We start from the raw sequence: 226868 nt of genomic DNA on the forward strand, positions 1-226868 counted from the left end.
TCATGACTGGTGGGCCTATAAATAAGAATAAGCGATTTAGTTGTTTGTATCAAGAGTCTTAACATCCTTGAATACAGTATGCCCACTTTCAGGTATCATGCTAAAGGGAAAATCCTGAAAAACAAACAAAAAAAGGCTTTATGCATAAAGAAGTTCACTGAGCATCATTTATATTAATGAAAATTTGGAAACAACTTACATGTCAAGCTATTCTGGGGGTTACTGGATAAATTATGAAATATTATATAGACATGAAAATGGTATTTACAAAGAAATTTTAACCCAGATATTTTTATTTTACTTTTTATTCCAATATAGTTAAAATAGCATGTTATATTAGTTTCAGGTGTACAATACAGTGATTCAATAATTTTATTCATTACTCAGTGCTCATCACAATTAAGTGTACTCTAATCCCCTTCACCTGTTTCACCCATCCCCCACCCACCTCCTCTGGTAACCTATACTGTTCACTATATTTAAAAGTCTGTTTTGGGGGCGCCTGGGTGGCGCAGTCGGTTAAGCGTCCGACTTCAGCCAGATCACGATCTCGTAGTTGTGAGTTCGAGCCCCGCGTCAGGCTCTGGGCTGATGGCTCGGAGCCTGGAGCCTGTTTCCGATTCTGTGTCTCCCTCTCTCTCTGCCCCTCCCCCGTTCATGCTCTGTCTCTCTCTGTCCCAAAAATAAATTAAAAAAGTTGAAAAAAAAAAGTCTGTTTTGTTTATCTCTTTTTTCTTTATTCGTTTGTTTTGTCTCAAATAACACATAAGAGAGATATGTCTTTCTCTGATTTATTTCACTTAGCATTATACTCTCTAGATCCATCTATGTTGTTGCAAATGGCAAAGTTTCATTCTCTTTTACGGCTGAATAATATTTCATTGCATATACATACCACTTCTTCTTTATCTATTCATCTCTCAATGGACACTTGGGCCACTTCTATAATCTGGCTATTGTAAACAATGCTATAATAAACAAAGGTGTGCACATATCTTTCCAAATTAGTGGTTTTGTATTCTTTTGGTAAATACCCAGTAGTGGGATCACTAGGTCATATGGTAATTCTGTTTTTAATTTTTTAAGGAACCTCCATACTGTTTTCCACGGTGGCTGCACCAGTTTGTATTCCCATCAATACTGCAAGAGGGTTCCTATTTCTCCACATCTCTGTCAACACTTTTTGTTTCTTGTGTTTCTGATTTTAGCCATTCTGACTGGTGTGAAGTGATATCTCATTATGGTTTTGATTTATATTTTCCTGATGAATAGTGATGTTGAGCATCTTTTTAGGTGTCTGTTGGCCATGTGTTTGTCTTCTGTGGAGAAATGTCTGTTCATGTCTTCTGCCCATTTTTTTAACTGGATTACTTGGTTTTTGGGTGTTGAGTTGTATAACTCTTTATATATTTTGGATCCTAACCCTTTATCAGATATGTCATTTGCAAATATCTTCTCCCATTCAGTAGGCTATCTTAGTTTTGTTGATTGTTTCCTTTGCTGTGCAGAAGCTTTTTATTTTGAATAGTCCCAACAGTTTATTTTTGCTTTTGTTTCCCTAGCCACAGGAGACATATCTAGAAAAATGATGCTATGGCCAATGTCAGAGAAATTACTGCCTGGGCTCTCTTCTAGCAGTTTTATAGTTTCAGGTCTCACATTTAGGTCCTTCACCCATCTTGAGTTTATTTTTGTGTGTGGCATAAGAAAGCAGTCCAATTTTCCCAACACCATTTGTTGAAGACACTGTCATTTTCCCACTGCATATTCTTGCCTCCTTTGTTGAAGATTAATTGACCATATAATCGTGGATTTATCTCTGGGCTCTCTATTCTGTTCCATTGATCTATGTGTCTGTTTTGGTGCCAGAACCACAGTGTTTTGATTACTCTTACTTTGTAGTAGATCTTGAAATCTAGGGTTGTGATACCTCTAGTTTTGTTCTTCTTTTTCAAGACTGCTTTGTCTATTCAGGTTCTTTTGTGGTTCCATACAAACTTCAAGGTTATTTGTTCTAGTTCTGTGAAAAATTCTGTTGGTTTTGATAGGAATTGCATTAAATCTGTAGATTGCTTTGGGTAGTATGGACATTTTAACAATATTTGTTCTCCCAATTCATAAGCATGGAATACCTTTTCATCTGTTTGTGTCATTGTCAATTCCTTTCATCAGTGTTTTACAGTTTTCAGAGTAGAGGTCTCTCACTTCCTTGGTTAAGTTCATTCCTAGGTATTTTATTATTTTTGGTGCAATTGCAAATGGGATTGTTTTAATTTCTCTTTCTGCCACTTCATTATTAGAGCATAGAAAGGCAACAGATTTCTGTATATTGACTTTGTATCCTGCGAACTTACTGAATTCACTTATCAGTTCTAGTAGTTTAAAAAGGAATTTTTTAGGGGTGCCTGGGTGGCTCAGTCGGTTAAGCATCTGACTCTTGATTTCAGCTCAGGTCATAATCTCACAGTTGTATGATTGAGCCCCATGTTGGGCTCTGTGGGCCTGCTTAAGATTCTCTACCTCTGCCCCTGCCCCACTCACACATGCATGCTCGCTCTCTCGCTCTCTCTCAAAAAAAAAAAAAAAAGATTAAAAAAAATTTTTTTTCAACGTTTATTTATTTTTGGGACAGAGAGAGACAGAGCATGAACGGGGGAGGGACAGAGAGAGAGGGAGACACAGAATCGGAAACAGGCTCCAGGCTCTGAGCCATCAGCCCAGAGCCTGACGCAGGGCTCGAACTCACGGACCGCGAGATCGTGACCTGAAGTCGGACGCTTAACCGACTGCGCCACCCAGGCGCCCCAAAAAAAGATTTTTAAAAATAATGTGATAAAATGTGCTAAATAAAGCAAGCAAGATATACAATTGTCTATATACTATGGCCACATATTTTTAAAAAACGAAAAGGGAAAAAAGCATTTTTAAAAATACCTGCTAACAGTAGTTGTTATGAGGGGAGGGTCTGTTAGTTGTTTTAACACCTCTTGTATATTTGCCCCACTTTCCTCAAGGAGAGTGTATTAGTTCATACTTTTATAATATATAATATGACTCAGAAACAAATCACTGCTGTGTCCAGCACAGTGGGGGAATCTGATGGTATGTGCTCCTCACAGATTCCAGGTTTCTGTCTTTAATAAAAGAATTCTATATGAACTTTTAAGCCAATGGTGGCAGTTCTTTCAGTTGCATCCACACCACCAGCCACACAGAGGCCGGGTGTATAGACAAAGGCTGACTGACCACAAATGCTATTGGGAGGCACTTCAATGCCATATGATATCCAGTGATTAGTTGGGCCTGAAGAGGAAAAAGAATCTTTTAGAAAAATAATACAATTCTACTAAAATTTTTTAACAATAAATTTTTGTCTGCTTTTTTAATTTTATTTTTTAAAATAGTCATAAGTGTTTTATTTATTTATTTTTTAATATATGAAATTTATTGTCACATTGGTTTCCATACAACACCCAGTGCTCATCCCCACAGGTGCCCTCCTCAATGACTATGTCTGTATTTCTACTTGCTTGTCTTTTCTTGTTGATTTGTCAAAGTTCTTGTTATATAAAGGAATATAGCCCTCTATTATGTCATTTGCATAAATTCCTAAGGCTGTCTTTTGACTTTTTATTTTAAGTTTAATGTAGTTATATTTACCAGTATTTTCTAATTCTGGGTTTGTGTCATGCTTAGAAAGTCCTTCTCCATATATTTATGCTTTATTCAAGTATTTTTATGATTTCATTATTTTACATTTGTATTTTTGAAGCATCCAACATTTATTTTAATGTAAAGTATGAGATGGAGTCCCAGTTTCTTCTTGTCACAAATGGCTAATCAGATGGCCTGATACCACTCATTAAATAATCCATCTTTTCTGTACTAATTTGAAATGCCACATTTATGATGCACTAATCAAATATAGTTGGTGTATTTCTGGGATCTATTTACCTTAGCCCCTGAACCAGAATGTGGCAATTTACTTTTGAGTAAATACATTCTTAACAGAAAAACAAAATACTACTGCTGTGGAGTTCAACATCCCTAGACAAAATGGAAAATTCCTCTTTACTAATTCATCTTTCAAGATGAATCTTTGGCAGTAGGGTTAAAATAACTAAAAAATTCAAATTTGGCATCATGCCCAAGTCACTGTGAGCTTTACCCACAATTCCTTACCCCCACTTTACGTGTCAAGGAGGGATTAATAATGTTCATCTCTCGATGTCTGGCCAGTGTGTTCAGAGTGACAAAATAACCACAAATTGAAAGTCTTGTATATAATAAAGGTTTCTGGCATCAATCTAAGCAGTGGAACTTCTCCTCTGAAAGAGGCCCTGAGTATGAATGGATGTTTAGGTTCATATGTAGATGTAACTATGAATCTCTTTTTTCAGCTAGTGTATCTAACCCTGTGTAGGTTTACATTGAACATGTAAAGCAGACATGGTATTTTAGTTTAAGGGAACATATCTGAATGGATACAGTTCACAGAAAATCAACAATGGGAATTCCAGTCTGCTTTCTTGCCTGTGTGTGTGCTTGTGCGTGTGCGTGTATGTGCATGCATGTGTGCATGTGTAAGACTCCCCTTACCACAGCATGAAGGAAAAGAATGACCCTGTAACCCACCATCTCAGGACCTCTGATGGAATGCCACATTGTGCCTTTTGATTCCATTGTGTGGGTTTTATACATTAACTCAGTCCTCCATTTACCCCAGGGATACAGCAGTGCTGATGCACAGGGGCACATGTACCCCCAATGTTTATAGCAGCACTTTCAACAATAGCCAAATTATGGAAAGAGCCTAAGTGTCCATCAAATGATGAATGGATAAAGAAGATGTGGTTTATATACACAATGGAATACTACTAGGCAATGAGAAAGAATGAAATCATGCCTTTTGCAGCAACATGGATGGAACTGGAGGGTATTATGCTGAGTGAAATAAGTCAGTCAGAGAAAGACGGATTATCATATGTTTTCACTCATATGTGGATCTTGAGAAACTTAACAGAATACCATGGGGGGAGGGAAGGGGAAAAAATAGTCACAAACAGAGAGGGAGGGAGGCAAACCACAAGAGAATCTTAAATAGAGAACAAACTGAGGGGGGTGGGCAGGGGAGAGGGGGAAATGGGTGATGGGCATTGCAGAGGGCACTTGTTGGGATGAGCACTGGATGTCGTATGTAAGCCAATTTGACAATAAATTATATTTCAAAAAAAAATACCTCACTCCTCCTATGTAACACCTGTCTGTAGGGTCAACTTGCCTATTAGAGTAGGCACAAAGCCTAGGGTCCTCAATACTTCTAGGGGGCCACAAAACTGTTTTAATTTCTTTTTGAATCAGAAGCAAAAAAAAAAAGCAAAATGTTTTTTCATATAATAATTAGCATTATATTATTAGCATATTCATCCTTAATTATAATCTTATTATAATATTTGTCTTTGAAGGATGGGGACCACAAGAGCCATAACAAAGCCTCGCCAGTCCCTCAAAATTAGAAAGGGACAATTAAACATTTTAGGTCTTACATCTCTATTCTCTTCCTGGAAATTCACAATTAAAGGCTCACAGGAGCTCTGCAATGAAAACAACTCAACCCAACCCAACAACAACAGGAACAAATTAAACAACTTCGTTTTTACTCTAGGGTTCTCAAGGCTTATTTGATCCTGGAACTTTTTTTTCTTCTCCATAATAATTACTATCTTCTCCGAGCAATCCATGGAAGAATTTAGGAAATAATTAGCTTTCTGTCGCATTAAGATTCAACACTGATCCAGAGAGTCTAGAGCTGAAATTTCTCAACCATCTTTTTTTTTTTCTTAAGCAGACTGCTGCCCAGAAGCCTAAAGGATTATTCCTTGCTTTATGCAAATAGAACGAGAATGATAACTTGATGCTGTTTCAGCAGCCTCCCACCAACACGGCCCCGCCTTTCCGTTCGGCAGGAGAATCTTCTTGTTGCCCAAGCTTCAGATTTGTGCTACACCGCTCACTGAGACCCATTTCCATTCTGCTTTCTTGATAGGTTTGCAGCAGCGTGAGGATGAAAATAATTCCCAAATGGCAAGGAAGGGTGAAAAGCTGCTGTCCTGAATCCCAGAACATGTTACTCCTTAACCTGTCAGACCTTACTAAGAGGGACTTAAAATCTCTCGGTTCTCAAAAGGTTGCTCCAGGAACAGATTTCTTGGTTCCATCTGCGTTCCGGCTGTTCCCACAACCCCACAGCCTACCGAGTTTGGCAGTGCTTGGCTGCACGAATGCCTAAAATTACAATGTGCTTTCAAAATTCAATCCACAGCAAAACTGACCTCACCTACAAGCATCTCCAAGTTACATTTAATAAAACGATAGGAGTTTGAGGTAGAAGGCAGAAGAAGGGTAAGGGGGTCTGGGGTATAAAATAAAAGAAGAAAGTGTCTTTTAAGTTTATGCTAACTAATGTCTCTTTTTAATATATTTTTTAATTTTTTAAAAAATTATTTAAATGCTTATTTTTTTTTAATTTTTTTTTTTTTTAACGTTTATTTTTGAGACAGAGAGACAGAGCATGAATGCGGGAGGGCCAGAGAGAGGGAGACACAGAATCTGAAACAGGCTCCAGGCTCTGAGCTGTCAGCACAGAGCCCGACGTGGGGCTCAAACTCACGGATCGTGAGATCATGACCTGAGCTGAAGTCGGCCGCTTAACCGACTGAGCCACCCAGGTGCCCCAATGCTTATTTATTTTTGAGAGACAGAGCACAGGGAGGGGCAGAGAGAGAGGGAGACACAGAATCCGAAGCAGGCTCCAGGCTCTGAGCTGTCAGCACAGAGCCTGACGCGGGGCTCAAACTAATGAACCATGAGATCATGACCTGAGTGGAAGTTGGACACTTAACCGACTGAGCCACCCAGGTGCCCTGATGTCCCCTTTTTAAAATCAGTTTTCTTTTTGATAGAAAAAGTCAAAGACCCTATGTCCTTTCTTTTCAGTTTTACAGGGTTTATCCATTAGGGAGATGGTCTCTATTATTTTTTCTGGAAGCAAATGCATTTGTCTGCCCTTAGTGCTTTAAATAAAGTACATATGTTTCTCAACCGGGAGATGCTTGAAACCTTTTGGTTAAATGGAAGCCATCAAATCTAGGTGGCCATAAGATTTTTTACAATTAGGAAACAAAATTTCTTTTAAGGAAAGAAGACTGTTCGTTTAACTACAGACCTGAATCCTAGAAGATAGAGAACTTAGTTTCCTGAATACACAGTATTTAGCAAAACAAACAATGATGGCAACAAAAGTGAAAATACAGTTTGGCCATGTCTTGCTTTGTACATCTTTTATCATGCCCAGAATTCGCTAAAATTATTTGTCCATAGGTCTGCCTGTCTTTCTTAATGTAGAAAAGTCCTCAAGGATAGAGAGCTTGTGATATGTGGCTTTGTCTTTCAAATGCCTACCACAGTGGCTAATATATATTAGAAGCTTAATGAAGCTTATTGGATGAAGATGTAAATATTAACTGGCTGGGGCACCTGGGTGGCTTCGTGGGATCGAGCCCCATGTTGGGCTCTGCACTGAGAGCTCAGAGCCTGCTTGGGATTCTCTCTCTCTGCCCTTCCCCTGTCCATGCTCTCCCCCCACCTCAAAAATAAACATTTATGAACAAACAAATAAATAAATAGCGAGTGGCTTTTCAATAGTATCACCAACTGGAAATTGTCAATATGTCTGTGACTATTAGTTATATTGTTACTGTTCATCCTAAAAACTGATACTGTGCAACCATATAGTGAAAGCTCCCAAGACGTAGGGCTTAAACTAAATAGAATTTCACAGGATCCCATCTCTGAAGGGTGTGTATTTGTGTGTGTGTGTGTGTGTGACAGGCAGAGAGATTATCTCCTTTGGCTGGCAAAGTCTGATAAAATTGCTTACACTGATTTTATTTCCTATTAAAGCCCTACCTGGGCTCATTATTTTTGAGTCAATAGAGATATCTGTAACTTTTTTTTTCAGAAGCTATTGAATGCTTACAAAAATAGTAACAAAGGAAAAAGAAACTATTTTAAAGGCAAATCACTTTGATAATCTTGAACAACCCAACTGGAGTAATTGGAAGGACAGTTAATAAATGCCTCATCAGCTAACAAATATGATAGGTACCCTACTATATACTTGCTTGGTGGAGGGGACGCAAAGGTAATAACAGAACTGACGTTTACATCTAATCACTAATCTTGAAAGGCTCGTGAACTAGTTGGGGAGGTAATACAACATACCTGAACAAAACACCAATAATAGGAACAGAGCAGTGATTTTAAATCATGTTTCCACAGGTCAGTGCTATTCTAGAAACAGAAGTGAGGTATCTCCTGCCAAAAATGAATAATGGTAGCCTATTTCTTGGTTTATGAATTGGTAAGAGAAAAAAATGGTTATTAGAATTATATCAATTTTGTATTTTTATCCTATCCATCTTACTTAAACTTTGGTGTTACTACCACGTAGCTATTAATAAGATGGCAAAGAGATATAAATCTGTAGCAAACACATACGAACAGAAAAAGAATTCTGAAATTGCCGAGGACTTAATCTCATAGTTTCTTATTTTTAAGGAAATATACTCCTGGTTGTAATATTGTATTTTTTATAGAACAGTCATATTTTCTTCTAGTAAAAGTGTTCCCAGTTTGTGGGATGAATTAAATATATCAATATTTTATGGTGCTCATATCTGATGACCATAATATTCAGGTTTTTTCCTACTGAAATAAGTTGGGAAACAGACGTCAAACAGAACGAGCAAACCATTTTATCAATTTTTGTCTATTTATATCCTGACATTGCAGAGAGGCTATAGGCTGTTAATGCTAAAAACACATTTTCAGATAATAAGGTACACCAGTGAGAGCAACACAGCCTGAAAATGTTTTCCCGAAGTATGTGGTATCTCAAATAAACTTGGAAGGATACATCAAATCTGGAAAAAGATGCTTTTGAAATGCAAAGAGAGGCAATAGTTATTTTTATGGCATCTGGTGGTAACGTTAATTTTACAGCCACATTCTAAATAATATTATTCACATTGTTGTCATTGTAAATTATAGAAATTTTTTAGACTACTAAAGCATCAAAAGAGGAAAATAACCATACTAGTCTAGTGGACTAGTACTAACATTCTGATGTACTTGATTTTCTGTGCCACTTTTTAACAGTTGTAATTAACTGACAACATAATTTTGTATCCAGAGTTTTTCAGTTAAGATGAAAACTTAAACTTTTTCTCACATTATTAAAAAAAAAATCTGTCTGGAGTGCGTGGGTGAGTCAGTCAGTTAAGAGACCAACTTTGGCTCAGGTCATGATCTCATGGTTCGTGGGTTTGAGCCACACATCAGACTCTGTGCTGTCAGCTCAGAGCCTGGAGCCTGCTTCAGATTCTGTGTCTCTCTCTCTCTCTCTGCTCCTCTCCTGCTTGCACTCATTTCTCTCTCTCTCTCTCAAAAATAAATAAAACATTAAAAAAATTTTAATATGGGGCGCCTGGGTGGCGCAGTCGGTTAAGCGTCCGACTTCAGCCAGGTCACAATCTCGCGGTCCGTGAGTTGGAGCCCCGCGTCAGGCTCTGGGCTGATGGCTCGGAGCCTGGAGCCTGTTTCCGATTCTGTGTCTCCCTCTCTCTCTGCCCCTCCCCCGTTCATGCTCTGTCTCTCTCTGTCCCCCAAAAAATAAATAAACGTTGAAAAAAAAATTTTAATAAAAAAATAAAATAAATCTGTGGATGTGGTATCTTTAACAGATGCATAATTTAACACTGTAAAGATATGTCAATTTATGTACTATTCCCTTATTCTGTATATTTAGGTTAAAGTGTTTCATCTTTCACTATTATAAGCCTGAAATGAACAGAGTAGTTGATGTCTTTGTTTGCCTCTGTCCATTTCCTGCTCTTTGTGGTACGTAGGTCTTGCTCTGTCCTCCATCAGCCATGTGGTTTGAGGAGGACTGACCCAACTTCAGGAGTGGGAGCCCGGCCATTATTGGCCATGGAGGTTGGTTCAGGGAGAAGCATATAATCATTTAAAAAAGATAGTATGTTAGAGCGCCTGGGTGGCACCATTGGTTGGGTGTCTGTCTGACTGTTGGTCAGATAAATAAATAAATAAACTTAACAAAAAAAAAATTTTTAAATACATTCCCATGACACTCTTCACTCAGAAAGATCATACGGAAACTTCCGAGGCAGAATTACTATTTGTGGCACCAGAGTGTCTCCCAATGTACCACATAAACATAGCCATAGCACAAAATTCTCATTCAAATCATTCAAGGTCACAGTGAATGTGATTCAAGAAAAATAAAGAGGGGGCCTGACCTGTTTGGCAAACAGAAAGGAAAGGAAGGGGACCTATCTGAAGCCATGACAGAATTTACGTCCAGAGAAAAGGCTGGTGAGATAAGAATCAGCATACAAAAAGCAAATGTACTAAAGTTTAGGACATCTACGTTTCATAATTGTAACTTAGCTCATAACTTAGTTCATTCGTTTAAAATTCTGTGACAAAAGCACTATTCTGTGGATTAGAAAGGTTTCTGAATTACCAAATGTGAGCAGAACTAAAATCATCAACGACAACCCTCTTTACCCGAAGGGTGTTGAATGTCTGTTCTACACATACCCTTCCGGTCCTCAGACTGAGGAGCTCAGGGACTGAGAGAGAAAGAAGGGAATCAGTAAGGAACTTGAAATCAAGGAAGAGTATCTACTGCTACCAGAAGAGACATGTCTAGTTTTGGCTGTCCAGAGTCATATCAAAGGCTGAAAGACGTGGTCACACTGTTGTGAAGTCTGAATGGATTTGGTGAATCCTGGAATCTTCAGGTCACTGCTGACAAAAAGAAACCTAAGTGAGTAAAAGTTCTTGGATCCCTGCCCTCTTTTCAAGTGACAAATAGTGCTTGTTATGTACAGGGCAGGCTGATGGAGCTTGGGAGCTCGGAGATCACACTAAAGGAAATTATCTATGAGCCAGTGGGAGACAAATTTGTCTAATACAAGGCTCTAAGCTAGTATACACAGAGACTTCTGATCCACATGCAGTGCTGGGCAAGCTTTAATTAATTTTTTTTTTAATTTTTTTTTCAACGTTTATTTATTTTTGGGGCAGAGAGAGACAGAGCATGAACGGGGGAGGGGCAGAGAGAGAGGGAGACACAGAATCAGAAACAGGCTCCAGGCTCTGAGCCATCAGCCCAGAGCCTGACACGGGGCTCGAACTCCCGGACCGCGAGATCGTGACCTGGCTGAAGTCGGACGCTTAACCGACTGCGCCACCCAGGCGCCCCTTGGCAAGCTTTAATTTAAAACCCAGTCTGGGGCGCCTGGGTGGTTCAGTCCATTAAGCATCCCTCTTGGTTTCAACGCAGGTCATGATCTCACAGTTCATGGGTTCGAGCCCCGCATACGGCTCTGTCTGATGGCACAGAGCCTGCTTGAGAGTCTTTCTCCCTCTCTCTCTGCCCATCCCTTGCTCTCTCTCTCAAAAAAAATAATAATAATAATAAATAAATAAACATTAAAAAATTTAAAACTCCCCAGTCCCTTGGCTATAGTATAGTTACCAGCTACAATGGCTGGCAGGTTGCCAATGTTTTATATACTGCCTTCTGAAACACTGAATAGCAGTTCTGACCCTCGTTAAAAGTAGGTGGATACAAATATCTTAAGTGCCTTCTAAAAATATGTGTAATATATTAGGAGAACACAGGAAAACTTGAGATAGAAGAACAAGACCAAAGGAAGAGCTAAGACATAGATATGACTGCCCTGTGGATCCGCTCATTTCCCGCAATGACCCGCAAACTTGGCTTTGAGCTGTCTGCCAGCCAAGACACAAAGAGTAACATGAGCACTTGAGATGAGGATTTGCACTGTCCATAAGGAATAGGCATATTTGTGTTTTTCATGGGAGGATGGGGCAGGAGGAAGGAGTTTTCCAGATATTAATATTTGGTAACTAATTAGTTATGAAGGTCTCTAAGCTGCCATTATAACCATTATTACTTTCATTCATATAGCACTTAAAGCTCTGCAGGGTAATTTACACACTTTCTTTAGTTTGCACAAAAATCTGTGATGCAAGATTTGAGAGGATGGTGTTATTAAAGCAATAATGTATCTCTCACTCATGCATCAAGGAGCTTTGCCTCACTGGGAACACAATGAAAAGGAGAAAATAAGTAGAAAGATCTCTGAGATAACAAACCAAATAGCACCAAGGGTATGCATAGAAAAGAGCTCCTCACTCAGAACCTATATCCCCTTACTTAACCTGAAATTCTAATAAGCTATTAGCTAACTTCCTTCCTAAAACCACAGCAGATTAAAAGTTAACAAAACAGGGGCTGTTACAGAGAGGCACTCTGAAAGGACCCCCAAAAGCAGTGTGGTGTAGAAACTGAAAACCCTAAAAACACTCACCGAGTAGCATGGGCAAGAATGTGTCAAGGGGTCAGAGTTTCTCTCGCCTGGACCCTGACCCTCCATGAATCAGTTGTTCACATAGGAAATGACATGAGATCATGATCACCCGCCCCCAACCCTTACAGCCTTTCAGAGACCTTCCATGGTTGATGAGATAAAATCCTTATTTAAAATGGCCCACAAGGTCCGGCAAGTTCTGGCTTCTGCCGCCTGCCTCTCTGGCCGGTCTCACATTCCCTCTCACTTCTACCCTACCTGCGTAGACTGCTGTTGCACAATATCATCTCTCTACCTTGGAAGTATTTCACCGCCGCCTCTCCTGGGCAATCCCAAAGGTCATTTCCTTGGGAAGCTTTACCGAATCCTGGAGTCTAGATTAGGTTTCCCTGTGAACCCTCAGCCCCTTGGCATTTGAGAGTTGATCCCAGTTGCATTTGTTAGTCTGATTGTTTGATACCTGTTTGCTCCAGGGGCTGTGAGTTCTGGGAGGACGACGGCCAGGTCTGGAACACATGCAGAATAAATATTTACTGAAAAAGAAAAAAGGTATGTAATGTCACAGGACAAGCATGACACATCTCCCTGGTAAGTATTTCAATTTTACTACAAGATTTTTTCAGGAAGGGAGAATCTATTATTTTCTTTATTAAAGAAAAAATCTGAAAAATCCTTTATGGAGTAAAATGCAAAACTCATATGAATTTTAAAGCTAAAACAAGATCCCAGGAATGCTTCAGCCTCTGCCTTCCCCCACCCCCCCACGCTTCTGAAGGCATTGTGCTTAATATTGGAAACACGGTGTGGTAAAAGATCCATTTCCCCAGGCATCTGGATAGCCAAGGCTCACGTGCAAATATAACTTATTATTACTGAGAAATCTGTCCCGAAGAGGGGGAGTGACTTGGCACGTGTTACACGGCCAATTACAGGTGAGGCTGACGCCAGGACCCAGGTCTCCGGGGGCCTGTCCTGCCCACTGCTTTTCATTAACACACAGCACCTGCCACCTGCTCCCTACTGCAAAGGTCCCCTCCCTCCCGGCCACATCTGGGGCTGAAGCCCTAAGCCAGCCACAAATACATTTCAAGTTCTGACCAACCAGAATTGAGAAGCGGGGGGGCAGGGGGGTGGAAACCCAGGCGGTCCGTTCCCGGCATCATAAGCTGGAGGCTTTTCGCCTGGCCCTCAGGACTGGGCAGTTTCCCTCGAGGGCTGCAAACGCGGCCAAGCTTCGCTCGGGCCCAAACCCGAAGGGCTCTCCCCCTAGCGGCGCAAACGCAGGACTGCAGCGCGTGCCGGAGCCACCGTCAGGCTGCTCTTCTGAGAAGTGCAGGCGGTATTCACGGGGCTGGGAAGCGGGAAAGCTCGGGAGTAATTAACGAAAGACAACACCCCGCAGGAGCCGACGCGGCTGCCCGGCTTCGCGGTCCTGCGCGCAGAGGTTGGCCTCAGCTGCCGCTTGAGGACACCGAGACCCCCTCGGGCTTCCGCCGGGGAGGGCGGAGGTCCCCGGCCGGCACCTCCGGGATGCGGCCGCATTTCCCGCTCCGTGCGCCCGGCCCGCGCACGCCGCGGCTCGCCGGCTGGGCCAGGGCGCTAGCGGCGGCGGCGGCAGGCACGCGCGCCGCGCACGCCCACCCACGCCGGGGCTGGCGCGCTGGGGCGGGCGGCCGCTGGGGGACGCCGCCTCGCCGCCTCGCCGCCTCGGGCTCGCGCGGCGCGCGTGCGCGCGGGTGGGCGTGGGTGGCAGGGGCGCTACTAGCGCCGGCGTGCGCGCGCGCGCTCCCCCGGGCGCCCTCCCGCGCAGGCCGGCCCGGCTCGGCCCCGGCGCGCGTCACGAGGGGCGGGCGGGCGGGCGGGCAGAAGGGGGTGGGGCCGCGGACCGGAGGGGCCCGAGCGGCGGCTGCCGAGCCCTAGCCGGAGCTGGGCGAGGGCGGCTGCGGTCCCGGCGGCGGCGGCGGGAGAAGATGGTGGCGCTGGAGGTAGGAGCGGCTGGAGCAGAGCTTTATTCCCGGGCTTGGCACCGGCGCTGTCATTAGCGCCGCCTGCTCCCGCGGGCCCGCGAACCCAGCTGTCAGGCAAGGTACCGCCGCCAGGGAGGGGTGGGTGAGTGGGGGGGGGGGTGCCCGGCGCCGATGCTGCCCCCGACGGAGCCCCGGTCCTCGCCGAAGGGTGCCCCCGGGCGCGAGAGGGGCTGCATGGAACAATAGTGCGGATGAGCGGGGACAGCCGGCGACATCCAGGGGGCAATGCCTTTAGCCATGGAGCCAACGGGGCGGGGGAAGGGGGCGCCGAAGGCAGGGACGCCTGGTGTCCGGTGCGCGCTGAGATGCGGGGTTTTGGGGGCAGCGGGCGTGCCTGATGACAGTCAAGGCAGGAGAGAGAGAGAGAGAGAGAGAGAGAGAGAGAGAGTGTGTGTGTGTGTGTGTGTAAAAGGTACAGCCAAGGGGATGGGGGTGGCGGACCGAAGGTGTTGGAGAATGACATTTCCAGGAATCCCCGCTAGGATCCCTCATCCCTCGGCCGCGACTCTCCCGGAGAGTGTGGTGATGGCAACGATGAAGGCAGGATGCACTTGGTCTGTGAGTGTGGAGAGAGGCGCTGGGGTAGGTGCGGATTTGTAAAATCCCATGTGTGTGAGTGTGTGTGTGTACTCGTGTGATTGCATCCGCGCTCCCCTAACTGCGCTCCAAACCCAGAGATCTGCCGGTGCCCTGACTCGCTGTCACCCGCTGACTGTGGGACAGTGTTTGTTATCTTGACCCTGCAATTCTGAGTACAGTCTGTGTTCTGCTCGTGTGTGTGGATGGGCGGCGTGCAGGGATTCTCACTTCCCCTTTCTCTGGCTTCTGGACATGAGGATGTGGAAGTGTGCATGTGGGCTTAGGGCGCATGGCAGGCAGGGAAATAGGATAATGGTACCCCTTCTGGGCTTGCTAGCCTTCTGGGGTTTGGAAGGGAGCTTCTATCCGGTGATACTTCTCTCCTTGGCCCCTGTTCTGTAAGGGTCTCAGATGCCCTGACTCTGCAGTTTCTATTGTTTATCTCTTGTCTGACCTGAAGGAGAAGGGTCTTTAATGGCCACATTCATCTCTCCGTCCCCACAACTTTGAATGTCAACTAGACCTTCTCCTTTCACATTTCAGCACTGGAAACCTTAAGGCTGGAGAACCGGTGATCTTTATGTTGGTTCTTGTAGAATGAACTCTGGAGGTGTGAATAGAAAGATGGGGTCAGGGGAGTGTTTGGAAAGAAGAAAAAGATCATACTGAGAAATGTTTGGTACCCCCCTTGGTCAGCGTCACATAGGCAGGGCGTTTTCCTAAGGAAAAGGGACACTTTATTTCTACAGCTGGTGTCATCCACTCTTCCAGCTTTCACAATGGCTCGGTGGTGCCATATGTCATTCACGAACTGAAATCTCCTGAGATCCATGATAATGGGGTCCTGGGTTGGTGAGGTCTGCTTTCCTAGCCAAGGTAGCCTGCTAATAGAGAATTTGAAAAATGTCACGCTGGCAATAAGTCACCCAGTGGGAGCCAGGATGCAGAATTGCATCCAGAGAGTATAGCTGTTTAATTGTCTCTGTGTGATAAAGATAGGCTTATGTGGGCTTGGGTAGAGATAGGGAGATAGCATATTCATATGTGTGTCCACTGCAGTTTGACTCCCAGTGCCTGTATTTCTCCTGCGGTATTTGTGGGAATTAATGCACCTCTACACTCAATATCTTGAGACTTCTTTATAAAATGTTGTGTGACTAGATTAGCCTGCTGAGAACATATTTAAATCACAACACCTTAAATTCTACTGCATTGCTGTCAGAATCCAAACTGTCTGCCCCAGTCCTCTTTGAAAAGCCTCTAGCAGGCATGGCTATCCAAGTAAATATATAACACGTTGGCATCAGAGGGTTCTTTCTCTTTTTTCCTTTTTAAAAAAATTTTGGGGGCGCCTGGGTGGTGCAGTCGGTTAAGCGTCCGACTCAGCCAGGTCACGATCTCGCGGTCCGTGAGTTCGAGCCCCGCGTCGGGCTCTGGGCTGATGGCTCAGAGCCTGGAGCCTGTTTCCGATTCTGTGTCTCCCTCTCTCTCTGCCCCTCCCCCGTTCATGCTCTGTCTCTCTCTGTCGCAAAAATAAATAAACGTTGAAAAAAAAAATTAAAAAAAAAATTTTGTTTTGGCAAAGGTTGCATGATATTGTTGTTACATCAAAAATAATAAAACTCGTGCTGTGCTCATACGGTTTTTCTTCCTGTTTATCTTCTCTGAATTAACGATGATATATAGACCAGGTGCTCTTGAAGCTGTGGACATTACATTTCCCCATGTCCTTCAGTCAAGCCTTCTAAAATTTTAATGTGAGGTTGTTGGATCTCCTCCAAGATTTAAGGATAGATTTATAAAAATGAATTTTGAATCTTAGTTCTTTACTCCATGTCAGTTCTGCCAATGTCTTTCTGAGAAAAGTACTTATATTTAAAAAGCATTCGAAGAGGTTGTGTGTGTGTGTGTGTGTGTGTGTGTGTAAGTTGTCTTTATATTTTCAAGTAAAATCCAGAGATGTAAAGGTCTTACAAGAAAGTTTAAGAATGTTAGAAATTGACAAGGTAAATACACTGTTCAGAAGAAGAAGAATTATACAACAACACAATTGATGACTCAGGCAGGAATTAGTGATTTCCTTTCTAATATAAATGTGATAATTAAAAAAAAAAATACAGTGGCTGGCTTTTCCAAAGACTGGACTGGTAAGGTTAATGATATAGCTTGAATCCTATAATTCAGTCTGGTAAACAGCCTTACCTTTTGCTGTAGCCCCCAGCAAGCTGTTTGTTCTGCACGGATGCATTTTCTTCACTTAAAGTACCATTAATGCTTTTCTTTTCCATTATTGGGTCTCTTAAAGAAGTTCGTTTTTCAGAAAACTTGGAAGTAAAAGGCATTTGAAAATTGGCCTGTGGGGCCAAAAGAAATAAACTATGGTACCGTGGGGAGATGGGGCTTGTGTCCTACCAGGAAAAAGTAACTGTTACTAAAATGGAGAGAATTTCAAGGACTAGAGGCCAAAGTTAACCCTTTGGGTTACAGTCATTAACTTACAAATATTTCTTAACTGCCTACTTGATCTCAGGCTGTTTGTACCTTTGAATAGAGTTTGGGGGATGTCCAGAGCGGTACAGATGTGAAGAATAGGGAGACTTAGATCCTGCCCAGAAGAAATTCATGGCCTGGAAGGAGAGACAGGGCATACACATAATTGACTACTATAAAAATGGGGCAAAAGTGAGGTACCTGGGTGGCCCAGTTGGTTAAGTGTCTGCCTTTTGGTTTCATCTCAGGTCATGATCTCACAGTTTTGTGAGTTTGAACCCCATTTCGGGCTTTGCACTGGCAGCACAGAGCCTGCTTGGGATTCTCTTTCTCTCCCTCTCTCTCTGCCCCTCTGCCACTTGCACTGTCTCTGTCTCTCTCAAAATCAATAAACACTAACTTAAAAAAATGGGCAAAATGGCTACATTACCCAGAAAGCCGCATTTCTCCCATGCTGTGGGTGTTCGCAAGGTATAACAATGACTTCCAGTGGAAGAATTAGTGAACATTACATGGAAGAGATCACGTTTGAGCTGCGATTTATACAGGCAGTGTCTGGGCTGGCAGGGAAGGAAGGGCATGTGTGAGGAGGAGTGAGTAGCAGAGACTTGGTGACAGAAAAGTGTGTGTTTGCCCAAAGAATCGTGTGTTTTGGCCGAAGTGCAGGGAATGCCAAGGGATGTAATGAGAGAGAAGGTGAGAAAGAGAGGCTTTCAAGGTTGTGGAGCAACCCGTGTGTGGATTTCAGTCAGTAAGTACCAGGGAGCCATGGGAGGCTTCTGAGAGAGAGGGTCAACAGGGTCAGAACTGTGCTTTAGGGCAACAACCTTGTAGCAATGTGTTGGACATAATGCAATGAGAAAAGACTGGTTGGAGGGAGACCAGATAGAGTCCTTTGCCAAATTAAGGGTAAGAGGAAATGAGGCAGTGGGAAGAAGAAGAAGAGAAGGGCTCCAGGTGGGGTGTGGGAATAATCTAAATACTGACAAGGGAAGTCAAAAGTCATCATTGAGCTCAGCCGAGACAGTGATGGGGCTGTTGTCAGAGAGGAGGTTCAGAGGAGGGTGAGGAAGAGGAGAAAAAAGAGCTTTCATTTTGGCCATGACAGATTTGTCCAAATGAAGGGACTAGAATACAGCTGTAGGTGTCTCAGAGAGAAGTCAAAGCTACAAAGAGAGATTTGTGAGTCCTGTACTTAGGAGTGATTTTGATGTCTCAGCAATGGCCTGGGAAGAAAATGGAGCAAAACAAAGGGTAAGGGTAGGATCCTTGGGGGATGTCTGTATGTTGAGGGGTGGGGGGAAGAGAAAGAAGAGAATGGGAGCAATATTAAACAAGGGACAGCTGGAGCAATATGGTGGAAGTCACATGGTGCCACAGAAGCTGGAAAGGTGAGGGAGCCATCACCATTCCTACATCATTCATACAGCGCACCCCATAGGGCCAAGGGCACAACAAAGGAAAAGCCAATGGATTTGACTCTTCACTTTCCTCAATTATCTCTGAGGCAGGTGGAAGTGGGGGTTAGAGTCAGGGGTGTGGTGCATGTGGAAAGCAGTGAAGACAGACTTACTTTCAAATAACTTGGGTGGTGAGAGGGAAGGGGAGTTTGATGCATCAGAGAAATGACATACTATAGAGAAAGTAATGTGTTTCTCGTAAGAAGGCATGGGCCTACCTTCTCATCAGAGAAAAAAGAATCCATAGGAAAGAAGAGACATTGAAAATCCAAGAGAGACTCCAAACTAATGGAATGGAATCTTCAGGAAGGTGGGGGGATCCTGAAGGAGGGCAGAGGAAGGACTCTTGAGACAGAAGCATGGGAGCTTTCAGGTGGAAAGAGAATAATTTGGCCACAGTCTCCTAAATAAAGTCAAAGGTGGGCAGGTTGAGACCATGGGCAAAATGACAACTTGGAATATGCCTTGTGGAAATGTAGCAGTGAGTCAGTTAGGGGCGAGTAAAAGATTTCCCCCCAACTATGCGGACCACTGCACTGGGGGAGTGTGAATTTATAGTGGAGCCAATTAGCCCTATGTAAGCAGAGTTGGACAACTACTTATGTGATTTTTGTAATTGTGGGCATTTAATGTTGTTAAACACAGTGTTAAATCCCGTTTCCCTTAAACTCAATGAAGAGCGAAAAATGGTTACCTTTAAAGTTAGCTAATTAAAAAAAATACTCCACCCGAAGTATTTCCTGTGACTATTCTCCCTGAGGGATTGCTGACTTAAATCAGTAAAACATATAGTAAAAGAATGGGGGGAAAAACGCAAGTGTTTTCTAAAAGATGGGCTTTCTCTATCTGTAACAGCAGGATATGGCTTTACCGGGGAGCGTGAAGTCGATTTTTCAAAAGAAAAATCAAATATAGCACCTCACTCAACACCATACTCATCATAAGCAGTCAATAAATATTTGTCACACGAATACATGAATAAATTTATTTTTTTAGTAAGCTAGGGATAGTATCTAAGATCTAAAATACTGGGATTTCTTTCTGATTTACACCGCAGACATTGAATGAGTTACATTCCATGGCCCATACAAGTTTATGATAGAATTAAAGAAGTGTTATTTATTCATACCTGCTATATATGTTGAAGCTTTGTAAAAAATTTTGTTTCACAAAATAATTGTGTATCCTTTAGGCTTTTGAGTTTTGGGGCTGTCGTGATTCTGGATGAGTTTATAGCACTTCATCTGTGGTTGAGTGATGATTGGGGTGTTCTAATGATGAAAGAATCTATTCATTTCTTCAACAAACATTCCTTGAACCCCTTCTCTAGACCAGACAACTATTCTAGATTCAAGAGGTACAGTGAGGGGGAAAAGTTGCTGCTATCGCTGACCTTTTAGTGGGGGGAGATTAAAAAATAAATAAGCTAATATATATAATATGTCAGGGGATGGTAAGTGCCATAAAGAATAAAGTAGGGAAGACACTAGAGCGTGACGATGTAGAGGGTGCTGTTATTTTATAGAGAGTGTTAAGGGAAGGCCCTGAGCAGAGAGTTTAATGAGTAGAGGAATGAACCATACAGCTATTAGGGGGAAGGACCTTGTAAGCAGAGAGCATGTCAGGAGCTAAAGGCCTAAGCCAGACATGCCTGGCATGATCAAGGAATAGCAGGGAGGCCTCATGGGTTTCCTTGCTTCACCAGGCTGTGTCATATCGTACCTCATAGGTGGAGCAGTCGCTTGGGGATCCTTAAGGGACTTGTAAGGCAGTGCGTTGCTTTGCCTTTCAGTCAGTCTCCCATAAGGCTGTACCAGCAGGTGCCATGTGTGGGCTGGCCTGTGTGTGAGTCAGTGCTGGGTTTATCAAAAGACAGGTTGGGGCACCTGGGTGGCTCAGTCGGTTGAGCGTCCGACTTCAGCTCAGGTCATGATCTCACAGCTCGTGAGTTCGAGCCCTGCATTGGGCTCTGTGCTGATGGCTCGGAGCCTGAAGCTTGCTTCGGATTCTGTGTCTCCCTCTCTCTCTGCCCCTAACCCACTCGCATTCTGTCTCTGTCTCTCTCAACAATAAATAAACATTTAAAAATTAAAAAAAAAAAAGACGGGTGTCCTTGAGCTAACATTGAAGCTGGAAAACTTGAAAACTGGCTCCGTCTGGGTAGTGATGAAGCTCTAGTCAGCTCCAGGTTGTCCCTCTCCTGGAACTGCCACATGGCTCTTCCACAGTCTGAGTCCCTCTTCAGTTATAGGCTTGCTTTTCTTCCTTCCTCTTTCATGTCCCATTCTCAAGTCCTTGAGGCTGGAACCATGTTTTGTCCATCTGGGCATACCCTACAGCCCCCAGAAATACTCTCTGCATCAGTGAGGGATCATCAAGTACTTAGGGAAAGGAATAGATGAGACATTTCCAAAGATGTAAGTAATCCAGGTGGAAAGAATGAGGGTAAAGCTCATCCACCTTGACTTGTGCAGACAGCTGGTTTAGAGGACACAAAATCGCCACATGACACTGAAGTAGCTTATGCATGCGGGGCCTGAGACAGTGGCTTGGGTGCAAGTAGTTTTAGTGGGGAGGTGATCCCAAGAAGCATGAGTGAGAGAGTGGAGAAAATGAGACCGGGAAGAAAAGAAAGCCAGTAAGAGGTGGGCTGATGAGCAGATTACCATTGTGGGCAATGGAGGCTCGGTTCCGCTGGGATAGCATAGAATGCACTTTATCGTTGTCCAGCAAGTGGTGGGGAAACCAGGATGTTCATCCATCATGTGATACCAGACATGCTGAATCCCCAGCACTTTAGGGGTGCCAGTAATGGCCTGAGCAAGCCCGGGAGGCACCAGAGAAAGCCCTGGGGTGGATAAGCAGAAGGCAGAGCGGGCTGGAGGTGGGGATTTGTCAGTGTGCATGGGAAGTGTCCCGCAGAGCTGAGAAGGGGGCTGAGGAGACGTGAAGCAGGGCTTCATTCGGCATGGAACAGACAGAGCGTAAAGAATCTTGTAACAGATAAGAATCAGTCTGATAGCAGTTATTGGTGTTTTAATTTAGGAATTTTAATGCATTGCAATAGCTACCTGCAATCTGGTTCACTCACGTGCGGACCGCGAGGAGCCTCGGTTATGTGGGATGCAGGTCACCATATATGCCCACGTATAAGGTACCCTCGATGATAAGGTGGTCCCCAGTTATCCCATGAGATGGTTTTTAAAAAGGCTTTACATCAACTTGAAAAAAGCACATTTTAGGGATACAGATAAAGGGCGAAATGTATACTTGTATTCAGTTTTTAACTTACTTGCTTATAGTTAAAATCGTATTGTGTAAAAATCAGCAATTTCAAAAATATGACACCCTTCTATTCTCACACTGTATGATATTGTTTATTCCACTGTTTCACCGGCTCCTTTGACTTCAGAGGCTTTTTCGTCATTAGGCCACGTTTGGTGTGTTACTTTCTAACTTGTTTGAAATATAGTAGTTCTTTTTTTTTATTTTAATGTTTATTTATCTTAGAGAGAGACAGAGTGTGAGCAAGGTAGGGGCAGAGAGAGAGGGAGATATAGAATCTGAAGCAGGTTCCAGGCTCCGAGCTACAAGCACAGAGCCCCACGGGGCTCAGACTCACAAACCACGAGATCATGACCTGAGCCAAAGTCAGATACTTAACCGACGAAGCCACCCCAGAGCCCCAAACTACAGTACTTCCTAAATGCTTATATGATGCTGCCACTACAAACTATATCCCAAGCCCTGTGTGCCCATTTACATAAGAACAGTTGTTCCTATAGGTGTATATTCACAATCTCACAACCCAGCACGTCTGAATTATTTGGATAAGGACATCCAATATAGGAAGCTGTGAAGAAATATTTACTTAAATTGGTATTAAAAGTGTGGCCTCCTTCGTGCATGTATGCATGTATTCATTCATTCATTTATCCATCCTTTTTCAATCATGTGACCTCCATACACATTCCTGTGTAATATCAATGGTGATCATTTCAGACTCTCTTCCCCAGATTTTTTTCAAGTAATCTGCCTACCCCTCCTTTTCATGAAATCTTCAGGCTTACTGGGAAAAATGTTTTTGACATGGTTTCTCCCTTTAAAATCATCTGTCGTCACAACCAGCATTAATGAATTGCTTGATTTCAGCTCTTGTTATCTTGGAGATAATGGGCTCTTTGCTTTCGGGTGTTCAGAAGAAAGTAATTGAGAGAATGCCTCATAACGTGGAGCTTTCTATGGAGTCAAACTAAATCTTTTTCCAAAATCTAATTTTTGGGTGGTAGTAATACCATCCCTGTCCACTAAGTTTCCTCTCCAGCCCCTTTCTCTTCTGCTCCCTGGTAAATCAACTCGTGTAAAACATACAGTCCCCATTTATTTCATAAAGGAGTTGGTTAGTTATCATTCTAAATAACGTAATCATTCATGTTTCTGATTTCTAATACATCCTGTATCTTGAGATCAATTCTGTATTCATTGTCAGATACACCTTATTTTAAAGACCAGGTATACTTGACAAGTTATGCATACTTTTTCCTCCTGTCAATTGTAGTATGTTTTAAATGCAGAGGAAGAGTTTGACATTGAAAACATTCCCACTCATCAGGAATAATTAGCCCTTAACATGACTGTTCAGTGAATTAGGATTCTTATAGCGGACTTCCCTGAAGTGATCACACTCTTCTTCAGTGGCTTTAAAATTTTTTGGACCATGATCCCTACTGAGAATACAATTTACACCACAGCCTGGCAATACAGATGACTAAATGTAAACACACGTGTACACACACACACATGCACACACTTATCACTGAAACACAGAGGTTTCACTCAACAGTGCTTGTCCTTTATTATGTATGGTACACTCTGATATTTTCTGTTTTGTTCTGTTCTAGTCCATATGGTTGGCAACCCATTAAAATGATTTCAGCACTAATGGGTTCTGACATGTAGTTCAAAAAACACTGTTCTGTTGTATTACATCCATCAAAAAGAGTGCTTCTTTTTCTTATGGTGTGAAATGATTCTGTGTCAGAAGTTTAGGGTTTATTTCTTTCAAATCATCAGCATACCTAGACATCGGGCGGTGTGCACGTACAATGTCACAGTAGTCCTAAGAGGAAACTTTATTTTTCAGTCAATGTCTTATTTCTGAAAGAAGAAATTATTAGTGTGGAAAATGGAAAGCAGAATCAAATCTTAGTGGCTTTCCTGGGCTGTGCACACCACGCCTAGGCGCTGGGCCCTGACCTCACCGTTGGACTGATTACTCACTGGCCTGCCTAATCTCTCCTTACAATTCTTTCCTCCCCTTCTGCCTTCCTGCCTCTTTCCCAAGCTGCGGCCACCAAGCCCCGGGAGTTCAATTACTTAATTCTGAATTGCAACCTAATATATTTCTTCCCTGATGTGAAAATAGTTTTTACACCCAATTCTCTTCCAAATAACTTGAAAGTACACGAATTATTTTCCCCCTGAGCTAATGCCCAGGGGAATTTTGTCCTAAAGGAGCTAGAAATTGTTCCACAGATGGAATGTTTCCATAGTGTTAGGGAGCATGAACGTCTAACCTGATCTTTTATGTTCAGGTATGAATTCATCCTTTATGGCTCTCTAGTTATCTAATATAAGTACATATTAATTACTGCTTTATTTATTTGTTTTTTAATGCTTATTTTTGGGAGAGAGAGAGCAGGAGAGGGGCAGAGAGAGAGGGAGACACAGAGTCTGGCAGGCTCCAGACTCTGAGCTGTCGCGGGGCTCGAACTCATGAGCCGTGAGATCATGACCTGAGCTGAAGTCGGATGTTTAACCAACTGAGCCACCCAGGCACCCCTGTCAATCCCTGTTGTAAAGTGCCCAGCACCCAAGGGCACCTGGGTGGCTCAGTCGGTTAAGAATCCGACTTCAGCTCAAGACATGATCTCACGTTTTGTGAGTTCGAGCCCCACATTGGGCTCTGTGCTGACGGCTCGGAGCCTGGAGCCTGCTTCCGATTCTGTCTACATCTCTCTCTGCCCCTTCCCCGCTCATGCTCTGTGTCTCTCTCAAATATAAACAAAGCGTTAAAAAAAATAAGTAAATGCTCAGCACCTTCCCCAAGCAGTGAATGAAACAACAAGGTAACATCACAACTGCAAAGTGCCAGGCGTTGTGCTGAGTAGTATACACGGTTAACTCATTTGCTTCTCCTAATAGTCTCATTTACTCTTCAACTTCATCAGGACAGGATTTATGCAGCAGACAGGATTCTGAGGCTCCGAGATGTTCTCTCAGTGACTACAAGACCGGATGAGGGCACTCACCCCAGGTCCAGGGACACGTACCGTCTCAGGCTGCTTTTGCACTACAACAGTGTGTAAACCAATGAGCAGGGCTGCATTCCAATAAAACTTTATTTATGGAGACTGAAATTTGAATTTCGTATCTCTTTAACATGTCACAAAATTTTGATTCCTTTCTTGATTTTTTTTTCCCCCCAACCATCCAAAAATGTAAAATCATTCCCAACACCCAGGCAGGACATAAACAGGCAGTGGGCTTATCCCCTGGAACTTAGTTTGCTGACTCGTGGGCCCAGACAGTTCCTGGTGCCAGTCTCCTTTGCCCTGGGCCCTGAGGTTGCCCCTTACCCCACTCATCCAGCTGGCCTCCCTTCTTTATGATGCCCTTGTCCCACATGTGTGTGTATATGTGTGTGTGTGTGTGTGTGTGTGTGTGTGTGTGTGTGTGTGTGTGTTGTCTTTCCAATCTCAGCAGCATGGGGTGGAAAGGTTCAGACACTATCATATGATGCTGCCATCAATCAGTTGCCAATATTGAACAAGTCTCTAGATTGGGCCGAGCGAACCTCAGTTTCCCCAGCTGTAGAAGGGAGGATGATGAAACTGCCTTTTCTACCTCTTCCTATACAGAGCTGCTGGGAGGGTCAAATAAGAGATAAAGGGCTATAGAAAAGTAAGGTAGACATGTCACTTCCTTCTTAATGACCTTGGGCAGAAGTGACATCTCCCTCCTCTAACCAAGGGGTTGGCAAACATTTTCAGTGTAGGGCCAGACAGTAAATAGGTCCCGTGGGCCATACAGGTCTCTGTCACAGTTTTAGTGCAAAAGCAGCCATAGACAATATGTAAACCAATGAGCAGGGCTGCATTCCAATAAAACTTTATTCATGTTTGCCGAAATCTGAATTTTGTATCACTTTCACATGTCACAAAATTTTGATTCCTTTCTTCATTTTTTTTCAACCTTCTAAAAATGTAAAAGCTTCTCCCGTCTCCCAGGCAGGACAGAAACAGGCAGTGGGCCAGACTTGTCCCATGGAACTTAGCTCCCTGACTCCTGACATAAATGCTTACAACACGTTGTTCTGCTTGTTAGCAAGCAACCACAGTTCCCTCTGGACCACAGAAATGCGTGCCCACTTTCTTCCTTCTCTCTCCTGTCCTTCCAAAATGTACATCCGCCCACCTACATTTTTTTTCACCTCCTTTAGCACTGGGAAGGATAATAGCATATGGACAGCATGCACATACGTACACATATAGAGTATATGCGGAGTACATGTTTGTTGAATCAGTGGGGATGAGAAAATCTGTTGCTTTTCTGTGTATCTTATTTTTCCCATCTTTTTAAAGAAATCCCACCTATTCTCTAGCAAACTTTGGGGAATGACTGAGTCAACTTCTGTAATTAAATTTAAGGGCTTTAAACTTCATGCCTAGGAGTTTTCTCTACCCCCCCCCCCCCCGCCCCCGCCCCTGTTATTAACCATAAAAGGAAAAGAATGTCAGGGAAGAAAGAAGGGGAAAACAAACAGTCAATACAAAATCAGCCTTTCAGCATCAAAAGGGCTTATTGGAGAATAACCAGAATGGCCAAACATTTAGCTTTAGTCCCTGGGGCTTTCTATCACTACCCTGAGCTCTGGAGGCTGAAGGCTTCTGTGCCTCAGCTGTCAGAAGCCCTGCCTTTTGCTGCATGTTCTCAAAAATTTAACTCAGGGGTTGGGGGGGGGGGGACAGAACTCTGTGCCTTTGTCTATGAACAAAGAGAACCTGGTAGAATGTACTTTATTTTTTCATCTGTGTTGCCCTATTGTGTATCAAGGAATCCTGCACATCTCTGAACAGCAAAGCCTTTAACACAGCTCCCAATTTTTTTTTTCTTTTTTAAATGTTTATTTTTTGAGAGAGAGAGAAAGTACAAATGGGGGAGGGGCAGAGAGAGAGGGAGACACAGAATCCCAAGCAGACTCCAGGCTCTGAGCTGTCAGCACAGAGCCTGCCATGGGGCTCGAACCCACGAACCATGAGATCATGACCTGAGCTGAAGTCAGACGCTTCACCAACTGAGCCAGCCAAGTGCCTCCTGTTTTATTTCTCGATAAGTATAGGCCTGAGAGTGGAATGATTAGGAAATGTGTACATTAAAATTTTTCCTCTCAGGGGCGCCTGGGTGGCGCAGTCGGTTAAGTGTCCGACTTTAGCCAGGTCACGATCTCGCGGTCCGTGAGTTCGAGCCCCGCGTCAGGCTCTGGGCTGATGGCTCAGAGCCTGGAGCCTGCTTCCGATTCTGTGTCTCCCTCTCTCTCTGCCCCTCCCCCGTTCATGCTCTGTCTCTCTCTGTCCCAAAAATAAATAAACGTTGAAAAAAAAAAATTTTTTTTTTTAAATTTTTTTCCTCTCAAATGAGGTGGACAGAAACTGGATGGTGGAATTATAACAGCATGTTATACGAACAACATGTTTGCTAGTTTTCCAGATATTCTTTGATGAATATGTTGCTCCGTGCTCTATCATGAGGAAACTCTATGTGTGTGTGTTTAAGGGGTAAGAAGAAAGGAACAAGCTAGAAAATTGGAACCAGAATTATTAATAGAATGCGCCCTTTAGTAAAATTTGTTAAGGAAAGGAGCAGTTAGGTCAGCTTTCAAATAAGCACTGTTTTAGTGTGCCCAAATATATTAATTTTCTGTAACCTGGGGAAAAGATCCACGGCTGGTGTGAAATAAATCATAATGTATGCTTTCAGCCTGGCACAGACCATTACAGCTCTGGTAGATGCTGTCTGGCCTCTAAGACAGAAGGTGAAGCTGGTGTTAGAAGTTACGTGAAGTATTTGAAGCTTGTCTGGGGAAGCAGATAGGCTGAGGGGCTCAGGGTTTCATTCCCTATTATGTCCGAGCTGCTCCGGGTGAGATACAACATACTACTTACTGGTAGTGCGAAGACCTTTTTCAAAATGACCCTTAGTGGGTGGAGGCAGAGGGGTGCAGCAAGGTGGTGGGGAGGTAATTACCCATCTGTCTCCAGTTTCTTGAGTAGAAGGAGGCTCCCCTTGATGAAGTCAAGAGACTGTTTATGAAGGCAGAGGATGATAGTTTGGTTCGTTATGTTATCTGCACAGCGAACCGTACCTTTTCTTCTTTCTAAGTGTGATTCCTCCCTGTCTGACCCACCTGCCCTCCTTTCTTTCTTCCACTTGGGCCATTACAGCGGGCTTGTGAACAAGTGGATGCCCCCCCCCCAGGCGGGACGTGTCTAGCAAATGTCTGGTTATCATTGATTGTCCATCCATGTGCAGGCTGTGACACTGAAGCTGGTCAGAGGTCTGTACCAATTGGTAGGGTTTGTGGAGGTCTTAGGTTGGGCTCCCTTGAGCAGACGCTGAGAAGAAGGAATCTCCGAATGCCAGCGGGTGGCTTCTGGTCACGTGTGTGTGGCATGTAGCAGAGGTCTGGGATCTGACTGTCTGTTACAGTGAATCTCCTGTCTCCAGAGTCTTCTCTACCTCCATCTTTTGCTAGGATACTACAATCCAGTCAATTCCAGAGAAATATGTTGAAACCTCTTGTTCGTGGATCTTCTTGCTTTCGTTCTCTTTGTGGATTTATACCTCATCTATGCCTTTGTACTTATATAAGTGGGGTCCCGAGAGGAAAAGAATAAAAATATATGTGGTCACACTGCCACCTTTAAGCAGAAGCCACTCAAAACAAAAGCTAAAGTAGAATCTTTGAATGAAGTAAGGGCACACCCACACTTCAACATTTACAGAACTGCAACTTCTTGGAAATAGGCTGATCGTTAGGAATTAGCCAGTCTAAGTATTATCTAGCAAAGTGCTATATTAGCTAAAAGCCATACTTATAATCTGTTACAGCCATTAGCTCGATAATGTGAGCCAGTCGTTACTGTTGATATCTTTGGGCTCAGCTTGGGGATGTCTGTCTTCTGCAATGTTTTTTGGAAAGTAACCTAGACACAGGTCAGTAAACTGTTGATGTCAGCCTCAACCGTGCTTCCTGTGTTATCACATCAGAGTTAATCTCGGCAATTCAGTAGTTAACAGAAACCTAAGTAAATAACTTTGGCAGTCTCCAAAAACACCAGCTTGTTCAGGGCATCTTGAATTAAAGCAACTGCTCTCTGAGTTTAACAGGTTTACTGACAGGCAGGGCTCAGTACCGTGAAGAGAGAGCAACCGTCTCTCCAGTTTTTCTTGCATGACTCCTTCCTCTCCACCTAGCAGACCCGTCATTTCTTCTTTAGTGGAAGAAAATCTCAGGCAGGTCCCTTAGATCTCCCAATTACTCTTAAGTGGTGAAAAGTTAAATCCAGTCTATTAATCACACGATACAGTCCTGTGTAATAATTAAAATTCCAAACTCCTACCTGATTTTTGGTTTTTAAAAGTTGCACTATTACTTGAACAGAAGTGAAGAACAGCAATCTCAAGTGTAGTATGTTTGATTTTCACATATTTGAAAAGCCATCAAGACACAGAACATTTCCTGCCCTTCCTGCCTTCCGCCCCACCCCCAGGCTGCCTCTCACCCCTCCCCAGTCAATATCAACCAGCACCCCAAGGTAACCAAGGTAACCACTACTCTGCCCTCTAGCACCATAAAGCAACTTTACCCCTTTTTAACTTCACATGAAGAAATCACCGAGTATGTAACCTTTTGTGTCTGACTTCTATGCTCAATAGTAGAGAGTTAACCATGTTGCTGTATGTATGGGTGTTTCATTCCTTTTCGTTGCTCATAAGTAACACATTGTGTGAATATACAGAGTTGACACATCCATTCTTGCCTTGGAGATCAGCTGGGTGGTTTCTCTGGGAACATGCTTGTACACTTATTCTGCTGCACGAATGCACTCATTTCTGTAGGCGTGGCATTGCTGAGTCAGAGTAGGTGCATTTTTGGGTTTTAGAGATGTTGTCAGTTTTCCGCAGCGGTCTTAATAATGTCGTCTCCTGACCACAGTTCATGGAAGTTATCGTTGTCCCTCATCCTTGTCGGCACTGGCATCCTCCCGTCGGTTTGGCGCTCTAGCTATTCCGGGAAGTGTGCAGTCATGTTACATGCATAGTTTTAAACCTCACGTCCTCCAGCTCGAGCAGGCTGTTTCTGCGGAGCCCACGTTATGACCACAGGAAACACACGCCCTGTTCTACTTGCAGAAGTGCCTTTTGCTCTAAACACAATCCCTTCTGTCTTCGCCCTGCTAGCTCTGACTAGCTTTAGATTGCTCACAGCCGGAGTCAGACCCTGACACCGGAGGGCCTGTGCCAAGCTCCTGGGGTTTCTCTCGAAGGCTTCACCTGGTGTATTAGTCACCTAGGGCTGCCTTAACTAAATAACACACACTGAGTGGCTTAACCGACAGAGATTGATTGTCTCACAGCTCTAGAGGCTGGAAGTCTAAGACCAAGGTGTCACACAGCAGGTTTGGTTTTTCTTCTGAGACCCTTCTCGCAGAGTTGCAGACATCTACTTCTGCCTGTGTCCTCACATGGTCTTATCTTGGGGGGGCACATTTTGATGTCTCTTCCTGTTCTTACAAGAACATCAGCCATGCTGGATTAGAGCCCCACTCCATTTAACCTTAATTACTTATAAAGACCCTGTCTCCAAATATAGTTACATTGAGGATTAAGGGTTTCAGCCTTTGAGTTTGGGGGGGGGGCGGTGGGGAGGAGTGGGCTACATTTCAGTCTATTATTCTTGGTTTAGTGTATATGTAGGGAGAGCACTCTGCCAGTTCTCTAGCATGAAATACTGAAGGCACAGCCAATTTTGTTAAATCAAAGTACAATCAGGGGCACCTGGGTGGCTCAGTTGGTTAAGCAGCCAACTTCAGCTCAGGTCATGATCTCGCATTGGTGAGTTAGGGCCCCGCATCGGGCTCTGTGCCACAGCGCGGAGCCTGAAGCCTGCTTCAGATTCTGTGTCTTCCTCTCTGCCTGCCCCTCCTCCACTCACTCACTCTCTCTCACACACACAAAAATAAATAAACATTAAAATTTTTAAAAAAAATACATTTGGTCATGATTTAAAGTAATAGCTGGGAAGATATTTTTTTAATAATATAAGGAAAACGCATTAAAAAGCATAAAACACCCACATTTTTATCACTTGATGAATTTTAGATATGTATAAAGTACCACCCAAATCAGGATGTAGAAGATAGCCAGCACCCCTTAGATTTCATATTACTCTTTCCCAGTCCCTATTTGTTACTACCTCCCCAGGGGGAACCACTCTTAGGGCTTCTATCATCATTTATCAGGTTTGATGATTCTTGAACTTGATTAAAAAAGCACATATGTATTTTTAAATTCAGATTCTTTGAAGTGGCATAGTATGTGTGAGATATATCCATGTTATATGCATAGGTAGTATGTTCTTCTTGTTGATGTACAACAATTTGTGTATCCATTCTATTGATAGACATCAAGGTTATTTACAGCTTTTGGCTATTACGAACTAAGCTGCTATGAATATTCCTATATATGTCTTTCTGTCTTCATTTATATTTCTTACATATATACTTAAGAGTGGAATTCTTTGGCCATAGGGATAGGTGCATATCCAGCTGGAAATATTTTAATTGACTGTTTTTATAATAAAGTACCTTTCTTTTTTATAATTTTAACATCAACTCTTCACAACTCAAGGATAGATGTAGGTATACATTGTGCTTTTATGTGGCAATTTGTTTCATTTGACTTTTTCTGATTAATTTCATTGTCTACTTCAGTTCACTGAATGTGATTTTATTACTTTATATATCAAAGGTAAACGAGGTATATGCTTGTGAATTCACTAGATACAGAACAGGTTACTCATGCATATTTGAGGAATATTTTTGTCACACTCTGTTAAGAAGCCAACAAGCTTCTACTAACAGGCATTTTGTTTGTTTTATCTGAACCAACAAGGTTATGCATTCAGAATATTTTTCATTAGAAATAGTTTTATGTACAGCAAAACAAGCCAGTGCATATTTCAGTTTTTAACATCTTAGTTGTAAGCATTAGCTGAGACCCATTCAGACCAAAATATAGCAATTTTAGCTAGAATACTGTAAAGCAGCTTTAAAAAACACCTAACAATAATAAAATGGCAAATATTTATGTATTGCTCACTATAAGTAACATCAGATACTGTTGAAAGCATTTAACAGACATTAACTCATTTAATCCTTGTAACAACACTCGAAAGCACGCTATTATTATCCTCAATTTACAGAAGAAGCTACTGAGGCACAGAGAGGTCAAGAGACTTACCCAAGATCACACAGCCAGTAGGTAGCCAGGGTCCAGAATCTATGCACATATAACCACTATCTCATACTGCCTTTGAACGCTCATCTTTCTGTTTATTCCTGGGAGTAGAGACTGTGGGAAAGAGCATTCCCGCTTTCTCCATTTCTGGACTTTTTCTCAGTTTAGACTGAAGCTGTCGCAGTAAAAATCTTGATTATCACTTTGATTTCCATTAATCATATGCAAAAGGATGCAACCTGCTGTCACTATCGTTAAAAAAAATCACAGTAAAAGAATACCTCCCTCCCCCCACCTTTTAAGCCCTGAGGTTATATTGGGGCATCTGTTGGGGGACACGGGAAGTTCCCACGGATACCCTGAGGCCCTGAAGACCAACACTTGTGTGGCATGAGGATGATCCTGAGAGACACAGGCCTCAACCACTGTGATCAGAAGGCTCGGTCCCCATTTGCTGTGCACACACACTGTGCCGAGCCCGGGCAGGACCCAAGCAGGGCCCGTGCAGCGCCTCTCCCCAGGGCGCTTCAGAATCCAGCACAGGAGACAGGCATTCACACAAACCACACGCATGTCGTTGCTGTTGTTACTTGTGTGTGACAGGGACACTGGTCCTGTTGGGGTCACTCAAGAAGGACTTCTCTGTGTGAGGAAGTAGCTGAGGGGATGAGAGGAAGGACCTCCAGGGCCCTGGGACAGGAGGAGGTGTGCAGAGGGGACAGTGGATGTCAGGTGGCTGGACGCACCCCCAGGGCCGGGTCAGGCCGGAGCTCCAGGCTTCTCTTTATTCTGAGGACAGTAAGAAGCCATTTTAATGTTTCAGATAAAGAAAAGACACGATCAGATGTGTGCTTTCTCTATGACAGTAGACTGGAAAGAGGCCAAGAGGGAGAGCACATGTGTAAACATTTTGCACAATGGAAGGTGATTCCCATTGGAGCACATTCCCAAACTCCAAGGGGAAGGTGGTGATTTGGAATCTGCTGGCAGAAGAGCTCGGATTGGAGAGGTGTTTAGCAGGTGAAGTCATCAGGGCTTGGGGACGTGCTGGGTGTGAAGGGTGAGGACATAGCAGGCATCACGGCAGATGCCGTTCCCAGGAGGGATGGGGTTTTCGGGCACTGAAATAAATAAGGGCTGTAATATGGAAAATGACTCAGTTGGGAGTGTGGGCAGGGAGTGAAGAAGGCACTGACCTTAAGGTGTCTGGGAGGCCTAACTGGAGGGGTGTAAGGTGGGTGCTTCGATATACAAGCCCAGAACTTTAAGGAGAGCTCTGGACTAAAGAATATGCTAATCAAGCGTCATGGCTTTAGAAATTAGATTCATTAATCCATAGGGATGCCTTGAACTTTGGTAGATCAAGTGCTTTACAAAGGCAGCGTGGATGAGGAATAGAGCAGAGAGTCAGGAGTTAGACTTGTCGAATTGTCCTTTCTCTAAGCTTCAGACCTCCAAAGTACATCTGGAGTGCTAAAACTGTAGACCTCTATGATAGCATGGGTGGTCCATGCTCTTAAGTGGAGAGCCCATATATGGCTTTAGAAACAATTTTTAGCTACCGCGAAATGGACAGATAGGTTGAAAAGAGAAATGGCTGAACAGATAGCAGGTACTTCCCCATTGGTAAGTATTTGATCAATTTGTCTTTAAAATAGGTGCGCATTTTGTATAAAATGTTTATAAACTTGTTTCCATATAAACTTGGCCAATAGTAAGGTTTATAGTAACAATTGCTGAATAATTGGAAACGTTACTTTTATGTCCTGACCTCTGGGTGCCTAAGGGCAGCTTCTTCTAGTGTTCTTTGTAACTTCCTTGTGAAGGTAAACGCATTCACGAATGCTGACCCAGTCCCTGGGATAACTTTGTTCCTAATTTTGTTCCCATCTCCCTTCCCATGGTGAGAAATCGCGAGGCCAAGTAGTGGCTGGACTGGGAGTAACCAGTGGAAAGGGCTTGGCCCCATCCTCTTTACTTCCTGGCAGGCGACTGCTAGCCCTTCATCTGTCCAGACCCCCGTAAACAAGGGCATCGAGGTACCTTCCAGCTCCGGCCAAGTGCACAGAGGGGCGCTGCAAGATTCAGGCCCACAGCAGGGCCAGCAGTGTGGCCCCAGCCTAGGCAGCGACACCTGAGGCTCACCAGCCACACAGTGCTGGCCTTCAAGCCCATTCTTTATCACCCTCATGCACCTACTCCCAGAGAGGCAGGCACCAAAACCCTGCTCTGCAGCCTGTCCGTTCTATTCAAAGGACTCCTGGTGAACTGCATTGGTCATTCAGTGCATCTGGCTTGATTTCCTAGAAAACAGTGCTGTTGGAAACATTTTATCTGAAGATTTGTAGACACTCACTATTATTATCCTGTTTTTGTGTATTTTTGTGTGCTCAAGTCTCTATGTTTTTTTCACAGCACACGTTCTGGTACATGAAGGAAGCCAACTTTTAAGGCTTGTTTGAGGTTTGCTTTTCTGTTTAATGATATGTATAAACGGTTTCTTTCATGACCTTGAGTTACAACTTAAGAATAAATTTGAGGGGTGCCTGGGTGGCGCAGTCGGTTAAGCGTCCGACTTCAGCCAGGTCACGATCTCGCGGTCCGTGAGTTCGAGCCCCGCGTCGGGCTCTGGGCTGATGGCTCAGAGCCTGGAGCCTGCTTCGGATTCTGTGTCTCCCTCTCTCTCTGCCCCTCCCCCGTTCATGCTCTGTCTCTCTCTGTCCCCAAAATAAATAAACGTTGAAAAAAAAAATTAAAAATTAAAAAAAAAAAAAAAAAAGAATAAATTTGAGGAAACTGTTGTCAGGAAACCCAAGAAAGAAGTGATTGGCTTTGGTTATTGTCTACCCTGAAACCCGTCAGATGGAGATTATGTGTAATATTTGGGATTCGGCTGTCTATTTTATAGTAGTTTTTAAGCACACTCGCCCTATCCAGGTACTTTGCAGAATGCTGATAAACTCTTGGGAAGGCGGGTGTGTTTTTATGGCTTGATTTTAAGAGTAACAGTTTATGAATCTTAGATATTTTATCTGAGGGAGGCAAGGAACAATAAAATAGCCGAGGAACAACTGCAGATTTGAGATTCCATGATTTGCTTTCTTTTCATTTACTTTGTGTGAAGGAAAAGGTTAAGATCAACAGATAAACTTTCTAGGCTTGAACAGTGCCTGCTTTCTGAACAAAAAGAGCTATAATCCCATTAAAATGTCTTGCTGCTTATGAAACCTCAGGGCCCAGCTTCAGATATTTTATTTGATGACACAGGTTTTTTACTGCTGTTACTACGGCACAGAATCCTGTCGAGGGGTTCTGAATATTAAGTAATGATGCATTTCTTGAGGAAGCAGCGGGGTGAGAGGCTGCAGGCCCACCGGCAGCTCATGGGGGGTGGGGCTGGGGGCTGGATGTCTTCTCCCCAGTCACGGGCAATGGAGTCAGGCTGCCTACCACCCTCTGTTTCCCTGTGTCTGGGGACTTGGGCATGGAGGGCGCCAACAGGAGAAACAGCGTTGATCGCAGGTCCCTGGATGCCTGGGTGTGTCTGGAGCTACTAACTCACATCCCTCAATTCCCCTCCCAACTCTGGAACCGTTTGAGAAACAAATGGAGCTCTGTTACTGATACAGCCAGTTGGAAACTGTGCCTTGGGTGTGCAGCTGCCAGGGACCGGCTCGCACGCTCAGCCCTGGCTCGGCAGGGACAGTGCAAGCCTGAGAAGCCCACCTGGGAGCAGAGAGCAGGTTGCGGTACAGCCCACAGTGGGCAGGCAGAGGTGAGGCAGGGGAAGGGCTGAAGCTGGGCCAGCTCTGGACTTCCGCCCGCATTTGGGTCACTCGGGACACACCCCCCTCCCATGAGGAGGGGTGAATGTTGGGGCGGGGCCGGAAGGGCCAGGAGGTTACTCCCCAAGAATCCCTCCCTCATGGGACGTGAGACCAAGGGAAGGAAGCTGTTCCTGAAACAGGAACAGCGATGGAAGGTAATGATTGGCATACCTGCACAAAAAACCAGACAAGTTTCTAGATGTTCTAAAATAACTTTTTATCACACAAGAATTATAGTAGAAAACTTATAAACCATATAAGCAAAATGAAGGAAATCAGTGTCGTTCATTGTCCTACTAACCCAAAATAATGACTGTTAACAGTGTGGTGTAATCTTTTCCCGTGTGTGTAACAGAAAAATACAGCCTACGTGCTATTTTATATCCTTCCTCATTTCGCTTAGCAATATCCTAAGTTTTAATAAATCTAGAAAGCTTATAAATTGGGAGCTAATCAAAATAAAACTTTTCCTATTTTCAGCTTGCTTATCTGTTAGAGGACTTGCTTTCAACTGGTTTTAAGGTTAGCTACTGGAATACACACATGGATGGTTTAAAGCAAAGTAGAACAGTGACAGTGTACCAGCCAGGGTTCTTAGATGCTGGCTGACCAAGCAGAAAACTTACTGGATACAACTCTCAGAATTGCGGGGAGAACCAGGAGCTGGGATAAAGGCTGAGCTTCCTGGAACAGCATGCAAGGCCAAGCCTCAGAACCGGTCTGACGAGAAAATGCCATGTCTCCTGAGCTCTCCATGAGGTACAATGAGGTGCAGCTTTTGTGTCAGGACCCACCATCCGGTCCCTGATGCTACCCCCGTGTCAGGTACTCAGCCATGTAGCCACCACCTCTTCTGCCACCACTGCAGAGAGAGGGGGCTCCCCGTCCTCTCCTTTCACCCCACAAGCTCCTGAGTCCACCTCTGTGTGCACATTTGCCTGGTGGGCAGAGCCCTGGTCCCATGCCTTTTTCTCCAACTTACCCCGGGAAACTGGGCAAGCCGGTGTCTCCATTTTTCTCCCCTGTTGGGGTAGGCAGTCTTGCCTTGCCAAATGGGACTCATGAAATGGTGAACTCACCAAACACAGAACAAAGTTCAGGCAGCGGGGAGCCAAATGAAGGATAAGTGTTTTGCATGTGCCTTGTCATGAGTCCTTCCTTTAACTGATGTTTCCAGATAAATGGACCAACCTCTTACCCCAACATGGTAGAAAAATTGACAGTGGTCCCGTTGGTTCATGTGGCCGGCACAAATCAAGGCTTTCTTACCTGCCTATCTCACAGGTCAGTAAGGATCAAATAAGATGAAAAATGCTTTGCAAACAAGGAGAAACATAGAAGCTATACTTTTTCAACCCCTCGACCAAGTTCTTTATCTCTCCTTTGCAGTCCAACCTCCATGTGAAGCTGTTATCTTGAGGATGACCGTCTTGCTCTAGTTCCCTCCCCATATATACTTCTGGTCACTCACCAGTTTGTATCGATTCCTCCCTCACTCCCCACCTCTTGTTTGCTGGGGCCCCATTTCCAGAGCCCTGTTCAGACCTTTGTTATTTTCCATCCCAAATAATTGCAGTCACTGGCATTTGAATCATTGTAACTAGGCATCTTCTTAAAACACAGCTCTCATTACCTACCCCAGCTCAAAACCCATCTACTCACAGAATAGAATTACCTCTCCACTACTCACAGAATAAAGTTAGCTTCCAAAGCCTTCACTGTTAGGACCCTGGCTTCCCAGCCAGCATTATTTTACAGTTTTCAACAGACAGCCCACCCCCCCACCACCCCCAATTTCCTCTACTTAGACGGATTACTTGCGGTTTCCCAAACACACCCACCCCCCGGCTCTATTCTCATTGTGTCCTATTCCTGGGGCACCTCCTGCCATCTCCATCTGTCAAAACATCCTCTACGCTTTTAAATTTCAGAACCTCTGTTGTGTCTGTAGTAATTTCTCCTTTTTCATTCTGTTTTGTTTGAATCCCCCCCCCCACCCCCATCAGTCTTGGCAGATTGCCTATCTTATGAAACCTTTCCAAAGAACCATCTTTTGGCTTTGTTAAGTTTTTTAATTTTGGTTTGTAGTTTTCTAATTTATTGATTTCCACATTATTTCCTTCTTTTTGTTAATTTGGGCTTGCTTTTCTCCCCCTAAACTTTAAAAACGGTTTTATTTTTACGTATTCTCTACAACCAGTGTGGGTCTTGAACTTACAACCCCAAGATCAAGAGCCATGTGTCCTACTGACTGAACCAGCCAGGTGCCCCTTTTCTAACTTTTTCATTTGCAGGCTTAGCTCATTTATTTTTAAATTTTGTTACTTAATAAATGTATTTAAAGCCAAAATTTTCCTCCAAATACTGATTTAACCACACCTACATATTTTCACATGTAATTTTCACATTCTAATTCAGTTCTAGATATTTCTCCTCTCTGTTTTTCAAGGCCTTTTTTATATGCTACCTCCTTCCTAATACCTGTCTCATCACATGGCTAGAATCTGTTGTATTCTATCCTCCTTGACTTTGAAAGTTTTTTTCTCTTAGTACCCTCTTATAATCTGCCTGTGTTACCTGTGTGGATTTTTTAAGAAGTTTTTTTTCTGCTGTATAAAATTTTTTTTATTTTAATGCCAGTATAGTTAACATACAGTGTAATATTAGTTTCATATATACAATATAGCACTTCACCAGTTCCAAACAACACCCAGTGCTCATTACAACAAGTGCACTCCTTAATCCCATTGCTCATTTCACCTCCCCTCTGGTAACCAGCAGTTTGTTCTCTATAGTTAAGAGTTTGTTTCTTGGTTTGTCTTTCTTCCTCTCTTTTTGTTTTCCCCTTTGCTCATTTGTTTTGTTTCTAAAATTCCACATATGAGTGAAATCATATGGTATTTGTCTTTCTCTGACTTATTTCACTTAGCATGCATAATACTCTGTAGCTCCATCCATGTCATTGTAAATGGCAAGATTTCATTCTTTTTTATGGCTGAGTAATATTCCATTGTATTCTATACACCTCATCTTCTTTATCCATTCATCTATTTATGTACAACTGGGCTGCTTCCATAATTTGGCTATTCTAAATAGCTATATGGATGTCCTAATTCCTGCACTGAAGAGTCTATCCCTTAGCAAGGTCTAAGGATTATGTATTGTTTATCTCTTCTGGCTCCAGTCTCCAATACATGCAACAATACCGTATGTTCACTATTATTAAATTGTCTGCAACAAAGGTTTTTATTTTTCATTCCCATTTACTAAATGATCAATTTTTTTTTTAATTTTTTTTTCAACGTTTTATTTTATTTTTGGGACAGAAAGAGACAGAGCATGAACGGGGGAGGGGCAGAGAGAGAGGGAGACACAGAATCAGAAACAGGCTCCAGGCTCCGAGCCATCAGCCCAGAGCCTGACGCGGGGCTCGAACTCACGGACCGCGAGATCATGACCTGACTGAAGTCGGACGTCTAACCGACTGCGCCACCCAGGCGCCCCTAAATGATCAATCATTAAATCTCAATCTGCAAGTACTTGTTAAGCATCTTTTGTTTACAAGTCCCTGTGCAAAACGTCCTGTAGGTGGGTTTAAAGCAGCTTAAACTCAAGGTGCCATGCTGGCAAGAGACATGGCCAAGTTGCAAAGAGAACAATAGCATTGCTGGGCCTCTGGAAATAGAACTTTCTAGTAAGAGCATTTGGATCTTATGGATTTCCCTAAAGCCAGGCTAAAAATGAGAGAATGTAATTAAATAGTCAAGAGGAATTGAGTTGATTCTTTTACTGAGAACTAACAATTTGAGGAGATGGGGGGAAGAAAACCCTAGTGTCAAACTTGAAAGTCTTCAAAATACCATAGACATGGTAGGGAATACCCACCATGGGATATTATCATTGGGGGTAAATGGATTGTGATAATAGTCACTGAATTAAAATAGGTGTGTAAAAATCAATACTTTATTGAACAAATATTTAGGGAACATTTACTCTGTGATACTGAGGGTCTTGGTGATTTAGTAGGGGACATAACAGTTCTTACTCTCATGAAGCTTCTAGTTTCTACATTCTAGTGGAGAAAAAAAATAAATTAACAAGTAGATGTATATCATCATGTCAGGTTTTTTACAGTGTTCCAAGGATGAATAAGGTTTTTACAGTGCTTCAAGGATAAATAAAGCAATGATAAAGAATGTGACAGAGGTGTTGTTGTTTGGATAGGACAGTCAGGGAAGTCCTGACCATTTGAGCAAAGGCCTGATGAAGTGCTGGTGCCAGCCTTGTGAATGTCTATGGGAAGAGCCTTCTAGGGAAAAGGAACAGCAAATGCAAAGGCACCAAGGCATTAGCATGGCTAGATTCCTTGGGAATTGCAAGAAGCTAAGGGCCAATAGTATGAGCTCATTATCAGTCCAGGTTGGGCCTCATAGGCCAGAAGGCTGATCGTGTCTCCCCAGTTCCATATCTACCTCCCTGAGCATTGTCTCATAAGCCAGCCCCTTCTTGCTCACTGGACATTGAGCCTTGTAATATGAGCTCAGAATCCATAGTGAAATAGACTTCAAGATGAGTTAATCTTGAAATTCTGAGAATTTGGGTGTAAGACTTTATAAAGTGATAGGAAGCCAGAAAGGTCTGGACCAGCTTGTTTGGCTCTTATTTTCCAGAACAAAAAAAGATAAGAAACATGAGGCAGATATGACAGGAAAGAGACGGATATGAGAGACCGTTGGATCTTGAGGAAGAGAGGAGATATGTCAATTCTTGTTTCAGACCTTCCAGAGGCCAGCTATACTCCCTGCTTTCAAAATTCATAAAATGTCCATGTCCTTGTTAGTAAATCTATGTATACCGAAGCCAGCTTGAGCAAGCTCCTATTTCTTCCAACTCTACGGTCCCTGACTTGGACATGATTTTATGCCTCGTGAGGGGTATGGATGAAGGGCTGTTCTGTTGATACTGAAGAAGGCAAATTCATTGGGATGGGGCAGGTCACCGGCCTAAAAAATTCAATGGCTGTTGGCACATAGGGAAGTATTTCCAGTTTTCATAATGCTTACCTTTTTCTTAATAATGTTACCTTTTTCTTAATAATTGAGGTATAATGTACATACAATAAATTCAAGGGAGCCTGGGTGGCTCAGTCAGTTGAAGTGTCTGACTTTGGCTTAGGTCATGATCTCCCTGTTTGTGAGTTCGAGCCCCGCATCAGGCTCTGTGCTGACAGTGCAGAGCCTGCCTTGAATCCTCTGTCCCTCTCTCTCTCTCTCTCTCTCTGCCCCTCTCCCCCACCCCTCTCTCAAATAATTTAAATATTGTCTTTGTAATGTGTGCAGTTTTATGAGTTTTGACAACTGTATGCAGTTTTGTATCCTTCAGCATAAACCAAGATACAGATATGTCACCCCCAAAAGTTCCCTTCTACCACTTTGCAGTCAATCCCCTCCCCTCAGCCTCAGCCCTTGACAACCACAGATCTGTCTTCTGTCCTAGTTTTGCTGTTTTGAAGAATGTCATACAAATGGAATCATACGGTATATAACATTTTATGTCTTCTTTGCCTACTATAATACATTTGAGATTAATCCATATTGTTGCATGGATCAGTATTTCTTTTTTATTGTTTTATTTTTATCCCATTATATAGACATACACAATTTGTTTACCAGCTCATTTTGGCCTTATTCCATTTTTTACTATTATGAATAAAACTACTAAGAATATTCACATTATTTTGTGTCTTTGTGTAGACATTTTTTTTAATTTTTAAGGAAGTAAATCCTTAGGAGTGGGATATATATGTAATGGTAGGAAACTGCCTATATTCAAGTTGTCCAGATAAATAGAACCAACAGGATATGTATATATAGAGAAAAAGAGATTTATTTTAAGGACTTGGCTCATGTGATTGTGGAGTCTTGGTAAGTCTAGAATCCAACAAGCTGGAGACCCAGGGAAGAGTTGCCACTCAAGTTGAAAGATAGTCTACTGGCAGAATGCCTTTTTGTTCAGGGAAGGTCCATTTTTGCTCTATTCAGACCTTCACATGGTTGGATGAGGTTAACCTACATTATGAAGGATAATCTGCTTTACCCCAAGTCCCCTGATTTAAATGTTAATCTCACCAGGAAAACACCTTCACAGAAACATCCAGAATAGTGTTTGCCCAGATATCTGAATACCATGGCCTAGCCAGTTCGACACATAAAATTAACCATCATACTGCCAAACTGTTTTCCAAAGGGACTGGATCATTTTGATTTTTCTGCCAGCAATGTATAAGAGTTCCAGTTACTCTGCATCCTTGTCGACACATGGAATTTCCAGTCTTTTTAATTTTAGTCATCTTAATGGGGTTGTAGAGCTAACTCATTGCATTTCCTTAATGACTGACTAATGAGGTTGAGTACCTTTTCATGTGCTTATTGGCCAGTCATATGTCATCTTTAATCAAGTGTTCAAATCTTTTGCTTCTATTTTTAGTGCATTATTTGTCTTATACCTAAAAGATACAGACAATTCTTACAACACAGTAATAAGTCCTTTAGCACATACATGCTTTGCAGGTATTATCTCCTAACCTATGACTTGTCTTACTGTGTTAATGGTGTGTGTCAAGGGATAGAAGTTTTTTGGTGTGAAGAAGCCCAAATTATCAAATTTTTCTCTTACGCTTTCTGTTTTTCGGTGTGTCCTGTTTAAGAAATCTTCTCTTAGCCCAAGATCACAAAGATTTTTCTCCTGTGTTTTCTTCTAGAAGTCTTAGAGCCCTAGCTCTTACCTTTAGGTCTCTGACTCATTTCAAGTTAATTTTTGTGTACAGTAAGAGGTAAGGATCGAGGTTCTTTTTCTTTTATATATGAATGTTCAGTTGTTCCAGTACCATTTTTTAAAAAAACTATTTTTCCCCATTAAATTATCTTAGGACGTTTGTAAAAAATCATCTTCCTATATATAGTGGGTCTGTGTCTGGATTCTGTTTTGTCTCACTGATCTATATGTCTATCCATATGTCAGTACCACATTGTCTTGATTACTGTAGCTTTATACTAAGTGAGGAATCAGCAAGTGTTGACTCATTGAAAACTTTTGCAAATTACATAGATCCCAACAGTTCTAAACTCCCCCCAAGGGGTGGTAGTACCTCAGATGAGGATTGCTGTCCTAAGTTTTCCAAATTTGCTTGATTTCCAAGTGTGAGAGCTCATGCTGTTCTATGATTTCCCCATCAAAAATACCATATTCTAGGGGTGCATGGGTGGCTCAGTCGATCAAGCTTCTGTTTTCAGCTCAGGTCATGATCTCCTGGTTCATGGGTTTGAGGCCTGCATTGGGCTCTGTGCTGGCAGCTCAGAGCCTGGAGCCTGCTTTGGATTCTGTCTCCCTCTCTCTCTACCCCTCCCCCACTCGTGCTTTGTGTCTCTCAAAAATAAACATTAAAAAAATTTTTTTAAAAACTATACTCTAAAACTGTTACAGTTTTCTAGTAATTTTTAAAGCAATGATTATATTTATAGGTGCATACAGGGGGTGTGTAAGTGTGTGTGTGTGTGTGTGTGTGTGTGTAAGGGTTCTTGAAGCTGTTCTTATATGTACCATACAAAATGGACTGGCATAAAATCTGAATATAGCTTGCCATCATTAACATTTTCTGCTATCTCTCTCTTTCCTTTATAATTTATTTGCAGGAAAAAAAGGGGTCAGTTTTCCTATAGGATGTCCCAGAGTCTATATTTTGTTTGGTGTCCCCTGTGATGTCATTTAACATGCTGTCTCTTCTCTCTTTTATATAAATTGGTAGCCAGATCTAGAGGTTTTATCAGATGCAGTTTCAGTTGTTTTTTGCAAAACTGTTTCATGAATGGTTTTTCTAAATCCATTCATTTATTGGGCATTTCAAAATGATAACTTTCTAATTTTACCATCCTCCTCTTTATCAGGTGGATGTCTTCTATAAAGAGAAATGTCCCTGTATCACCTATCTGGTTACTTTTAATTAATTACAGTTCACACGGGCAAGGCAGGATAATTGCTTGATTCTTTTTCTTTGTTTTTACCACTTTTTGAAATAAGGAGTTGGTTTGCTGACATTCTCCTAGAGGTTAACCAGTGAGGAGAAGGTGTTATTGTGACCCTTGACTTTAGTGCCATGAATTTAAACACCTTTGATGTGTTTTCGCCCATTACAGTTTGGCCAGTAGGAGCCTATTAAAGCTGGCTCCTGAATCCTTTTGACAGAATCCTTGTAGTCCTTGACAACTCTCCTGTTTCTGGTGATACGATGTTTCAGTTTCATGTTTCATATTTCCTGCCCCAGATCTGGAATCAACCATTTCTCCTAAGAATCTTGTTTCTTTTAGGGAGAAATGGGAAAGACCCCGATCCCCTGGGACTACTCATTGCTACTGGGGTGGCTGTTATTTCTAGGCCAATTTAACAGCCAGAATTGGGAGATACATTTTTTTTTTAAATAAAATACATCATGACTTAATGCTGATACTTCCCATTCAAATTCAATACCATAGGATTACAACTCCCCTTTAAAAGAGAATAATCTGATACTTCAATTTAAAAAAAGTCCTTAAAGGGCACCTGGGTGGCTCAGTCAGTTGAGCATCTAACTTCGGGTCAGCTCATGATCTTGAGGCTCTGGATCACAAGTTTGAGCCCCACATCAGGCTCTGTTGTGACAGCTTGAAGCCTGGAGCCTGTTCTGGATTCTGTGTCTCTCTCTCTCTCCACCTCACCTCTGCTCACATTTTGTCTCAAAAATAAGTATTACAATTTTTTTAAAAAAATTCTTTAAGGATAGATGAAAATAATACTATAAAAAATGTCTTTTAATTGCAAACTGTCCCTGTAGAGGATTTTTTTCCCATTTATAACTAATAAAATAATTTAGTGCAAATGTTGAGAGCATAAGATTGGATTATTTTAGAAATTAAAATCTCAATAAATTCTCCTAGGGTTCTAGGGTCCCTGAGGTAAGGCATGTAGCCACCTGTTGGAGAAGGCCTGTCTCAGGCTACATCTCTACCTTTATTCTCTTGTGACTTCCTTAAAGGTTAAGCCTTTTTTTTTTTTTAAACCTTTAATCCATTAACTTCTGAATGGTCACCAAGGCATCTGAATAAAAGCTTTTTTGTATCTGCTTAGTCTGACTCCAGACTGTCTTTTCTTAGTAAACATTTGATGTGACGTTTAGTCACTTTAGAGTCTTTTGCTGACCAGAAACCTGAGATTCTTTAAACCACCTAAATACACGCATACTGGGCATGCCTGCATACATACGCTGACTGCTTCACCTCATGCACATAAATGAAGAGAGGGCCTGGGGCAAGGGCTTTATTCACATGAGGATTTTGTCCATAAAGCTCGATTCCCTCAGCGCACTTGAAATATGATTCTCTGTACAAAAAAATCTGATTGGTACATAGCTCTTCAGCGCATCTCCTGAGTAAATACCATTACAACTCATCAGGCGTGTGGTGTTCTGGAAGAAACAGCACCATTTTCAGAGGTTGCTAATGTTGCTTACATGTGGGTTTTGCAGGAAGGCGTTCATGCTTAAGTCATGACTCGTGAGTTATATGCCACCCTTGAACGATGTGGTAGGCCTGATCTTCCGGAATTTCCTTCCTTTCTCTGTCTCGTGTGTCCTGGCTCCCTTTCCTCTGTGTTGAATGACTCTTTTCTGGCTCCATTTTTAGGCCCATTTTCCATCCTCCTAAGAAAATGTAACTTTCAGCATTACTATTGATAATCATGATTTTGATAATCAAAATTATCATGATAATCAAAATATCGTGACTGTATTGAAAATCTTGATGTTGGGGCGCCTGGGTGGCTCGGTCGGTTAAGCGTCCGACTTCGGCTCAGGTCACGATCTCGCGGTCCATGAGTTCGAGCCCCGCGTCGGGCTCTGGGCTGATGGCTCAGAGCCTGGAGCCTGTTTCAGATTCTGTGTCTCCCTCTCTCTCTGCCCCTCCCCTGTTCATGCTCTGTCTCTCTCTGTCTCAAAAAAAAAAAAAAAGTAAAAAAATAAAATAAAATACTTAAAAAAAAAAAGAAAATCTTGCTGTTTTATGTCAACCTTGCTCTTCCGTGTTTGGGGTCCACATCAAACGGACAGAAAGTCTTCTACAAGACAAGCACAGCTTCTCTGCACCAGGACTTGTCTGCCTTAGAACTGCCTTTAACCTGGGTCCGGAAACAGGCTTTGCCATTTCACTTACTTGGGCCGGTGGTTCATGACCGAAGCAGCCCACAAACATTTCTTAATTTTCTCATATAGACTATGACCTACAGATGCAATTAATGATTAATTCATATTGTGAAGCTGAAAGCTGCTGTCGGTGTCACCTTCTAAAATTAAGCTTCTGGTTACAATTAAGAGCTGCCGCCCTGGGGCATCCAGTATGACTGCTGGCTTGATTGTTCACAGGGAGAGCTCCAGGATGTATCTTTCAACTCCTGTTCCACCAGGCCAGCTTGGAAAAGGTGAGGTGGTGCTGTAGAGCGTTGCGTTTGAACTTGTTCTCAAGGGCACGGTGGATTGAATGTGGATGGACAGGACACTTTGATCGTTTGAGAGCTGGAGCAGTAGAAAGTCCTCTTATCCTGCAAGTTGCCAGGGAATAACATTTACCTGCATAGAAGGTCGGTGAGGACAGCGAGTGCTGAGAGTGATAGGAATCCCTCACTTTGTCGTCCGCCTAAGTTACCAGCTCGGATGACAAGAGCCGGAAGCAGAGTGATCTGGGGGAGAGTCTCGACCTTCTGGCTCAGCTGCTCTTTTTTCGCCTGTATACAGTGTTCAAGGTGCCACCCTTCCGGCACGTTCTGTGTGGATGTCACGAAGCGTGCTGTCAGTCTAGATCCCAGCAGGAAACAATCAGGTAATTTAGGAGATCTCAATGAAGGGACTATTTAAAACCACGTGTTCAAGGTTAAGGAAAACAGCAAGAGATGATGAAACATCCTAGGGCTTGTAACAGAGAGGAATCTTCACCCACGCTAGACTTGAAAGAGGAATTATCAAACCCTGGGGAGAGTGGCTGTTGCTTAGGAGAGGGAAGCCTGGCCAGAGCTGTGGCCTCTGGAAGAGGTTGCCCGTGGTGACCCAGCAGACAGGGAGTTAGAGGAATCGACACCTTGAGCTCACTTTCCTTCCTCTCTTCTGTCCCCTCCGGTGCCTCCCATGGGCTGAATCCAGCCAGAAGCGGGAGGATAATAAGGAAGCCCATTGAGGCAGGAGGCCAGCCTTCTGGAACATGACAGAGGGAGAGTAGATCCAGGGAGGCAGATGGAAAACACCCAGCGACATCTATTTCCTATATACACACGGAAAAGTGGGTTGTTTTATACGGGAAAATGACAGGTGTGGACAAGTGATTCAGATATCTGATTTCAGATCACCCTGTGGGTTTGAAGAGAGCATGCCAGTGACAGTGGGACTGAAAATCGTAGTGACTGTTCTCATCTTAATATTCAGTAGGAGCTTACTCTGTGCCAGGTGCTGTTCAGAAGACTTTATATTAACTCATTTTGTCTTCAAAACAATCCCACGAGGTATCTGCTGTAATCAGTCCCATCTGACACTTGAGCGTGCAGAAGCACAGGGAGCCCGAGGTGTCTGTTCCCAGTCCCACATCTAGGAAGTGGGGCGGCAGGACCGCGGTCCAGGCTCCAGAGCTGGGTTCGTGCCCCATACTGCCTCTGACTCCGTAACGTCCAGACACGTCAAGTACATTTGTGGTGGGGGGTTGCAGTGTTGAGACATGACTAGTATTTGCTTCCAGTTGACAAATGGAAAGGGATTTTGTATGTTAGAAGTCTCGTCCCACACCTGGGGATTTCAGGCTTAAAAGGCAAAGTTCATTTGTTTGTGGGGCATTAGCAGTGACTCTACCTAGAACAATTTGGTGGTTTTTCTCTCTTTAATGTTATTTTTCTTTCCTCTGTTATTCAGGAAGAAGGTTTTCTTTTTGAGCCTCAGAAGGACAGTAACCCCAGAATAGCATCCACCGAGTGCCAGACCCTAGTTGGAGGACTTGAGAAGGATAAATTAATCGATCTTCATTAACAGCCCTGCCAGGCAGCTATTAACATCCCTATTTCACAGGCAAGAAGACTGAGTCCAGGAGACACAGTTTCTTGCCCAAAGTCAGTTAGTAAATGCAAACCTAGGTCTCACTTTCTCTGGTTCCACCTTTTCCACCAGAGTGTTTCTTGGACACTGTGACTTGCCCTGGGCCAAGGCAGTCAAGGCTGATGAATGTGCTTTTACTTAACCAAGGCCCTTAAGTATTCCCCCCCCCCCCCCGAACACTTATATTTTTCTGTGGGTCATTCCCAAGAAGAGAGGCTGAGGAGAGGCCAGAGACCCTGGAGAAAGTGAGGATGGTTATGGTGTCACGGAGAGAGAGGAGTGTTTCTGGAAAGAGGGCGTGGTTGGTTACCTCGGTTACCTATGCCAAAGAGCAGCTAGTCAGATAAATTAAGGACCAGTGGCCTTTGGACTTGGATGCACAGAAATCATTTGGTGGCTTTTGCAAGAGCAGTGTTAGGGGAAGGATCCAGTTAGAGTGAACTGAAGAGTAAGACGTGGGGTGGGGGGGGGCGCGGGGACAGGATGTGGAGGCCGCGTGTCTGGACTCTTCCTTGGAGAAATTTGGCTGGGAGGGATAAAGACACTGAGTGGCAGCTAGGAGGATGGGGTGGTTCTTTAAAGATAGGAGATGATAGAATGTGTTTGTGACTGGTGAACAGGATCCACAGACAGTGTAGCAGAGATGGGGAACAATGAAGATGAAAGTTGACCTTTTTGACTTAACTCTGTATGATTTGGCTCCTGCACACATCCCCGGCCCCATCTCCTTGTTCCATACGCCCAGTCACTCTTGTTTTTCTGTTCCTCTGTGCTAAACTGCATCCCGCCTTAGGACCTGTGCATTTTCAGTTTCCTCTGCTCACAGGTCTTTGTGTGGCAGGCTCCTCCTTGACATGGAAGGTCTCAGCTAAAATGCCATCTTCTCAGAAAATACTTTCCTGGCCACTCCATCTGAAGGAGTCCCCTGCAGCCCCCTCCAGTCACTCCCCTCTGCCCCTGTTTTCTTCCTTCAGAGCACACTTTTTTCCTTCAAGCCTGCGCAAAAGTCGCCTTCTTATTGGTGTCTCCCTGACTGCCCCATTCAGAATTGTGGCCACTCACTGCCCCTTTACACACACACTTCTAATCACCTCTATTCTCTCTCTCTTTTTTTTTTTAAAATAAAACAGCACCTATCACCTTCTAACCCCAGTATATCAATTACCTACTTATTACAACTTGTGTTATTATTTCTTTCTGCTGCTAGAATGCGATGTCTGTGAGGGTGGGAATCTATGTCTGTTTTGTTCACTTGTGAGGACTCTCTCGTGCCACAACACAGACTAGCAAGCACAGGACCTCAGTAATATGTGCACTTTCCACTATTAGAAGTCACCTTCACAGTCGTTGGCTTGCTGGCTAGTTATTTGTCTCCCCTACTCCCCTGAAAGCAGAGGTCTTGTCAGTCTTATTTGCTGCTGTAAACCCTGCACCGGGACTGTGCCAATACCTAGCAAGTGCTCAACAAATATTTGCTGAGTGATTGCTGGTTACATTCCCTAACTTGACTGAACTCCCTGACTTGAGACTTTTGATTTGCCTTGAGTGTAGCTGATCCAAGACTCTCAACCTAGACTGCCAGCTTCAAGACCTTTGCCGGGCTTTGTCCCTCTGGAAATTTCTGGAAGTATGACATCTGCAATAACACAAGATATGGCTTCAGACTCCATTTTATTTTTTTTTATTTTTTTTTCAACGTTTATTTATTTTTGGGACAGAGAGAGACAGAGCATGAATGGGGAAGGGGCAGAGAGAGAGGGAGACACAGGATCGGAAACAGGCTCCAGGCTCTGAGCCATCAGCCCAGAGCCCGACGCGGGGCTCGAACTCGCGAACCACGAGATCGTGACCTGGCTGAAGTCGGACGCTTAACCGACTGCGCCACCCAGGCGCCCCCAGACTCCATTTTATGTAACTGTTATCATCATTATATGGGTGATATTATGTCTTTTTTCACTTAATACCTCTAGATCCTTCATAGTACTCAAAAAGTAAGACTAATTATGAACTATTAACACTAGAAGGAACCTTAGAGGTTATCCAAATGTATAGCATGTATCATGATTAGTATCAGGAATGGGTTAATATCAGAATCAGCTGCCTAATCATGATACATAGTAAAGTTTCAACTAAGAGCTAAATATTTCAAATGTTAGATAACCTTGCCATTCACCAGATATTTCACACTGACATTAAATAAGAGAAAGCGAGGACCCTTGATGAAATCCTGGACATATATTTAAGAGTCACAATTGGTTTCAATTCAGTCTTCAGCTGTAATTTCTGTATTTATGCTTCACGTATGATAGGGGCTATGTATTCTGAAGTTACCTTTTGCATAGTTTGATATCAGCAGCCATAGGTGGTTAATTTTAAAGTTCTTGAAAAAACTGTTAAAAAGCTATGAAGAGATTATTGAAAGCCTAAGAAACAGAATTAAGAGTTAACATAGGGAGAGATTAACACATGAAGTTTTGTAGCTCTATAGAAACCCCTTCAAAGTGGAAGTTCCCATTAGGCATTCTTTCTTTTTAATTCACATATATTCTGGAAATATGGTATGGACTCACAGGTATAGAGATGTGATGGAAACTTATTTGCAAAAACGTGAGCTATAGGCAGATGAAGACAGATTGATTGTCTCACTGTTCTGCATTTCCAGGAATTTTAAGGAAAGCTACTTAGAAGTTCCCTTTATAGTATAATAAGATTTTAGAACATGTCACTATGCCCATTATTTTTCATTGCCAGCTTAAGAAGTTTCTCTGGCTAATAAGCTTTCCATTGTGGGATCCAGAACATCTACGAACCTAAGAGGCCTCCTTTGGAGGGGTTGACATGTGCTCAATGGACTGGCTCTGTCCAGCACTATCTGAACGTTTCTTCCCATGATTACCTGCAGAGGCAGGAGGCCAGCAAAGCACTCTCTAGCCAGACTTAGAGTAACCTTGGTTCCTTTTCAGGGTGCGCAGAGAAGGAATTGTGACCCTCATTTCTTCTCCCAGTGAACTAGTTTTCTATTTCTGCATAACAGATTACACAAATTTAGTGGCTTAAAACTGCACATTTCTCATCTCACGGTTTCTGTGGGTCAGGAGTCTGGGTACAGCTTTGCTCGATCCTCTGTTCATGGTCTCACAAGACTACAGTCAAGGTGTTCACTGGGCTGTGTTCTCACCTGGAGGCTTGACCAGGGAAGAATCTGCTTTCGTGCTCATTCCGTTAGGGGTGAAATGTATTTCCTTCGGCTGTGTGGCTGAGGGCCCAACTTTTGCTAATTGCTGCCTGCAGTCCTCCCACGGCTCTTTGCCACGTGGACTTCTCAGCATCGATATTTACTGCACCAAGCCAGCGAGGAGAATCTTTCACTGTAAGAGTCTTGGGAGTGACATCCTATCAACTTTGCTATGTTTTCTTGGTTAGGAGCAAGTCACTGGCCAGGCCTACACTCAAAGCAGGGGTGGATTATGCAAAGGCCTGAACAGCAGAAGGCAGATTCATTGGGGTGCCCTTGAGGGCTGTCTGCTGTGCTCGGGTATCTCACCCCCTCACTGGTCATAGCCATCACGTCATAGCTTTTGCTAAAGTGAGTAGTGACATAAAATGGAAGAATTGGGGCCTTTTTTTTCCTAGTCGTGAGACTAATTTGTATTCCTTTCTCAAGCTTCTTTCTGTATCGTGGGATCGCTCTGGGTTTGAGGGTGGTAAAGAATCCCTGAGGGTAATATAAGGAAAACAGAGGATTTGCTCTTGAGGAAGGAGAGATTTGGCTCTAGAGTTTTGGGGTAACCGTCATGTGCATTCCATGTGGCATTAACACAGTTTCCACTTGGCTTGTCATTATGTCACCCAGGAAATTCATTTGGATTATAACAGCAAAATGACACCCAGATGGCACACGTACTGTCAGAGGAATTCTACAGTCAGGGTGGGAGCCGGTCCAGATGAACTCAGCAAGCACGTCCCACCCACAAATACTCTGCGTTTGCTGTAAAATTAGAAGGTCTGCCCTCCCATGCAGGCCAGTTAAGGAAGGGTAGATCCCCCAGGGAGCTAGTTAACGGAAGACCTGTTTTTCAGAATCTGACTGAGAGCGAAGGAAAAGTAAAAACCCTAGGGTGAATCTAACTGCATTGAACTATAATGAGCCTAAAGATGGTGTTATTTGATAACAACAACAAAAAAGGGACCCTTCACAGTTTAAAAAAAATAGTAATTTTGAGATATTAAAAAAAATTCTCTCTCACATTGAGAGTGCCCATAGTTTTGGTAATTATGATGTGGTATATTTCTGTTTACGTTCTTACTAATGACTGGCTTTTGAAGTGCTTTAAGGAATGCCCACAAAGTGCATTAGCTTTATTCTGAATAAAGAACAGATCAGCTGTGTGAGGCATTGTATGGAGGGTTTTGAATAGTGACTAGAAGGCACTTTTAAGGGCTGACAGCCAGAATTACTGAGGTAGAAATCTGAAAAAGCAAAAGCATTATTTAAAATAGTAATTCTGAATTTGTCCAAGTTTTTTTTTCCCCCATAAGTGCTGTTTTTCTCCCACTGGCCTCAGGATTATAAACGTTGGGGACTTAATGGCTGGCATTAGTAGGCAAATAAATATGAGAAGAGATGCCATTGGTTTTTATGGATATTGGTATGCCTTAGGATATGAGCAGAAAATCATAATATTTCTTTCTTTTCTTGGACTTCGAAAGCTTGTATTCTCATTCCATTCTCTCAAGGAGGTCTGGCCTAGTCTTGAAGAGCAAATTCATATAAATGGCCCAAAGTGCTAGGAGTTTCTCAGGAGTCAGTTGACAGATAAAGAGGCCAACATGTTTCATTTTTCCCCTTCCCTGTTTTTGAGGAGATGCTGATTTGTGTAGTTTAACTTATAGCCTTTTCTCACTGTCTCATGTGCTATTACAAAATTTGTGACCCCTCTTCCTTAATGGGAAGGGGGATAACATATTAAAATGGACAAAAATTGATTTGAATTTTATCTACTGGATCACCACTGTTGGCTTTCATATCATTCGTCAAAAGTACTAACAGCTCCTAACATACATTTGTCAAAAAAACAGTTTATCCCTCTGCAGCGGAAAGACCTCGGTGGCCAAAATCCGAGCCCACACAGCTGCCCTTCGCTTCTGGGTAGATGCTCACGGCTGAAGCTCAATTTGTCATCAACATAACCGCATACATCACCGGTATGCTTGCTGCCCTTCACTGACCTTATAAGCATGTGAACTATATTTAGACTCCACCAATTGGTTCTAGAAAAATAGTAACCTCATTTAAAGGCTCGAACAAAAATTTGACATAACCTGTACTTAACAAATTGCTTTTTCCTAGATCTAGAATTACACTTAAATGGTAGTTAACGTTTGAGTCTCCCCCAGTATCCCAGTTAATCCCCTTACCAGATAACTCAGATGAAACCTTTCCAGATGATCAGGGTAGCATTGGATATACTGCCCCAATCATGTGCTTAAGAACTAATCTGCTGAATTTGTTTCCAGAGAGTAATTTAGGCTGTGATGAAACTCAAACCCAGTGACATATGTTGTCCTCTCATATACTCAAGTTCAAGGTTGTGCGTTGGGTCAAACTCTCTTGTGGTTGTTGGGATGTGTTTCAGATTTTAGGACAACTTCTCTAATTAATAATAATAATATGGTTAACATTAAATTTTACAAAGAATAAATGAAAAGGTTGAGTTAGTTTTTTAATTAAATTAGCTCCAGCTGAGGAAAGCGATACATACTCCCTGGGTCTATGAGTGACGCTTCTGTAAAGGCCCATTAATGCTTGAGCCCTAAGATCAGGCAGCCTCCCTGTTTTCATACACACTAACTCAGTATGTATCTGTGGGCCTACTGTGTGCCATTCTAGGCACAGGGGATACCATGGTGGTCATTACGGACAACATGCCTGTTCTTACATTGCATTTAAAGAAGACAGTAAGCCAGACTATAAATGTTCAAGAGTAGTATCAGCTGAAGTATCAGAGAATTAAATAGGACCTTGTGATCAAAAGTGATCAGACAACTAACTACTTCAGATGTGGGTGGTTGGGGAAGGTCTCACTGAGGAATTGAAACTTTAAATGGAGACCCCAATGTCAAAAAGGAGCAGTCCTGGGCAAGCATTGCAGGCAAAAGGGACAGCTGGTGTAAGCCTGATGTGGTCAAGGCCAAGGAAAAGGCCTCTGTGGCTGATGCATACCGGGGAAGGGGAAAGCGGCCCAATGTCGGGGCCAGATTGTACAGAGCTTTGTAAGGCAGGGAAAGGAATTTGAATTTAGATTAAGCACAGATAGGACCCAAAGGTTCCTGAAACATAAACTCCATGAAGACAATATTCAGGCAAGAGGCCTGGTGGGAGACCATCGCTGTGGTTTGGTTGTTAGCAGTTGTGTATCTGTAACAAAGGCTGCTTGTGACCTATTTTTCTTTTGAAAAGATGGGAAGAAAAACCTGGAGATATATGTCCCAGTTTGACAGTGGAGAAAGAATTTGAAGCATGTTTAAATTTATTTTGATGTCCACATCTGGGTCTCTCTGCACTTAGGAAAACTTATGCTTCATTTCCAAACCCTTGCTCAAGAACAAAGTTTTGGTCACACCCTTTTAAGGGTTTTTTTGTGTGTGTGAAGATCAATGTAATTCCTTGGAAATTTGATTTCAGTGGGTTGTTCTCTGGGATTCAGAACATATTTAGCCTTCCTCTGAGGCTGGTCTAGTTAAGGTCAGAGTGTGCATGGTAAGATCTTTTGCGGGGTACCTCACCTGGGCTTTGGGGGTAGGGGTGGGGCATGCTCATTCAGTGTTCATGAGGACAGAACAAGGATCCCCTGACTCTCAAACAAAATGCTGGTTTGTACATACTTTCCTTAATAATTAATAAGAGAAGGGAATTCAAGAAGTTATTGGAGCTATAAAAATTGTTTCCAAATTGAATGTGTTTTTCATTTAGGATCTTGGCTCAGTCTGAGCAAATTGTTCGGTACAGTAAGAATGAACATTATTTGCTCCGTAAGTGTGTGGGATGATTTCATCTTAAGCCTAGCCCCATCCCTCCTTAGGCTGATCTTATGCAGTGTGGCTACTCATTTAAAATTCACTGTACTGGAAATTCGTGCTGCTCTTTATTAAATTTAGAGACCATTTGATTTTCACTGAAAACTGGCTCGGACTACACAGTATCCTAATTTGGGCCTCCAGGAACATTTTTTTTTTTCATATCTGGAATCCCTCAGAAGCACTTTGCCAGCATTTCTAAATATGGGTTATAAATGAGTGAGAAAGAAAAAAATGGATTATGATTTATGTTTTACATTTTATGTTGCTTTACATTTCTAAAAAATACATTCACACCCACCTTATGTAATTCTCAAGACATCCACGTGAGAGAAGTATTAACAACAAATGAGGAATCAGAGGCGCTAAGGTGAATTGCTCAAGGTCACAAAGCTAGACACAACACAGCCATCCACCAGTTTTGCTCCCCATGACATGCGAGGAGTCAGCCGTGTTTCCCAGTGTCAGAGGCACCATGTGCACCGGGATGGCCAGGAAGCCTTGAGAATGCAGGTTCCAGGGCCCCACCCCACCTGAAACAGCCCGCGAGGTATCTAGGGATCTGCATTTTCAAAGCACCCCTCCTCCCCTGCTGATTTTTAGATGCAGTAACATGGGGAACAGCAGATCTCAGGGTCAGCCCCTGGCAAATGGTGCCGCCTGGGAAGATTTGCTGTGCCCCATTCACCTCCTGCTCTCAATCTTGTTCTTCCTTTCCAGATGTCAAGCTCGCTCACTGCTTTCTTTTATCAAACACCTTCTGAAAAGAGAATGTGCTAACCACTCCTCCATAGGGTTTCTGTCTTTTAACAGATCAAGTCTTAAGTGAAAAAGAGAAGGGAAGGGAAGGAAACAGTAGGGAGGAGGTAGGGAGGGCGGAGGGAGGGAGGGAGGGAGAGAGAGAGAGAGAGAGAGAAAAGGAGGAGAGAGAGAAAGAGGAAGAAGGAAAGAAAGAAAAGAAAAAGAAAAAAGATGATCTCTTGGAGAAGTAGAGGAAGCATGTAGGAATCAAGACCCTCTCTGGACCAGTAGAATCCCCCTCATGTCAGCTCTTCTTTCTGTCACAGTCTCTGCTCAGTTCTGGGTACAGCTCTCACATGCAGGATGCACGTTCCAAAGTGACTATGGATTGATCATGTAGGTTTTTTTTTTAATTTTTGTTTTTTTATTTTTTGAGACAGAGAGAGACAGAGCATGAGCAGGGGAGGGGCAGAGAGAGGGGGAGACACAGAATCTGAAGCGGGCTCCAGGCTCTGAGCTGTCAGCACAGAGCCTGACACGGGGCTTGAACTCACGGAGCATGAGATCATGACCTGAGCTGAAGTCGGACGCTCAACCGACTGAGCCACCCAGGTGCCCCGATCATGTAGGTTTTTGAGTGGAGTGTCTATGAGCCTCTCTCTACTGAACTTGCTGTTTTCTGGACTTTTCAAGCACTATGCTATTTGAACCAAAGATCGTGTCAGACACTGGCCCCTTAGTGACAAAGCTTGGCCTTCTTTTTCTAGTGAGACCCCTTGGAGAGTCTTTGGAGAGGACCCTGGGCTCTGCCAAGAGTGTGGACACTTGAGTCATGAGGTCATCGTCGCAGATTCTGTTGCTGCCTGTGCTAATCACAAAGACAACACGTGCCGTTTCTAGGCTGTGATTGCCAAAACCGCAGCTGACCATGAGCTGCTTTCCAAACGTCAGAGGGGTTTGTTGTGAGCAATTTAGAAATCACATTTCTCATCCTTGCTGGAACTTCCAGGGAGAAATCTTGTGCTTGGCAGGAGTTTAGTTCCTGAGCTCTGGATAAGTTGTTCTGGGACATACAAAAGAATGCATCACAAGAAGATTCAAAAAGGCTGCTTGGTACAAAAAGGTATAAAAACAGGCTTTGGTTTCATTTGCACTGGCCTTAAACGCTATTGTCACTGAATGACTTCACAGGCCAGAAACATCTCTCACTGGCACTTCTCTCTGCCAATGGAAGAACCCACGGACCCTTGCCAGAACCTACCTTTTCTTATAATGACCTAGACGCTGACATGCTCATATCAAATCACCTTTCAAGATTAAGCCCTCAGTGTATGACTCATTTCTGTTTCACTTTCTAGAGGTGGTTTTGCTGGAGTAGACATCTGTGATGTGTGAGCCTTGCTCTGCCTCTTATTCACTCTGAGATGGCGGGGAGGTGGGCTAATTCTGCTGGGTCTTCATTTCATTATCTTTGACAGGAAGGGAATGGATTGAATCAGTGGATCCCAAATGTGGATGATGACATCTCCAGATTCCTGGGACCCATCCCAGACCTACTGAAACACAAACTCAGAATCTGAGCCCTGGGAGTCTCCATTTTAAAAGCTTCCCACATGATTTGGGTGCTCCTCAGTTGGGTGGCCGCTGCATCGGTGGTCTTTTAACACCTTGCTTGCTCTGATGGACTAGGAGGCATCGTCTATCCCATTTATCAGGCTGCCATTTGGGAAAACAGAGCATGGTTTGTTGCTAATCATAGCCAACATTGGGTTCCAATTAATTGCTTCATTTCTGCCAAGCACCATGGTTTATTCACTAGTAGAAAGTAAATTAAAGACTATAAAACATTTGCCTACAAAGCCTGCCGAGCCTGACTCACTCACATTTTCCTGTTATATTCGTGAAGAATAGTTGTGGCGATGGCCGATCCTCATTTAGTGCCATGTCCCAAGTACTCTCCTCAGTGCTTGAGGTATACCAACTCACCTGATCCTTACCACCCCTCTACACTGTGGGGCTGCTATCATAACTGTTTTACAGTTGTGGAAACTGAGCCACAGAAAGGATAAATAACTTCCCACAGTCCTACAGCTAATAGGTTAGTAGGGCCAGGACTTGAACCTGAGCAGCCTGAACTCAAGAGCAATGCACTTGGCCACCATGCTATGCAGTCTCCCTGTCACTGGCTTGTCCCGCTTTTATTCTGCATTTCTGGTTCTGTGATGGTTAGTTGGACGAGTGGTCGGCCACTGCTCATGATAGCGTAGCAACAGGGGGCCACGGGTTTGGCAGGGAAAGACGGAGCTGGCGAACTTTGAGTTGATATCATGGATGCTGGGAAAAGTTGGGCCTCACTCTCAGAAGAAGAGGCAGGGCTAGAAAAGCAGAGTGGAGAAAATACCAGAATGGACATGGACAACACAGGTGAGAAGCAGAATCTAGAACGTCAGCAAAACCAAACAGAACAGCAACCATGGAAGTTGCCTTCCTTCTGGTCCAGATGGATGAGGATTCAGCCAAGGGCAAAGGAGCAGAGAAGTATTTTCTCAAAGACAGATACAGTGTTAAGCGGTGCAATGCCAAACAAGTGGGAAATTAGAGAGAGATGCTAGAAATCACGCAACTAGGACCTCACCAGAGATCTTTCAGAAAGGAATTTCAGCGGTGTTGAAGTCCCAGACAATGAGGTGATGTCGCATGAAACAGTGTTAATGTGCTATATTTAATTTAATTTAATTCATTCACGTAAGCCTCCAGGAAGTAATACCTGTGGAGTTAGAACTTGAAGAAAACCCCACTTGCATCAAGGCCAGCTTACCGCATTCAGTATCTTTAGTTGAGCTCCTCTTGCCAGTGATGATAACCAGCCTTTGGTGAATGCTTCCTCTGTGCCGGGCACTGATTGTTACCGATCGTCCTATTCATCCCCATTTTACAGATCAGGAGATTGACACGCTGAGACGTTACATAACTCGCCCTACGTTTCCGTCAGGACAAGACAGGGCCCAGATTCAATCCTGGCTCGCGCGTTAATCCCCGGTCCTGCCTCATTCTGCCTCGTGTGCCCTGCTGCTGGTTCAGCCTCTTCCCTTCTGGAACCTCACTGTTGTTCACCTGTGCCACTCCTTGATGTGGCCAGACGAGCCTGAGCCTGTGCACCATTACCTCCTAGCCGGCATTTCCACAAGGAGATGGAGTGGGTGGAGAGGACCAGGACAGGGCCCCGCAGCCACTTTCTGACCCCTAGGACTTGTCCTGGCCAGCCAGAGAAGGAAGACGTGGTATATTATGTCACTTACAAATAGCCTCAGGAGACAGCCTCTCGGCCACCCATTTTCAAAGCTCAGTGTGTACCTTACAGCCTCACGTTGTTGTTTTTTTCCTTCCTGAGGACTGGTAATACCAATTTGTGGGGGAAAGGGAGCTAGAATTTCTCCCAGGTTTTGCCCTGACTTACAGAATAATTTTTCTTTAAAACCCACTAGACCGTCGCCAGGAAAAGTTGCAAGCCACCAGTACTAACTGCCAGGTCTAATTTAGGGAGAGACACAGAGCAACGCTGGTAACCAGCGCCTAGTTTTCCAGAAGACAGACAGGGCTTTGAGACCAAGATGTCAAGGAAAGACTGTTTTCCGTTCAGTATTCAGTTGCTTGTTTTTGAGTGTTGGGAATCTTTTTAGTTTTCCTTATATTCTCAAGATTTCAGGCAACTTTTTATATAGAAACCCAGGACAAGAAATTTTAGTTTTGTCAGCGCATTTTGCTGGCTGTGCAAACAAGGAATGGAAAAAAATGCTATTTATGTCATTAAGCAGAACAGTGTGTGTGTGTGTGTGTGTGTGCGTGTGTGTATGTGTGTGTGTGTGTTGCACATACAAAGGCATCCAAAGTACCTTTGTCAATGTGAATAATTAGGTCAGAACCCATCCATTAAAACTTAGAATTCAGGAAATGTGTGACAGGCTCAAACTTTGTCACCAAGCAGATTTTATTTTGTAGGCAGGTAAAAATGTCATGATGGCTCTTCTGTTTGTCCTAACCTAAGCACAGGGAGATACGGAAGGGGCCTGTGTTTTACTGAGAGGTTTTTCTTGTGTTCTTTAAGATGATGGTAATAATGATGCCTTGCCTTTGTGTGGCTCTTGATGGCTGGCAGGGCCTGTGCATGTACGTGATTTTTTTTGAGTCTCACGACAGCCATGTGAGATGAAGGAATAGAGATTCAGAGAGGTTAAGCAATTTATGTAAGGGCACACAGCCAGTAAAGAAGTAGGATTGAAATAGCAAATATGTTTGTAGTATTTGTGAGTCTCACACTTTCTCTCCTGATTTATAGAGACCTCTCCTGTTGCTTCCCTGGTCCTCCCAGCCTTCACAAATGAAGATAGTGTAATCACTCAGAGAGTATGTTTCTGCAGTAATGTTCATGTTATGAGTTCCTTTTTATGAATGTAATTTATGTTCTTAGGACCCTCTCCATTATACATTTCCTTCTCTTCACCACTAGATGAATTCCTTGAGAGTGGGACCTAAGATTTAAATTTCTTTCCAATTGTCTCCCAGCAACAAATACTGTGCTTGTTTCAATAAATGCCTACTGATGCGGTTTGTATTCCATCACAAGACTCACAATCCCCTTAGATAAAAGGGAACCAAAATATATTAAGTACCTGTCATGCGCTGAGCACTTTGCAAGCTGCTCTACAAACTGCATCCCAGCTGACTTTCACGCAGCCCATCGATAAGCATTATCATCCCTATTTTGTACCTACGACATTCAGAGAAATTGAAAGACTTACCTAATGTCCCCAGCTAATAGATGACATGATTAGGATTTGAACCCAGATCTTTCTGGCCTCAATATTTTTGTAGCTCTTCCTCTATAATACATCTTTAAAAAAAAAAGACTGAAAATATTTACTAAGAATCTCTTAAGACACATCTTGAGCCCTAGCCTGTCTTTGTATCCATGTATCTCTGCCCTGAGCCTGGGTCCTTTTCTGCCCTGAGCCAAGGATTACACTTCTTCTACCCAGGCCCACCTTGCCTCTCAACCCTGCCTGATTCTACCTGTCACAATCCTCTGATCTTTTTTAACCCAGACCAGCCTAACTCATATAAATGGTGATCTTGACTTCCTTCGTACTTCCACGTTTGTCTTTCCAGGGAAGCTATCATATCCTTCCTCACACAAGAGTTATCCAGGCACCTGCCTTGCCCTCTTCACTGTAAGCTATAGAGGGTTGGAATTTCTCCTATTTAATCATTGTGGCATCTGGAACAGTGTCTCTTGCACATAGCAAGAATACACTAAATATTGAGTGGATTAAATTCACAAGGATCTCCCTAGTTCCTAGAGAAGTGGGTGATGCCAGCCCAGCTGCTTGTATCAGCAGCCGGCAAACAGTTTGAGAAATAGTGGGGTTGCTGCACAAAGCTGTTGTGCACAGCTGTGTGCCTCTCAAAGAGCCTGAGCTCTGTTCCATCTCTGTGAACATGTACTAACGTGACTAGTCCATGGATGATTAATATGTATCATACATGCTGCCCTTATTCCTCCCACACAGCATCCTAGCAGACATCTCCCAGCAATTAAAGTTGGCATTTAAGAAAATGTCTTTGCTGCTCCTGTGTTGGTCTACCTAGGGGTGTGTGTGTGTGTGTGTGTGTGTGTGTGTGTGTGTGTGTGAGCTTGATATTAATACATTGAGAGCCTAGAGTTCTAGCATTGCCTGATTTAAGCATGTCAGTAAGCACCCAGGCTTAATCTCATGAGCAAGAAAGCAGGATTTAAAAGGAAGTATAGCTTCACAGTAGTGTGAATGTACTTAATGCCACTGGATTGTATACCCCAACATGGTTAAAATGGTAAATCCCAATTTCTTCTCCATCATGTTCTCATGTTCTCAACAGTTCCGCAGCCCTACAGCAAATATGGATCATGATCTTGTACCTGTTACTAGCTCTTAAACTGGGGAGGTATGTATAGGGAATAGTCCATAAGTATTTGTCGGTGATGGGAATGATCAAATCTAGGTGGGATATGTACAGACTCACCAGATTAGATTCCACTATTGGTTATTCAGTGTAAATACAACTGCTCTGTCAGTTTCTACCCTGTGCCATCTTGGTAGTGCCTAGGTCCTCTCCATCTGGCATGAGGCTCTCTACAGACAAAATAGAAGTCAACTCCTAGAATATGAACCCTATGAGACATGGACCATTGTTACTTTTATTCAGCATCTTTTCTCTGTCCCACCCCCCAGGACAATGCCCAGCAAGAAATAAATGTAAGCATTAAAATACATGGTTGAATGAAGAAATAGAATTGACGTCTGATTTGTTTTGTTCTTTGTTACGGCGCCTCGCCTAGTCTGTCACACATACAGTACATGTTTATGGGCTAACCTGATGTTTTAGCTGAAAAACATCCCATCCCACAGTAGGCATCTCCTACTTGCACAAGAAGAGCTAATTGACTATTATTCTAATATTTCTAAATTATTAGAATTTGTCTAGGAAATATTAAAGTGAACACAGTGGCACAGGGGTGGAAAGGAGCCACATGTAAGGAGAAGGGATGCAGGAGATGGAAACATTGGATAATTAAGGGCCCAAAGTTGGGAAAGCGTACTTGATGGGACTATGGCCAAACCTACATTCTCAGCATGGCTGCTCTTTAATGCAGTTTGCTGTAGGTAATTGCATCTAATTATCATCTGGGTCTCTATCTCTGCTTCTAGGAAGAATACCCAAAGGGGGCTTCTTGCAGATAATTGAATTTAGATGTCCCTTTGTCCCCTTTTCTCCCCATGTATGTTGAAGTCGCATGATGGAGATGCTGTATTTATGGGGACCAGCACCTTAAATAAGACTGGTCCAAGCAAGGTCCTCACTGTTCATCTCTGAAGAGAGAAGCCCCTTTTAGCCCTTGTGATGCTTTGAAGTTAGCTGTGAGTGTTGGTTATAGCTCTGCTGTCTGATCTACCTACCCACCTTTCCTTTTGAGTAATTTGATGATGGTATAGATTCAAAAATTCCTTTCAATTAAAAAATAAAAGAGGGGAGCGCCTGGGTGGCGCAGTCGGTTAAGCATCCGACTTCAGCCAGGTCACAATCTCGCGGTCCGTGAGTTCGAGCCCCGCGTCGGGCTCTGGGCTGATGGCTCAGAGCCTGGAGCCTGCTTCCGATTCTGTGTCTCCCTCTCTCTCTGCCCCTCCCCCGTTCATGCTCTGTCTCTCTCTGTCCCAAAAAATAAATAAACGTTGAAAAAAAAATTTTTAAAATAAAAGAGGAAACCAGATGGATTAAGATACATCTGATCTTGTGTGTGTGCATTAATTCATCACTGTAGCTGTTTCCACCTTGGTAAACATTTCTGTTTTTTTATGCCTGAATGTGCACCCAACAGTGCTCACCATTGTAATTTAAAAAGATTTTGTGATTTCTCTTCCAAATATGGTACTAAATATTCTTAGGGGAATAGCATTGCATATAAAAAGGGTAAATTGCAGGGCAGTTTATAGTATGATGCATTTGGAATTAAGTGATAATCTACTGTGTTCAGAGTCATCTAAAGTAGTAGGTATGGCTTGTTTCCACCCTATATTACCATGTTAGCTCTAATATTTTCTAGGCATAATCTAATATAATAACTAACATTTATTTATCTTTTATATGTAACAGGCACGGGGCTAAGTGCTTTACATGTATGACTTCACAAAGACCCAACTGAGAGAGCAACCAGTAACATCCCCACTTTACAGATAAAGAAATGGAGGCTTAACCAATTTATGAAATGTATCCAAGGTCAAACAGTTGGCACAGACAACCCTGAGATTCTAACCCAAGTAGTCTGACACTGGAGGCATAGCTCTCACCACTGGTTAGTACAGCCTTCCATGAGCCATTGGTTGGTACATACAGACCAGTCTTTGTCCCATTGGTGCTTTACTTTAGTAAATCAAAAATTAACACAGGACATTTGGGGGAAATATAAGGAAATATGTGGTTTTATTTGGGGATGAGTGCTACGGTGTGTTCTTCAAGATGGATAGGGTAAAGCTTAGCTTTAAAGGTGGAGGAAGCTTGAACTGAAAACTATAAATGTGCCCATTCACTAATTCTAGAAGTAGCCACGGATGCTGCTGCTGTTTCTCTTTTTTTCAGTCCAAAGGTGATGACGACACAATAAACTAATGGCTGACCTTCCCATTTTTTAAGCCAAAATATCCTGGCTGAGACTGTGTGGGTTTCTTTTCTTTATTTTCTTTTTTCTTCAGTTTATTTTTTATTTATTTTGAAAGAGAGAGAGCATATGCACGTGTGAGCAGGGGAGGGGCAGAGAGCAAGGAAGAGAGAGAATCCCAGGCAGGGTTTGCACTCCATCTCAGGACCACCAGATCATGACCTCAGCTGAAATCAAGAGTCATGACCTCTGCCAAAATCAAGAGTCAGATGCTCAACCAATTGAGTCACTCAGGTGCCCCTGTGGGGATTTCTTTTAAAGAGCCTCTACTCTGTTTCTTAGAAATAAATGAGACAATATCATTTTACTTTTTTAATTTATCCATTGACCTTCAGGACAGGAAATCATATCTTCATCTGTTTGTTTACTCCTTGTTTTCTTGCCCCCCTCATCACCCCGTGTCACTTCTTTAAGGAAGCAACATGGTCCACGAACAGAGGAAGGACTTTAATTGGACAGATTTGGGTTCAAAAACTGACTTTCCACTCCTTTGCTGTGTGAACCTTGTTTAACTTCTCTGTCATTATTGTCTTTATCTGTAAAGAAGTAAGTGATATGTTAAAGCCCACCCCACAGAGTTCTTGTAAAGTTTAAACTACAGATATCAAATTCCTATCACCGAGAAATAGGTGCTAATATAATTCTAGGTCCTTCCCCTTGCCTTCTTCCTCTGTCCTATTCCATTGTACCACCATTTTCTGGGTTTTGTTAATTCAAAGCAATTCTTTGCTAATAGGTAGAAACAAGAGGCTGTCCTTTGCTACACTGGTATTCTATGCCAGTCCGTTTGCTTGTATACCAATGCTTTGTTTTTAAAGTGAGGTAGATATAAAATCTAGAGTGTACACATGTGGATTCTTTTTGGGCATATCTATAGCAGGTGAGCCTGTTGGCAAGAGTCTCTGCCTGTATTCTTCCTTCACATCCCATGGGACCATGGGTGTATTTCTTATAGAATTCTCTTTGAGTATTTTCCATTCATCCACTCAGTCAGTCATTCATTGAATAAATATACATGTTGAGTGCTTACTACATGCTAGGTACCTGCTAAGTGCTATGAATAACACAGTCAACGAAGCGGACTCAAAATCTCTGACCTCATGGAGCTTCCAGTTCTAGTGAAAGTCATTTTCACTAAGTGAATAATTTAAATGACATTTTGAAACCAGATTTAATGTAAGTACATTCTAGACTCTGGGCGACCACCTTGAAACTGAATACAGCTGCAAGATCCCAGTGCCCACATGACATGTGTGTTATTAGTATCCTGGAGTCAGATGGTTTTTCTTTTTTTTTTCTCTTTTAAACCTTTTATTTTATTTATTTTTTTAATATGAAATTTATTGTCAAATTGGTTTCCATACAACACCCAGTGCTCATCCTAACAGGTGCCCTCCAGATGCATATAATTACAAATAATGCCTTCCAGCCAACTCCAAATGACAATATGGGGCAATGTCTGTGACAGTGAAAACTGCATATGAAGCCTGAATAGGAAAAAGTGGATGGAGGGAAGCGTGGGTGGCTCAGTCAGTTAAGCATCCAACTCTTGGTTTCTGGTCAGGTCATGATCTCGTGGTTTGTGAGTTCGAGCCCCACATCGGGCTCTGTGCTGACAGTGCAGAGCCTGCTTGGGACTCTCTCTCTCTCCCTCTCTGTCTGCCCCTCCCCTGCTCTCTCTCTCAAAATAAATAAATAAACTTAAAAAAATAGAAAAAGTAGATGGAGAGGTGAGTCATCATATAACATACAATAGAATAGAGAGGCCAAATTTAAAAGAACCGGGCCACAGTGTGGAAATCTAATTTCAACAATATATTATATGTCAGGTTAATTAATGTGATTCATTTGGATTTTATTGGCTCTGTGAATTTGTTTGTATTATCAGTTATAAATTTGTTCCGATTTTATAGCTATGTAAGAACTTAAAACATAAGGAATTTATAGCCTCATAATAATTTTGTTTTAGCCCGAGGGAGGCCTGAGATAATTTTTTTTTATCATAAAGGAGGTCAGTACCATTACTTAAGTGCAGAAATGTTGTTCCAAAAAAGCTTCTCTACAGGTAAAAATCCTTTGGAAATATGAACAGTTTAGGAAAACTAGTTATATCTTTGATTTATCAGAAAAAATAAGAAAAGGGCTGTGAGGAATGATTGTTGTTCTTGATTTTTACCCCAAAATCATTCTGTATTCTTTTTTTTTTACAGTTGTGAGCTATTGCTTTTATGTTAGTTATGACTGAGTTGTCATGCTTTTAAGTATTTCTCATTGATTAAAAAAAATTATACGAACTTTTCTTCCTTGCCACACCTTTCCACATGTACATACACACACATATGCACACACACACACATGCACACACACACACACACACACACACACTGACTTCCTGTAACCTCTTCTGACTACATCATACTCACCACTTATTTATTTCAGACCTGACTTCATTATAAACTTCTTTGTACAGGGTTGCCACATTTGCTGCAAAACACCTTTTTGTATTCAGGGTAACTTGAGCCTATCTGAAAAGTACTAAAGAGAAATCATAAGAAATGATCTCTTTTTAATAATTACCATTTTCTGCTATGTAATGCAGAGAATCTGATTTCCCCTTCCAGATTCTAAGCTCCAAGGCAGGACCCGGGAGGCGGTTCTCTGTTGCGACCGGGTGTGGTACCCACACACAGGGTGACCACACATCTATCCCCCTCTGTCAGCCACTGTCCAGTCTTATGTCTGCTGTCTCAGCTTGTTAGAGGTGCCCCTGCTCATCCCAAAAGTACCTCATTTGGAGTATAAATTATAAGGTCACTCTAGTTACACAAAACACTTTGGCCGTATGGTCCTACTAGACCCAAACAAAGAAGCTGCTTCACAGCCTCATTTTAATCACTAATTCCCTTTCTTCACATGCTCTTAATCGTAGATCTATCTTTGAGTCTATACAACAGGGAAGTATTTTATGAATAAAGATGTGGTGGTATGCACGAGCTCGTTGGCGATGTCTCTTTTAGGGGTGACAACAAGTTCATCATAGAAATGGCAGGGATCCGTCAGTTTGGAGTGAAGATTGAGCTTCAGCAAAACTTTTTGAAATGTGAGCTGATCAGGACATTTCACATCCAGGTCAAATCCGCTAAATTCTGTTTCAGTGAGCTGTTAGGATCGTAACACTGCTTTCCTTCAAAAATTAAAAACGGAGGGGGTACCTGGGTGGCTCAGTTGAACATCTGACTCTTGGTTTTGACTCAGGTCATGATCTCATGATTTTGTGGGTTCGAGCCCCACATTGAGCTCTGCTCTGTCAGTGTGGAGCCTGCTTAGGACTCTTTCTCTCTCTCCCTCTCCCTCTCTCTGTGCCCCTCCGTTGCTGATGCTATCTCTGTCTCTCTCAAAATAAATAAATACACTTAAAAAATCCTTAAAAATTAAAAATGAATCATTATGTCCTGCCTAAAACAAATGACTCATTGCCTGGATAAGATTCAGAAGTTTTGATTGGATCCTGCTATTTTGGATGACAATCTTGCCTTTGTCAGAAGTTTATCATTTGGGGGCTAAAGCTGAGGTTTTAAGGCAGCAATCGGGCTCAGATGGTGGTTTGTGGCGAAAGTGAGCACATGATGAATGAGCCGGTCAGTCTGGAGTTAACTATTCATTTGACTGTGGCCCATGCTGTGCTTCCCCCCTGCCTCTTGTTCTTTAACTTTTCAGTTTGAGCCTTGCAACCCTCACAGAGGACCCGGAAGAAGAAAGAAGGGAAAATTCCCACATACCAGTTTTCTAGAAAAAGTCATTCGATGAAAAACGTGATTGAGTCTGTTTTGCTTATTTTCATGGCACCTGTGAAATGGCACATGTCTGTGGAGAAGGGGGATGAGGTATCTTTTTTGTTTGTCAGAACAAGTATTTTCTGTTTTCTTCCCTTTTTTTGGTTCATTTTTTTAACATTTATTCAGTTTTGAGAGACAGAGAGACAGCGCACAAGCGGCAGAGGGGCAGAGAGAGGGAGATACAGAACCCGAAGCAGGCTCCAGGCTCTGAGCTGTCAGCACAGAGCCCAATGCAGAGCTCGAACTCACGAACCTTGAGATAATGACCCGAGCCGAAGTCGGATGCTTAACCGACTGAGCCACTCAGGCACCCCGACATTTTCTGTGTTCTTGCTCGTATTTTCTTCTCACTGAATATATATTGTTTGTTATTCAGTGAAACACATGTAGTCGCTAGAAGAAAAGCTCCATCGGGAGATTCAGAGCTTGTGTTCTTCACCAGTCTGTCCCCCTCTGCATGAAACTGCCTGGTGCTAAGGAGGTGCAATCGTTTAAATTGCACAAAAATCCGAATGAGTGAATACATTACATGCCTTACATGTAGTCATAATTCTTTGGGCAAATGAATGATTGCTCTTCTCCTACCAAGATAATCTCAGTGTCTCTCTCAAAGCATGGTGTTGTGTGTGTCGTTAGTTGTACAGCGTGGCAGTTATCTGGTCGGAAACATTTGAGGGGAGGACGTTTGGGGCTTACTGCCATGCTTGAACCTCAGCTGGGACTGGTGAGAACCCTCTTTGGTAAATGTAGCATAGCATCTCTGGGAAAGTGGGTCTGTTTGTGAGTCAGAGAGTAAGTGCCTGTCCGCCGAGACTGTGTGATTCCAGAACTACCAAAGAACACTGCAGGACAATGCTTTTTGAATATTTTTTTTCATATTGGAGGAGAGAGACCTCTCTATCAGAGGCAATTTCTGTTCAAATCTTTCCAGCTCTTCTATTTCTGCTCTTTTTAAGTCAGTTTAAAGTTCCTATGAATCTGTTACTCTTCAGAGAGCAAAATCTGTCAAAACAGATTAATGCCCTCACCCAAAACATTTGGCTGTATGGTGACAATCCGGAAGGATTTATCAGAATTCGTGTAATCTAGCCACTTACTAGTTGCCAGCAGGTGGTTATATATAGTTACTCAAGTCAGCACATGCAGGTTGTGGAGGTGGGGACAGTTTTGTATCCTCTTTAGCACAAAGTCATATCAAATTCTAAAAAAAAAATAATAATAACCTTCCTATACTTCAGGCCATTTTCTTGTATTATCTTTTCTCTGAGGTAGTAGATAGGAAATTAGTTGAAAAGAGTGTTTACTGTCATCTGAATATTAAGTAGTATCATCTTTATTCTGTCTGAAGAACTATGTTTAGAGAAATAAGAAAATGACCTCCTGATCAAAAGAGGGATTTAAGACTCTTTGAGTTTGGAATATATTAACTTTCTCTGTTTGAAGCTTTTTCTGAAAGGTGAATATCTTTCTTGCTCACGTTACACTAATGAGCTCAATAGCGTGCATCTTTTTTGTTGTTAAAACAGGTGACTCCTATGGATACTGTCATATTGTCATCAGCTTTTCTTTTCGTGCTCTAAAGGTATTTAAGGATACCTAAGATTTCTATAGCTCTAAGCTTCACTGCTACTATTGTTAGTATTAAACATTTATTTTTCTATCATGTTTAGGAAGTGGGCTAGGCCCTTTACTGCTATTGTCTCATCTGTTTTTTTCTAAAGTTTATTTATTTATTTTGAGAGGGAGAGAAAGCGAGTAGGGGATGGGCAGAGAGAGAGAGAGAGAGAGAGAGAGAGAGAGAGAGAGAGAATCCCAAGCAGGCTCCACACTATCAGCACAGAGCCCGACATGGGACTTGAACTCACGAACCACAAGATCATGACCTAAGCTGAAATCAAGAGTTGGATGCTTAACCGACTGAGCCACCCAGGCGCCCTGCTATTCTCATTTGATTCACACGACAACCCCCTGACGTGGAAGTTGGGTTGATATCCTGGTTTTAATGTTGTGCATGGCTGACACAGAGTCGAGCTGGATGTAGACATGACCCAGGGCTGCTTTCACTCCTGTGTCCTCAGGACTCCCACAGGAACACCTGCCACCCCCACTTTACAGATGGGGAGGCCAAGGCTCAGGGTCACGCGGCTTGCGAGAGACAGAAACAGACTCAAACTGAGGTCTTCTGCCCCCCAAACCTGGTGATCTCTCTACAGAATCACCTTAACTGTAGTCAGTGAAATCATAGGTCACCACAGCCTGTGCCTTTCCTGGTCTCCTTTGAGCTTCCAAGAAGAAGGTGGAGAAACGGAGTTGACAGGAGACCTGATCTTTTTTTTTTAATGTTTATTTATTTATTTTAAGAGCGAGTGTGTGTAAGAGAGTGGGGGAGGGGCAGAGAGAGAGGGAGAGAGAGAATCCCAAGCAGGCTCCACTTGGCCAGTGCAAAGCCCAACACAGGGCTCGATCCCACAAAGCGTGAGACCATGACCTGAGCCTAAATCAAGAGTCAGATGCTCAACTGACTAAGCCACCCAGGTGCCCCAAAACCTGATTTTTATGGTAGCTGTGAAATATTCCCTTTCCCTGGGCCTTACCAGAGAGTCATCAGATTGGATAGGAAGGGACACAGCTGCTTCCCTGAGACAAACCAGCAAGGCAGTGTGGGGCACTTTGGTCCCATTTCCCATGGGGGGACACGGAGGCTGTAATCAGATTACTGTGTGTGCAGAAATGCCACACAGAACTTTCGACCTGTCTTGGGTTATTCTTGTCGAAAAAACTCAGGAAGTCCCAGAAAAGAAGCACATTGGTATTCTGACTGTACTCACTCTTAACGTTGGTTCTTAACATTTTGGAGGAACAGACCCTGTAAGGAAGCACTTTTCAAGCTTCCTTGTGCCTCGTGATCCCCTAAAGGACTTGAGAAAACACAGACCTCTGGGCCTCACCCCCGGAGTCTCCGCGAGGTCTGGGCAGGGCCTGAGGATTGCATTTCTCTCATAGCCCCCGTGATGCTGATGCTGCTGGTCCAAGGCCCACACTTTGAGAACCACCACCTTAGAGAATTTGGTGGAAGTGCTATATACCCCCTCCTCAGGTAGGTAGCAAGTAGATAGTGGGTATTGATGAACTATTGAGCTCTGGCAAGCTGGTGTGAGTACTGGTGAGTAGTTCAGTATTGAAGGAAATAGGTAAGGGTGTAAGTCACTGTATGATCTGAGGTTGCTTTGGTGAGTCAGTTAGGAACGGCTCCTGGAGGACACAGAGGGGACACTGCCTATTGTGCATGAGTTATAAGAAATGACTTAGAAAGCATTTACAGTAAGGGTGCCTGGGTGGCTCAGTCAGGACTTCAGCTCAGGTCCTGATCTCGCGGTTCGTGAGTTCCAGCCCCGCGTCGGGCTCTGTGCTGACAGCTCAGATCCTGGAGCCTGCTTGGGATTCTGTGTCTCCCTCTTTCTCTCTGCCCTTCCCCGCTTGTACTCTATGTCTCTCTCTCTCAAAAATAAACAAACATCAAAAAAAATTAACCACAAAACCATTTACAGTATGGGCACAACTGTTATAGGCTGTGGCTAAAATGATTTTTAAAATATTGGCAGTTGCAAAGAAGTGCAGTTATCTGATACATACAAGTGATATTTAGACTCATTTTCTTAGATTCACTTTTTAATCGTTCCTTAACCATAGCATGAAGTCTACCATTTTAACCAACCTAAGTGTGTGGTCCAGTGGTGTTAACTACGTTTCACACTGTTATGCAACTACCACCACATTCCGTCTCCAGAACTTCCTCATCTTGCCAAACCGAAACTCTGTCCCCGTGAAACAACTCTCCCTGCCCCCTGTCCCCCAGCTCGTGGCAACCCCCATTCTCTGTTCTGTGTCTGTGAATTCGACTGTTCTAGGTATCTCATAAAAGTGGAATCACACAACGTTTGCTCTTTTGTGAATGGTTTAGAGTATTTTTTGAAGAAATTGTGAAACAGTTATAATGTGCAGTAGTAACACCCATAACAATGAATGGGATATAAACTAAAATATAACTCGAAAAAAAAAAACGTGTGGAAAAGCTTGATCTTTGGGCTTTAAAGAGTCCTCCTTTGTGGACCACCATGACTTGAAATCTATTTGTTAGTGAACTGTAGACCCAAGGCCACTCTGGATGTATGGATGGACTCCTTCTCCTCTCCCACCAGGTGAATCTTGCTCCTGGTTCTTACAAACACTCTGTCATCTTGACCACCCCCAGGCAGAGCTGGGTCTCGGGCCCCAGCCTCATGCATGCATTTATTAATTCAGCACACCCTAGGTGCCAAGTCCTGTTCAAGGGGAGCCGGACTCCTTACCCTTTCCATTGCCTCTTATGCCAAAGCTTCCATTGGAGACCTGGAGACTTATAGAGTAAGATACACTGTGTCACGTTGATTTCCCAGGTGACCAAACTCATGACTTTAAGATGTCTTTTCAAACCTTTAACCATGGTGATGGGACTCTTTCCATAGAGTATCAGTCCTTCCATGCCTTAAGCACAGTGTGACAAACATAATTTAACCTTTCCTCCATAACCTAGGTCTGTGTTGCACTATGGATTTGCTCTCCCACTACATGGCTCTGAGCTGCAGCATGTAATGCAGCAGCCTTTGCTGTTTCAGCTGTCGGTTTTCAAGGTGCCTTCAGATCCCCTTTTAATCTGCTAGTTCTAGGAATATCTGAGGAGAAAATCACATATTCCAAGCTTTGAAAACCAGCTCACTGGGCTGAAGATAGATTATATAGTATCTCTCTCTACTTCTAGCTACTTAGAATTCTGATTATCTGGTTGGGCACATGGCCACGAGAATAGAAAGACCACGTTTCCCAGCTCACACGGACCTATGTGTAACCAGCATGACTAAGGGCTAGTCAATTATGAACGCATCTTCTGGGAGGTGTTCTTAAAGAATCGTGTGTGCTCTTTCTAAATAATCATTAGTTTCTTCTTTCTTCTAATCGTGTGTGCTTGGTACATGGATGTGGTAGCTGGAGCTCCATCTTGAACCATGAGGATAAAGAAAACATGTTTGGGAAGGTGGGAAAGATGTGAGATGAGCCAGCTTCTAGCTTGAAGTTTGTGCTTTCATGCCAGCCATGATCTGGATTTTTATGTGAAGGAGCAATGAACTTATACCTTGTTCATTCCTTCTTAGTTTGTGTCTCAGTTACTTCTAGCTAAACGTCACTGTCACTAAAACACAGGTAAATTTGATGATTCCTGGAAAATAAGTATGTTCTACATCAGTGGTTAAAAAAATTGTGAGCAGAACCCCAATATATAAATAGATAAAAAGGAACTGGTTTTGATTGGGTGGAGGTATCCAGTGTCCCACTGGTTCAGCTTTCCTTCCTCTCTCCCAGGGCTCTGAGGCAATTCTGATCATGAATTGCTAAAGAACCCAGTTTGAAAACTGGTGTGCATGACCTTACATTCTTTTCCCACACTTAGATTCTGGGAGGCAAACAGAGCCACCCCTCAGATCACTCTGATTGTTGAGCTCACGTTAGGATGTCTCCTTAGGAATCTTACATCATCATCTACCAGCAGCCCAGTAGATCCAGAGTATCTAATGGCAGTGCAGATATGACTAGATTTAGCCAGAGGCTGGTGAACTTTTAGAAACTTCAATCAGTCTGGAAATAATCTGTGAACCCATGAACAAACAAAAATTACCTGTGAATATGAAGGAACACCGTTATTGTCTAGATCACACCCCTTGATTGCATGGGAAACACAAGGTTGCTCTCAGACTGATGCCAATGGACACAAAATGGCGTCTGAATCAGAGATCCACTAAAATATTTCTTGAAAGAGTGACATACATAGCCCTGAGCTCCAGAGAACAGGTTGAACGAGGCAGTATCAGAGGTCTTTGCCATTCTATAACAAACTGCCATTCTATTAATAATCAGAGAGGCAGAAGTTGGGAACTCAGTGGATTTTCTTTGAAGTTCCCCATAAGTACAGATTCCCATGGAAACCAAAGTAGAAGAGAAAAAGGAGATTTAAAAGAGTAAATATTTAATTATTTAAAGACTTCTTGAAAAGATTTCTTTAAACAGGTATTAAAAATATTAAATATTAGGTAAGTATTCCTTTGACTTACAGCCTGCGTGGTGTCTAGTGTGAGACCTCAGGCCAAAAGGCAACATTACAGACATGACTGGGGCTCTCCCTGGCAGCTTTTCTACAAAGTTGGTTTGAGCCCTAGTTTTTCATCTCTTTATTGTTCAGATGGTCACCTCAAGAGTGAACTGTAACAATATGAGGCTGTAGAACATATATTTTACCATTAATAAGACTTCTGATAATTGGGGCGCCTGGGGGGGCTCAGTCGGTTAAGTGTCTGACTTTGGCTCAGGTCATGATCTCATGGCTTTATGAGTATGAGCCCCACGTCGGGCTCTGTGCTGACAGCTCAGAGCCTGGAGTTTGCTTTGGATTCTGTGCCTCCCTCTCTGCGTCTTCCCTACTCACTCTCTCTCTGGAAAATGCATACATACATACATACATATTAAAAAAATAATACTTCTGATACTTGTCATGATCTGAGTGTTTACTTCATGCCAGCCTTTGTATTAAGTGCGTCATACCACATCTCTCAATTAATTCTTACAATTAGGAGCACCTGGGTGGCTCGACAGTCAGTTAAGCCTCTGACACTTTGCTTCAGCTCAGGTCATGATCTCACCTGACCTGTCTGTGAGTTTGAGCCCTGCATCAGGCTCCGAGCTGATAGCACAGGACCTGCTTGGGATTCTCTCTCTCTTCCTCTCTCTCTGCCCCTACCCTGCTCCTGCTCCCTCCCTCCCTCCCTCCCTCTCTCCTTCTCTCTCTCTCTCTCTCTCTAAATAAAATAAACTTAAAAAAATTTCTTACAATTAAATTGTAGTTGTTAATATCTCAACTTGATAGGTGAGGAAATTTGTGTCCAAAGAGGTAACTTACCTTCCTAGTAAATGGCACAGCATGCTTCTGGCCTCTTAACAGACTCCAGCTCTTACCCACTGTTTCCCTCCCACAAGGTATTCTACAGTTGTTTTGGGTAATGCTGAAAACGGTAGGTAGAAAGCATTTCAGAACTCTTCGGGCCATGAGTGGGATAAGCCCTTAATGTTTCTTTTGTTCACCGGGGATCCCCCAGACATGTTATTGTTATATATTACTATAATTCCCAATCAGATCATAATCATATAATCATATTATTACGCACAATTGTGTTATATTCACGATAACCACCCTCCTCTATGATCTTGTCCAAACAGTTGTTGGTCATTCCTCTCCCCTTCTCTCTCTCTCTGATTCCTCATGCAATCCTTGGTTTACCCTTTGTCTGCTATTTCATGGGAAATAGTAATTCAGATGGATAAGGAGGACCGATTGTCCAAGGGCTAGTTTGACATTCTGGCTCACCAGAGGAGATGCGGGCCTGAGAATCTGATGATACACCCAGCTCCTTGGGACTCCAAACAAGACATGTGGATCAGCAGCAGGACCCGGAGCTGAGTAGAAATGTAGACTCTGGGACCCCACCCAAACCTACTGGCTCAGATTCGGCATTTTAAAGACTCCCCTGACCCCTGCCCAGATAATTTGAGGCATGTTAAAGATCAAGAAGCAATACTCTTGTCCATAGCTGCAGCCATGATATGGCAGAGTTAATCCCAGGGGCTGTGGACAAGGAGAAGGGATGGGCAGGGGCAACAGGAAGAAGACTCAGACTTTCCTTTTTGGAAAGTAATTTTGTATTTTGTTTATTTGCTTAATAATTTGTGTGTGTGGTGTGTGTGTGTGTGTGTGTGTGTGTGTGTGTGTGTGTGTGTTTTAAATCCTAACCCTCTTATCTACTTTTTCATTGGAGCCAAGAGGAGTGTGAAAGAATTGACCTCATTTGAAATTTCCCTTCAGCAAATGGTCAAACCTTTGTTTTCTGCTCCATTGTTTTCTAAACTGGTGCATAAAAATAACGCTTTTGCTTTAGGCGTGTGCTTGCAACGTTAACCTCCTTTAATTGCCTGATTCACATATTACAACTGTATCTGCTCCGTATGAACCTTGCTCCTCACTCTCTCAGGGTCTCCTTCATGCTCCTTTTGGCCCCTTGTTGATGGTTGTTTGATAATTCATACGGTGATAATTCTGTGAATAGTTTTTCAGTTATAATTGGATGGGATCTGAGCAAGTGAGATATAACACACTGCATTTTTTTTCCTTCCAAGTCAACCCCGTATCATATATGCACGCTAGTGCAGTTGCTGACTTCAAAACTGATTCTAGAAGAAAAAAAGATGTCATGCCTCCCAGAGATTATCAATGACTAGACCAAGATAAGCTCAAATATATTTACATCAGCCTCCAAATACTGTAATAAGAGGAAAGAAATACAGTCTGTTATTTGACTTTCAGGGAAGAAGTTTTTAAATATAATAGAAATGCAGACTCTTGGCTTTGTATTTTAAATGCATTATCTTTGGAAAATACTATGATATTATGAGGAATGGACAGTGCTATGCCAAAGATTAGGGTCTTCTGATGGTGACAATTACTCTGCAGTATTTGGAATGCCCACATTTCTTGCGTGGCATTTCATAACACTTCTTGGTTGCTGAAGCTTTTATGATTTTACCTCATTTAATATAGTAAACTGACATACCATTTGTATGTATATAAAAGGCCTCAGGCTCCAGTAATGGAGTGCACTCATATTTACAGTTTGGTTTTCAGGTTCAACTATTTTAGTCTTAACAGTATGAAGAAAAGCTTATATAAGAAACCACTTTCTTTGGCACAGAAATCATAAGCTTTGAGGGTCCATGAGAATGAAGGAAGACCTCATAAAATACTGTGACTGTAGGATGCGGAGAGACTCTAGTTTCCTGTTCAACATTCTAATAGAGGCAATATAGGTAAATTGCTAATTGTTGAAAATGATGAATGTATCAAAGAAAGAAAGAGAGAGAAAATAAAACCCAGTCATAATGCATTTTGTAAAATTGATTTCTGCACTGATCAGGTCAGGTGAGGACTGGTCACTATTATTAATAATCACCTATCCCATCAAAATCAGTTAGGAAACATAAGCATGGGTTGAGGGCCTGGCTTGTTGACACAGCCACGTCTAGTTGTTGGCTTGTGTGTTGGCACTCAAAAGAAGTAGCAGATGTGGTCCTCTGTTTTGAAGGGTGCACTTAATTGAAGAGATTAGACATCTTATACATGAAGTTATTTAAGAATATTTGTGAAGTGGACCCATGGGTGGCTTTGTTGGTTGAGCATCAGACTCTTGGCTTTGGCTCAGGTCATGATCTCAGAGTTTGTGAGTTCAAGCCCTGCATTGGGCCCTGCATTGGGCCCTGCACTGACAGTGAGGAGTCTTCTTGGGATTCTCTCTCTCTCTCTCTCTCTCTCTCTCTCTCTCTCTCTCTCTGTCTCTGTCTCTCTCTCCCTACCTTGCTTTCTCTCTCTCTCTCTCTCTCTCTCTCTCTCTCTCTCTCTCAAAATAAATAAATAAACTTTAAAAATTAAAAAAAAAGAGTATTTGTGAGACATCTATTTCTGAAAGCAGAAAATGTTATTCCACTGGAAGATTTTTATATTAACTGTGGATTCAGGAATCCATAGGAGAATAACACAAAAAAAGACATAGAACTACAGAGAAGGAAAGAAGAAAAGCATGTACAGGTAGGGGAGAAATGCAGTTAACTGGAAAGCATCAGGACTTAAGATCAGAAGCTCTATTTTGAAAGCATTTAGAAAAATGGGGCCTACGAGGCAGCGTGTTTGTCCTTCTAGAGCCCTGCCTTAGCCTCTCATGCAATTGTTTATCTCCTCTCATAGTCTGGGACAGACCCCCAGGGCCTCTCAGAGTCCTGGCAATGAGGGGAGAAGATTTTCCTCATGGGTCTGTTCAGATTTGCTCTTGGCGAAAAAACTTTCTGCTGAAAGTTCCCAGTGCTTTCTTAGGACTTCGGTCTTAACGTTGAGTCTGGAGCCAGATGTGGAGATTGAAATACACAGAATGGTCTCTCTGCTGTTGAGTTGTCCGTAGTGCATGCCAGAGAGCAGGACCCTGCTTTCTTCAGGTACCCAGGTGTGTCCCCTGCCCACCTCCACCTTGGAGGGGTGAGGCAGGGACCTGGGGATAAGGTCGGGAGAAGCCAGGGGAAGCAGAGCACATGCACTTGGCTGGAAAAAGACTGACACAATTAATAGACATTTGAACACGATTCTCTGTCTGGAAATTGAGGGTGATTATTTCTCCTTCATTGTGTGTAGCATCCTTTTGAGATCGTTTGGGGAGGGATTTTGTCAGACTGGAGAATTGTGATTAATGATGAAGGCCTTGTAGAGCCAGCCTGCGTGAATGCATTATCCTCAGTTGCTTTCCCATCTGTGTGCTCAGATCGCTCAGTGCCAGAGCCTTGAGGCCTGAGCTGGACCAGCCCCATTATTCTGGATGACGAGCAAACAGACACAGAGAGGGTGAGACGCTTACTCTGCAGCTCACAGCGAGTCAGCCAGAAGCCACGGCGGGCACCAACGTCTCCTGTGTCACAGGGTTCTGTTCCCCTGGCAAGCTAACACTACTCGGTCTGCCATTCAGCTCAGCAGCTCTTTATTGAACCCCACCGTGTATTACTAAACTGGGCTAAACCCCAGGGTTTCTAAGATAGGCAAGACGTGGAATTCATAGTCTGGGAGGGAAAGAGAATTGATTGCACATCTCATCATTTAAAAAAAAATTAAGGCAGAAATGAGCACTGGCATAAAAAACAAAGAACAAGAGCACAGGACCATCCCAAGAGTGCTAGAAGAGGTGCCATTTGAGTGGAGGCTTGAAGGACCCACAAGGGTGACTCCCAGGAAGAAAGTTGAGAGGCTCGTCCAGAGGAGAGAGCAACGTGAACCTCGCCACTGTGCTTCCCGCCAAACCGCTTTCTCTCGACCCTCTTCTGAGAAGCAGTGTGGTCTCCTTGAATCTAGTAATCTCGTGTCTCTTCAAATTGCAGGTGGAGGGTGTGGTGGGTGTTTTGAGTTATTCTTTTCCTATTTCATCTAGTGGAAGATTGACCTAAAATGTTTGGCCAGAGAGAAATAGAAAAGCCAACCCCAGTTTGAACTGCTTGAATCTGATTTCGTCAGGATCTCAGATCTTTCTACTCCTAATGTCAGCTTGTTTTTTGGAAGTGACTTGAGGCCACAGAATGAGTTTACTACTTAATGGACTAATTGGTATCCTAGTAATCTGGAAGGCCTGACTGGAAAGCATGGGCTGAATGAGCTACTGAAGGAAAGCTGTGTGCTGAGCCCACCCACCCCTTGTTTCTGGTGACCCTGTGCTCCCACTCTTGTCATGACATACTGTACGTACCCTTCTGAAGAATGTTCTAAATGCTGGTGAAAGAAGAAGGTGAGCCAGGGCGATAGCAGGTCCTTGTTACATGGAACTAAGGAAATTCAGAGGTGAAAGAGAAGAGCAAAAGAAAGCCTTTTCTGTTTGGGTCTCACCTCACACCATTTCGTCTTTTCCCATGAGCAATGAAATCAAGCAACACGTGTGGACTGAGAATCTTCTAGGTACAAAGCATTTTGCTGAGTGCTTTGAGGATGTAAACAACAAAAAGATACAGTTCTCTCCAGCACCATATATTTTAGTTCAGGAGATACAGCAACACTTTGTGACAAGGTCTCATGCCATGTAGGGTAGAATTCTACTACCAGAACTATTTGTTTAATAGTTATGTCATTGTTGGCAAGTTGCCTTACCAAATCTGACTTTCCATTTCCTCCTCTGTAAAATGGGGGTGCTTGCTTACAGGGAGGGATGTGGTGAGATTGCATGAGATTATCAATGTGAAGTATGTCTTGTGAGGCCCAAGAGATAATAGATGCTAGTAAATATTAGCTGCCATCATCATCATCGTGGTGTAGAGGAGCTAAGTTCTGACATCTAAGATCTTATGTCTGCATTGACATCTGTGCACAGATCTTTAACAGGAATGTCAAACTTCACATGTCCAAAAATGGTTACTTTTCTTGTCTCATCATCCGATTAAATGGCATCACCATTTAACCAGTTACTCAAACCAAAGACTTAGGAGACATCGATTTCCTCCCTGTTTTTCTTCCTTAATTTCCAACCACCTAGAAACTTTTGTCTGTACTACTTCTAAAAAAATACAAAGAGTTTGTCCAATTCCTTTCCATCTTCATTGCTACCACTCTGGTCCAAGGCATCATCATCTCTTGCCTCAACTATGGACCCCTCCCTATCACACTTAGACTGCTGGACCCTTTCATCCTTTTACTGTGACCTTTCTATTCCTCCAATATGCGACACCCTCTTTTGGCATCAGAGCTTGTGCACTAACTATTTCATCTATTAGGGATGTTCTTTCTTCCTCTCCTCTCCTTAAAAGCTTTATTGCTTCTTTGCTTATGCAAGTAGGTCTCTACTCAAATGTCAGTCCCACAAAGAAGTCTTCTCTGACACTGTCTCCCACCTCACTCTTCGCTCAGTTTCTTGTATCACACTTACTCTGTTTTGTACCTTCTGGAATATTTCATAGGTGCTATAGAAGGGAAAAAATTACCAGAGTATCTTATAGGCTGTTTTTCGGTAAGGGCTTGAAAGTGGCTTACATCACTCCTGTGCATATTCCTTTAGCCAGAGTTTAGGCTAATAGGCCAACCTACCTGCAAGGGGAGGCTGAGAAGTGTAGTTTTCTTATGTGCCCAGGGAAAGGAAGCAATGTGGGGACATGTCATTAACTGCCACAGCTCACATAACTGAGAATCTGAGTGTGCGGTTGTATCTAGATACTCAACGACACCATGGTCCTTTTTTCCATTTCCATCTCTGGATTCCCTTTCAGTTTGGCCACATGTTCAGATAGGCTCTCTTTGACTGAAGCAAGATAAATGCACAAGCTCCACATCTTGCTACTGAACAGTGGTATATAGTGAGAGTCTTTCCTGGAAGCTCCAGAAGTCTCATTGACTCAGAAGTCCCATTGGCTAACCTTCCCATCACATAACCAGTTGCTGTGACCAAGGGAATGGGACCTGAGAGCAATGTGTGTTCTCCATCCCTGGATTTGGGCCATGGGCAGAGGGGCAGTTGAACCATAGTGAATCAAGATTGGGTGTGAGATAGATACCAAAAGACTTCTTATGGGATATAGGATAAATGGATGCCAATGGCAAAAATACCAAATATCCCCTACAACGCCTGGTAAGATTTATTGACCAACACTGTGCAATTCTCAATATTCCCCAAATCAGTTAATCTGAGGATCAGTGGACCACATTTTAAGAAAGATTTTTCTTCTTTAATTATCTCTGGCAGCAATGGACTACACCAGAAGCATATTGTACAGCCACAGCTATTTGTGAAAGTACATGGAAACTCTTGATTCTTTGATTTGTCCTACTTCAGCCTACATTTTTTGTTGGTTAAGGAGAAACCTAAGTGGCTTCATTCCAGTTAATAAATAAGTATTTTTAGATGTGAGTTGTAATGAATATCCAGGACTTCCCTTATATTATCCCATCTCTGTTGAATTCACAGAGAATGCAGTTAGAGCTCGTGATAAGTTTGAAAGTGAGACTGAGTAGCTGAAATAAGGTAAGAAAAAGACTGTTGGAGGGGAGGAACTTGTAGTCATGCTGTTATTAGGATATAATTGTGTACGTTGAAATCATCCAAGATTATGATGCCAGGGAAGGACCCAGAACCCAAGGAATGAAACCAAAGGACTCAGAGATTGTTGAACGATGGAGACAATAGTGGGTGATTTATAGTGTGATCAGGTGAACTTCAAAGCTGAGGGGGTTTTAGGGAACAAGGAGAGAATGGTGGTAGGAACATCAAGTAAGGAAGACACTGGGATGCCTGGATGGCTCAGTTAGTTAAGCATCCGACTCTTGGTTTCAGCTCAGGTTATGATCTCACGGTTTGTGAGTTCGAGCCCCATGTTGGACTCTGTGCTGACAGCAAGGAGGCTGGTTGGGATTCTTTCTCTCTTTCTCTCTGCCCCACCCCCACTCATTCTCTCTATCTCTCAAAACAAATAAGCAAACTTTAAAAAAAAAAACAGGGTGCCTGGGTGGCTCAGTCAGTTGAGCATCCAACTTCGGCTCAGGTCATGATCTTGCAGTTTGTGAGTTTGAGCCCCGTGTCGGGCTCTCTGCTGTCAGCTCAAAGCCTGGAGTCTGCTTCAGATTCCATGTCTCCCCCTCTCTCTTACCCTCCCATGCTCATGCTCTGTCTCTCAATAATAAATAAGTGTTAAAAAAAAGTAAGGAAGACACCAATGGCTCCTCCTGGTCCAGAAAAACAATGTTGCAGTAAAGAAGACCAGTCACCATTTGAGAACTTTAAAGGGGAAGCAGTGCCCTCATGAGATCATCAGGTTGTGGCTAGATAAAGAAGGTAGAGAAGAATGTTCAGCAAAAAGGTTGACGTCTGCCCAGAAGCCAGTTTACCATGATATTAGTGCAGGTATGGGCTGAATCAAGGAAGACCCTTGTGTTAGTCAACCAGAGGCCACCTTCTGTTGATGTGCCGGCCCTCCCTGTGGTTCAGAAGATACCGTGTGAGCAAAGCAGACACAATCCCTGTCCTCATGGCATTGATAGTCAAATAGAGGAGATAGATATTAAATAATCAGATAAATATCTGAATATAAGTAGAAACTCTGATAATAGAGATGTGCAAACATTCAGACCATAATACAGAGAAATCTGATTCTGGCATGATTCTATGGAGGAAGGGGTAAGAAGACTCTAGGTGAGTATCTGGAGACAACAACTCAGTGCTTGATGTTAACTACTATAATGACCAAGCCCTAGAAGTATGCTCATCTCTCTTTTTAGTGGTTATGGTATGTGGATAGGGTGTTGAGTGTTGGCCCCAATTGTTTGCCCCAGCAGAAATTCTATTGAGCAGCCACAGTGAGGGTTCAAGAACCCCATGGCAACAGAACAACATTCATGAGCCAGACAATCAGCCGTTGTGGTAGGGCTCCATCATGAAGCAACAAAACAGGCATATACGTGGGTGGGCAATCCAGAAACAGGCCCAACTTGAAAATGCTGGGAAAAGTTGCCTGCAGGTAGCATGGCCAACTGCAGGGCTATATAGGACTATATGAGATGAGTGGGAGAAAGGCATGCAGTCCCCAGTCCAAGGAGTATTGAAGTGCTCAGCAGGTGACCAGAATGAGCCTCAGTACAGAGATTAAACTGAGAATACTGTCACCAGAAGTGGACCATTGGTTAGGAACCAAGTCTCATGAGTAGGGAGGAAGCCCACTTTTCCAAACATTGAGTACAGGTCAGAAATAGTCCAGGGGATCTGGATACTGAGCCCTGAATGTCAGACCAGTGCTCCAGAAATCATATCATCAGCGGGTCAGAACTGAGTTATGGGGACCTGGCTGGGCTGAGCCTGCAGCAGGGGTCAGATGACATCACCAGGGCCCGTGGAAGTGGCATCAGCCTGGGAACCAAAGCCAAGGCTGGATCTCTCTTTGAAGTTCTCTTCTCTACAGGGTGCTTCAGCCTAGGGCACCCCCCTGCCCTGGCAGGAATGGGGGAAGGGCATACACCCCTTCCCTTGCTTCCCAGGCTCTTCTCTTCACCCCCTTTATTTTCATTCAGAGGATCCTCACAGAGGTTTACGGTCACGTAGCTGAGTTAGCTGACCTACCAGATGATTATGGTTCAGCAACTATTTTAGTCTTTATATCTTTCCCTTCTGCCTTTAGTATTTTAAGGAGCAGGTAATTTTGCAAATGCCAACTTACTGCTTAGACATGGTGTTATTACTATCTCACAGGTTCTTATGTACTTATCTGTTTGCTGACACCATAAAAAAAGTGCCCAAGGGCAGAGACTTTGTTTTCTCCACTACTGGATCCCCAGCGTTTAGATCAGTGTTAGTGACAGAGTAGATGCTCCACATGTTTGTTGAGTAAATAAATGTGAATAAATAAACAAGAGAACATTCCATTCTAATAGGCTGGGAAAGCTCAATTCTGTTTATAGACATGCTATACCCAAATAAGATAATCCACAGATTTTGACTAGATATCAAAAGATTCTTCTCAGGGGCACCTGGGTGGTTTAGTCTGTTGAACATCCAACTTGGGCTCAGGTCATGATCTTGCTGTTTGTGAGGTTGAGCCCCACATCGGGCTGTCTCCTGTCAGCACAGAGTATACTTCAGATCCCCTGTCTCCCTCTCTATCTGCCCCTCCCTACCTCATATTGTCTCTCAAAAAATGAATAAACATTTAAAAAGAAAAAAAAAGATTCCTCTGGATATCATAGGCAAACAATGATTAATGTCTTGGACAATAAGTGACCATTCCTTTGTTTTCCTGGCTACTCCAAGAGTAATTCAACTTTTTATGTCAGTTGAAACTTTGATCCTTTGTTCTTGCTTTCCTACAAGAGACCAAAAAAATGAGCTTTGCTTGTTTGTATTTATAACCAACGAAATGGATTTTACTTCATAGAAAAGATATTATTTCCTCTTTAAAATGGACCTATGGTGGGGTGCCTGGGTGGCTCAGTTGGTTAAGTGGCCAACTCTTGGTTTCAGCTCAGGTCATCATCTCATGGTCGTGAGTTTGAGCCCCACGTCAGGCTCTGAGCTCACAGCACAGAGCCCACCCTGGGCCCTCTGTCTCCCTCTCTCTGCCCACCCCAAAATAAATAAATGAAGGGCCCCATAGTTGCATGTGTTGTGATGGTCATGATCACGTTCATCATTATTCTACTCCCATCTTACATATGGAGAAGTTGGGGGTACAAAAGGTTAAGTAACTACCCTGAAATCACACTGCTGATCAGTAGAGGAGCTGGGAGCATTCTTAACCATGAGACTGTAGAGTCTGTAATGTACCTGAAGGGCAGGCACATTGGTAAATATCACTCAAGTCATTTATTAAGTGAATGGAGGGTAAATAAGACATGTTGACTGCCTCCTAGGCTTCTTGTGAGGATCACATGAGTTAATACATGTAAGGTACTTAAGACATAAAAGCAGTATCTGCCACATGGTAAGCATTCAACCAACGTGAGCCATTTTCATCCACCACCGCCTTCTAGGAGCTCACGATATTGTTGCAAGATGACAAGCATGGCTATGTATGGTTATCCACATCTACATTTTAATCTGGGGTTGGCCACTATTTTCTTTCACCAGAAGAAGTTGGGAGAGAAGGGCCGGTGACATTGAATGAAGTTTACTTAAATAGCAAATGTACGGGAAGGGAGTATGACTCAGTTCAGGAGAGAGTGCACATCTGTGCCATTCTTCCACTGACCCAACAGAAAAGCATTTTACAAGTAGGAAGAAAATGGCCGACACTTACTCTGCACTCACCATGCGCTGGACACTGTGCTAAGCACCTTGCATAGATTAGGCTCTTGAATCCTCACCACATCCCTTCCAGTTATGTACTATTATCCACCTTTGGGAAATGAAGACACGGAAGCCTGGAGAGGCAAGTACTTGCCTCGGGTCCCCCAGCTGGCGCGTGCACTCTACAGAACCAGTGCTTTTAATGACTGTGCAGTATCACACATTGCAGCATTCCCTGGGTGAGAGGAGGGTGTGCAGCCTTCGAAAGCTTTTTATGAAATGCAGGGCATAGTCGGGATGGAAACCCTGGTAATTTTTTTAAACTATATAATTAGAAATCTCTTTTAAGATGGTTTTTTTCTTTCAAATCTCATTCATTTGCTGGATAATTTTCTTGAGCTAACTCTAATAACACCATTTTAGTATAATTACTTGAGATACAGGAGCTTAAGATAGAATTCTTAAGAACAGTGTCTGATTGATGAAGGGTAATTTTTGTAGTGCAGTAATACATTTAAAATAAATCCCAGTTGTCAAAACCATTAACACTTAGGATTTCTGTGCAGCCCAGTTGTATGTGTCTTCATTTCACTTGCTTCATTCATTCCTTCATTCGGCGTGTATATATCATGAGTGTGCATAGGATCTGGTCTAAGTGAACGTGACAGATTCCCGCTTGCATGAATCTCAACTCACCGCCGTAGCTGGGGGGGGGACCAGGAGTGCAAACAAAAGCAGGAAATTTCGAGACTGGAATCTAAGTCCCCAGTTAGAACAAGAGGCTGCTGAAGTGAGACCCCAAATGAGAACGGCCTGAATAGGAAGAAAAAGCCACTATGGGAGAAAAGCAGAGGGTTCCAAAGGACAGAGGAGGGCACCTCAGTAGCATTTCCCCATTTACCAGCCAGGAAGCTGGTAGAGGAGCCTAGGGAGATGGGATGGGAAGTGGGATAAGCCAGAGGGGAGAGTAACAGGCAGCTTGCCGAAAATCTAGAGAAGCACCCACTTTACCATCCCTTTATCTCAGAGTCTGCAGTTCATTTCGATGGGCTGACACATCACTGTCCGAGTGCCTGATTATCAGGCATGGAGAGTAACGGGTCCCCACAGTGGGAGGGCTCTGTGAACGGCCTGGAAGCAGGTTGGAAAGTTCATGTTTTCACTTCTGTGTTGTGCCCTTAAACATTATTAAGAAGGTAAATGTCATGTTAAATGTTCTCACCACCACTAACAGCAGCAACAGCAGCCATAAAAAGACATCACCTTTTTGTTTGGACCTCTGCAGTAGCTAAAGGGGCGGCTTGCTTATCTTACTTTGTATCTGATCCTTTAAATCAGAAGACAAATTGTGCTCTCCTTCATCTGTTGGGTGCTATGTTAGATGCCCATGGGCACTTAGAAGGGGTGTATCTGTGGCTAAAAATGTAGCTTCTCCTTCCTCTTGTGTAAATAACTTGAGCATCATGAAAGAGAGGGCCTCAGGCCTTTTCTAAGGGTCACCTAGAGTGACAGCACACTTTATCTGCTTGTGAAAAGCTGTTGTATTCCCGTGAAGACACTGAATGCACTGGCCCTCAAGCCGGGACCCCTGTTATCAGCCACCTAGTCCACACTGGGCTACAGTCCCCAGTTCACAGATCGCCTCCAACTTTACAACAAGGCCCTCATGACATTTCTGAGAGAGAAAGCCACTATGGGTGGCTTACCCTCAGATTACCCTCAAGGGAACTGGGGCTCGTGGGTGAGGTGACTGGACCTGCTCACACAGCTGGGAAGTAAGAAGTGGGAGGCAAACCCTAAGAGACTCTTAAGTACAGAGAACAAACTGAGGGCTGCTGGAGGGGAGGTGGATGGGGGCATGGCTAGATGGGGATGGGCATTAAGGAGGGCATGTGTTCGGATGAATACTGGGTGCTGTATGTAAGTGACGAATCACTGGGTTCTACTCCTGAAACCAGTACTAGACTATATGTTAACTAACTTGAATTTAAATAAATTAATTTAAAAAATAAAAGAAGTCTTGGCGCTTCTGGGCGGCTCAGTCAGTTAAGCGTCCAACTTCAGCTCAAGTTATGATCTTGTAGTTCGTGAGTTCAAGCCCCGTGTCGAGCTCTGTGCTGACAGCTCAGAGCCTGGAGCCTGCTTCAGATTCTGTGCTGTCCCTCTCTCTCTGCCCACACCCCACCCCCCACTGCTCACACTGTCTCTCCCAAAAATAAATAAACAAACATTTTTTAAAAAGTCTTCCTTCATTCATTAAATATTTATCAGGTGCCTGCTGGATGGTAGGAACTGTTCTAGGCTACCCATGTCTCTACCTTCCTGTCCTGAAGCCAGATTTCAAAAGGCAAAATACGAGAGTCCCTGAAGTGTGAGATTTCCATGAAGTCACGCCCCCCTCCCCCACCAACCCCTGAAGACAGTATATTTGTCTAACAAAATAATATGTCCCCTTGCATCATGTAACCTCTCTGAAGAAGTCAGGACTGTCCTTTTTTTTCCCCCTTGCCCTGAGAGAAGCGTGGTGAGCTAAGCTTCTGGACGCACTAAGGTAAATGTCAGAGATGTTTTCTCAGTGAATCTTGCCGGCTGATTTTATTTTTACTTGCAACAGAAATAATAACTGTGGCCATGCTAACGTATAATCCTGAGGTGAGGAAATTGCAGGGCAGGGTGAGGGAGAAACGCATTTTGACACTTTTCCTTTGACTGATACCACTTCTGTGGCCTATTGTGAGCCTGAATTCGATTCAGGTCAGATGTACCAGGAAATTACAATGGCAAAAAAGGGTGCCTGGAAATGACGCCATTTGCAGGGCATGTCAGTGGCGTCACTGATTGGGGCCGTCTTTGATCTCTGTCACCTGCCGCTCAGGAAATGAGTGACTATCAATTATATAAGCTATCAGAGGCTCCGAGCGGCATGTCAAGGATGGATCCGGGTCAGAATATCCATCAGGAATCTGGGAAAGCAATTCAGCTGTTCAATTTAGGGACAACTCTTCAGCTCCTAATGGGTCCTCATTTTATTTAACTGTTTGAGTACAAACCCTTAAGGCTGCCAAGGTGACACAGAGAAGGATCCGTGGAATTTATGTAGTGGGGACCTGCATGTACTTTGTATAGTCCACAGGACTGTGGTCTCCACCAGTACGGTCACGTAGAACAATGTTCGGTGTAGTGAAAAGCTTTTCACACTCTTGGTTTTTCAAAAGAGGCCTGTCAGCAAGTTTCCTAGGGCAAAAAATAACTGAGCCATAGTTAAACTTCACTAAGAGTCCTATCCCATTAGATAATGTCATCCCACTGTGAAGAGGAACCCAGGGCTTTGCTAGAATAATAGGATACTAATCACTACCCATAGGATTTGTTAACGCAGACCAGTAGGGTTGAGTTGGGTCTCCTTTACCCTTCGTGCAAAGCCTGTCTCCCTGTCTCAATACGTATTCTCTGTCCTGAGGTCAGGCTGGGTGAGGAAAAGTTTGTTCTCTGGTACTGTGATCAAGATGAAGGTTTCCAGGGCTTAAGTCAAAGCAAAGGAAGAAATATTTGTTGAGTATACACTCAGCACTAGGCATTGTGCTAGAAACTTCCCCAGTATATGCCCTTGGCAGACATCACTGACAGCACCATTTACCCATCCGGCCTGGATTCAGGCTCAGAATCCTCAGTATAGGGTTCATGGCGGCCTTAGTCAATCGGTGGGGTTTGGACCACATGCATGTGCCATCCAGGTATTTAAAAATATTTCCTTAACGACAGAGACCCTGGCTCTCCATCTCCTCGCTTGTGCTTAGCTGTGTTCACTGCCCGGTAAAGGTCCTTTGTTAAATTAGGGCTTGCGTTTTGAGAATGGCACCCACAGGCCAATGTGGTTAGGTTTTTTAAGGAAGTGGAGGAAACGTCTATATGGGGTTGCAGATAGTCACAGCTCTGGGTCAGAGGCTGGCTGATACAGTCGGGTATGCACCACTATAAGAACTGCTCTGCAGCTAATTGGCTTTTGAGAAATGGGATAGGACCAGCAAGAATCAAATTAGATCCACTACCCAATTGGCTTTCCTCTGTTTCCTCTTCTTCCTCCTTCCGCATGCACTCATTTACCTCTCCCTTTCCATCTTACTGTGGTGATGATGTGTTTATGGGAATCAGGTAACACGCATTAATCGAGATCCATAACTTTTCTGTGAGCACTGTGATAGGTTTGATGAGACACTTGAGAACGTTGGTTTCAAAGTCAGACTGCCTGCGTAGGTTGGCCCCTCACTGTCTTTCCTTGCTAGCTGCATAACCTTGGCCAAATTGACTTCTCAAAACCTTAAAATTGCAGCACAGAAAGCTAATCCCAGCATCACTTTATCATGAGGATCAAAAGGATTTGGTAGATGAATATAAAATATAGCCCCTGTTTATACTCTAATTGAGGAATCATAGTAGCAAAGTGGAAATGAAACAAAAATGCAGATATTCCCCTACAGTTAGAGTCACCATAAAGCAAACCGGATACATAAGAGTTCATAATCTGGGGCACACAGTGTCCATCCCGAGTCCTCTGTCAGTGACGATTGGACTTTCTTAGGAATTAGTACCATCCCTGGAAAAAATACTGCTCCAAGTGCAGCCCAGTGGCACTCTTCGTGCGGCTTTCTTTGTATGTTAGCACCACACTGTAGGTTATGTTCTGCTGACTCTGGTCCCTGTGTGATGCATGGAAGGTGGAAGAAACCCTTAATATCAAGCTACATGTTAACAAACACTGAAGTTTCTTAGCGATGCTTGTTTTTTTTTTTCTTTTTTAGTTGTACCTTCTTATCTATAAAAATCTCATTGAAATTTCTGTAAGAAGTAGAACTCAGTTATTTCTGGAACTCTGTTCCCTAATCCTCTTTTGTCCATTGAAAGAATGGCTCTCTATAAAGCAGTTTTTGACAGCCCAAGTGTTCTCATCGATTCAGTGATGCATCATTTCGTCCATCCCTCCTCCTTCCTTCCATCCATCCATCTATTCAACAAACAGTGCCCAATGTGGTAACATGGTCCTAGATGCTGAGTGCACAAAGACAGAGTCTCTGTCCTCATGGAGCAGTATAAATGTTGTGACGTTCTGATAAAATTGCACGTGTTCACACACAGATAGCCTCTGATACTAGACAGACTGCATTGCTAAGCTGGACTCTGAACGCCTGGGCAGGGAAGGAACAGAGGAGGTTCCAGTCGTGGCCGGGAGAGAGGTCTCCCTGCTTCTGTGAAATCCACCATATCTTCCTTGGCCTCCCGTCCACATAATAATATTGTCAGTTAGAGACACTTGATTTCTCAGTCTCTGTAAAGTGTGAATGACAAAAAATTATTTCATTTTTAGAAACTTCACAGTTTTTTCTGTTTATAGCATATAAACTAAGTAAAATCAATGTGCTTGCTCTCAAACCGGATCACCACCTCATGGCCCCTTCTATCCAGAAATTCTGGATGAAATTTAAAGAAAGGGGAAATCAATAAAAGTGATTAAGACTCAGAGAACCTCAGGCAGGGGATGCCCTGTGAACCAAGCTTCAAAAGATGATTAAAATCTTGACCCTTGATGCTTTGGGCTCCCGTACCTGGTCAGCAAGCACACGCTCACAAAGAAAACCACCTACGGCCACGTGCGCTCAGGCTTGACGCTGTGGCTTCTGGGAGGACCTAGGAAAGGCTGTAGCGGTTGGATTCCGTGCTCCAGCGTGCAAGGCTAGCTTCTTGCTTCTCGTGCTGTGTTGGGCCTTGCCAGGGGCTCCCCTGGCACTGCAGCTGGGATGCTCTAATTTTGCTTGGGTGATTTAATTTCTCACTCTAGAGGGAGAAAGTGCAATCAATGTTTCCTAATGTGCCTCCAGACTCCTCTAACAGTTACCTTCAGCACAGCGAATCTGAGGCACTTTAGTTTTCAGAGCAGCTAAGAGGTACAGAAGAGAGCGCTTGCAGAGTCACTTGAGACAAAAGGATTTCTCATGCTGGGCCAGTTCTTGGTGATCGCCTAGGTCGCTGCCATCTTGGGGGCGTCATGTGGGACAGGTCCAGAGATGTGGATTCCAGCTGTGTGACCTGGGGCAGCTCACTTAACTCCTCTGGACCTTACTTTTCTCATCTGAAATGGGAAGAGCTTAAGTGAAAGTTTCCTCAGGTGTGGTTAGCCAGATAATTTTCAGTGGCTAAAGAATGAACATTCTTTATTTGCTAGTCATGTATTTTCATGGTCAGTTCCAATTATGTTGAGTGATACTAGGTTTTCATAATAATAATTGTTTCTTGAATTTTGTTTGAGCGACGTTTTCCTCATGTGGTTTCTTCCCTCACAAGCCGAGCATGACTCCTTAGTCGCCTTGTTCCTCTGGTCCTGAATTGTAAACCCCACAATCTCCTTTCCAAAGCCTGTTCTCTTGGTCTTTCGTTCGGTGCTGGTCTTGAGGGAAAGTCCTCACGTTGGGTGTGGGGTGTGCTACCCTCACTGGAAAACCATTTGGGTGTTTTAATTTGGAGTTGGTCCGGCCCAGGGCTTCCCAGCCATGCTACCTCCATAGCTGTTGTCTTGTCCATGTGCCACAACCTGCTAATAATGGTTTGACTGGGTTTATTTTTCACTCAAAATTGTTTGTGAAGCTCTTACAAATACTTTTCACCTTTACCTAAAACAGGAGTAAAATGAGCACATCAAATAGAAAGAATTATCATGACCCTTTTTATACCATTTAAACTAGTTCCCTGGGACGTCATAGGATCTTTTACCAGACTTTCAGTAAGACATCAGTAGATTCATTTGCTTTGTGGCAGGCTATCTATAGACCTAGAGGCTTCAAAAGTTTCTGTTTCTTAATCTGGGTCTATTCTCTTGACCAAAATTGAAAGAAAGGAAAAATTTTAGGTTGGAAAGGCAATCACTATATTGCAGGTTTGCAATGGTTTACAAACATTAGCAAGCTCAGAACTTTTCTATAACTCAGTAGCAGAAAACAAACAATACAATTAAAAAATGGGCCAAGGCCTTGAATAGACATTTTTCAAAGAAGACATACAGATTGGCCAACAGGTACATGAAAAGGTGCTCAACACCACTGGTCATCAGGGAAATGCAAATCCAAATCCCAATGAGATTTCACCCACACTTGTTAGAATGGCAAGAGAAAGAAGAGACAAGTGTTGGCAAGGATGTGGATAAAAAGGCGCCTTTGTGCACTGTTGGTGGGAATGTAAATTGGTAAAGCCACTATGGAAAACAATATGGATGTTCCTCAAAAAATTAAAAGTAGGACTACTGTATTATCCAGCAGTGTCACTTCTGGGTATATATCTGAAGGAAATGACATCACTATCTTGGAGAGATAACTGCATCCCCATGTTCATTCCAGAATTATTCACAATAAGCAAGACATGGAAACAACCTAAGTGTTCATTGATGGGTGAATGGATCAAAAAACTATATGTATATATATGATATATATATGTATAATTTACACACACACACACACATACACACACACACACACACACACACACACACAGGAATATTATTCAGCAATAAAACAAAAGGAAATCCTACCATAGGTGACAACATGGATGGACCTTGAAGACATTATGCTAAGGTGAAGTAAGTCAGACAAAGAAAGACAAATACTTGTGTAATATCACTTCTTTGTGAGATCATAAAAAAAGCTGAACCGATATAAACAGAGAGTAGAATGGTGGTTTCCAGGGGCTGAGGAGTGGGGCAAATGGGGAGATACTGATCAAAGGGTACAAACTTCAGTTATGAGTAAGTTCCAGGGATCCAATGTGTAGCATGGGGACTGGAGTTAACAATGCTGTGTTGTATACTTGAAAGTTCCTATGAGAATAGAGTTCTGATGTTCTTCCCATAATAACAACAAAAAACTATAACTATATGAGGTGATGGATGTGCTAACTAACCTTATAGTAGTAAACATTTCCCAATATGGTCATGTATCAATTCATCCCATTGTACACCTTAATCTTAAAGTTCTATGTCAATTATATCTCAGTAAAGCTGGCTGGAGGGAATTTTTCTGGGAGCTTTTAAAATACAGATTTCTGTGCCCATTCAATAAGTAGCTATGGCCCCAGATGACCATTAACCAGGTCCAGAGAATGACCCACATTTTGAAGTTCTCTACCTGCATGTAAAAGTACTATTTTAAAGATATTTGTGGGGCGCCTGGGTGGCTCAGTCGGTTAAGCGTCTGACTTTTGGTTTCAGCTCAGATCATGATCTCATGGTTCGCAGTTTCCAGTCCTGCGTCTGGCTCCTGAGAGTGCAAAGCCTGCTTGAGATTCTCTCTCTCTCTCCCCCTGTCTCTCTCTTCCCCTCCCCCATTCACAAGCATGTGCTCTCTCTCTCAAAATAAATAAATTTAAAAAAAGATATTTGGTGGGGGAAGATTTTTGTTTTATCAATAATACATTTATGTGGAGATCCATAAATATGTATCTATGTATATACACATATATAAAAATTGCTATTTTTTTGTAGGAAAAAAGTTTGAATGTCACCAACTTCACAATACCTAATAAAGTTCTAAAGAAAGCATCATAACTGGGGTCAGGGGAGAGGAAATCTCACTGAACTCAAACGCAATGCAGCGTCGTTTCCGAGTTGTTGCGCTGAGTTGCAGGCACTCCAGATTCATAGTCAGCTGACTGGTGTCTATGGGCCAAACGCTAAAGAACACCTAGGATTTCTTCCCTTTCCACCGACCTCATGGCCAAGGTGGCCGCACCAGGTGTAATGTGTGTGTCATCAGAGCCCCAGCTCAGCATCGTGGGAATCATCAGGAATGCTGAGGTTCTTCAGCAAGGACGCATGTTATAGGGCAAAAATTAATCTGAGCAATTGAGTTGATGCTCATAGACAGCAGCCATCAGCATGTAGGACCGAGCGTGGGCTGTAAAGATGTGAAGGCCTCCACTTTGACAAAGTCTTCAGATGTTCCAAGTCAACAATTCTACACCTTAAACTTTATTCTTTTTTTAAAAATAAGATTGATGTACTAGGATGTTCCCTGTTAATTATTTATAACACCTCCCCCACTCCCCAACCAAAAGGGGACTGCAATGGAGAATACATAGATTATAGAGCCTATAACACAATAAGATACTACGTAACCGCTAACATCACATTTCTGAAGACAAATGACATGGCAAAAAAACATTCAGGCAACCCCTACCTTGAGTGTTTACTGTGTGTCAAACCCTGCACTGAATGCTTAGGACGGAAATAACAGCTCTGACCCGGTGGGCATTTCAGAAAGAGAGAAATAAACTGGCAAATATAATGTGGCGAATGCTCAGAATGAGGTACTTACTAGGGGCTCTGGGCCTCCTTCCCAAAAGAGGGGCAACTAACCCAAACAAGGGGTCCCAGAGGGATCCCAGGAGCATAGACACTTGACCCGGGTGGGCAGAAGTTGGCCCCAGTGAAGACGCAGTGAAGGGTCTTTCTAGAATGAGCAATACACAGAAAGGCAGTGGATCCCGGGGTGGGGGCGGGGGCGGGGGGGTGGTATTCAGGCAACTTGGAAGGATTCATTCTAGCTGGAGCTACAGGTAGCTGGAGAAGGGGTGGGGGTCAGGGAGAGATAATAACAGCAGCACCCTTCTCCCGTGTCCAATGTGCCAGGAGTTCTGTACCCATTGTCCCATCTTGTGTCATTCCTTGACCATCAGGCAGCAGCAGGACAGGCTTCCGACTGGAAACGGCCAGTGGCAACACCTGTGCTCTGAGCTCTGTCCTGAGGCTGGGCCAGTGGGCAGAGATCCGGTCATCAAGACCTCGTTTTCCACATTAAGCAGTTCAGATGTGGAGGCAGGCAGAAGTTTAGAGCATGAGTTATGAGAGCCAAAAGTGAGTGAGAAAAGGCCTCCATTTCCTCACAAAAGAGAATTAAGTAAAAAAAGTTAGGTCCATTCAGTGGCATATTGTGCAAGTATTAAAATGATAGTTATTGAGGGGCCCCTGGGTGACTCAGTTGGGTAAACATCCGACTTCAGCTCAGGTCATGGTTTCACAGTCTGTGGGTTCAAGCCCCTCGTCAGGCTGTGTGCTCAGAGCCTGGAGCCTGCTTCAGATTCTGTATGTCTCTCTCTTCACCCCGCACCTGCTCATGCTCTGTCTCTGTCTCTCAAAATAAATAAATGGTTTTTTAAAAAAAAAATGATAGTTGTAGGGGCGCCTGGGTGGCGCAGTCGGTTAAGCGTCCGACTTCAGCCAGGTCACGATCTCGCGGTCCGTGAGTTCGAGCCCCGCGTCAGGCTCTGGGCTGATGGCTCGGAGCCTGGAGCCTGTTTCCGAGTCTGTGTCTCCCTCTCTCTCTGCCCCTCCCCCGTTCATGCTCTGTCTCTCTCTGTCCCAAAAATAAATAAAACGTTGAAAAAAAATTTTTTAAGAAAATGATAGTTGTTGACACTAGAAGCATAGGAAATTTTCATTCATTCATTCATTCATTCATTCATTTTAGAGATGGTGGGAGCAGAGGGAGAGGTAGAGAGAGAGAGAATCTTTTCTTTTTTTTTAATATTTATTTGAGAGAGAGAGAGAGAGCATGAGCAGGGGAGGGGTAGAGAGAGAGGGAGAGACAGAATCCCAAGCAGGCTCTGCACAGATGATGCGGGGCTCTGCCTGATGCAGGGCTCGACCCCAGGAACTGTGAGATCATGACCTGAGCTGAAATCAACACCAGTTGGATGCTCAACCGACTGAGCCACCCAGGCACCCCATGTGGGAAATTCTTAAAGTAATATTTAGAACGTTTTTCTAATGTCAAATGATAAATGTTCATTGTAGAAACTTTGAAAAATTCATAAAAATGATTTTAAAAGGTAATTCTACCATCTGAAATAACCACCATTAATATTTTGGTATACTCCTTTCTGTGTGTGTGTGTGTGTGTGTGTGTGTGTGTGTGTGTGTACAAACAAAAACTAGGGTTGTATATTATATAGTTTTGTATCTTTTATTTATTAATTAACATTATACTAAAAGCATTTTCTGTTTCATGCCATTAAGTATTCTCAGAAAATATACATTTTAATGCCAGTATAATCCATCTTATAGACAAATAATTATTTAAATGAATAAAAGATAAGAATACAAAATTGTATGGACTTTGTGCTTCCCGCTCTGTAAAACTGACATAAGAAACAGACCAGTAAATGCTAGGGTTATGGGCAAGTCTTCTCTTAGTGTGGTTACTCTCCTGACTTAGTTTTTTTAAAAAAATTTCAACCCTTGGCATTAGTTCTTTCAACAATGAAAATATTTTAATCATTTTACAACTGACAAAATTACCAGCGAATAATAACATTGTGCTCTGTGTGACATCCAGTGCTGGGTTTGGGTTTGGAGAAAATGCACAGGGACCAAGAGGGAGGGAAATCCAACAATCTGTGATGCCTGCAGATCGCCTCATAGCACCTACCATCACACTCCCACCCAAGAGCTGGAGAATTGCTTTGTCATTGTGAAAAGTAATGAAAACCAGGAGGGACTTGTTTTATTAGGCTGATATTGTTTCATGTTGATTTATTAAGTCTAGTGTTTTTTTCTTTAGAACATGGTCACAAACAAGCCAAGAGGGAAAATTGAGATTCTAATCAGAGGCTTTGATGATTCACGGCTCTGAGAGTGGGATGTCATTTAATTTATAGTCTGCTCATGTCTGTACGTAGCACCTACAACATGATGTAGGGAGAGAAACACAGACGCTAGCCTGTGCCAGTGAGGATGTAATTTGTTAGTTGGGTGAGAGGTGATGGGGAAAGGTGAGGGGGACTGTTCTATCAAAGCCGATCCAAAAATTCCTTGAAAGAGCTACAAAACTGGTTGGAAAGTAGTTTTTTTTTTTCTACTACAAAAGAATTTACTTGGCCCCCTTTGAGAGAACCATTCTGTTATATATCTGTTTGTAAAGCTCTAGAGGTCAAACAGAGATGCTTAAAGGAAACTGAAATATCTTTGGGAAGTCACTTTGAATCTAAGATAAAGGAGAGATTATAATATGATACACTGTCTTAAAAGTAATCCTATGTGGGGGAGCCTGGGTGGCTCAGTCAGTTAAGCCTCTGACTCCTGATTTCAGCTCAGACCATGATCTGGAGGTTCGTGAGTTCAAGCCCTGAGTCAGGCGCTGGGCTGACAGCACAGAGCCTGCTTGGGATTCTCTCTCTCCTCTCTGGCCCTCCCCCAGCCCGTGCATGCATGTGTGCACTCTAAATAAATACATAAATACATAAACACTTTTAAAAGATCCTATATGACAGTGAGGAAACTTAACTTTATACCATCAAAACCGTACTCATAAGCTGGGCCCCAACCCATATTCCCAGCAGCATCCCCCCAGCCTGTCTTATCCCCTCACAGCTGTGCTCTCAGCTGCAGAAACCCAGTGTGTTGAGCCCCCTGAACATGCAGTGACATTGGATACCTCAGTGTCTTTTTTTTTTAATTTTTTAATGTTTATGTATTTTTGAGAGGGGAGGAGCACAGGGAGGAGCAGAGAGAGAGGGAGACACAGAATCAGAAGCAGGCTCCAGGCTCCGAGCTGTCAGCATAGAGGGGGGCTCAAACTCACCAACTGAGATCATGACCTGAGCCGAAGTCGGACTCACCGAACTGGGCCACCCAGGCTCCCTGATACCTGCATGGCCACACCATTCCTTCCACCCCACCAAATACATCTGGAAAACATTATTCCTCCTTCAAAACCCAAGAGCAGATCCCCTTTCCCAGGACACCTTCCTTTAACCACCCTAGAGAATGATGCTTCTTCTGTTTCTCTCGGATTTTTGTTTGAACATTGAACTGTTGCCCTTGTGGCATGACCCTGTCATTCATTTGCTGTGCATCTCTCTCTCACGAACCACCGACGTTTGGGAGCTGGGTCTCCCTGTTTCCCTACCTGGCACATAGTAGGCACTCAATACATTTCTATTAAAGTAAGTGTTTCCATTTCCTAACACAAGGGGCTCCTATTAAGGTGTTCTGAGGAGCCTTAGGGTCCTAAAACCTGGGTAGGATCCCACTGCTCTGAATGACACCTGCACCACCCCCTTCTTGCTAGAAGGAGAGGCAATGATGAGGTAAGGGCCTTCCCAGGCCTCTCAGAAATGCTGATTAATATTCTCCATCTTAGAATGCTTTGAAACCTCTCCCTCAGTTCTGACCTCCCCAGCAAGGAAGGGAACAGGACTTTGCAATGTTCCTCACCCACAGGAAGATTGCGTGCCTCGCAATTTGATTTAATTATTTCGGGAGCTTGATTCAGGCTGTTCTTATCTGCCTAGGAAGAGAGAAAAGGCTCTAGGAGGGTTCTTGGCCACTTTTGAAACAGTGTTATCCCAGAAGAAAACAGAATAATTGTCGTTTACTTCCACCTGAATCCTGGCATCCACCTCTATGGCAGAGTTTTACTGCACAAGAAGAATGTGAAGTCTTACTGAGAAAGCTTTCTGTTTCTTCATCTTAGTAGAAATTTATAATCGTGTGTTTGTCACCCTCAATAGTAGTAGAAATATATACAAATATATATGTTTTTTCCAGGGCTTCTCAGCCTCATCACTATTGGCATTTGGGGCCGGATAAGTCTTTGTGTGGAAGCTGTCCTGTGCATTGTGGGATATTTAGTAACATCCCCTAACTCTATCCACCAGATGCCAGAAACACCCCAACGCACACACGTGTGATCATCTAAAGTGTCTCCAGTTAGGGCGTCTGGGTGGCTCAGTCAGTCAAGCATCTGACTTCCGTTCCTGATCCCATGGTTTGTGGGTTTGAGTCCTCCATTGGGTGAGCATGAACCCCATTCAGGTGAGCCCTGCTTCTCTCTCTCTCTCTCTCTCTCTCTGTCCTTCATGGGATTCTCTCTCTGCCCTCGCTCACTCGCACTATGTCTCTCAAAAAAAAAAATGGCATGTATAATGGGGAGGGGAGTGAGACAAAATCATTCCCAGTTGAGAGCCACAGATATACATGCGTGTGTGTGCACACACACACACCCACAACGATGTATAGAAATACATATAACACTTTCTTATACTCTCTCTCATATGGCCTTGACACTTGCCATATTCTGCTTGGCTTTTATTTCTTATATGAAAATCACTTCTTTTAGAGATACTTCTCCAGTTTAGGGGTGTGGTGTGGTGTGGTGTGGTGGTGTTGGTAGTGGTGTATGTGGGTGTTAAGCCACATCTGAATGACAAACCTAGGCTGCAAGGAAAGGTGACCAAGTTAACTTCCCTTTTCTGGGGGAGATACCACAGGAAGTGAAACAGAAACACTACAGGAGGTTCCATAGCTAAGTGCTACTTATAGTAAATATACTAATATAGTAAATATAATACATAATAAATATAGTAAATATTTGCCCTTTTCTGTTTCTGCTCTTTTGGGCTTTCAGCATCCTTTTCCATAGCTAGATTTTGGAGACCTGTCAGATTGGAGATAGAACCTTCCTGGAAAGTCAGGTTCTTAGGCACATACACTTCTAACTTGCTTAGCTAGAAGTAACAGAGGTAGTACTGTTTTTGCATCACTGACTGCATACCAGACTCTATCCTGAACCTGTACCACGTTATTTCTAATGTAGGATCACATTTTTTATATGATCTCCTCCACTGTGGGTTAAAAATGAGGGGGGCTGGAGGAAAGGAGAATTTACTTAAAATTCTAGTAGAGGTGATCAGAAACATGGCTGGGGAAGACTGCTCCTTTCTCTGATGGCTACATGCAATATAACGCATGCATTCTGGCCATGTTTTTATATTAAGTGGAAGATGTAATTGGTTTATTTCTATTTCAAATAACACATTGAAGCTCTAAAATGAAGACTGGCTGGATTATTTTTCTCCCCAAATTTACATTTTCAAATGAGAGAGCTGATCCACCTGAATCCTAGCATCTTCCATGAGTTTTTCCCCCCTTCGTTGAAGTGTTATCACAGGTTGACTCTGCTTAGGAGCTTTGAGAAATGAGAACTTCATTTCTCAAATGAGAGAAATTTGAGAAATTTCTTGGGGGAATGTGAGACATTCTTGGGGAATCCCAGTGACCCCCGCCCCAGCTCTTCTGTAAGTAGAAAACATTTCCCCTTCATCTCCCACCTGGACAGCTTGATCACCTCCTCCGTCCCCGGGGGGTGTGTAGAGTGGCCCTAGAATGTGTCATCCTCTTAGTGTGGTGGGTAAGCCATTTTGGCAAAAGGTATAAATCTTTCTGGGGGAGGATGATGGGTTTCTCACAAAGAGGGAGTCTGGAAAGGAGAGGGAAGCACAGCCAGGACAGGCCAGCTCTTCCCAGGATCCTCTGCACAAGTCCAAGGGTCTCCATTAATTCTCCTGCCTCCTTCCTGCTGAGGGAGGCAGCACTTCCTCCAGGACACAGGTTCATGGGACAGAGAAGTTGAAGGTGGAAGGTCAGCGGTGGGGGAGTCCCCCACCACCACAGGATGCCCGGGACCCTGGTGTCATTTGAAGAAGCCCCACAGCTCATTCTGATAGGCCCACCTATCAGGAATCTCGGCATCAGTCAACTGACACAAGAAGATGCGGTCCAAACCCAAGGTCCAAAGTTCATGAGGAATGTTGAAAACCCAAAGATTAACAGTTCGAATCATGTGAATGACTATGTATTGGGTGTCCACGGGGCTGGTGGGAATTTCCTTAGTGTTGGCAGAAGCTTTCATATCCCTGGCCTTCTGCTTTGCAGGTGCAGTTTTTCCCTGTGGGGAACACCCTCCTGTATCTGGCAGATGTCTGCTCATCTTCCAAGAGCCCACTGCAGTATAGTTTCTTCCATGTGGAATGGTTGACACCCCACTGGGCTCCCCTGCCGTATGCAGGATCCAGTAAATACTTGTGGCATGAATGGATAACTCCACACTAGAGTCTATGCTTTTCTTTATTATTATAAATAATCTCAGTAAAACAATTGAGACAGTACTGAAGTGCATAAGCCATTTAGGTTTGAGCATTTATTCATTCATCATTCATTCAGCAAATATTCCTACTGAGTGCCAGGCATTGATCCTACCGCTGGGAATACAGGTCAGATAACACGGACAAAGTTGCAGCCTTCTCAAACCTGGCACTCACACAGGGCAAGGCAGACAGTAAACAAACAGCAAATACCTAACATCAGAGGATAATGCACTGTGAAGAAATATAAAGCAGGGCAGGAGGGCTGCAAGCCAATGGTTGAGGTGAGCCTGCCGCTATTTGAGCAGACATCTGAGCAGGCGGACAGCTGAGCAGAGGCCTGAAAGAAGCTGGGGAGGCAGGGACAGGGATGTCGGGGAAGATGGCTCCAGGTGAGGGAACAGCAGGTGCAAAGGCCCTGATGTGAGAATGAGCAAGGGACAGTTGAGAACATGAGGTCAGATAGGTTGGGCAGGGGCAAAATCATGCAAAACTTGATTGGTGGTAAAAAGGACTTTGAATCTTATTCTGAGTGAGAGGGAAAGCCATAGAGCAGCAAAGTGACAGGATCAGACTTCTGTACGGAAGAGTCACTTTCAGAGCATTTTTCTCACCCTTCATTCAACAGGCGTTAATCACCACTGGGTGCTAGGCACTTCCCGGATCTTGAGCAGTGGCAGATAAGAGACGGTGTACATGCCTTAAAGAAGCATGCAGTGTGGTAGGGAAACCACTCTGCCCTTGGACAATGACAGCACCGTGGGTTAACGTCATGGTCGGCAGGGTGGAGGGCTGCGGAACGCGGGACCAGGGCAGAGGAGGAGATTTTTCCAGATGAAGACATTGTTAATGAGCCTCCTCATCTGCGCTGTGACAGCAGGACTTTATGTTGCTATGGGGACAGGTACCAGGAAGACAGACCCCAGTCTGGGAGAGGTAAGGGAAGAACCTTTGCGGAAAGGATTATTAGACTGCGTTCCAGTCTGGTCATAACCCAGAGTGGAAAAATAAAAGCATTTTGAAGAAAGGACATGATTAGAGTTGCATTTTAGGAAAGTCTGGCCGTGTGATGGAGAATGTTCTGGAAGGAAGCAAGGTCAGCAAGGAGCTAAGCTGTCACCTAGATGAGAATGGATGTTGTGTGAACAAGGGATCCATCCTTGGGAGAGTCAGGGTGCGGACAATGAAGGTCACGAGATTGGATGCGTTGCTCAGGGACAGGGTGCAGAGAGAGGTAACTGAGAAGCACCCACATTTAAGACCACATGAGGACTCTCGTCAGATGTGTATTTAAACCTCAGACCCTTCGCCCTCTTACAGCGGCATCAGCTATGGGCACCGGGGACGTGGTGTGTCAGTGTGCATTCTGAGGCACCCCTGTTAATGGGGGATCCTTGTAATGGGGCCCCTGGATGATAAATGAGCATAGGTCTCTACCTGACAAGGGCTTCAATCACCTTCACATTTCAGTTGTTGGTAGGCTTTTGTGGGTGAATAATCAGTCTTGTTTTCTGTTTCTTCCTTCAGGATTAGAAGGAGTATTTTAGAATGTTTTCTTCTCTTGGCTTTATGCCCATACTGTATGAGGTGTAACAAAAGAAGATGTGCCTTTTTTTTTCCTTACAGACTTGAGCTGCAGCCTTTCCATTAAATCCTACTAGCAGTATTTCAGCGGGGAGGGGCCATGAGAGGAATCCCCAGGGTTGCGGGGAGGGGAGGTGGTCAAAGGGTACAAACTTCTAGTTACAAGATGAATAAGTTCTGGAGATGTAATGTATAGCATGGTGATGATAGCTATCAATATTGTATATTTGAAAGTTTCTAAGACAGTAGATCTTAAAGGTTCTCACACATACCCCCCCACACACACATATATACAGAAATTATAACTTGCTAAGGTGATGGATGTGTTAACTAACCTTACGGTGGTAATCATTTCACAAAAAATACATATATTAAATCATCTTAAACTTATACAATATTTTATGTCAGTTATAGCTCAGTAAAGCTGGGGGGAAAGAAAATATCTCATACAGCTTCAAAATGGTTGCTAGATGTTATAGAGAGTTGAGATTTCCTTGAACCAGAGGCGTGGCCATGAAAGAACAAACATCTGGTGAATCATACTTGGCAAAGGCAGAATCCATCATTTTTGGTAACACCTGATTATAATAATATCATTTATTTGGATTGCTCAGAATGAGAATTGACATCAGTGGTCCTTTCTAGCCCCGCTGAAGTCTGTATGGACTTACATGGTAGCCCATGCAACACCAGACACCCTACCGTGTAGTAAGTCTTCATGGAATCTTACTCACCATTATTGTTGTTGTTGTTTTGTTACTATTACTTGACTGTTCTTACATGCTTGTGCATTGCCCCCACACAGGGACTAAGGCAAGGATCTTGGTCTTTTCATATCCTTGGGACTAGCAGAGGGGTGCCTTGGGTGGCTCAGTCGGTTAAGCATCTGATTTCAGCTCAGGTCGTGATCTCACAGTCCCTGAGTTGGAGCCCTACATCGGGCTCTGTGCTGACAGTTTAGAACCTGGAGCCTGCTTCAGATTCTGTGTCTCCCTCTCTCTCTGCCCTTTCCGTGCTCATGCCCTGTCTCTCTCTCACAAATAAAATAAAATAAAAACATAAAAAAAAATTTTTATATCCTCAGGACTAGCAGAGTCCTTGACACGGGGTAGAAATAAAGTCTTTTATATTGATTTCTAATTGGTTGATTATAGTAGTCATCTTTTCCCAGTTGGAGTGTTAGCTCCTTAAAGACAAGAATGATGTCTTCTACTTCTTTACTTCTAAGAATTCCAGCCCTGTGCTGAGCACATGGTCGTTACCTACTTGTATTTCTTTAAACACTGACAGTTTGAAATCACGAGTTTCATTTTTGTCAGCTGAAGAAGAGCATGAAAATTATAAAAACATTTTGTGGCCTCCTCCCCCAGCAGCAGAAGCAATGTCAAGCTTACCTTATTGATATGCACATCCAGAACCTGTAAAAATGATGGGCCTTTTACAACTCAGAGATGTTGTGGTCGAAAGTGAAGACATACTCTTTGTTTTTAAATATTGCTCTTTGATCAAGGTATTAATATTCATTAAGCTCTTGAAAGGAGATTGTCATTAGGTATTAAAGCCATTATGGTTGTCACTGGGCTTCGAAGTGTTGCCACGGAGATGAAATTGCCCGAGTGTTTCCACCGCTTTTCATATAAACTGTATTCGGGTGTGACTTCTACCATTCGTTTGCAGACCTATGTTTCGAAACCAAGAGGTGGTGATTAGAAGTACAGAGGTCGAGGGGCACCTGGGTGGCTCACTCATGTAAGCGTTTGACTCATGATTTCAGCTCACGTCATGATCTCACAGCTTGTGAGTTCGAGCCCCATGTCGGGCTTTGTGCTGACAGTTCAGAGCCTGCTTGGGATTCATTCTCTCTCTCTCTCTCTCAAAAATAAATTAAAAAAAAAAAAAAAGAGGTACAGAAGTCTGTACAGAGAGAATGCTTGAAAAGAGCGTCTGGAATTTGGAGTTTGGGAAATTGCATTGTATGTGCACTTTATGACGGTAGTGTTACTGGGAATAGAACACCACCACCAGAAAACAGCCTCTTGCTGTCAAATGAATGCTACCCTACATACTTTATTGAGAATTGGCACTGAGGAGAGGCTATGCTGTTTGCTTTCTAAGTGAGTACTTTGTATTTCTTGACATTTTATCCCAGTGACTTTTACATTAATAAAAGTCAGGGGATCCTATGGAAAGGATCAGTCTTTGGCAAAGCTCAGGACTTCATGTTCTCTTAGACATCTGGGAGAAAGCTGTCCATATGAGTGTCAGGAACCACGGGAGCCCAAGCGGTTCATCTAGGATGTTCTCTTAGACACCTGGGAGAAAGCTATTCATATGAGTGTCAGAAACCACAGGATCCCAAGCAGTTCATCTAGAAGGATTTGGGTTCCTCACAGTGATCTCCATCTTGATGGATGGATAGACAGATGAGTCTAATGATTTTTTTTTAATCAAAACCAAGTAATCAGTAAACTTGGAATGATATGAGCTAATATGTTCTCTATTTATATGAGTTGATAAAATGAGCTGTTTGAGTCATTTGGTAGCCACACAATTCCTATAACTCAGGTAACCTTTTCTAATTTTGATTTTAAGAATGTTTTTTATTTCAGAAAATAGAGTGTAGACCTTAAATTGGATCTTAATGAAAATCCTGTTAATGCTGCAACAGCTTTTCACTTGTAATCACTTTAGAAGATGTGTTTTGATGGTATCTCCTTTGCTGGTGATAGCAGAGGAGAAATTTAATAATAAAATCATTTTAATTTCAAAGTCCATTTTGAGTGGATGGGGAAAACAAGTCATTTAAAAAAATTGTTTTTAATTTTTAACAGCATGTGAGCAGGGGAAGAGCAAAGACAGAGGGAGATACAGAATCCAAAGCAGGCTCCAGGCTGTGAGCTGTCAGCACAGAGCCTGACGTGGGGCTTGAACTCACGAACTATGAGATCATGGCCTGAGCCGAAGTCGGACGCTTAACTGACTGAACCACCCAGGTGCCCCCAAAACAAGTCATTTTTAACTGAAAAATGACAAGTTGGATGAATTTATTAAGAATGCTGTGTAACCACAAATGGTTATATAATTCTTTGCCAAAGTCAGGTGACTATATATGTAGAATAAGACAGACTTGAGACTTGTGTATAGAAAGTGTTGTTTACAAATGGACTGGCCCAGACTTTGGGGTCCTGCTGACACCCAGAGCAAAGATACACCAGAGGCTTTTAAGGATAGTGAGGTGACTTTATAGTGTGTGCAAGATTTAGAAAACTGTCATTTCCCAAATAACCATGTAAGTTTTGTAAACCACACATTTTGGAGTTGACATCAATAGTGAATTTTACAGTAATTGTTTTGTGTGGTGCTCACGTCTACCAGTACTATTTTATCAGTTTGTTTTTAACTTCACTATTTTTAATTCAGTGTTTTAAAAAAGATCATCATATTTTTAAGCCCAGAATTAAAGTGTTCTGTTTAGGCAGTTCTAGTACATTCTCTTTGCAAGAGACCAAGCACACTCAATGTTTCCTTTGGGTTTTCTGTTTTGTTTTCTTTTGGTTTGTTTTTTGTAGTCCTTAACTCAATCTTTAAAAGTTTTGGCTAACTTTTAGTTGGCAAAAATCCAGAAGAGAATCAACAAAATCTGGGATATTTTGAGAGTGTCAGTAATATTTACACTATAAGGTTTAATTTTCTTGCTGTCCCACTACAAGGCTTTAAAATTGCTTCTGAGTTGAATTTAATGTTTGATTTGACCTTACAGTGGCAATCTGATTCCTTCTGAATGCACATGGAAAATATTACTAGATCTACTTTGGAAGCACAAACCAGTCCAGCTGCGCTTTTTTTTTCCTTTTAGAAAATAATGAAAACACTAATTGAGGAAAATTATCCCCTCCTACCAAAAGAAAAAAAAAACACCTGTTAGAAGGGAAATTAATAGAAATGAATTTTGTACTAAGCATAATCACTTTACAAGAACCCCTGGACCCACAAATGGTAAGTCATAGGACTGGCAGATCCAACTGGATCCCCAAACCAGCTGTAACAGATGCTGATTCATTCATTATAAACTGGTAATGACCTTTCCTCGACTACGTAGCAGAATTAGTTCTCTACCTGAGCTTATTGCTTACTCAAGCCCTGAGCATCCTTTTCTGAGGAAAAAGCACTCTCCTTCCTGTATAACAGTAACATCACTTCTACAATTGTGTCAAGATATCCCCAGAGCCACACTGTTCAAAGTGTGATCCTCAGACCCAGTCAATGAACTCTTTATTACTGGTCTGCAGTGAGTTGAGGGAGTTGGCACCACCGTATAAACCAACTACATCGTTAAGCACATTGTTCAGTTCATCCGTTGATCACGACACCTTCCTCAATGAAGAAGGCAAGTGCATTGATTTACATTCTAGGGGAAGCAAAGTGCCAGTGTTCTCTCTCTTAATGTTCTCTTTCTGACTACGAAGGATTTTCTCTACACTTTGGAAAGTTCAGCTCAGAATGTATAAAATATGAGAACATAGGATTTTTGTAGGGCACAATTTATAAAGAGCAACATGATGTATCCTACATATACAGAGCTTATAGTATCATAGTTATTCAGTTTACTTCTTTTTCATGAAAGATACTTTTCTGTTTCTACATTGCATAAACTTGTACGTGACCTTGATTCGTAGGTAGGCAAATTAATTAACAATATCATTATGCAGTATTTCATGATATGAATAGTTACTGATGAGTGCTTACTAAGGTACTGTGCCAAGTGCCTTATCTATATTAGCATATTTTATCCTCCCTACAACCCTTTGTGGTCAGAATTTTTATCATCTTCTTTTTGGGTTGAGGAAACTGAGGCTTAGAGAGGTTAATAATCTACCTAATACCAAACAGCTCATCACTGGTGATTGAAAATTAGATTGGCTTTCCTAACCTCAGCAATCAGACAACACAAGGAAATTAAAGGCATCCAAATCAGCAAGGAGGAAGTCAAACTTTCACTCTTTACAGACAACATGATACTCTATGTGAAAAATCCAAAAGACTCCACCAAAAAAACTGCTAGAACTGATACATGAATCTAGGAAAGTCGAAGGATATAAAATCAATGTACAGAATCAGTTGCATTTTTATACACCAATAATGAAGCAGCAGAAAGAGAAATCAAGGAATTGAACACATTTATAGTTGTACCCAAAACCATAAAATATGTAGAAATAAACCTAACCAAAGAGGTGAAATATCTATACACTGCAAACTATAGAAAGCTTATGAAAAAAAAATGAGGAAGACAAAGAATTTGAAAAACATTCCCTTTTTTTAATTTTATTTTTTATTTTTTAAAATTTACATCCAAATTAGTTAGCATATAGTGAAACAGTGATTTCAGGAGTAGATTCCTTAATGCCCCTTACCCACTTAGCCCATCCCCCCTCCCACAACCCTGCCAGTACCCCTCAGTTTGTTCTCCATATTTATGAGTCTCTTCTGTTTTGTCCCCCTCCTTGTTTTTATATTATTTTTGTTTCCCTTCCCTTATGTTCCATGATCATGGATTGGAAGAACAAATATTGTTAAAATGTCAATACTACCCAAAGTAATCTACATATTCAGTGCAATCCCTATCAAAATAACCCCAGAATTCTTCACAGAGCTAGAACAAACAATCCTAAAATTTGTATGGAACCAGAAAAGACTCCAAATAACAAAAGCAATCATGAAAAAGAAAAACAAACTGGCAGGCCTCATAATTCTGGACTTCAAGCTGAATTACAAAGCTGTAATCATCAAGACAGTATGGTGTTGGCACAAGAACAGACACATAGGTCAATGGAACAGAATAGAGAACCCAGAAATGGACCCACAACTATATGGCCAACTAATCTTTGACAAAGCAGGAAGGAATATTCAATGGAATAAAGACAGTCTCTTCAGCAGTGGTGCTGGGAAAACTGGACAGCGACATACAGAAGAATGAACCTGGACCACTTTCTTACACCATACACAAAAAATAAACTCAAAATGGATGAAAGACCTAAATGTAAGACAGGAAGCCATCAAAATCCTAGAGGAGAAAACAGGCAACAACCTCTTTGACCTTGGCTGCAGCAGCTTCTTACTTGACATGTCTCTGGAGGTGAGGGAAGCAAAAGCAAAAATGAACTATTGGGACCTCATCAAGATAAAAGGCTTCTGTATAGCAAAGGAAACAATCCGCAAAACTAAAAGGCAACTTACAGAATGGGAGAAGATATTTGCAAATGACATATTAGATAAAGGGTTAATATCCAAAATCTATAAAGAACTTATCAAACTCAACACCCAAAAAAATAATCCAGTGAAGAAATAGGCAAATTACATGAATAGATACTTTTCCAAAGAAGACATCCAGATGCATAAATAGACATATGAAAAAAAGCTCAACATCACTCACCATCAGGGAAATACAAATCTAAGCCACAATGAGATACCACCTCATACCTGTCAGAATGGCTAAAATGAACAACTCAGGCAACAACTGATTTTGGTGAGGATGTGGAGAAAGAGGAACCCTTTTACAGTGCTGGTGGGAATGAAAACTGGTGCAGCCACTCTGGAAAACAGTATGGAGGTTCTTCAAAAAATTAAAATAGAACTACCCTACAACCCAGCAATTGCTCTATTAGATATTTATCCAAAGGATACAGGTGTGCTGTTTCGAAGGGGCACATGCACACCTATGTTTATAGCAGTGCTATTGACAATAGCCAAAGTATGGAAAGAGCCCAAATGTCCACTGATGGTGAATGGATAAAGAAGATGTGATATGTGTGTATATATATACACACATAGATACACACACACACACACACACACACACACACATACATGCACACAATGGCACATTACTTGGTGATCAAAAAGTATGAAATATTGCCATTTACAACAACGTGGATGGAACTAGAGTGTATTATGCTAAGCAAAATAAGTCAGTCAGAGAAAGACAAATATCACTCATATGTGGAATTTAAGATACAAAACACATGAACATAAGGGAAGGGTAGCAAAAATAATATAAAAACACAGAGAACAAACTGAGGGTTGCTGGCAGGGTGTTGGGTGGGGGGATGGGCTAAAGGGGTGATGGGCATTAAGGAGGGCACTTGTTGGGATGAGTTATATTTAAGTGATGATTCACTGAATTCTATTCCTGAAATCATTATTACACTATGGGTTAACTAACTTGGACTTAAATTAAAAAAAATAAATTAATAAAAATAAAATAAACAACAAGGAGATACTACTAAACACCTATTAAAATGGTTGAGATCCAGAACACTGACAACACCAAATGCTTGCATAGATATGGAATACCAGGAACTCTTCACTCATTGCCGGTGGTTGAATACAGCCACTTTGGATGACAGTTTGGCAGTTTTCTACAAAACTAAGCTTACTTTTATGATCCAGAAATCACATTCCTTGACATTTACCCAAACGAGTTGAAAACTTTTGTCTACACAATAACTTGCACTCAGGTTTTATGGCAGCCTTATTCACTTTTATCCACTTTATTCAATTGCCAAAACCTGGAAACAACCAAGATGTCCTTCAGTAGGTGAATGAATAGACTGTGTCCCATAGAGTCAATGGAGTATTACTCAGCACTAAAAAAGAAATGAGTTATGAAGCCATGAAAAGACATGGATGAAACTTAAATGCATATTACTAGTGAAAGAAGCCCATCTGAAAAGGATATTTGCTGTATGGTTTAAACTATATGACATTCTGGGAAAGGCAAAAAGGAGACGGTGAAAGGATCAGAGGTTGCCAGGGGTTGGAAAGGGAAAGGGAAAGGGATGATAGGTGGAGCACAGAAAAGGTTCAGGGCAGTAAAACTACTCCGTATGATACCATAATGGTGGAAATGCATCATTATACACTTGTCAAGATGCATAGAATGTAAAACACCAAGAAGAATGGACCTTCATATAAACTATGGACTTTATGATGTGTCACTGTAGATTCACGGATCATAACAAATACACTCCTCTTGTGCAAGAGGTTCATGGGGGAAGGTTCATGTGTGTCAGGGGACACATGGGAACATTCTGTAGATTCTTTTCTGTTTTTTTCTGGTTACCTGAAACTGGTCTAAAAAATAAAATCTATTTAAAATGTCAAAAAAAAAATTAGGTTGGCTTTGCTTCAGGGCCCTTGCTCTTAGCCACTCACAAGCCCCCGAGGACCAGCCAGATAACAGATGCTGGCAACATGGTGGCCAGAGTTCATGTCGTCTCCTTTAACCACAAATAAGTAGAAAAGTTTGTTAAAATACACTTGTTTGACGTGTCATTGGAATTGAGATCAAAAGAAAGAAAGAAGGGGACTCACCAGGTGTAAAAAAGGAAGCAGAAGCTCAAAGGAGCCAGATAAGAAAGTTGCAGTTATGGCCCTGGGGTGTGGGTCTGGAAATAGACCCAGCCTTAACTCCCATGTATGCAGGGACAGCAGATGTGACCAATCGTGTGCATGCAGAAGCTAAAACTTACACCCCACACAAGGCTCAGCTCAAGAGTTGCCCTTTTTTCAACTCATTCCATGTCCTGGTGTGGGGTCCAGTTCTACTCCAGAGATGCAGAAGTCTGGAGAGATTGTCTGTGTCTGAGAGTCATAAGCCCTCAGCTGGAGGAAGCACTTTGACTTCTGTCCATTCTTTCAGCATTACCCAAAACACATCCTTCTCTTGATGCAACATATGGACATTTTAGAACACCAAAGATGAAAGGAGCATTTTATTGTTTTTAATGTTTATTTTAGAGACAGAGAGATCATGAGTGGGAGAGGCACAGACACACACACACACACACACACACACACACACACACACACACAGAATCAGAAGCAGGCTCCAGGCTCTGAGCTGTCAGCACAGAGCCCAATGCGGGGCTCGAATCCATGAACCATGAGATCATGACCTGAGCCAAAGTCAGGCGTTTAACTGACTAAGCCACCCGGGTGCCCCGAAAGGAGAATTTTAAACATAACCAGAAGGGGGAAAGGCAAATAACCCAGAGAAAGCAGAAACTGCCATTAAAGGAAAAACAATTCAACTGGCGACATACTTCTTTTGGGCAACAATAAAGACAAACCATTGATATAACATCTTCAAAAAGCCTGGAAAAAATGACTGTCAACCGGGAATTCTCTACCTGTAAACCATCATTTAAAAGTCATGATAACATGCAATGCATAATGATAGGGAAAACTAATGATAAACACAATAATCCCACAAATATTATATTGAGGGAAAGAAGCCAGACACGAAAGAGTATTACATACTAGATGATTCCATTTATATGAAATTCAAGAAATAGACTAAATTAACCAGTTAGGAGAAATATCTGAATGGCAGGGATGAGTATTGACAGAGAAGGGGTAGAGAGAGACCTCTGGTGTGATGAAAATACCCTAAATCTTGATCGGGGTAGTTTTGGCTTTGGTGTATATGCAAAATTTCATTGACCTAAGTTATGTGAATGCACATCATATTACTCACCATGTGTATTTGCACACACACCCCCACCAAAAAAAAATAATTTTATTTATTGTTTTAAAAAAATTTTTTTAGTATAGTTTACTGTCAAGTTGGCTAACATACAGGGTATACCGTGTGCTCTTGGTTTTGGGGGTAGATTCCCATGATTCATCACTTAGATACAACACCCAGTGCTCATCCCAACAAGTGCCCTCCTTAGTGCCCATCACCCATTTTCCCCTCTCTCCCACTCCCCCATCAACAAGTGGGAAGGCATAGTAAAGACTTTTTAAGTTTGCTTTCTATAAATTCTCACTAAAGAACTGCTAAAGATTTATTTCTGGGGGCACCTGGTTGGTTCAGTTGGTGAAGTGTCCGATTCTTGATTTAAGATCGGGGCATAATCTCATGGTCCTGGGATTGAGCCTCAGGTCCTGCCTGGGATGCTCGCTTGCTCTCTCTGTCTCTCTCCCCCTCTGCCCCTCCCCTGCTTGCATGTTCTCTCTCTCTTGCTCTCTCGGAAGGAAGGAAGGAAGGAAGGAAGGAAGGAAGGAAGGAAGGAAGGAAGGAAAGATTTATCTCTGTAAGAATGAGATAGAACCCACAGGGTCAGAGTGGGCTGTAATAATGAACAGCGAGAAAAGAAAGTGGTAAATAAGAGGTTTCATTTAAACAAACGTTGACTAACAACAAGAATAAGGCCTTTGGGGTGTGGGGGTTAAACCCAAGATGGAATTAAAACACTAGATAACAAGCAGCGTATGTGGTAGGTGGTAACTGGAATGAAAGGGTTCTAAGACCCTTTCTTTTTTTCTGGAGGAGGGTAGAAATGTTGATTAACTTTGAAACAATGTTAAAAATGTAAGGTAGTCACAAAAACAGTAGGCACAGGATATCTGTCATATTAATTGGTCATTAAATAAGAATTAAGAAGTTATTCACTCTAATAGTAAGCAGGAAAGGAGAAAAACAGAAGCAAAGAACAAGGCTTGGTAAATAGAAAAGAAAGCAATAGTAATTACAATATGGAAGTAATAGTAATGGAACTAATTAGCAATTATAGTATAAATATAATTTATTAACAGATGTAACTTTTAATATGTTAGAAGACAGAGATCCTACCATACTATTTATGTGAATGACTCCCAAACCAAATGACAAAACCAAAGGGATAGAAAATGATAAACCAGAAAGATGTTTTTAAAAATAAAAGCTGAGGGGCGCCTGGGCGGCTCAGTCAGTTAAGCGTCCAATTTCAGCTCAGGTCATGATCTCGTGGTTCATGGGTTCAAGCCCCACTTTGGGCTCTGTGCTGACAGCTCAGAGCCTGGAGTCTTCTTCATGGATTCTGTCTCCCTCGCTCTCTGCCCCTCCCCCACCCATACTCGGTCTCTCTCTCTCTCTCTCTCTCTCTCAAAAATAAAACATTTTTAAAATTTTTAAATAAGAGCCAATATAACTACATAAATGTCATGCAAAACAGACCTTAAAGCAAAAACATTTTTTTCAATAATTCATCAATAAGATATAAAAATCCTGACCCCAAACCCTCAAAGTAAATAAAACAAAATTTGATAGAATGACAAGGAGAAATAGACAAATTCATACCTACAATGGTGGGGGGGGGGGCGTTGCTAACACACATTCCTCAGAAAATGGTACCTTAAGCAGGCAAAAAATGATCAACGATGTGGAAGAGTTGAACATTAATAACGAACTTGAGCCTTAGAATATAGAAAGACCCCTGCCCCAACGGTTAGGCAATATACATTCAAGCACAGCATACATCATTACAACATTTAACATGTATCAGACCACAAAAGAAGTATCAGCAAAGAGTAAACGAAAGTCAAAGACAACTGGGAGCATCTAGACTTGCAGCAGACAGGAGAGAATGTGCCTTCTAATGGCAAAGCCAATAAAATAGAACAAAACGAAAATACTCTGCAGCCTATAGCCTCCAGTGTGAAATTTCTAAGAGATTGCACTGTTGTGAAATTATCCAAGCCCATCCAACATCCACTGTTGCCTTTCTGTCTTGTTGCTTGCTCTCTGATCTTGGAACAACTCAGCTCTATTCAAAGAGGGGAAGATGTTATCAGTGGATAGGACTGCCTCCCATCAGTTACCTTTGGAGTTGTAAACACTTCTGATATAAGGCAACGGGGCATCAGGAAACGGAGGAGAAGAAAGCCACTGTCTTAAAATAGGTTGAAGCATCCCATGATGAATTTGGGGTTATTTGTCATCTCTGGTCCTCAGACTTTCACCTCAAGGGGAGTTTCATCTGAAGTCTTTCTCTGAAGGTGTTGAAGAATTTGTCAAATTCTTTGTTCCTGGATACAGTTAAGGCTTTATGTATTGAACACATTCAATAAATGCCTTTCCTTTTTCATGGTGGAAAGAACTATGTCAACCTGAGAATACTTGGACATAGATTCTCTTTGTGAATTTGGCAAACACAGGATTTACCAGGAACACTATAGGATCTCACTGAAACATCTAGTTGTTTCACCTTCTTTTTCCAAGGTTTACAAATAACACTTTTCAGCATCACGGTGATAATATTCAAGATTTGGTGTGCGTCCTCCTAATTTGTTCATCCATAGCATTCTTAACCCTTTGTAAATGATTTGTGGCAACCTCTCATTTTGTTAGATTTTAGTATCTCTTCTATATCTTTTGCTGACCTGGAAATTCTACAGGCAGCTCCATTTTTAGGCTGATGAAATGCAGTGATCCCTGAAGCTATCTGTTCAGTGTCCCACAGGAAACCTCCTTTAAGCTTGAAATGATTCCATTTATTACCATGAATCCCTGCCCTTGAGAACATTTTAGCTGAATGTTTGCTAATTTCCTTCTCTGCTCTGCCTTTGCACACTGGATATCAGTCTTTCTCCCAAAGTCTTTCTTAACTTGTTTAAGTTAAGGAATTGATCACTAAGTTATATATCCCATGGGTGTTTGGGGTTGATAAAGAGGAACAAAACTACCCATCATGGTTAATTTTACAGGGTAATTGAAGAGCTAAGGCAATGATGGAGGGTGGGTATCCCTCCTATCTCTAAGGAATAAATATTGCTTAGATTTGTATTTGTCTGAAAGCGCTAACACTTGGTCCCTTTGCCGAGAGTAATAAACCACAGCTGTCCTTGGTCACACACTCATTCTGGGCACCAGAATTCTTACCACAGTGGAAGATGCCATTGGCTGCATCTGTGTAAAATCTGACAGGCTGCCTGGCACAGTTGTGCCCACAAATATCCAGGGTCGGAGTCTGCATCCAGCACATCTCTGGTTTCCCATATCTACCCCAAAGATTTCAGTCTTTAGTGTGTGGACTGAACAAAGACGGAAAATTCTTTGGCTTGTTCTTACTGAACAAAGGAAACCTGGTTTTGTGCAGATCCGGATGTATTTAAAATGACTCAGTATTTTCTACTCAGTATCAAGTGGGGGGGGGGGACGTGTCAATGCGATAGCGACAAATTTCTCTGAATTATATCTGTGTCGTTGCTGTGCTTTAAAAGTTCTTATGAAAGATTTCATTCACTGCATCTGAGTTTCTACTTGGAGAATTATCTAATTGCTTTTCTGATTTAGGCTCAAGTAGCAATTCATGTTAAGCTATAAATATGAAAGCAGTTTGGTGTGAGTTTTTTGCTTTTTTCTTTTCTTTTTTTTGCTTTTCTACTTAACTGCTTATTTTGGGTTGCTCCTTTAGGATTAGATCAAAACAAACAGGCACTTGCATCATAAAATTTGATAGTTAAATGGACAGTATCCTCATTACATAGTTTATGCAATTTTTATGAATAATACTAAGGCCACAATAAGATAAGTTAGTAGAGGATACGAACAATTTGCTGAAGAAAAAACCCAGATGGCCAGTAGGCATTTAAAAACTGTTCGACTCACTAGTAATCATAGAAATGTCAAAACACCCATGGGGCCTCTTTTCTCATCTTTGAGATTCAACTTGAGTAAGTTACTCAAGTTATTTCTAAACATTTTTCTTATAAAAAGGCATTGAAAACTTTGCCGTTATCTTGTCGAATTGATGAACTTTGACATTTATGCCCCAGGTGTTGGCTAAGTTGCTGAGCCAACCATGCTCCCAAGTAAGTGAGTGTATACAGGAGATTCCTATCCCTTTGAGCTCTTGAGTATGTTGAGATGATCCATTTTTAAAATGCTGCTGAGTGAAAAAATTACTGCATGACTCTATGATATAATTCTTACCTATATTAAATGTATATTTTTGAAGATTTTGTATAACAAGGAAGAGCTGCTTATACAAAGGTCAAAGGACATTTGGGGCAGCCCCTGCCTTCACACTCTACATAGTCAGAGGGTCTAAGGGCGGAGGAAGGCTGTGCAGTAGCCAGCACCTGCCCATCACCAGAGTGGTTCTCCATTCCCTTGATCCCACTTCATACAGCCAAAGGAGAGTCTAAAATCCAGATGCAACACCCTACAGTATAGCTCCTTTCCTCCCGCGCGTTAGGAAATGGTTGTGCAAATATCAAAACTTGTTTCTGTGGTTAAATCGTCAACTACTGTTTTGAAGAAACCTGGATTGCCTCCAAGCAAAATAAGCTTCTGATGTTGAAATTTTCTTGTCTGCGGTGCCTCATCTCACTTGGTTTTTTGCATGCTTACATTACATTACGGGGATGTTGTCTCCTCAAGACACATGCAGATGGCAGAATCAGCCATTGTTCCCAGCCCTCTTAGCTTGTTCTCTATCTTATTATCTGTGGCGGATTCTTAAGAAACTGTCTTGCAAAGAGAGTCCATCTTTCTGCAGGTGTCCTTGTGATTGAATCAAAATGAATAGAGAAAGCCCTCATGGGAACACTTATCTTTGGAATATGAGATATCTCCGTGTGTGTGTGTGTGTGTGTGTGTGTGTGTGTGTGTGTGTGTGTGTGTTTTAACCTAAAAATATCTGCCATTCTTTGCTGTTTTTCAATGGGTGTGCCTTATTTGAGAGGCAGTAGCAAAATTTCACAATCAAAATAATTTTAAGGTAGAAAAATATTAGAAATGATGAAGTGTTTTGACTGGGGCGGTGCTGAAGCATGGGTGAAAGCTGTTTTTATAAGCACATCAGATACAAGCCTTTGTCATATAATATTTAAGCTCCCTGACAAGAACTGGATACTGGTGGAAGCTTTGGGGAACAACTCTCTTTTTTTAAGATTTAATTTTTTAAAGTAATCTCTACATCCAACGTGGGGCTCAAACTCACAATCCCAAGATCAAGAGTGGCATGCTTTACCCACTAAGCCAGCCAGGCACCCTGGGGGACCAATTCTTTTGGCACAAAAGTATTAGAGATTTAAATTATCCCTCATCAAAACCATGGACAGATCACAAGTGAGCCAGCTGTATCTGTATCTAACTTGGTTAAGTATGAAATTGATGGTGCCAACCAATTTTATAAAAATGTTTTAATGTAAAGAGGATGGCTTTGGAATGAGACACCGTGGGGTAAAGTTCTGGCTCTGCTACATACCAACCACATGACCCTAATTTATTTAATGCCCCTGCATTTGTTTCCTTGCTCAAAATGTGGGAATAACAACACTCCCTTGGTAGAGTTGTGAAAATTGAATATAACAGATGAAATATATAAGAATTAACATATCTTAATTTCCATCAATACTTCCTTAGCATCTTATTAACATTATATACGTAGGTATTTAAGTCAGTTGCTTTTCAAATGACTTTATGATCGACTCCAATTGACCACAGTGTACTTTGGGTTACATTCCTTGTTGGGATGAGGAGTTTTTCCAGATGATGCATGCAGACCCTTTCCACTAACATTGAGCCCCATAGCGCATACTGGTGAGCACTTTTCTGACCTGGGAATGGGGCTCTTGTCGCCAGAAAAAGCAATAAGCTCATAGAAGATTCAGTCCACACTTGTGTAGTCATTAGCACCATGCTGAACCAAATAAATTTAACTGGATGCTTAATAATTCTGATTCAGACACCTTACAGGGTGTGAGAAAGATAGGTTCTGTTTCTGCCAGGAACTTGTAAAGTATCCAGAACAATCTTTAAAAAAAACTCTGCATTCATAACTTAGAAGTCTCAGTTCCTTTCTTGTACTTCTTCAGCCCAGCCTTAAAAGCCCCAGTGGAGATCTGTCAAAAACAGTGTCCAAATATCCAAATATCGGTAACCACCCAAATAGCCATCAGTAAGGAAGAGATAAACAAAGTGTAGTGTGTTCTTATGTTGGAATACTAATCAGCAGCAAAAAACTCAGAGTTATTGACAGATGCAACAACACAGGTTAATTTCAAAAACTTTATGTTGAGCCATAGAAGTGAGACACCAAAGAGCGTTTACTGTAAGATTTCATTTTGGAGAAGTTCAAGAAGAGGCAAATCTAATCTATGATGAATGGAAGTCAAAGTAGCAGTTATCCCTGGGCATATTGACTGGGGAGGGGCAAAAAGGAATTTTCTAGGGTGATAGGAATGTCCTGTATCCTGTAGATACAAGGTATACACACACACACACACACACACACACACACACACACACACACACATTCATCAAGCTGTACCCTTAAGATAATGTGCATGTACAGTGGTAAGTTACACCTCCATAAAAAAAAAAAGTGCCCAAGACATGGCACCATTTTGTTTGGGGAAAGTAAGGTAAGAGTATAAAGAGATTAACTCTTAAAATATCAATCTTTCTAAGGTTTAATTTACATTTTTATAAGTTCTGTTCCTATAAAAATGAATTTACCATTCAACTCTGGTTTTTAAACTAAATAAAGCTTGTCAGGATAGCTCCCAGTAGACAAATAAATTGGATCCCAACTTTTTTAAAGAAAGTTTTAGCTCTGAAGCAGAATAACATAACTGCCTCTTTGGATGCATCAATATTTCAGTCCAGAGAAAAGACTATGTGTTATGTTGTAAATTCATCTACCATCTCGAGTTGGTTAAACTCCTCTGTGGGAGCATCAGGAGGATAATTTACTCCGAGTGAAATGTGAGTGTGTGTTTCAAGTCAATGTAAATTGATTTTCATGCAGGACATCTTCATTTTGTGCATAAAGAATGAGCCATTAGTTGATTACTGTTCATTTGCTCTGTGGTATGCTTTTTCCTAAGACTTGAAGAGAAAAACACAATAAATCAAGCAAGTGGGGGAACATATGTAGGCAGAGCCTTACTATAACCAACACCTAACTTATGAAGATCAACTGGAAGGCACATACAGACTCTACCCGTTCACTTTTTTCCTTCAAAATCATCACGATGGTTGAAAAATTTGTAAACAACCTCTTCTGTTACAGTATTCAAAGCCTTTCGAGGTATTTTTTTCCTTAATCTTTCTAGACATGCTCCACCAGTTTTCTGCTGGAACCCCCACCCCCCCCCCCCAGCTTTGTATCTGCAGTGAATGATGTGATTCCTTAAAAACTCCGTGAACGATTCCTTTTCAGCCTCTCTGCACAAGTCATGTCTCCCCTGCCATGTGCCTGCCCATCTCTCTCTGCGTTAACCACAAACACCATGCCTCACACAGAGTAGACATGGAAAGTTTACGGAATGAAGGGCAGTGGGAAAAGAGCAAGGCTGCATCTGTCTGAACAGCAAAGATTAAAAGAAAGAAATGATTTTCCATTTCATGGTACACAGGTTTTTCACTAATAAAGATTTCATGGAACCTTTCAAAAGGTTTCTTCCTGCCTTCAAAACCTCATAATACAGAGTATTAAGATATTTGTTCCAGGGATTAAAAAAAAACTCACCTAGACCCTCGTGTAGCAAAATAGTATAATAGTTGCAGGGGAAAAAATATTAATGTCAAGTTTAAAAGCCTACAACCCGCTGAGAGTCACAGTGTGTGTCAGCCTTATGAGGAGCTGAGACCTCATCCACTGAAATCTGTCACCAAGGCCTAATAGCTGGTTACAGATCCATAAGATAGCTTTTGAGTTATTTTTCCAAACATTTCTCTTTTCACAAAAACACAATGGTTAATGAACATTATCTGAACATAGAATGTGTCAACACTAGTTTTTCTCATGGCTAAGGATTTAACATTACTTTTAATGAAGTGTTAAAATATTCATACATGTATTATATATTTACATATGTAATATCTGTTATGTATGTTTATGCATGTATATGTATATACATTGATAGAGGATACCTACATATCTGTGAGATGGCCAATAAATTATTTATACATGGTGAAGGACAGTATGATGCACTTCCTTGCTCCTGCCTCAGGACCTTTGAACATGCTGCTCACTCTGGCATGCTTTTCCCTCAGGTAACTAACTGCATTCTCACTGCCCCATCCATGTATCTTCACCCTTGTTTGTTTCTTTTACAACCCTTCTCAGAACTCACAGCATACATTTGGTTACTTGTAAACTCCCCAGTATGAGATCTACAAGGGCGAGGATCTTGTCTGTTTTATTCATTTTTCTATTCCTAGTGCTTAGCACAACACCACACATATGACAGGATAATTTGCACAACAAATGACTTCAAGGTCATATGACCAACCCTCTACTGTGCATATGAATTCCCAAGGAGAACCTACAGTCATGAATTAAAGGCTACTTATAAAACAATATGGGAACAAACTGACTACAGAAAGGTAAAAATAAAATAAAACAAATGAATAGCCCACACTGAGTTGAGAAAGAAGAGGAGAAGAATTTCAGAGTTCTCGAAAGGAAAGAGAAGAAATCAATCTGACTCATTTAACAGTATTGACAGATGGCTGGCTGGTGGACAAAAGAGTCATCATTTGTCATGGAGTTTATTATTATTATTATTATTATTATTAATATTAATTTTGAGAGAGAGTGTGTGTGTGTGAGCACAGGAGAAGGGCAGAGGGAGAGAGAGAGACGATCTTCAGCAGGCTCGACACTCAGCGGGGAGCCTAAGACAGGATTCCATCCCACAACCCTTGGATCATGACCTGAGCTGAAATCAAGAGAGGGACGCTCAGGAGAACAAGTTTTTCAGGCATCTCCAGAGTTTATTATTTTTATTCCCTAATCCCTGAGAAATTAATACCTGTGTAGCACTTTATCAGGTACAGCTTATGAACATTTAAAAATAATAAGTGGCTAAATAAAAGCAAGCCACATGAGGATTAATGATGAGAGCATCTCATGCACTCATAGGGCAAACACTATATATGCCTCCCCTAATTAGGACCTCATAACAACCAAATCAATACGACAGGTGTATTATTATCCCCACCTTTCAGATGTGGAGACCGAGTCGCAGAGAATTTAAATGATATCCCTTAAGTTCGTACACCTTACACATAGCAGATTCCAGATCTGATGCCAGATATTTAGAATCTTTAGATTCTAATATGTGATGGAAAAATTTAGTTCCAATTTTTGCAGCAATCCTGGGAAGCAAGTTATAAAAAAAAAATAAATTAGAAAATTATATCTTGTACGTCCTCCTTTACGTGTTGACATCTGGAATACTTCCACATATTCTCTTTTTATTATTATTACAAACTTATGTCTAGAGTTCTCTACTCTCACTCTCCTTCCCCACTTTATGGATTGAATTGGTGTGAATGGGATTGCTTGCGTGTAAAAGGGACTTAGCTCTGCAGTTACCCTCTTTAACCACAAGAGGTCACTTGCAGGCCAGTGAGTCCCAGAGCGCTGAAGTCGTAAAAGAACTCAGGAATTAAAATTTGTGGACTATGTCACGACCGCGGACAGGGTGTGCAGTTGATGACTCATTGGATCAAGGTGGCAGAAAGTAAAGTCGTTGTGGGTTTTAGACACCCGGAGAGGAGAGAGTGGAAGAATACAGGAACACAACATGCAGACCCATTAAGGGATCCAATCACCCTTGACATTATTATTTGCTTAAGCAAACACTATTCTAAGCACCTACCGCATCCCCGGCACCGCGCTGGGTGTTTGGACAAACACAGCAAAGACGTGGGCCTCTCTCCCCCCAGACCCGCTGCCTAGTGGGGTGACTGGCAGCCTGTTCCCACGAATCTTATCTGCGCTTTGCTTTAGAGACGAGGTTGCAAACCTGCGGTGGCCCCGGGGGCCGCCAGCACTGTTTGGGGTTGGCCCACGCTCTGCTCTGGAACTGTTACCGTTTGCCTTTGCGTCCACCCGGCTGGCTTCTGTAGACGTGTGGGTTTTGTCCCTGTGGTTTCTCTAGCCGCTCTTCCACCTTGCCCGGTGCGCAGACAGGCCCTGTCCACTTCTGTGCTCCTCTGGCGAGAGGTCTGGTTACCAGCGCCCTGGGCGCTTCAGGGCCTCAGCTGTCTTGCTGCTTCAGCAGCTGCTGTGAAAAAGGAGACGTCAGCTACTTCTCTGGATGAGATCTGAAGGCAGATGACCTTGTTTGCCTCAAAGAGAGGAGCCACAGGGCTTTTTGGGGAGGAGGGGAAGGTGTTCTACCTGGAGCGCCTTGAGCATGGCTGGCTCTGAGGGCACGGATGGCCGAAGGCTGGTGGCCCCAGGCAGCCTCCGACAGCATATGACCTTGTCCTTTCTCTTCAGGGTTTCATTTCTCCGCCCCTCTCCACCCCCCATCCTTTCCTTCTCCCTATTTCTGACCTCAGTTCACCGACTTACTCATGTTACCCCTTTCTTCCCATGTGTTCTGACTGCTTTCCGTGCCTTCTGGCGGCCTTAGCAGAATCTGATGGTGACGCAGGGGCTGAATGAAGCCCTGAAGTGGGTATCGTTCACCCGGTGCTGTGTTTTTAACTCCAACTGCATTTGAACATCTGTGGAATGGTAGGCATCGTCCAGTTCATGCCACGGTCCCCATCCCTCAGTCACACACCTGCAGCTTTATTCATTCAGTTTGCCCGCCAGGCCCCAGCCCAGATCCACTCAGGTACTCCAGAGTTTGTGCAAAGGAAAGAATGCATGTTCTGTCCATATTGTTGTTAAGACGTGGCTTTTCCAATGCGTGGGATCTCAGGCGTCCTGACCACCTTCCCCCTTTTAAGAGCTTCTACCTGTTAACTTGCCACACGGCGTTCCCGCACAGGTAAGGAGACGCTGCATTTTTGAGCTTGCTTAAAATTATGGAAAATGGGGGAACCTGGGTGGTTCAGTCGGTTGAGTGTCCGACTCTTGATTTCAGCTCAGGTCATGATCTCACGGTTCCTGAGATCGAGCCCCACATGGGGCTCTGCATTGCCGGTGTCTGCTGGGAATTCTCTCTCTCCCTCTCTCTCTGCCTCTCCCTTACTCGCTCTCTAGCTTTTTCTCAAAATAAATAAATAAATAAGTTTAAAAAAATATATGGAAAACAGCATAAAAGAGCCTGTAGCCTCTTGTAGCCTCTTGTCAACCCGCTTGTATTCGTCTCCTGTCGTGTCTTTCACGTTATCACAAATTTAGTAACTTAAAACAATAGGACTCATTATCTTAGGGTTGCACAAATCAGAGGCTGAAATCAGGGTGTCTACAGGGTTCTGCTCTCTTCTGGAGGCTCTAGAGGGAGATCCGTTTCTTTGCTTATCCAGGTTGTGGCAGAATTTAGTTATCGGGGTTGTCAGACTGAGGTCCCTACTTCCATGCTGGCCCTTCTGGCTTCTTGGGGCCACTTGCATTCCTTGGCTCATTACCTGCCCCCCCCCCCCATCACCACTTCAAGTCAGCAACAAGGAGGAGGGTCAAGTCGCTCTCCTGCTCCAAATCTCTTCTTCTAGCTCATCTCTGTGATACAGCTGGGAAAGATTCTCTGCTTTTAAGGACTCATGTGATTGGGCTGAGCCCACCTAAATAGTCCCAGATAATCTCCTGTCACAGTTTCCATCCTCTTCCTCACATCTGCAAAGTCCCTTTATCACGTAAGGTAGCATCTGTAAGTTCTGGGGATTATGGCATGGACACCTTTGGAGGACATCATTCTGCCAAATACACCACTGATCCCAGCTCCTGGGTGGGTAGGAACCTCACGTGGTGGTTTCATTTGAAAACCACTCTGGGGGGCAGCCTGCTGAGTAAAGCGCTTAACCAGGAAGGGGAAAGGTTTGGATCTCACTCCAGCCCTGCAGTCATGACCCTGGCCAAGGTTATGGAGCTTTGTTTCTTTTAGGATATTGCTAAGATGTCCAGCTTAAACTTATCTTAGAAATGGAAAATGAATACAATAAATTGACATTCTAGTGTTCACATTTTCAATTCCTGGTATAACAGAAACCTATTCAATATTCTTCCCTCCTTTTTTTTTTAATTTTTTAAAATTTGAGAGAGAGAGGGAGAGACAGAGAGAAAGAGAGAGAGAATCCCAAGCAGGCTCCATCCTGTCAGCATAAAACCTGATTCAGGGCTCAAACTCACAAACCGTGAGATCCTGACCTGAGCCGAAATCAAGAGTCGGACACAACTGACTGAGCCACCCAGGCACCCCATCTTCCCTTCTTAATTACTAAAAGAACCCATGTTTTCCTTGGTATCCATCCAAAACAAAAACAAAAACAAACAACAACAACAAAACAAGCAACAGCAACAAAATCTATGGTTCTGAGCCTTTCTTGCAGCTAGAGGTGGTAATTGTGAGGCATTTTTGGTTGGGGAGCTATAAATGGAAATTACTGGATAGGCATTTCAGGAAAACACTTTAAAAGGAGCTGACTCAGCTGATACATACCCCTCCTTGCCCTGTGCCCTGCCCCATCTGCCTGCCTGAATTACACATATGGTGACAGGCACTCTGGCCGCCATCTTGAAAGTATGAGGGTGAGAATCAAGGCCTGAGGATGACAGAGAAACTGGAAAGAGCTGAGACCCCAACAATGTAGATATTGTAGAACCCCCATACTGGCCCTGGACTGCCACTGGAGGATTTCTTTTATATGAGAGAAAAATATTCCAATGCTGGGGCTGGAGAGAGGGAGAAAGCAGGGGTGCTCTGCTCCTAAGCAGCTAAATTTAATTCCTCCCTGGTTTCTGCGCTCCAACAGTTGATTCTTACCCTAAAGATTATCACAAGATTCCAAAGTGTCTTCTAGCAGTGGGAAATGAGCTGGGAAAAATAACTTCGGTCCAATAATAAATTGAACTACCAAATGAATTCAAAACAGAAGTGACTCTAAATGTATGTCTAAAACTTTTAAATCGCAATCACTTTCTCGCACACATTATCTCACTCTATTATCAGAATAATGCTCTGAGGGAGGTGGGTCGGACATTGGATTGCTTTCACTTGCAGTTCAGGAAACCAAGGCACAGAGAGCTTTAGCAGCCTCCTTACAGGTCCTAAGTCCTGATTTCTATTTTTTTGACTTGACACCATTTGCTCTTCCTGCTCCTTAAGGCTTATTCCTTAATATCATATTTTAAAAGAACCACCGACTTATGATGTGAAAATAGTACAGTTTTTTTTTCTTTGCCTATGTTGGGTATTTAACATGGAAAACTATAAGATTATCCATCGAAAGTCTTCCCTCCCCACCCCAGGCATGGGCAACCCACCCAAGCTAGCTCTAATTAAGGAGCTGGTCATACCCACCAAACGGCCTCTCAGAATCAGAACAGCCAGGCCCTGGGAATGGATTTGTGACTGGAAGCCTCTACGGAGCATCAGCCTCTGGGTTCCTGACTGACGCCGTCCCTCCTGGTCTCGCCTCATTGAACCATGGCAGCCTGGGCCGTCCCTCCAGCAGAGTCCCTGGGTGGGAACAATTCCTGGAGAAACAGAATTGTTGACAGGAAAGGCCATGCACCACCTGTCTTTGGTAGTTATTTCACAGCACTGAAGTCGAATGACCCCTGAGCAAGAAGAACTCGCTCTACTGCTGTCGTGAATTCTCTGTCAGGGGGAGTTTAGATTTCCGAAGTCTCACGAGTTAACCTGAAGGGCAGAATGCTGATGTTTATGATAATGCATGGAATCTAGGCCATAAGTATAAATGAGAGCTCCAAACACAAATGTACCTTTGCATTTTCCTCCATCTCAAGGGCTGAACAATTCTCAGTCCAAATTGTGAACTTTCAGGAGTAAACTTTTCTTGTGTAATTTCCAAGATTATAATGCTTTAGAAATGTCCTTCACCGAAGAGGAAATAAGCAACAGGTTCCCCCTGGCCAGGGCAGAGGTAGCTTTTCTTTTTCTTTAAAGGTTTTTTAAAAATGTTTTTTATTTATTTTGAGACAGAGAGAGGCCAAGGGGCAGAGGGGGGCGAGGGGGGGGGAGAGACAGAACCCCAAGCAGGCTCCGTGCTGTGAGTGCAGAGCCCTATGTGAAGGCTCAAACCCACAAACTGTGAGATCACAACCTGACCCTAAATCAAGACTCAGATGCTTAACGGAGTGAGTCGCCCAGCTGCTCCAGGTAGCTTTCTCAATACCTTCCTTTTCCTTGAAGAGGTCATGACTTTGACCTGGATCTTCTATGACATTTAAAAGCCCCTATATCAAAGGTCATTTATTGGTAAATTAATTGACTTAAACATCTTGTTTTCAAATTCTGTTTCTCTTAGCATTGAAAATAATTTCACATTTGAGTCAAAATGGTAAGATTGGAGACATTGAAAAGGCATCATCATGAATGCAAATTTACAGAGAACTCCCTGCAGGTGTACGTTACGAAAGGTGTTGGGAGGGTCCCTAATTATAGCGGAGGCTGCGAGTGTTGGCTGCTATATTCAACAGGAAGTTCTACACATGAATTTAATTTTACTAGTCTCCTCTTTTTTAAATTTGTCTCTAGTCACCTTACTGCATGGATGTATGCTATATGAATAAATATAATAAATTGGTAAAAAGCCTTTTCTGACAGAGAATATTTAACTGACTTTGTATTGCTTTCAATTCTGTGCAGTAACAGGAACTTGGCCGACAAAGGGTTGATAGGAAAAAGATCCTCTGTAAATGTGCCATAAGGAATATTTAAGCATGATTTGCAATTTGCATGGTGATTGTTGACATGTGAGCAAATGCTTTTACAGTGTTTTAAAATATCCCTTAAAGGTACTCAAACTGCTGTTTGCACCATTTTACAAATTCTCCTTGTAGATACTGGAAAGGGAAAGTTCCATTTCAGCCTTAAAATAACAGTAACAATAAAATAATAGTAGTAGAAGCTAGCATTACTGTGGCAGCTTCTTAATACAGGGACTCTACACTTAATAAACATCTGTTGGTATTATTCTTGCAACAAATACCATATTGTATCTACCCTTGTTTTGTAGAGAAGGAAATTCAGTTTGAGAGGCCTGCAATTTATGTCAAATTATTTGGATCCAAATTAATGTGTTTTTACTGTTTGTAAAATACTGCCTTGAATGGAAGAAATGATGACAGAGAGATTCAATTAACCCATTAGGTTAACTGAGGGAAATTCAGAACACGTTGGCAGATTGTGGCGATGCCATAGCTTCGTGATTAAGAGCAGATCCTGGAAAAAACCAGATGCTGTGCATTTAAATCCCAGCCCTCCCACTCACCTGTTTTGTGACCCAAGTCTTCTTTGGTGTCCACCTCTTTATTTATTTATTTTTAAATGTTTATTTATTTTTGAGAGAGAGAGAGACTGAGTGTGAGTCGGGGAGGGGCAGAGAGAGAGGGAGACACAGAATCCGAAGCAGGCTCCAGGCTCCGAGCTGTCTGCACAGAGCCCGACGTGGGGCTTGAACTCACGGACCATGAGATCATGACCTGAGCAGAAGTTGGACACTCAACCGACTGAGCCCCCAAAGCGCCCCGGTTTCCACCTCCTTAAAGTGAAGCTGAATAACAACTATTTTATAGAGTTGGCATGAGGATTAAATCATAGTGACGTGCATAGGAGAGTCCCTGGGACATAGGAAATGCCAGCCAAGTGCTTTTGACCCGAGCCTGTGTCTGTAGCACAGGTGAGGGCTGTTGCTAAATCAGTGGGGTGATCTGGAAAGACAGCAGGGCCCAACGTCAAATGCTTCCTCAGCCCCATAACTTTCCACTTTCTTATGGTTTCCAGACCTCTTTGGCCTGCCCGTGAGTGGGGAACCAACACAGCGGTCAGGACCCCAGGCACAATGCCGGGATGGAGTACTGGCCAGGTAGGGAAATCCCAGCACCACCTACAGTGCAGGCTGGAGAACTGAGGGGGGCCTCCCTCCAGTTAGCGGCCCCTGCCCCTCCCAGGACTGACACACTTCCATTTTAAGTCCACCAAGTGCCATTCTTAGCAGCCAAGGACCCTTAACCAATTGGACAATAAGAGTATGGTCTGGAGAGGATGGCGCATTTAATGGGACTGGCAGAGATTTTTACCGCACGCCCCGCTCTGCAGCTGGCTGGCTGGGCCTGCCCAAGTCCCATCCCCTCGTTGGGCTGGTTTCCCCCAGTGAGGGAAATGAAAGCCGCTTCCCTCCTCTGTCTCTCCTTCCCCATAGTCCTCAGAAGATTAATTGCGTTTTGTGATTCCTTCAGATTTGGCTCAAAGAAACGCAACCACAGAAATGCCGGAGTGCAACCCTGTTTTTCTGTAATTCGGGAGAGATTATGTCTGAAGTGGAGTGGCCATTCATTTTGTCACCCAAACGTTGACACTTCTGAGAATAAGAGGAGGCACTGAGTATCATTAAAATCATGTAAATTTTCTTGGAAGGCAGGTTAGCAGTTTCTTAACAGAACTAAACATATTCTTACCATATGATCCAACCATCGTGGTTTTGCAGTATTTACCGAAAGGCGCTAAGAGCCGAGGTCCACACAAAAGCGTGAGCGTGGATGTTTACAGCAGCTTTATTCATAACTGACAAAGCTTGGAAGCTATCAAAACATCCTTCAAGACGTGAGTGAATAAATAAACTGGTACCTCCAGACAAGGGACTATGATTCAGCACTAAATAAATAAATAAATAAATAAATAAATAGCGAGCTATTCAGCCTTGCAAAGCTATGGGGGAACCTTCAGTATATATTCCTATGTTCAAGAACCAAATGGAGGAAAGGGAGAAAGAAGTGCTTGGTTGGTTCCTGATGTGTTTTGAAGGTTAGAGAGGAGAAGCAAGGGCTGCTGACACATTTCATATCAGATATGAGAGAAGGATGACCCCAAGGCTTTGCCTGAGCGGCTGAAAGAAAGGCAGTGAGGAAGACCGGAAGGAGCAGGTTTAGGAGGAATCAGAAATCTGTTTTCAGGGGCGCCTGTGTGGCTCAGTCTGTTAACCATCTGACTTGAGCTCAGGTCATGATCTCGCATTTCGTGGGTTCGAGCCCCGCGTCGGACTCTGTGCTGACAGCATGGAGCCTGCTTGGGATTCTCTCCTTCCCCCTCTCTCTCTGCCCCTCCCCCACTCATGCACATGGGCTGTCTCTCTCTCTCAAAATAAACTTTATTAAAAAAAAAAAGCTCATCACTTGATGAGCTGCACCAAGTGACTGCCGAATTTTGTTGGTGCCCCAGACAAAAGCTGACTGAGTGGCGTGCCGGGGATGACAGCCCAACTGGAATGGGCTCAAGACAGAGGAAGAGAAGGGAGAAGCCAAGGGCGGGCTTCGAAGGGTTAACCACCTTGCTCGTGGGAACTCGTCTTGTGACTAGGGGAGCCAGGGTTCTAACTCAGAGCTTTCCTACTCTGAAGTCTAGACAGGACACAGCAGGGGAAGGAGCCCTGAATTAGGACACTTACCAGCTATGTCACCTTGAGAAACTCATCATTGAACACACATCTTTGAGGTCCTACTAGGTGGCAGGCACCGTGCTGGCAGTAGGGACTCCGGAGTTGAATAACAGACCCCTGACCCAGACTAGCAGGTGGGACAGGAAGTTAGGGGCGGCCTCCACAGAGCGTTGGAGCAGCCATTTTGGTTTGTCTCCTCTCTTAAAGGATTGGGGAGGTTGATCAGGAAAGCTCTAAGCACCTTTCTTATCCTTAAATTCCATGGATTGGGATATGAGCTGACGAGAAAGGGAAAATCAGCACAGATTTCCCACCTCCTCCGGGGTATATCACCAAGGTATTTTAAAGATGTCAACCCCTAATTAGAATTTTAAATTGGGAGAAAACATGTGCAGGCACTTCAGGTGCAATTAGTACGGTAGATTAAAATCATTTTGAAGTGACCTCATTCACTTCCCCAACTGTTTAAATTGATTTTTCAATTTTCTGCCCATGTAAGTGACCAGATGACATACACATAGCTGGGGAACTACTAGTAGATTTTAATGAAATTACCCTTGTCAGCCAAGGGAAAAAGGCAAAAACTATGCCTTTTTACTGCATTAATAATAAAAATAAAAGGCTTAATCCCTTCTCAATGGGCTTTTACAGTCTTTCCAGCAGACCAAGAATGCCCAGGATTCTGTTGTATTTCATTACAGCAAAGCGGTCCTCATGTGTGCTAGGTGGCACTCCTAAAGAAAAATTCGAAGTTTCTCTATGGAAAGAGCAACCATAATCCAATCAAAAGACAAATGATACATAGGGAGAAAACATTTTCAACAGTGTGACAGTCAAAATATTAATATTTCAAAAACGTCCTACCTCTAAGAAAAAGACTTAACGAAAAGACAGGCGGTTCACCGAGAAGGAAACCCAGTGGCCAAGAAGCTTGTGAAAAAGAGGCCACCTTATTAGTTGTCAGGAAAACTCCCATGAACACGTCGCCTATGAGATTGGCAAAAATGGAATAGATTTAGTGACATCTGTTGGGGGACCTCCATTTCCCTGTGTCCTGGTTCATTACAAAATAACACCTGTGGACCGTCTCCTTGCCCCTCATTCCCTCTTCTCCTCTCTCTTGCATGAATTCAGGAGACAGCCTCTGTGTTCTGCATTGCTGCCAGCTTAGTCTTCTTTTCCAGATCTATCTGCCTGCAGGGAGGATGCATTCGGGTGTGCTCCTAGCCATCTGCTAGACTTTCCCCAGGTCAGCTTGTCACCTGTGAGGGACACCTGCGGTTTACCAGTGTGCTAGTGACTAGGTGGGGTCCCTACAGCCAATGCAGAGGCAAAGCATTAGTGAGACAGTTCGGCTAAAAATGTAAAGGCAGATCATCCAATCCAGTGCTCCATATGATATTTAAAGAATCTCCATTTGTGTGGCTTCTGTATGTATCTCTCTTGGCTCAGAATTTGGGAAGGGAAGAGAGGAATGTTGATCATTTCCTGCCTGCCCTCATCCCCTCAAAAAGAGAGAAAGGAAAACATACCCATGGCTGCATGTGGAAAAACAGACATTCTTTGGAGTTGAAAGGGAATTACTAAACTTTGGGGAGGAGATACCCAGCAGTATCTATTAAGATTTGAACATGTATCAGTTTGGATGATTCGGTGTCTGGCATTTACTTCCACATAATCCAAGAAGGCGCAAGTGGGTAAGGGATACGGATACATCAAGACTGGCCTTTGTCATGCCTGCAAGTTTTTGCATCCTTTCAAATTAAGGGAATAATACTATTTTCTCTAGCTTTCTGTGTTTAAAACTTTCCATAGTAAAAAATTGTTTTATAATGTGTATTACTTTCAACCAGGAATCTCACTCGTAGGAATTTATTCCGTAGAAATAGCTGTATCAGCCCCTAGGGATATATGTTTATGAGGATGTTTATTAAAACACTATACAGGAGGGGCACCTAGGTGGCTCAGTAGGTTGGACATCTGACTCTTGAGTTTGGCTCAGGTTGTGATCCGACGGCTTAAGTTTCTCTCTCCCTCTGCCCCTCTTCCCTGCTCGTGCTCGTTCACTCTGACTCTAAGTTAAATTAAAAAAAAAAACTGTATAGGAAAAAATATGGAAATAACCTAATCATTAATAAGAAAATAAGCACCTTTCTTATCCTTAAATTCCATGGATTGGGATAGGAGCAAATAAATCCTTTCACCTCCTGATGAAATAATGTTGACATTATTTAAACGGAGTAAATTACAGGAAACAATCTTACACAACATCAAGGAAAACTCACACCATCTCCCTCATCCTTTATTTTTACATATGAACAGATAGGAATCACCAAAAGTTGCGTGGGGGGAGGGAGGGAGTAGCAGCATGAAAGAAAAGAAGGCCAAAAAAACCAGAAAAACCGAGGACAGAAGAAGCAAAGACAATCCAAGAAGCTTCAAACAAACACATAACAACTCTCAGTAGTATGTTCAGAGAGACCCAAGAGCTCATGATATTCATTTTTAAATTATATGAAATCATCTAATATACAAAGAGCCCTTAGAGATTAAAGACGGGCTGTCCACAAGTGCAGTAGAAGGGCTTGGGGAAAAATAAGATAAGGATGATTAAAAGGACAGAGCAAAGAGAAAGAGATGATAGAGTAGAGGAAAGACGAGAAGCGGAGGGCCAGCCCCAAAACTCTGACAGAGCCACTCGAGAAACCAGTGTGGAGGTTCCTCAAAAAAGTAAAAATAGAAATACCATACGATCCCAAAATTCCACCTCTGGGTATTTATCCAAAGAAAATGAAAACAGGCTCTCAGAGACGTACCTGAACCTTCATGTTCATGGCAGCATTATCCATACCAGGCAAGACACGGCAACAACCTACGTGTCTATCATTGGACAACGAATGGATCGGGAAATGGATGAATGGAATGGATCAGTGGATGAGTGGATCGTGATACCCACACATGGTGGAGTATGATTCAGCCGTGAGAAAGAAGGAAATCTGTGACAACATGGCCGGACCTTGAGGACGTGATGCTAAGTGAAATAAGTCAGGAAAAAGGCAAATGCTGTATGATCTTACTTATATATAGAATCTAAAAAAATAAGTACATAAACAGAAGTCCTAGAAACAGAGTAGAAAGGTTATTACCAGATGCTACGAAGTGGAGGGAATGGGGAGAAGTTGTTCAAAGAGAGAAAACTTCCAGTTATAAGATGAATAAGTTCTGAGAAGCTAATGTATAGCACAGTGATTATATGAATAATACTATATTATATACTTGGAAGTCATCAAAGGAGTAGATCTTAAATGTTCTCACCACAAAAAAGAAATGGTAATTATATGATGTGACGGAGGCATTACCTAATACTATAGTCAGAATCATTTTGTAATATGTAACAAATCAATACATTCTGTACCTTAAGCTTGCACATTGTTACATGTCAATTATATCTCAAAGCTGGAAAAACAAACAAACAAACAAACAAACTCCAACATCTGACAAATAGGAGTCTCAGAAAGTAAAACCAGAGAAAATGGGACGAAATTATCAAGGAAATAATAGAACATTCCCCAAAGCTTAAGAAAGGCACAGATCTTCAGGTTAAAATGGTCTATTAAGTGCAGAGGACAGTGATTAAACAAAACAAAACAAAACAAAACCCTAAAGCCTCATTCTCCTGAAATTTCCAAACACTAAGAATAGAAACAGTATGTTGAAAGATTGAGGAAAAACTACAGAAGGGTGTCAACTAGGCTAACCGACTGCTCGTCAGCACCGTTGAATTCTGGAAACACTCCTCCAGCGAGGTCTGCAGACCGGCATCAGCAGGATCATCGTCTGAGGGCTTATCAGAAATGCAGAATCTGGGACCCCACCGAGACCCATGCATCAGAATCTGCATTTTAACAAGATCCCAGGTAGTACGTACGCACGTGAACAGACTAGAATACAAAGGGTGATGATTTCTAGATATGAGAAAAAAATTTTTATGAGCTTAGAATTCTATGCCCAATGATCAGTTGAGTGTAAGAGCGGAATGAACGTGCTTCAAAGCAAAATACAAAATACAAAAAATTTTACCATTTTGGTGAGTGATGTGGATAATGAGGGAGTCCATGCATGTGCGTAGGCAGGGGGGTTTGGGGGAAATCTCAGGACCTCCTTCTCAATTTTATTGTAGAGATAAAACTACTCTTAGAAAATCTTATCTTAGGAGGCTAATATTTAAATTACAGATATAGGGGTGCCTGGGTGCCTCAGGCAGTTAAGCATCCAACTCTTGATCTCAGCTCAGGTCTTGATCCCAGGGTTGTGAGTTCAAGCCCTGTGTTGGGCTCCATGCTGAGCATAGAGCATACTTAAAAAAAATTTTTTTTAATAAAATCACAAATATAAAATAAAAACGTAATTATTAAACATTGGGAAATGGAAGGAAAAAGATTAAGTGAGCTAAATTCTCACCTTTCGTTATCTTCCTTGGCAGGATGCTAATAGATTTAGCCTAAATTAAGTCAGTGAAGGGTCGCCTGCGTGGCTCAGTCGGTTAAGCATCCAACTTTGGCCTGTTTTATGATCTCACTGTTCCTGAGTTGGAGCCTCACATCGAGCCTGTTTCAGATTCTGTGTCTCCCTCTCTCTCTCTCTGCCCTTCCCCCACTCACTTTCTGTTTCTCTCTCAAAAATAAACAAACATTAAAAAATATATAGGGGCGCCTGGGTGGCTCGGTTGGTTACGCATCCGACTTTCAGCTCAGGTCATGATCTCGTGGTCCGTGAGTTTGAGCCCCGCGTCGGGCTCTGTGCTGATAATTCAGAGCCTGGAGCCTGTTTCAGATTCTGTGTCTCCCTCTCTCTCTGCCCCTCCCCTGTTCATGCTGTGTCTCTCTCTGTCTCAAAAATAAATAAACGTTAAAAAAAAAATTAAAAAAAAATCGGGGCGCCTGGGTGGCTCAGACGGTTGGGCGGCCGACTTCGGCTCGGGTCATGATCTCGAGGTCCGTGGGTTCGAGCCCCGCATCGGGCTCTGTGCTGACCCGCTCAGAGCCTGGAGCCTGTTTCGGATTCTGTGTCTCCCTCTCTCTCTGACCCTCCCCTGTTCATGCTCTGTCTCTCTCTGTCTCAAAAATAAATAAACGTTAAAAAAAATAAAATATATATATATAATAAAAAAATGAAGTCAGTGAATTGTGATATATTATTTAGAGCTTTGGGGGTAATCCATAGAACTGAAAACAGAAACAGGAGTTTTTTCCTCCCATTACTCAGTGATTCTTTCGTAAAGTTGAGAGTTAGTGATTTGTTTTGAGGCCCTGCTGAAACATCCCCGTGCACTGATTGATTAGAATAACATAAGCAAGCTCCAAAATGTTATTGTTGTCACACATCGAAAGTTAATTTACTAACAGTGGCCATCCAGTGCAGGCTATTTCTGGGCAGTGGACAGTTTCCTTCCAAGTGCTCCATTCAGGGATCCAGGCCACCTCCTTCCCGTGATTCTGCTATCCTGCGGGTCTTGAACTCTTCTGCATTTAACCAGCGGATGAAGAAGGACAGCATGAAAAAGGCAATCTCTCTCCCTCAATGATCTGGCCCAGAAAGGTCTTTCTTCCCTTGGGGAGAATTCATCACGGCCCCATCTAGATGTCCAGACGGCCTGTCAGTGTAGTTCTTGGCGACATTTCTACATGATGGAGAGTGAGCTTGAATTTTTGGTGGGCAAGAAACCATTTCTGACATGCTTTGTATTCAAATAGCCACGTAAAAATGGCATGTACCCCTTGCTCTCTCAGCAAGGACCTGTGGATTCTGGACACTGGAAAGTCAAGTGTCCTGGAGGCAGAAAGAATGGCATGGCGAGCAGATTTGCTTTGGGTTGCTGGAATATCTTTAAGTCTTTCCCCTTGCTCTGGTACCATTTAGCCAAGCATCTTTTTGTGATTATTTTCTTTCATTTAGTAGATGTGTCTCTTGTAACTGGATAGCATGTGAAGAGAAACCAGGTAACAATGCGCTTCTCTCGAGTGCTAGCTTAACCCGGGGGGACTTTGAAGGAGCCATATAACCTCTCTAACCCTTGGTGTCCCGATCTGTAAAAAAAGGGACTTGGACATTGCCACGTCTTTCAGTTCTAAATTGTCGCTCCTTTGTAATTGTGTTCATCAGTGAAATGATAAGGTGGGGTGTCTGCAATGCAGACTTCAGTGACCAGCACCAGTAGTTTCCATGTAAGCACAGCGCCTCTGAAAATGCTCGTTACCACTCCCACCCTGCAAGCCGCCGGCAGAGACATCACTCGCCAATAGTGAGGCTCAAAGAAAGATAGAGGTTGAGTGCCAGCATGGCAGCGAGGGACCTGACACGTAGCGAGAAATGTCCATCAGTAACAGAAGAGAAAGGTTTTACAGGGACTCAGCTCGTGAACCCTATCGCAACGCCCTCCCCAACGAAGAAGGCTGATCAGTTTTCCCAGGTCCTTGCAGGTGGGCAAGTAGACACCCTCCCCAGAAGCCAGGCAGAACAGGTTAATTTCGTTACACATGTAGCATCTTTTCAAAATACGTTCAGGGCGTTTACATGAAAAAGGACAAAGAGGCGTATGATGAGAAGCTGCCATATTCCCTCCTAGTCCCCATCCGCCCAGTTCTCCTTCCTTACCCCTGCCCCCTCTGTCATTTCAGAGATTTTTATCCATATGCATTCTTTTCCTTCCTCCTCTCATATAGCACAATATTCCTCATCCACGGTTGTGACCTTGCTTTAAAATTTAATATATCAGGGAGTTCTTTCTAGTATCTGTATGTAAAGATCGCCCTCTTCATGTTGTCTAGAATTCTGTGTATAACCTCTTTCCCCGACTTTCTAACGGTGGACATTTTAGTTGTTTCTGGTCTTCCGTGAACACAAACTATGCTTTCGCGATTTAAATGGAGTCGTACGCAAGTCATTTCACACGCTTGTGTGTGAATGCAGTATGTAAATTCGTCAGCGGGCGAGTCTTCGTACGTGCTGTTCCGAATTGCCCTTCGTGGACCCACTTCATAGATGAGGCAAGGGGGTAAGGATTTATGACTGCAAATCGAGGGCTGCAAGCAGCTTGCCTGCCCGCGGGCGTGCTCGCCCTGAGTTGAGCCGGACGGCTGGGCGGAGCGCAAGGTCAGAGAGATTTCGTGCTGTAATGAGGCGGGACGCTGCGAGGCGGCCCAGCAGACCGACTCAACTGCTCGCTGGAGCGCAGGCCCAAAGCGTGAGGCTTAGTTGCAGTGCCCTGGGAAGTCACCGTGGCAGGTGTGAGCCCAGGGCTCTGACGTGTGAGCGGCCACGCTGCGAGCCAGCGGCCCAGCGTGCAGCACCCTCCCGCTTGGAAGCTCCAGAAATAACCCGTACGCACACAACGCAGGGTGGCCTTTGAGCCGGGTGGCCAGGAGGTGACACCTTGTGCCAGTCAGGTTCCTGCCACCCATATCTGGGGCTCATCACGCCTTAGAATCGGGACAGTGGCAGAGATGTGGCCATCCCACATGTCCCTTAAGCTTCAGCGAGGGGTAAGGAGCTAGTTTTAAGGTGGAACAGTGCTGCTTGCATATTTTAAGCCATGAAATATATATATATATATATATTTATATTTCTATCTTCAAATATAATGTGGATTAGTTACACTTATTTATGTTATGTATTTAAATATTTTATATAATATATATTTATATTATATTTATATGTTTATATATCTATACTTTTTTTTAAGAGAGAGCGCAAGCATGAGTGGGGGAGGGGCAGTGAGTGAAGGAGACACAGAATCTGAAGCAGGCTCCAGGCTCCCAGCTGTGAGCACAGAGCCTGACACAGGGCTCCAACCCATGAACCTCGAGATCATGACCTAAGTCAAAGTCAAATGCTTAACCAACTGAGCCACCCTGGCACCCCTATATATCTATATTTTTTACTTATATGATATATATTACTATAACACATAGAATAAAGTATATATATATATATATTTGTAAATAATGGAATTTTTTCATGTATATTTTAGAGCATTTTGGGGTTCACAGCAAAATTTAGTGGCAAGTACAGACATTTCCCTCATAGCCCCTGTCCCATACATGCATAGTCTTCTCAACTATCAATACTCCATTCCAGAGGGTTCATTTATTACAGCTGATGAACCTACATCAAAACACCATTGTCACCCCAAGTCCATAGTCCATAATAGGTTCATTCTTGGTGGTGTACATTCTGTGAGTTGACAAGCATATTTTATTCTGTTCCTCCTGCTACATTAACTCGTTTAATTCTCCAATAACCCCAAGAGGTAGGTGCTACCATTACCTCCATTTAGAGAAGAGGAAACTGAGGCACAGTAAGGTTAAGTGACTTGCCCAAGGTCACCTGGCCAGTGAGCGCTGGAATTGAACTTGAATATTTGAACCTCCATGTTATATTCTTAACCAGTATGTTCGGCTGCCTATGACTCGATTCCCTAATCCCTGGGATTCTCTTTCGCCTTGTTCTGCCACCCCTTCTCCAGGTGAGAGGAAAGGGTTCTCTGTGTTCTTACTCTGCCTGGCTTCTCCAGAGCCTCATTGCCTGTTTGAGAAATCTTTGAACAACTGCTGTTCCCTGTGAGTAGAGACCCCAGGTGCTGAAGGGCAGGAGCTGTGGGTTAGTATGGCTGTGAGCCTGAAGGTTATCTTTTTGGGGGACAAAGGGGAAAGGGAGTGATGGAGAGGGGAGAGGAGCAAGTATAAGCGGCCCTGCACTGGGCACCAAAGAGAGCTCAGCTTAAAGGACAGTGGTGAAGATTGGGGGAGAGGAATATGGGACCAGTCCCCTTGGGAGACTGATGATGATGACCAGGCAGTATAGGACTTGGTCCTGGGCCACAGCAACAAGCAAACTTTTCACTCATTCGTTTATTTGTTATAGATAATCTCCTTTTATTTGGAGGGAAAATTCTGATAACTGGAGAGTCTTTTGTTTGTTGAACAGGGTGATGGAGGAGGGTGACAGCATACACTTTGGGGAGAGCTTGAACACAAGCAAATTGTTCTGCAAAAGAGAAAGGGAGAGTTCGGGAAGCCCAGAAGGAAGATGTAGAACTGTGTGATCCAATAAGTAGCCACCAGCCACATAGGGTTATTGAGCGCTTGAGATGTGGCTAGTCCTAACTGAGATATGCCGTAAGTGCAAAATTGGATTTTGATGACTTAGTAGGAAAAAAAAGAATGTAGGTTGTCTCAGTACTAGTTGTTTATACTGATCATATGTTTAATGATAATATTTTGGATACGGGAGGTAGCTAAAATATTAAAGTTAATTTTACTTCCTTTACCTTTTTCAGCGTGATTGTAGATATTTTCAAATTACATGCGTGATTCACATTATGTTCCTCTTGGGCTGTGATGATCCAGAAGGAAGGGACAAGAATCATAAAGACTCGGGACTATAGAGGAACGTTCGTGAGAGGGACTCCCTAAAGCTGATGACTGAAAAAGAAGATGGGTGAAAATTAACCAATGAGTTTTGGGGGGTAGTGATATGCGATATAATCTCTTAACCTCTGCCTTCTCTGTGACACCTTCACTAAAATCAACACCATTTTTTCATTAAGCAAATTTAAAATAATTTCCTTAGGAGTCTCTCACATTTAGGTGACTGGAAGGCTCTGGGTGGTAGAAAACCATGCTTTCAATGTCTGGATTTGGGGCCTACATGCAGTTAGCGAACTAGAACCATATAAACACCAGTATGAAGTGAAGACATCCTATCTCTCCACGTTCTTGTCAACATGTCCAATGAACTCTGAAGAGTTTCCAGATGATCCATGAATCATTTTGAAGAGAAAGTCATTTTCTTCTTCCTCCACATTATGTTTCTTTCCCTATTAACTTTTTGCTAACACGACTGATTAAGAGAGCTGATTGTCATAGGAGGCTTTGAATCAGTATGGAATTTCTGGCTCGTCAAATTCAAATTCAAGTCACTACCAATATTGCTACTTAATTGTGGCTTAATGGGTCTTGTTCTTTGGGAGTTTTGTTCTTTGGGAAGCTGACGTGTCAAGAGGAAACCTTTCTGAATTTACTCTTTTTTATCATCTCGTTTAGTCCTTGCATATCAGATTTGAGGTATAGCTGAAAAAAATGTTTGAGGATGACGGCCAGCAGACCCCAGGCTGCTTTCTTGATTTGCAAAAAAAAAAGAACCTTGGAAACAAGAATTTTACCCAAAGCTTTATAACTGGGATCGTGGCTGCTATTCTGGTGTGAATCTGGAGAAGGAAAATGCTAGAGGAAGCTACAGAAAACTTGAGGGGATTGAGAGAAGCAAGTTACCTGACACTCTAATGAGCCAAATAATTTGTAAAAGTAACAGTAGCAGTAAATTTGAGGTGATGTGATCTCAAAGGAAAGACTCCATTTTAATGAATTACTGTTCAGTTCATCCTCAGCCTGATATTCCCCTGTTTCCATGTACTTTTGCAGTGTGAAGTAATGAGCCTCTGAAAACTAACGTAGCTGAACTGATTTTAGAGATTTACTATCTTTAACACTATAGTGCTGAGTGTGCATGGCTTTCTGTGTAATAACAGAAATATTGGGACAATGAGCCAGATTGCTTACAACTGGTGATTTAATACTCCTGAACTCAGTGTAATGTAGCAACAGAGATAGTAAATGTAGTGGGGGGTAAGGAAAAGAAGTTGAATAGGGGCGTGAAAAAGGAGATTGTAACAGAAAAAAGAATGCTAAGTCTATTAAACCCTCAATACATATGGATTATGCAGATATGTGTGATTTTATACCGGGTGCCTTTCACAAAAATTCAGATAGACTTTTAATCGGCTTTGATTTGCAGAAAACATTCCTTGAATTTTCTAGAAAATTTGCAAGATTTCCCCTCTGAGTTTCTGTGACTGCCTTAAGCTTATTTCCTGTGTTTTAATGAAATAAGAATGATGAATGAATGATTCAATTGTTAAAATGCTAGATGAAGAGCCAGACAATAAGGAAGTCTGCAGAAATTCAGATTTTTCTCTTTAATCAAAGGCTGGGTTGTGATCAGGGCTCTTGGATTGGCACGACTGAATTATTCCAAGAAGATGAATTAATTTCCCTGCCCAGTTAGTGTTGGCAATTGTACAGATTTCAAGGCGGGTGAAAGTAATGAACCTGATTTTGCGGTAATTACACAAGAATGCATTCATTCGGACGACCTCTGGCCCTCTGGTTACCTGCAAAGATAAAAGCTTATGGTAAAGATGTGGCCATTGGCCAAACAATTTTTAAGCCATCTTTTGGAATTGACTTCAGAGCTTGAAGTCTTTTTAATAATCTTGGCTGGTGCACACCTTCATCCTTTAGGGATAGATTTGACATTCGGAGAACATCAAACAGCATTCACAGCCCAATCTTGTAAATTAGGTGGATAATAAATCTGGATGATACCCTTTGAGGTCAGAAATCAAATATAACTAAGTATGAGTATAGAATATTGAAAACGATTTGCTGGTAGCTTCAAAACCTTTAAATTAACTTTGAAATCAATTCCAATAGAGGAGTGGCCAAAGTGTTTTGAGCAAAGGCAGTGAGTGCCCTTGGAACATGTGAGTATAGAATCTGCCAAGGTGACTATTCTAAACGGGATTACCCCAATTTTGATATTTGTTTAAAAAAAATCAATCACATCACTTTATATGCTCAGTAAAATGTAATAAGAAAAACATGAACAGTGAGATCCAGACGAATCTACAGCCAACCCTTTCAGCACTGAGTGACCTTGGACAAGTTATTTAAGCCATCTGAGCTTCTGTTTCAAAATTAGCAGTTGGGAACAGCCAAATTATGGAAAGAGACTAAATGTCCATCAACTGACAAATGGATAAAGAAGATGTGGTTTATATATACAATGGAATACTACTTGGCAATGAGAAAGAATGAAATCTGGCCATTTGTAGCAACATGGATGGACCTGGAGGGTATTATGCTAAGTGAAATAAGTCAGGCAGAAAAAGACAGATACCATATGTTTTCATTCATATGTGGATCCTGAGAAACTTAACAGAAGACTCGGGGGGAGGGGAAGGGGAGAAAAAAAAGTTACAGAGAGGGAAGGGGGCAAACCATAAGAGACTCTTAAATACTGAGAACAAACTGAGGGTTGATGGGGGTGGGGGAGAGGGGAAAGTGGGTGATGGGCATTAAGGAGGACACCTGTTGGGATGAGCACTGGGTGTTGTATGGAAACCAATTTGACAATAAATTATATAACAAATAAAAAAAATAAATAAAACAAAATTGACAAAATAAAACAAAAATAAATAAAACAAAATTTCATTGGGGTTAAAGCCCCAATGAAAAAACAAAACAAACAAAAACAAAAACAAAATTATCAGTTGGGGACAGTAATTCCCCCTGGGACTGTAGTGAGGGTAAGAAACACAGTATGGAGAGCACCACGTGTATTGGTCTACATGCATAGTCGGGTTTGTGATTATTATTTGGTGGATTTGTTTATGCCCAGCCTTACTTCAAGATGATTAGAAGTAGCTTAAATACTTATTTTCCATCCCAACATAGACTTCTTTGGGAAAGAGTAATAATAAGGGTACCATGTGCTCAATGCATTTATATTAGCGTCATTGGTTTTAATATTTTTTTTTTTGCTTTCTAAAAACTATGTATTGATCTGTGAAATACTAATTATGATTTGTGCAGAAAATACGCTAATGAATCTCAGGTAGCACTTACAATGTATCAGGCACTGTTGTGTGTTATATATATAAGTCGTATCATCCAATAACCCTGTGATGCAAGTACTATCCCCATTTTAGAAATGATAAAATTCGATCATTTGCTATAAGTTATCCAAAGTCAAAGAAAGTGGTGATGCATCACAAGTGATGAAACCATGTTGCGGTGGAGGCAGTCTGCCACCCACACCTGTCCCCTTAACCACTACGATATCTCATTAAGTGTATGGATGATGACATCCTTTAGACATAACTTTGATATTTGAAGAATATCAAGCGCCATTCCTAGCCAACTCTTGTAAATGAGGGGAGGGATAATCCTTTGATGGCAAAAATCAACAGACTTTATATTAGAATAGAATACTGGGAACAATTTGCTGTTAACTTCATATCCCAGAAATTGACTTTGAAAGCTGTTTGCAATAAAGGAGTGGCCAAAGCATTCTGAGCAAAGGCAATGGCCTTGAAACATAGGACAAGAAACCACCCACCTATTGTTGGGCAGGTGCTGAAAGACAAGTTCAGCTGCATGTGTGGATGAAAGTTTAATTCAGTAGGCATTCCACCATCTCTAAAGGCTATGGGGACCATCAATGAGTGGCCATCCAAAAAAGCCATTAGCGTTCTTGACCCAGAAAATGGGGTATCCATGGTGTTGAAGCAGCCAACTTTGGGGCAGTCTGTGCCCAGGGGAATAAATTGAATCACTGGATGGAAGATCAGAGGCCAGATCCTAATTCTGGAGTGAGGGGGAAAGCTAGGTCTCAAATTAGGACTGAATAGAGACTGAGAACAGGCTATGCCTGCAGTTGACAGACTCGGGCAATACGATGTCAAGTGGCTTCTGTCCTTGGAAGAGGAGAAATGTAGAGGTGGAGGCCCAGACAAGACAGACAGACAGGCAGACAGTCTTTTATGCCCATAATGTTTCCTGTGTGGGTTTTCCATGTCAATTCCCTGATCCCATGTAGTCTCTGGAGAAGGAGTACAGTGGGGCTGAGAAGACACAGCAGAGCCTGGTATAGTATTTCCCATTAGGGTGCCACCTCCGTGATGTTTACTATAGCTCTAGTATTTATTGTTTTACATCTGTCTTTAAGTGATTTTTTTGTCATCTGACAACATGGGCATCACACATTTGGTATCAGGGTCCCAGCAGGTAATAGATGGGGAACTCAAATTAGATAATATGCAGATAGGCAGATAGTTGAATAGAGAGATCCCCACCACCCCTACCACCCATAAGCCTGAAGAAAATGGAAGGGAGCCATCATGTAAAGCCATTTGGAATGGGCCACCTGCAAGGGAAACTGAGGATGTCCAGCCCACATGTTCTCTGCAAAGCAGAACAGGGTCAAGGACACAGCCCTGCGTTCCAACCACAGAGACCTCACCCTGGTTGACATCTGGCCATTCAGCAATACTCCTTGGGTGCAAGTGCTCACCTCACTCTGAAATCATTACCAGTACTATCTATCAAGCCAAGCTTCCCAATTTCAGGCACAGGAATATCCAGGGAAACAAAATAATATTTCACTTGGGTAAGATGTGCTGTGTAAGGAGGCTTTCCTGACCATGTGAATCTATTTAAACTGGAAATGATTTTAGGATGGAGAAATGTGTGTTCTCTATCCATCTTAGCTCCCAGTATCATTACATTTAATTTCCAAATGAATCAAAGGAGATTAAGCTTTAATGAACTCTATTTTTTAAATTTCTGTCTTCTATCTGTCACCCTTGTAAATAGATGCATTGAGTTTAGAAAGTTGATTTCCATGGGGTTCTCGTTGTCCTTTGGATTCGCAGTTGATCTAACTTCTAGAAGGAAAACATATTTATAGAGTAGGGATGATGGGTAAGAATACCTGGGTATTCTTATTCTGTCACCTTTTTTTTTTTTTAATGAGAACCATTAATCTCCCAGCCTGTGTGGATGGGGTGTGTGTGTGTGTGCATGTACGCATACAGCATTGAGGGCACAGTCCTGTTCGGCAACCAGAACTGATTGTTATTTTGGAGATTAATATATTACCACGGCCTCAGGGGCATCAGCAGCCCCTGCAGTGGCTTGGTGGCAGACATCGTGTTGACAGGAAATGTATGTGGATGGACATGGATGCAGGTGGATTAGGACAAGTTACAGTCCAAAGAAATAGGACTCTCCTTCCAACGCTGGCAGGAGACAATGAGCAACATTCCTTAAGTCTACAGGAGCTATTTGTACTTCTTAAATGTACACAAAAATATAAAAACAAATACACGGAATCATACTGTTCTTTCTAGCTTTCTTCCCCCCAGGGGAGAGGATGGTTAGTACCATCAGTCCTATTCTTTTCCTGTGTCTCTGCCCCCCACCACCACATGTTTTCCTTCCACCTGTATCACTGTCTCCCAGACCTCCATGCTAACCACCTGATAGGACTTCTTTTGTTATTTTTCACAGTGCATTTTGTCTTCAGTCAGACCTATTTTCTAAAACTACTTCTGAAAATGTTAAAAGGGACAGTCTATTTTAAATTCTTATCAATGACTCCTTAAGGACAGATCAACCAAAGTCATTTACAGCCTTCCCTTCCATTAATCCCAAACCAACATGAGTCTCAGCTAACAGTCTGAGATACCTGGATTCAGCTGCTGAATTGTGAAATGTTCTATTTATAAATGGTGCACTGCAGCGGAGTTCCTTTCTTTTGTTAACCTTTTCTAGCTGGCTGTAGAACATTCCAGTACTAAGGGCTAGAAAGGCACCTGTACTTCACCACAGGCAGCCTGGATTCCCTCAGTCCTAGAGCGAGGACAGCACAGAAACCCCTCTTCATGTTGTGTCGGAGCTCCTGCAGGAGGACTGTCTTGCCTCTGTCTTCCAGATCACACAACATTTTTGTAGATGGGGACTGATTTTCTTCATCCAGCTGCTTCTCCTCCCTTTGCCCTAGCCTCCAGAGGCACAAGGGTCCTAGTCAAGGCCATTGATTGGATGAAGGCACTCTTCTCCCAGGCCTCAGTTCTCAGATGCTTAAGAGCTCATGACATTAGACCCTGTAAGAACTGCAGCACTCATATGACTCACTAAGGGGATGCAGATGTGGTTGTTGTTCTAACTGTAGGCTCCTTTGGTGGCTTGAACCTATTTCTATTTTGTACAAGTATTATCATTATCAGCAGGTATTATAATTATTAGAGCCATCTGCCCTTAAAGCCTGGAACCATGCATTAGAAACTCTTCTAGGCTTTTTGCCTTTGCGTGCTACCTGATACATATCTAATAAATGCCAACTGGATCAATACGTTCAAATGTAGGAAAACACTGGATTGCTAGAGTTCTTTGGGAACTTACAGAATCAGAAGAAGGTAGAGGAGGGGCACCTGGTGGCTCAGTTGGTTGAGCGTCCGACTCTTAGTATCAGCTCAGGTCATGATCTCAGGGTCGTGGGATTGAGCCCTGTGTTGGGCTCCACGCTGAGCATGAAGCTTACTTGGGATTTTCTCTCTCTGTTTCTGCTCCTCTCCCAGGCCTACTCTCTTTTTTTCTCTCTCTCAAATAAAAATAATTTTGTTTACTTAAAAAAAGGGAAAAGGAAAGTGGAGGAGGTGCGTGGGTGAATGAGGGCAGCAAAGATTCATGAGAGAAAGAAGAAATGAGTTCTCCAGAGGCTAAGCATGCCAATGGCCAGAGGGCCCCAAATACTGGGGGCAAACAGATTTTTTCCTTTTAATCACTAAAACATCATTGACTACCAACTGTGCACCCTCTGTGCTTATCAGTGGGGAATCAAAGATAAGTGACAAGCCGTCTTTTCCTAAGGACTTCTTATTTATAAAGAATTGTTGCTTAGTGTGACAGGTGCTGTATATATATATATATATATATATATATATATATATATATATCTCACGTATATATGTGATATATATGCCTGGCATATATATATACATATATATATATATACACATATATATATATACACACACGTATACACATATCTTGTGTGTGTGTGTGTGTGTGTGTGTGTATATATTATAGACAAAGTAAAGTGGGGACAAAGTGAGGGGTTAATTAAACCTTATCACTCAGCTGATTGAAACCAGTCAATGGCATACCAATACACTTGAGATAAAATCCCAACTCTTTACCATGATGTACCAGCCTTGCCAGCGCTTTCCATCTCCCCATCCTCATTTCCATCCACACCACCCCTTTTGCACTCACAAACATTGCTTCTGCCCTTGAACATAGCAAGTGCCTTCTTGCTCATGGCCCTGCCCTCAGATTTTTACACAGCCGCCCCCTTCCTTATCATTCGGGCCCCAGCTCAAACATCACCTCCTCTGGCCACTATCTACATAACTCCCTCTTCTTGGTGACCTGCTATGCCTTCACTGTTTCATTTTCTTCGTAAGACATTTCACTATTCGGACCTATCCTGTTTATGTACTTACATAATCACTGTCTGTTCCCCTCTCTTTTCTCTTCATCTCCCTCCCCTTTCCCCCCACCCCATGCAAAAAGTGGAGGCTTCAAGAATCAGAGAAGCCTGTCTACCTTGGTCACCACTCTGCCCCAGTGCCTAGAACATTGCATGGAGGCTGGCATATAATAGACAGTCCTCTGGTGTGAACTTGCTCTGGGGAAGACAAGAAAGATTCACCGAAAATGAGAAAGATTTACCAAATCTAGGTGAAAAATATGCTGAGAGTAGGGAAGGCAGTTAGGGTCAGCACTAGGGGTGTTAGAATATGGGGTGCTGGTGAAGTGTGGCATGATGCTGGAGGAGTGATGTGGCTCTTGGGCTTTGTTTGCAGGGAGTAGGACTCAAGAATGAAGAGCTAAAGCTGGACAGTGAGGGTAGGTGCCATTTCCAGCATCTCCATGGCTTATGTGTCCCGGGGCAATCACCTACCCCCATGGTGCCTCCATTTCCTCAGTTTTAGTTTTTGTATTTATTTTGACAGAGAGAGAGAGAGAGAGAGAGAGAGAGAGAGAGAGAGAGAACAAGTAGGTGAAGGGCAGAAAGAAGGAGAGACAAAATCCCAAGCAGGCTCTGTGCCATCAGCACAGAGCCCAACGCGGGGCTCCAACTCATGTACCGTGAGATCATGACCTGAGCCAAGATGAAGAGCCAGATGCTTAACTGACAGAGCCACCCAGGGACCCCCATTTCCACAGTTTTAAAATAGCTGATAATTCTCCCTAGAAAGAGGGTAGAAGAGGACTCTCTTCATAGGCTAGAGTGAGGATTAAACAAGTCATGGGGTAAAAATGCCTATGAGTGCCTGGTAGAGTTGGCTAAGCATTTGTACCGTGCACCAGAGGGGAACCATTAAAGAGTCTGAGAAATAGGGTTATGGGCTTCAGATTTGTATTTTGGAAAGATCATCCAGCTAGCCCTGGGGAAAATGGCCTGGAGGGGGCTGAGACATTAGCCAAGGAAATAATTGTGTAGGTGAGACGGACCAAGGCAAGACAGTGGCAGTGAGGGTGATGCAGGAGGTAGGAAAACAATGGACTTGGTCATCAGTTTGGGCAAGGAGGTGAGGGGACGAGATTCTTTGCTTTTTAAGCACATACCGTGAAAAAGGTCTTTGTCCACATTTGAGTTTTTCCCTTTAGATTTCTCTAAGTAGAACTGCTGAGGTGAAGGTATGTTACCTTTTAAAGATTTTAATTCACCTTGCCAAGATCACAACCCAAACTATATTCTTGAAACTGTGACACTGAGTGAAATATAAATACTCCATGAATAATTACTCCCCTGAGGCTGGGGGATGGGGGTATGAGGACAATGCACTTAGAAATCTCCATGGTACGCTACAACATTATTTTAACGGTATTTCCCCCCAGAGGGTGGGCTTCTTGTAAATTTCTTGGCCATGATTTTGTGTACATACGTGCATGGAAACCCCATCTCCACTGAATCAGTAAGTGCTCTAGGAGAGGGCACCGTTTGCCATTTTTACCCAGAATAAACTAAAACTTCTTTTTAATACATATATCAATAGATGTTCATCAGTAAAATCTATTTTCACTGGAGACAGTGTTATCATAATCACATGATAACATGTGGTTATCATGAATTGTTGCATTGGCCATTCACATGCGTTGTCTGCTTTTTATTGTATTTCTAGCACTAACCACACACGGCTGACATATCTCAGGATAATGGTACCCAGGGAAGTGTTTGGTATGTTCAGGATCCCTCTCTGTGAACGCTTGCTTTGTGTCCGTGAGACTGAGATTTGTACATTAGTTTTTAATTTGTTGTCTTATCCAGAGAGTCTTCATAAAGGAAATGTGGGTACACTGTTCTTGTCTATGTGTTGTACTCAACTGGATATTTGTTTTGTATTTTCCATGATCCCTGCGAGGCCACTGAACCAGGGGCCTCAGCACCAACACCTGCCTCTTCTGTTCAAAGCATTAACCATCCATCAAAGTCTGAACAGAGCCTCGTGCTTGCTTTTGGAAAACTTTCTCATGCCCAGGCCTAGTTCCTCTTCTCAGGCATTAGTGAGGAGAGGCCACAATTTTCATGAGGAGACTGGGTCTCATTTGTATGAAGTGGGACTCCTGTCAAGGAAAGCAAGCAAGAAGGATTGACCATCTCTAGTAAACCATCATTGTTTTCTTCTGGCGTGTCAGTCAGCCAAGGGGAGGGAAGGGGGTGGATCCATGAAAAAATGGGGGAAGAGGATATTTCTGCTTAAAGGTGAACTTGGTAGCTCCAAATGCTCTCCTTTACTGCTGAGATTGTCATAGTGCTGGAAGGAAATTCCCATGGTTGTGGTGGGGAGCTGAGTAGAATGTATTCCATTGCAATATTAGACAGTCAATCAAATGCCTCCTGGAGCTTTCTGCTAGCTCCATTAACGAGTTCACATCCCAGGGCGCCTGGGTGGCTCATTCGGTTAAGCGTCCCACTTCGGCTCAGGTCATGATCTCACGGTTCATGAGTTCGACAGCTGTGCTGTCAGCTTAGAGCCTGGAGCCTGCTTCAGATTCTCCCGTCTCCCTCTTTCTCTGCCCATCCCCTGCTTGTGCTCACTCACTCTCTCTCAAAAATGAATAAACATTAAAAAATAATTTTAAAAAAGAGTTCATGCCCATCCATTTTGTCCAATTGTAACGTGGGTTCTCCAAAAGAACACTATAAGAAAAGCCTACTTATTATTGAACCCATATATTGCAGGTGTCTTGAAATCATACGGATCCTACCTGTTTTTGTTATTCTGTACATCCTTTATATTTATTTCAATACACTGGACACATTATGCCATAAATAAGCATAATAATATGTGATAAGAATAAGTGAGAGAAGTTGAAACCAAATCTGTCTCTACAGGTTTCTCTGGAAATAGGTAGAGACATACCTATATTTTTTTGAATGTTTGCTTATTTGGGGGGTGGGAGGGGAGGCGGCAGAGAGAGAGGGAAAGAGACCAAGCAGCCTCCATGCTCAGCGTGGAGCCCGATGTAGGGCTCGATCCCACGACCATGAGATCATGACCTGAGCCAAGGAAGTCAAGAGCTGGGCACTTAACTGACTGAGCCACCCAGGCGCCGGAGACATACCCATATTTTTAAGAAATTAGCCATGATTTTCACATACCCAGTACCGGCTATCATGGTAATTCATAGAGTCAAAGAATTTTTAGGTCCAGGGTATATGGGAAGTACACTAGTTAGTGTTTCTTTACGTGTATTTGTCAGAACATTGGCCTCTAGGGGAAAAAAGTGTGGGGTGGGTTCCTAGTCACACAAATTTGGGAACCCCCACATCTTGTGTCTTACTCCTAGATTCTTCACAATGAAAAGTCAACTGTAAGTCAGCATTTCCCAAACTTACTTGACCACAGAGTCTTTGCCCCGTGGAACAGCTGTAGGAAATGAGTGGGTTCTCACAGTGGAGGCTCAGAAAATTAAGCCACCGGTCCCAGGTAACAGAGCCGGTAATGACAGACAGGACAAGAACCCTCTGAGGGTAGGTAGCCTGCCTCCGAATGGCTGTATATTTGTATTGACAGCAATAGCTCAAAACATTTCGAGATGATTTTTTTCCCCTTGAAATTTATTTAAAGAACCGTTTCTAAAGTATCCAGGATCCTAGTTTAATTTGGAGAGATTTATCCCTTAGCAGATGGAAAATGTGTCAATTGGCTCATTCAATTTAGTAGTACTCTTTATTCATATGCATCAGAAATGGAACCTGAATAGTAAGCTTGGTGGAGGGAAAACAAACCGCTCGAGAGGCTCTCAGTCTGAGGGGTGGGGAAAGGAGAAAGCCAGCAAGCAATTAGACAAGTAGATATGTAATTACAAATTACGATACATGCAATGCAGAAAATGAACTGTGTGCTGTCGGGCTGAGTTTAAATTTGCAATCTTTTTTTTTTTAATTGACCCGGATTCAGAAGGGGTCAATAGCAGCTGTTTTTACGGTTTCTCTGGGTGCTCAGCCCAGAACAGTGTGAAGCTCGTTAACAGCCCCTCCCCTTCTTGTCTTCCCAGCCGGGTGGAGCAAAATGAGCACGCAGTGAGCCGGCCCAGCCTCTGGCCCAGCCTCTCTCCCAGCCGGCCCGACGCCCACCATGAACCACTTGGAGGGCTCCGCGGAGGTGGAGGTGACCGACGAGGCGGCAGGCGGGGAGGTGAACGAGTCGGTGGAGGCTGACCTGGAGCACCCCGAGGTGGAGGAGCAGCAGCAGCGCTATGCGGGCCGCCCAGGGCGCGGGCGCGCCGTCGAGGACCCGCGCGCCCCGCCGGGGCAGCAGGAGGAGGAGGAGCGCGGGGAGTGCCTGGCGCGCTCGGCCAGCACGGAGAGTGGCTTCCACAACCACACGGACACGGCCGAGGGCGACGTGATCGCCGCGGCCCGCGACGGCTACGACGCGGAGCGCGCGCAGGACCCCGAGGACGAGAGCGCCTACGCCGTGCAGTACCGGCCCGAGGCCGAGGAGTACACGGAGCAGGCGGAGGCCGAGCACGCCGAGGCCACGCACCGCCGCGCGCTGCCCAACCACCTGCACTTCCACTCGCTGGAGCACGAGGAGGCGATGAACGCGGCCTACTCGGGCTACGTGTACACGCACCGGCTGTTCCACCGCGGCGAGGACGAGCCCTACGCCGAGCCCTATGCCGACTACGGGGGCCTCCAGGAGCACGTGTACGAGGAGATCGGGGACGCGCCCGAGCTGGAGGCGCGCGACGGGCTGCGGCTGTACGAGCAGGAGCGCGACGAGGCCGCCGCGTATCGCCAGGAGGCCCTGGGCGCGCGGCTGCACCACTACGACGAGCGCTCCGACGGCGAGTCCGACAGCCCCGAGAAGGAGGCGGAGTTCGCGCCCTACCCGCGTATGGACAGCTACGAGCAGGAGGAGGACATCGATCAGATTGTGGCCGAGGTCAAGCAGAGCATGAGCTCGCAGAGCCTCGACAAGGCGGCCGAGGACATGCCAGAGGCCGAGCAGGACCTGGAGCGCGCCCCTACCCCGGGCGGGGGCCGCCCTGACAGCCCCGAGCTGCAGGCGCTGGCGGGGCAGCAGCGGGCGGCGGGCACCGCGGGCGGCGAGGCGGGGCAGCGGTACAGCAAGGAGAAAAGGGATGCCATCTCGCTGGCCATCAAGGACATCAAAGAGGCCATCGAGGAGGTGAAAACCAGGACCATCCGTTCGCCTTACACCCCCGACGAGCCCAAAGAGCCCATCTGGGTCATGCGCCAGGACATTAGCCCCACCAGGGATTGTGACGACCAGAGGCCGGTGGATGGAGATGTAAGTACGCGCGGGTTTGGGCTCCAGCTGCGCGCGTGGCCTTGCTTGCCATCTGGAAATGACTTCACGAGAAAAGGGGTCCTGGGGTGGGGGTTCGCTAAAATCGCGCCCACGTGGAGCCTCGGAAGCAGCTTGTGTTTAAGCACCCCTGAGTGAAACACAGGTGGATCGGCGTTTAAGTGTTGAAGGCACTTACCAGACCTTTAGAGGGATGGCTGTAAATCGGTGGTTCTCAAATGGTGCCTGGAACGTGTGTTCGGAAATTGATTTCTAGACATCACACTCTTCCCACCCCTCACTTCTCACTTAGAAGCCCCAGGGGTGGGACACGAGAATTTTATTTTTAAAAAATTTTTAACATTTATTTTGGAGAGAGACAAAGCACGAGCAGAGGAGGTGGGGGTGGGGGGGGGGCAGACAGAATTCTAAGCAGGCTCCAGCTCTGAGCTGTCAGCACAGAGCCCAATGCGGGCCTCAAACCCACAGGAACCGTGAGATCATGACCTGAGCCGAAATCAGAGGTTTAACAGAGCCACCCAGGCGCCTCGAGAATTTGTAATTTTCACGTCAAGTAAAAACCACATGTGGGTCGAGCAAGGAGAGACTCGGTTGGAAATGCTTTTTTGCAAAGGGGAGAAAGGTTCTTTTGTAACAGGGGATGGGCGGGCATATAGCGGTCACATGCCATGACAGGCAGAATATTTTAAATAAAGCACAGGTTTTGGCTTTTGCTTTGTATTAACTCTTCATAACCTAAATTCTCTGGCTGTAGAATCTGCAAGGTTCTCTGTGGCTGGACAAAAAGAGGGTCTCTTTTATAGGGAGGAGCAAAGTGGGCTGGAAAGAAGGAGGCATGGGGAACAGGGGTGAAAGCGTGGCTTGAATGCCTTGCAGACAAGAGTGTGTTTTAACTGGAGGCCAGCCTGTTCCCACCCAGAGGGGCCCTTGAGGAAGGTTGTAGGCTGGCCAAAAGTTCAAGGACCTGGAGGAACAAAAAAGGTTCGGGCAAAGATTAATTAACCGACATTTTGTTCTGACTGATGGACAGTTAGCTAATCATTTTTCAGGCAAAAAAAGTGAATTTGAAGGGCCTGTGTCTGACCTTGTCATAGGTAATCAAGGGGACTCCTGTGAGTCTTAGGTGAGTCATGGCGGGGGGGGGGGGGGGGGGGGGGTGGTCTTTGCAGTAAGCCATTTCCAGAACACAAAAGGGTAGGGGGGAGGTTTCCTTACCTTTGCTGTTTTCCAGAATCACAGGGCTCAGGTGAAGTTGAGGGTCAACTAACAGGGTCCCAGGTGGTACTGATGCTGTTGGCCACAGGACCACCACTTGAGAGCCACTTTCTTAAAGTAATCCCTTAACAGTTTGGAACCGCCATTGTGGCACCTTTTGGAGGGCATCAAGGGAATCCTTCTGAGGTTTTTCCTGCCAGAAGTTTCTGCAGTTTTTCACCCACCCTGTGCCTCACATTGTGGCTTGCAGTAAGGGAGCCCGGGCACCCTTCTCCACAAAAGTCCTGTTTGGGGTTTTAAACCGAATTGTGCTTTGTTGGGAAAATGTACAGAAGGCTCTTGCTGCCCCTGCTAATGTTTTATTTTCCATTTTTGAAATATCTAAGAAATTTGATAACCTGGTAAGCTTGGATGTCACAGTCCATTCAAAATAAATCGAGAAGGCTAACCTTTGCCTCCACAGCCTGGCACTGAAGCTTCTCTTGAATAATTTTTAGGCATTTTCATTTAAAATGGGAGCTTGGACTAAAAGAAGGTTTAGGAGGTTAAATTCAATTTCATTTAATTCTGCATCCTGTGGTTGCACCAGGTTAATTCTCAGTCCATGTTTTGGAGTGAGAAGCCATTATTGGCAGCTGTTTGTTCGTCCGACTTATGCGTGAAGGGCTGTAGAGGTCAGGGGTATCGTTCACCTCCTCTTTCAGTAACAGTCAACATTTGCTGGTAGCTAATTAAATCGCTGGCACCTTTCGGGAAAGGTGGGAAACTGGTTGGGAATGGATCTGCGTCCTCCCCAGCAGGGGGGCAGCATTGAATCAGGTAGTTCAGCGATGCTCTGCGTCTCCCTTCTGTTGTCACATGCCAGCAGTGAAAGACAGGTGCACTCACATGTAGTCTTCCCCTTGGCCTCCAGCTGCCGCCAGGTTCCTTCTGGCAAGAAAGGAAATACGGCGGCATTTTGCAAATGTAGGGGGAGTGGAGCGGATTTTCAAAAGTAAGGAGATGGTCGGGGCGCCTGGGTGGCTCAGTCGGTTAAGCGTCCAACTTGGGCTCAGGTCATGATCTCTGTGGTGTGTGGGTTCGAGCCCCGCGTCCGGCTCTGTGCTGACAGCTCAGAGCCTGGAGCCTGCTTTGGATTCTGTATCTCCCTCTCTCTCTCTCTGCCACTCCCCCACTTACCCCTGTCTGTCTGTCTGTTTGTCTCTCTCAAAACAAAATAAAATAAACATTAAAAATTTTTCAAAAAAAGAGTAAGAAGGTGGCAAGAGACTGGGTTCTACATCCTTTTAGAAACTCGGAAAGCCATCGGGAAAGAAGTAGCAAGAACATTAAGTCCAGTTGCTGTCTTTTTTCTCACATACACTAGCTCCTTGACGTAACCGACTTCACCCTGTGGTCCCTGCAGCCTCATGACGAACCCACAACACGGCCCACATTGGGGCTGGGGCTTGCTTTGATTCATTTGAACTGGGAGAACAAGTTAAGCCTCTTACATGATGTTTCATTCAAAAGCTAGAATTATGATAGGATATCGCATGATGCGTTAGAAATTCATTCTGTCAGAAATTCAGCTTGATGGTCAGAGATTGGTGAGTAGGGCTTACTAGGTTATGAAGAGTTAATGCAAAGCAAAAGCCAAAACCTGTGCTTTAGTTAAAATACTCTGCCTGTCATTTTTTGCTGTTTGGATTTGTGGGTTTTATTCCATCTGTCTTGCCACATTCATAGGAAGGACCTTACGGGCACCTGGGTGGTTCAGTTGTTTGAGCGTTTCGCTTCGGCTCAGGTCATGATCTCATGGTTCATGAGTTCAAGCCCCGCATTGGGCTCTCTGCTGTCAGCACAGAGCCCACTTTGGATCTTCTGTCCTCCTCGCTCTCTGCCCCTCCCTCCCTCCGTGTCTCTCTCTCTCTCTCTCTCTCTCAAAAATAAAACATTAAAAGGTTTTTTTAAAAAAAGGAAAGATCTTCATTTCTTACCTCTTGGATGGCATCATGAGAGGAAAATAGAAGTATATACATTATGTTGATTTCCATCTTAGCATCAAAAAATAGTTACTGAATGCTCTGTGTATGCTATTGTAGAAAATGAAAAAGCACAGTTAAAAAAGTGTGGCCCAAAGTCTGCCGGGAGAGTGTATTTTTGTTAAAAATACAAATTACTGCCTTTCCTTTCCAAATTGGAATACCTAGGGTGGGGGCCAGGGATATGTTTTGGTTTTGTTTGCTTTGGTTTATTTCGTTTTGTAAATTCTCCCTGTGATTCTAAAACATATAAAAGATTAAGAACCACTGATTCGCAGGAAACGAATGTATCCTCTGGACATTCGGCCCATGCGAGATCTGTGGTTTTGAGACTTCGCTAAATCTTTTATTAGCCCAGGTCTGGTTTTAGCAAAGGGGACTGTCCCCTTGTGATCGTGGTCAGCAGACCTGGACAAGGGGTCTTGGATTTCTTGCTGTAGGAGCAGTGCATTGTCAAATGGCATGATAAGAAACTACAGTGAGTAAATAGAAGGAAATAAAAACCACCTGCATTACCAACGTGCCAGAGAGAACCGCTGATGGGCTGCATCTGCTTCCGAGTTTTGCTCTTTCCCGGAGCAAAGTGGCATTTGTTTGTGAGCGAGTCGTATGGAATGTGAAAATGGGATTGCTCATTAGCCAGAACTTGAACATATACTAGAGGCCCAGCACTGATCGAAAATAATTGTTTTCAGGGGCGCCTGGGTGGCTCAGTCAGTCAGTTAAGTGTCTGACTTCGGCTCAGGTCATGATCTCATGGCTCATGGGTTCCAGCCCTGCATCAGGCTCTGTGCTGATGGCTCGGAGCCTGGAGCCTGCTTCGGATTCTGTGTCTCCCTCTCTCTCTGCCCCTCCCCTGCTTGTGTTGTCTCTCTCAAAAATAAATGTTGAAAAAATTTTTTTAAAAGAAAATACTTGTTTCTGGAAAATTGTACCAATACTTAAGTGCTTTGCTTCTAGTAAAGATTTCTCTATTCCTCGTCTGTTTGAAAACTACCTCCCAAACCCCTTCTGGAAAAATTGTTAAGGAATGACCAGTTCTGAAAAATTTCACAATCTACCAGTCTCTCTTTAGCCAACAGAAATCGTTCTGTGGGGCACCTGGATGGCTCAGTTGGTTAAGTGTCTGAATCTTGACTTCGGCCCAGGTCATGATCTCACTCACGGTTCATGAGTTTGAACCCCCCATCAGGCTCTGCGGTGACAGAGTTCGAGCCCCGTGTCAGCACAGAGGCTGACAGTTCCGAGCCTGCTTGGTATTCTCTCTCTGCCTCTCTGTTTCTGCCCCTCCCCTTCAGTCTCTCTCTCTCTCTCTCTCTCTCTCTCTCTCTCTCTCTCTCTCAAAACTAAAATTTAAAAACTCGTTCTGAGTAGAGAACAGAGCATGGTGGAATCAGAGAGATGGGGAGTAACAGGCATCCGGCGTCATTTGGAGGGTTGTGGCTGTTTTGAGTGGGTGTTGTGCAGCTGGAAATGGTGTTTATCTCTACTCACAGAGCTGCACTAAAAGGACGGTAAAATAAGAAAAAGATGTAAAGCCACCAGGAGACAGCAGCAGAAAAGAACACACTGCCAGGACCCCGAAGTGGGGCTGGCTGCAGGAGACATTGGTGCTCCCCGGGGCTTCCAGTTGTCCTCTTCCTTCAGGCACAGGGAGCCCGGTGCCGCTCTCGCCCACCCCCTGGAAGTCGGGCGTGGCCTCTAACGTGGGAGTGGTGATGTGCGATGCTCCTTCTGAGCAGGAGCCCTGAAGCCTCGTGTTAAGATGATGGGGTCAGAGGCGCCTGGGTGGCTCGGTCGGTTGGGCGTCCGACTTCGGCTCAGGTCGCGATCTCGCAGTTCACGAGTTCTAGCCCCGCATCGGGCTCTGTGCTTCCAGCTTGGAACCTCCTTCTGAGTCTGTGTCTCCCTCTCTCTCTGCCCCTCCCCCACTCGTGCTGTCTCTGTCTCTGTCTCTCTCTCTCAAATATAAATAAAAATATTAAAAAAAAAAAACGATGGGGCATAAGATGGCAGAACCTCTCTCAGCACGGGTCCCGAGGGACCGTGATGAGCAGGGCTCCCTGATGACCCTGGGGACATGTAGCATGGGAGAGGAATACACTTGTGTTGTTCTAAGCCTTGGGGATGTGGAGTGGTTGTTACACAGCCTGGCCTGATCAATACCGACTAATACACTGATAGGTTTCTGTTGACTCTGCTAAATGTCTGTGAGGATTCGTGCCATGAATCCCCCAGAAAGGCTCAGGAATTAGAGACCCCGCATACTTCAGGTGGCTGGCATATGGCTGAAAAAAAAAAAAAAAAAAAAAAAAAGATGGTTTGGAAAGTCTGTCACCGGAAACATTAGATTCCTTCTCCAGCTCAGGCACCAGGTTACCACCCCCTGCCCCCCGGCCCCACAGAGGGTGGGAGGTTTACTGTAAAGGAAAGGGTGACTCAGAGAAGCCCTGGACCTAGGGACACTAGTCACTGCTAAAAATGGGAATGAGGCACCTTGGAGAACACAGGGCCTACTAAGTAGTGAGAGAGGCTGAGAATGCCTTAGAATTCTTAGCTGTCAGGCTTAGAACCCACCCGCCCCTGGCCCCTTGCAGGAGGTTAGAGTATTCCCCTCCTCCGTTCCCCCCCCTCCCCCCCCCCCCCCCCCCCCCCGCCACCCGGAGGAGACAGGCCCAAGAGCAAATAACTACAGATACTCATGTTTGGGGCTTTCCCGACGGGACACCTGGGTCCCCGCCTGATCTCACTGCAGTGAAGTTTCCTGCCTCTCGTGAGTCTTCCAGTGGGCTTTTTGGGGACCCACTGTTGTTAAATGAGTGGACACCCAAGGCTCACCAAACATCTGAAGAACATCTATAACAAGAAAGACAAAGACACAAAAAAGCAAACGGAGAAAGGTACTTGAAGAAATAAAAGCAGTGCGCTGAGCGAGAGAAAACCATAAGATACTTACTAGTATCCTCAGAAAGGAGAAAATAAGGGAGCCATTGAATTAGAATAGGACACCATCAAGGCACCTGGGCAGCTAGGTCCGTTGAGCGTCCAACTTCGGCTCAGGTCATGATGTCACAGCTTGTGAGTTCGAGCCCCATGTCGGGCTCTGTGCTGACAGTTCGGAGCCTGGACCGTGTTTCGGATTCTGTGTCTCCCTCTCTCTCTGCCGCTAACCCACTCGCATTCTGTCTCTGTCTCTCTCAAAAATAAATAAACATTAAAAAAAATTTTTAAATAAAAGGGGGTAGGACACCATCAGGTGCCTGGGGCCCAGGTCAGTTAAGCATCTGACTTCAGCTCAGGTCATGATCTTTCAGTCCGTGGGTTCAAGCCCCGTGTCAAGCTCTGTGCTGACAGCTCAGAGCCTTAAGCCTGCTTTGGATTCTGTGTCTCCTGCTGTCTCTGCCCCTCCCCTGCTCACACACTCTCTCTTTCTCTGTCTCTCAAAAATAAATAAACATTAAAAAAAAAAAGAAGGATGCCATCTTTAAAAATAATTCCTGCCCCCAATTTTTTGACTAGCAAATATGATAGCAGAAATTAAAAATTTTTTAAATCTTTCAGTAGGAAGAGGACAAAGTTGAGGGAATCATCCAGAAAGTAGAACAATGAAGGCAAAAGGAATGGAAAGTAAGTAAGAACATAGATAAAATGGAGAAATCGTGAAACAAAAGACGTTGAGAACTGCCTGGCAAAAAGATTGCCCTGGGTACCTAGAACAGTGATGTAAAAATTAAAAGAGGCAGGGGGCACAGAAATTTCAGAACAGACAGGAGGAAGAGAGGATCCTGCGGGCTTGCCAAGAAGTTATAACAGGTCCCAAATGGTCAGGAATCACCGTCATTTGATCACCCTCAAAATGGTATTGATCTTCTCAAAAGCAATGCTGGAAACTGGCAGGCCTACACACCCCTAATTTCCAGTTGAGCGTGAAGGTGCAATCAACATGTTTTCAGATACGCGGGGTCCCAGGAAATTTACATCCCATGTACCTTTGCTCAGGAGGCTACTAGAGGATTGCTCCCCGAGAAGGGAGCATAATTCAAGAAAGAATATGGGGGTGCCTGGGTTGCTCAGTAGGTTAAGCATCCCACTTTGGCTCAGGTCATGATCTCACCACTCGTGAGTTCGAGCCCCACGTCGGACTCTGTACTAACAGTGCGGAGCCTGCTTAGGATTCTGTCTCTCTCTGTCTCCCTCTCTCTGCCCCTCCCCCACTTGCACTCACTCTGTCCCTCTCTCTCTCTCAAAACAAATAAACTTAAAAAAAGAGCTTGGGGGAATGAGGTCCCACACAGGAAAGAAACAGAGGGACTCCCCTGGGTGATGGAGAAGGAGATCCCAGATGACAGCTGTGTAGAGGGACAGGGCATAAGCCAGTGCAGTGTGGGCCAGAACCTGGAGGCTTTCCAGAAAGTCTGGAAGTGAGAGATTTCCTGATATATTTGTACCGAGAGGAATCTTCGATTGTTTTAGCAGAGTTTGGCATAAATTATTGATGAGTACACAGAAAACGAAGCAAACGGAAAAAGCGCAGTTATTTGCGCGAAAAACAATTGTTACACAGGCAAGAAATGCAATAATATACCGCGTGTGTCTCAGCAGGGAGGAGCATAGGCATAGTCTTCAGAGTATAAACACTGAACATTGATTCGCCGGAAATCGTGACGTGATGAGGATGCGGGAAGGTATAGTGTAAAAGAGGTAAATCCTGGTCTTTTGTAGATGCCAAGAAATAATGGCTAAAATTGAAAAGTTAAGGTGAGGCAGCACGAGTGTGGAAGATCCCAGAAGGAATGTTGAAAGACTGGGCAATGAGGCCATGGAGGGAGGAAAAATGGGGAAAGGGACGATGGTGTTTGCCAAAAGCCTGACTTTTCAAACTATATTCACTCATGTCTTTGCCTTAAATGAAAAATATAAAAGAGTAGGGGTGCCTGGGTGGCTCAGTTGGTAAGCGTCCGATTTCAGCTCAGGTCATGATCTCAGGGTTCGTGAGTTCGAACCCTGCGTCGGGCTCTGTGCTGACAGCTCGGAGCCTGGAACCTGCTTTGGATTCTGTGTCTCCCTCTGTCTCTGCTCCTCCCCCACTCATGCTCTGTCTCTCTCTCAAAAATAAACATTAAAAAAAATTTTTTTTAATATAAAAGAGTAGAATCCCTTAGAGATCATTCACATACAGCATCATCTCAATGATACTGTCCGTTTTCTTGACAAAAGAGAGAAGAGCCAACATCTCTATTATGTGCACGATTTATAGAAAATGTGTCGTATGGTCACTGTGTCATATGGTAAGACACATGTAAGGTTTTGTGTGTGTGTGAAGCATGCACACTTCCATTTGGCTCACCTCCACACACAGAAGAGTAGAGAAGGAAAAGTAGGTCAAGGCGGAGGGTTGAAGAACACTAATTGGGAAGTGGATTTGCACCTTGACAGTGAAAAGTTTGAAGAGCTCAGGAGCTGTGGGCTGGATAACGGGCATTGAGTCTGGAAACCACTGAGCATGTACGGGAGGACGTGAAGCAGGGATACTATTCACCACAGTGGGAACAGCGCCGGCTGAGGTCAGATGTGGATGTGCTGATTCCTCAGATTTGTATCCTTATTTAGGTTCATGTTTTTTTTTTTATTTTGAGAGAGAGCACAAGTAGAGGAGGGGCAGAGAGAGAGAGAGAGAGAGAATCCCAAGAAGGCTCCGCATTGCCAGCACAGAGCCCGATGTGGGGCTCAATCCCAGGAACCATGAGATCATGACCTGAGCCAAAATCAAGAGTCAGGCGCTTAACCGACTGAGCCACCCAGGCGCCCCTAGGTTAATGCTTTTTACCTTGAAAATGAAATGTGTTCGAGATACCTTCCTTTACCAGGGTACATTTGCGGCCCATTCTGCAACTTAGGACCAGCAGCAGATTGTCATATCCCTGCCAGTGGGGAGTAATGTTCGAAGTAACAGAACTTAGTTGTCAGTAACAAAAAAGGGAGTCATTTTTCCATGAACTGTGAGGACCTGAACTGACCGGGGTCATTTTTGAGAGAGGTGAAGATCTTACTGTTACAAACTTCAAAATGAAAAGGCTTGACCTTGAAATCCCTTTCAGAGTGCAAATAATTAATTTCAGTCATGAAAAAAAAAGGGGGGGGGGAGTGGGAGAGTCTGTGCTTTTGCTCTCTCCCCCTGGATTTGAAGCATCGTCTCTGATTATTAAACTCACCTTTAGAATTCCACCTGCCCCAGAGAGGCCCTGTTTACAGGGCTGAACAGGTGTCTCCCCACTGACCTCAGACCATTGCCACGTTGGAATCACTGGGGCAAACCTCTTGCCCGATCTGCACAGCAGAAGGCAAGGTCTCCAATTGGACTTTGTGCTGTGTGGAATGAAATTAAGAGATGGGAAGATTGATTTTTTTTTTAACTCCCAGACTCTAATCTTTCCTCTTGTCTCGACCCCGTTCCCAGGAGGAATCTTTCTCAGCTTCTTAATGGATCGTCTCACTAGCCAGTGCCTGTGTGACACTGTGGTGTGGAATATGGGGAGAGCCCCCAGGAAGCAAAGGGATGATTTAGCCAGAGAGAAATCTGTCATCACTTTCCAGAGAGAAATTCAGCACACAGGGCCACAGTTTGTATGTCTGACCTGATCGCTTAATCAGTTGGAGCTCAGGAAACTTCACAAGGGTCTTTAGAAAAATTGTTAGCTCCCCCGACTGTGCGCTCTCAATATTTTCTGATAAGCGGATCGGGGCTACAGAGGGGAGGAAGGGAGGGTGCAGGGAGAGGAACAGATATATCATGGGTAATTGAATTCAGTGGTAACCCAATGAAACCTGGGCCTTGTAGTCTTGGGGAATCATGAAATATGATTTATCTATAGACATGATCATCTTCCAAATGAGACCCACTCCCATTACAAGGCTAACGGGCAGCATGTTCTCAATACAGAATGCAGTCTCTCAACCCGCTAGCTTTGAGGCAGTTTTCAGTGGCCACTTTCTTGAGAATAGCCATAGAGAGGGTGTTGGGGTAACAGGCACTCAACTGTGTGCTTGGTGTGCCTAACTGATTTCTTCAGTGGGTCAGGCCCTGCCAGCGGGACACCAAAAACTTAATAAGAATAGTAATGAATTGGGGGGTGGGAGGTGCCTGGGTGGCTGAGTTGGTTAAGCGTCCGACTTCAGCTCAGGTCGTGATCTCATGGTTTGCAGGTTCGAGACCCATGTTGGGCTCTGTGCTGACAGCTCAGAGCCTGGAGCCTGCTTCGGATTCTGTCTCCCTCTCTCTCTGCCCCTCCCCCACTCGTGGTCTGTCTCCGTTTCTCAAAAATAAATGTTAAAAAAAAAATTTTTTTTTTAAAGAAGAGTAATGGATCGAAGAAAATTCAGAGCTGGGCTGGACATTTTGGCCTCAGTTTTCTAGACACAGTAGCTGAATATACCTGGGTTATGTGACCCAGGGGCCTCAGCCTACCAGTCAATATCTTTGACACATTTCACAGAGCTTTAGAGGACAAATCACCCTGGATATCTGATTCCCTTTGTCTTGGGCAAAGACAAAGAGATTCCCCCAGGAACTAATTTCTTAGTGTAAATTCCAGGCATGACTAGACAGACCCCACTGGATCGAGACCACATGGCTCCTTCGGTGTGTAAGGATTCCCATCCCCCAGCACCTAGACTCACCTCACTCGTTGGCTTTGTACTTATGAATTCCAAATTTACTTCTGTTTACCCAAACTTGCTCCCATGCCGCACATCTTACAGGCTCTCACTTCTGTCCACACCACAGTCCCATTCAGTGGCACCAAGGCCCCACTCTCTAAATAGATGATTCCCAAGATTCCAAGCTTCCTGATTAGATCAGGATGTTGGGTGTTGGGATTAATATTTCTCAGGGCCGCTCAGAATTGGTAACCACCAACTTAAACTGTGGACTAATCCTTTATGACCTTATTTTCTCCTGTCTCATAAAGCATGAGCCTGTTGCCTCTTTGATTCACTGTCAGTCAGCTGAAGGCACAGCGTCCTTTCCTCGTCTTGTATCAGAGCACGTCACCCAAAGTGGACGCCCACTAAGTATTCGTTATGTGTAAATCTTGGCCCTGCAGTGGATCTGCTGCGGTTACGTTCAGCTGCTCTCTTCCTCCAGCTAGTTTCCTCGTCCGTAAAATGAGTTGGATTTATTCCCCAGGGTGACCCGTGAGAGAAGGGGATTTCCCAGACACGACGTCCCCTGCGGAAATGTGACTTGAGAAGCACAAGTGTAGTGCGTTCGTGGCCTTCGTAGGTCGGAGCTCACGAAACATTTAGGGTGGGCCATTGGCAAATTGTGAATTAGAGGGAGTCGCCCATAGCACCCCTTCTTCACCTTCTCTGTGCTGGTGTTTCCCTTTGCTTCCCCGCAGCGCTCGGAGCCTGCGTGAGCCCTCGCTGTGGTGCCCACCCTGGTGAGGCACCGCAGTGACCCGAGGTCCCCCTTTCCGCCTGCAGCAGCACCGTACGGTCAGCCTTGTCTTCCAGGGCTGTCCGATTAAGTCACACTGGGCTGCTAATTAGTGCTAATGGCAACATAGACCACCCTGTTCAGGTAACATCTGCCTTTTATGGGCGTCCTCCATTCGAGAGGCTGGTTGGAGAAAGTCTGTTGAGGCAGGAGGACATTTGAACACTAACACTTCTTAGAAGCCAGCCAAGAAGGCAATAATGCCCAAATTCTGGAAAGTGAGGGCTCGATGTTAACACCTGCCCTGATCATGTACGCTTTTGCACCCACTTTTTTTTTTTCTTTAGTTTTGAGAAAGACAACGAATGAGGGTGGAGAGGTGCCCTGGCTTCCTCTCAGCCTTGGATGCCTTGAGTCACCTCCTCCTTGTCCTCTCTTCTTCTCCCCCTGCCTTGAACTCAGCATCAGCCTTGGTGGATTTTTTTTTTTGACTGTTGCTAGGAAACTATTGACCAAGGTCAAGTGCACATGCTAATTCATTAAGACTTGTTAGCAGCATCTTCTCCTGTTGACCTTCCAGTTGTATTCTCAAGCATACAAGGGCAAAGGAAACAATTGTTCCGCTGCTGAAGGAGTCTGTTTTTGTGAAGGGTTCCTGTTAAGGTATTTTGAACTGAGAGGTTGCCCCTCGCCAGTCCACACCTCCTCAGGGAGTTCCAGCCAGCCGTAGTTTTTCCAGGATCTGAATAGCAAGGGATGGAGTTGAGATAGGATCTGAAGTCAAGTAGACAGGCTTTAGGATGGATAGATGTTCACTGAGGGCCTTGGTTTCCCCCAAGTGGATCAATCCCTGGCTGGAAGAAGTGTATTCTTGGCATGTGAGGGAGGGAGTGGCGATGGGGAGAGGGGGAGGGGAACATTACACTGGAATAGTTAGCTCTATTCTGTTCCCGTTTGTGTTCTGGAAAGGACTAGACTGTAAGCGTCCTCATCTCAAGAGTGTCCTCCTGGCCTGCCGTGGAAGAGTGTACATCCCAGCATGGACCATTAAAGCCAACTTTGTTCACAAAAAGTGGGGGGGGGGGGGGATGCTTGGCAGACCCTCTAGGCCAACATCCCAGAAGATTATCTAGAGGAATAACCTTAGAACAAAGGATCTACCTGGAGAGCAAAGATGGGCCCCAGTGTATTTCACCAAGCAGACCTCCCCGACAGGAAACTTTCCTGAAGTGAGTGATGTGAAAGGAACAAATGTTCCTAAACCTCTGCTGTGCCAAGTACCATACAGTGATTGGGTTGAGTTGTTACACTTGTTCCCCTGCTAACACTTTCGGGTTTCATTAAGCACCAGCTACACACAGGAAATCGTCTATGAATAAGAAACAGGGCCCGGCCGCACAGCTACGCTCTTCTGCTTCATTTTGTTGGTGAACCAGAATGAGTTTTGGTTACTGGCCCAGGTCACAGATCAAAGCCTGTCTCACAATTTCTCATCAGCTCGTTCAGTAAATATCTTCAAGTTGCTCCTATGGGCCAGGCACTGTGCAAGACACCGGGGATATAGCAGCAACTGAGACACAGGCTCTGCCTGGAATAGACCCTGGAATAGACACAGACCCTGCCTGTGCAGAGTTTACGAGCCACTCTAGGCTAGTCCTTCCGTGCGCCCTCAGCCAGACCCCTCCAGGCCTCCTCTGTTCACGATGCTTTCATCTGAAGCCTTATGTAGTGTCTCAGCTATCTCCTGCTCAGTAACAAATTGCCCCAGAACACTGACCTAAAACAAACCACAGTGGTCATCTCACAGCATCTGTGGTCAGGAATCTGGCCTGGCTTGGCTGGTCCTCTCCTTTAGGGTCTCTCAGAGGCTGCAGTCAAGTGTCCCTGGCCTGCGGTAGCCTTCAGGCTCTACTGGGGAGAGACCTATTCCCAAGGTCATTTGCTTCTTGGAGGGATTCAGCTCCTCAAGGGGCTATTGGACTCCAGGCCTCAGTTCCCACCTGACTGCCAGCCAGAGGCATCCTCGGTGCCCCACGGGCACTCTCCTGTAGGGCAACTTACTTGATAAAGCAAGCAAGATGAGAAGGCCATAGAGGCTGATAGCAAGGTAGATGTCACAGCCTGTCGTAATGCACTCACAGAGTGACAGCCCATCACCTATGCTGTATTTTATTGCTTAGGCTAAGTCACCAGCCCACGCTCCCTCCCTAAGGAGGGGATCACACGGTGTCTGGACACCCAGGGATGGGGCTCACGGGGCCATTTGCGAAGTCTGCCTACCACATCTCGTGTCTGTCACATGCCACCAAAGGAATGGTGGACTTAAAACCCGAGGACACAGCATGGCTTGTCCACCCCCAGCTGACCTTGTTGGCCTCTCCCACCTCTGAGGCTGTATCTGTTTCGTTGTCTGGCTGAGAAGAGGCAGATCTGCTGATCCGGAAGTGGCCAACAAGGCGTGAAGCAGCCTGGGTGCGTGGGCCAGCACAGACGGGAGCGGGGCAGCCATGTCGGAGGAGCTGGGACTCAGGACAGCCTATGGGCGTGGGGCACAGGAGGGATTGTCCTGAAGGATTCTTCACGAGGAGAGGATTTTATCTTCATTCTCAAGGGTCTGCCAGTGTCAAAGGAATTTGCTATAAAGACTCCTTCATAAGTTGGAGTGGTTTTTTTTAATATTTTTTTCCAGTGTTTATCTTAGAGCGTGAACAGGGGACGGGCAGAGAGAGAGGGAGGCCCAGAATCCAAAGCAGGCTCCAAGCTGTCAGCACAGAGCCTGACATGGGGCTCGAACCCACGAACCGTGAGATCATGACCTGAGCGCAAGTCAGATGCTCAACTGACTGAGCCACCCAGGCGCTCCAGGGCAGAGCTTTTTGGTCAGTGTCCTCATGATCCCCGCTGAACTTTGGGGTTGGGGGTGACCTGGGCCATTGGGCATGTTGCATTCCACCCTAGAAGCATCATCCAGGCTCTGGACCCAGTGTGTTGTATGAATTTATGACTTCCGTATACCATGATGCAGAAGAGGCTGAGAGGCACAGAGTCGAAGGTCTCGTTGGACTAAGAGATCCATGCAGGAGGGAACAGCCCTTGAGGCCGGCTCTCTTCTTGTTGCCCGGACTTGTCCCTCAGGTGTGGAGTGTGGATTGATTCTTTATGCTCCCGTCTCAACCAGCCCCTTGCTGCGGGTCGTTTTCCATCACAGGTTTTATCTATTATTGATGAAGTATGGAGAAGGCAGTGGTGAATAATTAAGTAGGTTTCAGGTGCTGATTGAACATTAAAGGAAGGAAAGAATGAAAATAAGAGAGCCAGGGAAAGAATTCTGAATTCTGTGTGCCAACAGGACATTTTCTGTAACTTTGCCGAAGGCCTAGTGGTTTTCTTCATAGTTTGTCTGATTATGGTGGTTCTCTGGTTAATAACTGAACATATTATAAGCTTTCCATAGCAGCAGTGGAGATTGTAATGGCTTCAGCCTGCCCTCAGTGGTTCACGAATCCAAACCAAAGCAATGTTGAAGAATGATAGTGGGGGAAATGGCTTCTCCCATGAGTTCGGGAGAGTCCACAGGTGGGGAGTGTTCAATCTGGACACTTGAGAATCAACACCCAGAGATTTTCTGTCTTTTAAATAGTTAATGGAAAGAAGAAAGCATTTGAGAGATGCCCAGTGCTGTAAATGGGCTCCTGCACTGCTCGCCATTTTGAAAGGGGCTTTCTTGAATGGGGACCGACAGCTATAGGAATTGCATCACACTGATCTGGATTATAGTAGGTGCAGTCCGACTGCCAGCAGGCATGGCCAGAAACATGGCAAGAGGGAGAGAGAAGGACACCCTGTTTCCAACTCTGGCCTGCAGAGTTGGCCACAGCACAGGAAGCCACAGCATGGGTGGATTTTGCAGCTGTGAACTGTTCAGGTCCTTGGCTTCTCTTTTTTCTACCTTTTGACCCTATCACAGCTCACTAACCAAGTAGACGCAGAGAAAGACCTGTCAGCATGTGTGATAAAGGGCTTGGTGAGAAGAGAGGCTGAAGCCAGCATTAAGGCTGAGTCTCGCGGCTGCTCCGGGCCCTCCTTCTCTCTTGCACCCGTGTCCTTCCCCATTGCCATGGCTTGTTACGAGGTAGATTGGCGCTGGGAGGTCTGTGTCCCATCTTCAGCCCTCGGAACCAGCCTGGCCACCTGTTTCCCTGAGCTTCCTCCAGTTCGTTTTTCCACCTGCATTTGTCTTGACCTTCCTCTCCTCTGCCAAGGGCCAGTGGACAAGGCCCAGCTCTTGAGCCTGACTTGAGATTACCTGTTGATTTGGGTCAAACCATGCTGGCCCTGGGTACAGCTTTCTTTGGTGTGTCTGCCACATCCCTCTTACTCAGGGTGCAGTGCAAGGATATTGGGGGCACGCAGCAAATGTACGGGGTGGCATGTCTACATTCAGCGTCCTGGCCTGCAGAGGCATGGGCCCTGCGTGGCACCGTGTGCCCAGGTGCATTCTGATGCAGGCACCGAGAGGGCCCCCGTTTCCCACCTTCCACCCCTCCTTTACACGAGCTGCGTGCTTTTTCACAGGTTCTATAAACGTAGCAGAGTTTAGAGTGTGTGAAAGTTTCTGGTTGCACCTCAGATCCGAGTTTATTTTCCCCAGAAATAGTAGGCGTCACTGCCAGAAGGGGAAGGCCGGCCCCTTCTCACAGACATCAGGTGATGGCGCGCGACCAGTGACATACGACTGCCGGGGGCCTTTCGGGCGCCCAGGGGTTAATGCCGATGAGCCGGACACCCCGGGAGGTGGTCACATCTCCTGTTACAAGTTGCATTATCGACTTGGGCATCTAACACCCTGGAAACAGTCCACCAGACGGGCGCTGAGGTCAGGAGTTAGCCTCAGCTCACAAGTAGAGGCACCAGAGCTCGCCCTGCTGCCCAGATAGCACCTGGAGAGATGGAGAATTTTTGGATGTACCAGTTCGAGTGTCACGATGAAGAGGTAGGTGGATCCCAGGGCTTCAGAATGATGTTTGCCTCGTCGCCCTCGGCGTTCTAACCCTCGTACTGTGAGATTGTAAATTCTCTGCGATTCCCTCCGTGCTCGGGGTATAGGAACAGAGCAGGAGAGTGGGCATTCCCCAGGGTGGGTGGGAAATGCAGCCAGGTCCGCCTGTTGCTTGGAAGGTCAGGACGACCTGTAGAGAGAGGAGGCCGTTTGATCACGTAGATGCTGGGCTCTTTGCTTCCTCCCCGGCAGCATTGTGTTCTAATGAAAGAGTGACTGTGGGTCCCGTGGCCTCCCCTTCTGTTCTCTGTGTTGTCTTTTGCTTTCACGATGCTAACGACGATGAGTGAGCTTGGTGTCTTACGCATTAGGAACTGCTTTGCTAGACAAGGTGATGGGCCTAACGTACCCTGAACAGGGCCCGGCACATAGTAAGCCTTCCAGAAATGGCGGCTGTCCTTGGCAGGTGATGTGTTATTACAGCAAATAACGTGCTCTTGGCTGCATCGCTTAACGTAAACTACAAGTGACTTCAGTTTTTCCTCTTACGGAACTCAGGTCTGGAGGTCTGGGAAGGAAAGTGCAGGCCCCTGATGGGGAAATAAGAGGTTGGCCCCCTCACTTGTCCATCACAAATTGTAATGCATTTCAAACACCCAGAGTGAGGCCCTTTCAAAGGGTAAAAGATAACCTGTATTTCCGGATGGGCTTTATCAGCTGGTAAGTTACTTCAACTTAAAATAATGACACTGGTTAATAGTTAATTCGGCCTTTTTTTTTTTTTTTTTTTTTTTTTTTTTTTTTTTTGGCCTTTGAGACGGTGGCTTCAGAAGCTTAAGGCCCTTTTGATGGTAATAAAATGAATTGCTTGCTGACAGTGAGAATGCCTCTCTTTGAGGAGACGCCTGCATTGCAAGGCTGTCTCTGAGGTCCAAGGTGGTCCAGGGCTTGGGAGCACCCGCCCTGCCGCTCCCCCCAACCCCCCCATGGGAAAAGAGAGAATAAAAATGGTTAGAATATTTTAACCGACAGTTATCTCAAAATGTTCCATTGGTATTAATTGAATCCATTATAAATGTGTATATAAAACACTTCATTAGGCCCAGGCTATTATCATTTTAATGACATAATTATGCCCCTACAATGCCTGTGCTAACTTTCCTACTTCACCACATTAAGGAAACAGAAATGTGCATTGATAATATAGTTTGAATTGAGAGTGAGTAATTACGGATTTCTTAACCGGTTTCAATTTTCAAAAGCACAAACATGTCTTGGAGCAAGAGAAACCTAATCATATATTTGTTTCTTTTTTTATAACTCTAACGTGGAGCAGGGCGAATTTAAAACAACTTAAATCAGTGAGGAAAACAATGTGTGTTTATTTGAGAAAGGGGATAAAGCTGGGTCAACCAAGATGCGCAGCAAAAAAGCTATCCGGGGATGCTGGAACTCGCGAAGCCCCACACAGTCCCTGGAGCAGAAGGTTATGTCCCATCACCTGCCACAGGCAACCACGCCTTTGAAATCCCATATAGAACCGGAGTGGTCAGCCTGGTGAGGAATTGAATGACCAAGTGCTTGATTATGGTCTGTTTGAAATGCTACCTTTGAGAGTTCTTGTCGTATCCACAATACTCGTCACATGAGGACATGTGATTTGCAAGCAGTGTCGGACAAGCAAAGAGACCGTGATCAAGGATCAGTGAACAGAACCCTGATCTGCACTTGGGTACTGATACTGTTTGAGCACATAAGTGCAGTGCTACGTGGGTTCAGGACCAACTCTGTGCATCAACGTATTTTGTGTCTTCTTTGTCCTCCGGTACAAAAGGATCAATGTCTGTGCGTGCTTCCCTGTGTTCGACATATTTATCAGGCTCCTGTTGTATATTTTATGGAGAACCTCGTAAACCTTAAATAATCACATGCTGGGTTCCTTAGCTGGTTAAGCTTCCGAGCTCGTGATCTCGGCTCACGGTTGTGAGATTGAACTCTGAGTCAGGCTCTGTGCTGGCGTGAAGTCTGCTTAAGATTCTCTCTTCCTTTCTGTATGCTCCTCCCCTGCTCATGTCACGTACATGGTCATTCTCTCTCTCTCCCTCAAAATAAATAATCACATCCTGCCCTCATAGTGCTTATTAAAGCATTGTAATTAAACTATCCTATAGTATTTCAATAAAGCATAAAGGAAAAAGTGACGTATATAAGAACAGCACTAGTGAGGGGTGCCTGGGTGGCTCAGTCGGTTACGTGTCCGACTTCGGCTCAGGTCATGATCTCGTGGTCCGTGAGTTCGAGCCCCGCGTCGGGCTCTGTGCTGACAGCTCAGAGCCTGGAGCCTGTTTCAGATTCTGTGTCTCCCTCTCTCTCTGACCCTCCCCTGTTCGTGCTGTGTCTCTCTCTGTTTCAAAAATAAATAAACGTTAAAAAAAAAAAAAAAAGAACAGCACTAGTGAAACATCAGCAATTCTCATGGGAGAGGGCTCCCACTCACCAAAGAGAATAGGAAAGATTTCACTAAAGAAGTAACACTGGAAATGAGGCTTTGGAGGCTCATGGACATGTGCAGTTGAGACAAGAACATGGACAAGGACAGTGCACAAAAACCCTCAGGTTATATACAGGAAGCAGGAAATAGCTCAGTTTGGCTTGATGGTAGAGAATAATAACCGGAAGGGGGAAAAGTGGTGAAGAAACTAAGGCCAAACCTTGGAGTGCCTGAAGTGCCAGGGTGGAGTCTGGGATTTATTGTCTACACAAGCAGGAACCACGGAAGTTTTTAAATTGAGGCGTGATTGCTCAGAGCTTATTAAAATTGTATTTTAAAAAAATGTTTATTGTTTATTTGTTTCTGAGAGAAAGACAAAACACGAGTGGGGGAGGGGCAGGGAGAGAAGGACACACACAGAATCTGAAACAGGCTCCAGGCTCCGAGCCATCAGCCCAGAGCCCGACGCGGGGCTTGAACTCACGAGCTGTGAGATCATGACCTGAGCCCAAGTTGGACGCTTAACCGACTGAGCCACCCAGGCGCCCCTAAAGTTGTATTTTAAAATGGGAGTCAACAGGTACTTAGTGAAAGGTGTCTGGTTGTCTTAGTCAGTCTGGGCTGCTGTGTAAGAAAGACACCGCAGACTGGGTGACTTCAACAACAGAAATTGGGGCGCCTGGGTGGCTCAGTCGGTTAGGTACCCAACTCTTGATTTCAGCTCAGGTCATGATCTCCCGGTTCTCGTGATATCAAGCCCCACATTGGGCTCTGTGTGGCACAGAGCCTGCTTGGGATTCCCTCTCTCCCTCTCTCTCTCTCTGCCCCTCCCCTGCCTCATGCACACGTTCTCTCTCTCTCTCTCTCTCTCTTTCTCTCTCTCTCTCTCTCTCTCAAAATAAACATATTAAAAAATGTATTTACTTCTCACAGTTCTAGAACCTGGGAATTCTGAGATCAGGGTGCTTGCATGGTCAGCTACTGGTTTAGACCCCCTTCCTTATTTGCAGACGGCCACATTCTTGCTGTGTTCTCGCACCGTGGAGAGCAGAGACAGGAAGGAGGCTCTTTTGTGTCTCTTCTTGTACGGGCACTAATCCCATTACGAGAGCTCCATCCCTGTGACCTAATTACCTCACAAAGGCCCTGTCTCCTCATACTACCCCACTGGGTGCTAGGGTCTCAACGTATGAATTTGAGGTGGGACACAGTTCATAGCACTAGTGAAGAAGGTCCATGAGCACTTGGTGCTTGGGCCTCATGGGGTATGTGGGTTGCTTGGTGACTTTAAAAAAAAAAAAAAAAACTAGGGGTGCCTGGGTGGCTCAGTCAGTGGAGCGTCCGACTTCAGCTCAGGTCATGATCTCACATGGGTTTGAGCCCTGCGTCGGGCTCTATGCTGACAGCTCGGAGCCTGGGGCCTGCTTGGGATTCTGTGTCTCCCTCTCTCTGCCCCTCCCCCGCTCATACTCGTGTCTCTCTCTCAAAAAGAATAAATGTTAAAAAAAAATTAAAATAAAATTAAAAAAAATGTATTCTCAGGTGCTGCGTCTCGCTCTACACAGGCGAAATTACTAAATAACCCAGTCACACATTTGGCAAAACTGTGTCACTTTTAAAGGATTTTTTTCTCCTACCTTTTGTCAACGTGGAATTTTTGTCACTGAGTTTCCTTGGAAGAAATGACCAACGTGTACTGGGACTGCTCAAGGTTGGCTAGAGCCAGCCGGAGTCTTTCACCAAGGTCCTCACGGAAGGGTATCTCGGTAGGTCTTGGGGTGGCTTTGTTGTAAATTAACGCCTGCATATGCACCTGATTCTTTTTTTTTGTAACTCCCTCGCCATGATAGCATCACCCTCAACCCTTGCGCTGCAAGATGCTGTCTGGACTGGGAGACAGCGGGCATGCCAGAAATCACACACGGTTGTTGTATATACCCCCAGCCGTAGTCGGGAATGTGTGGTTCTCACCAAGATACCAGTAAGAGTCTGGGGGCCTATAAATTAATTTAGAGTCTATTGTAGTATGATTTTAGAGAGCCTTCTACGTGCTTTTTAACTTTAGCCATGTGTAAAAGTTTAATAAGGAAGGAAACAAGAAGAGGGACACGAGGAAAGCATCTCCATGGGTACGTGTTATCCTGGTGAGCACTTCCCCATGGGGGGAAGTGATTGTCGTTGCTGCTGGAATCTTAAAAGACTCGTCAGACGTTGGTTGTGTGCTTTGTGCATACACAGGCCCTGAGCTGGCGCCCTGTGTACGTGGTCGCCGATGAATCCTCATGTCCGCCCCAGGAGGTGGGTAGTAACCGGTTTCCTCAATTCTCAGGAGGATCAGAGAAGGCTGAGTAATGGCGCCGAGTCAGAGCAGTGAGTGGGAGAGCGGGATTCAGATGCTGGTCTGCCCGCTCCTGCGGCTGGAGCCTTCTGCTATCTTGAAACCTCGAGAGCTTTACTTGTTCTGCCACATTATAAAATTAAAACATGCCAGTCTTCTTCTTCTTTATCCCAGCCTCTTTCCAAGGACAAATGGACCTTATGTTCCCTAGACTCACATTGTGCTTTTGGAAACAGACCCCCTAATATTGGAAAGCCAGATGGTGTTGGACATGAAGACCAGATCCTGTGTCTTAGGAATTTTTTATTTCCACCAACCAACAGGCCTCCCTCCTCTACTCGTGCATTCTGACTCCCTCTCAAAGTAAATAAATAAACATAAAACAAAAAGGAGCACCAAAATTTCAAAGTATGGGGGGAGGCAAGAAGGGATTTAGTTAGAACCTGATCTTGAGAAACAATACGCAAAATTATAAACAGAAGTTTAGTAGTTTTATCTTTTGACTAATAACATGTAGGTTATAATTTCACCTACCTGTGAATTCTTTAAAAAAAATTTTTTAATGTTTTATATTTATTTTTGAGACAGAGACAGAGCATGAGCGGGGGAGGGGCAGAGAGAGAGGGAGACACAGAATCCGAAGCCGGCTCCAGGCTCCGAGCTGTGAGCACAGAGCCTGAGGCGAGGCTCAAACTCATCAACCTGGAGATCATGACCTGAGCCGAAGTCGGATGCTCAACCAACTGAACCGCCCAGGTGCCCCTCACCTACCTGTGAATTCTTAAAACAAAGGAGAAGTATTGATTTGAGGAGTTGTAACTTAAAAACAAAAAAAGCCATCGAATGTATGCAGTAGAACCCTTCTTCAGTTCACATGGTGACGTCTGCAGCGTGATCCGAAGGGATCCTTCTAGTCGTAAAGAGGACGGTGTCAGCAAAGACATGTGAGGGCTGCTACAGGTTTCTCAAGGGCCTCCCTTAATGGATTTGATATTCCAGTCATGCTTTCTCAAAGCACCCCTGGTCCCATCCTTCTTGCTAGGTTAGCGTCCGCCTCGTGAGCTGGTGTTACTCCACCAACTCTCCCAGTTATCCGTGGCTGGTTGGAGCAGTCCTCCAACGGGGCCCGTTGCTTCGTTCTAAACTCCTGCTTTTTATTTACCATAGAAGTACTCGCTCTTCTGCTCTGCAGCACGCCTGTAGGCTTCCGGCTTTCCGTTTGGTTTTCTTTGTGGCCTTGTAGCACCACATGGTCCCAAGAGCCCCAACAGAGACCAGCCGCCAGAGACGTGGGCCGGAGAGAGGGGTCGAGGTGGACAGTGACGTCGTGGGTGGTCAGCTGAGTGGCGGCTGCTTTTGTGTTACTGTGACTTTTGTTCTCCTCGAGGACCCAGTGGCCACTGCTTTCAGAGGACACCCTGCGTTTGTGTGTCCGTCTGTCTCCCCTGCTGAGCAAGGGGCTCCCTGGGTGCAGGCCAGGGGTCAGGGCCTCCTCAGACGCCGTCAGAATTTCCATGTTCAGCAAATGAATGAACGGTCCCGGTGGAACTCCCCTCGGTGTATCTCGTGAGTGGAGTCTCTCCAGAAGTCTCTTCAGATCTCTGTATGTCTCTAGATCACTGCTTTGTGCTCCGTCCTCGGGCTTTTCTGAGAAGAACACCGTCTACTTGGAAAGAGCCAGCGGACCCTTTGGTTTGGGGGGTGTTCTCATTACCATCCAGTCAGCTTTTCCAGGCCGTAGTCTTCTCTTCATGCATATGTCAAGGGAGAAAGGATTAAGGGAAGGGTACAGCAGAAAGTGTTAACTTGGTCCCTCAGTTCTTTGGGTTTGCCGTCCAACTGAGGAAACAGTTCCTAAGGGCCTAGATGGACCTTCTCTGCTGAAGACAACGGGCCAGCGGCTCACAAAACCCCACCCTCTGGGCAGAGAGGAGGTGCTGGCTACTTGTCATCAGCGAGGCTCCAGTGACTTGTCCGTGACCGCCAGCTCATTTCCCACTTTCCTGCAGAGCTGCTCGACCTCCCTGCCTGTTTCCAGAACATTCCCTCCACTCCCCATCCCATCCTGCTCCATGAAGACTGCACACTTTTCAGGATTCAGCTGAAGTCTCCCCTTCCCCATAAAGCGTTGCACGTATACCCCTCCCCTCCTACAGAATTGCGCCCTCCCGGCCCCGCGTCCCATGTACAGGTGAATATCCCTGCCACGGCCCTGCCTCCGCACATCTGCCTCCCCCCCTCATCTGGAAAGGGATACAGGACAGGACCACAGCATCTCTTTCCTCTTTGTTTAGCAAGCCAGTATCAAAAACAGAGGTAGGCACAGAAATGCCTGTTGAAGGAATAAATGAATAAGTTCTCTGCCCGCTTTGCTTCCCTGCACATATCACCTCTCCCGCCAGCAGGTACAGCGTGTGCCCCCGGGAGATGTTCGATTGGAAATGAAATGAGTGATTGGCTTTCCTCTGGATGCTTCTGTATCCTGAGGCCGTCTCCAGCCTAACAAAGGGACTATCCATCTCTTGCCCTGGCCCTGAGGAACCAGACTCTTCGAGCTGAGAGAGCTCTGCTCTGTGGAGCCCCAGAGCTGTGGTAGTAAAATTCGGACCGTGGTTGTGGAGAATCTGCTAGAACACCACCTGTAGAAGACAAGCGGCTTAAGACCTCCTGCAGTGAACCAGAACAGGGAGTTACTGAGTCGGCTTTGGACATCACAGACGCCTCCTTACAGACGCCCTGTGTGGCACTTTGTGAATTTCCACGCCCACCTTTGCTTCCCATCCTTGGTCTCGTTGACTTAAAATGCAATGTCGAGTCAGTGACCCAGAAGGCATGAGACTTCGGACAGAGAAATACATAATAATAACTCACTTTTTGTATCATATTTTATTGGTTACACTTTGCCTCCAGTACATTCTTTGAAAGTAAAAAGTGTTATCTAGTTTCTGGTTTTCTCTCTACTTTAAAAAAAAATTTTTTTTTTAACATTAATTTATTATTGAAAGAGTCAGAGCTTGAGCAGGGGAGGGGCAGAGAGAGAGGGAGACAGAATCCGAAGCAGGCTCCAGGCTCCGAGCTGTCAGCACAGAGCCCGACGCAGGGCTCGAACTCACAAACCGCGAGATCATGACCTGAGCTGAAGTCGGACACTCAACCAAGGCGCCCAGGCACCCCTCTCTACTTTTGAGAGTACAGCAAGGCGGAAGCTGGCAGTGAGGGGGCAAAGGGCTTGTAAAGCAGACATTTGAGATAAGTCAATACTAAACACCTTTTTTTTTAGGCTCCATGGGGGCTGTGCCAGCCCTGAAGGCGCTTGTCCACCTTGACTTTGTCAGCAGTGGTGTGGGGAGTGGTAGGTTCCCACCAGGTGGGGGGGGGCCTTTCGTTTGCAGACAGCTTGTAGCTTCAGAAGAGCTTTGCTGGAGCTCAGGTCAGAGTTCTAATTCAAAATGCAAGTTTAACATTCCACACGTAAGATCATAGGAGTGCTATCAGAAAAGGGCTTCAGGGCACCTAGGTGGCTCAGTTGGTTGGGTGTCCAACTTTAACTCAGGTCAAGATCTTGTGGTTCATGGGTCCGGGCTCTGTGCTGACAGCATGGAGTCTGGAGCCTGCTTCAGATTCTGTGTGTGTCTCATCTCTGCCCCTCCCCCCTAGCACTTTGTGTGTGTCTGTCTGTCTGTCTGTCTCTCTCTCTCTCTCAAAAATAAACATTAAAAAAAGGAGGGGGCGTCCCATCGGCCAGGAAACAATAATGAAGGAGATCAGTGGTTGACCTGCTTTCTGCAGGTTGGAGAATATGGTAAAGCTGGAAACGACACTGAAGGCATTTATTCAGCAAATGTTCACTGAATGCCTACTGTTGATGAGCCCCACGGCCAGGCCCTTGGATTCCAAAGATGATTAAGATAAGATCCCTGCCAGAGTTCTTGGGAGAGGGCAGACACACACATAATTACAGAACTTGACCCAAGCCATCAGGGGAGAACCGTATACCGTGAGTGGAGTCTGAGAAAACTTCAGCAAGATAGGTACTTTCAAATTCAGCATCGATGGTGGGAAAGAACGTGGGAGAACTCTCTAGATGGAGGTCATTAACTGCGCATGCAAATGGAAGGAAAAGTGAGTGAGCTTAGTTGCATGCAGAAGGCTAGAGTGTGGTGCCCTGGGGGGAAGTGGTCCCTGATGAGGGCAGTGTGGGTCCCTCCTCTCCCGTGTGCCCCAGCAGGCTCCGGGCGCTGGTCACTTCACCTCACTGTGGGGTCTGCCCTGCCTCTTCCACATTCCAGCCTGCTGTCTGGATAACCTGCATTCTCACATCATCCTGAGAGGATCCCATGTTCCCAGTGTTGCAATGAATCCATTTTTAGAAGATTTTCCAGAGAAGATGGTTAGATGAGGAAATAGGAACTGAGGGGCTCTTTTGAAGATTTTTTTTCTTTTTTCTTTTCTTTCTTTTTTAAGTGAAGGTGTAACACAGCCCTCAAACCAAGCAATTAAAGAAAAACCAGCTGTACTAGCTTCCCAGGGACCAGACCCTTAAAATCTTTGCAACAGAGGAAATTGGTTGGGGGAAAACCTAGATGTAAATATCTAAGGAAGCTCTTCAAATCTGAAAAAGTGGGAAACTTTAAAGACCCTGTAATCTCGTGAGGACTTTCCTACATTAATTTTGAGTGGTCCACACTAAGCTAACCTCAGCCAGTACCCCTCAGCTCTCTTGGGGGCCAAATAAAAACTTCTGCGTGGGATTTTCTTAAGGCATGTAGGACTCGGTTCTTGCGTCCAGGGGCTGTGGAGTTAGGGGGTCCTTTACGTCTGCTCTTACCCTGCGCCCACACTCTTGGCTTCACTGGGCAGTGGCTGATTTCTGCCTGTGAATGATTAAGAAGCTCCTTGGTCTTCATTTCCCTGCCCAGAATCAGGTCTGTGGGCATGGAAATCAAATCCAGGCCTCACAGGAATAGCCTCAGCGTGAATAAAACTGCATTTCACCACATCATCGTCCAGGTCATTTGGTGCCCCCTGTGTTTTCCTGTAATCCAGACTTTCTGGAAAAGATGTATTTTTTTTTTTTTTTATGATTTCACATAATGCTCCTTGAAGTCCCATTATTTATTTATTTATTTATTTACTTATTTATTTTAATGTTTACTCTTGAGAGAGAGAGAGTGAGTGAGCAGGGGAGGTGCAGAGAGAGGAAAACACAGAATCTAAAGCAGGGCCTAGGCTCTGGGCTGTCAGCACAGAGCCCGACGCGGGGCTCGAACCCACGGACCGCGAGATCATGACCTGAGCCGAAGTCGGACGCTTAACGGACTGTGTATTAATGTACCCCCTCCCCTACTCAGCACAACCAATCTTGTGGAACATTCTCCTTTTCCATGCAGAGGTCCTGTGCCACTGTTTCTATCTCGGTTTTCCCAAGGGGGCCAGTTGCAAGAGATCAGAAACAGATTCAGCTGTCACTGGTTGACCCGGCTTCCGTTGTCTGGGACGTACCTCCCCTCACACGGCCACGCTTCTTCAGAGAACAGATGGTCACGTGGGTTCCGTTTTAGGCTTTCTATCAGACTTCAACAAATGGTGAAGCGGGGTATATCCTTGCCGTCAGAGGACCTTGGCTGCTGTATTCTTCAGCATCCCTGTGGCTTGCCTGAAGATGCCCTTCATCTGTCAGGATTTCAGGAGCACATGCAGAGATGTCTGGGTACTGGCTGGGGAGGGTTTCCAGCGCCCGTACTAGTCCCACCCTCCGGCCTGCTGGCTTGATTTTTTGGCTGTTCATTGGGAAGGTGTTTACGGAGCACATGCTGTGTTGGGCCCTCACCTGGGGCTTCCTGTTCCCCGTCCAGCAAGACCTACCTGTGCCACCACCAGAGGCAGTAACACATCTGATGGGGACCATATGCCCCGAAGCTATGTTTCTACCCCTTATTTTCAAACCTATCATTTAATAAAAGATATTTGAACTGTTTCAAGAGCAGCCAAGGTCATATTGTTTGGATGCTGAAATTTCTCTGAATTTTCAATGGCCTGTGGATTAAATCCAAAAAAAATACTTGAAATCTGGACTAGAGAAATACAGGTAGTGTGGTTTCTGGTCATCAGTCCCAGCTGCCACGTTCAGGGTGCCTGGGTGGCTCATTCGTTAACATCTGACTTTGGCTCAGGTCGTGATCTCACGGTCCATGAGTTCGAGTCCCACATTGGGTGAGTTTGAACCCCACTTCGGGTGAACACGAGCCCTGCTTTGGGTAAAATACGAGCCCTGGTTTGGGTGAGTCCTGCTTCTCTCCCCCTCCCCCTCCCCCTCTCCCCCTCCTGGGATTCTTTCTCTCTCTCTCTCTGCCCCTTGCTCGTTCACACATGCTCTCTCACTCTCAAGTAAAAAAAAAAAAAAATGAAAAATAAGTAAAAATACCTGTTTGGGGGCACCTGGGCAGCTCAGTTGGGTAAACTTCTGACTTCAGCTCAGGTCATGATCTCACGGTTCATGGGCTCCAGCCCCGTATTAGGCTCTGTGCTGACAGCTCAGAGCCTGGAGCCTGCTTCAAATTGTGTGTCTTTGCTCCTCCCCTATCTCAAAAATAAACATTTTAAAATGTTGAATTAAAAAATACCTGCTTTCATTTTTCCTTTTCCATTCAGGTAATCTTGGGCAGGTGGTTTTGTAAGACCATTAGTATCCAAAGTCTTTGTCAGAATTTTAAAAACCACAGACTCATGTGTATCCCTGTTAGCTTTATTCGTTTAGGACTCTATTCACCTTTTGCTATGTTTAAACACTTGGCCCAAGGAGGAACAAAATGGCAAAGCTATAAAAGTTTCCTTTAAAACATGGTGGGAGGGGTGCCTGGGTGGCTCAGTCAGTTAAGCTTCGGACTTCGGCTCAGGTCATGATCTCGCAGTCTGTGAGTTCGAGCCCCGCGTCGGGCTCTGTGCTGGCCGCTCAGAACCTGGAGCCTGCTTCGGATTCTGTGTCTCCTCTCTCTCTGCCCCTCCCTGCTCATGCTCTGTCTCTCTGTCTGTCTCTCTCAAAAATAAATAAACAGAAACGAAACAAGAAAATATGGTGGGAATCTAAAAGAGCTCAAGGGGCGCCTGGGTGCCTCAGGCGGTCGCGTGTCTGACTTTTGATTTTGGCTCAGGTCATGATCCCAGGGTCTTGGGATCCAGCCCTGCGTCAGGCTCTGCACTGAGCGTGGCGTCTGTGTAAGATTCTGTCTCTCCCTCTGCCCCTCCCCACCTCTAAAATGAAAAACATGAATAGAAATAAAAGAGCTCAAAAAATGCAGGCCTTTTATGTACTGTTGGTAGCTTCTCTGCAAGAAAGTTTGGTCACTGAGGAAGCGTTTGTTCGGTTCTGTGGGGCCTTGTCCTCTGACCCCTGCCCCGGCCGGGTGTTCCCTTACCCCCCCAATTCTCACTGTGTCCTTCCCTTGCTGTGTTCCAGTCCCCGTCTCCTGGCAGTTCCCCTCCCCTGGGGGCAGAGTCTTCGAGCATACCCCTTCACCCCAGCGACCCCGCGGAGGCCTCCTCGAATAAAGAGGTAGGGTGCCGTTTTGTTCCAGAAGCCACCGGCCCGTGTGTTGTCTTACTCTTCTGGTGTGAGCTTTCTTCAGCTTCCTGCCCAAATCCCCCAAATTCCCCTCGCGGGAGAGAAATGCGGATTTCTCCTCTCCAGCCTGGAGTTCGGTGATTGAAGGCGCACCGTCCAGCCTGGTAGCTACCGGCCACAGGTGTCTATTTTGATTAATAAACGACACAGAAGTGCACCTTCTCAGGCACGCTAGCCACAGGTCAAGTGCTCAGTAGCCACATGTCACTTGTGGCTATTGCATCGCACAGGGGAGATGACACAGAATTTCCATCATTCCAGAAAGTTCTCCAGGACAGTGCCAGAAACTGGAGGGGAAGAACTCTGTGTAGCAGCATCCTTCCTCGGGGTATTACAAACCTCGGTTTGGGAAATGGACTGGTTTCTTAAGTACCCGTTTATTTCAGGCCCAAGTGAAATATCTCTCGTGGCATCAGGATGACCACTGGTCCTGGTTTACCTGGGGTGGCTTCCAGTCCACACCTGTTGTGCAAGCAGTGCAGCTAGTGAGCACCCCTCTCCCTTTCTTTTTTTAAAAAAAATTTTAATGTTTATTTTTGAGAGGGAGAGAGGGTGTGAACGGAGGAGGGGCAGAGAGAGAGAGACACGGAATCCAAAGCAGGCTCCAGGCTCTGAGCCGTCAGCACAGAGCCCGACATGGGGCTCGAACTCACAGGCCATGAGATCATGACCTGAGCTCAAGTCAGACGCTTAACCGACTGAGCCACCCAGGCGCCCCTCCACTCTTCCCTATCCAAGAGAACTTTCTGCATTGGTGGAAATACTCAGTTCTGTGCTATCCTATATGGTGGTCCCTAGCCACATGCACCTAGGAAGCGCTTGAAATGTGGCTCTTGGGACTGAGGAACTGAATTTTGCATTTTATTCCAATTTAATTAAATAGTCGTGTGTGGCTAAGGACTCCTAGAGAGCACAGCCCGGAAGTGTCCCTCTCCGACAGCAAGTCACGTGGTCGCGCTACTAAATGATGCTTGCTTCCAAGCAAGGTAGTAAAAAGGCAGGTGTTCCTCCTGGAGGGGGGGCGCTGCCTTTTCCCACACTGTTGTCCTTTGACCCGCAGCCAAGTGCCACCCCAGCTATTTATGAAGTGGCCTCGGGTATCTGTGGGCCTGTGCCTTATGTGGTCTCCAGGTGGGTTCAGCTCACTCCAGCCCAGCCAGTGCCGAGGCTGTGCACGAAAGAGGTAAAGCATATAGTCAATGACCGTCTCCTTTTCCTCCCTTTTGTTAAGCATATTACGTTACATGCGACAAAAGGAAGCGGTTTCCATTTCACAGCGAGTGGCAGATCACTTCTAAAGGGAGTCTTCATTAAAATTTACCCTTGAAGCATCACTGAGTACACACACGTTTGCCATTAACTATTCACACAGGGAGACGTAGATTTTTAAATAACCTGTGTATGTTAACCCAAACGAACATAAGGAGACCTTCTCTGAAATCACACCAACATTAAAATTTAAATGTGAAATACGCTTTGTCCTCCTCTGGTCTTGTCCTCAGACCCTACCTCATGGGAACGGAGGGTAACTAGGTCACTGTTTCTCCGGACCCTAGATCCCACAGCTCTGCCTTATCCTTTGTTCATAGTACATGGATGGGTGAGAACAAGAAACAAGAAGAAAAGAATCAAGGCCACAGTGATCATAACTAATAAAAAGCGGCCGTTTCTCGAGCATTTACAGCGGTCAGGCATCGGGCCAAGCAAATCATAGATAGTATCTCATTTAATCCTTACAGTAATTCTGTGAGGTGTAAGACTCACTGTCCTCACACTGTGGTTGAGGCAGCATAGAAGCTCAGTGACTTACCCAAGGTCTAGGGCCCACAAGGGGTCAGGGCAGGCTGTGAATCCAGAGCTCCTGTGGGCCCAGGGTCTGAATGCCAGGGTCTTCTGCCCTTGGGGCAAAAAGTGCCCGCAGGCCACACGCTGCGTGGACAAGGTAACTTGTATGTCATGACTCCAGTCGTCGGGTCTCCTGGCTCTGCCCGTGGTTTAGTGTCTCCTGCAAAATCCCAAGGACTTTGGCCTTTCATCTTCTTGACTGTGGCTTTATTAATTCTTGAATGTGAAGGATCAACTCATGTTCATCTCTGTCCACATGTGAGGAAACAAAGGGCTAATCAGACATCTGAATATTCAGCATTTGATTATTCATCAGATATAATAAGCAAGGCAAATGTGTTATTTCTCAGTTCCTACAGGACTTGGCACATGTTTCTGCATATCCTTAGAAATAATGATGAAAATCCTCTTTGTGTGCAATAATTAGAGATTCTTTCATTTCTCAAAACTCTTTTCGTAAAAAACTTACTACCCCAGAGACTAAAGAAAGCCAGTCATGAGCTTATGAATAGAGAATAAGTAAATGTACCAAATGCCCTCCGTTGTGGCTCTAAATAAAAACGGCAGCTTTTAGAACTATAGACTCAAGTAATCCTTTCGTAGCTTCTGCTAAAATCTGGGGACTGTCCTTGAAGTGAGCATTCAGAAAAGTATCCTAATAGGCCAAGAAAGTCTGAGTTGGCTTCTTGGGTGTACCTGGAGGCCAACCCATTTTGATTAAACAAAGTAAACCCTCTCTACCCCAGGCCCCTTGCTGTTGAGGGCAAGGACGAGGAAGGTGGTTGGGAAATACTAATTTTAAGATCTTTAGTCTTTGTGAAGACTGGCTCCCATCTACATACCGTGAAGTTACACAGTTTTTGTTGTTTTTAGCCAGAATTAGAGCTGGCTGTTGCCCCTCAGCTGACCCTTTCTTCTCCCTTGGATCAACGAAAAAGTAAAACCAATGTCAAGCACCATTGAAGTTGAAATTGTAGTTCTCTTTCTTCCTGTCCACCTATCTTAGCTTAGCAGGTTTCCATAAATGCAGAGGTTCCTCTGCAATCTAGCATTTAAACTGCCATCCGATCAGGTTCTAGAAGGTTTCTAGCCAATCATGCCCATAGCCCAACAATGCTGCCGGAAGACCCTTGCTGTGAGGTGTTACTTAGTGTAAGAAATTCCACAGTTTTCAATTCACTCCTTTGTTTATGTTCTTATGTTAAGGTAACATATACTAATCACTTACATGATGGCATTTTTAAACCAGCAAGGGACAAAAGGAGCCAATGACCTTTCATTCCCAGTGGACTTGTATTTGTAGTTTCCTTAAAGGTTATCCCTTCTGAAATAAGAAACCCACCGTCTTCGGTGTGACGAACCATTTCATCCCCGCGGGCACATTCCGGAAGGTTTACTGACAGGTTGCCTTGTGTGCTATGTTGTGTGATTCGTGTTGAATTCTTGTCATTGTCTTGAATTGAAACAGAGTCTTAAGCCTGGGTGTGTTTGCCTCTCCCTTTTTTTTTTAATAGAACAGCTAACACTACTATTTTTAGAGTGTTGTGCAGGTATTTATTAATTAGTCATCCCTTTGCTACAAAGGTGCTACAAGACAGAGCTGTTCCCCTGATGTCCCCCCTCTTTTAGGCCCTACCTCTCCCAGCCGCCAGGCACCCCAGAGTTTACCATCAACCCAGATCAACCCATTGAGCAGCTATGCTGTATAAGATACCCTTTTTCTAAAACATACAGATTGAAATGACATACCCACTAGACTCTTAGCCATGAAAATCTTTAGGCTTTCTGAGGACAGCCCTGGGCCTTGCAGACCCTCCTTTTTGCTCGTTTGAAGGAGTCTTGTTTTTGACAGTGGCTCTCCACTCTCCTGCAATGCTCACATCACCCTGCCTCCAACACATCAGGTACAAATTCTGTGGCGAGAGCGGGAATGAACTTCCTACTCTTAGGCCACTCAGAGTTCTCTGTGCCACTCAGTTACGGGAGGAACCAAATGGTAAGTATTGTTTCTCTGCAACCTAGCATTGAAACTGCCGTCCAGTCAGGTTCTAGAAGGTTTCTAGCCAATCATGCCCACAGCCCAACGATGCTGCTGGAAGACCCTTGCTGTGAGGTGTTACTTAGTATAAGAAATTCCACAGTTTTCAATCCACTCCTTTGTTTATGTTCTTATGTTAAGGTAACATATACTAATCACTTACGTGATGGAATTTTTAAACCAACAAGGGACAAAAGGAGAGGAAAACTCTGGCAAACATTTTTAGCACAGTGAGAGATGACTGAAGCAAAGACCTGAAGGGAAATAAAATTCCCCAAGAGAATTCTTGATTTCAACATATAATCACATTGTTGGTGCTTTTACTCATCTAACAGTTTTTCACTTAGAAACTTTTTAAGCGGATGGACATCTAATTGTGGAATGTGAGATTTTCAGGTTACCTAAAATATGAATGGATGTTCTGGGCTTTGGGTAACCTCTAATAAGAAGTGTGTGTGTCTGTTCACACCTTTCTCTCCGTAATAACCAAGAACGGTCGACACCTGATTAATATCTGTCATTGGTGATCTATTTATTTTTCATGTTGCATGGATAAAGTTGTGTTAATGCATTTTTCATCACACTTTGCCCTTTCTGAAACCTCTTTGTCTTGATTACAGTCAAGAAAAAGCTTGGCCTCATTCCCAACCTACGTTGAAGGTAAGAGCTGAAAAGGAAGCAATTGAGTACTGAGTCGTGCATGAATCTTCTAGCATTTTGGGTATTTGAAGCACTGGGCGGTAAGACCATAGTGGGGAAGAAAGGCCACAGAACCACTTATTCACAGTCTTAATGATCAGAGAATTTTAAACTAAAAGAAAACAGCCGCGAGCCTGTCAAAGATTCCTCACCTCCCTCCTCACCTTTGCTGATTCTGTCCCTGAGAACCCAAGAGAGGGTGCATGGAGGCTGAGGGCTGTTTCCAGCTTAGAAATGGTCATATTCCATCTGAATCCAAATCTCCTCTCCTCTAGTCCAGGACACCTCTTACATCCATCAAGAACCACTCAACTGGGTATGAAGTTTAAAGGAGACTTTTGGTCCTCTAAATTTAGGGAAGGGGAAAAAAAAAGACCTTCCCAATAATTCTCATCTCTTGCTTGGATGAGTTAAGTGTAGTAACATTTATCAAGCTTGTACTCTGTGATACACGGTCTTCATGTAATAACTTATTGAATCCTCATATCTATCTTGTGAAGTGGACTTCACACCCCCATGTTACACAGGAGAGAACTGAGGCATTTTTACTCAAGCCGAGGTGAGTGCCTTTCCCAAAATCACACAGTTAGCAAGTTTCAGAGCCAGGCTGTGAGCTGGCAGTCTGATTCCACAGCTCTCCAGGTAAATGGTATTCTGTGTAGGGTGGCCACGTATGGTTGTGCAGGTGATTCACTGCTCAAGGGCACCCGTTCAGGAGGCCTAGTGGGGTCAGAACTTGGCCCACGCGGGACAGCTCAGCTTGAGGTCAGGCCCCACAAACGGAGTGCCTATTCCTCATCCACACAAAGGTGCTCATTAGCTAGAGGTGCCACGACCCTCTACCAGAGAGGATGGAGGTTAGTTTTTCAGGTAGGGTAGTTTGACATTTTCTTGAAAAAGGATTTTCTGGGGACTAGAAACCACCCAGAACACCACTGTGAAGCTCTGTCTGGCCCTTGGATCCCATGAATGAATAGTCAGTGTGAGAATGAATTACCAGGATTCTTAGACCTTTATGACCCTGCAGTCCTGCAGCCTCGGTCAAGCTCATAGGTTTGTTTCACTCAGGTTTCTTTCTTGAGTAACCTGTGAATTATTCGTGCCATTTTTGTGAGGCCCAAGAATTCCATGAGTATTCCTCGGGGAGTTTTTGGAAGTTTGGAAATTCCATTTTTCTTCAGCGACGCTCCCCCAGACTCAGCATTCACGAAGGCATGAGGACATAACGTGTGAGCAACACGGAGCCCTCCCTGAAAGGACAAACACGTTCCAGAAGGCCGAAACGAAACCTGCAGTTCTTTGACTTAGGACCAGTATAATGTGAATTTTTTTTAACTTAAAAAAAAAAAAATTCTAAAATGAAATTACGAACATAACGGCTTTTTTCCCAGGGTATGATCTAGCAACAGTGACATTTGATTATCCTCAAAATCCCTGGAGGATCAGTGGCCTTAGATCATATCTCAAATGCATAATTTACTTAGGTCCAGTGTAACTGTCTCTTGACTGGTCGGCATTTATGTAGTCATTTAAGTATTGTTTGGATTGCTTTTAAACCTACCCGCATATCCACAGTCACCATGGTTGACGAGAGACCCTCTTCGGGGAATAGCGCTAACTCAGAGATGAACATAGAATCCTGGAAGGCCCGTAGAGAAGTACGTGGTTAATTCTTTATCTTTCTTTTAACATTCATTATTTTCACAAAATAAATGGAAGGTTTTTAAAAGTTACTATCCCAGATGAGATCTTTTTGCTCCATGCCTGTTTGGGCAAACATGATTATGTTTAACACTGTAAACCCCGCACGGGAATTTATGATAGGAGACTGATAATCTTTTACTTTTTTACAAAGTGTAATGTAGGTTCCAAACCCGTCCATGTGTTATTTTAGTTAGAGTAGTGCTTCCCGGCTGGACAACTAAAACTGTATGTGGCCAATACCCTGAATCCTTCTCACCTCTATGAAAGTTTCAGCACGGGACGTCTGTGACCTTGGAGAAGAAGGTGAACCACTGGCACGTAGTTGAGGCCGGTTTGGCTGAGTATCACTCGCCAGAAGCCTTTCTTGGAAAGATCGAGAATATGGCAAACAACACGTTTCCTTATTTATTGACTACGCAGATGCTTGGTGAAGGCCTTTCCTAAAATGTTGTTAATTTCTTTGTGTCAGCCACCACCTTGGCTTTAGGAAAACGATAAGATTGTTTTAAGACTGAACTCTGATAAGTAGCTTATCCATGGGAAGCAGCTGGTTAAGCTCAAGATGAGCTCGATATTGAGGGATAAAAATAATCATTTCAGATTAGCTTTCCAAAAGGAAAAAGCAAATTGTTTCCTTTGCCAGTTATCTAATTTAAGAGCCTGGGGTTTTAACAGTGGGTTAAAAATGTATATTTTAATCTCCCCAAATATGGCATTCAAGCCAAAGAAAATACATATGTTTTTCACTGCAGAATTAAAACGCCTTTCTTTGTGCATCTGTTCTCAAGTCATTTATTAGTCCCAGACATGTTTGAATCTCAAGTAGAGTTTGCAGGTGATGATGGTTAGAATCAGATGCCCCCATTTTAAATATGTTAAAAGTAAGGTTTAATTTAAAAGGCTGGTCAGTGAGAACAGAAAATTCTGCTTTTCCTCGGAATTGATCCGTGTGTGGCTGCAAGCCGGGGACACCACAGCCTGTAAGTCAGCAAGGTTGACATCAGGGGACTCAGGGTAATGTCCTCTGCCTCACAGAGCTGGGGTCAGAGGCCATTCTAGGGATCCAGACCTTCTCAAACAAATGCCCATTTTTCCGATTGGTAAGATTTGTTTTCCCCATTATGCATAAAGTGGAAGGGAGAGATGCGAACGTGGCGCTTTAAAATGAGGTTTTCTAATAAAGCAGCCTCCTGCTCACCTAACCATTTGTCTGGCAAACATTTATTTGATGCCCCCTGGGTGACAGGCACTGATTAGACATGCGAGCCAAAGACGAACATGACATGGTCTTTTGTCCCCAAAGGGCTCCCAGTCTAACAGGAAAAACAACATCCTTTGTCACTGAGTTGTGTGTTTCATATTTAAATAAACACATCATTTCTCCCAGTAAATGGCCTGGGCAAAGTGGATGAAGAAGAAATTCTTTCTTCCCTCTGAAAACAAGGTGTGAGTGAAGGCAGACCCGGAGAGGTGCCTTGGACTGGCAGGGTGATGCACCTGCTCAGGGTCTCCACCGCGGGGGCCACCTGTGCTGGCACTGAGCAGTCGGGGAGGGTGCTTGTGCAGTCAGCTATTTGTGGGGCCCACCCCAGGGTGGCTTCACTCACCCCTGCGGCTCTGTGTGTTCCAGTTCCCGGACCCTGTGACCCCGAAGACTTGATCGATGGGATCATTTTTGCTGCCAATTACCTTGGCTCCACCCAGCTGCTCTCAGACAAAACTCCCTCCAAAAACGTGCGCATGATGCAGGCCCAGGAAGCCGTGAGCAGGATCAAGGTAAGGGCGTGCCGGGGGTGGGTGCGGCAGCCTGAGCTGTCCACGGTGGTCTCCCCCGTACCTCATGCATATCTAGTCCCAAGTGTAGGGGAGAGCGGATTGGGATGGTGTACCTGCCAACAGAAAAAAGGTGTGCCTGAGTCCTTTTGGATAAATGCTGTATACTTGTGTTCTCAATGGCCAGTCTTAAGAAAAAGCACATATGATCATAAACTTTGGAAAGCTGGTAGCATGAGGAACGATGTCATTTTGAGCATCACCTCTCCAGCACGAGAGCTTTATCCCTGGATTTTCACGCACGTCGCAGTCAGTGACTTGAACACTTGGTGTTACAGGCGTGGTTCAGACTCAGCCTCCTGCTTTTGAGCTAGCTGACCCTGCTCAGGCTAGATTGAACTGGTTTGCTCCAGGCGCAGGGAGCCGTTGGATCAAATCTAACCATAACGAGGTAGCTAGCCCAGTGTTTAAACAGGCTTGAGCCAGTCATGACCGATTGGCATCTGCCTTATCAAGATTTAAAAGGAGCAAGCCTGTTTTGATCCAGCAAGAACGACTTTCATCTGGTTGAAACCATTCACAACCACTTTGAGCCAGCTAGAACTGGTTTGATCCCAATGGAAATGCCGAGCTCTAGAATCTCCACCATGATGCCAGCGCCACCTGGAATCGCGGACAGACCTAGGGCTCCAGGGACACTTCTGGTGCCAGTAAGCACCACCAGCACCTAGAACCACTGGGCAGCCATGCTGGGGCCACAGGGCCAGTCCACCTGGAGCTCCGGGGATACCAGCACCACCGAAACCCAGAACCAGGTATTTCCAGCAAGTTGGAACAGGTTAGGACTCCCCGGATTTGGTTCTGTCCAGCTTCAGCCGGTCAAAATCCCATTCGTCCTCAAGGAACCCTTCCCTTTCCTGTGTGGTCGTGTGCACACGTGCCCCGGTTACCTCCTGGTGTCGCGGAGGCAGTGTGGAAAGAGGAAGAAGAACAAGTGTAGGCCAGTCACTTAGGGTCCTTAAGCCAGGAGAAACGACTTCTTGAGCACTTGCGTGTGCAAGGCTGGGCAAGGTCTCCGGAAGGAAGAGAAAACAGCAGTGTGTAGAGGGAGAGCCTTGCCCTCAGGCTCCGCAGCACCAGTGAGAAGTGAATCGAGCCAGTAAGGGTGCAGGGTGTACCTGAGCAGGAGGGCAGGTGTTGGATGCAGGCGGACAGCATAGAGATGTAACTCCCACAGAACGCCAGAGCACCCCTCAGCCCCTGTCAGGGAGCACCACCACAGCCCATTCACGTGAGTCCTTCAGAACAGAGCAGCAGCCCGCCCCCAGAGGAGCCCTGAAGGTCCCCAGGGCAGAAAACTGGGCTGTTTTGACATGCGTTCTCCCGGCTTCTGTCCATCCAGGTTTCACACACGTTCAGGTTAGGGTATCATACTAGGCACCTTGGTTATCGGTCTCCTGAGTGGCAGCCATTGAGTCCCACAGATAGTTTATCTCTTTCCACTGCCCTGTGACATGTGACCTGGAGGAAGGGAGCAGGCACATCCCCAGAACGTAAAGGCGTGCTCAGCGTGTGCTGTGGCCCCCCGAGCCAGAGCCCGGCCACGAGCCAGCATGCTGTGAATTACAGCTTCCAATTTCCGCAGTGAGGTCCTAGAGCGCGGTTTTCCCTTCTTAAAGTCCAGCCTCCCTGATAAGAAACCAGAAGGTTCGCTTTGAGGCTTCAAAGGATCGGTATCCAGAAGTTCCACGGTTGATGTGAATCAAAAAAATTAGATGGTTTTGTTGATCATAACAAGCAAGATGAGACTGTCTGATTATAAATCCATTTTAGACCTGCCTAGAGCAGAGCAGACATCTGGTACACATATATTTATTTTTTACAGCAAATTATTGTAGTGTAAGGAATTCATTATCGAGTGGTAAAGTTAAATGGTTACATTTCATTTGTAAGTATCATCTTTGCGATGTGCTTCTGTGCATCTGAAGGGGCTGTTGCCTGTCATTAAATATATTCTGCCTCCTGTTCCTTTTACCTCAATTTAAATGCCCGTCAAGTTGTTTGACTTGACCCCCAGCCTGATGCTTTTTCAAATGCTAGGTGCACAGACCCATGGTTTATTTCTGCACTCCTCTAGAAAGCTACTGTGTCAGGATGTGCCCTGAGATTTCATAGAGGGAACCAGGGCACCTAGAGCATTTCTCTGGATCAGTGGGGATGGTCTCGCGGGCGCCTGCACTGTGGGCCCGCACATGCGCGTAGGAGACCCCTTTCTGTAAGGGATGTGGTGCCACCCTGTTTCCTAAAGAGAGGCTGACCTTTCAGGAATGAGTCATTCTAGGCCACCTCTATAAAGATGCAGAGAGGAAGGTAGCTACAGATTTGACAGTGTCCAGGAAAGGAAGGAAAGAAAGAGGAAAATGTGTGGATTTATTTGGAAATCCACTTAGCAGTATCCTCAGGACAAACTGATAAGTGATTTCCACCTTGATGTGTCATCTGAACCAAGAGGGGTTTCCTCCTCCTGTTTCTGATTCCTTTTCCTTCCCTTCTTCCCCATGGGGACCCCCATCTTACCCCTCTTTCCTTCCTCTGCCTGCAGAGTTTGACCAGTGGGTGTGGGTGAGACCTTCCTCACCATGAGTCTTGGGTGGCCCTGGTGTCTGTGCTACTTTAACTCTGAGCAAACACCGAACCTGAACCTGGGCTTTCAGAACTGTCTTTAACTTCCCTCCTGGGGGTCTGTTGTGGTGCTCACTGACTCGCACTTGGAGTTTGCAGAATTAATATTTTCTTAAAGAATTTATAAATTTATTTGCCAAATGGGGAGAGAATTTGGAGTTGTGGTTTGGCCCGAAATTGTCTAGTTAACGTGAGAGGAAAACAAAGGAATTTGGCTCAGAAAGCAAACTGTTCCTCTACAGACCCTTGTGAGAGGCATCTCAGGAGATAAAAACTAACCAAGACCCAATCCTTGACCTTGAGAAACTTGCAGTCTAATAAGGGAACCAAGACGGTTGGTTAAGTAACAGTAATTCAAGGCAGGTTGAGGAATCTGAAATTAAAAGCCTTTCCATCTATCAAAATGTAATGAATAAGGTGGATCTAAATGCAACATCAGAATTAGAAGACATCTGCCATTTTTCTTAAGTTTTTTTTTTTTTTTCCATCTTTGGACCCTCCCTAATGTATCTTTTCTGCCTTTGTTGTTCGTCATTTCTGAGAAGAAATATCCTTTTAGGAAGCCCCCATATGACTAAGGAATGCATTAAAGAGGTAGTTCTCAAAATGGGATTCCTTAACCAGCAGCATCAGGACCACCGGGAACTTGTTAGAAATGCAGATTCTCAGGCTCACCCCAGTCCGAAATTCATCGTGGGGGGCAGGTAGGGCCCAGGAATCTGTGTTTTCATTAGCCCTCAAGGAGATTCTGAGGTACACTAATTTGGGGACCACTGTCCAACACTGGGGTACTCATGGAGCATCTTTTCTCTACGCTCTGGGGCATCCCAAATACGCTGCGTGCCTCCCGCCGATGAGGTTCTTTCGGCACATTAGCTCAAGAAACGCCGCAAAATAGATCCCTTTTTTTGAATTTGCCACATACGTTCTCCTATCAAAGATTTTGAGAACTCCTGTACTAAGGAGATCTCATTCACCTTGTTTAACCAGAAACTCCCGTCGTTATCTGAACACAGAATACACGATCGCTGTGGGGTGCCTGTTGAAAGTTGTGCTGCTGAGATTCTATGGAACACATTTTGGGAGCAACTTCTGCCCTACATGCTGTCAGTGTCTCTAGCACCGTAGATAGAGACGCCCCATTCGTCCCACAGTGTGGGAGCCCTGCCTTGACCCTGCCTAGAGACCCAGCCTTGAAGCCATCGTGGCTGGAACCCCGTCTTCCTTTCTCTCCACTGCATCCATGCCTCACTCCACCCTCTTGATCACTGCCCTTCGGCCAGAAGATGGGCTGGCCTGCCGGGCCCTTCCCTGAGCCCTGGAAACCGCTTCACGTCCACGCGGGAACTGGCACACGTGTCTCCATCCTTCCCACATTTGTGACGCTCGTGTCCTTGACTCACAAATGGCGTTGGATGTTTTTTGCTGCGCTTTTTTCAGGAGCTCTCATTATCACCCATTCTCATGTTTGTCTTCCCTGGCTTGTCCCAAAAAGATGAGATTTTTCTGTTCTTTCCTGGAAAGGTTTTCTTTAACCGTCAACAATCAGGACTTCATTGTGGAATGAAAATCTCTACCAGTGAGGCTTTGTGCAAGCCACGTGATTTCCCGCGTGACTCAAAGAAGCCTGTGATTAACATGAAAAGGGTATATGAGCACTTGGAGCACGTCCTTCACATACATTGATCTCACTTACTCCTCAAAATGGAGGGGGTGGGAAATCCTGTGAGGTGGGTATGATTAGCCCCCTTCACTGACACACTGAGAGGTTTACCGCTGAGACGCTTGCCCGAGGTACACAACTAGTGATTTGGAGAGTAGAGTGAGATTTCAGGGGCTGGGATCTCTGTTCTGCCTCTTAACAGCTGAGCGCCCTTGAGCGTGTTAATTAGCCTCTCTGTGCCTCAGTTGCCGCTTCTGCAAGAGGAGAGTACGGTAGGCACCTCACAGGGTTGCCCGAAGCTTTCGCACTGCGACACACGTGAGCTGCTCAGAAGGACGTGGCACCTAGCGAGTGCCCCGTAGATGTCAGCTGGGGAAAGAAAAGCTAGAATAGTCCGGAGGATCCCCAGCATGACTAACCTCGAGAGTCTTAACGACAGTAAACACGCCTCGCAGAGTGAGAGGGTGAGTGACAGTTCCACGGTTTATGTCCCTGGTGCCACAGCTTACTGAGGGGCAAGCCGCAGTCGGTCCCGTGAATCACGAGGATTGCAAGGGATGCTGTCACTCACTGCTTTACGACACACGCGGGCCTTCTAGTCCTCTCGGGCTTCTCTGCTACTGCCATTTCTCATTCCGGATCCGACCATCTCCCGCGTGTCGTGTGTAAACTTCAGATTAGAATTGGTTTCAGAACACCTGAGCACCACATGTGGTTGAGCACCTGGTATTGCTTTAGGTGCATAAAATCTCCTTCGCTTCATAGAAATTATCTCAGGATGCCTTTCATGAAACTTGGTTGGCCATTTGGATTCTCTTTCTTCATCAACCATCCCAGTTAAAAAAAAAAATGTGGTTGTTCCATTGGCAGCAGACTTAGTTTCCTCTGAGAGGAGGACCCTTTCAGATCCCTGCTCCTTACAGCGAAGAACGTTGACCCGTCCCACAGCTGTTAGGTTTTGGTATCGAGAATATCACAAATTCTTACATGCCGGCCAGATAATTTCAGGGAAAGTGGTAGAACAAACACATGCACGTGAGGATCTCACAGTGGTCATTTATCCTGAGGATGGCAGCCGATGCAGATGAGAACACCCCCCCCCCCCCATGGGACTGTCGGATCCCACCTAGAAATCTGCACGGTCTGGCGGAGCATCAGCACAGGGCCACTCCTCAGACGCGGACACACGTCCACCATCGCACGCAGCAGTTACGATACCCCCTTGCGCTTGCTGCCTTCTGACTTTGCCAGAGCAGACTGTTCACCATGAATTCATGGCCACCAGGAGGAGCTGTGGGGGGGAGGGGGGTGAGGAGGGCTGCCCTAGTTTCCTGGCTGCACCAGAGATGAGGTACTTGGTGTTTGGATGGCCGACTCATCTGGTTTCTCTCCAGTGAGATCGAACAGACACCCCCGTTTGACTCATTAATGAACTAGAGACGTGCTGCTGGGAACAAAAGGGCTTTTCCCCAGGTGAGTACGAAGGAGTATGAGAGAGCAGACAGTCCTCCACCCACCCCCATCACCACAACAGCGTGCGTGGTTTGGCCATTGACTCACCATTATTTGTACAGGATCTGTGTATATCCAGCAAGCCTTACCAAGAGCCAAGAAATTACATTCTGACGTAGGTAAATTGTAATCCTGTAACATCCAACACAAATGTAGCGCTCGTAACGCACCAGACACTGTTCTAAGAGCTTTGCACACATTTATGTTATCCTCACAACAGCCCGATGTGGTAGATACTGTTTTTATCCTCATTTCACAGATGAGGAAACTGAGGCACAGAGACACGAAGCGGCTCGCTCCAAGTCACGCAGCTAGTAGGTCGCAGCGCGGGGATTCAGCTTTAGACAACCTGGCTGCAGTCTGTCTCTCTTTTTTAATCAACTGTGTTCTCTTTTACTTATGAGAAAAGGTGGGGGGACGAATGTTAATCTATTTCTAGTTAGGAATAGGCTGCATTAATAGTACACAAATTTAAGGCAAGAATTATTACTAGAGATGAACAATAAAAAGATGAATCCAACAGAAAGACGCAAGTACCTTAAATCTGTATGTACCTTATAACACAGATATAAAACAGATAAAGCAAATATTAGCAGAACCAAAAGGAGAGAGGGACAAATCCATAGTAACAGCTGGAGATTTTAACACACCTCTCTCAGTAAACTTTAGAACAAACAAAAATATCAGGCAGCACACAGAAGATTTAAACTGTACCCTTAACCAACCTAATTGACCTCATTGATATTGGTAGAACACTATTCCCAACAACTGAAGAATGCATCTTTTGGAGTCACCTGACATTCACCACAGTCAGTCATGTTCTGGATCATAGGGCTAAGAACCCAGCACAATTCAGTATGTTCTCTGACCACAGTGGAATTAATTCAGAAATAAGTAACAAAAAGAAAACTAGAAAATCCCCAAATGTATTAAAATTAATCACACAACTCTAATCCAAAGTTCAAGGGAAAACTCACGGTGGAAATTAGAAAACATTTTGAAGGGATAATTAGATTGGAATATGACAAATTTGTGGATACAGCTAATGCAGTGCTTGGAGGGAGATTCACAGCTTTAAATGAATGTATTGGGGCAAAAACAAGTTTAAAGATCTGTCCTTTAAATTTTCATCTCAGGAAGCTAGAAAAAAAAGAAATCAAATGTAATCCAAAGAAAGTAAAAGGAAATTCAGATGTAGGTTGAAATCAAGGAAGTAGCCAACAGGCGTACTATAAAGAAAATCAACAGAACCAAGTTGGTTCTTTGAAAGCATCAATTACAGTTACATAGAAAAAGCACCTCAATCCATTTCCTTCCTCCTACGGCCCCTGCCACCTACGAAATCGTGAGTTAGGAAATTGATTGTCTGTAGACCAGGATTTTTTTAAAGTCAGTTCTCCTGACACAGAAATGCTTTATGCACTATTGATACTAGTTTGTCAATTCCCTTTTTGGCTTTGAGTCTCTGCAAATTCTTTTCTAACTGTTCTCCTGTCTCTGTTTCCATGCTAAGCAGATGGCCCAGAAATTAGCCAAAAGCAGAAAGAAGGTGCAGTACAAATAACGTCATCAGCTTGGTGTTATGCCTGTTCTTTTCATTTATTTATGTTTTGCCTTTTTATTATTTTGTGTTTTTGTTTTCTGCATCCAGCAAGTTTTCGTTCAGATTTCTTTTTGAACCGCCCCATTAGCCAACGTTTCTCAAAACTGAGTTGCCCAAAGTGGCTGTTTTCTGTTGCTCATGAGCCATTTCACATCAGAGAGACAACAGGCAGCGGATTGGAGATGCTAAATGAATCCTACAGGAGTGTGAAAGTTCCCACCCTTCAGGAGCATTAATGTGGCAGGGACTTGGGTCTGTTCAATTACAGTCACGTTTGACTTGTGGATTTGTCAGATTGCTGGATGCAAAAAAGAAAACTCGCTAATAACCACACTGTGCGGACTTAAACCCTAAGTGAACGAGACGGATGTGCTTGTTTGGTTATCGAGCTTCTAGGTGCTTGTGGGCTACCTATGGGGTGTTGAGGCATCTGGGGCTCCTTCTTAATGGGGTGGCTTCAGGAGTGGGTACGGCTTCTGTGTCGCTGTGATGGTGTGCGAATGTGAAGACCCTTTTACCAGAACTGCATCCAAATGACTTTGCTCCTGCTCTAAACATTGTCCCCCATCACTTGAACAGGGGCAGCCACTCTGACTGCTCCAAGGTCTCGGGGTGTGGGTCACTTGCCCTTACTCTCCAATCTGTTGGGCTCCAAAAGCCTTGTAGAAAGGGCAGTTCACGACCATCGTTCCCAGAGTCACACCCTTCTTCTGTAGGGGGAGAAGCAGAGGGGACTGGGCGTCTTCCCCCTTAACCGGCAACGCTCACCCTCGTCTGTGAGTCCGTCCTCTGTGGTCCCTTCTGCTTTGGCGGTCGCAATCGGGAGTCAGCCCTGCCGTTCTGGTGACTGTGTCTCAGTGCCTCTGTGTGTGAGCTAACCTTGCTCCCGTGCCCTCGAGTCGGGGTGAGGCGTTAAGCTTTCCCTTGGTGCATCTTTCTTCTCAGGCTCCCGAAGGGGAATCTCAGCCGATGACCGAGGTGGATCTCTTCATTTCTACCCAGAGAATCAAAGTACTGAATGCCGACACACAGGTATTAGCTGGCCGGCCACCTTTCCCGGGGTGAAGTTCCCAGCGTGGCCGCTCCCAGCCTGTGCCCGTGTCCGTAGGTCCCCTGTCCTTAGCTGCTGGCTTCCAAACAAGCTAGAAGGCTGTGTCTGCGGCGCCCGCTGCGGGGGAGGGGGCCGTGGTGCTCTGGGACCGTTTCCTTGAAGATCTAAGGAAAAAATAAGCCATGGATGCTGTTTGCAAATCCTTCTCATAAGTTTTCACGAGAAGATTCGTGACCTTGAACAGATTCGCCTTTTACGAAATTTTGTTTAAAATCACACGTACACACACACGCACGCACGCACAATGCAACCGTCACATGTGGGTATTTTATTCTTTTAACCTCTCCACCAGAGACTCTACTGGTTGTAAAACGACTGAACGTTTATTTCACGTACCACAGACCCCCTCTTGATCTGGGTCACTGTTAGTCCAGGGAACTGCCCCCAGGCCTGAGTGGGTGCATGTAAATCTGGGAGCAGCCTTTGAACCCAGCCCCCAGCCCCCACCTGCCACACGGGGACTGCACTTGGCCGGGCTGTGGGGTGACAGACTCTTTCATGGGCCATTAGACGCTGCTCTGGACTCAGCATCCTCTCCCTTATGCCCTCCAGGAGACGATGATGGACCACCCTCTGAGGACCATTTCCTATATAGCGGACATCGGGAACATCGTCGTACTGATGGCCCGCAGGCGGATGCCCCGCTCCAACTCCCAGGAGAATGTGGAAGCCTCCCACCCATCCCAGGATGGAAAAAGGCAGTACAAGATGATATGCCACGTCTTTGAGTCTGAGGATGTAAGGATGCCTCCCCGGATCTCCCCGCTGGGTGACCTGGGCTGCCTTTGGGTGGGCCAGATTCTCTCTCTTTCTCAGAGCCTGAGTCAGTCTCAATCATACATGAAGCACATATTTGTTGAGCGCCTACTATGTGTCAAGCACTGTTTTAGGGATACAAGGCTGAATAAACAGACAAGGTATTCGGTATGATGCTCATAGGGAGATAGAAAATAAATAGATAAATGTACTTAAGCTAGATAGCCAGAAGTTCTGTAAGGAAAAATAAAGCCGGGACAGGAGCTATTTCAGGTAGGATAATCAACGGAGCCTTCTCTGAGGAGGTGACATTTGAAGAGAGACCTGCCTCAACTGAGACTAAGAAAAGAGCAAGTGCAAAGGCCCTGAGGTAGGGGCCCGCTGGTATAGTTTGAGGATGGCTTAGAATGAGGGGAAAGAGGAGAAGGAAAGCAGTCAGACCCATGAGGGACCCAAGCGCATGTCTCCTGGGCATGAGGGCATTTGGGGAGGATCATTCTCGGTTGTGTAGCATCGCCCTCTAGACCACAGGACAGTTAGGATTCCTGCTCCTACCTCCCCGCCCCCGCCAGCGGCTGGAGCACCGCCTGCCAGCTCTCCGTCCTCACGAAAACCAGCAGCTCCTCCTGTCACCAAGCCAGTGAGTCCTAACCCCCATCTTCCCAGGCATCACAGTCAACGGAGAAAATTCATTCACCGCAGAGGCAGGGCCCCTTCCTCCCTTGGGCCTTCTTCCCCCAGGCATCCCTGGAACTGCTGGGGAGGCCTCTGGGCTTCAAGCTTCGTAGGCATCTGGCTTCTCCTCAAGCTTGGCAGGTCTTAGAAGCTCCCTTCAGGGCCAGGGGCCATGGCCCCGTGATGAAGGTCTGGAACCATAGAGCCCCCCCCCCCCCCAGTGGGGCCGTGTCCGCATCATTGTGCTGATTTTCCTCCCGCCACAGCGGCATAAACACTGTTACTCATGTTGAGCAGAGAGCCCGTAGCTAAAGAAAATTGCCTGTGGGAGCCTTGGCTCCTTAAATGAGGCCATTTTTCTCCAGGAGGGTATTCATCTAGCTGCAGTAAATTGCCTTCCTGCAAGAAGTTAGGAGTCCAAGGCCAGCTGTTCTTCCCCGGGGCTTCAGCCACAGGGAGTGGAGACGCTCACGCTCTCTGCACCCTCATCCGCTGGTCTGGTTCCCTAGAATACAGCCCCCCGGGACGAGATCGCTGAGAAGGCAGTCATCCTCCCTGGTATTCCTTGAAAGCTGGAGGCCAAGCATGCAGATGGGGAGAAAATGAGTTCTGGAAGTTTCTCAAAGTTTCGGAAGTGATACTTGGAAGCTTAAGGCTCGTGTGTCCTGCAGGCAGGCTGGAAAGGTGGAGTTAGCTCTGCACCCCCCCCCCCCGCCCAGGCATGTGGATGCCCACGTGATGCTCTGCTGCCCCCAGATGGCTCTGAGCTCCTAAGGAGGGGGTCCCTTTTTGTGCAGGCTCCCATCTGGGAAGATGATGAAAGGAATGAGGAAGCAAGAGGTGTGATAAGAGCGGACCCGGCAATCTTACTTTTACCCCCTTTGCTTCTGAAGCAAAGGACAGAAGAGCATTGACTCCAGAGCCAAGAAAGCTGGGTCTGGATCCTGCCTCCGCCTACAGGCTGTGAGGCCCCCGAGCTTGTGCAAAACGACAGCATCTCCCCCACGGGCTGCCGTGCGGCCCCGGGAGACAGCGCGCACACAGCAGCAGCCTGTGCGTCTGCCAGGGGCCTCCGTCAGTAATGGCACGCGTGCTGCCGTTTTTCAGGTCATCCGTCCACATGTGCCTCTCGTGCCTGTAGTGATGCCTCGCTCCCCGTTTTACTCAGGACACGGGGTGGCGGTCCTCGTTGTTCATGACTCGTGCGTGTGAAGTCACGAGATTCACAGAGTGAGAAAAGTGAAGCATTTCTTTGCCTACAGCCAGCCACCATAGGAGGTTCCGATTTCAGTGTTCATCAGCTGCTTTTAGCTAAACTGCTACCTTCACCTCTCAGCCTCTGTTCCCTGCCTGTCCAACGGGGGCGATGAAACAGACCCATAGTTCCCAAGTCTAAAGGGCTTCGAGAAGCAAAAGGGGTTTTTGTAGTCCATTGGCTGATAAGCCCATCCGGGACTGCCATGAGACCATGTCTAGGATTTTTCCAGCTTACCATGAATCTTCGCCATTTTGCTGCAGGACTATTACTGTTGGCTACAGGGCAATTCCCCGGGTTCCGATGGGGTTTTTAGACCGTGTGTGATACATGCACCCTGTTGCCTTTCTAAAATCCAAAATTTGCTAAATTCTGAAACGTGGTCTCGAGAGCTCAGGATGAGGGCCCGTGGCACTATCGTGCTCCCGTCAGTCACAGGCTAGAGGCGAGGACTGCTGTCACGGTCCTTGGCTAGTGCCGAATGAAGCACAGGCGTGTGAGAAATGCTGGTGGCGGCCAGCGAGCTGAATTCATAGCGTGGGTGAATTAATGCAGGGAGAGGCTGCCGAGAAAGAACCTACAGAAGCACAGTTCCTGCCCCGTGAGCTGTGTGACCTTGAGCAAGTTCCTTCACGTCTCTGGGCCTCAGTCTCCTCACCTGGACACTACGGGTTGGGCTCGATCAGGGTTTACAACTCCGCGGGACCCAGAACCCCCTTCCTACAACAGATGTTTTGTGGTGCCCCGTTACCGTCCTGAAATAAAATTCATAGGTAATAGAACCTCCCCCTTTGAAAATGTGTCCACAGACTAAAGCGTGGCCATAAATGTAATACAAAGGAAAATTAAAGGAAAGCAAGCCCAAATAAAATTGTACTTACTACAGCATGTCGACGCTCAGGCCCGGCCATTCCAGAAGGAATAGCAGAGCCATCCCATGCTTATGCCGACATAGCGTTTCACTGAATATTGGAAACCCTTCTTATTTGACATTTTGAATTGAGAGCTCAGTAGGAACATGGACGTGTAGACGGGCCCCACCCTCATGCAGAATCCCCTCAGTGTGCAGCAAATACACAGGCTGCTGGTGATGTGATTTGCTGGCCACCCAGATAACCACCGATAGCGTTGCTGCTAATGATGTTCCAAAATCTTGAAGCTTACGTCTTGGGGAAGATGCCGGACGAAGCAGTCATCCTCTTCTCTCACTTAACATAGCAGCTGTGTGCTCGGAACCTTCCACATGAACTAGAACCGTGCAGTTAATGCCTTTGTGTTCTACATAAGTTGAAGTGCCACCCTGGACTCAGATGGTTTGATCTGGGTGGTCCATGGGTACGAGCGTCCGGTGGGCTAGGGGGTTGTTCAGGGTATAGAGTGGCTCATCTTTGGGCAGGACTGTCCTCTTCGTGGCAGTGGGTCCGGCAGCCCTGACTCCTGTCCACTGGATGCTGGCGGCTCCCTTGTGATCACTATCATAGTAAGACACGTCCCTAGTCATTCTGGGAACGGCCCCTCGCGGGGGTTGGTGCCGCGTGTCGACCCACCGGCCCGGCTGATGCCTGGGGCTCCCGGTCCTGCAGGGACCCAGGCACTTTCGCCAGCAGGGCTTGCTCGTTGACCTCTGTCTTCCCTCTCCGGCTACCGTCCAGGCCCAGCTGATCGCACAGTCCATCGGGCAGGCCTTCAGCGTGGCATACCAGGAATTCCTCAGGGCCAACGGGATTAACCCTGAAGACCTCAGCCAGAAGGAGTACAGTGACCTGCTCAACACCCAGGACATGTACAACGACGACCTCATCCACTTCTCCAAGTCGGAAAACTGCAAAGATGTAGGTATTTCTCCGAGCTCGGCCGGAGGGGCAGGAGCCCCAGGAGTGTGGGGGCAGCCCTGCCGGGGAGGGAAGGTGGGACGGTTGAGGGAGGAGCGCGTCATCGGCGGGACGTTGCCGGGGACTCAGGCCCGACTCCTGCTCCCCTCTCGTGAGGGCCTGTCACCAAGGTGGACCGTCCTCTGCTCCGGGCAGTCCTGAACGAGGGTTGGGGTGGGTTCCCAGAGGTGAACAGGACCCGTTCCCCGCCTTCCCAAGCCCACCATCTCAGAAATGGCACAGAAAAGTTTCGTGATGGTACTGAGCACAAGCACTGGTCAGAGACCACTGTGAGAATGGAGCAGATGTCGGGTCTCAGGTGACAGACTCTGTGCTCCTCCAGGGGCGGCCTGTTGCTTCAGACAGAGCTTTGCAGGAATGTCTGGAGGAAAATGCAGCCATTGGAGCTGGGCTGGAGGTCTGGGTATTCTTTGGAAAGTGTAAAAGACTGCAGAGAGCTGGGCCAAAGTACAGAAGCCTGAAGCTGTCTGGGAGGCCATGAATGAGAGAGCATGGCTGGAACATGGGGTCTGTGTGGAAGAGGCCCCCCCAGGGCTCAGGTCGGAACTGGGTGTCTTCAAAGTCTAGTCCAGGGGCTCGGCTTCCCCAAGGAGATACAAAGTACTGTATTTGAAAGTGATCTTTTTATCGACCGATGTAGGTTTGGTGTCCTCTGTTCCCTAGAAGCAGAGCCTGAGGCAGGGATTCTTGTTCAAGGGATTTGGGGAGAGAGGGCACTCAGGAAAAAGTGAGTGTGGGCAGCAGGGTGGTAGGGACGCTAAGCTTAGAGAAATGTGGCCTTGCTGGAGATGAGCTTCATTCTGATCCAGAGGAAGCTCTGGGTCACAGGGAAGACTTGTCCCACCTTGGGCCAAAGGATTTGGCAGACATTTGTACCCTGTGTTGGTCAGTCGTTGACTGACCAAGATTGGAGGAGGGTGGATCCGTGTATTCGGGCTGCCTTAACAGAGTACTTCAGACTGGGTTTCTTCAACAAAAAAACGTCAAAGTTCTGGAGGCTAGCGGTCCAAAATCAAGTTGTCCGTAGGGTCGGTTCCTCCTGAGAGCTGTGGGGGAAGGGTGGGTCCCAGACCCCTCACCTTGGCTTGGAAATGACTGTCTTATCCCTGTGTCTGTACATCATCTTCCCCTATGTGCGTGTGTGTCTGTGTCCAAACTTACCCCTCCTGTAAGGACACCAGTCATACTGAATTAGGGCCCACCCTAATGACCTCATTTTAACTTGATTGCCTCTGCAAAGATTCTGTATCCAAATAAGGTCGTATTCTTTTAAATTTATTTATTATTTTTAACGTTCATTTATTTTTGAGACAGAGACAGAACGTGAGTGGAGGAGGGGCAGAGAGAGAGAGGCACACACACACAGAATCCGAAGCAGGCTCCAGGCTCAGAGCTGTCAGCACAGAGCCGGACACGGGGCTTGAACTCACATACCAAACTGTGAGATCATGACCTGAGCTGAAGTTAGATGCTTAACTGACTGAGCCACCCAGGCGCCCCCAGATAAGGTCATACTGTGATACTGGAGAATATGAATTTCGAGGAGGACACAACTGAACAGCCCGTCATAGGGAATGTGTCCCGCTGGGCAGCTCTCCAGAGAAGCGGCCAGCTGTGGGCTTCGGCAGCCAGGAGAAGGGACGTGAGCCTGTGAGGAGCCTTTGTCAGGGCCCAGCAGCCGCCACCACTGTGTGTGTGTGTGTGTGTGTGTGTGTGTGTGTGTGTGTGTGTGTATCTGCGAATCTGAATAAATAAATACACATTCTCTTTGTCAGATACTTCCAGAACGTGACTTGCCCCTTGGTAGTGTGTCCACAAGTCTTATGAGACTGCAGATAACCAACACTGACTCCTGTCTTCTCTGCCCTGCCTAGGAAGCAATTATGCCCATCTAAAATACGACTTTCCCACTTCCTCGACCAACCTTTCGGTGGAGATGAGCTTAGCATCATTTTTTTTCCCCTTCGTCCTCAGTTTTCTCCTTGCAAAGAGAGAATGTCTATAATGTCTATTTATTTATTTTTAACACAAGAATCTTCAGTGTTGGAGAGAACTTGTGAAACACTGGGGATTAGGGCAGCCGGTGTATAGGACCCAAAAGCTATTTCCGGAAACCATAAGGCGCCACCGAAGTCCCCACCTACACAGCCTCTTTCCCCCTCCCTGGGGACTACAGAAAAAAGCACCCGGTGCTCTTTGTGTTTATATTGCCAAAGACAAGATTGCTTATGTGGCATGAGAATTATAAGAAATCATATGGACCTGTGTTTCTTACCAAATGCCATGGATTCAAGAGAAGACAGGGCTCATTTGGGTTGGAACCTCAGGGAAATGTCTTCCTTTTTTTTTTTTGTAATGTTTTTTATTTTTGAGAGAGAGAGACAGCATGAGCGGGGGAGGGGCAGAGAGAGGGACAGATTCTGAAGCAGGCTCCAGGCTCTGAGATACCAGCACAGACCTGGATTCAGAGCTCAAATTCACAAACTGTGAGATCACGACCTGAGCCGAAGTCAGATGCTTAACCGGCTAAGCCACCCAGGCACCCGAGGGAAATGTCTTTCTTGAGTCCAGATAGGAAGTGGGGAAAAGTTTTGATTTGTGTCACTACCCTGGGGTTACTGATTCAGGCTTTCTAAGTGTTGTCGTTTTGTTTTTTCCTTCCCTTTCAGGTCTTCATAGAGAAGCAGAAAGGAGAAATCCTGGGTGTAGTGATTGTGGAGTCTGGCTGGGGGTCCATCTTGCCAACGGTGATCATCGCCAACATGATGCATGGAGGCCCCGCCGAGAAATCGGGGAAGCTGAATATTGGGGACCAGATCATGTCCATAAATGGCACCAGCCTGGTGGGCTTACCTCTGTCCACCTGCCAGAGCATTATTAAGGTACCTGGAAATGGGAAAACCCAGAGGATGAAGTATGACTGTATTTCAGCCATTAGCACTATGAACATAAACTGAGGGTCTGGCACAGAGGAGGACGCAAACACAAAAGGCATGGGCTTGCCCTCAGGCTCTTAACAGGCTCCTCCCTGAAATCATTTTTTGATCAAAGACTGTCTATTTGACTCGCATAACACCACTCTCTTGTCTGTGCCGTCGCAGGCATCACTAATCAGTCACAGCACTCTATTCCCCTAAGCCTGCACCCAGCCTCCACCAAAGTTCCACAGCCCAGTAATCCAGATAATCACTGATAATCCGCTAGATATACTTGAGGTGATTGGCCATCCCTGTTACAAATCATGGAAATGCTTCAGGTCTGAGAGCACGGTTTCCTTCACAGTGGCCGTGGCTGGGATCCAAGTGAGCATGCCCCCCACCCCCAGAGCTTATGTAACATGATCCACACGTGCCAGGTGCTGTGAGAAGCGGGGGACCTCCTGGTACGGCCCGTGTGTTCCTTCTTACATGTGAATGTCATTCCTTCTCGTTCAACCTGAACAGACACTCTTGCTCAAGGCTGAGAAGAGCTACTCACATGAAACTTTAATAGGAATATGTGAGAGGAAGAAATTAGATTTTCTTGTAAGAAGTGAACCATCCGTATGTAGTTTCTCGAGCACATTGGAACTTGCTGATTGCATGGCCAGTAGGAACATTTCTCCTTCACCTCAGTATCTAGAGACCCCAGCTCCAAGCCAAGCACTGTGACACCACAGGCAGACTGGGTTCTATGACTTTGTTTCATCCCTCGAGGTTTCCTGAAGGCCTGTGACCTAGAACATAGCTGTGTGTGTGTGTGTGTGTGTGTGTGTGTGTGTGCATGTATGTGGGCTGCGAGAGTGAATGAATTCACATAATGGTTATTCGAAATAAAATCACAAAAGCCAACATCCATGGCTGGGCAGTCAGAGGGTGGGAAGTCAAATTAAGCGTCTAGGACACAGAGAGGGGTGCCTCTTCGTTTTTAGTGAAACAGATATATTCTGATTTCTCCACAGATTATCATTCGCAGAGAAAAAATAGTCCTCTTTGACCTCATTTAATTTCTTTTTGTTACATCTTAGACTTGAATAAATTCTCTACCCCTTCTTAACATACATTAAAGATTAAAGAACCTTGGGGCGCCTGGCTGGCTCAGTCAGTAGAGCATGGGACTCTCGGTCTCAGGATCTTGATTTCAAGCCCCATGCTGGGTTAGAGCTTACTTTAAAAAAAAAAAAAAAAATATATATATATATATATATATATATATATATATATATATATATATATAAAAAAAGACCCTACCTTTAATATATATATATGTGTATATATGTGTATGTATATATACACATACACATATATATTTATATATGTATGTATATATATGTTTATGTTTATATATATGTTTATATGTATTTATATATTATATATAGTATATATATAGTACATATATAGTACATATATAGTATATATAGTATATATATTGTATATATAGTATATATATTATATAGTATATATATTATATATTATATATTATATATATTATGTTTATATTATGTCTATATTATATATATATTATGTCTATATATATTTTATATATATATATATATAAAAAGACCCTACCTTGAACGTGCATATTCACTCATGAATGTTTAATTGGGCCTCCGTTAGGCAGAGCTGAACTTTGGAGAAGCAGAATATCAGCACTTCTGTGGAGGCTAATTTATCACTGAAAGGGTTCGGTGGGCCTAATGGCAACAGAGAGGAGAAATGCTGCACACACGCAGAGGGAGGAGAATTCTTTCTGATTTTTAAGGTGGGCTTGGAAGGGAGGGGTAAGATCTAGGCGGGTGGATAACATAAAGGGAAACGGCCTTCTGGAGTTGCTGCTTGACTTGATGGGCACTGGGCTGGCTTTGCAGCCGGTGGAGACAAGCCTGAGCACAGCCAGGGAAGGCTGATGTAGTGGTGTGGTACCGTGGAGAGACCAGGGGTCTGGGGGCTTGGAGCGGGGACACAGGACCCACCCACGTTTGGCAACTCACACGTGTCAAGGTTCACGGATACCCTTTCATACTAGTGAGCAAATGACTTGTTTAACACTGTGCGTGCATGAAAACCCCTGAGGGGCCATGGGAACCAGACACACACGATATACATTCTGCACCCAGGAACTTGATCTTGCTGGAGAGATGTGAAGGAAAGAACGGGTAGCTAAAGGCAGCTGAGCGCTGTGTCCCTGGCACCATTATGAGAATGTGCGCGTTTGCTCGCGGAACCCTCATGGCAGCCTTCTGTAGGGCAGGTACTATTGTCATGCCCGTTGTGCAAGTAAGGAAACTGAGGCACAGAAAAGTCATGTAATCACTCATCAGTGGTGGGTCCAGGTCACTCAGCCCCCTTGATATCACTCAGCCCCTGAGGCAGTGGTTCTCGGCCGAGGATCTTGACACACACCTCCTTCCTCAGGAGAAGCTTGGCAGGGTCCGGAGACAGTTTAGGTTGAGAGAACTGGGAGAAGGAGATGCTGTAGCATCTCGTGGGTAGAGGTGCAGGATGGTGCCAGACACCCAGCCCCATGCGGAGAATGAGCCCAAGTGCAAAGGCGGAGAAAGCCTGTCTTGGGAGTGCAGGGGTTCAGAGGTGGGGGAGGGGATCCATTCAGAGAGAGGGAGGTGGGTGAGGGAGCATGGGGAGTGGATCTGGGCCTGGAAACGTTTGGGGAGGAGGAGCCAGAAGAGGGAGAGAATACGGAGGAGGAGCTTCCTGAGGCTTCCTGCCCGTGCCAGGCGGCGCCCACCTTCATTCCCTCCCTCCCTCCTCGTGACAGCCAGCGCCCCTCCCTCATGGGCACCTGGTTCACAGACAAGCCATCAGAGACCCCCAGGGTGCAGATGACCTGCCCAGGTTTCTCCTGCAGACAGCTGCATCCAGATGTAAGAAGGCAGACCAGATGAGGGAGGCTGAGACCCCAAGGCCAGTGCCAGGCGCAGGGGCCCCACAAGGACTCATCTTCTCTCTCTCATCAAGGTAGACACAAAGCTTGCTCCGCGAACAATCAGAGCACCCTGGAAGCAATTTCTTACGGGGAGAAGGTTTGTTTGCACCGGGAGCTGATCTTTGATGTCTGTAAATGGAGTCTCTGTGGAATCAGAATTCAAAGGCCACACGATATCACTGCTGAAGAGGCAGAGCAAGAAAACCAGTGCCTCCAGGGCCGCCTTCAGCAGACGAGGACGTAGCCGGCAGGTCCAGCCAGGACACAGCCTACCGTCCTCGGTGCCCTGAGATGTGCTGCTTTGTCAAGCAGAGAGATGCGAGTGGTCCATCCTGCCTGGGACGAGAACTTTACCACTGACTTCAGCTAGGATTGCCAGCACCAAATGCAGACTTTCTGTGCGTTGTCATATTGTTTTAAAATTCCCTAGACAGGGGCGCCTGGGTGGCTCAGTCAGTTAAGCATCTGACTTTGGCTCAGGTCATGATCACAGGGTTTGTGAGTTCGAGCCCTGCTTTGGGGAAGCCCTGCTTCTCTCTCTCTCCCTCCCTCTCTCTCTCTCTCTCTCCCTCCCTCCCTCCCTCCCTCGTGGGATTCTCCCTCTCTCTTTGCTCTTTGCTCACTGGCACCCTCTCTCTCAAAAAATGAAATCTTTTTTAAATTTTAAAAAAGTCCTTAGACAGCATACCTCTTTTGCCTCCACCTAAGCACATGATCACACTGCCCCACCCCACCTGTGGGGCCAGCTCAGGGGAATATTCTGGGCTTCTTCAGGGCTTCTGGTCGGTAGCTCATTTCACTGTTGTGCCAGTGCACCTTGCAGTGAAGTTAGCAGCTCTCATCCCGACGGATCCATAGATGGATAGTTCACGGCTTAGAAAACTTTGAATTGAAAGCCGTGGGGCTGTTGTTGAAATGCAGATTGCACGTGTCTGCGGTGGGATTCTCCCTCAGCAAGCTGGCAGGTGATGACGTCACCAGTCTCCCAAAGCCCTTTGAGAAACAAGGGTCTACACCATGTATTCTGTGTCTTTCCACTTTAACGCATGTTGACTTCCCCCACCGCCACCCCCAGTTATAGGAAAATAGAAACATTTCTAGAAAAGAGTTAGAGGTAATGAATCCTTTTCATTGCTTTCTTCCCTAGCACCTGTTTCACCTGTCCTAATTCCTAAGGCGTAAGTGTTGGTAGGCAAAGCTTGTTAGCAGTCAGTTCCTTGCCTTGTTCCTGCCAGTTCCTTAGGCAGTTCCTTGCCTCTGTGGTCCTGCCCTCCTGATTATTTTTTCTTTTTCAAACTAGAGCACTGCTTTCCTCTCCCTTCCACAGGATCATGGTCCTGCTTTCCTGTTACTATAGAGACGATTCTGGCTTCTGTCTCCTCCCTTCCCCTCTCCCCTCTCCCTTCCCCTTCCTCTCCCACAGTATTTCTTAATTTGCTATAGCATTCCACTGCTGTCATGGGGACACAATGACCGCTTATTTAATTGGCATCTCCTCTCAAATGGCAGCTCAGAAATCCAAGTTAATGGGACCCAACTTGGAGCACTGATGGGGAACGGCGGAGCAGTGGCGTTCTCCGGCTACTCCAAATTGCCGTCTCTTCTCCAAATTGCCGCCTCTTTAAGCCTCATCTGGCAGCACATTTCCTCAGTCTAGAACTTCGTTCACTGAAGGACAAATCAGGCCTCTTCAGTCAATTCACGCACACGAAAAAGGAACCCGCTGGAGCGATGTGAGCTTTTTTGGGGTAATTGAGAAAATAGAGTCCTCCTCTGGCTTTTCAGGGTGTGCTCTCTGAGCGTCACATGCACACCTGCGTCACCCCAGAGGTGCACAGGTGTAAGCACTCAAAGCTGGTGGCACTGTCTGAAGCTGGAATTCTGTGTGCTCGTTTTGGGGGCATACTTCCCTCTGGTTCCAACAAATTCCTGGTCTCCTGCTGTGTGATTGTGGAGGGCGGGAAGGGGGGCCAGCCCCTCTGGTTGCCCTGCGTGTGCCTGCAGCCCTCCCTGCTGCCTAACACCAGCCTTGGCACGCGGGGAGTGATCAGTAAATATTGACTAGTCAAGTGGGTGAGAAAGACGAGGCACCGGAGGGAGAGAGACACGCACTTGAGCAACACGGGCTCGAATTACACGGGCCCATTTATCACAGGTGTTTTTCAATAAATACAGCACAGTCCTGGAAATGTATTTTCTAACTTGTGATTTTCCTAACAACCTTTGCTTTCTCTCTAGCCTACTTTATTATAATAACACAGTGTATAATCCATTTACAAGATATGTGTTGTTAATGTTATTGGTAAGCCTTCTGGTCACCGTAGGCTGTTAGTAGTTAAGTTTCAGGGGACTCAAAAGTTATATGTGAATTTTCAACCGCACAGTTTGGGGGGGGGGGGTCAGCGCCTCTGACCCCTGCATTGTTCAAAGGTCAACTGTATGCGCATTAATATCTGAGCACCACCTTCCTGAAAGATGCCCATTTTTAATTTTAGAAATTGGTTTTTCATTAATATTTTTTAATGTTTGTTCATTTTGAGAGAGAAAGAACGTGAGTGGGAGAGGGGTAGAGAGCAGGAGAGAGAGAGAATCCCAACTGGATCCACACTGTCAGCGTAGAGCCCGAGGCGGGGCTCGATCTCACCAACTGTGAGATCATGATCTGAGCAGAAACGGGTGTTTTTAAGCATAATGGTCGAGACGTGGTATTGTTGGCAAATACGCTGAGGGAAGGAATGCGTGGAAAGGGTGAACTCAGAACTAGAGCTGGAGGGAACCTCCGGGTGTCACCCACCACTTATCTGGGTGATGTGGAGACAGAGGTGGAGGAAGGGAGGGGTGGAGTGTTGAGGACGCCCGGCTGCAGAGGCGGAAACACAGCTTGATGCATCGGAACCCTGTGGAGCCCTGTGCCCGTGGACAGCAGGCCTGTGTCGTGCAGAAGGCCAGTCCCTGGCGGACTTTGCCCGGGGAGAACTGCTCTCAGCTCGTCTGCTGCTGCTACACTTGGACATCATCACTTTGTGAACCAGAGAAGCTTCCCAGAGATCTTCCAGAAACCACAGAGAGTGGCTGGCGAGGGCTGCCTGCGTGTGAGCACCAAGCATTACCCAAATTGCAGCCCCTGGGAGGCTCCGACCCAGCAGAAAACAGAGCGATTCAGAATGCCCAGGAGACGGGCAGAGATGCTGGAGGTGGGAAGTTAAATTGAGCACCGTCAAAACTCACACGTTGAAAGGACCAACTGCAATCCATCAAAGGCAGTGGGGAAGTCAGATGTTAGGAGCCCTGGACTCGAGCCGGGTAGGAAAGTAAGCTGACGACAGGGCCCGGTGCAAGGCCAGAATAGAAGCTTTGGTGGCACGAATTCATTCTTTTATTGCTCTCCCTGGCTGCTTGGTCAAGCAAGCCTTACTCATGAATGATACATGCTGTCCCGTTGTCTTTAGGGGGGATCAGGGTGTAGGCGAAATGCTTGGTTTTGAAAACAGAACAGATGTCCGGTTGGATCCCGCTGCGGGCGAAGCGGGGTGAGTTGCTTAGGATCTCTGAGCCTCGGTGTCTTATTCTGTAGAATGGACATAGTTAGAGCTGCAGTTTGTCAAGGGACTGAAGGAGACAGCTCCTGTGGGCGGCAGGAGCCCACGCTCAGTGACAGGCTGGTTTCATCGGCTGCACGGGTTTTGACGGACCGTGAGGGTAGGGTGCCCACACGTGGTGCCAACACAGAGGGGCTGATTCTTAAGCAGCCTCCCCAAGTCTCCCACAAGCCTTGTGCGCTCACAGAGCACACTGGCCACAGGTGTGAGGGGTCAATGAGCTCTTTGGGCCCTGAGTTGGTACAGGCTAGCAGTGGATTGTCCCTGCTTGGGCACGGTCGGCCTGTATGCGGGTCTGCTTTGTGAGTCCCAGAAATAATGGAAGATCCCTTGGGACTCCTTAGGACTCCATTTGCCTTTGGTGCTGTCTGCTTGGATCTCTCCTGCCTGCCTCACCGGTCACCCTCTCCACTGTGCTCCATTCACATTTCAGGGTTTGAAGAATCAGCCCCGGGTCAAGCTGAACATCGTGAGGTGTCCTCCAGTGACGACCGTGTTGATCAGGAGACCGGACCTCCGCTACCAGCTGGGTTTCAGCGTCCAGAATGGAATCGTAAGTAGGGCTCCACACTTTCTTCCAAAGATCTGACAAAACTGTGGCACAGTGTTTGTTTTTTAACTTTTATTTTTAATTTATTTTTAATGTTTGTTTTTGAGAGAGAGATAGAGCATGAGCAAGGGAGGGACGGAGAGAGAGAGAGAGAGACACAGAATCTGTCAGACTCAGGCTCCAGGCTCTGAGCTGTCAGCACAGAGCCCAATGTGGGGCTTGAACCCACCAACCATGAAATCATGACCTGAGCTGAAGTGGGACGCTCAACTGACTGAGCCACTCAGGCGCCTCTTGACGATTATTTAAGTACACGGTTCAAAAATCTAGTCAAAACTCATTTTATAGATCGAGAAAATTTTTCATTCATTCATCTGCATATATATTTATTGAACACTTAACTGACTGAGCCAGCCAGAGTCCCCAGATTTTTATTTTTTAAAGCCAGGCAGTTCCCTGAGAGAACCCAGCAAGGAGAGGGAGGAGTGAGTGAGGGCAGGCCCTGTGTGCCCCTGTGGGCAGAGAATCCTGTGCCCTTGCACATGAGAAGGGAAGGGTGGTTCCCAGAGCCCTGGCCCTGAATCTCTCTGTGATGGTGCAAGGGTCAGCCTCCCAGCTGCCAACTTGACATAGTCTGGGATGTGTCACCAAGTGCGTCCTTCCCCTCCGGCCAGGGGATGCCATTGTGTCACCACCTGGGTACACCTGTTAGCCCCTACAGAGCTGCCCAGCCCCCCACCAGGGGTGTGCAGCACTGGGCGGGCTCCCCAGTGATTCCAGGGCACCGTGCAGGGGGAGAGCCCCGGCCCCCATGGCTGTGATGCGTGCATGTTTTCTGCCTTGCCCTTTTAACCTGAATAGCACTTTAGGGATGACGAGTATTTTCATCACGTGGATATCTGTCCGGAAACAATACTTTTCTTTTTTAATTTAATATTTATTTATTTTTGAGACAGAGAGAGACAGAGCATGAGCGGGGGAGGGGCAGAGAGAGAGGGAGACACAGAATCCGAAGCAGGCTCCAGGCTCCGAGCTGTCAGCACAGAGCCCGATGCGGGGCTCGAACCCACAAACTGTGGGATCATGACCTGAGCGGAAGTCGGACGCTTGACTGACTAAGCCACTCGGGTGCCCCTCAGTCTAAAGCATTTTTACGCATACAGTTCAGTGGCATTAAAGTACATTCACAGAGTGGTATAACCGTCACGACCGTCTCTTTCTAGAACTTTTTCTTCATTCCACACGGGAACTCCATACTCAGCATCACTCCCTTTTTGTGCTGGTTTGCCTTATTCTGCAATCACAGTAATTGTGGGCTCTGATGACCATCCTGTTCTCTGTCTGCGACCTTGATTTTTTAGATTTTGGATGTGCTCTCCTTCTCTTTCCCTTCATCTCTCCACATTGAAGAACGCTATTCTTTTCCCCCTTAAAAACCTCAATTAAGAGTGGTAGGTTTTTAAAATTTTATTCCAAGTCTGTTTCAAGGTTTAGAAATACCCTTGAAGTAGCTTTGAAGTTCCCCTTCATCTGTTCCTTGGACCTCAGCGGCCTCACTTTCCTCTTAGGAAGGGAGCCGGGGTTACTTACTCCTTACGCTTTTGGGCAGACACCTGTTTTTATCTGCCGATATTTCCTTGTTTGCTTTGTTCATATGCAAATAATTTTAAAAGTTCAGCTATGAACAAAGAGTTGTTGTATAGCAACAGCAGGTCCCTTGGTTTTGTCTCAAGTGTGGGAAGCACCTAAGCAGCATTCTGACCCCAGAGTACCGGGTGGGGGGCTCCGCGGGGTCCACACACTCGGTCACAGAGCATTGTCGCACGATGCCACGGTCTTGTCTATGTGGGCTTAAAAGGCGCACGATCTGGGGCGCCTGGGTAACTCAGTCGGTTAAGCGTCCGACTTCAGCTCAGGTCACGATCTCACGGTCTGTGGGTTCGAGCCCCACGTCGGGTTCTGGGCTGACGGCTCTGAGCCTGGAGCCTGCTTCGGATTCTGTGTCTCCCTCTCTCTCTACCCCTCCCCCGTTCATGCTCTGTCTCTGTCTCAAAAATACACAAACGTTAAAAAAAAAAATTTAAAAAACGCACGATCTGGTGTGAAATGTCAACTTTGTAAACTAAAAACACACTCTTTTGGAGAAAGTCTGATGTTCTGTTTGAAGTGGGGGTGGCCTTCCCCTGCAGGGCTGAGCCCCGAGCCCTCCAACTCCAAGCCCTGGGGAGCTCATTTCCACCGGCCCACAGCTTCTGCACACCATGATGTGCGGCTACACAGAGACAAAACCCAGCCCCGTTGTCCTTTCCGGGGGGAAGTGAGTTTGAACACGGGCTGCTAAGTCGAGAAGGTCAAAAGGAGCAAGTCCTGGCCAGCTGGCCACACTTTGGAAACCCAAAGGGGGGTTTGGCTCATGTAACCGTGACCCTGAAAAGCAGGCTGCAGATTATACAGTTGGATGTCTGAGTCCTAGCGGTGAATGTGGGAAATAGTATTCACCTGCGTTACACAGGCTGAGAGTTTGAAACCGTTGGTGACTCGGTGACAGGTCCAAAAAGCTCTTTTCCCCAGGACCCAGCTGGGATGACAGGCAGTCGGAACTCAGTGTGCCGTGACCTCCTGCGATGTACTACATCCCCCGGGCGGGGTGGAGCGGCCGGGTGGCCCTGTGCGCCCACGGAGCCCTGTCGCTTGTGAAAGGAAACCGAGAGATTGGAATGCCCCAAAGTAACCGTGGAGAACGGAGAGCAGGGGTCCAGGAAAGCCAGTCCTGTCTCCGCCCAGGTCTCCGACATGCGATCCTGCCGTGAGGGTTAACGGTGTGGCCTTTGGCTCTGACAGATCTGCAGCCTCATGCGAGGGGGCATAGCCGAGAGAGGCGGCGTCCGCGTGGGACATCGGATCATCGAGATCAACGGGCAGAGCGTGGTGGCCACGCCTCACGAGAAGATCGTCCACATCCTCTCCAATGCGGTGGGGGAGGTAGGAGCGGGGGCTGAGGTGGGGGTGTGCCTGGGGGACCCCGGCCTCGCGCTTGCGCGGCCCCACACAGGCCTTCCAGGCAGCGTCTTTTGTGGTTCAAAACCCTGCTCGACAGGCAGAACCATCAGACTCAGGCCAGAGGTCACCCACTGCCTAGCGGCGACCGAGAGCGGCTCCTAGAAACAGGATTCACTCTCTCCTGCGTTGTTTGCTCACCTTTTCTTCTCAACTCTCAGCCTCATTATTGTGGCTTCCCCCCGGGGGCCGCCCGAGTTCTGTCCATTCTTCCAGTTAATGTCACCACACCTGCTGGGCCATGGAAGTCTCAGATTGACGTCTGATAGATGGACCAGGCCTCCAGGGGCAGCTCCGGGCTCCAGCCTCCTCCAGGTGGCGATGGCTGTTCCAGGGCCCGCCTCCTGAGCCACCTGACCCCCTGGGGGAGGGGTCCCGACCCACCGCCACTACCTACTGCCACTCTCCCTTGCTTTTAAGGGATTTTCTCCTTTTGCCTTGGCTGCGAAACAAAGCTTCCCCGGTTTTCACTGCGCACTCTGTGCCACCCCACACGTTTTAGAAAGCCCGTGGATCCCTCTCTTCCTGGAGGCCTCAGTCAGGTCCCTGTGGCTGGTGAGGGGCGATCTTCAGAGCTCCCCCCCGCCCCCTGCCGTGGTTAGAGGTGCTGCCCCCCCCGGGGCAACGGGGGGCCATAGCCACACAGCCACACCCCACCCCACCCCGCAGCCTCAGGCCTGCTGATGCACGTTTCTGCCCTCAGATTCACATGAAGACGATGCCGGCTGCCATGTACCGACTGCTGACGGCCCAGGAGCAACCCGTTTACATCTGAGGCCGTGCCCCCCCGCCTGGCGGCTTGCATGGAGGACTGTCCTCACTCGTGGTGTGTTTCTCGTGCTGCATCTGTGTGCCCACTGAGACATTTCCCTTTCACGCCCAGCACCGGTTCTACACAGGAAGCGAAGAATCTGCAGACCTCTTTACTCTCTCTCCAGTTTGCTTTTTTTTTTTTTAACACCCAGAAAGTTTTGTACACACGCCCTTGAGGGTAGAGAGCAGCCAGTACCCACCGGGTGTCTGCCCAGACCATCCTGAAGGGCCCCCAGGGGGTCCCAGGAGGACCGTCACGGCTCCAGGGGACTCCTCCCTTCCCCCAAGAGGTGCTCCTGGGGGGACAGTGAAGGAGCTGAGTCAGCAGTGCCTACAGTCCAGCCGCTAGTCTTGGCTCTGATTGGCTCAGTGTATGGGAACACGGTGTATCAGCAGAGACCAGCTGTGTCTTTCAGGGTTTGCCCTGCCCACCACACTGGACTTGGGGCTCCACACCCCTCCGCCCAGAATTTCTGAGCCAACCTTATGCCTCTTGTGTAACTACTTTTAGTTTCGACATAATTGCGTTCTTAAAGGTGAGCCTTCTCCCCCAAGGGTAGGAGGGAGATGGCCTGGGACCAGGGTGCCATCTTGGTGCAGAGAGCTCGGCAGGTCCTGGGGCAGCCCAGCCGCCTCCGGCTGTGCTAAGGTCACCAACCAGCCGATAGACATGGGCAGGTACTTCCTTCCTCCCTCTCTGCCACACACATACGTATACAGCCTCTCTTGTGTATGTATCGCCCTCGCCTCCTTCCCTCACCAGTGAGGCACACAGAGCCCTTGGAAAGCCCACCTCGCCTCTCCACGAGGTCCCTTTCCCTGGCAGGTGAGGCCTGCAGGGGCTGCTCAGCCTTGTCCAGGGCGAGACTCCCCCCCCCCCCACCCACCCCCCGCCCCGAGGCCTGGCCCCACCAGCGCCGCCTTGGCTCAGGGTCCTAGTGGACTCCCTTGGTGCCCCCACTCCACACTCACCCTGGGGGTCTCGGAAGGACGGACTGCTCCCGTGGAGGAAGAGAACGCAGATGCAGTCGTGTTAGGCTTCCTGGCCCCAGGTAAGACCAGCTTTCCTCTCTGCTCAGGGCCACGTAGCAGGATGGGATTCGAGAGGCCAGAATAGTAATAAACGACAAAACTAAGGAGACAAGGATGACCTCACACGATGCCTAAGCATCCCCAGATGTGTTCTAGAAACATCAGCTTGCTGCCTGGTGGGTCTGAGAGCTCTTGCACTTGGGTGAGATGCTGCGTGTTTTCCCAGGTGCCTCATGTTGTGGATTCTGTCTCAGTTCATGCAGATGTTGTAGTGATATTATCCTGAGCCAGTTTCCAATTACTCTTGGTCCAAAGAGCATTTTGTTTTCACGTAGGTGGGTGTGGGTTGGTTTGCTTTTTTTTGTTCCATTTCGTTCCTGACCTCAGCAGAGACAGGGGAAGAGAAACTAATATATTTTGTAATATTAAGAGTCCCTGCTCTCTGCACATGGGATATTTATGTTGTATCTGTGGAAACAGGAATTCGGTGAGCATATGTGGACTGGCTCATGTATTTATTTGTTGGAGGGACTTCGGGGAGGGAGACACATAAAAAAAATCGGAACAAGAGACTAGCCCCAGATGACTGTGCAGTGTGTTCCCCTGGGATTTCTGTACCTCAGGGTTTCTGTGAGTCAGGAAAGCCGAATGTTCCAAAGGCATCAGTGGTCGACCCTCAGTTTGTAGTATAAACCTTAATAAAGTAGGGGCTGCCCCCTCTGCAGGGGAGCCAGCCTGGACAGTCCAGGACCCCTGGACTTCAGAGGAGGCTCAGCCCCACGCAGCCCGAATCAGCCAGAACCATGGCCCCAAGTTCTCAGTTTACCCAACTGTAGTGTGTCTGACAATATAGTCAAGGACTCAAGAGTCTTGTGTCGCTCTTCCCTCTGCCAAAAAGAGAGAGTAGAACAGGAACAAAGCATTAGTGGTGGGGTGTGAGGCCTCGAGCCTTGGAAGGTCATGGGAGGGGTTCATGCCGGTCTGGTCCCAGGGTGACCACTCGGGCCACTTGCCCCAGCACCGGGACAGAGGCCGATCCGCGATGGGCCAGCAGTCCCTACGCAGCCTGCCAATATCACAATTAGGCATCTTCACCCAAAGGAGAGGGGACAGAGAACACAGATTCTGCCGCTATGGCACAAAAGTCTCAGAACGTTTGACGAGTGCCGCAAAAGCCCATTTGGTAAGAGCTGCTGGAAGACCAGCATCTTCTAGCAGAAGAGTGAGGTTACTTGTCCACCACCTACCTTCTGTTACTGAAAGTGGCTCTGCATACCCAGATACTCTCGTTCCCGGAGCTCGGTACAGGTTCACCTGGAGTGTATTCTTGGCCCTGCTCGCGTCGGATGGAGGGAGTTAAGCGTTAGTAACTCGGTGTTTGAAAATCCATAGGACGTGGTGGTCTCTTCTGGCATCCCAGTATATATAGTTATATATGTAAATATCTGAATACCCCCACCCCATCACGGGGAACACTATGTACAGAGCAGCCTTCCCCAACAGGGCCCAGGCAAAAAGCCACTCTTGCTGCTTGGCTGGGACATGCTGGTGACTCAGCTTCGGGGACAGGTTCGCAGCTTCGTCTACCCGTCCTGGTCCAGCCAGGGTGCACCAGAACGCATCCTGTCTCTGCCTTCTCACACGGGAGCATTTCAGGGAGCCACCGTCAGCCTTGGGTTCACAAGAGGAGGAGACCCCCAGAGACCAAGGCCTGGAGTGCACGCCCTCCCCAGAGCAGGCTCCTCGGGGCCTGGAGCCCACCATGGAACAGCGGCCTCAGAGAGTCCCAGACTAAACGACTACCTCCCCCATCACTTCTGCCGCCCCTGAGGCCTCCCCCCACATTCGCACCCAACGTCCCCATCTGCACGCTGAGGAAACCCATCCACACGCCCTTCTTGGGTCCCTCGACCCAGTGGTGTGGCTGTTACCAATGTTTACAACCAAGGGCCACCTCCTTTTAGACCTGTTTACTCTCCCTCTTCCAAGGCCGCTTGCTGGTTTGAGCTTCGTGTCTGTCTGCGCCTTCCCTGGCTTGGGCCCTCTGGAGCACACGACCCGATTCTTGGCCCCCCTCCATCACAGCAGGGCGTGAGGACCACGTGGGAAGGAAATTTCTTGTACATATTCAGCACAGCCCCTAGAGTCTGAACTTGTACTATTGTTCTGTAAAGAGGGTGAAATAGAGCTTATTGTAAAGCTTGGGACAAGTAGAGTATTGTATTTGTAACAATATTGTTCTTTGTATACACAAAACTCAATGATCTCTATATATAAATATAAATTATATAAATAAAATATATATACACGTGAGCCCGGAATGATGGCACCACACACCCACTGAATGTACTTGCTCCGACAGTCTGGTCACCGGCCCGGCCCGCCCTCCCCTCCTCTGTACCGTTTTGGGGGTTGTGATGTATTTAATGTGTTCTCTTCCTTGATTTCACTGAACGCTAATGTCTGTAAGAGTCACTGCAACAATAAACAAGAACTTCGCCTCTTGGCCCAGGGTCGTGTTGTTTCGGGGGAGGGACAGGACGCCAGGCGGGGGAAAGATGGCATCTTGTTCCCTGCAGGCCCCCTCCTGGCCCGCCCGTCAGGCCAGCACCAGGTGGACGCCACAGCGGCTGGGCCTGCTCTGGCCCCCGTCAGCAAGCCCCCTGCAAGGGTGCTGTCCCCTGGGAGTGGGGTCTGGCACCCGACACTTTCCCCCTCGGCATGATCTCCGCCACAAGTTGCAGAACTCGAGAAAAAAATTCCACTCACCTCTCCCGCCACACACAGATCCCTCCTTCTCGTCTTTGCTCTAGAACTTCCCCTTGCACTGTGATCCTCCAGGCTGGCTTCCTCATCTGCCCCAGGGCGTCTATCTCATGGGGACCGTGTGAGCGTCAGCTAATGCATTCAGAGCATTTGGAATCCCACGGCTCGCAGAAGGGCTCAGAAAGGGCAGGCCGCTCTCATGAAAGCACCGTCTTTCGTGGGCGCCGCAGACACGGGTCCGCATCAGCTGCCTGGGACTTTGGAGCAGCGGCCACAGCTCAAGAAGGTCCCGGAGAACATAGGCGCTGGCGGTGTCTCTGCTCCGTTCACGTGGCCCCGGGACACCGGAAGCCCGAGCTTGGCTGGCAGAGCATCATGAACTGATGTATTCGATTTCATCCCACAAAGGCATGTTTAAATTCCTGGTTAAAAAAGAAAAAGACACCTCTGGAACGTCAGGGTATAACTTCTTAAAAGTTAAAAATAGGACTGTCCTACAAATACAGGATGAACAGGTCAAAGATTTATCAACTCGTTGATGAGGACACGAGTGAAATGATAAAGCTGGTCCAAAGAGCATTTCGAGGTCCCGAGCATTTTTAGAGATTTAAAAAGCGATGTTAGATTAAAAATGCTAGGTTAGCTGGCCTGTGTCTTTTGTATGCCATCATTTGTATGTCTAGTTGGGGGCAAAGGGAGGGTGCCTGGATGGGGTTCAGTGCTGTGCAGAAAGAGAAAGCATGGAAAAGAGCACATGCATACCATCACTCTTCCCAAGAGTGGGGCAACCCACACATCTACCAACAGACAAATGAATAATATATAAATATACATGTAATGGAATATCATACAGCCTTAAAAAAGCAAATTCTGACACATGCTACAACATGGATGACGCTTGAAGACCTTATGCTGAGTGACATAAGCCAGACCCAAAATGACAAATACTCTATGGCTTTTACGAGACAGCCGGAGCAGATTCATAGAGACAAAAAGAACAGCCATTGCCAGGGGGTGGGAGAGGGCAGAGTAGGGGGTTATTGTTCAGTGGACGTAGGGTTTCAGTTTGGGAAGATGGAAAAAAGTCTGGAGATGGATGGTGGACATGGTTGCACCACCACGAGAAGGGACTTTATACTGCAAAACTGGAAACATGGTTAAATAGGTGACATTTTGTTGTGTAGATTGTGTTGTGTAGTTTTTCTAAAGAAGAGTAAAGCATGGAAGGGGTTCGGAGGTACTTTTTTTATGGGAGGGCTAGGAAAGGCCTCACTGAGAGGGAATGTGGGAGGTTCCTGGAGAAGTCTAGGGGGTCAGTGTTCCAGGCTGAAGGGACAGCACAAAGGCCCTGAGGCCAGATCTTGCAGGGAGTGTTGGAGGCAGTGCTAGCGGGCCTGTGTGGCTAGAGCTGAGCAAGGGAGGCAGCAAAAAGCTGGAGATGAACTCGGCAGGGTAGGGGTGATGGTAATAGATGTAGACAGTTGGGAAAAAACTCTGGTGCTGCATGCAAACACATGCACACACGCACCCCTAATTGTTTCCACACAAACCCACACACACAGCTCTCTCTCATCACCTCCTCTGAGCTCACATCCCAAAACCACCCCTTTTTGAGAGAACCAACTTGGCAGGAGCTGGGATTTGGCGCCCTCTGGTGGAATAACATAAGAAATGCCCAATCCAGACAACCACCTGCAATGCCAGATGGTGGTGAGTGAATGAGGAATCTTAGCCACCCGTCCCAGGCCCGTCTCTTCCAAACAAGAAGTAGGACCTGCCCGAAGCCACACGGTGAGGAGTCAACTGGAACCATGCTCCCTGACAGCTGCTGCTGGAGGGAGGGGGTCCTCACCTTCCTACTGGCCATGCCTAGAGCAGCCTGGAGACCCTCTGGGGAGCACAGTGCTGTGACTTCAGCCTTGGGGCCACCCCTGGAGTCTCTGTTGGTAATTTCACCAGCTGCCTAACTAACTACACTGCAGCTCTCTTTCCCCTCCACTGAATAGTTTCCGAAGGGCAAGGGCCACATCTTTCTCAGCTTTCTAGTCATGGTGGCTTAGAATCAGAAGAGTCACTGACAGGGGTTCAAATTATAGCTCTGTATGACACTAACTCCGTTCTCCCTGTGCAATCCTGGGTACGTGGATGAACCAACCTGAGCTGTCAAACAGGCACAGCTTGTACTGCCGCAGGTACAACAGAGGCAGTCACCATGTGTGAAGTACAGGACTAGTCCTGGAGGGCAGGTGTCAGGGAATTCTTCTCAGAGGAGGTGATGTCTCTGCAGGGTTTTGAAGCTGCTGTAGGAGTTTTCCAGGTGCCATGGCTGGAGCAAACACTCCATGCAGAGGCATAGGAACCTGGAAGAACGATGAGAAGGTCCAAAAGCACTTGGTACCCCAGAAGCATAGTGCAGTGGTGGCTTTTCACCACATCAACTTGGCTAAGCTGGGTGCTTTCGTGGCTCCCACAGTGTCATTGGGTGGCCGGTGCCCACTGTTGGCTCGGACAGAAACTGTCCAGTGGCGCCTCTGTTTCATCGATGGGTTCCGAGCCCCGGACTAGGTGTAGCCAGCTCCAACAGGTCACCACGTCACAGAGGTGGGAGGTGATAGACTCAGGGCCACTCTGTGCCCGTGGTTTCCAGCCTCTCCTTGCCCCCATTCACATCTGCTTCTCTCTACAACACCCAGCGGCACAGCCTTCCCTGGACTTCTTCACCAGCTCCCACAACCGCATGTGGCCTGATTCCCCACAGTTAATGCCTCCTGCATACCGCTCAGAGTGACCAAACCCAAACAGGCGGAAAAGAGTGAAACAGAGACGGAAAAAGAGTGAAGAAGCTCAGTCTGGGGCTGATCACAGAACACTCTGGAAGGCCTGCTCAACACCGTCAACTTTGTTCCCCTGCAAGTCCTTCTGGCTGAGAATGCACAGCTCCTGGGTGCTGCGCCCACCCCTGAATTGTGGAAGACGGAAGTCCTTCCTCTTTGTCATGGGATCTGGAGATGTGAGGACGTTTCCAGTTCCCTGAAGCTCTCATGAAGAACTCGTGCGGGGGAAAACTACCCCAGCCCCTGGGGTCTGTGGAGGATGCAGCTGTGAGCTGCCTCCTGTCCATCCCTCTCCTCACAGCCATTGGCCAGAGCATCCCCACTGTGCTCTGAGGAAACTGAGGCTCAGAGACTCAGGAGAATACTTGGCCCAAAGACACACACCCCCAAAACAGTAATGGGTGTCCCCGGTCTGGGACTCCAGTCCCAGCCATGTCCTAAGAGGAAACTAGGAGGATAGTAGGGTGCCCTTGTGTGCGAGGGTGGGGCAACAGAGTGACATTCTCCCTCATGTCCCCAAATTCACACCTGGTCTCCAGCCTGCCAGTCAGGACGGTTTCCTGACGGGCTTCCTCGCCAGGCGGGAATGTGGAGGATGAGGAAGGATAGGCCATTCATGGCTTTCAAGGGCCCTAACAACCACCTGACCCCACAGGGCCTCAGAGGACACCAGGCAACTGGCTCTCCTCCGGACATCCTGGGGGGCAGAGCTGCCCTCGGTGTAGGGCCCCTGTGGCCACACCTGCTGCAGCCAGCTTGGCATCACATCTGCGAGAACCCACTGCCGCATTTTCAGAATTTTGCTGTTAAATACAATCATTACTAAAATTAATGAACTTAAGTAAAAACAAAGGTAATCAGTCATCAAAACTCAGTCATTACTACCGTGTTTCACTGTTAATCCACACTCTTCCGTTTTTCCCCGCCGTCTGAACAATGGCAACACCAGCTACCGGGAAGAAGCACCTGTCTTCATGACTGACCTCAGCAACGTCACACTGAGAGCTCACAAGCGGCTGTGGGGGGGGGGGGTATGTGCTCCCAGATATGAGCAAACTTGATCTATTGTTTTCTTGATTGTCTAGAATTAAGAAAGTGGTGGAGAAGACATGAAGAATACAAACTAAAAGTTTCGTGCCTGCAGCCACGACGTGGTGACTAGCACAGAAACATGAGGTTAGAAGTCTTTGACACCCGACCCACCATGAGCCAATTTGGCAAAGAAGTCACTTGTGGCATGCACAGGCAGGGACCTTCTGACACAAACCTCCTTCGTTTAGGATCTGCTTACTCATTAACATAAATGAAACCAGCGGCATGGGGCGCCCGGGGGGCTCGGTGTGCCGAGCGTTGGGCGTCAACTCCTGATTTCCACGCAGGTCATGATCCCAGGGTCATGGGACCAAGCCCCACGTCAGGCTCCACACTGAGCGTGGAGTGTGCTTAAGGTTCTTTCTCTCGGGCGCCTCGGGGGCTCAGTTGGTTGAGCGTCCAACTTCAGCTCAGGTCATAATCTCACGGTTTGTGAGTTCAAGCCCCACATTGCGCTCCCTGTTGTCAGTGCAGAGCCTGCTTGAGATCCTCGGTCTCCCTCGATCTCTGCCCTTCGCCCGCTCACCCTCTCTCTCAAAAGCCAAAGCATTAAAAAAAAAAAAAAGACTCTCTCTCTCTCTCTCTCTCTCTCTGCCCCTTCCCTGCTTGTGTGCACACATAAGCGCTCTCTAAAAGAAAAAATATTAAATTAAAAATTTTACAAACCTCGGCTAACATTCCTATCAGAGTGGCACTCATTTTTCGGTGACGTCAGTGACATCTCTACTGATTGGAATAGGGGATAAAGTTGTACTTTGTGTGCTCTATATACATCCTTTATGCGAGTTACTCTATAGTGTGTGTGGCCCAGGAAGCACTCTGCCCCCAGAGAGCCGGCCGTTAACCCCTTCCCAGCACACCTGCTCCAGGCCAGCTCTGCGGTCGACTTGGGCCGTCCCCAAGCTTACTTTGTGGAGAGCTGGTCTGCAGATCTTTATTTAAAAAATAAATAATGTTCTTATGGGCCGTTTGGGAGCAAACAGTTAAAGTGTCAATGAGTCTTGTTAGGTATCTGTCACAGCAGGGGACAGGCTCTGGCTCGGTGAGGAGAGGGACACATTCTGGGGAACATCTGAGGGTCCCTTCGGTGCGCTGGCCTCGGGGGCTCAGAGCAGGCTCCCGCCCGGCTTCCGACTCTGAAGGCTGCAACTGCATCACTGACGTGGTTCAATGTCAACAGTGCAAACTGATCTCTTTATCCATCACCCTCCCCGCACATCCTCACTGGAAACCCTCTAATACTCCATCGCTCCTAGTAACTTACCAACAAAACACTTAGCACTCACCGGGGTTTCATGAACTCCAGCCGGTCCCACTAGCACCCACTAGCAGGTAAGCAGATGTTACCTTCGTTTCACTGATAAAGAAACTGACCTCAGATGTGGTAGGTAATTTGCCCGAAGGACCAGAAGCAGTGATTTCCCCTCAAACCTATCTTGCCAGTGGCTGGCTGTGCAGTGCCTTCCCCTGTTTTCTGCGGGGCCATGTGGTCACCGGTGTGGCCCGCGGGTACCCAGGCACCTGAAATACCAAGCAGGATGCTGCTCGTGTAAGATGTCACCTACAGGGAGCCTGGGGGTGGATGGGCAGCTACCTGGGACAAGGGGGCCAGGAACAGGATGCCAGGGGCCACGGAGAATAGTCAGCCCACCGTTTGGCAGGAAAGGTTGGCGAGCGTTAGGTTTGGGGGCCCGTGCCGTCCAGACAGGAGCAAGTCTGTTTCCGATTGCCTTTTAT

At 45.1% G+C, this 226868-nt stretch overlaps 1 protein-coding gene across 5 annotated transcripts; it reads left to right on the forward strand.

The window, feature by feature from the left end:
• The first annotated feature begins 14373 nt into the window (after positions 1–14373).
• Positions 14374–217520, forward strand: APBA1 (amyloid beta precursor protein binding family A member 1). Of its 5 annotated transcripts, none has more exons than XM_047829175.1 (13): positions 14374–14470; positions 151854–153115; positions 182094–182189; positions 186762–186801; positions 190175–190320; positions 197688–197723; positions 198723–198809; positions 199441–199626; positions 203227–203406; positions 206136–206348; positions 213421–213540; positions 216379–216519; positions 217298–217520. In XM_047829175.1, the coding sequence occupies exons 2-13, from the start codon at positions 151934–151936 to the stop codon at positions 217367–217369; spliced, it is 2499 nt and encodes an 832-aa protein (XP_047685131.1). In that variant the 5' UTR covers positions 14374–14470; positions 151854–151933; the 3' UTR covers positions 217370–217520. The 5 variants fall into 5 exon arrangements, with proteins under 5 accessions (XP_047685131.1, XP_047685130.1, XP_047685132.1 ...); XM_047829174.1 differs by having other exon boundaries at positions 14380–14571; XM_047829176.1 differs by having other exon boundaries at positions 14380–14571; positions 197691–197723.
• Positions 217521–226868: the final 9348 nt, after the last annotated feature.

Source organism: Prionailurus viverrinus, chromosome D4, assembly GCF_022837055.1.
Source record: "Prionailurus viverrinus isolate Anna chromosome D4, UM_Priviv_1.0, whole genome shotgun sequence".
Taxonomy (NCBI): domain Eukaryota; kingdom Metazoa; phylum Chordata; class Mammalia; order Carnivora; family Felidae; genus Prionailurus; species Prionailurus viverrinus.

Bases quoted from the DNA above. Each gene is read 5' to 3' on its own strand.
- APBA1 (XM_047829175.1), top strand. From the start codon at position 151,934: ATGAACCACTTGGAGGGCTCCGCGGAGGTGGAGGTGACCGACGAGGCG. The intron at 197,724-198,722 runs GTGCAGTACAAA...CTTTCTTCTCAG, and splicing joins TAGCCAAAAGCAGAAAGAAG to GCTCCCGAAGGGGAATCTCA. The intron at 198,810-199,440 runs GTATTAGCTGGC...TATGCCCTCCAG, and splicing joins TACTGAATGCCGACACACAG to GAGACGATGATGGACCACCC.